This window comes from Centroberyx gerrardi, chromosome 4 (assembly GCF_048128805.1).
Source record: "Centroberyx gerrardi isolate f3 chromosome 4, fCenGer3.hap1.cur.20231027, whole genome shotgun sequence".
Taxonomy (NCBI): domain Eukaryota; kingdom Metazoa; phylum Chordata; class Actinopteri; order Beryciformes; family Berycidae; genus Centroberyx; species Centroberyx gerrardi.
Genome location: NC_136000.1, coordinates 13,506,347 through 13,788,018, shown reverse-complemented (window position 1 = coordinate 13,788,018; position 281,672 = coordinate 13,506,347). Strand labels below are relative to the sequence as shown.

At 42.6% G+C, this 281,672-nt stretch overlaps 23 protein-coding genes and 1 non-coding gene across 42 annotated transcripts in view; 10 read left to right on the top strand and 14 right to left on the bottom strand.

The window, feature by feature from the left end:
- The window catches only part of tle3a (TLE family member 3, transcriptional corepressor a), a 19,731-nt gene extending 12,561 nt beyond the window's left edge, over positions 1–7,170 (top strand). The window contains exons 10-22 of the mRNA XM_078282850.1: positions 42–49; positions 1,637–1,759; positions 1,860–1,910; positions 2,018–2,170; positions 2,637–2,769; positions 2,862–3,037; positions 3,342–3,415; positions 3,510–3,759; positions 4,393–4,640; positions 4,764–4,911; positions 5,003–5,153; positions 5,398–5,474; positions 5,784–7,170. Coding sequence (XP_078138976.1) covers positions 42–49; positions 1,637–1,759; positions 1,860–1,910; positions 2,018–2,170; positions 2,637–2,769; positions 2,862–3,037; positions 3,342–3,415; positions 3,510–3,759; positions 4,393–4,640; positions 4,764–4,911; positions 5,003–5,153; positions 5,398–5,474; positions 5,784–5,891 — 1,700 coding nt within the window. The 3' untranslated portion in view covers positions 5,892–7,170. The remainder of the gene's footprint in view (positions 1–41; positions 50–1,636; positions 1,760–1,859; positions 1,911–2,017; positions 2,171–2,636; positions 2,770–2,861; positions 3,038–3,341; positions 3,416–3,509; positions 3,760–4,392; positions 4,641–4,763; positions 4,912–5,002; positions 5,154–5,397; positions 5,475–5,783) is intronic.
- Positions 7,171–56,080: 48,910 nt separating this feature from the next.
- Positions 56,081–65,477, bottom strand: kif23 (kinesin family member 23). 2 transcript variants are annotated; one of them, XM_071896486.2, is made up of 23 exons: positions 65,397–65,477; positions 65,085–65,148; positions 64,708–64,836; positions 64,453–64,558; positions 64,077–64,213; positions 63,815–63,927; positions 63,538–63,708; positions 63,279–63,323; positions 62,580–62,692; positions 62,170–62,291; positions 61,893–61,995; positions 61,735–61,814; positions 61,526–61,645; positions 61,231–61,390; positions 60,884–61,045; positions 60,608–60,774; positions 60,342–60,515; positions 59,525–59,728; positions 58,152–58,385; positions 57,857–57,945; positions 57,673–57,754; positions 56,873–56,943; positions 56,081–56,770 (listed from the first exon to the last, which is right to left on the bottom strand). In XM_071896486.2, the coding sequence occupies exons 1-23, from the start codon at positions 65,408–65,410 to the stop codon at positions 56,755–56,757; spliced, it is 2,676 nt and encodes an 891-aa protein (XP_071752587.1). In that variant the 5' UTR covers positions 65,411–65,477; the 3' UTR covers positions 56,081–56,754. The 2 variants fall into 2 exon arrangements, with proteins under 2 accessions (XP_071752587.1, XP_071752588.1); XM_071896487.2 differs by lacking the exon at positions 63,279–63,323.
- Positions 62,419–62,515, bottom strand: LOC139909457 (Z30 small nucleolar RNA). Its single transcript, XR_011784516.1, has one exon. It is a non-coding gene; the product is annotated as a Z30 small nucleolar RNA (small nucleolar RNA).
- Positions 65,478–66,659: 1,182 nt separating the features above from the next.
- Positions 66,660–71,802, top strand: ddb2 (damage-specific DNA binding protein 2). The gene is given in 12 exon segments (XM_078283212.1): positions 66,660–66,779; positions 66,900–67,040; positions 67,132–67,250; positions 67,359–67,550; positions 68,319–68,464; positions 69,204–69,303; positions 69,525–69,702; positions 70,259–70,404; positions 70,970–71,125; positions 71,220–71,265; positions 71,379–71,543; positions 71,546–71,802. Coding segments are annotated over 11 exon segments (1,428 nt in total). The 5' UTR covers positions 66,660–66,779; positions 66,900–66,907; the 3' UTR covers positions 71,593–71,802.
- A 162-nt stretch (positions 71,803–71,964) lies between these two features.
- LOC139909388 (protein FAM180A) lies at positions 71,965–72,850 on the bottom strand. The gene is made up of 3 exons (XM_071896445.1): positions 72,719–72,850; positions 72,426–72,490; positions 71,965–72,325 (listed from the first exon to the last, which is right to left on the bottom strand). Exons 1-3 carry the CDS (start codon positions 72,789–72,791, stop codon positions 71,978–71,980), a joined length of 486 nt encoding a protein of 161 aa, XP_071752546.1. The 5' UTR covers positions 72,792–72,850; the 3' UTR covers positions 71,965–71,977.
- Positions 72,851–73,389: 539 nt separating this feature from the next.
- On the top strand, positions 73,390–76,593 carry kbtbd4 (kelch repeat and BTB (POZ) domain containing 4). Its single transcript, XM_071896526.2, has 5 exons — positions 73,390–73,432; positions 73,931–74,405; positions 74,499–74,640; positions 74,755–74,861; positions 74,965–76,593. Exons 2-5 carry the CDS (start codon positions 73,944–73,946, stop codon positions 75,823–75,825), a joined length of 1,572 nt encoding a protein of 523 aa, XP_071752627.1. The 5' UTR covers positions 73,390–73,432; positions 73,931–73,943; the 3' UTR covers positions 75,826–76,593.
- Positions 76,594–77,773: 1,180 nt separating this feature from the next.
- rapsn (receptor-associated protein of the synapse, 43kD) lies at positions 77,774–82,577 on the top strand. Of its 8 annotated transcripts, XM_071896545.2 has the most exons (8): positions 77,774–77,998; positions 78,815–79,153; positions 80,049–80,207; positions 81,266–81,364; positions 81,558–81,680; positions 81,829–81,882; positions 81,996–82,195; positions 82,505–82,577. In XM_071896545.2, the coding sequence occupies exons 1-8, from the start codon at positions 77,774–77,776 to the stop codon at positions 82,575–82,577; spliced, it is 1,272 nt and encodes a 423-aa protein (XP_071752646.1). The 8 variants fall into 8 exon arrangements, with proteins under 8 accessions (XP_071752646.1, XP_078139374.1, XP_078139371.1 ...); XM_078283248.1 differs by lacking the exon at positions 78,815–79,153 and having other exon boundaries at positions 77,807–77,998; XM_078283245.1 differs by lacking the exon at positions 80,049–80,207 and having other exon boundaries at positions 77,807–77,998.
- A 3,585-nt stretch (positions 82,578–86,162) lies between these two features.
- LOC139909412 (zinc-binding protein A33-like) lies at positions 86,163–88,258 on the top strand. Its single transcript, XM_071896478.2, has 6 exons — positions 86,163–86,564; positions 86,772–86,867; positions 87,072–87,302; positions 87,401–87,423; positions 87,505–87,623; positions 87,707–88,258. Exons 1-6 carry the CDS (start codon positions 86,172–86,174, stop codon positions 88,255–88,257), a joined length of 1,413 nt encoding a protein of 470 aa, XP_071752579.1. The 5' UTR covers positions 86,163–86,171; the 3' UTR covers position 88,258.
- Positions 88,259–88,565: 307 nt separating this feature from the next.
- Positions 88,566–94,064, bottom strand: ighmbp2 (immunoglobulin mu DNA binding protein 2). Its single transcript, XM_071896477.2, has 16 exons — positions 93,969–94,064; positions 93,583–93,665; positions 93,317–93,486; positions 93,031–93,226; positions 92,823–92,920; positions 92,475–92,638; positions 92,052–92,252; positions 91,799–91,946; positions 91,531–91,705; positions 91,170–91,352; positions 90,948–91,066; positions 90,764–90,858; positions 90,292–90,415; positions 89,338–90,159; positions 89,025–89,224; positions 88,566–88,764 (listed from the first exon to the last, which is right to left on the bottom strand). The coding sequence occupies exons 2-16, from the start codon at positions 93,657–93,659 to the stop codon at positions 88,567–88,569; spliced, it is 2,970 nt and encodes a 989-aa protein (XP_071752578.2). The 5' UTR covers positions 93,660–93,665; positions 93,969–94,064; the 3' UTR covers position 88,566.
- A 213-nt stretch (positions 94,065–94,277) lies between these two features.
- Positions 94,278–98,183, top strand: chid1 (chitinase domain containing 1). Its single transcript, XM_071896483.2, has 12 exons — positions 94,278–94,616; positions 94,855–94,998; positions 95,178–95,310; positions 95,429–95,473; positions 95,604–95,710; positions 95,828–95,889; positions 96,002–96,091; positions 96,192–96,293; positions 96,453–96,602; positions 96,729–96,809; positions 96,906–96,948; positions 97,120–98,183. The coding sequence occupies exons 1-12, from the start codon at positions 94,512–94,514 to the stop codon at positions 97,216–97,218; spliced, it is 1,161 nt and encodes a 386-aa protein (XP_071752584.2). The 5' UTR covers positions 94,278–94,511; the 3' UTR covers positions 97,219–98,183.
- A 17-nt stretch (positions 98,184–98,200) lies between these two features.
- gatd1 (glutamine amidotransferase class 1 domain containing 1) lies at positions 98,201–99,875 on the bottom strand. The gene is made up of 7 exons (XM_071896484.2): positions 99,705–99,875; positions 99,312–99,388; positions 99,126–99,231; positions 98,901–99,008; positions 98,663–98,754; positions 98,451–98,544; positions 98,201–98,336 (listed from the first exon to the last, which is right to left on the bottom strand). Exons 1-7 carry the CDS (start codon positions 99,751–99,753, stop codon positions 98,221–98,223), a joined length of 642 nt encoding a protein of 213 aa, XP_071752585.1. The 5' UTR covers positions 99,754–99,875; the 3' UTR covers positions 98,201–98,220.
- A 277-nt stretch (positions 99,876–100,152) lies between these two features.
- cd151 (CD151 molecule) lies at positions 100,153–105,301 on the bottom strand. The gene is made up of 8 exons (XM_071896516.2): positions 105,165–105,301; positions 103,959–104,043; positions 103,065–103,256; positions 102,256–102,330; positions 101,298–101,402; positions 100,816–100,971; positions 100,646–100,732; positions 100,153–100,485 (listed from the first exon to the last, which is right to left on the bottom strand). The coding sequence occupies exons 2-8, from the start codon at positions 104,040–104,042 to the stop codon at positions 100,426–100,428; spliced, it is 759 nt and encodes a 252-aa protein (XP_071752617.1). The 5' UTR covers position 104,043; positions 105,165–105,301; the 3' UTR covers positions 100,153–100,425.
- Positions 105,302–105,562: 261 nt separating this feature from the next.
- On the bottom strand, positions 105,563–114,286 carry cracr2b (calcium release activated channel regulator 2B). 7 transcript variants are annotated; one of them, XM_071896536.2, is made up of 18 exons: positions 114,266–114,286; positions 112,267–112,523; positions 112,069–112,180; positions 111,765–111,912; positions 110,516–110,662; positions 110,278–110,368; positions 110,093–110,188; positions 109,820–110,007; positions 109,620–109,691; positions 109,304–109,358; positions 108,246–108,325; positions 108,015–108,132; positions 107,619–107,745; positions 107,420–107,501; positions 107,115–107,229; positions 106,416–106,523; positions 106,224–106,300; positions 105,563–105,898 (listed from the first exon to the last, which is right to left on the bottom strand). In XM_071896536.2, exons 2-18 carry the CDS (start codon positions 112,519–112,521, stop codon positions 105,814–105,816), a joined length of 1,956 nt encoding a protein of 651 aa, XP_071752637.2. In that variant the 5' UTR covers positions 112,522–112,523; positions 114,266–114,286; the 3' UTR covers positions 105,563–105,813. The 7 variants fall into 7 exon arrangements, 6 of the variants coding, with proteins under 6 accessions (XP_071752637.2, XP_071752636.2, XP_078139349.1 ...); XM_071896535.2 differs by having other exon boundaries at positions 114,262–114,277; XM_078283223.1 differs by having other exon boundaries at positions 106,224–106,297; positions 114,262–114,277.
- A 343-nt stretch (positions 114,287–114,629) lies between these two features.
- tmem138 (transmembrane protein 138) lies at positions 114,630–118,558 on the top strand. Of its 2 annotated transcripts, none has more exons than XM_078283220.1 (5): positions 114,630–114,718; positions 115,352–115,897; positions 117,205–117,376; positions 117,581–117,656; positions 117,766–118,558. In XM_078283220.1, the coding sequence occupies exons 2-5, from the start codon at positions 115,770–115,772 to the stop codon at positions 117,876–117,878; spliced, it is 489 nt and encodes a 162-aa protein (XP_078139346.1). In that variant the 5' UTR covers positions 114,630–114,718; positions 115,352–115,769; the 3' UTR covers positions 117,879–118,558. The 2 variants fall into 2 exon arrangements, with proteins under 2 accessions (XP_078139346.1, XP_078139347.1); XM_078283221.1 differs by lacking the exon at positions 114,630–114,718 and adding an exon at positions 115,227–115,247.
- A 366-nt stretch (positions 118,559–118,924) lies between these two features.
- Positions 118,925–121,107, bottom strand: tmem258 (transmembrane protein 258). Its single transcript, XM_078283222.1, has 4 exons — positions 121,019–121,107; positions 120,491–120,600; positions 119,228–119,356; positions 118,925–119,100 (listed from the first exon to the last, which is right to left on the bottom strand). The coding sequence occupies exons 1-3, from the start codon at positions 121,019–121,021 to the stop codon at positions 119,230–119,232; spliced, it is 240 nt and encodes a 79-aa protein (XP_078139348.1). The 5' UTR covers positions 121,022–121,107; the 3' UTR covers positions 118,925–119,100; positions 119,228–119,229.
- A 2,379-nt stretch (positions 121,108–123,486) lies between these two features.
- myrf (myelin regulatory factor) lies at positions 123,487–141,873 on the bottom strand. The gene is made up of 27 exons (XM_071904799.2): positions 141,828–141,873; positions 133,435–133,525; positions 133,001–133,294; positions 132,331–132,392; positions 131,067–131,289; positions 130,780–130,880; positions 130,488–130,602; positions 129,298–129,493; positions 129,101–129,177; positions 128,898–129,008; positions 128,714–128,804; positions 127,841–128,041; positions 127,456–127,564; positions 127,143–127,252; positions 126,879–127,039; positions 126,254–126,326; positions 126,072–126,154; positions 125,878–125,946; positions 125,680–125,763; positions 125,380–125,447; positions 125,155–125,229; positions 124,844–125,071; positions 124,584–124,677; positions 124,405–124,467; positions 124,168–124,273; positions 123,983–124,057; positions 123,487–123,697 (listed from the first exon to the last, which is right to left on the bottom strand). Exons 1-27 carry the CDS (start codon positions 141,871–141,873, stop codon positions 123,608–123,610), a joined length of 3,096 nt encoding a protein of 1,031 aa, XP_071760900.2. The 3' UTR covers positions 123,487–123,607.
- Positions 141,874–144,776: 2,903 nt separating this feature from the next.
- On the top strand, positions 144,777–147,282 carry LOC139916016 (transmembrane protein 80-like). Of its 2 annotated transcripts, none has more exons than XM_078283298.1 (4): positions 144,777–144,892; positions 144,998–145,090; positions 145,361–145,516; positions 146,831–147,282. In XM_078283298.1, exons 1-4 carry the CDS (start codon positions 144,877–144,879, stop codon positions 146,887–146,889), a joined length of 324 nt encoding a protein of 107 aa, XP_078139424.1. In that variant the 5' UTR covers positions 144,777–144,876; the 3' UTR covers positions 146,890–147,282. The 2 variants fall into 2 exon arrangements, with proteins under 2 accessions (XP_078139424.1, XP_071760904.1); XM_071904803.2 differs by having other exon boundaries at positions 145,361–145,562.
- A 1,591-nt stretch (positions 147,283–148,873) lies between these two features.
- On the top strand, positions 148,874–172,217 carry eps8l2 (EPS8 signaling adaptor L2). 3 transcript variants are annotated; one of them, XM_071904796.2, is made up of 21 exons: positions 148,874–149,099; positions 153,594–153,644; positions 154,165–154,211; positions 158,696–158,760; positions 160,388–160,549; positions 161,275–161,424; positions 162,717–162,796; positions 162,987–163,096; positions 163,225–163,301; positions 163,444–163,570; positions 164,750–164,838; positions 164,925–164,999; positions 166,459–166,607; positions 166,696–166,864; positions 167,014–167,048; positions 167,187–167,292; positions 167,717–167,836; positions 169,270–169,351; positions 169,534–169,717; positions 170,195–170,327; positions 170,632–172,217. In XM_071904796.2, the coding sequence occupies exons 2-21, from the start codon at positions 153,610–153,612 to the stop codon at positions 170,707–170,709; spliced, it is 2,073 nt and encodes a 690-aa protein (XP_071760897.2). In that variant the 5' UTR covers positions 148,874–149,099; positions 153,594–153,609; the 3' UTR covers positions 170,710–172,217. The 3 variants fall into 3 exon arrangements, with proteins under 3 accessions (XP_071760897.2, XP_071760896.2, XP_078139432.1); XM_071904795.2 differs by having other exon boundaries at positions 148,874–149,116; XM_078283306.1 differs by lacking the exons at positions 148,874–149,099; positions 153,594–153,644 and having other exon boundaries at positions 154,118–154,211.
- Positions 172,218–172,237: 20 nt separating this feature from the next.
- Positions 172,238–177,483, bottom strand: fads2 (fatty acid desaturase 2). Its single transcript, XM_071904797.2, has 13 exons — positions 177,458–177,483; positions 176,536–176,802; positions 176,208–176,318; positions 175,302–175,499; positions 175,089–175,190; positions 174,870–174,995; positions 174,697–174,757; positions 174,277–174,353; positions 173,892–173,989; positions 173,688–173,784; positions 173,516–173,595; positions 172,819–172,944; positions 172,238–172,395 (listed from the first exon to the last, which is right to left on the bottom strand). The coding sequence occupies exons 2-13, from the start codon at positions 176,743–176,745 to the stop codon at positions 172,344–172,346; spliced, it is 1,338 nt and encodes a 445-aa protein (XP_071760898.1). The 5' UTR covers positions 176,746–176,802; positions 177,458–177,483; the 3' UTR covers positions 172,238–172,343.
- A 4,364-nt stretch (positions 177,484–181,847) lies between these two features.
- On the top strand, positions 181,848–183,477 carry lrrc10b (leucine rich repeat containing 10B). Its single transcript, XM_071904802.2, has one exon. It carries the CDS (start codon positions 181,848–181,850, stop codon positions 183,045–183,047), a length of 1,200 nt encoding a protein of 399 aa, XP_071760903.2. The 3' UTR covers positions 183,048–183,477.
- Positions 183,478–185,827: 2,350 nt separating this feature from the next.
- On the bottom strand, positions 185,828–188,857 carry saxo4 (stabilizer of axonemal microtubules 4). Its single transcript, XM_078283051.1, has 11 exons — positions 188,757–188,857; positions 188,273–188,406; positions 187,965–188,085; positions 187,491–187,641; positions 187,298–187,358; positions 186,964–187,064; positions 186,699–186,764; positions 186,504–186,590; positions 186,331–186,396; positions 186,119–186,213; positions 185,828–185,951 (listed from the first exon to the last, which is right to left on the bottom strand). The coding sequence occupies exons 1-11, from the start codon at positions 188,855–188,857 to the stop codon at positions 185,846–185,848; spliced, it is 1,089 nt and encodes a 362-aa protein (XP_078139177.1). The 3' UTR covers positions 185,828–185,845.
- Positions 188,858–201,563: 12,706 nt separating this feature from the next.
- On the bottom strand, positions 201,564–219,955 carry syt7a (synaptotagmin VIIa). The gene is made up of 8 exons (XM_071904782.2): positions 218,660–219,955; positions 214,912–215,040; positions 205,576–205,678; positions 204,136–204,403; positions 203,218–203,387; positions 202,752–202,866; positions 201,805–202,004; positions 201,564–201,668 (listed from the first exon to the last, which is right to left on the bottom strand). Exons 1-8 carry the CDS (start codon positions 219,874–219,876, stop codon positions 201,564–201,566), a joined length of 2,307 nt encoding a protein of 768 aa, XP_071760883.1. The 5' UTR covers positions 219,877–219,955.
- A 41,557-nt stretch (positions 219,956–261,512) lies between these two features.
- slc25a22a (solute carrier family 25 member 22a) lies at positions 261,513–275,601 on the bottom strand. The gene is made up of 11 exons (XM_071904778.2): positions 275,490–275,601; positions 269,042–269,244; positions 268,780–268,905; positions 268,516–268,571; positions 268,048–268,138; positions 267,325–267,379; positions 266,507–266,567; positions 266,065–266,209; positions 265,803–265,957; positions 265,643–265,718; positions 261,513–265,506 (listed from the first exon to the last, which is right to left on the bottom strand). Exons 2-11 carry the CDS (start codon positions 269,059–269,061, stop codon positions 265,353–265,355), a joined length of 939 nt encoding a protein of 312 aa, XP_071760879.1. The 5' UTR covers positions 269,062–269,244; positions 275,490–275,601; the 3' UTR covers positions 261,513–265,352.
- Positions 275,602–276,472: 871 nt separating this feature from the next.
- Positions 276,473–281,672, bottom strand: part of pidd1 (p53-induced death domain protein 1) — an 8,280-nt gene continuing 3,080 nt past the window's right edge. Inside the window, exons 7-15 of the mRNA XM_071904777.2 lie at positions 281,536–281,672; positions 281,248–281,395; positions 281,032–281,167; positions 280,785–280,935; positions 279,951–280,074; positions 279,693–279,808; positions 279,196–279,303; positions 278,413–278,609; positions 276,473–276,713 (exon numbers count right to left, since the gene is read on the bottom strand). The exon at positions 281,536–281,672 is cut by the window's right edge and continues 37 nt beyond it. Coding sequence (XP_071760878.2) covers positions 276,473–276,713; positions 278,413–278,609; positions 279,196–279,303; positions 279,693–279,808; positions 279,951–280,074; positions 280,785–280,935; positions 281,032–281,167; positions 281,248–281,395; positions 281,536–281,672 — 1,358 coding nt within the window. The remainder of the gene's footprint in view (positions 276,714–278,412; positions 278,610–279,195; positions 279,304–279,692; positions 279,809–279,950; positions 280,075–280,784; positions 280,936–281,031; positions 281,168–281,247; positions 281,396–281,535) is intronic.

Here is a 281,672-nt window from a genome sequence, read left to right as displayed (position 1 = left end):
CATCATCACCTCGGCCGCCCATCATGATTCCTGCGATACAGAGAACACGGTGAGTGTCCAAACCCTCAATTGTTTTCGTTGCACGAGAGGCCTTGTTGGTTTCATAACCCATCACATTTCCAATTTGTCTCTGGAAATGTCAAGTAAAAATTGTTGCTAACCGCATGCTAAGGCTGCACTCATGCACTGCTATAATCTGCTTTCAATAAAATGATTAATGGGAAATGAGGTTTGTAATATAAGCCCTGTGCATTTAATCCAGAAGGGAAATGACTCGTATCACGCTGGAGAGATTAGAAGCCTTGTAATTTCATCACAATTAAAGAAAGACTTGGACTTCCCCTTCTTAAAGGATTTATTTGATCCCTTCTACTGTCTCCCTTGTTTACCAGCTCACTCTTTCTCCTCCTTTGCTTGTGATGAATATTTATGAACACAAATGCAGAATTGTTTTCTATTCTTTTTCTCCACCCTGTCTGGCTGGACCTGCTAAAGCATTTTATTTGAATGGCTGCGATCTCTGATGGCTTGTGATGGGCCTGTGAGATTGTGTTTCTGTAGGCTGGGCCAGCTGAATGGGTGCAGTCATGTCTGAAGAAATGGAACTCCTGGGGCGATTAGCGGGCCTGTTTTGTTGCTGTGCTCTTGTCCCAGGTCATCTGATAGCAGAGTGGTGACTTTGGTTAATGAGTCACGCTAAGCATCTCTTTAAAGGTCAGCCATTATGCAGACAGTGGCCCTTTGCCCAGACTGCTAGTCCATCGGCCATTGTTCACTTCTCTGGGCTGCCGTTGACTTAGTCCATGTTGTTGCTTTGGTCCTCAGAGGAAGGGACAGAGGGAATCAGGAAAACTTGGCAGTTTACAGGCAAATGGCAAACTCCTGTGAAAGCCCGCTGGACACCTGCCTAGTTCCTCCCATTCTGTTGGCGTTTGGAGTGAGCTGTCCCAGCCTGTGTGGGCAGCCTCCGTGAAGAAGCACCAGTCAGTCCCACGCTGCCGTGCCCACTGGCAGGATATAGATTCCTCTTTCTTTATCTCGGCGCTCAAAGCCTGAACTGACATGGTGCCCAAGCGCGCCGTGGCAATCAATGCCCACAACACAGACACTCTCTCTCTCTTTCTCTGTCTGTGTCTCTGTCTCTCTCTCTCTCTCTCTCTCTCTCTCTCTCCATCCCCCTCTCGTCTCTCCCTGTGTGTATGTGTGTGTCTCTCTCTCCCCCTCTCTCTCTCACGCTTAGCCTGACTGACTCCAGAGAAAAGGGCCTCTGTTCAGCCACAACACACTGCTCATGTCCCTGTGAGGCTGTTTGTTGTCCAGTTATGAGGAGGAGGGAGCCCAGCTTAGAAAACAAGCCCTCCCCCTTTCAGTTCAGATAACGGCCCATTCTGTTGTGTGGCCAGGGACAGGCTTGTGTGTGAGATGGGGCTTGGCTGGTGTCAGGGTACTGTTTGGAACTGGCCTACAGCTGCATTTTAAGAGTCTGTGGCATCCATAGTCGTGTGAATGAGGCATTTTTAGTGTTTGGATTGGCACAGTGTGCTCTCTGTGAACTTGCAATGCATGAATGATTCACTCCTCTGTTGAATGAATGAAGAAATGGTAATAAAGCCTATGTTTGGTTTTTCCTTTGCAGAATAACTCTATATCCCCATCAGAAAGCTTACGCACAGCCAGCGAGAAACACCGCAGCTCCTCTGACTACAGTTTAGACTCCAAGAAACGCAAAGTGGAGGAGAAGGACAGCATGAGCAGATATGTAAGTCACTATGCCCTCCTGTGGTTAGAGACTCTGGACGAGGTAATGATTCATTAATAAGAGGTCTATTAAGTTGACTATTTTCCAATTGTATTTACAGGACAGTGACGGAGAGAAAAGTGACGACCTGGTGGTAGATGTGTCTAATGAGGTGAGCGCAGCCAGCATGTAGATGTAAATGGCATATTGACATCTACCGTGATGAAGTTACATTACAGTGCACTAATGTCATAAAATCTATTTGCCATGTTTCTCTAGGACCCTGCCACCCCACGGGCAAGCCCAGCCCACTCGCCACCTGAAAATGGCATTGACAAGCCCCGCCCCCCAAAGAAGGACACACCCAACAGTCCTGCGTCGGTGGCGTCGTCCGGAAGCACCCCATCCTCCAAGGCCAAGGAGCTCAGTCATGTAAGACGCCAGGAGAGTTATGAACAAACTGGGACAGAAAGGAGTTTAAATGAGAATTGCAGAGAGCAAAGGGATATGTGCAAATAAATCTAGGACGTTTCTGCAATGGATTAGGAATGGCTGTCGGTGCTTTAAGTGCATGACTAAATGTCAGGGATAATGTTGTCCTGCATCAGGATCAGTCAGGTCTTCTCTGTTAATAGCTCAATGTATTTAACTATTCCAGGATTTTTTTCCCCTCTGCCTCACTAAAAGATTAAAGCCAAAGCAGTAAGGGGATAAAAACGGCTCCATCTCCATTGTGGCTGTAATAGGTTTTGGAATAAATAGCAGTTTATAGCTCTGCAGGACTATGGGGGTTGTCAGAATTAGATTGGATTAAGTTCAGTTTGCTCTCAAATTGTCAGTCTGCACAGTGCCTGGTTTCGGGATTGTGACTGTGCTTGCTCTCTCTTTCCCTCGACAGAATGACAAATCCTCCACGCCTGGCCTCAAGTCCAACACCCCCACCCCCCGCAACGATGCCCCCACCCCTGGCACCAGCTCCACCCCCGGGCTCAGGCCCATCCTGGGCAAACCACCAGGCATGGAGGCTCTCGGTTAGTAGCACTCTCTTGTTCAGACCTTCTCTAGAAACCAAGAGGTTCTAGTGTGTTACATACTGATATCCTTTTCTTCTTCCTGTCTGCAGCAGCCCCAGCTTTGCGTACCCCTCTGTCCATCGCAGGCTCCTACCCTACTCCCTTTGCCATGATGGGCCATCATGAAATGAATGGAGGCCTGACTAGTCCTGGTGTGTATGCTGGTCTGCACATCTCCCCTCAGATGAGCGTTGCAGCAGCTGCAGCCTATGGACGCTCCCCCATGGTAATGTCTAGGCTTACTAGAATGTAAACAACAATTTAAAAATGTCATTACAAAGTGCAAATAATATAATTTCAATGGAGAGCTTGTGAATTGTGATGGGCAAGCCATCTCATTTGTGATTACTACAGCAGAATAAAATGTAGCTAATATCGCAATTCATTTTTCTGCCTGATGATACATATTGTCACATTTTTGTATTGCTATATATTGAATTTCATCCCATTCCTAACAGTGAGTGTTTGGCTGTGATCACTGGTCAATAACAAGTCTGTTATTCAAAGCTTTTCATCTTGTCATCTTTCAGGGGTTTGATCCTCACACCCACATGAGAGCTCCGGGCCTTCCAGCCAGCCTCACATCCATCTCTGGTGGCAAACCGTAAGTATCTCACCGAGACTCGGCGTGTCGTAGTGGAACACTATAAAAACAGCAGTAATCTGAAATACTAACATGGCTCTGTCTTTTGTTTCAGAGCGTACTCCTTCCATGTCAGTGCAGACGGCCAGATGCAGCCTGTGCCCTTCCCTCCTGATGCTCTGATCGGCCCTGGTATTCCACGCCACGCCCGTCAGATCAACACGCTGAGCCACGGCGAGGTGGTGTGTGCTGTTACCATCAGCAACCCCACACGCCACGTCTACACTGGTGGCAAAGGCTGTGTCAAAATCTGGGACATCAGCCAACCCGGCAGCAAGAGCCCCGTGTCCCAGCTGGACTGTTTGGTGAGGACCAGCGCCGATTCACCTTTCACTCGTCAACAGCTTAGGGCATTTTTACACCTTGTGCATTTAGTGCAGTTGTTTCGAACCCTGGAGTGGTTTCCCTCTTTGCTCCGTTTGTTTGGGAACATGAGAACATGGCAGTCGCACTCGGATGTGGACCAATTGTTTGTTGGGTGTTGGTGCATCCCTGTGATCTGGCCAGGATCCAGCCCAACTATAAGAATCACTGTGCATTGTGGGTTAAACACCAGAGTCTAATTTCACAGAAAAGTGGGAATAGAAAAGGTTTAAGGTTGTTTAATTTGTAAGAGTGTCAGCAGAATCGCCTGTTTTTACAAACTGAATTGTAAAACTGAGAAATTAAGTGGTATACATTTTTTATTCAGAATCTCATTCCGTAAACCGGGGGATAATCCTTTGTTATACATGAGGACCACAAACGCAGCTGATGCTGTTGCTCCATGTTTCTTTACACTAGAAGGAAAGTACTTTTGGTTTGAAAACACTCTGAGATTGGCTTATTGTGATGGCAGGATTTCGGTCCACTTTCCCAATGACTTGCTCCACAATCCCTTTGTAGCTCCACGGCCCTGAACATGTGAGTATTGATTCGCTCTGTCCTCTGTGCAACAGAACAGGGATAACTACATCCGCTCCTGTAAGCTGCTGCCTGACGGCCGTACATTGATTGTTGGAGGCGAGGCCAGCACATTGACCATCTGGGACCTGGCCTCTCAGACGCCCCGCATCAAGGCTGAGCTCACCTCCTCGGCCCCGGCATGCTACGCCTTGGCCATCAGCCCTGACGCCAAAGTCTGCTTCTCCTGCTGCAGTGATGGAAACATTGCCGTCTGGGACCTCCACAACCAGACTCTCGTTAGGTGGGAAGAGACGCTTCTTCACACCGTGTGGCCTGCGGTCCCACGACAGGAGTGTTATTGTTTAACTCATTTTATAAAGAATATTTGTTGGTAAATGTCTGCTTTTTGTAACTTTGATTGTAGGCAGTTCCAGGGTCACACAGATGGTGCTAGCTGCATTGACATATCCCATGACGGCACTAAGCTGTGGACAGGCGGTCTTGACAACACGGTCCGCTCCTGGGACCTGAGGGAGGGCCGACAGCTGCAGCAGCACGACTTCACTTCGCAGGTACAACCCTGTAACATAGTATGGATGGATGGATAACAGACAGACAGAATTGGGCCCACATTCAGTAATACCTGGTGTGTCCCGTTTACAGATCTTCTCTCTGGGCTACTGTCCGACCGGTGAGTGGCTGGCAGTCGGCATGGAGAGCAGCAATGTGGAGGTGCTGCACCACACAAAGCCCGACAAGTATCAGCTCCACCTGCATGAGAGCTGCGTCCTCTCCCTCAAGTTCGCCTACTGTGGTATGAACACACACACATACACACACACACAGAAATAGAGAGAATGCTGACTTTACTTCCTAGCAAGGGGACCTTAGCCGATTATAGTTGATTTAGTGGCAAAACTGCAGTGCCCTCTTTATGGCCTGAATGCCTGTTCTGTGTGTTCTCAAGGTCACAAAAGTGGTGACTGTTCAGTTGGAGGTCTTATTTCCATCCCCTCTGTGTCCGACGAGGCCTGATTGCACTGTTCTTTTCTCTGCAGGTAAATGGTTCGTAAGCACTGGGAAGGACAATCTGTTGAATGCTTGGAGGACTCCTTATGGCGCCAGCATATTCCAGGTATGCAGATCAATACACTCTGTCTGCAGCCAGTCCAAAAGTATGCACAGTTAGTCTCTGGGAGGAAGGGCACAGCGACCGCTGTCTGACAGGACTCTCCTATCAGTGAAAACTGAACCTGAAATATTGACCTGACAAAGAAGTCTTTTTGAGGGGCATCAGGCCAGAACTTGATGTCATTGGAATCTAATCTTGCCCTGTAGTCAGCTGTTCTCCTCCACTTAACTTCAGATGTAGTTAAGCATGTTTACTGCCTCCAAGAATAAAATGTTTTTATCTGATACATGACATCTGTTTGTCTCCAAACAGTCCAAGGAATCCTCATCTGTCCTGAGCTGCGACATCTCGGCAGACGACAAGTACATTGTGACAGGCTCTGGTGACAAGAAGGCCACTGTATATGAAGTGATCTACTAGAACGGACTGCTTTGAGTCGGAGCATGCTCGTGCTCAGGAACAGTGGACTCTTCCTCCATCTACCCTCCCTCACACAGACAGCATGGATGTTGCCTGCAGCCCCTGGGTGGATGGGCAGGAGGCTTGGCTGGGCAGTGCCAGACTGTAATAGACTTGGTGCTGTTGTGGCTCTGGATGCTGTGTCCTTTGGCTCTGCCCTCCCTCACTCATACAACTAACACTTGTACAGCGAGTGCAGTTCCCAAGGCACTAGAGAAGAAAATAATGTCTTGCTGTTTTTGTTTGTTGGATATTTCTTTTTTTATTCGTCTTTTTTAATGTGGAGATAAGGTTCCGTGACACAACTAGAAGCGGCGCTTCGCTCTGGAGCTTCTCCCTGGAGGTCCTGTGAAAAGTGTACATAATGGAGTAATAAAAGGCCTTTTATAGATTTATATTTTGGTGTCCAGTTACGCTTGTGATGGTTCTTTCTTGTTCTCTCCTTGATTTTCTGTCCCCTCTGGGGATGGAAATTAGATTAGGACTTTGTAAGAGGATATTCTATTTCAGTTTTTTCCCTCCTCTGCCTTTTTTCATGTTCGTTGTCCAGGATGACCTTTTCGGAAATCTAATTTGGATTTTTTTTCTCCCTGACAACGGTCTTTTTTTCTGTGCTATTTGCTATAACACAGAACACAGACATTTGTCCCTTGGATTTTAGCAGTGGAGAATTCTGGGAATGTCCTTTTTTCAGACTGGAAGAAGGAGGAAATCATGGTTTCCAGTCACTTCTACCCTTTGGCCCTGGTTAACTTAAAAATCAACTTTGAAAGAGGACTTCTCCCAGAACATTGGCTGCTTTTAATGACATTAAAATGGATTACCATGTGGAGGACTGGCAGGCTTTATGGAGAAGCAGATGGGACTTCAGTTCAGCCTGTTGACTCTTGAGTATTGTATGAATCTTCGTTGCTCCACTCAACAAAGTTTCACCTTTAGTCATCAGTCTGTAAGAGTTAATAATTGCCCTTCTCTTTTGACTCTCTGACTGATATGCAAGGCTTACACAATTACGCATAAAGGTGGCAGAGAAAGCCGTGACCACATTTGAGATTTTGGGTATGCTCTGTTTACTTTCTTCAGTACTTCATAATATCCCACTACAATCTCCTCTCATAGACAGGAATGGTCTCCGCTCAAACACACTTCAGACCATGTAGCAAACACTTGTCATCATCACTAAGGATTGTACAGTTGACAGTTGTTGATAAATCAATAAACTGTTTTTATATAAAAATCATCTTTGACTGAATTTCTATAGTGCTGGTGCACTACTACACCAATGCATGTTTTAAAAGGCCAAAAGTTGGCCCTGGATTTATAGATTCCCTTCTCCTGCAGTCAGTAGTGGGATGGGGTGTGTGTGAAGCGGCTAAAGCAGTTGCTGTTGAGTGAGGCTCTACTTTTCTCTCTTGAAACCCAGAAACTTGTCCTCTAATTCTTCAGTGCCCTCTATGCTTCCTGGGACAGCTCTGCCTTGCTCCGCTCTGCGTCTACATACAGACTTCACTTTCACTGGCACTCCTTGACAGCAAATGGAAGTACATCAGTAAATGGCAGCAAATGCATCCAGATAGGAGTTGACAACTGTCCCAGGAGGGCCGCGGACATGAGAGGAAGACATTCTGGGTCCTGTTAGAGAGGCTGCAAGAGACGTCTAGCAATGGCTTTAACTCAGAAATTACTGAGCTTGCATTAATATTTGAGATATGAACTTGGTTCAGCTTTCAATGTCACAGTGTGCTGTAGCTGACTATGGTTACTGTCATCTCCCGCCGTTATATGGCTGTATCCGTGTTCGATGGTAGCACTGAAATTACACACAATCCTTTCTCAGAGTGATACAATAAGGGTGAGTTTTTATGCAGTGCCACTTGAGAAATATGACGCAAACACTGCTCTCGAGTTCTCTTGAGTGGTCTTTTGGTAGTTGAGTACTTTTGGGCGGGATGAGGTGAATGGCCCAGTCCCTCCACTCAAGGGCTCCGTCCCTGAAGCTGTGAGCCCCTCATATGGCTGCCTCTTCAGAGATGTTGTTGTTAGATTATAAAAGCAGGGCCGGATGCTTTCAGCATGGAGCCAGCCGCCATGCTCTGCTCTCACGGGCTCATTTGTTACAGGCTATAGTCTTTCTTTTCCCACATCCCTGAAGTGTGTACTTCCTGTGGGCATTTGTAGCTCGAGCTCCTTGCTCAAGTAGAATTTTCTTCCTCACTTAATCAAACAGTGGAATATATGGAGATGAAAGGTTGTACCTCTGAGGGCCTATTGCTGGACACTGAGGGGGTCATTGTCTCGCCTTCCGCTGATCTACCTCTCAATGGAGGGCTCTCAGCAGGTTCTCATGTGAAAGCCTATGCTGCCCTGCTCTATTTAGGGGACAGCTACAGTGCAGTATAAGGAACAAGAGTGGCCTAAGTGTTTTACAGCAGCTCTAAATGTAAGAACATAGCCCGTTCTCTAATTCTGCTCGGATTGTTTGAGCCCAGACTCAGAGACACTACAGCAAATCGAGGGGGGTCTGTAATGCCAGTATGTGGGCATGCACATGCAAGCCCCTGTGTGAATGGGTTTTCTAGTTTTAGCTGCCAGGCATTGATCACAGTCCACCAGAATTCTGGCTGGTTCTTTTGGCTGGCGTACTGTTTTCCACCCCCCCATCCATCAAATGGAGAATCAGGGTTTTTTCAACAGCAAGGGACTGGCACCGTGCTGAAATGCAGAATAATAATCCCCTAATCACCTGAGTATTGCCAGTCCTGGGTTTTATCTGCAATGGATGTGAAAGCCCCCAGTGCCTAGTGATTACAGCATTTGATCTGGGTAATAATGTCTTTACTGTTGCCCTGCCTAGGGCCTGAAGGCAGTGCAGCTCTAATCCACAGTGCATTCTAGTGGAATCGCATTACACAAAGACCACCAGGGTTCTCCTCTGGAGGGGAGGGGCGGGGGTTAAAGGAGGAGGTTGCCATGGAAACGAGCTTCTCTCTCTCCCTCTCTCACACACACACACACTCTCCTGGGATAGATAAGCAGAGGACAGGTTCTATGTTTACTTTCCACGGGCCCTCCAATCCCTGAGCAGGCTGAGCCCTGATAACACGGGGCCTGTACAGCCACCGACCACTGACAGCAGATAAGCACCCCAGCAGAGCAGAGCAGTCATCACCCTCCAACCAGGATGAACAAACCTGGGAGACCCGGATTCATTTGGATTAGGCTGGATTGCTGCTGCCGCCACCGCTGCTGCTTTTGCTCCTGCCGCTGTGTTCAGACTACTGATGTTCACAAGACCTTTTACATGAGAACTTGATGTTGCAGTTCACCCTGTGGAGTCCCAGAGCTCAGTCAGAGGACAGAGGCACAGTAATGGACTGGCTGCTATTTTAGATATTGAGGTCGAGGGATTGTCTGCGCTGGGCAGGTTTGTGTCACCACAAATGGAGGGCCACGAAGCTGACAAAGCTACATTCCTCTGGATCTGTCCCGAGGAACAGAGGACCACACATTAGCAGTATGTTGTTTCGCCACACTTCTCGTGTCTGCCCTTTTGGTAATGGCTGTTTTCTGGAAAGCCAGACTACTGTCAGGACACTCCTTTGTGTCCGTTCCAAGTACCCACTAAAATCCAGTAATTCAATATCAACAGTAATTAGATTTGTGTGATACTTATGCCCTGAGATGGGACCAGCATGTTCTTTGATGTTGAGATCAAGACAACTACAAGAACTCCTTTATTATGTGCATTATGCTAACATGTTAATTATATTTCCACACACATTCTTTGATTAAGGCACAGCTGGAGGTGTGTAAGCTACACAACTAATTACAGAAGGAAATGGTGGTTTTGAGCTAAAGTGGTTGGAGTTGGATCTCCCCTTGGCCCCTTCCTCTGCCGATATTTACTTCTAACATTTCCTTGATTTTATGGAGCCGGTTATAGGCCAAGATCACAGATGTGCACGCTCTGGTCTAACAGTGCAGTAGATTGACAAGTTGCTCAGTATGTGAGAAAGATCCTATTTTTACCCAGTAGCCCTAGCAAGCTCAGTGTCTACTTAACATCATTTAAGGAAACACTGGACCTTTTGCTTTCCTGCCAGTGAGTGTTCTCGTTTCAATATTGTTCTAGTGCTCCATAGTCATCACAGGAGAGATGCAGAGAGCAGGCTATACTCCGAAAGGCGTAGACTTTGATCAGAAGATTGCCCATCCTTGTCTCTTGGCTTTCTGGGGAGCTCTTGAACATAAAAGTAGTGGAGTGGGTGTATGATCTGTATCCTGGAGAGCTCAGCCATGTCCAAATACTCTGTTGTGAAACTCAAGTGGTATTCTCATCCACAAAGTGAAATATTTGCTTTTGGTGGAGCAGGCACAGCTATTGGGCCTCAGGAATGAGACATTTGTAAAAAAAGAAAAAAAAAATGTTTTGATCAAACGTCATTTTTCATAAAATTCAATGATCATTAACAATTTTAACACAAAATTGCTTATTGAAATGAATCCTTGAATTAATGGTGACATTAATTGTGAGTTATATGAGTTAAACAGCTCTGTTTTTACTAACAAGACAGCTCTGCAAGGTGCCTCTTAGGAAAAACAAATTTAAGAAAACCGAGGAAATGTTTGAGGCCAGACTGACAAGATCCCTTTGATCATTTTAGAAACTCTATATAAAATAGGATTTTCTTTTCCCTACTTCCGGTCTCCAGTGTTGTTGTTTTTTTTCCCTCTCTGGTAAAAAGCTGTATTTCTATTCCTGTTTGGTTCATTGAAGCATCTGTCATTCCCAGTGCTCCCGCTGTGCCTGACAAAAGCAGAGCCATGTTAGATTGAAAAGACAGAGGGGCAATCTTTCAAATGGATCTCTTTTCGAAAATATATTATGACATAATCATGTTTTCTCCCTAAAAGCCCAGGGGAGGCCTGTCTGTCAGATTGCAGTCCTCTCTTGGCTGCCTGGCCTGAACAGAAACAGCAGTTGTGTGTTAATAGAACCCAGAGGCACTCTGAAACCTTAGCCATTCTGCTTTATGCTCTCAGCCAGGAGATTAAAGTCGGGGAAACATTACAGGAGGCTGGATAATTGCCCCTGTGTCTCCAGCAGACAAAAGGCAACGCTCCGGCAATTCCCTCGGTAAATCGTCAAGAGAGGCTCAAGGATCCTTCAAGGCTGCAGCAAATTGTACAGTGCTGTCTAACAAACTACCAATCTCTGGATATTATGAGGCTTCCATATATCCTCGACCATAATGACAGCTTGCACTGCTATAATGGAGTGCAGGCACAAGATAGCTTTTGTGAGCACACTTCCAATAGAAAAATTACTGCCATGGTTCCCAGTCTGCGCTTTTCATTTTTTTCTTTTGTTCCCATTTGTATTTTGATTTATTCTGCTATCATTTTTATTTTCTTTTTTTTTTCCAGAGCTGAGTGCTGGCTGCTGCCACCAACAGATGATTGCAACCTTTACTCTTGAGGGCCACTTGATCCCCCGACTGGAAAAAAAATCTGCAAGCAGTTAATGAGTTGCCATCCATGCCTAGTGTTAAGGGCGTCTACAAATTAACAGAGGCTTTTGTCAGGGCTCTCCTTCTCTCCCTCGCTCTTTCCTGCTCTTGCCACCACTTTCTCTGTCTTTCTGTGGCCCTCCCCCATCCCTCGCTCCCTCCCGCTCTTCAATTTTCTCTCTCTACCTGCCTGCTTCACGCTCCAGCAGCTCTGTGGCGGGAGCAGTGCTGTCTGGCTTTGGCTCTGAGCAGCACTCATTGTCAGTGTGGTTCATGTTTAGAATTAGCCATTTAATGAGAACAAAAGAAATTAATTGGTGGTTTAAGCCTAATGAGACGTCTGTGAAATTAACAGGCCTCATCAATAGAAACAAATAAAATCCTTCAGCTTGTTGTTGAGGAGCATTACTCTGACAAAGCTTTTGACACAATGATGAATAGCAGGTCAGGAGAGACCATCTGTGCTTTTTTAAACCCCTGCAGGAGGGGGATGGAATGTGGGCTGGCTCGAAGAGATGGTGATAAAAGAGGGAGAGAGGAAAAGGGGGAGCGGGGGGGGGGGGGGGGGGGGGGATGGGGGGGAGAAGAGAGAGCAAAATAAGCTGAGAAAAACCCAAATTCACCCGCTTTATTCATCGCCCTTTAGCATGATACCGCTGTCTAACCATGGTTACAAAGGAAATAAAAAACACGGGCATTAGCATGTGAAAGGCACTGGGACTCTGACTATGCATCCAGAAAGCCAAAGAGCTCTGATTTCGAGGGATATTTAACCTCCATTCAGACGGCAACAAAGGCCTGGCTGTCGCGCTGAGAGCAGCGGTTCAGCCTGATTGGGGCTTGGGAGGGAGGGAGGGAGGGGGGGGGGGGGAGGGGACAGGCAGGATCACAGACCTCATTTGTTCCCCCTCTTTACTTTAGCCTGTCTCTATTCCCACTGAAGAGCAGCATTTCCTCTCTATAACCCCCTCCTCTCTCAAAGTTGTAAATGTATGACCCGAGGAATAAATTGGATGGGAAGGAGGCGAGGAGGCGGCACAGAGAGGAGTAATATGTCTCTATCATGTTCGGTGACCTTTATTTACTGTGTTTTCAAGCAACATCGCTGTCCATGTTGTGTGTCCGCCTCGCCTCCCCCCCCCCCCCCCCCCCCCCCCCCCCCCCCCCGCCTGTAATGCCCCAGTATGGAAGTTGTGGACGTGATGGAGGTGGTTATCTATGTCTTTAGCCCAGCCGGCAGCCCAGCCCCATCCCTGCTCTCTGGCCACCCAGCAGGCCCGGCCCAGCCCAGCCTGTTTGTGTATCATGGAGAAACTGTTTGCTTTCCTGCGCTGATCAAATAAACAGGCCATGTCTTTGGGGGAGAGAGGTTGGAGGAGTGGTGTCTGTGTGTTGTTTAGCTCTCTGGGTGTAGATAAGGAATTGTTTGATGGGGTAGAGAGAAACGAGAGCGATTTAGGTCAGCTAATCTGATTTACACAGAGATGGTCTGGCCATTGCAGGGAGCAGTAATTACATAGAGGGATTAGAAGCCCCCCAAAGCTCCCACCCTACAGAGAGGAGAGAGGGGTGGAGGCTTAGGCCTGAGAACCGGTCTAGTATGTTGCTGCAACAACAACAGCTTGAGCAGTCCTAGATGCAGATTATAAATGGCTGAGATTGCGCTAAAAACAAAGGGGGCATTTGGTTAAAGTAGTTAGTACTTGGCTTGTTTACATGCATTTACATCTGGTGCTTTGATCCAACTATCCTCAGTATTTCCTTTGTATGGCCAAATATCACACCACAGTGGATAGCTGGCATCAATTGTGTCTGCCAGGGAATCCGACACACCAGCTGATGTCATCAGTTTAGCAGGAGCGGTCCATCAGATCGGTTTCCTCCTGGAACTCATTTACAGAGTACACATGCATACATTCACATTTTATGGTCCCCTCCCTCTGGTTCAGCCTCTGCCACCGCTGCAACAATTACATTATTCGAGTGTGCTTTATATGATGTAACATTCGCACATTGATCAGTTTCAGCTTCGACAAACAACCTGTTCACGTTTAGCTATTTTTCTGTGTCTGGAAGGTACACAGAGCAGATATTTAACGCTTCTCTCTTTGCCATTTGTCTGTGTATTTAAAATGCACAGCTGAATAATTGCACTGCCAGAGCCATCACTTCATCCACAGGAATGACTTGCACGCTTGGCTGCTGTTTCTAAAGTGTGCTTGGCTAATCCACTCATTGCTTTGTGCATTCAGTGCTGTGAACCATAGGGCACCCGCTTGGATGCCCGTGCATAAATTACTGCCATGGAACATAAAGTGCTGGGAGGATTTTCCTTAACGATCGCCAACGCTTTAAACGCTTCTGCTTCAACAGTCGATACTGCTCAGCCCATTCAATTATTCAGCGGCCCGTCCCTCATTAACAAAATCCTGACCTTGACATGTCTGCCCTATTTCTTTCCCCTGACAGGCTCAGCTCTCCAAACGACTCTGTTTGCCCTGATATTGGCTGGGAAATCCATGCATATTGATAAGTTGTTTGCAGTGTAATTGAAAATGTCAGTTATGAGGCCCACGCAGACAAAGGTCGGCACCAAGAGTAAAAGCTGACAGGCTGCCATGTGCGGAGCATATATAATATAGGGGTAAGGAGAGTAGGATCAGAGGAGGATAAATAATGTCTTTATGGACTTCTCTACATCTCGCTATGTATATGTTCACTGTGTGTCACAAGGGTATATAATTGCCCAGGGAGCACAACACGAGATCCCTTTAAGCATGAGCCAATTACATTACACGGCTTTCCATTGTCATATAGTTTTATGGATTGGTCGGTGGTCACTTGATTGAAATTCTAATCTGTTTCCAAAGGTCAAATTGTTCATCATTCATATCTCATGGTCTGGGTAAACATCTACGCCTCAACCATTCGATAGGACTTATGAATATGCCCGTCAAATTGGTAACCCACGAGCCATTGGGGGAAACCGAGTAGCAGGTGTCCTGTGGGTCCTGTCTTACCTCAGGCCTTGAGAAGTGTTGTGCAGCAGTGATGTGATGTGTCAGTCACAGCTCCCCTGCTCTGCATCTCAGAGCGCTACGCACTCACCAGCTGACTGTCTTAATCTGCTCCACAGGGGTGGGATCCGAGGTTAAAGTGCTCACCACTATTTCTACATAAACAAAGATTTGAACCTCAATCCCCAGGAGCCTCGGCTGGCCGACACGGCCCCCACCCCCGCCAGACCCTTCCTCCCCGCAGGCAGAGTGGTGACTGCCTGCTGGTTCTTTAATCGATTGCTAATGGGTTCAATTCCATCGTTGAGGAGCTGCTTGGAACCTGGCCCTGAGACTGAATGAAGTGGAAATACCATTTGCGGCTTTATGAGCCGTTATACTGCAGCGAGAGACCTCTATTCGGCATGCTTCATAGCGCTGCAGAGAGTTTGTGCTCCACTGCTTGATGGTTTTTCTTACGCTGGGTCCTACTGCTTTCCTCTCAGTGCTTTCCATTTACACTGTGCCCTAAAGCATTTACATCCATTCAATCTACAACAAAACAGCTTTGCTTTGCTGCATTTTTCATAATGCTTGATGGGTAATTACCATACTATATCTCCCTTCTACACATGAGGGCCCAACAGATTCATTCCGTCGTCTTAAAGTTCTGATATTATTCATCAGTAGCATGCACCTATGGGTCTGTGTGACTCAGTGGTTTCTGGGATCACTGTGTCTGATTATCCACATCAATGAGCTTGCAATTCAGAGTATATGAAATATGTGAGCGATGGAGAACAGTAAAGCAATTGCAGTCTTTATTGCAGTAACATGTTTATAGTTATGGTGGTCTATAGATGTTGCAGTGAGAGAGGTTGTGCCTCTTACTCCATTCTCCTTGGTTTACAGATCTGCCCAGATTTCTGCAGTCCTCTTATGAGCTTGCTCTGGCTGAAATGCAAAGCTAAGCAGCCAACACTGCTCTACATTTCACAGCCAGTCCCAGCAGACATGTGCTCTTTGAAGCATTTCTGGGCCAGGGATACAAGTCTTGTTTGTTCAGTACTTCTGGAGAAAAAAAGAGAAAAATGTAAGCTATTTTTTTCTTTCACTACAGCAGAGAGTAACATTCTTTGACGTCTCAACAGAAAGCCTTGTATTACAGCACTTGCTGCCAGATGCCTTGATAGAATCACCCATGTCAAACAGGAAGAGAAATAAATGCTTCATTGAACTAGAGCTTAGCTTAGTGCTGATGGGAGGGAGGGATGGTGAGAGGGAGAGAGGGAGGGGTAAGCAGGCTGGCATGCGGGTGTCTGTGGGTGTCAGCTCACTAGGAGCGGGTTATTCTCAACCCTCGGTATAAGCACTTTCTTAGATGTGGTGTGAATAATTAGTGTGCCTGGCCTAGATTGTCTCATCAATGGACATCTAATCTTCTGAAGAATAGGAAAAAGAAGGCTGTACTCAAGGAAACCGACAGTTTTGGTAGCCAACCCTGTGCCAGTATTTTCAGCAGGGCACAAAGCAGATGTTTGTGTTTGTTCTTTCAGGCTCATCTTCCCAGCGCCAAGTAGAGTATGACAGGATTTACATGCAGGCTCCTAATCTCTGTAAGCGAACCTGTTTCGGGATGTAATTCACATGGTATGTCTTTTGATTCGGATTAGTCTGGGCAATCCTCTTACCCGTGGCTCAGTATAACTTATCACTGACAAGGCCGTCTCGTGGAGCAGTGCAAATCCTCATATCCACCCCTCCCAGACTTCCAACTCTTAATTCTAATCTGTCCAAATCTGATCTGAGACTTTAACTTCCAAATACCTCTTGAAAGCCAGAGCTCAAGCTGAAGTTCATGCAAGGGCTTTGGATTACATAAATTGAGGTTAGGGATTTCCAATATGGCCTTATGTTTGAGAATAAGGCAGGGTCGGGGTTTGAGTGTAGGTAGTGGTGGCACAATGTTCTGCGTCCTATCATTGTATCGTTTTAATGCTTAATCTTAAATAAATGGATCATGTCATGTTCTACTCAATATCCTTTGGTAATTCATGTCATTGTGATCATCACATCAATAGACAGAATAGAAAACCAATAATATTCTGTGCCCAGAAATATTCCATATATATTAGGCCTATAGAGTGTATTGTGACTGTTGGGTGAAAACCTTGTATTTCCAGTATGTCGACTTTTCAGGAACTAAGAAAAACAGCCTTGTTTTAGCTTGATGACAGTGCATTTTGGACTTTATCCAATGGGTTTTGAAAGGTTTTCATATGACCAAGATGTTGGAGAATTTCCTCAACACATAGAGGAGCATGTAATCCTTCAATTGCAATTAAAATGTGAAAATCACCAAAATTACAGTTCTGAGGTTTTCACATGACAACACCGATATATTGCCTCGTTCAACTAAATTTAGAATTAAATTGTTGGATATGAAAAGTTTTATAAACAGTGTATACTTTACTTGATGTTGTGCTTTGACATCAAAATGCCATAAAATATTTAAATCTATGAGTCACATTCCTGATCCTTTAAGGTTCTTTATAATTCAATAAACAGGATTTAAAGTAGAGCAGGCATGCTCCACTTTTTCTGTCTCAGCCGGAAGGCCACAAACGGGCTCTTATTAAACGTTGTAAGATTATGCCTTAATCTCACTGAACACATGTTGGGTGGAATAAAAGCAATTTTATTTCTGAAACAGTACTCCACACAGCTCTCTATAATCTTATCCCAGCTTCTCCCAGAAAATGAAAAGTCCTGTTGGCGTGCCAAAGCTGATGTGAGTGTTTTAAGGAGGCTAAGAGACCAAGGTCCTACATGGGAGTTTTTAAACAGACCCTCATTAACCTGCCTGTTTCCAGTTCGGTCTGCACCTACAGCCCAAGGACACAAACTCGTTTCCCAGTCTGAGAGGATTTGAGGCCATGTTCCTTGCTCTTGGTGAGACGGTGGTGTGAAGATGACGATAAGCCAAAGCTCTAAATCCCAGACTCAGCTGTCTTATCTGGAGCTGCTGGGCCGTGTGGCATGCTTTAATGGAGGCGGCTCACTGTCTGGGCTTTAGCTACAATCACATTAAGATTCCCCTTCACCTCAACCGGGCTTGTTTGTTGTCTGTTTTTGATTGAATCTTGTGAATTAAAGTTTCATCTTGGATAAATGAATTCAAGTCACCCCAAGGTTTAATTCTTCTGACCATTCTCTGCCAGATAACTCCCAGGGAGGAACAGTCTAATTTAATCTCTAGCCATATGAGAGAATCGAAATAACACGCTGAAAAAAATAATTGGCATATACAGTAATTTGGCCAACCTTTTAATCTAATGTAAAACAACAGAATTGCACCTTCAATGTGAATGTCCTTGTAGCAATGTAGCAATATAAATGCTGATAATTTTAATGAACTTCAGTGTCAATCTAGCCTCATCTTCCAGGATATTGATATCTTTGCAGGTTCAGCCAGCAGCCCCTCATTGCCACAAAGTAGTGGGGTCTAGGTTGGGCTGACCTTGTTGCAAAGTGATAGTCCTGGTCTGACAGCACCTCTGGCATTGTTGTAGCTCTGCTATTATCTCCCCTCTGTTTCTCACCCCCCCACACACACACAGCACACCCATACCCCCAGTGAGTCCCAGTCTGTTTACTCAGGTGCCTGCTCGCTCGGTGTAGTGATGAACTCCTGTGCAGACTTTAACACTCCGCTGCCTCTCAGGCAAATGCCAAAACAAATCTTGTCATAATTAGCAGTAATCCTGCTCATTACCGTCTGCTTAATTATCCTATTAATAGCACTTCCTGGGAGAGCTTGTTTGCTACGCAGGCAAATGTTTGTTCCTAAATTAGCAGACAAGAAGACAGCTCCATTGTTCAAACAGCAGCTTTGACAAAGCAGAACAGGCAGGATTAACAGCAGACAGAGCGGGCCACAAGCTCATCTCCGCTTGGCGCTGACAGGCGGGGAGGAGGCAGACTGGGCCAACAACAGCACTCTTATCCTGCAAGCTGCTGTATTATCTACACAGTCAAGTACACACAATCAGCACAAGGAACATCATGTCATTAGATATCAGAGCTGCAGTATATTAAGACATAAGTCAAAGAATAGATTAAGATACAGGTGCACTGGGATTAATGGTAGTTGTTCGTACTGTTGATGTATGGTGCTGTGCATGTTTGTTTGTTTTTTGTTTGGGTTTTTTTTTTTTTTTTTTTTTTAATGCGACTCATGTTTAGTCTGGCTTTCTCTCCTGTGGTGAAGCTTCCATGTTGTTCATAATAGGATCCAGTCAGATTCCTCTGACCTTGTAGCCAAGTATTACCAGTGCACCCCACAGACAAACCCCTGACTAACCTCATTACATTGCAGGTAACAAGACACTAATGTGGACTTACAAGGCTCTATGACTTTCAAAGGGAGAGTTGTGCCTACTCCCAATCTTGTAAGGCGATAGGCTCATCACTGTGAAAATGGAGGTATTAGTCAATTGGATCTGTCTTACCCATCCAGCCCCCAAGTTTCCAAACAAGGCTCCAGAGGGAAGCTTTTAAAGTAAATAAGGCAAGTGCTCAGAGCTAGGTGAAACGCAGCCACACAGCAAGCTATACACAGACCCAAGCAGACCCAACACCTCACGCTCCAGCAGGCCCATACATTATAAATGACCCTCTCTCTCCCCCCATGCACCAACCCCCTATACATACACACCCTGCCATAGCTGGAGTAAGCAGAGCCTGGTCTGTGGAGCCTGCAGCACTGTCAGCCCATTGATGTACAACACTCTGCCCTTTGTTCCTTGTACACAAACACACTTTCCACATTAATATTTCACTGGAAATGTACTCCAAGCTTGTGATTTAAAGCCTTTTCTTGTTAACAATGCTGTTTTCTCTATTCTGTTGCACTGAATTATGAGGGCAACTTGTCAGAAAGAAGACGTGCCCATTAGATTATAATACTACTGGAGATAAATGATTACTGGCAAGGAACATGTGACTTAATCCACTATGCCTCACTGTGTTCTATTTCAAACATTTTCCCCGAGGTTGTACTTGCAGCTATTAGTTGAGAGCGTGTACTATATGTTTAATGTGTACATACAGTATGTGTGAGTGAACATTTATAACGTGTGTACTCATTATGCACATATGCATATTATGCATTGCCTTATTGTCTATGCATTTTCTCAGATCTATTTGTTGGGGTGTGAGAAAATGTACAGCCATGTGATGTCGCTTGTTTGTTCTTGTTGTCAGAGAAAAGGCAAGGATCAATGGATTTTCCTTGCAAGAGTGAAACATGACAGACATAACGAAAGCCTTTCATGAGAAATGAATGAATAATTCATAGGAGCTCTCTCGCTGTGCTTTGTTGTGTCTCATACAGATGGGATTACAGAAGGCTAGATCTTGGAAACATATGAAAGATTAATTTGTGATCTGGGACACTGCTTGCTTACAAAAGGACTAAATAATGATTTTACTGAGAGTGGCAGGGATCTGGGGATGGGTGTGATGTGCACAGGGGGCTGGCCACAAAGAGCCTGCAGAGAACAGAACACACAGCACTCAGAATAATCTGACCTGACAGAAATGCGAAAAACTTTGTACAAAAAGTGAACTCCAGTTTTCAAGCATTTTTCTCATTACTTTGATCGATTTATGTGATGATGCAATGCAATGAAAAACCTATGCTCACAATTACAGGAAAAGATGGTTTATTACTTGAACACTATTGTTATTAATTTTTTGTGATACTGTATTGATCCCTGAAGAGGGAAGTCTCTTTTTGCTTCCCCCCCTCCACAGGCAGGTCAGTCCCACAGTTAGCTACAGGACACAGAGGGGCTGGTAGGGATTTGTTGTCTTGCTCAAGGACACTTCAGCTGGGCAGATGGTTTCATGGGGGCTTGAATCCAGGCCCTCCATTTAGAGGACTGTCTCCCTACTCACAACAGCACCCTGCTGCCCAAAATTTTGAAGTTGTAATGTAGACTATACTATGTGCTACTATCTTGATAGTTGCTGTATATGCTGTGTATTAGTGCCTGAAAATAATATAACTCTGATGTCACTCGCATGTCTTTTCAAAAGAGCTCTCCAGTAATTCACCAGGGAAGACGGGAAGCTGTTGTCTGGTCTCTCCCAGATGGCAGAGACTCTAGGGTGGCACTGCTTGTTGTTTTTGATGAGCTGTGCATATACAAAAGCAAAACATCTGGAGCCGCCATGTGGCCCCTCCATTTGGCCAGCCCCATACCTCCCTGAGCCAGATGCACCCAAACAACTGTGAGCTAAACAGCATGAATCATTCATAGAGGAGTGAGAGGCACAGCTCACACCAGGGACCTGCCAGCCACTTTGATTGGAAATCTGAAAAAGCTATGAATATGCACGAGACATTAAGCCTGCTAGGGGGGATGATTTGTCAAATGGTCTGTATTTCACCAATATGGAGAAACCTCCTGTGGCTTTTCTGATTAGAAAATAAAGAAATTTAATGTCCAATTGCCATAATAAGTCAATTATTTAGGAATTCACATGGTTAGCAAGGCGCTACGGAAATGTGTTTGCGGCCTGGTGCTGAGTTGCTTCTCCTGTCAAAGATGGACAGGCAGATAGTGTGGAAGGAGATTCACACCTGTTCCATGACTCAATTAGATCAAGATTAATTACAGTCCAGATTGCAGGCACTTTACATCTGATATCAAACCATTCATGCAGGAATGTGTCTGTGGAAGTAAAATATTAAGTCAGAAATAACAGAAAGTTGTTGTATTGAAAAGACAGACTGTATTCCACCACAGATTTATTCTAGGTAGTCCCCCTACACATTTAAATATAGCATGAATTGGGATTTTGAGAGTGTCTAGCTTTTGTTCGGTGTTGCATCTCGTGTCACTTTGAAAGTTGTGAAGCAGCATGTTTTATATAATGGGAGGATTGCTCAAAAATCTATGATGATATTGTTGGTTGGAATTTTTTTTTACTATACACCTACTGCTACATGAAGCAGCAACCACTAAAAACATGCCATTTTCCAGAAAGGAAAAGTAATGGGGTTTTGATATGAAAATACTAGAAAATACAAATGTTAAATTTTTTGGCACATGTTGTTAAATAGGCACATTAGGACATGCTATATATGGAAATTGGTGAAAAAGTAATTTTGTCTTTAAAAGCAATATGTACCTGTGTATTAATTCACCATGGAGTCCAATTCAGATTGTGTTAAGTTATGTGGGTCTTACATGGAGTGAGATCCACACGTTTGAGCCGTTCATATTCAGACTTGGACTATTCAATGTGTGCACAGAAGATTTCAGGCATGCCTTCTCTTCCGCACAGGTTTATTCATACCTTGGCTAGTTCGTCCTTCCCCACTGGACACATGCCCTTGGGACATTAATTGGATAAAAACATAATAAAATATATGTTACAAAATCTGAAATGATTCAGGCTTTTCCACATTTTGCCTCTAAGAAAGCAATGTTTTTTTTTTATATTGAAAGCATTATATCAAAATATGAGGCTCTTAGGGTAGAGGAGCTGACCCTGTAATTCCTCTGTTCAATAGAAGGTAGTGCTAATTTTCATTCGAAGATACAGTATTTCCTAGATTATATCAGCCTACCACATCTATGAATTTCATCTGTCACATTCCTGAGTGGGGGCTGGGATGGCGCTATGAATACATTTTTAACAAGCGCTACTACCAAACATAAAACTAAGAATTAACCTATAATTAGCTTGTCAGTTTATCGAGCTGCTGAGCTCTTACATAATTTCATTGACAAACATTCTCAAGCGTTTCTCTTTCAAGTGAGATGTCAAGTTCTGACAAGAAGAGAAAAAGTAAGAAGAGAGAAATGTGCAACCTAGCTAGTTCAGCTAACAGTTCTCTGCCCCTTGCAGCCCGCGGCAGTTCTAGCTGCAATGCTTTGATTGATAATCACCACAGTTATGTACATTTGTGAATGAAGTAAAGATAAGTGTGATGGATGACAAAGATTTTCCTCCCTTGCCTATTACCCAAAGCAAACCACCTCCTAACAAGAAGGGAAAAGTTGAAATGGATACTCCTGACATTGTCACCACACTTTCAGCCAATCAACACCCAATCAAACAAACTGGAATTGCTGATCCAAGATGACACATTTCAGATTGTGGCTCTGAAGATAAAGGTCCTGTCCATTTGTAAAAAGATCAACACAATGAAAAGGAAAGTTACCCAATTTTAGCATTTTTACCAAGTGAAGAAAAAGCTGACTGTCCTTTCTATAGCACAAACCACAGATTTGGAAAGATACTCTTGGTGCTGGTATCTTAGGCTCCATGGCGTACTAATACTGAACTGACATGGTGGAGAAGGAGAATGCGGGTAATTGGGAATGCCAAGCTGTCCTGCCAGAGAAAACGTGTGGTACCACAAGTGATCAATACCATGCATTGCTTTGGTGTCAAGAAGTCAAATGGCCCAAGAGGGATCATTCTCTAGTTTTCCTCACAGGTTTATTGAGCTGCACTGTGGACAACAACCAAAGACTCCCCTTACCTGAAGGGGTTTCACTTTGTTGAGGATCTCTGCAAAGTTGACAGAGAGACACAAATAAAGCTGTAGTCTGCAGTAAGATTGGCACACGATCAAGGAAAGGTGGTTTACTACCTGGAAGGACCAGTGGCATGTCCAGAAGTTTATACACTGGGGGGCAAGAAGGGTGGCAAGGACATATTTAGAGGTGGACATGATTTGCTCAATGTTTGAATGTGATGTTTGAATGAAATGGTTTGCAGTGGCCAGCCTATGGGCAATGCATCTACCAGGCAAGCAGGACCAGGTTGCTCAGGTCCTCACCTGTAACAAGCCTCCCCCAGGAGACTGGTGACATCATCCAGAAGTGGTGCTCAGCATCTGAAGAGTCTATGGAAGGGCGGAAGTGGATCTCTTTGCCTCAAAGGCGTCAACTCACTGCCCCCTTTGGTTCTGCTTGGCCTTGGAGACCAGCCCTCTGGGTGAGGATGCCCTGGTCCACGCCTGACCAGGGGGCCTTCTCTATGCCTTCCCACCCTTACCTCTGATCTTGCCAACACGTCATTGATCACAGCCCCAGGCTTCCACTGGTGGCCCCTTTCTGGCCAGCGGAGGTATGGTTTTGCTGCACACGCCCTTAGTAGAATGGTGCCTTCCCAATAGGCAGGAGCTCCAGCTGGGGGGGCAGATTTGGCCCTGGTCCACGGCGCTTTCAGCTGTGGGATTGGCCTCTGAGGGGGCCAACTTGCCGTGTCCTGTGAAGAGTCGTTTCCTACTGTCTGGGGTGAAGGGAGTGTCTCAACTTTGTGGGCAGCTTTGAGAAGGGTGCCCTTGGATGCCATTTGTGCCACGGCATCTTGGGGTTCACCATGCACATTCCCAGATTGAACGATGCCTCTCCACATCTATTGGGTGCGGTCCTTTTACCGAAACCCTCCGCTTTTCTTCTGTGAGGTATGTACTCAGATTCCTTGTGACCCTGTGTTTACGAGTCATCCAGTAAAAAAGAATGAGAGTTACAGATATAACTGTTGTTCTATGAATCCTGATGACTGCCAGAGTTTTCCGTCACTCGGGCAGGACAGGGATTTATCGAGAAAAACAAGATTTTGCTTCCAACCTCTGAACCAGGTGTCCTCACCATATACTATAAGAATAGGCTGATCTTTTTGTTTTCATTGCTGAATGGACCTTACAAAAATAATCAATTTTTACTGGACTTTTCTGTTTCATTGAAACAAGGGGATTAACAGTTATTTGAACAGGCGTGAACTGTGGCAGGATTTTTGTCGGTTGTACTTAATAATAATAATATAATATATTTTGTACCTTTAAGCCACTCATGGAAATGCATTTTTTTGGCTTTCCTATGTACAGTACAATGCAGTATAGAGAAAAGGGTATTTTTGAATTAATCTTATTTTATTTTTAGCAAAGTATTGTATTCAGAAATGAAAATTTGCAAAAACTAAAACTCATTTCCAGATTTCTTAAAAATTAAGTGCCAGTGGAATTATACATTAAAAAAATAACCTACCCCAAAATAGAAGGCTGTAAAAGCTGTACTTCTTTTATTATGTAATTCTGTAACTTTTTTTTCTTTTCTCTTGTTTTCTATACCCATGGCATATTTTCTGTTCCTGTTCAAGAAATTTTATCTTACGTATTCTGATGTTTATTCTCTGAATGTCTTTGGGATACGTCTGTAATACAGGAAGAAAAAAATATTCAGATTCCTACTCAGCAAAATAAATTGATACAATATTTTTGCTATAGGAATAAAAGGATCTATGTATTGTCACAAAGTAATATATCAAGTCATTTTGTAACTAGAGAGCGTAGTGTTAGTTATGATAATCCTTTTGTTTGATGAAACTTGGGATTGTGTGTGTGTGTGTGTGTGTGTGTGTGTGTGTGTGTGTGTGTGTGTGTGAGAGAGAGAGAGAGAGAGAGAGAGAGAGAGAGAGAGAGAGAGATCTAGTGGTGTTTCAGTCATGATGAGCTGGTCACCTATAAACAGACCAATAAACATGGAGGGCTGCTGAAGCAGGTCTATAGAGGAATGTGTCATCAGAGCTCTGACAGCATGTTGTGGACTCAGCACTGATGCCATTCACTGTCTAATGAGATGGGCTCTCACTGCTAATTAACTCATCCATAACTCCCAGCACTCCATTCATCATCACACACAGCTAATTGAAAATAGATCAGGACGACAAAATGTTTAGACCTGCTCAATGTCTCAGCAATGATTCTGCGAGCATTTCCATTAAATCAGTTACAACAAAACAAGGTGGGGTTATTGAAAACAGGGGTGTTTACAATGTGTCATTAATTATTGCCATGTTTATTTTAGTTAAAGAGAGAGTCGGATTTTGAAAGATATGTTGCCAATTACTTCACCCTTATTTTGAAAGCTTCTCCTGGTCTCTTGCATTTTTGTGGACAGCAAATAAAACTTTGCCTGTTTCTTGGATGTGACTGGCCAAGCCTTGTGTTGACTCAAGCTAATCTGTTTGGTGGCTTGGTGACATCCACTCATAATCCAATTACAAATTAGTAAAACCCGTCAAATCTCTGGAGCCGTGACTGCTGCAAGAGTTTTACAGTGTCCTCAGTTAGGCACTCGAGAACTGTGAATTCTGACGGTCCTCTATTTCTTTCTGTTTGATCGTTTTTTTCTGTTTGATAGTTTTGCCAATCTATGAAACAGCATGACAATCATCACTCATGCTTAGCAAAAACAATAATCATGCAGGGTGTCCTCATATTAAAGCAATGATGCAATGTTTTCTCAGAGCCAAAGAAGCAGTGTGGGACGATGCACTCAATGAAGCCAAGGGAGTTTGAAGAAAACAGCACACCCTGTGGGGAAGCAAGCAAGTGCTGAGGGAAAGTAAAAATACAGTGACCTCACTCCTTGCACCTTTTATGGGTTGCATCTATTGGATTCTTACATTCTACAGAATTTGGAAATTTTATAGTGCTGTAATGCGGAAAACCTAAAATATTTTTTCAGCTTGTGTAAAAATATATTGCTTTACTGTGAGGGACACAGACGAACAGCGTTAATGCCCTTGTATGAGAATTAGATTCTGCCCTTCTGTGTGTATTAGATTCTGGTTTATTGCATTGATGGCAGCTTTCAATTTCCCCCAGTTCCCTTTGGTTTAAGAACTAAGCTGCGTAAAAAAGGATTAAGATTACTGCTTTGAATGAGTCATCACTTTAAACTACAGATGGAGTTTACAGTTCAAAAGGGATTATAAATATTAAAGAGGGCATTTTTTTCTTTTCAAATGATTGGGTTTTGCTCTAGTGCATTGCCGAGTAACATGGCATACACAAATTCAAAGGATTAAACAAACATAAATCTTCAAGGTCTCTCTCATGAGTAGGACTGCATTTGAATTGCCTCTGAGTAATATCCAATTAAATAATGCATTGTTTTTAAAACAAACAGGCCCGTCACTGAGGCTGAGTGAAAGCACAGGGGGGAAAAGCCCACAGATACTCTTTTTCTGATGGCCTCTGGAAACATTTGATCACAGCTGTTGCTACGTTTTGAAAGACAGCACTGTTGATAAATGAAAACCTCAAATAGTACACTTTCCAGGAATGATGAAAAACAATTGCCCTCCATACACTTTTACAATTACACAATGACTTTCATGGGTCCTAAGGCCATGGAGCTCACTCAGCATGCAAACTTTCAATTTTAGTAAAAACACGAAAATCACCCAAAATTGGAGTGAGGAGGCTATTACACTACAGCAGTGATAAGCACGCTATGACTGCATGATCTTTTCTCTGACTTTGATGTGGGATCACGACCTCGGACATTATTTCAATGATGGTGAATCTTCAGTGGCTAAGCTCCAGCTCTTCATGCAAAAAGAACAGAAGCAGAGGGCCTACATGGAATAGAAACCTCATACCTCACATCTGTTTGGGAGCAAATTACTGGCCGGGTCGATGACCAGTAAGCACATGAATGGATCAATATCTTCACTCTGAGGGAACAATCTTCACTTATAATGACAATGTATTGACTTTTTAATAACCGCTCATGTTTCAGCAGTGCTAATCATTTTGCTTCCCCTGAAAATGGATCCTTAACTGTGCGTGTGTGTGTGTGTGTGTGTGTGTGTGTGTGTGTGTGTGTGTATGTTTACATGTGTGTGGTTGAATGGGTGGGTGGGTTTGTCTGTCTGTATGTTGCATATGAGTGTGTGTGTGTGTATGGTGTGTTTGCACATGTACCTGTGTGTGGCTAAATGGATAGGTGCATGCATGTGTGTGTGTGCGTGTGTGTGTGTGTGTGTGTGTGTGTGTGCATGCGCCTGCATGTGTCTAGGAGTGTTTGCAGTCGTAACTACCTGTGTGCGGTGTGTGTGCATTCTTAAGTTAAAGATGAGACGACTGATTGTCTCAGTCTTGCCGTCAAATATCCCACCAGCTGCTGAAATTAAAGCAGACTTTTTGCAGCTGTAACATGAGATACTTCTGGTAATTGAGAGCCAATTGACAGGTCGGTGTGACCGTCCAGGTCATATAACCCTTTACACTGTCTGCCCGGCCCTAAACTGGTACTGAGCTGCAGGTTTGGAGGTACAGTGGCCAACATGAGCCGTCCTGTTCTGACTGACTGCCCCCTATGAATAAATGATGGGCTGTGTGTGCAGCGGTCAATGACTGGAATAGCAGGTCTGCTAACTACTGTATTCATCTCTCTCTCCTGCTCCAGAGGAGGGAGGTGCAGCCTGCTCAGTTCCACTATGACAAGGTAATGTGGGAGGAAATTGCACAACAAAGTACGCAAACAGTATATAGGCTCTATTATGTAAGTAGTATTTATTATGCGTGTAGGCAGGTGTGGAATTAAGGATTTGTGAAATTTCTACTGACCTGCATAAATTATTATTAGCCCAGTATACATACATGTAATATTCATGTTTAACAAGGCAGATCATGCTCTAAAATGTATACAAATCAAATGTTTGTGTTATTTTGTATATTTCATATTTTTGTTACTAGCTCACTGTAAGTAATGTAATGTTCAAGGTTAACAAGGTAAACAATGTTTTAAATTATAATGCAGGCTAAACAACACAAACTCATTATCCATAGCCTACATAGCCAGTCCCTACTGGTCTTCCAGCTCTCCACAAACATTCTTCCTTTTTTTTCTTTGTAATTTTTGGAGAACAGTTTCTTTTCTGGAGGTGGTAACTGTGGTGGTACATTTGCAAAAAATCAATAGCCTACATTTCGTTTTTGGATGAGGTTTGTTCATAGTGGTGCTGCTGGTGTTGTTTATGTTAGCTAGCTAGCTAGCTACTGTCAGTGAGCCGCCTGCCTGACTGTCCAGCTTTGAGCGTTGGTACTATGGCAACAATGAAGAACCTTTGGATTTTAAGGTGGAACCGAAGAAATAGAATACAGGCAACTGACTGAGAACCTCACCATACTGAGAAGCTCTATGACACCTTAACTAAATGTTGTTGTAGATTGATGCATGGGATTGACAATCTGCTGCCCAATCTCACTTGCCAATTTAGCGAGTGCCCCCTTCTCTGGATTCAGCTGCTCCCTAAATCACTTGCCTCAGGCAGGCAGGCAAGCTTAATTTCATGCCCTGTATGTAGGTGTACAGAAGGCATACAGCCTAAGGTTGAGAAGGTGTTAGACACACTGCAGATTATAAATGCAATCTGAATGGCAGATGGATTTGTACATAGGTGAAAAGCAAATATAACCCAGACTGCAATTTTCCATCAGCTACTTGTGTCTCTACCTCATCTAAGCATTCAGAAAGAGGAGAGGAGAGGAGAGGAGAGAGGCCCTATGTTAAGTGTCTTATTAGTGGGAAATGACTGCAGTGTCAGACGAGCCCAAGCTGTCACAGTGCAGCCATCATTAGAATAAGCATGAGAAGCTCTTGTCGTGGATGGAATCACATTTTAATCCCCACCACATTATTACGGTGGTGAGGAAGGTCAGCACTCAGGCACATTTAAGCAGGAATAAACCCCCTTGAGAGCTTATGATAATGTCTTCCTTCAATGGGAAATATTGGTCATATTTTAGTTTCAAGCTTTTTGTAGAATACGGTACGGCTAATGAAGAGCCTAATGTAATGCAGCTGTGCGGGCCGCCATGGTAACCATGAATAATTCAGCCTACTTGTTCTTTGGTTTCCTGGTCTCAGGAGGGTTCTGCCTATATTGTCCATTATGACAGGCCATTATCCAGCCTTCAGCCTGCTAGCTCTCAGATGGTGCGCAGAGCCCATTTGTTACCCCTCTTGCCCCTGGTAACCTTCAACCAGCCGGAGAGAATGATTGAGACTATACTGTTATATAAACATGAGAGCAAAAGGTGCAAGAGGCAAGAAAACGAAGAGACCCTTCCACACCAGGGAATTCAAGGAGGCCCTTCCATTTCATTACAAGTGCATATTACATCTGCCTCCAAAGCCATCACTCACTCTTTGAATACAAATTGCGCAAACAGACCACTATACTATATTATTTGAATTATGCATTTCCTTTTTTTGATCACAGTTATTTTTTTGTAGCATTCTCAGCTAAATGTCATTCATGATAATTTAGTGACAACCATTGATCAAATCACATCCTACAGACGATAGCGATGCAGCCACAAGGAGCCAAGAATAAATTCAACAGTCTAAAAGGGAATTAGTTCTATGATTGTATTCGGTCTGGAATGTAGTCAGTATTGGACCAGCCAGTTGAGGAGGTGTGATGCATTTGATCTAGTCATTAGGACAGGCAGGGTGCTCTGTGCCTGGTACCTCAGCCATTTCAAATCAATGCCTGTGGCGGGTCTTAAATCAATGAGCGTGTTGCATCTCAGAGACTCATCAGTTGACAGTCCCCAGAGAGCCTGGAGAGCAAGGAAGAAAGAGAGGTGGAAGAGAGAGAGAGAGAGAGGGGGGGGGGAGGGACAGAGAGAGAGAGAGAGAGAGAGAGAGAGAGAGAGAGAGAGAGACAGAGACAGAGAGAGAGACAGAGAGAGAGACAGAGAGGAGGGGGTGTGTGCACTCTTAGCTACTGACCTCTGTAATTACCCTGTGCTACTGCCTGAATCCAAATGTGATCCGATTGAGATAATTGCCTATTGGAAACACCATTGAACCTTACTCCAGTCACAGCTCTTGAGTGATCTTTGCCTGGACAATGCTGAACTTATGTCACGCTCTGGCCTAGCTGCTCCTGTGCTTGGGCTTGATATTTAGCAGAGGAGTGAATTGAGACTGATGTTTGTGTTCTTGTGATCCCGGCCCAGCCATTGTCCCAAGGGCAGGGCAGAGTAATCAGGGCCGTGATAGCATCTCTGGGGGGGAAGGAGGGAGCAGGGCCTGTGGGCTGATCCAGAGGGCAGATATATTTATCTAGGTAATGAGAGCCCAAACACTGTGGCTCTGTGGGGAGGGCCAGGGACATGGCCTAGTGCGCTGAGAGACCCGCCGGTGCCATGGCAGCGCAGTCCCCGTGCTGCTCATTAAACTTCCATCAGCGTGTGGTCACCATGTTCCTGCCAGGCCTCCAAAGTGCCCGTTATTAATTCATGAAAGCACACCGCACATGTGATTGAGTCTGGCGAGCAGTGAAGCATTGAGGCACGAGAGATGGGGGAAATATTGTCTGTGTCTGAACACCCAACCCTCCACCAAACCCCTCCCACGCTTTCCCTCTGGCAGTGTGCCCTTGAAAAAAAACTGAGACTGAGACACAGATACAGTATGTTGTGAAACATTAATAGCCACTGCTGCAGTTTGCCTACAGCAGGAGAGAAAGTGCAATGCGGGTCATGTGAGCGTGTGTGTGTGTGTGTGTGTGTGTGTGTGTGTGTCGGTGTGGATGTGTGGGTGTACATGCACATGTGTGTATGTGCAAATGTATATGCATGCATGTGTATTTGTACCCATTTACGTTTGTGTTTTATACATATGGAGGGGGTGGTTGTGTATTGTTGAGACATTCTATGTGAACATATTGTGCATAAATGCTGTGTTGTTTTTGGATGGGATGCTTGTATATACGGTGAGCCAGCTGCTTTTATCTTCACTCCACAGACGTACTCTCCAAAGCTAGTGTTGGGAGGGCCGCCTTTAAAAAGGAGACAGTAAATTGGCCTGGATATGGATTGTTGCAATTGAATTTAAAACATTAGCTCCAGGATAATAAGGGTTGCTACAGAGAAAATCTAGGAAATGCATTTGGTCGTTAGAGCATGGAGGGATGGGACTAATGGCGTATGGGGGTGGGTTGGGGGTGGAGGCAAAAAAACGATGAAAACCATTTTTAGGATGAATGGGTTATTTCAGGGAGAGAGAGAGTGGGAGAATGAAAGAGAGGGGGGAGGGAGAAGAGAGAGACAGCAAGAGAGAGGGGCGCTACATGATTTCAAATTAACCATTATTGTAGGCTGTGACATGTATTATGTCTCCTGAGGCTCAGAATCCTGAGCTCATTTTCACGGAGAAGAGGGGAATAAGAGTCCACTGTCACAGTTTGAACGTGTACTGCTGGCTTGAGCTCCTCATCTTTTGGCCAATTATAACTCCTCTTCTTCCAAATCCTTCCCCAACTCTCTAAGGCAAATCTCACCATGCATGGCTTATTGTTACCCTCACTCGATGTCCAATTAACAGAATGTTCCTCTCACTTCCTCCCTCCCCCTGCTGTAGGAAATGAGACACTGACCAGTAAAACTGCGTTTACTTACAGTACTCTTTATCAATGTAATGATAATGGAATAGCAGTGGGAATATTCCATTATTATTACATCAATGCAGAGTAGAGTACAACATTGTAATTGTATAATCATGAATGATATGGATCATTTTGTTGCTATCACAAGTGGGAACTTATTAGCACCGTCCCTGTTCTAGTTGCATTGTAATTAAAACGACAGACCAGGGACTATACAGCACATCTATCCAGCTTCATGTCAGCTGAAGCAAGATGTGAATTAAATGTTTATAAAACAGTGTCTTAATTATTGTCGCATCGCTCACATAAAACAATAGCTCATCTCTGCTTTTCTGACATTGGAATGCAAACAGCAATTGAGCTATTCTCAACGGTATGAGCCTCTAGTTGTATTTCTACTCAAGCTCATCTCATAATTGGCATTGTGAGAGACTATAGATTAGACAGAAGATGAAATTGACCTTGTCCTAGCCTATGAGGAAGACAAAAATACCTCTGTGTCAGTCTACCTTACATGGCTAGTCAAGCAGAAAAGAGAGAATGGCAGCTGTTGAGAGAGAGGAAAGCTCACTACATTATGTTAGCTGGTGTTTACTATCTTGTATTGTGATAGGTAGCGAAATAACGTGCCACTGTACAGCCCAGGAGCAACTCTGCCTGATTTCATCAGTGTGTAATTAATGTGACAGGCTGAAAATGCTGCTCTCTCATGTTAATAGGCACAGTAAGCTGCAGTGTTTATGATATCATTAGACCAGTATGTGGTGTCATTATCACATGGGTGGAAAATGTAGCACTAAATTAATATCGAGAATTTTCTGTCTGGTGTGAAAAAAGCCCTAATTATTAACATGAATTTCATTACAGATCTGACCAGCTATTCTCTGCTGGTTAGTCTGTAATATTAATTGCTAAGGTGGGAGGTAATGTGAATTTGTTGATGCTGCCCATTCACCTATAAATGTGTGTGTGTGTGTATATGTATATGTATACAATTACATACATACACTACCAGTCAAAAGTTTGGACACACCTGATTGAATGTTCTATGTTTTTCATTCTCTTAAAGCCGTTTTGATCTAAACGCTTATGCTTAAATGCTTGAAATTTGTTTTTTAGAAAAATATAAATAGTGCAGTAGATGCCTATGTATGAATTTCTTTCCAAAGCCTTTGCCTTTCCATCAAGGCAAAGAGCGGCTACTTGTGTTTAACACTTTTATGGTCACTGCATAATTCCATTTGTGTTATTTCAAAGTTTCAATGTCTTTACTATTATTCTAAAATGTTGAAAATAGTAAATTAAATAAAAATGTGTGTGCTCAAACTGTTGACTGGTAGTGTATGTTACTTTTTTTTGTCATGTCAGCTTTATTAAATAGTTGACAGTCGAAAGAGACAGGAAAGATTGTGACACAATACCTAGAGACTGTGTTGTGTGGTAAATGTGCACATTTACCATTAAATGTATACATTTTTTCCCCACATTTACCGTAACATATACATGTGTGCCTTTTTGAGAGCCTGTTCAAACGTGACAAGCAGGCAGTGTGGGGCCAGACTGCGTTGTCTAAGTTCATGCCCTGCCTATGGTGATGTTTGACCAAGTAAGGCCCAGAGCCTTCACTGCTGATACTACTGCTGCTTGCTGAGGCTACAGCAAACAAACAAAGGCTAGCTCTTTGGGCCACCTGACTAGTCAGTAATGGGCCCAGCGTGCACACTAATCATTCGGAGGCTGCAAACAGAGAGGATGTGTGTTAGTATCAGCCTGGACATGGCTCTGTCTCAGTCAGCACACTGCTGGCCTGACTGTCCTAAAGTAGTCAGGTGTCTGCACAGTCACACAAATGCACACATGCATGTACACCCCCCCCCCCCCCACACACACACACACACACACACACACACGCACACACACACACACGCACACACACACACAAACCACAGAGATGGCTCCTCTTTTGAACAAACCCCCTCCCAGCCCCCTCCAGGGAGCGATTTCTCTTCTAACCTTCAGAGTGAAAGGCATATTAGCTGACATTTACTGCAGCTTGGAGAGGAGCGTGCTCTCCGCCAGCAGAGCAGAGATTTACCACAGCCAAGTGTGTGCCACCTGTCTGACTGGCTCTGCCATCAGGGCCACTGCCCAAGAGGAACCATTAGTGGACCACTCTGCCACTGTCTCAGCACTCACTGGGCAAGTCAGTTAACATGTGCTGGGCTTCCAGTACACTTGTAATCAGAGAAACACATGCTGTGTTCTTTGTAATGCCATTTAAACTCGGTTATGACTCAGCTAATGTTATATAGCGTCATGTAATTTCCCTTTTATCAGAGTGTACATTCTACAATAATGCAGTAATCAATTTATGTAATGCTGCTCAGAAATGTTGATAATCCGAGAGAATTAGCTGCCAGTGAAGCATTATGTTGTTATTTTAGTCCAGGGTAAAACAGTCTGCTGAGTCTCCAGGACCCAGGACTCCCTGTACCAGAAGGACATCTGTGTTATATGTGTCAGAAATGTGTTAGTAATGTAGTCGCGTGGTCGCGAGGGGCGCTGTGGAGGAGCAAGTCCCATCGGGAGACAGATGGCAGTGGCCACAGAAGTACGAGGCCTGTGCTGGCTCTGCACATTCACTGTAGGGCCAGATCTCAACACCTCACCCCTTTCGATTAATCAAGCCTGCCTTGGTTATTTAAGGCCTCCAATTAATCATGCAGGATAACTGAGGTGATAGATTAAGGTTAAAGGAAAGTTTGGGGATTTGAAGAGAAAAGGTTTGTTTGAGGATAGCTTGGCACTGTAGTCAATAGTCACCTGGCCTAAACCAAGAAGGATTATGGGTGATAATTTCTTAAGTCAATATTTAAGTGAAGACATTTAAGTGCTAAGGATCACTTACAGATCACTGAGGCATATTTTCTTCGGTCATTATTAGTAATGTGATATTTTGACTTACTGAACTGTATCAGTGCTACGGTGTCTATTAGAATCAGTAAGATCATAGTCCACAGAAAGAGAATATGATGTAGATTTATTGTCAAATTATAGATTAGATTTGCATCTATACACTTCAGATCACCTCTCTACCTGGGCAAAATGGTAATGTCAGGTGGTAATTGGGGGTGTGGGCTTTTAGAATTCATTATAGACAAATGATTACAAGTCTCCCCTAAATGAGTTTTTTAATCAGAGGTGGCATATGAGTGTTAATTCATTCTGATGGGGGAGTGAGGGAGCAGGAGCCTGAGAGCGCTGCTCTCCAGGGCTCTTCACTGGTAATTTAACTGCTGTATGTGAGAGGACATGCATACATCAACACTCAACACCTCAACAGTCACAGTCGACAGGCGTGGGGGGCAGGGAGGTGGGTGGAGTGGTCAGTGAGAGGTTTCTCCAGCTCCGCAAAACATTGACATTAAATCTGCACAAGGAGCCATCAGAATAAGATTTCAATCCCATACTGGGTGGAGGATGGATAATGGCATAAGATGAGGTAACCAGATTGCAATTATTCATGTTTATGAAAACTTGTTTCATGCCTCAACTGTAATTTATTATCTGCCAATCAGAGCTTCCTTTGAGTAGAAGGTCTACCAGTGTAATCAAAGCATTAGTAGGCATTGAATAAAGGACGTCTCGTTGAACAGCAGGCATTCCCTCTGTACTGTAACAACAAGTCCTTGGTTTGCTAATGAGTGTGTATAGTGAGACCGTCTGGTGTGCTGTTAAATGGCAGGGAGAGCTGTGAGGATCTTATTCTAACACTTAAAGCTGACTTGATCTCCTGTCTTTACTTCTGCCAGCTGCTCTTTGCTCTGACAGACATGAGCACATTTCTTGGAAAGAAGATTCTGGTTGAGCCATTTTCCTGCCAATCAAAGTAGACGGGGTCAACTCCCTCGGGGAAGTGTGCTCTCACACTCATAGACTCAGCTCTCTATACATTGCGGGTCTCAAGATGAACCCTGCCGCTTGTGTGTTGATGTAGAATCATTTGAGCATGTCAGCATGTAAGCTGGCATGCAGCTAGTACACCATGTCTATAAGGGGCCACAGTTAAGTTTACACTAATTAATGGGGCTGAACTTTTCAAGGCAATGCATAGCTTTCCAAGCAACCCAATTCTATATTTAAGTTCTGGATGCAGTGGGGTTATTTACAGCTGGGAACATTACCCAACACCTCATTTTGCTGAATCCAAATGAAAACTGCCACCTGAGTGCAGAGAGAAGATTGGGAGAGTTGAGGGACTCTTGTAGCTGAAGTAAATATCCTAAACGTTAATAATAATAGTTCTTAAATCTTAATTTGCCCAGGAACAATCCTATATGAATCATGTGCATGACTCTGAATTATTTGTCTCATTCTATTTGGCTAATAATATATATATATATAAAGAAGGACGCACATTTGGAAGGATACTGTGACATTTGACAATGGCAGTCTAATCTAAGCTAACACTCTTAAACAATGTAGCACCTGATTGTTGGCTTATCCAGGGCCTGTGGTTACTAAGCCCTATCCTCCAGCCTGTGCCCAGCACTCTTGGGGCTTTAGTGAGGCGCTACAGCCAGGAAGGGGGGAAGTGCATGCTGAGAGGGGTGGAGTGCACAGGAATGTAGGGGTGCTGAAATTTGTACTCTCATAAGACTCTCTCCCTCTCCCCTTCTCAGCGGGGCCCTGTTGCCACCTCCCCCTCAGCCTCTCTCCCCCCGCTCCTCCCACATGACAGAAGAGCCGCCAGAGCAGCTGGGGTTAGGGATACTTGTCAGCAGGGCGATCGTGTGTCCTCTGAGTCTGTCCCCTGTCTGTCCCGCAGCCACGTCGACTGACAGCCAGCATCAGCTGATTATCGCCAGTGTGGCAGTAAAAGGAACCCACTCTGGCAGTGACAGGCTTATGACCTGCAAGACATGCTCATATTGAGTAACCAACACTTCATCCGAAGGCTCAGGCTGTGCCACCCTAGCCTTGAGAACACACTACTGGGCAGATAGTCTGACACATTAGCAATCTGGTTAAGGTTAAAGGAGCAAACCATAGCCACGGTCATAAATTGCTGTTACCCTGTACAAGATGTTTATGTGTTTGTTCCCATTAATTTAACTTTATTGCTTATCTGATACACAGCAGAACACTGTCATTGTACAGGTCTAAATATGACTCTAATCATATCTGCAGACACACATCTAATAGATCGTGAAACCAAAATGTTTGCTCATCATTAAAATGGTCCTTTGCGATGTTTGAATAAGTTATATTGCCGACTGAAGCCAAGTGTGGAAACGACAGTATATGAGCATGGCACTCATAAAAGTTATTTTAATCCCCCCTGGCCAGTCGTGCTTGGTGTTTGTGTATTTTGAGAATCTCTGAGAGGTTAACACCCCCTGTGCTCAGAGGCCCAGACAGACTACTGGTGTCTGGTATCAAGCTGAATTAAAGCTATGTCAACACATTCAGCCAGCCAGGCTTACATTACAGAGGCCCCCAGTCCTCTCTTATCTGTGGCACAGACATACACAGTCAGCTAGATTACACACACACACACGCACACATAAGCACAAAAAATAATTCACTGTTTCCCATGTTTATTCTCAAAATATATTTTTTGTGTTGAAATATAAATGAGTTTGGAAAGTACAATCCTTTTATTGTCTGCCGTCAGGACATGTTTGCCTTGTTTGCAATGCACAAATATTAGCAAGTACTAAATCATATTATTTATTGATGGCATCAAATGAAAAGTCTCATAGTTCTGCCCAAAAGCATCAGCATCAAACTTAATTATTTAATATAACTCTGTGGGGTTGTGTTCTGGCTGAAGCATTGTGACTTCCAGAGTGGCATACATTGTAACTTTGCTTCCTGAGTGAGTGAGTGTGTTATTGTGTCACCAGCCTGGGGCCCATGTTGATACGCAGCAGCCCTCATGCTACAGACTAACAGTAAGTGTAACTGACTAGCTCCGGCTTATGCTGTTATGTAAAGAAGCCTGGTCCAATGGGAGAAGCAGTATACTGCTGCCTGCCCGCTTGGTAAAGTCAGCTTGAATGAGGCGATGTTGATGTTGTTCTCTCAGACTCCTGTTGTTCTGTTGATTTGCCTGTGTGCTGCTCGTTAGGCTGCTGAAAGCACTGTGTTTAGCCCCAGAGATGGTGGCTTGAAGGTGACATCTGTCTGGGAGGTAGAGGGGAGAGGAGAGGAGAGTGCTGCGCCATGCTGCTATAAATACGCAGCGGCCGTGACAGCTCACAGAGGAAGCAGCTGAGCAGAGGAGCTTTGCTGTGCTGCATACCTCCTAGTGACCCTGTCACTTCGACAGAGGTCTTAATTATTCTGCGCTGGCAGCTCCCCTCTGCTCACTGCTAGCACTCTGACACAGAGGGGCCTGTCAGAGGAAAGGGCCACACTGTTCTCTGTAACATACTGCTCTAACAGAACATGTAAACAGCAGCTTGATTCAGTGTATATACACTGTAGTCCCTATAGCAATCTGTCATTTACGTTTTAATTTAGTATGCACTTGTGTACTTCAGTGCTCTGCAGCCTGATGCCATTTATCCTGTGATTACTTTGCACATACTCCCGAGACTACACAGTAAGACACAGAATTTGTCATCTTTCTGCTCACAATGACTTCAATGGTTTTTATAATATTCCAATTTCATATTCTTTGTTCCCACTCTGTATTCATACGCAGCACATTGCATATGATTATACTTATTTTATTTACTCTCACGAGTCCTTTCTCTTGTTGTGTTTTATCCTCCTCTCAGAAGTCTCTACAGAAATGCTTCAGTTAGATGTGCAGTTTCTAATCTTAACTGGGGGGTGTATGCTCAGGGTTGCAGTCCATAAAACAAGCCATATTTTAACATGGTGTGAATGACCTCTGTTGCCCTGTGAATGACGCTAGTGGCTTTAGCGGCTGGTGCTGGTATGGAGGTACATCTTTATCACCTTTGCAGGCTTAATGGCAACTTATAAATGGGGCTAGTGTTTCCACACTCAGGTTTCAATATAGTCAAGGTCACAAACTAGCTCCTGTTACGCATACAAACACACACACAAACACACACACATACACACACACAGTCTGGTGTGTGTGTGTGTGTGTGTGTGTGTGTACAGGTACAAAATTCTTTATATTTCAGTGTGTTTCTAAGGAGAAACAATGTTATCTTGACCAAGAGTTCAGGTTTTATTTGTTTGTAATCTGATTTGAGACATCTCATAATTACAGAGTACACACCCTTGTATATCACATTATACCAGACAGCATTTTTTGCTGCATTTTCACTTTTACTCCACATTGCTGGCAAGATAAGTGCCCACTACTCACCCAGAAATAATTCCTCATGTTGTTCCTGCAGAGCCATAACCAGCACTCTGCCGTGACAATGACTGATACTGTTGTGTTGCCTTTATCTAGGCCCAATTGTTTGTGTGTGTGTGTGTGTGTGTGTGTGTGTGTGTGTGTGTGTGTGTGTGTGTGTGTGTGTGTGTGTATGTGTGTGTGTGGGTGGGTGGGAGTTTGCGCGTGCGTGACACTAACTGGCACCAGTGGATAGATTACCTAATACAGTCCAAGCACGTTATTAGACCCCAGGGCGCTGGCTAAGTCACTCTGAGTTCTGTTTCTGGCCTTTTAATTATTCATCAAGGTATTGCCTGGGATGTAACCTCAATTACTGTGGGCTGCGGGGCCAGGTCACGTGTTGTTAACACTGCGCTGTGATCAGAGCCACCACAGGGAAGGCTGCCAACGGGAAGAAGTGCTCTGTGGCTTGGCACTCCACCCACCACCACTGATTGGCTCACATTTAGCAGGATACTCGCTGTACTGCTCAGGTCATGTGATTGGGCTGAGGGTAGGGCAGGGGGGGGGGGGGGACCATTCCTCAGATTCCCTGTAGCCACAATGGGGACAGGAGGATGGTGTAAATACTGTAAATCAAAGCTTGATTGGTGTGATCAGTGTGGTGTGAGCAGCCGTATGAGGCTGAGGGAGTGAGGGAGGGAAGGAGGGAGAGGAACAGCTGAAGGTTTTAATGAGCCAAGAGGAGGGTGAGATTTGAGCTCTCTCTTGGGCCCACCTGTAGTGGGCAGACAGGCTGTGCACCTGCAGTCCTGGAGCCCTCAGCAGACAGAGCAGCGGGGGAGAGGGGAGCTGGCAGCCCAACAATGCTTGACAGAAGGACACAGGGATGAGAGGTTGGTCTGATTTGAATGGCTGGAAGGTGGCAAAACCGAGACCATGGTCCATCCCATATCCCATATCCCTTCGTTTCAGTGTTGTCTCGTTGGAGTGAATGTATTAACTTCTCACCTGCATTCTCCGGGACTAAAAAGCATAACTGAAAAATAAATTCAAATGAACATTTCTGTCTCTAAAATTTACAAGATAAAAAGATGTCTGCATTTCCATTTGTAATATCCATGAAGTCGACACCTACTGCCGAATTTCTCTACTTCTATCAGATTTGGTGAGAGTGATCAGACATCCCATTTCTCGGCTGATTTGTGGTGATCGTGTGTGGCCATCCCCTGTGTCTGCGTTGCTCTGACAACCATGCCATGCATATCCAGGTAGTGATAATGAGAGCTGCTGTCATGGCGATCTATGACTAACAGCAGTTTCACGCTGTGTTAAATCAAGGCTGTTGCCTTGTTAGAGTCTGCTCCCTCAGGCCCCACCTAGCCTTATCATCTGATACTGAGGCCTCCATGTCCCATTCCATTCACGACAAGTGAATCAGGGTATATAAAGAAGGTTATCATGAGGTGACACGTAAAGATATTTTTACTCAATGTTATCCACACGCACACACACACATTACTACACGCACACAAACATTCACACAAATAATCCACTGTCCCCGGTGTTTAACTGCAGCGACCCAGCGAGAGCCTTTTAGAGTTAGTATAGTATAGTATAACAACACCTGCCCATTCTGCCACTGTGTGCACTGGTTGAATGTCTTGAATATCATATCAACATATCTGGTAGAGTGTGAGGGGAGACAAACTGTGGTGTCTGAGCTGAAACTGTTCTGCTGCGGGATTGTATTGCATTACACCCAGAGGAGAAGAGCAGATGTCCCAGAGAAGTGCTACTAGCTCCAGGCAGCCTATCCTCAGGGGCCAGCAGACAGGAAGCAGCTCCAGATGGGACATCCTGTGTCATAAATATTGTGTGAATTGTACTCACTATAATGGCACATGGCTATTTCTGCTATGCTTCCAAATAACCTTGACTGTGGATTTACAAGTATGCACATAAATTGCAGTGAATGATTTAGAGACAGCAGGGGTATTCAGTGAAACACGTGGACGATGTTAAGAGTTATGCCATGCCTTGTGAATGGCATATTATTTTCTGTTCTTTGTAGTGGCTAAGCTTTGCTACATAACTGTATAGAAATAGATACTAGATATTATAGATAGGATTACTTTAAAACACACTGCAGAAGGGCCAACAGTTAGACAACAGTTGTTTTTTCTGGTCTTATTATGATACAGGATGATTCTGTAGTAACTAACAGTTTTCATGAGTCTATCCTACAGCTTTTATAATCCCTCCTTTATTAGATTTTATCTGGAGGTTAATTAAGTCCTGTCTCCAAAGGTTTCGATAATGTAGTAGGTGCTAATTAATCAGCTTGCTCTCCCACTTGTGGCTAAGGTCATGATATTGCTTTGTTCATTTTGATCTGAGAGCTAAGTCATTGCTCTCTGTTTTCCATGTTGTTTAAAACCAGAGAACATTGAAATAAACTTGCAGAATGAATTCTGGGGCCAGAAATGCAAAAGCTGTGCGAGCTGTGTGATCCAAGTGGATTATCCATAGCTGCAGTCCTGGTGCTGCTCTGGGATAGCGCCTTTTATTATGGAGTGTTTTATTGCTGTCAGGAGTAAAGCTGACAGGGAAGAGGCAGCTATAAAATGAAGCCTCCCATTCTTGGTAGTCTGTCACCTCCTGTGAAAGCAATGCAATCTTTACGCACGTGTGTTCATGTGTGTGCATGCATGCTTATGAGATTGATGTGCATTGTGTATTTGTGTGTGTGTTCAGTGGGAATGAGACGGGATGCTGAGTTTCTAAAATAAATAAGTCATCAGTGGTAATTCTGGCCCTGTGTCGCTGTAAGCTATGTGGCCCTGACACCTAATCTGTCTCATACTCCAACCACAGAGTGCGCACAGTAGTTTATGTGTAGTATAGGATCAGGGGAAGCTCGAGGGATCATTCATTTTAACGTGCTGTCGCATCTGTTTTTAGGGTTGACAGAGTTTTGGCTAAAATTAAGTGACCCAAATATTTTGCCACAACCCACAATGAGCGAATGGTCCCATCCATAACATGAGAGTTGAGCAATATATCAGTGAAGTGTCTTCCCTTTTTTTTTTTTACTTTATATCTCAATTAGTCCAAAATGTCAGAATAGTATCAGTTGTGTTGTATGTCAGTAGATACTGCTCCATGGGACACTCACCAGAGAAATGTTCCAAGCTGTGTGTGCGTGTGCGTGTGTGTGTGTGTGTGTGTGACAGCGTGTCGATGACCCTGTTCCCCTGTGCATGCCATACAGTGGGGAGTAGTAGGGATCAGTGGAAGCGGGGCGCTGACAGGCTGACCCATACCAAAGCCCTCTGTCATTACTGGGATCAAACTGTCCAAGGCCACAGACTTTCACTTTAATTCCTCCCACAGAAAAATGCTGCGCCCGCCCAGGACGCTTCTCACTTATACAAGTACAGTTACATTACCAGTCTGTTTGATGCTTTCATAATGGCCCCCAGAAAAGGATGAACCCATCAGATCTTCAGCACTGGTTGAAAGAGTATCTCTGGTGCAGGGATAGAGTACGTTATGTGCGTGTGTGTGTGTGTGTGTTTGTTTGTGTGCGTGTGTGTGTTTATGTTTTTTAGTAGGGGGAAAGGGAAGGTGTCTGTGGCGAGAAAGCGTGTTTTCTCTCCTCTCTCCTTCTCTGATTACTGCTGTTTTGGCAGCTGACGCCCAGTAATGGAGACCTGGCTGTCAGGGAAATTTGTAGCTGTCTGCTGTAGCGCAGCTCTTCATTCCAATCAGCAGCTGTCAGCCCAGCCTAGGCGGTTATTAATGATGGCCACTAACTGCCTCACAAATTCTCGGCACTATTTGAGAGCCAGTGTGAAATAAGGTTACGCTCTCCCAGTGTGCTGCTGTGGGTTAATGGAGAGGTCTCAAATATCAAACAACACTAGAAAGTACCTCTTCTCCTCTCGCCTTCTCTCACTTTCAGGAGCTCACACATCGTACAAGATGGGATTATTCAATGTAAACAATACTGACACAACCAATAAAAGTTTTGTCCTTGACAATAGTTCGATGGCTGCTCTTTAAGTCAATGTTATTGTGCTGATGCTTGTGTCATCATTTATCTGTGTGCATTGCTAAAGTAGCGGCACTCCTTGATTGACTGAGATAACTGCACCATAAAAAGTTCTTTATATCCTTGTATGGTAGAGGTTGCACTAATAGAATTGTGTGTGAGGCCATAAATGCAACCGTGACAGAAAAAGCATGTGTTTGTCAGCTGTTAAACATGTGGCATGGGCATTCTGAACAGCACACTGGGGAACAGCTGCCATATAAATCACTCACCTCTAAAATGCTGGGATGAGCTCTCCGCCCTCACCGTCACTCTGCGGGTGAACAGAGGAGCGATTCAGGGTGGGAGGGGCTGACAACAGGGACATGACACAGCCTCCCACCTGCCTGGCAGGCAAGGCAGCAGAGATTACCATTGGCCACCTCCTGTCAGGTTCCACGCCAGCCCTCACCTCCAGCTGAGTGAAGCCTGCCGCACCTCTGCCTCCCATTGTGCTGTAGGCAAAACGGCACAGTATGGCACCGCCCAGCCAAACACAGCAAAGAATTTTACCACAAGCTACTACTACTATATGTGGTTTTATTGACTCACAGTTTCCCTCTTATCTTTCATCTGCCAGATCACTTATCAACCCTTTTAGGTAGATGAGTTACACCACAATGAAGAATGATGCCCTTGGCTATTATGGACCTTGTAAATGAGGATAGATTCCTGTCCTGTGACAGGTAGCAATTAAGTCTTAAAGAGATCTAACAAGGTCCTGAATTATCTTTGTCAGAGGTCGTATCAAAGACCAGCAGCAGGGTTTCCTACCCTTATTCACAAGGCAACTTTTACATCCCTGTCCAGTCTGCAGGGGAGGGCTCACACCTGCAGCACCTCACCCAAACATAAGCTTGTTGTGAGAATTCAGTGTGCAAGCCTTCTGCTAGCACAAGCTGATCACTGCTGAGATAACAAGCTGTTGTTTTGGCAACAGCCAGACTATCCGAGAAATGATAGAGCAAAAGAAGGAATGATAATAATAATAATGGTGACTGTTATATGAGGTGCTGGCGCCCCAGAGTCCTCAGGCTGTTTGAGGTTCATTAAGACCTGTTCTCCCTCTGCTTTAGTGTTGGGCCACATTCCACAGCGTGTTAAGTTGTTTGTTACCGGCTGTGCTGGTGCAATGGAGGGTGTAGAAATGGATATCTGATGGAGTGGGTGAGCCAAACGCTCCGCTGGTTTACATCTGGGAAAGAGGAAAGAACTGTATAACGTACAGCTAACGACTCAACTACCTGTCAATCCACACATGGTTACCACCCTGCCCTTTAGGCACACTGTACATATCGCTGAGAAACAGATTACAGGTTAGATACTATTTCTTTAAGAGGTGGAGTGAGCAGTTGTGTAGTTGAAGTACTCTGTGGTATTTGACCTGCAGTGTCAGGTTTATGGTGCTCCTCTGTAGAGCCATCTCCCCTGGCTAGACATTGACAGGAAGGGGTCAGGAGGAGTGTGACTCAGATAGGGATCCAGATTACAGCAGAACATCTGCAATGTTGCATTTTCTTTAAAGAAAATATTGCAACAACTTTGGGTTAACACCTCTCAGGTGTGCACAAGACAACAATCAAGGCAGAGCACTCCATAAAAGTTATAGGACCCTCAAGGCACACTGGGAAGAACACATTAGGTGTTTCAAAGATTAGTTCAACTGTCTCATAGGTGTCTTTTGTTGTCAAACTGACAGTTAACATGTGACAAATAAAATGTACTGGAGAAATGTAATGTTCCTTTCCTTCCTGTTTGTAGTGATATCACAATCAAACCTGTAATGTGATCACAAGTCTGGAGAGATGAAAGGAGAGAGTGATGTGACAGAAGGTCATGGAGCTTGAGGCTGTGCCAGGGAGGGGTGGGGACTGACGTCAAGAAACTTTGGTGCATGTGATCAGCATGATACTACAAAGCGATCCCAGACTTTCAGCCGTACTAACAGATTAGTTCCAAGACTGCGGTACAACATTTTTTTGTCTGTCTTCTTGCCTTCACAATCGGCACTGTGTCTTTTACATGCCTCCTTCCTGTGTCGCAATCAACCAGCTGTAAATTATATGGTGAGGCTTTAATTTGCCTGAAATATGCCTGATTGCCTCTGGCAACATGTACATGTTGGAATGATGATAGATAGATAGATAGATAGATAGATAGATAGATAGATAGATCTATCTATCTATCTATCTAATCTAATATTGTACTTATATAATGAATATACTATAGGAAGGAAGTAGAAAAGATTGTGTATTTATTTGTTAATTGAATCCTCTCCTGAGCAAAAGTGAGCAATGCTAGGATCTGGTTAACCCATCAGCCTATGGGTGTGTAACCCCAGACTGTCAGGGGACATGGTAAACCTCACTCTGTACCTGTCAAACATAACATGATGAACAGCCATAAAGTCGCACAGCGTTAAAAGTTCGCTTTTCCCACATCCTGCTGCCAAAGAGCAGGGCATGGCTGCAGAACCACAAGACCATAATTCTTGCATGCTCTATAAACTAATCACTTCCTGGGTTTCCTCACTTCAGGACTCCACTGTTTCATCTGCATGGAGATGAATATTCTGGGGTTATGAAATTCACATTCACTTACGTGTCAGCCTATTCTGGGATACTCGAGGCAGAATAGTGGAAAAAGACTGAAAGAAGCATTCCATATAAGTGAGCCGTTAAATTTCCCCTGAGTCACTGTACTTCTATGTACTTTCATGGATCTAGTTTCGGGGCTGGGTAAGACCTAGACAGAGGTGTCTTGCAAAATTGAACACCTGGGTCTTTGCAAAGGGTTGGGCTTTGAAAAATATGAACAGGAGACTTAGAACACGCGTGAAATTGTTAGCTTTAGCTCAGCTCTCTACAGTAAGCGGGGGCAGTGAGAGGGCACTTCCTCCAAGAGGCTGATCTGAGTGATGCACCATTAACTACCTCAGTCCTCAGTAGATTTGACTCTCACACTTCCATTTCCACAAAACAAACAAAAAAAAAAACCTTTTGAAATTCTTCATGAGAGCCTCACAAATTACATCCATGCTTTTGGAATCCAGTTCTTTCCACTGGAGACATGATTGGTTGAAGTAGATGTGTCCGACCTCATTGGCCTCATCCTTGAAACTCTACAATCTGCCCATTTAGGATCACAGTAGAAGTGTGACAGCGATGTTGTCAAATGTGTCAGAGTGACATGGGGGACTGGCTCTATTGTCATTCACTCAGCAGGGGAGTGGCAGGTCAGCGATTTATGGAGCAGACAGGCTGCAGCCAACGCCAGTTCACACTCAGTCGTTGCCCTCTGCACAAGCTGTAACTGGTGGGGCCGCTCGGTTTCATTAGACCTGAATAATAGACAAATAATTACAAAAATAATAACTTTATTTATTTGGCACTTTTCAAAACAAAGTTACAAAGTGCTTTACAGAGACAAAGAAGTAAAACAGAGGTAATAAAATCAGGCAAAAGCACAGAAAAATAAAATAAAATAAAAGCCAAAAACAAAACGAAGCCGATAAAAGTCAATAAAAGCCAAAACAATTAGAACAAAGTCAAATAAAAGCAGTGCCGAAAGCGACAGAAGAGAAGTAAAAGCAATAAAAACCACAACAGGAGAGTGAAACAAAACAATTATAAAAAAATGCTATTCTATAAAGGAAGGTTTTAAGCAGGGATTTAAAAGATGACATAACTCTGCTCGCCTCACTTCCTCAGGCAGGCTGTTCAAAAAGCAAACGGCTGTGAAAGGCCGGTCACCTTTAGTTTTAATCCTGGATCTAGAGACCGCTAGAAGGGCGCTGCCTGAGGACCTCAGGCTACGCTCAGGCTTATAAGGGGTCAAAAGATCCAATATGTATCTTGGGGCTACACCTTGTGGAGCCTTAAAAACTAACAGAAAGATCTTAAAATTAATTCCAAAATTAACAGAAAGCAAGTGCAGGGAAGCTAGAATGACTGTAATGTGGTCCCGTCTCCTAGTCCTGGTTAAAAATCTCTTATTCTCTTATTCTTTTTTGAGATGGGTTCCTAAAATGCACTCCACTATTAGTTACTATTAATAGTAATACACATGTGTCTACCTGTAGGTTTTCCTGACAGCGTCCATGATGGAGCGTCACGCTGATGCAGGCTTTGAGAGGAACCCAAGTGAAGGTAGAGCTGTTATTAGGTTCATATACACCGAGGCTGACTGGTGTGACTCTGGAGCCCAAGAGAAATATCTGTCCATTTAATACACTGCACACATTTACCAGCAAGAGAACACTCAAACAAGGAAAGGAAACCACGGAAATTCACAATTTTGTGGCTAAGCTATTAGTGGCTTTTTGGCTGGCAATGCTAAAGATGGATAGCTTATCTGACTTTAATAGCTGGCACAGCAGCATTAGTGCTGAGCTGGAGCGAGAAGAGGAACAATACGGCACATTAGAGGAGCAGCCAGCACACGCCAGAAACTGCTCCAGACTTCTAATTAGCATTCATTAACAGTAGGGGAAAGAGCGATTATGGTCTTTAAGTAGTGCATTAGCTAATGTTGCTTTTTCACATGTCAGCAGATTTAAACAGGAGGAGTGTGCTGCCACATCAGAGCCACTGTGTTGTGCTGACTGGGAGGTTTTGGTTGATGTTTGTGATGACCTTAAAACACAGTGCTGGTGTTTGTTTACACTACTTATTACCCCTAACAAGGCCACAGTCTCAATCAGACATGGCTGACACTTTGCTACCATTACAGCTGGTGCAAGAACTCAGCTGAATGTGTGATAGGAATTACACTACACTGTTATTTTTGTGTTGCTATACAACCTTGCTGGACAGGCAAGGGGGAAATGTGATATTCTGTATGATGTATGTGTCTCACAGACTGTTTTAAGTTAATAAAATATCAGAAACACAACAGCGTGAGCAAGATAAATTCATCACCACATCATCACTCTGGTCAATAAGAGAATATTGTTTTTCCACTTGCTAAGTTATTCTTGTCATATTACCGAGCTCGGCAGACGCAGAAGCTCAATATATGTTTGTTTTCCAGAACATCCTATAGATTAAATTGGATGGTGGATGAATCTTGAGCAAACAAAAGGCGCTGCTAGCTGATTTGTTAATAATTTCCTCTTACTTCATAGTTGCAAATGAGGCAAAACTCAAACATTGGGCAGCTGCCCTCCGTGATTAAAGTTTTAATTCCACCACAAACCTTTTTTTTTTCATGCCACACCATGATTTATGTGGAGAAATCACTGTTAATGACCTTTCCTTTCCATTGTCTAAGTGTATCCAGCCACACAACCTTCAGGAAATGGAAGAACTATGTAGTAGTAATGTAGTATTTGTGCGTCTGATTGTGTGTATAGTGACAGTATCATAATCAGGCTGTTGATATTGGCAGCTGCTGTGAATGGACATTGACCTTGAATAGACTTTCTTTCATGGGTGAAACCTTTACCTGAAAGCTTGAGCTGTTACTCAGAACTGTCAACAAGTCGGGGCTAGACTGTACAGTGCACCATTGGCCAGGAGAGTGAGAAATGAGGGAGGCCGTAGAGAATGGAGGAACTTTGAGCCTAACAATAACATTCACATAAAAGACTGACGATAAAAGAAATGTCACTCTTGTCAAACATGGAAGCTCCTGAGGCTAAAGTAAGCAAGAGTTTGCTATCTCTTATCATCTTTATTATTATTGCTGCACTGTGCGGTCAAGGTTCACCGGCAGAGCATACTAACTGTCTCCCCTCTCAGCATCCAACACCCCCTCCCCCCACATACACACACACACACACACAGACACACACACACCTACAACTCTCCCTCTCCCTCTCTCTCTCTCTCTCCTACCACCAGCCCTGCTCTGTGTGCTCTGCTAATATTGACTCTCCTGACTAACACTGCCTCTATTGAGTCAAACACAGAACTGTTTGACTAGAATTAGAACATCATTGAGATAACAGCCATGGACCTGTCCGGGCTCGAGCTGAGGTGCTAATGTAAAGCAGAGCAGGAGCCCACAGTCTGATGATTGTCAGCTAGAGAATGAGCCGAAGGTGCAGAGGTGGGGCCCGCAATCTGTCCCTACACAAATGTTTTCTCACTCTACCACTTTTATCACCGATACACAATAACAGCCACTTGTGAAATGTCTTCTTGTGAAATCGCACAGTGTTGCTCTGTTTATTTGTGTGTGGTTTTCTGTCATTAAGTCCATTGAATCCTTCCTTGAGGCTGTAAAACTGGCTTGTCACTTCAGCTATGGGGCCATTGTTTCATTTGTCCTTTGTATCTCTGTGACATAAATGAAGTACTGTAAAACTTGTTGGCAGCAGAAATAAAAGCTTGTGTGCCAAAGCACATTTTTTAATCTGAATACAGGTATTAAATTGTTATCTTCAGTTACACATTGCAGCTATAATGTTAACAATTCTACTCAACCATAAAGCACACACAAAGAGCGCACAGATAAGCAAACCTACTCACCTACTCACCACAGGCGTTCCTACTCACTCACTCTTAATCTCTTTCACTCTCACACACATACACACTTCATAGGGTTGTCATTTTAGTCTGCTGCTAAATTCAATGCAATAATTATTCATTATATCTTCCAAAAATATGTTTCTGTCAATCATCAGTCAACCTATTTAACTGATATACCTTGTTGAGCCGAGCCATCTGAGTCAGGGACAGGCCATGTTTGTCAACCACATGAAAGGAAGAGCTGAATAAAAGACTCCTGCAGACAGCAGTGCAGCAATCTTTTCTGCTTATGTGGTTTCATTTTATCCCTACAGGCCCTCATGGTATTTTGAATTGCCCTAGGTTATGTATTCACTCGGTCGTGTAAGCTAAATGAACCATCCATAATGTAAATGAGAGAGAAAGAGAGAAAGAGAGATTGATAGAGAGCGAGAGAGAGAGGGAGAGAGAGCTGCAAATTCAGTGGTGCCCCTGGTGTTGGAGGAAATAGAATGAGATGTCAGCATTTTCCCACATTTCAATTTCAAATGAGCTACAGCTGACTGAAGAGTCAAACCTCCACACTGGATATGCCAAATTGTGCAATTACTTACCAAAAGATTCTACAACATGTGAATTTAAAAAGTCAAAAGTATTAGGAATGTGGTTTATTCTGTAATTTACATTAAATGACTTCTCATCCTTGTCTTGGGTTTCTGTGCATGTAGAGAGTTGATAGTCCCCACTCCATCATTTAAAAGTTGCTGACTTCCTCTGACTAGGGCATAGCTGTCAGTTTCGTGCTGTTGCATTTACTGTGGATGAACCCCCACCTCTCCTGTACCCGCTCAGCACACAATGTCCCAAATGCACTGTTTTGCCATTTAGGAGATGGAAAGCACTTTTGTAAATAGTTAATAGCTTTCCAGGGACATGGGCCGTGTTTTGGGTGTGGAATAATCACTGTTGGAAATTCTTGTCTGCCTGTTAAAGGAGCAACACAATACAAGGTAACCAAATAACAATAGCTACATCGCTGATTTTTACACTCCATCTCGTTTCAATCAATAATTACCCAGCATATTTGCACTTGGCACTGAGAAACATAGTCCATGTTATTTTGTGTCCTTGTTGAGAAATATTTCCTGGCATTTTACTGCTTCCAAAATGTTACAGCCAATTTAATATTAGATAAATATTTGAGCTGGCATGCAATGAAGCATATGTCAGATGAGCAAAGGCACTGGCACTACTGATGCATTTAGCTGCTCAAAGGGAGAAGAAAGACAAGGGAGAGGCCTTGTCTGTTCTCCATTAGAATCTACTCAGTTCCTCTACAAACAGTGAGGATGCTAGCCAAACAAACTTATTCAAGGGGGTTCTGTGTGGACCATGTTAGCTCAGCAAATCCAGCTCCACAAACATGCTTCAAAGAATCCTGCTATCTCCACAAAGCCTTTGATGTGGGTATTGATCATGCAGAGGGCTGTGAGAAAGAGAGATGCAGTGGAGGTTTAGTATTCTGTTCAGGCCAAGACAGAATAGATAATAGCAAAAACATGCATTCCCACCATGCCACACAGTTCTACAGTTATGACAGCTGCACAAGCATTTTATAAGTCTGAGGTAGAGGAGATCAGGGGTAAAAGAAAAGGAAGAGAAAATTAGATCATTTGCCCCAGTGACGGATCACAGAGCATTATGTTTACTATAATCAACAGCGGTAACAAAGCAGCAGTGACAGGGAGGAGCAAGAGCAGAATCAGAAAGGAGTCAAAACATGGGTTGAGAGAGAAGTAGACCACACCTCTACACAGGTGACAACACAAATAGTTTGACTCTGACATCTGTCCACCTCCATCCAAAAGCACTTCTACATTCTCATTCTAAAAGGTCACCTTGCACCCAAGAGGAAACAGTACAACAAAACGCATTGTTTGATTATGCATGGTGTTGCAGCGCAGAGGCAACATATAGCTACACAAAAGCAAAGCGAACAAAATCAAAGCAGACACTACCAGAATGACACAGTCACGGGGTATGCTATAGAAAGATAAACAAAGTCTGTTCTTCTTAGCATGGTAAAACAACCACCCACAGCCCTGCTCCTGTCTCACACTGAGACCATTAGTCACAATGATTTCTCTGCCAGCTGTCCTGGTGTTTGCTTAAGCTAGCCTCGCAGGCAGGTTGAGCCTCATTTGAATTCTCACTTCAGTTTATTAGGCATGCGCTGGATCATTAGTATCCAGTAAGGCTGATGCAGATGTGTACCTCAGGTGATGTTCAAATGCAAATCTGAGTGGCCATTAATCATGTGGATAAACACACCATGAACATAGCACTAATCGTAATGCTTCATGAATTATATGAATCCACAGTCATCCAGTGATTTGCTTTTTGGAGTGACCCTCCCATTCACCTTGTCAACAGCAGTCACCGCCAGTGCTCTAATCTTATTTGTGCACATGGATATTGTAATCTCAGCCTTTATACTCACACCTGGCCTTGTTTGATAAAAGTTGTTGTTTTATTAGAATGAATGAACTTAGCAACTTAGCCATACCCTATGAATTAAATAACAACTCCTTAATGTGCTTTTGTAATGGTCTACCATTTACAAAGTGCAATGTGCAAGGTACTGGATAAGAGCACCAGAGTTGCGGACTATTTTAAGATAAACAGTTGATGTGTGTGTTCAAAGAGGTCTTTGTGTTTGCTTGTGGGTGGGTGTTTGTGTGTAGAGACCTGAATGAGCTTTATGCAGATATGAAAATCATGTGATGCTATTTCACCCTCTTCTAAATGCCACCTATGATTGTCCACAGATAAGATGGTTCCAGTGTGAGTCATTTGCATGAAAGCGACAAAGGTATGAAATACCATTATCTTTCTTTCTCTAGCAAATAAGGGCTTACAGATATCTGTTTAGCAGGTTAATAAGAGATGTATTTAACACCCATTTAATATTTGTACTTGAAGCTAGAACATTCATGTGATGTGAGAAAGTGAGTCATTCTCTACCACATCCAAATAGCATTTAATCATCATACATCATGCTGTATCGTACAATTGTCAGTACAATCATTTCTGGCATCTCCTCTCCCTTCATTTCATCAGCAAACTGCTTGGAGCACTGCTTAAATAATCAGCCAACTGCACGCAAAGCCCAGTTATGCCACAACATTAACTAGATGAGATCAACCACTTGTAAAAAGGAGTTGAATTTTTCTGTGAGGGACACATTGTGGTTACAATGAAAGTGAGTCAACGGAAATCAGTCATGGCATACTGTCACCACAGTAAGGACACAGCCAGTTAAAGTGCAGCCAAGCCACATATACTGGGCAAGGAGAATACACTCAACTGACAGCTGCAAGCACTTAGGCTGCTGCCAAGAACAAAGACATGGAGAAAAAAAACACTATTCAGCCCACTTGGCTATAATGAGCATACACAACAATGACTTCCAATATTTTCAGCAAAAATCACTCATGGCTTGAATTGCCTTTGTCAGAGGTCAACTCTCTCAATGTTGATGCGTAACCACAATAACAAGCATGAGACAAATGGATTCCTTGTTACAACTTATGCACAAAATGACAACCTGCTGCGTCAGGCATTGTTAAAAATAGTCGTCATCTGCATAAAGCAAGAATACAGACTTTGATTAGATGTAGTCGTAGAGAGAGAGTCCTAATGCAACAGCGCTAAGCGACAGCAGCTAGGACAGGACTGAGAGCAGAGCAGGAGGAGACGGAGGAAGCAGCAGATGGGATGAGGTGTTCCGAACCACTAACCACATGCGCTTTAAGGGTCAGAGCAATTCACATCCAATGTGGCTCTAAACAGCTGAAAACCAAACTTTACCTCAGGGAGTCTCTCTGTGTTCGTGACTCTTTGACCCATCTCCTCATTGCAACCACACCAGTAGCAGAGGGTGAAGGGGGGCTTCACCTTGCATTGAGATTCAACGCAGCGCCTCATGCCTTCACTATGCATGTTAGTATGCATTAAGGCAGAGGAGCATGAGGTGAGCAAGCAGTGAAGAGAAGCACCACAAAAAGCCAGATGAGTCCCGAGAGGCTGGGAGATGGGCTGAATGACAATTGACTGGCTGTCAACACTCATCTGCATTCCCATATCTTTCTGGCCTGACACATTTAGCTGGCAGGCAGTCATGGCCTTGACATATTGAGATGTAGTGTAAGGACCCTGCGCAGAGCTGTTCTCATGCAGTATTTACTAAGTTTCCCACTAATTGACTTTCATAGTCAGGGTGTGCTATCCCTGCCACTAAAAGAAGGCAGAAAAGCTTGTAATGGGTTATAGTTTATAGGACAGCTGTGACTGCGATTGAAATGCTTACGACAACATGCCCTTCCATTCAGCAACCATTCAGTTGTTATGATACAGCTTTGGAAGGAACTTAAACCGCCATCATACCTCAGATGCCCCACACAGCCAAGTATAGAATCCCACTGGATAGGATTACACTTTCATCACACCTATTTAAACTCATGCCCACTTTTCACAGCCTGATTTGGGACAGTGTGTTAATGATATAAGCAGAAAGAGGTCGTGAACCTATACTGCTCAAGTCAAATTGGCCAGAACAAAATATCAAGCATCTACTTTAAAGGATGTAAAAAGGCAAGTGAGACATTTATCAGATCAGTGAGAATTATTAGTTATGTAGATAGAAAATACAGCATTAAGCAGATCAGGTTTGAGGAAACGATCATCTTATATGTAATATAGTGGACAATGTTATTTTGAGCCATTGAATTATGAATGACACACACAGTATCATGGGCTTGGTTTGAAAATTACTTCATCCTGACCGTACCAAAAGACAGCTTAACACCTCTTTATCAGAGTCACTCAACCAAAAAGTCAATAAAACACTGCAATTAGGCTTGCTCTTTTAAGAACCTAGATGCTCTAATTGACTGTGTGTATTCAAGTAGAACATCAGCATTCCCTCTAGCAAGTTTAATAACACTGATAAGCATAATGCATAATCATAAGCTTACAGCTCTCAAATGCAGAATGATCCATTCTTAAAATACAGCTCCAAGAATGGTGTTGACTGTAAGTCTTGTGTATAGGCTTAATCTGGGCCTATGTGTACAATTTTAGTTTATGGTTAATTAATTTATAACTATTTGCCTTTCTCCATTTTTTCCTCAAATGTCTCCTTGCAACAGGTAATGTTAATCAGGGATTCAACAGGAGTTTCATAATAACATCTTTGTAACGCTCCTGCTGTTAGCTTGTGGAGGGCTGGGTGTGAGGAGGAGGGGATAATAGTGTGGTGCTGCACATCAAACAGAGCCCAGTCAAAAAGCAAAGCACTCAATATCTCATAGGAGTGAATTTAATGGCCGCTGGCTGCTCTGGGCTCTTGACCCTCTCCAAGAGGCTCCATGTTAGTCACTCTCCAGTGCTTTCCAATTGAAACTCAGCCAGACTGGTAGTAGATGAGATTTCAACTATCTACTCAAGCTTGGATGAATGTACCAGTAGCTGCTGCTGATCATTGGGCTGATGTTGTTCAGTTGACATGAGATAGTGAACCTGGGCACTGACATTTCAGTAAGTTCTTGTTTTGCTGGGAAATGTTTCAAGCAAAAGGCTTTGAGAAGACTTCATCCTTCTTCCCCAGACCCCTGTCTGTATGTGTACAGTGTTTTGACATGTGGGCCAACATGTCATTGTTCAATCCATAACTTACAATATGATTAATGTAGGCTACACTACCATTTGCCTCTTTGTGATAACCAAGAGTAGCAATAACACAAATACCAACATGGTTCTTCTCCCTCCTTTGGCCGACCAACATCAAAACAAAAAATGCTAGAATATCAACAAGCCGCCAAAGTGAGTTCAGAACAAAATGCATAACATTGGAGACCAGAACACAATTGGGCTTTTTAATGCCTGGAACCCAGCTGACTTGGCCCGAAGGCAGCCAGCCAGACTAATTTAATATGGATTTATATACAAAGTGTCTTGTTTAACATAATGAATATCTAATCAACCATGAACACAGGAAAGCAATTTCACCAAAGTAATTGAAAGCAGACTTTGTTTATATGACAAAGAATATTGCTACACTCTTGGCACAGGATAGCCCAGAGCTCTAACTCAACATTAAATCTGTCTGTTCAAGCACCAGTTTGAAATAAATGGGTAATCTCTCCTTATGAGAGAATGTAGTAACTGCTAATTGCAAAGCATTGCTCATCTGCTGGTACTTGGTCAACTCTGCATCCAATTGTGCCTTGCAACTCTAAAGATGCCATAAATTACTTGTTTGTATAAGGCTCATCACAAAAAGCTAACACTGCAGAAATGTATTGTGTTTCTGTTTGGTGGTCATTCAAAGGGTGGCCATTTCATGACATACTAACACATCCACAGAAATAGTGAGGAATAGTGAGGAATGCCACAAAAGGGTGTCAATCACCAAATGCCTGACAATTAACAGCTGCAGTCCTCTGCCGCCATCTAGTGTTCAGGGAAGATTCTACTAACAATTGTTTGTATCTTTGTGCATGATACATTTTGCATTCTGTGAACTTCTCTCAGTAGATAAAACATTACAACAAACTGGTGCTTCAAAGGAATTTTATTCCTGAGTGAGTGTACAGTGAAGGCAGAGGTGCTCAGATCTGTCAGGGCCAGAAGCAAATTTCATACATTCCAAAATAACTGGTTATTCAAAATCTGAATTTGAAGCTCAATATGCCACCAAGCAAGAGATAGAGACAAACAGTATGCAGATTGGCACAACCAATATCATGGCATCTCCACTGACTCCTTATGTGCCAAGTAATAAATGTGATTACATTACACACAAATGTGCAAAAAGACCATCTTCAGCAGCAGGGCTATAATAAGCAAGTATTTGCCCCCTCTTCGACTGAATCGATAACACTTGTTTTTATAGTTACATCAAGATATAAAATATTTTATGAAACAGCTTTGGTGAACAATGTATATATATATACACACACACACTTGCATATAAAAGCATAGGAAATGTTTAAATATTAATTCTAGAGATAAATACAAAAAAGTTCAGAGTCCACTATTGCACAACAGCCAGGTGAGGAGAGAAAGGAGTGATGACTGGAGCAGCTGTCAGTTCCTCCTTAGGGTTTTCTGCGCCTGTAATACACAACAGAATTCAAATCAAACCCTCCAGCTATGCATTACTGAGAAGACTAAACACTATTCTCAGATATAACCCAGAAAGAAAGGACAGCTTACTTGGGGTATCCATGATGCTCATAACCAGGTCCCATATTTGACCCAGCCCTCATCTCCATAGCCATGGAGCACTGGGAAGAAAAAAAACAAACAAAAAAACAGTGAAATTTAGGGCCCATTAGAACCTTTAAGTGTTTTTGTCTTCCAATTACTTCTTTGTTCAATAAATAGCTAACATGATGAAATATGCACTGTTTGAGTAATAATGCTACAATAAATGGGCGGATCGGGTGGCGGAATGGGTGTATTACCTAAATATTTGATTAGATATACATTACATAATTAGTTAGAAGAAATGACTAACCAGTGTAGTAACTTTACATTGTCTAACATTAAGCAGTTAAACGTAAAATTAAAACAGGTTTCATTTTACTCCAGCTTCAACATTTTCTTAAAGGACCATAGCAAGTTTCATGTCAACAAAACAAGTACAGTATCTGGATTGATAATTTACATTGTTGTGAATGGGATGCCAGCTTGTTATATCTCCACTGAAGAATTACAGATTATGGAACGTCTGATACAAATTAATTTTCAGACAAAACAACAATTTGACTGTAAATATGCCTGTAAGTGTGACAAACATACTTTACTCAAACGTACGATGCTTACACGAAGAAAAGTGGACAGGGTTTTGGACCAATAGTTATGGGCTAACTGCCTCTAGCAAGTTCTGCTTACACATGCATGCACATGTTCATCATATCGTCTCTAAAATGGTCCATAGTAGCATACATGAGTGATAGTAGTTATTAATAAAGAATAATCACTATAATCAATGGTATATGTTGTCTTCTCACCCTTGTCTCAACATCTGTCCAATCTCCGTCCATACGCTCACCCTTCTTGGCGGGGCTGCCTTCCGATGATCTCCTCTTGCGGCTTCACAGAAACAAAGGCATGGTGACACAGTGAACCATCTCTAAACATCATTATATTATCAAGCTGAGCGGCAGCTAATTATAATTGGCTGTGGAAAGCTACCTTGGGCCTGTGGCGTGCTCCTGTTTCAGGGTCTCTATGTCAGTGAACTGGACTGCTTGTCCTCCTCCTCTGGTTTTAATCACCTCACCCTATAAAAAGAAGAGCGTGCATTAGGTAGTGAGTCCACCGCAGACCCTTCTTAACATCCCTAGATTCTTTTTCCAATAGAATGTAAAAGAATGGGCATGTTGCTCTGCATTGTAAAAGGTGCTAAGGGCTGAGCATGGGCTGCTGGGTTCAGAGTTTAAAATATTTCAATTTGTGTCAAATATCTTAACCGTTTCAGCTTATTTACCTTGATAAGTTTGGTCTGGATCTCACCATCGGAGGCAATCTCCTGATGCGTTAGCACATACTTGTCACACTTGGACAGGACCTTTTCACTGGGGGCAGACACCTTGATGGAATTGGGGATGATGGGCTGCAAAACTGTATCCAGGTCCACGCTGGAGGAGGGCTTGTGGTCCACCCATTTCTCACCACCAGCAGAGCGGGAACGGCGGTGCAGCGGTCGTACCGGTGTCGTCGTCTACTCAGATCAAGAGTGGAGGAGAAATGAGTGACTGTGATTTTTACTGCATGGAGAGACATCCCATTAGTGGTCTAAACAAAATTTAGCATTTAGGACCAATGATTACATTAAAGCTTGACAAAATGATCTGCAATGACACCGTGCTTGCTCCCTCAAAAAACAAGCACAAGTTAAATATATGATCAAATATGGTTAACATATCACAAAAATTTCAAAGTCATGTGTTTCAAAGAGAGCAGGATATTTTAATAGGTTAGTAAACACTATATTATTATGAACATTTTCACATTTAAGCTTGGGGAAAACAACCCCAAATACTCCACCTGACTGAAAAAACACAACGCCATCATCAGAATGGTCATGATGAGAATGATAGGGGAAACCAATTTTCTTTCCGCTCTACAACCTCATGACGCTCCTCACAGCTAAAGCACTGACCCTGTAGGTTCTCTCCTCTAGGTCTACATCGAAGGTAGGAGAGGGGGACCGGGCTTCTTCCTCCTTAGCCCAGCACATGCCTCTCCTCCTGACCTGTCTGGCTACAGGGCCTGATGGGATGGGGGATGTAGTGGTTGTACTAGGGGAATCGCAAGCCTGGCTGCTGTCCTGGGCTGCCCACTGCTCCCACACACTGATGCAGGAGGCCACAGACAGAGAGCTAGTGGTGCTAGGGGTGGGGGAGGAGGGCCTTGGCCTCGTCTCGCCCTCTAGAACTCTATTGGCACTGGCTGGTAGTGACCCTGGCTCTGCCCTGACATGGAGTGAATCATTAAAGCACTGTGGAGCAGAGTGGAAAGACTGCACAGTTACATACATGCACAGTTACATACAGTTAGTATACAGACACAGCAATCACATTAAAATTAGATGAATGTTACAGTGGTTTGAAGAATAAAGTGCATTTTCTAGGGAACTATACATGCATTTAGGTAATTAATGATCAGTTTAGTCTGGTCAGAGTCTGTGTATTAGTTGTGCTATGCATAATAGCTCAGTTAATGTTAATTATGAAGGGACAGAATCGTGTTACCAAATGATAATTCTCATGCCACCTAACGGCCTTTATGTTAGCAAAGAAGGTAAATAGGAGGAAGGGCTAGGAAGCTGCTCTAGAGGCGCATGTCAACACAACGTACAGGCACAGGTGAGGGTGAGGCTGATCTCTTCGCAGGGGTGCGTTCCTCTCTGGAAGGTCGCTGAGGCTGCATTTGACGTGGCGGAGGCTCAGGACGACCTGAACTCTTGCTCTCTGTCACAATGGCCTTGAGTTGCTTCAGCTTCTCATCTTTCACCCAGAGCTTGTTTTGCATCTCCAGCTGCTTTGCATTAACGCGTCTCACCTGCACAAATAAGAAGCATAATGTTAAAGGATAACACCAGTGACTGGACAGAGTTTTATTGTCAGTGGCTAGCAATGACTTAACAATCAACACCAGACAACTTTGGTTACATCCATTGCCCCGTCAGAAACTAAACTGAAACAGAATTCCATCATAGTTCCCATGTTGCTAAAACACGACCCAGAGGCTTAATTAGTAAGTTATCATTGTGACAACAGAGCTACACACTGAGGAAACAGATATGCCCAAAAATGCTGTTAGGTTAACTTTGCCATTTTCCACCTAGGTGGTGCAGGCCACTAGAAGTCAAAGAGGTCAAAGTTGTTTCAATGATCAAATACAAACATACACACAAATGAGAGATTAGATGCATTTTAATGCACTAGGAATAAGTGAACTGTATTACAGTTATTGGGAAAGATGAGGGAAGCCAACACTATCTCAATGGTGACAAATCTGCCAAAATGATAGCAGAAATGTATCTATGGTGGCAAAAGAACATGACAGGATTAGCAAAAAGCCCCCACATTGCTGCTACATTAACAGCCTATGATAGACAAACAGGCAGATAACCTGTTTACACCCCTTTGTTATTTAAATGAGAGCTACTCACACATTCTTTCTCCCACTTGAGCTGGGTGTCTGTGACCATGCCGTGCATGTGCTGCTCCATACGTCTCTTCTCAGACAGCTCCCTCTGCAGCCTCTGCTCCCTGGTTTCCAGCTCATGCTGCAGCGAACGCTTGTCCACCTCATATATATTGGTGGTTTTTTGCAGGATGTCAATCTGAGACAGACCCATATCAGACATAAGAAACTAAGCAACATTATCTACAAACCAACAATCTTAGAGGAGGTTGGGATCTTTTGGTTTCTCACCTTGTATTCTTGCATCTTGGTCTTCTTCTCTAAGCGATCAATCTCAGCCTTGTAATTCTGGATGATTTTGTCCTTCTCTCCCAGTTTGCCAGTTTGTTCATGAATAAAATTGTTTTTGGAAACAAGGTTGCTGTCCAGTTCCTGAAGCATAGACTTCATCATGTTGGCTAAAATAGTATGGAGAACAAATGTGAGCCCAAACAACAAATCCAACTGTATAATTAACCTGGTAATTGTCCAAAGGAGTGAGGGTGGGACTAAAATGCCAGCAGTCACCTGCTTTGTTGTACTCTTCAATCATTGTCTGCCTAATCCTCTGTCGCTTCTCCAGAGCTTCGATCATCCTGGGCAGGGTGATGTCATCGTGAGGGTCGATCAGCTCACAAGAGGGCAGGGGCGGGAAGCTGTGCACTAGGTGGTTAATAACAGAGGGCACATCTAGGGAACAGAAAGAATTTACCATGAATAGAATACACATAAATCCTGACTCTGACTAGCCCTTTTCTGTGAGCGAGTACAAGATATTCCATCGATGAACTATTTACATGTATTGTGGTTAAGTAGAACAATTAACCACTCAGCTTTATTTAGTATAGTTACACTATATTGTGCATGAGTATTACCTCTGTCTACTGGACCACCACGCTCATCCAACTTGCGAGACAGTTCCTCTTTAAAGGCCTGGTTTCTGTGACGCCGGCCTGCAGCGAAGCCACAGATGGGCCTGTCCACTGGCCGAGCCACTTCCACCTCCTGGGTCATCTCTGCAAAGCGCATTACCAGCTGTGCAAACAGAGCACATTTTGCTCCAGATTATTGCATAGGAGTCATTGTCTCTCAAATAAAAAGGAACTTATATTTTTTATAAAAATAAAAGGAAGATACACAAACTTCCTAAAAAGTGAAGGATGGACTTACCAAGCTTTCCTCATAGTCATCAGCCTTGGGATTGACACACACAACCATTCTAACTTTTCCTTCTCCGTCAAAGTAGTTCTTGAATAGATGGGTTACTTTGGAGTCTCTGTAGGGGACCATCTATGAGGGAGAAATTTACATTAACTATATGGATCATCAGTGAATATAATGACAGTGTTCTCTGCTTCAGTCTGATAAGAAATACGAACCCTGTTTGTGCCACACATCTGGTTCTCGCGAAGTACCTCAATACATGTCCGTAGGGTCATCAAGGACTGATTAATGTTACCTACAATGAAGAAGTTGTTTAATCTTGCATGAATTTAAGCAATATGCAAAACAATACTTTTGCTGATAAGTAACAAACCTGCTTCACGTAAACGGTTGCCTTCTGCCCTTGTCCTACTGGTGCGCTCACTTCCTGCCAAGTCCACCAGACACAGCTGACTCACAGACACCTGGTTCTTATCCTGAAACACAAGCGCAAAAACTCATTCACATAAAATAAACAAGTATGGATCTGATTTTATAATTGGTGCATATATCATAATTTAAGCATCCAAATATAAATCATTACAGAACTAGAACCAGCTCTGGGACCAGAACTGGAATCATCCCACTCCACACAGTCAACTTCAACTGACCTGGAGAATGTTTTCTCCATCTGCATCCAGGGGAGCCTGAGCCAGTTTGATGATGAACACACTGTGGGAGCGGCTGGACTCTCTATTCAACTGGGTGTTAGCAATCCTCCTCTTCTTCTGACCTGGAAGAACATTATACAAGCTTCTTTTCAAGCATTTTTACTGACAGTTAGCCACTATGGATGCAATTTAAACATTAAACCATTTTGGGCACAAAACTACAATTGCCCTCTCTAACTTTTCCATGACCTGCTCAGAGAGAAGATTAACCGAGGTCATTCCCTGGTCAGAGCTGACCCTGAGGGCAGCAATACCAGGTCAGTCAAATCTAAGATCATCAGCGCAGTGTTGCTTATATTTTTCCTTATATTTGTTTCCTAGATTCCCAATTGCAGATCTTAGCAACGTACCTCTCCAGAATACTTCAAAGGCCTCCTCAGTTGACTTGACTTCAACCTCTATGCACCCAGCCACATACATGTTGTGGTTTTGATCTTCTCTGAGAATTTTAGATTGAGGCGGTCTAGATTGAGAAAATAAAAGGGTTAGTCGCTAAAGATATTGAACTGCATTTTTCATGCAACAGATTTGGGATAAGGACTGACAAACATTTGGATGCGGGATTTTTGCGTTCCAGCCAAGTGATCAGACAATTACAATCATAAAGCGCCATACAAAGCAACAGATAGCAGGAATTAAGACATTCAGGGGATCTGCCACAACAAAGGACACAAGCAGCAGGGGGTATTGTAATGATTTCTGGACTAAAGGGACACTCGTCATCACTTGAGACATTACAAGGTGTTGCCTGCAATCAATGGCTCTGTCAAATTATCAAAGTTTAATCTTGCATTTCCCCAAGTCGCATAACTCAGATAAAAGATTTTAATTGTTGAGATCACACTGGTGCATTAACAAGATTTCTTTCCTACAAGGAATGGTTACAGAGGTTATGGAACTTTGAGAATGTCTCCAGCGGTGATGAGTGTTTCCTATTCCCCCCACCCCCACACCCCATTTACAATTCAGAAAGCACACACTTGTGTGCAGGAAGCTAAATTTTGTTAAATGAGGCTACTAGTCTGGTGTGGTATGCACTGATAACATACATGAACTCAGTGTTCTGTCGCATAGGTGTGCCTCCACCATTCCACCTAACAAAAGAAACAGAAACATTTTATCTGCCAGCTACTCTACCAGGAAGGAAACAGCTCTAATGATCACTACAAATTAACAATCTTTTTAATATCTGACTACTCTTACACTAAACTGTTAATAATAAAGTCATGATACAGATTCATTATTTTCCTGCAAATCCTTTTCAATCAAAATATCAAATTCCCTTCAGTTCACATTGCCTGAACTCACTTTGGTTTGATTGGGTCATACGGAGTTTCCTCAAGGAGATCATAGATGTAGTTGTTGTAGATTTCTATGTAGGAGACAAAGACACTGTAGCTGCTGTCCTCATCCACACCATCTGCCTTGCAGGCCTCCTCTGGCTTAATCATGTCAGCAAATTCAGGATCAAGCTTTTGTCTGAAAATGTCAAAGTAGTGAATTACAGTTGGTGAAATAAATAGACATGACTGCATCAAATATTTATTTCAGCAGATTACTGGCATTTCACAGCACTCAAACTTACTTGGAGGAAGGAGTTTTAGGCACAGATGGCTGGTTTTCCCGCCTTTGGCGCTCCAACAAAGCATCAACTTCATTCTGTGTCTCCATTCCATTTTTATCGTCTGTCTTGAAAACCTGAACAAATAGGAAGAATGGCATTAAATAAATTGATTTAAGATTCAAGTCTACAGATTTTACAAAGGAGTGAATATAATCAAGACACTCTGACAAAGTGTGGGATATAGAAGATTATATGCAGAGATTCTTTAGTGCTACTCTCTTACATATCTTCTGGCCTGGTACGAGCCTATGCTGTTGAAGATCATGTCAAGGGAGCGAGGTAGAAGTCCGCCCTGGCCGGGAGAGCCAGTCATGGTGAAGGTCTTACCACTTCCTGTGACCCCATACGTAAAGAGCAGCCCTACAACAAAGAAGCAATAATGAAGAAGAGTAGAGAGAATCTTAACTGCCAATCATAGTCCCAAAGTTATTCAAACCCTGGTGTCTGGGTATACTTGTTTAAAATGTAGTATAAAAAGGATAGTCAGATACTGCAGCTGTTGGTAGAAAGTAGCAAAATCAGGCAGATGGGTTTAATTTAACACAGCTATCTGTTATTGAGAATCATACAACACTTCTGCCGTTGGCCAATACTCTTACCGTTTCTTCCATGGATGAGGTCATCCACAAGAGATTTGGCAACATCCTCAAATAGCTCCATCTGAGATGTTGCATTTCCAAAGACTTTTTTGAAGGAATACTGTGTCTGAGAGGTAAATGAGATGGGTTGGGCTATTCAGGTTTAGCACATTAGAATATATGAAACTTTAAATAATCACAAATTGGGTGAATAACGTTAAGAAACATTGTGTAAATAATGTATTGACTACTGTTACATTAGCTTTATATAACTACCTCTTTGAACTCTCCATTCCGATTGGCTTTGAGGCCATCTGGTGCGTGCAACTGGATGGTGGTGCTGCTGATTACTTCAATGCAGCACTCCTCATCTTCGACACCTAAAGGTCGTACACGGCAGTACACCTGATCAGAAATAAAAATAACATAAAGTTAAATACGGTAAAATGCGTCCCAGACAGAGAAGGTTCTAACATTATCGCAGTTACCACTTAATCACTAGTAACTTAGTTGCTCATTCTAGGCTTTGAAATACCTGTAAGTGTTAGCAGCGAGCTGTAACTAGCTAGCTATGGTTTGCTTACTCCTGAAACTAACCTTAGCTAGGTTAGGTGTTTTTTTTTTTATTATTATATATGGGTAACGTTACTCACCCCAACAGGGTCTTTCTGGTTGCTGGAAGGTTTCTTGGGAGGTCTACGAGGGGTTCTACCCTTCCTGAAAAATAATTCAGATTTCAGTCAAACCAGCAACAATTCAGTGTTAGCTTTGCGTTACATTAAGTTACGCTACGTTAACCTAGCCGTTGGCTAGTCAGCTGGTTAGCCAACCAGCTAACGTTAGTTACCGTTTGTTTAGACTCCGTCGTCATTGCCGTATCTACAAAATAACAATAAGAAACAGCATACTACTCGTTGACAAAATATTTTCAGCATGATACATAAAAACTATTCAGCACTACTCACATCGGCCGTATCATTGTCACTTGCTGCTGTTTGGTTTTCTTGTCTGTTTTGCCGTTCCCGTTTTCAAAGTTCGAACTTTCCCTCCGCCTCGAACGCAAGGGATTTTTCAAAAAGAGCCGGTCGCAACCAATAGAATTCGACAACAACCGAGCACGTGTTTCCACCTGTACTTCCGGTATACTTGGGACGGCCTTACAACAATAAAGGCCTAGTAAAAGTCAAAAGGGTATATCACTTTTCCACAATAAATCTGTGGGCTACAAGTGAGCGGACCAAATCAGACACAAATAACAGTAAAAAAATAAAAAAAGGAAAACATAACATACATCAGGGAGCCTCAGGAAAAAATAATATTCAGTTTATTGACAATATTTAACTTTTCCACCCTATATTTTCATTTTAGACAATGGCCTATGTATAAACGAAAATAGCCAAAAACAAAAATCTCATTAATCAGAAAATCAGCATTTTTGTCCCTCATTACCACAATAAAGATTACATATTTGGAACCGTAACAATTTGTTTTCATTCAGGTTTTTAGTTCAGCAGTTAATCCAGTTATTTTTTTGTAAACACATATGCTATTGCACTGGGTGGGTCTGAGTGTTTTGAACACCGCAAGGATGTTGCACACATGAGCTGGAATGGTATAAATGGGTATGATATCACTATACAGCCAGTATGGAGTAGAGCATATGAGAATTGACAATATAATAATAGGAGACCATTTTAATTGAAGAAAATATATCAATAGTTGGGGTCACAAAGTTTAAAAACAATTCACAAAATTGGTGAAAGAAGACATATAGCCTGCCTACTTGAAGACAACAAGGTGACAAATTCAAAGCAGTGTTACCTATGCAGCTGTGGTGCTTGGGGGATAATTGTGGCTTTGTTCCATTTCTGTCACTGTTTGGGTCTAACTACAAGTTGAGGTTGTAGAGATAAAAATGTTTTTTAATCATAATAAAATCATTACTTCTAAATAAATTACAATGGCCTACTCATTTTAATTTCGCATTTTCTCTAGCATTGGTGATTCCCTTGCTGTGGTGGCACAGCACTGCAAAATTAATACAGATTTTTTTCCCCCCGCAAAACTCCAATTTAATCAGAGGTATTTAATAATGTGTGTTTCCCATAAAGCACCTCAACAAAAAGCTGATCTGGTCAATTAACACAAACGCCAAACATGGCGTCCATTGAAGATTGAACAACACTGACACCTACCGTCCAGTAGCTGTAACACACACACACGTTACAAAACAGACATTTCCCGTAAAAAAAAACACTCACGTGTACTTTTGCATTCTGCAAACACAGGGATCCCTGCTCTTTAGAGAGTAAAGAACAGCGTTTACTCGTTGAAAGACTGAATCACAGGTAAGCAACAAATAAGCTTTCGGTAAATTGTGCTGTATCAATACCTCACGTTAACCAGCCAGCTTGATTGAGCGTCGAGTTAAATGTCCCGTGTCGTCTTGCATAATCTGTAATTTACAGGGAGAGAAATGAAAAGTAGACCCGCACAGTCAGATGCGTCTGAATCGAAGGGCAAAGTGAAGAAGAGAACCGGGGAGAACTCCGGGAGAACTCTCTCCAAAAAACTACGAGAAAAGATGGAGGGGGACACATCAAAACCAGGTCTACATTCCCGCCATTCAATACACCGACGTTGTAAGTGAATAATGCGTGTCGTGATAATTGTACTTAAGTAGGTTTCTGCTTCTTTCAGGACCGTCTCTCAAAATCAGTAAGTGTCCAGGAATCCAGAAGAGAGGGGGTCATAGAAGCATCTTGCACTACATTTATAAGAGCACTCTGGGGCAAAGTCTTCACTCTCAAATGAGACAGGTGAGGTTGCTGGTCAGTTTCCTCTGTAGTCAGTGCAGAGTGACCAGGACATCATGAACATCTTCACACCCAACTCTTGTACCCCCCCCCCCTCCCCTCCCCCTCCAGTGTCTGCAGGGGCCCTTTGTCCGCTCCCTGTGCTCCTACAGGCTCCACCGCACCGCCAGCCCCTTTGACCGCAGAATCACCTGTCTTGAATGGCACCCCACCCATCCCACCACACTGGCTGTTGGATCCAAGGGTGGGGATATTGTTCTGTGGGATTTTGACGCACTCAACAAGACAACTTTTATTCAAGGGGTGAGAGAGAGAAGGGAAATCTTGCTCTTGTCAAAACTGATTTATCTTGCCTGACACTTTGTTGAATGACTGGCAGCAGGAGATGCTCAACAAGCAGCACCTTTTAAAATGTTGCTCATGAATAATGCAGCAACTACATATTATCAAATGCAACGCTATGATGTCAAGGTTGAATTTTATGCTGAGGCCTAAATTCATTTTGATACCATGTCATCTTCCGGTAATGCTTTATTTTCCGGGTCCACAATTTCCTAATAATTTCCTAGAAAGGAACTGTTCATTTCTTAGGAGGTTTCCTGGAAAGAACCATGAAATGATGTAGTAGTTATACAGAAAATGTAAGCAGATATGATAAGATACTGTACATTTCTAAAAGAATTTCCTGGAGAGAACTGCAAAACTATAAACTATATATTGGAAAAATAATAGTCAGAGGTCAATTATCATAAGTCATTATTCATATAATTATATAATAAAGTTATTTGTTGGATTCCTAATTCATTTTAGTTAATTTCTGGTTTTCTATTCTATTCTATTTCATGGTTCTGTCTTGGAGACGAAATTGGAGGTACTTACCAACTACCAACTACCATTGAACTCTTTCTCTATTTTCCCTATAATTTGTACATAATGTAATGGTTCTTTCCAGGAAACCTCCTAAGAAATTAACAGTTCCTTTCTAGGAAATTATTAGGAAATTGTGGGCGCCGGAAAATAAATCGTCTCCCATCTTCCTTGATGACACGCTTTTATCTGCTCTCTACTTAGATGGGGGCCGGAGACTCAGTTACAGACATGAAGTTTAACCCGTTAAATCCCACTCAGCTGTTCACCTCATCTATGGGGGGTGCCACAGCACTTCGAGATTTCAATGGGATGTCTCTAAGAGTGTTTGCCGACACAGATGCCACGGAGTAAGATAAAGTCCCCTCGTTTTCTGTAAGACAAAGTCAGTGTGGATGTGGGTCAGGAAACACTAAGGTTGTTGTAGGTCTGCTGTTGCTTGGTCAGTCCAGTATCAGTCTCTTATTGCGGCCCTTATCTAATCAATGCTACCATTAATGTGGTGGTGTAGTGCTATAACTACCCTGTGATAGGCCTGCATTTGTCTTTTTTGTGCACAGAAAGGAGCCGGAGACTTTATCGGAGGGATGAAGTTTTGCCCAATGGACCTTTCCAAAGTCTATGTGGCCTCCGGTGATGGCACACTGACCATGCAGAGCTTTGAGGGCCGAACATCCACTGTTCTGTCCACAACTCAAGATTGTGGCCATGATCACCATGACGTTTGGTGAGGATTCAGGGCCTTTAGTACAGAGAAGACTGATGCTCAACAGAGAAATGGTGTAGTCGCGTTTTTTACATGATGTTAAAGGAAAAGGAATAGTACAGGTTTATCCACTGTACAAGGAAGGAGTACAAGGAATATGTAGTATATTTCAACTATGTGAAATTCATCTAAGATCTATTTGTAATACTGGAATCATCCACAGTTGAATTTTTTTTTAAATGTCTATCGTTGTTTTGATAAGCAGTAATTTCACTATTATCACATCATCAATTTTGTATAGTGCTATGGAACTCATGGCTTCATGCATGTTTAATGTTTTATCTGTCATAGGCATTAACAGCCACCTGTGCTTGCTTACACAGTTACTGGTACTGCTGTCTTGACGTGTCTGTGAGCCGACAGATGCTGGTGACGGGGGACAATATGGGACAGCTCCTGCTCCTGAGTATGGACGGCCAAAAGGTGTGGATTCATTCAACAATTAAGTAAATAATATTAGTGCGTAGATTTGACTCGTTCTCCTACGTTTTGACGAGACTGCGAAAGCCTTGTATTGTCTTTTACGTACTAAAGACAATTTGTATCTGTCACATTAGATAATCAGGTCCAAAGATGTTTTTATGAATTGAAAAAGTATGTGGATGTTAATTGTTAATGGCTTTGTTCCTCATTTTATATCGTAGATTTTCAGTAACAAGTTGCACAAAGCCAAAGTGACCCATGCAGAGTTCAACTCCCGTTGTGATTGGTTGATGGCGACGGCCTCTGTTGACCACACTGTCAAGCTCTGGGACCTGAGGAACATTAAAGACAAGAAGAGCTTCCTCCATGAAATGCCGCATGACAAAGCTGTCAACTCAGGTAACACTCGCTTTTAGAAACATTTTTCCTTTGCATAGTGTGTTCTCAATGTGTGTTCTCAATGTGTTCTCAAACTTTTCCATGCAGAAAGGAATTTTGGCTGAGGAGCCTAAAACAGATTGTGACACATGTGCAGAGTAGGAAATTATATAATAATACAATGTGACTTGTCGTAAATTTTGAGGGGACCCTCTGGGAGTCTGCAGTCGCATTTTGAAAAGCAGTGTTTTTAATTTATATGTGCATTAACTTTAGTTGTGATGGCACATTCAAATGGTAATAAAAATTGTCATTATTGTTTTTCCATTTAGTGCAATTTGGAAGTTCTCTGGCTTTATTTGATGTAAAATCTTATATATCTTTTTAGTAGACTGGTGAGTTACACATCAAAGGCAGTATGGAGAGGAAATAATAAAGCATGTAGAAAGAACAGTTTACAGGGGCTTTAGAACGTATCCCCATGATTCTTATCACAATTCATTTGACAATAATAGGTGTACAGAAACTCTTACACAGGTCACATTTTGATGGCGTGGTCACTGTCCTCTCTCCACAGCCTATTTCAGTCCGTTGGACTGCTCCAAGCTGCTCACCACAGATCAGTATGACCAGATCCGGGTCTACTCGTCCTCTGATTGGTCAAAGCCTCAACATATCATCCAACATCCACACAGGCAGTTTCAGCATCTCACACCCATCAAGGTTGGTTTCCGCTGTAGATGAGCAAGGATCCTCCTGTTGCTGATGTAATGAACCTGTTGCTGATGTCTCCTACTGGGTCATGATGACTCAGATGAATTACATGATGATGATGATTTGTCTTATGCTGCCTGCCTGAAACTCTGCATCAACTCCCTCTATTTGTGACTGACTGCCTGTCAGTCTTATTAGGGCTCCAAGCATCTCAGGAGCTGGAACCCCATTGATTTTGATTTTTCTGCTGCTCCTTCTTTTTCTGCCTTAAAACAATCTGATCTCAGAGACCTTACTGTAAGTCTCAGAGCTACCAAATTTGGTGGATAGGTTTCAAATCTCTCCCACTAGTCAGTCCAAAAAATGACACTCCGTCAGATGGTGGCGCTATAATGAGCAACTTTACGTTTTAGCCAATAACTTGTGAACCATTTGTCGTAGTGGCTGTATTATTTTTATATAATGCTCTATTTAATACTTGGTTTAATACTTGCTGCAAAACCAAGTGCCTAGGAGAAAACCTTGGAGAAAAAGGTTCAAACTTGAACTTGGTATTTTGTCCATTTTTCTGCAGGCCACATGGCACCCTGTGTATGACCTCATTGTGGCTGGCCGCTACCCTGATGAGAGGGTTTGCCGCGGTGATCAGAGGACCGTCGACATCTTTGACTCCAACACAGCAGAGCTTGTGTGTCAGCTGCGAGATCCCAACGCCCCCGGAATCATATCTGTATGTACATTTTAAGTACAGTATAAAGACCTTCAAGATGTTGAAACTATATTTTATATAACACCTAATAACACCTGGACACATTTGTTTATAGGTCAACAAATTCAGTCCAATGGGCGATATTATGGGATCTGGAATGGGTGAGTTTTTCCAAATACATGCAAATCAATCAAGTCAAGACTTGTTCTTGACTCATCTCTTTGAAAGAGGGGAAATTGTTGTCTTGCTAAAGCTGTTTGATGTTCATTCACAGGGGTTAACATACTAGTGTGGAACCGGGAAGACTCGATGATCAGTAAGCAGAACAAACAGGAGGAAATGAGATCCAAAGTGGAAGGCTCAAGAGGCCAGCGAGGGAGTCAGCAGCGCTCCAGCAGGAACAGAAGACATCCTGCTGGGGACGGAAAGCTCAAGAAAAAGCTGGCTTCTCTGGAGTCATCAGGGACCAAAACCAAGACCAAGTCTAGGCGTACTGAAAACAGTCAAGCACAAAGGGGGAGGAAAAAGTGAACTGTAAAATTATGAGGATCTGGAAATGTCTTACTATACCGTTAAGTCTTGTTGAATGTTGAAATAATGTGCTGTATGTTGGAACGAAGAAAAAATCTCGGGCTATTATTGTTCAGATACTGTTTTATACACCAGTATATAACTGGGACTTTTGTATTCATTAAGTACTGTGATATGTTTTTATACTGTTCTACAATAAAAAATGTTCATGTTTGCTTTAATAGAGCCAACACACAGCATATTGAATAAGTTATGAATGAATACACATTTAATGACTGCTGAAGTCAGGTAATTTATTGCATACTTATTTATCTCTTACAGAATGGCAGTTAAGTCAATATATTATGCATAAGAGATGAGATAATGTCCACGCAGTTCATTGACTGTGACATTTGCCAGGCGGGTGAGCACTCCACTCCAGGCCGCTTGTTCCTCTTCTCCCTCCTGGTGCCGGGCCTGGTGGGCAGAGTAGACCATGCTCAGGACAAGACTCTCAAACTGGGTCTGAGTGAGGGGCCTCTTCTTCTGGCCCTCCACTGTGTCCAGCATCTGCACCATGGAGCTCAGGGTTTTGGGAATATTGTCATTTATCTGAGACAGGAAAGCCCGCCCTTGCCTCATTGATGCCATCTCCTTGTCGAGCAAGACGATGTTGTTGTCCTGGTCGAGCTCTACCCCACCCAGCAAGAACTGCATACAGGAGTAGAAAAGAAGTATCCTTACTTACTCTGTTGCAAGATATGTACTGTATGTGCACCAAGACTCCAGTAAAGTATAGGGAAGAATGTACCTCGAACATCAGGTTTGCATCAGAGAGCGATGTGCTTATTCCATTGTTCCTGTCTGCAGCCACATCTGATGTAGAAAATATTGATGTTTACTTATTAGTTTGTTGTAATTAGTTATTTCAGAGTGGGCTTCAAGGTTATACTAATGCCAATGCTTGCACCTATCAATACGGAACACCTGTCATGGTATTTTTCAGTGCATATTACAATGCATGCAGTATCATTATATGACATCAATATTCAAAATTTGAGTCCTATCGACAGTACTGTTAGTAGGCCTTCAATTTCAACTCACCCTTAAAAACATGCTCCAACCAAAGCCACAAAATGATCTGGAAGCAGATTTGAAGTTGCAATTTTATGTCCATTTTTCTCTCGATTATTATCGATGGATATCACGGCATCCCTCTCACCTCTGCTTTGCCTCAGCTACTTTTGTGAATCCAGACAGAGACAACCCAGCCTGAATACCATGCATTTTTCCACATTGGAAAAAGGGACCAAAAGCCAATTGGCTGTGGCGTTCACAGCCATATTTTTTAAATTTTGGTTCTGCATATCCACTGCATGCAGACCTTTGAGCTAGCACGACTTGATAAAGCTCACCCAGGCAAATTGGCAATTGATCTTAAAACCTTGTCCAGTTGGTAAAGATGATATATGCTGGAACAAAGCCTGGATGCTCTCAAGTGTGGTATTACATTATTATTAGACGCCCCATGGGTGCATCCTTACCGGTTGCCCAATCACCTAAACTGACTCCTCTCAGTTCAGGAGTGAGTGAGTCACCGAGTGTAATTCTATCTTGACTTTCTCAAAGTGTTATTAGATCAAGAAAAGCAGTACAAGTGTTTCTCAAATGCCAGCTGTAGTAACACAGCTCCACCACACGGGGGCAGCACCACCAATTGATAACAGCAAGTCGTGCGACAGCTGACTGGCGAACACGTTTATTTACTTCCGGAGAATAGTTCAAGCCCCTCTGAATGATAAAGTAGTGGAGCTAAAGGTAACCAGTCTAGTTTAATAGTTATTTTGAAAACATGGCGATTTTGCCGTCCCAATAAATAAGCGTTTGCAGTAATAACTCTCTACTGCCGCAATATCAGGATTCAATTTACACCCGAGGACAGTTAGCTAGCTGCTGTGTGCTAACGTTAGCCATATAGCTAGCTAACTGTTAACCTACCACAACACAGCTAACGTTAGCGTAGCATAGTCAGGCGGCACTGCCTATGCATCGCCTCCTGCATCGCCTATTTGTTATCACGCTTGCTCGGGTTTATAAATGCAACACCACAAAGTGTAAAGGGATCATGTGTCAATCTACAGAAGCACGCAGCCAGCTAGCCACCCTCACTTGTGTAGAAACTGCTAATGCTAGCGTTAACTTTAGTGTTTTATCATCAGCTAACTCAGTTGTGAAATGACATGCAAGCTTCTGAGCAGCTGTTTCTGTGTGCTGTAGTTTATCTAAATGGATGTTGTGCTCCTTGCTGCTTCTCAGGCGAGCAGCAGAGATGGAGTCCAGTGAGGAGGGGAGCCTGAGTGTGGGAGGCTCTGTGGGAGAGGAGAACTACTTTCTGGGATACACCTTCACCGACCGCTCCCACTCCAGCCGGGTGGTGAAGAGCATCATGGACCTGTGCCTGGAGGACGGCCTGTTCGCTGATGTTACCATTACTGTGGATGGCAAAGAGTTCCACCTACACCGCCTGGTGCTCTCGGCCCAGAGCAGTTTCTTCCGCTCCATGTTCACGTCCAACCTTAAAGAGTCCCACAACCGCAATATTGAGCTGAAGGACGTTGGCGCCACTGTCTTTCAGCTGCTGGTTGACTACATCTATCATGGCACTATTAAACTGAGGGTAGAGGACCTGCAGGATACTTATGAGATGGCAGACATGTACCAGTTGACTGCTCTGTTTGAGGAATGCTCCCGCTTCCTTTCGCGGACAGTGGAGGTCAAGAACTGCCTACAGGTGATTTACTCTTTTTGCACTTCACAAGCCTATTAGCTGTTCATCAGTAATAATTATGTAGTGTCAGTTTGATGAAAACCTCTTTTTGTCCAGGTGATGTGGCTTGCAGACAGACACAGTGATCAGGAGCTGTACACTGCTGCCAAGCACTGCGCTAAAATCCACCTGGTCCAGCTGCATCAGACAGACGAATTCCTCAATCTGCCTCTCTGTCTGCTCTTGGATATCATTAAAGGTATTACCTGTTGCAATTGTATCCCCATGCATTGTGATGTCTTAACCTCTGTTGTGCGAAAATAGATTTCATAAATGTGAATCAAAGGCCTTGTGTTTGCACTTTGTGCTGCAGATGGCGTTCCGAGCTCCCAGAATCCAACAGTGGCCATCGAGTCGTGGATAAACCACAACAAGGTGGAGAGAGAGGAGTTTTCTTGCATTCTCCAGGAAAACCTGAAGGTAACATTCTCTTACACAGAGTTGAAAAGCAGTTTTGAAGGGACTGCTCTCATGCAACGTCAGTGGTGATTCTCTGTCTCTAATGTCTATTCTGTGCCCACAGGAAATCGGTGAGAATGTCCACATTTACCTGATAGGGAAAGAGGAGACACGGACCCACTCCCTGGCTGTGTCGCTGCACTGTGACGAGGATGATGCCATCAGTGTGAGCGGACAGAACAGTTTGTGTCACCAGATCACTGCGGCCTGTAAGCACGGAGGGGACCTGTATGTGGTGGGGGGCTCCATCCCCCGCCGCATGTGGAAGTGCAATATGCACACCATGGACTGGGAGCGCTGCGCCCCACTGCCCAGAGACCGCCTCCATCACACCATGGTCTCCGTCTCCACTGAGGACGCCATCTACTCCCTAGGAGGCAAGACCTTGCAGGACACACTGTCCAACGCCGTCATCTACTACACAGTGAAGGACAACATGTGGACAGAGACCAGCCAGCTGGACACAGCAGTATCCGGGGCTGCTGGGGTGAATCTGGGAGGTACCATCTACCTGCTGGGAGGGGAGGAGAACGACATGGACTTCTTTACCAAGCCATCCCGTCTTATTCAGTGCTTTGACACAGCCTCTCAGAAGTGCCAGATCAAACCCTACATGCTGCCATTTGCGGGGTGCATGCATGCCGCTGCCCACATGGACGTGATCTTCATCGTAGCAGAGGGAGACTCCCTGGTGTGCTACAACCCTCTGCTGGAAAGCTTCACCCGCCTGCGCTTCCCTGAGGTGTGGAGCTGTGTTCCTTCGCTCTGGAAGGTGGCCAGCTGTAATGGCTGCATATATGTCTTCAGGGACAAGTGTAAAAAGGGCGATGCAAACACATTAAAGTTTAACCCTGCCACATCTGTTGTTTCTGTTATCAGGGGTATAAAAATCCTCCTCACAAACTGGCAGTTTGTATTGGCCTAAAGGCTCTTCTGGATGCTGACACTGTGGCACAGCCACTCACCACTGGCAATCACAGAAAACTGTTGGATAACTAACCATGAATGAACTATTCTGACATCCTATGTGGAGACTCGCTCTAAATGTATTGACTCAGCTGGTTCCTGTATTTCACACTCCATTCTTATCCAACCACAAGACCAGTAAAAGCAGTTTAGCATTGTCTCATTGGCTTGTATTACAATGTGTGTTACTTTTTTTGCTTTCTTAGGAAAGAAGCAAGGTCCAACCCATTTTGTGGTGATGCTGTAATCAATAATGAACTAATCATAATTGCTTTCTGTGCACTGCTTGTTTATTGACACGCATGAACAGCTTCAGTATGACAAATTTCCCTAAACACAAAACATCCTCCATTATATTGTAAGTGAATAAGTGTATCATGATGTTGTATGTTAAATATCCTCAGATGTCAAATATTGAGTGTGCATACACGTGATAATCGAGGATGTTTTCTAACTTTTCAATTTTTCACAATTTCTTGTCCTAAGATTGTATTTTTTGCTGTACAGTGTACATGTACCTCAAGTTAAACTTATCAGAAATATCAAATATATCACTGTAGCTATGAGCTGTCAGCTTTTGTTTTGATATCTGGGGGCTCTGTCCTGTATCATGATGACATAACTATCTCTTACTATGAATACCAGGTTTATTACCAGGAATTTATCTTAAGATCTTTTAGCTGTCATTAATTTGCCAGCTAATGGGGATCCTAATAAAACAATAAACAATAACACTGTTGCAACTATACAGTGATGCATTTCTAAATGTGCATATGTTCTAATGGTGCACTTTGTTTTAATGTAGGTGTTGTTGGCTATGCCACAACAGAGACATGACTTCTAACCTCAGGGTTTTATCTTGGGATTGGTAAAACATCTTGTGAATGGCAAGGTGAGAAAGGGGCCTTTTGTGTCCTTGGAGGGTAAAAGGGGACTTGAGGGAAAGAAAGCTACTCTAGAGAGGCCAACGCTCTGATCCCATTGATGTGCTGCAGGAGGCTGTGCAGCTGAAACCCAAGCCCAGTAACATGTCAGACTTTGTGAACTATTCTAAGCATCAGTTGCTGACGCCGAGGTGAGAGGTGGGGGGCTGTGGGGGCACATATGCGCCTCCATAAGGACCACCAATAGGAACTGCCAGCCACTGTGAGCACCATTTGACATGCAGTCCCTCAATGTTGTGAAATAACGCTGTTTATAGCCCCCATCTCACAGTTCACAGACCCACATGAGAGACTCCGCTCGGATCCATTTGTGGATGTGGGTTTTTAATTGTCCGGAGTGTTTTGATGTGAATATTTTAATCCTGTGTTGGGTCAAGGAGTTGGGTTTTGTGTGAAGGTAGATCGCTAGGAGCTATACTGACCTTGGGACTGCTTACTGAGGGCAGAGCAGAATTCCTGAAGGGACACATGGTCTAGAGTGACAAGGCCATCTGCTGTAGCGCCAGTACTGGGAGGAAGGTGGAGGGGGTTGGACACAGGGGCGCTGAGAATTCCTTTCGCTGGGGTGTGGAGGGAGTAGATATTCTGGGATATCGCCGCTAGCACTCCATTGGGAAACGTGTTTCTTTGGTGTTTTTCAAGCGGAAATCTGAGGGAGAATTTGTGAACACTTGATGGTGAGAAGGGATCGTTGCGGGGTTAAATGGGGAAGATATTTTCCTTGCCCTCCAACTCTCCACAAAGTGATTGGTGATAATGGTCTTAGTGTGTTGCTCTTTTACTGCGGTGGATCCAGTTTCCTTTCCATCTCCGCTCAGCCGGAGCAGAGAGAGCTGGATCTGGTAGGCCTTCTGGCACCGACCTCTCAGAGGATCATCTTCAGGGGATCGTCTTTGGAGTCATACTCTGTATGGCAAGGATTTACTTTCTTGCTCCCTCACTGAAATTGCACCATCTAAACGAATGAATATTTTTATGAGGCACCTTGTAGCAGAGATGGGCCAGGACCAAACCAAGCAGCAGATAGAGAAGGGCCTTAAGCTGTATCAGTCCAATCAGACAGACAAAGCCCTGCATGTCTGGACCAAAGTGTTGGAGAAGACCTCAGATCCTGGAGGGAAGTTTCGGGTTTTGGGGTGCCTGATCACAGCTCACTCGGAAATGGGAAAATATAAAGAAATGCTCAAGGTAAGCCTCCCAAACAATAACAATAATGAAATATGGTGTTCAGGAGTTTCCTTGCTTTACTGTATGGAATTAAGTTTGGTGAAATTTTGTATACAAGCAACATGACTTTGCTTACATACAAAAGTGTTCAGTCATTGATATTCCTAGCAATGATAACAATATTGTAAAATAGTCCAGTAATCACTTGGTTTGTAGATTAAAAGCAGAATCATACTGAAGCATGAATTAGCTTTCACTTGGCATCTAGGTTATGCAACCAGCAGCGGGGTTGTGTACAAGGTTGCTATCTGATGAGTGAATGCCACTGAATATCTCATCAATTTTATATGTCATCATGTCTGCGAGAGAGATACAGTTCATCTTGTAGCAGCATTTCAACAGTATCCAAATGATTATGAATAGTAGTAAGAGTTCAAAGGTTTCCTCTTGGTCCCCTTTACTGTGATCTTGAGAACCATGGGTTAATTTGTGGCTTCCACAGGATGTGGGGTAAAATGAGCGCCCTGCAACCTGAGCGTCAGTGTGGGGCGTCTTGTTGACATAATCATCCTTACTCACCCAGCACCCACAGTCTCTCTAACCCATAGTTTAGTGAGGACTTCATTAACAAGTTACTAAAGTGGAGGCCCTACCACTTTGAAATCAAAAGTATTGTAATTGATTTTTATGTGATTAGATTTAACATATTGGAATATTTCACTATTTCTGTTTTATTTAATATTAATTTGAATTTAAGGATACCATCTATCTGATTTTGCAGATATTTTCAGTGTCTTGCCAGCTCTCCATCATCTCACACTCACCCTCTCTCTGCAGTATGCTCTAGCTCAAATTGACACAGCCAGAGAAATGGAGGACCCAGACTACCTGACAGAGGGCTACCTGAACTTGGCGCGCAGCAATGAGAAGCTCTGTGATTTCCAGAAAACAGTCTCCTACTGTAAGACCTGCTTAAACATGCAGGGCACCACTGTCAGCCTGCAGCTCAATGGCCAGGTATGTCTTAGCATGGGCAACGCCTTCCTGGGCCTCAGTGTCTTCCAGAAAGCTTTGGAGAGCTATGAGAAGGCCCTCCGCTACGCACACAACAACGATGACAAGATGCTGGAGTGCAGAGTCTGCTGCAGTCTGGGAAACATCTATGTCCAGCTTAAGGTACTGTGTCAAAGGAATAATATTAGTACCAGTTGTATGTTTTGGGTTTTTTTTGTATGAGAGATTTGATTGTTTTGAATCCAGTAACCTGTATTTGATGAGGATCCCTAACACCCAGCATTTATTCGATGTGTGCTTTAGATGCTGCACTGCATCGTTTGTAAATACTGGATCCCAGTCTTTGCTCAGCATTATTTTTGGCTGAATTCATTTGATCGAAAAGCATCCTTGCATGAGGCATTATAGACAAGGAGATTGAATAAGTGCCTTTTACATCTGTTGAAAAAAATCTGAAATACTTTGTTGATTGTATATTTCTCAACTGTTTTCTTTGGGTAAAGCATTCATTGGATTCCCCATGTGCGAGTTGATTGTGCAATCAATACTGATGCTGCCAGCGTATTTACAGAGTATGATAACACTGCAGAGCATTCGACTAAACATCATCAACGGTTAGCACATGCAATACTCTGTATTGTAAAACAAAGGCGGAGTGAGTAGGCTGGCTGGTGGGGGCTTATGTAGCACCCTTGACATCAGAGATTTGTAAGAGTAATCCCCTGGCTTCCCGGGGAGGATTGGTTTCAATGGGATTGTGATGAAGTGGTGTTCCAAGAATGCACTCATATGTCACGTTACTTTATGAAACAAAAAATAGAATATGCCTGTCAGTAATAGACACACACGCTAACAAACACACATTGGTTCTGATCAGATCCTTTGTTTGTATGAACACTAAGGTTGGAAAGCTCATGGGAAGGGAATTACAAACCGAGTTAATGTCAATACCATATCTAGTATCTAAATGGGACGTTTGCCTAGGATACTGATACTGTTACTTGTGGGCAATAACGGGCCATCAGAGGTCTCACTCATCGAACATGTGTACCAACAGGACTATGAGAAAGCCCTGTTCTTCCCCTGCAAAGCGGCTGAGCTTGTCAATGACTACGGTAAGAGTTGGAGCCTCAAGTATCGCGCCATGAGCCAGTACCACATGTCTGTGGCCTACAGGAAACTGGAGCGCCTGCCAGACGCCATGGAATGCTGTGAGGTATTGTTTTATTACTGTCCAACAGATGAGGCCAGACCTCAGAGACAGGCTTCATCCCCAAAGACAAACTATTACTGAGCTCATCTAACCAATGGAGAATGCAATTGTCACAGTTTGGTTTCCTCACCAACTTGATGTCCCCTGATGCCTTTGGCTGTTCTGGTGTTGGAGCTGCAGATATACGTTGTGCTACTGACAGGTGCAGGTGCCAGTTGTTCTGTTGTACCAGGCCTTAGACCCCGACAAAAATATGCCCACAGAGGTGCTGGTTTAAAGTGTTAATGAAGAGAGTGGCTTTAGTCCTAACTCTGTTCTAATTATGTACCAAGGACAAAAAAAAACTTGACGTCATTGCCTTGGTGTGCAAAGGTATCAGTATAGTAACAAGGCAGCAGGATGCATTTCAGATTTATTACTTTTGCCAAATGCATTTAGCCAAACAATTTACTCATCTTGTCATGCTTAGAATACCATTGTGCAAGTAGACTCCTAAAGGTGAAACAATGACAATAATGTCCCATGTTTTCCATCACTTGTCAAGTTTTTTACATGTGGGCTGTACAGTACAAAGAGAAAGACACTGAAAACTCAAAATGAGATGACTGAATGAGATTTCTAATTGTAATTTAATAGGGAAATCCTTCAATTTAAGAACTTACATATGCTATTGTCATGGTCTAGGACAGTGTAATCATTTGTGATCATAATCAATTTTATCCTAAAGCTAGAAACCAAAGCTCTCACTCATTCCATTTCAATCAGATACAGTGTGAAGTGATTTCACTGGCAATGAGAAAGATTGACACATAATGTTTGTCCTTTTACCCCCAAATAAGTTCTACATCATAGTAGTGCTATTAGTTCCAAGCCATAGAATGAAAACTTACCCACTGATAATCATCTTTGCTAACTTCAAAATCACATTTCCCATCATTTCCAATTTAATCTCAGTGAAGCGGCAGTAGCCTATTATATCACAGATTAGGGGGTGTTGATTTTGTTACTCAGAGGTTGTGCACAAGGACACAAAAAAACACACTAACTTGTGTTTCCAACAGGAATCTATGAAGATTGCACTGCAGCATGGAGACCGTCCTCTGCAGGCACTGTGCTTACTAAACTTTGCAGATATTCATCGCTGCAGGAGCGACGTTGATGTAAGGTGCCACCATTTGTGCAAGTTTGCTTAGGTTTACAAAATTGGTAGTTAGAGATACAGATTTTATCATTGGTTCATACTTATTTGCTTTCTCATTGCAATATAAGTATTGACTCTAATATTCAGGCTTGTGTGTTTTTTTTTTACTGTTTGTCACAATTTTAATTTGGTGTTTGTCTTCTTCTGTCCAGAAAGCATTCCCTCGCTACGAGTCCGCAATGTGTATTATGACTGAGATTGGAAATCGTCTTGGACAGTCACAGGTTTACCTGGGGGTTGCAAAATGCTGGCTTCTGCAGAAAGATTTTGACAAGGTCCCTTTATTTAGTAAAAACATATAAATCTTTCTTCTAGCTACAAAAGTGGATATATAGTATTGCAAAATATTACTCTTGAAACTGAAACTTGTTTTAAGTTTACCCATAACCACTATTTATGTATCATTCACTATTGCTCTCCCAGGCTCTTGATTCTTTGCAACGAGCAGAGGAGTTGGCTGAGGGAATTGGAAACAAGGTATTCAAAGTTCAGAGTTACAGGACAAAATGTTACAGGTTTATTGCTGGCATATAGTACAAGCACAAAGAGTTTGCATGTCATGTTGACTGTCTTTTTCCTGCATACCTTAGCTGTGTACACTGAAGGTGAATTGCCTGAGTGAGGGGATTTTCCGAAGTCGGGGGCAGCAGGAGGAGCTCAGAGAGCAGGTGGTGAAGTTCCTGCAGTGTGTGGAGGAGCTGGAGCTCTACTGTGGAATGTGTGGCGAGTCCATCGGGGAAAGGAACCAACAGCTGCAGGCCTTGCCCTGTTCCCACATCTTCCACCTCAAGTGGGTGCTTTCCCTCAACATATTCTTCTTAATCTCTATTTTTTTGTAGCACATAGGGTTAGACATTTCAGAAATGACAGAAACTGTTGGCTACGATTTGTGATGTTCTTCATCCAAAGAGCTCATCCAGGCTGATGTAGAGCTTATTTACACTTTCAGAGCTTGCATCAAATAAATATCTAGTCAAAGACATATTTCAAACCGTAACTAGGCAGAATCTAGCTGGAAATCTAGTGTGGACCCATTTTTTTACCAATGTCAACAGGCCCACAGATAAAGCTGTTTACACTCAGCTGTTTTATCTTTCAGGTGTCTGCAGACAAACGGGACAAAGGGTTGTCCCAAATGTTGCCAGTCCTCCATGAAGCCTGGATTTGTGTGATTGTACGGCCGTGTTTGTGCGTTGGATCTGCAGGACACAGCGTGATGCTCCAACTTCAGCCACACAGGCTCCTGATTGAACTATGAGAAGCAGGTTGCCTCTGGATGTGCTGACTATATAGGAGGAGTGATAATTCGCTGCTCTGTGCCGAGGACGTTGAACAGAACCAAGAGGCCCAGATTGAGGCTCCGAATCCCGGCACCCACGTCTTTACTGGTTCTTTACAGATGTCTATCTGTAAATGACAGCTAACCAAGAAGGCCTAACTGGCAACATTACATTTCAACATAAGCTGAAGAAGGAATCCGACATTGTTTCTGATGACTTTAGAATACAGTTAGAAAGGAATATGGAGCAGCAAAGAGAATTTATAATTTAGTCTATTTGCTATTATATGCTTTACAATTGTACTGGAGGCATGATAAAAGGATTTATAAAAGAATAATTGTTTAACATTCAGTGATATATCAGTAATCTTAGACACAGGGTTTGTTGTTGAAATTTCAGCATTTGTTTTTATTGTACATCCAACTGCTAAACGACCAGGGACATATTATGGATTTTGATTATAACACTGTGTACAGTTTCATACCAAACAGTATTTTCTGGGACTGTTTGGAACTGTTTGTTCATATTGTCATTTCAGGGTAGAGAACATACGATATTACTGCTACCATTAACTTCAGATATGGTGTATTTATTATTATATTCATGTACATAATATTCTAGTGCTAATTTGTTTGAGTTTGATTTCTTTGTAAAACCTAAAACTAACTAAAATCTCTTAACAAATCTAAAAACTAGTATGTCTTTACTAAGCAGGCGTACGCAGCTCTTTTTTTCCTTATTCTTGGAGATTAAGGAACAGGATCAACACACATTGTGTTATTCATATAAATTCCTATTCTATCCAGCGTTTATTTCAGGAAATGTTTTCCTCTTAAGTCTGACAGTAACAGAAAGTTTGTTGCAATTTAAGTCTAAAGATTGTTGAGAAGGAAAGCCTTATGTAATATTGGGAAATGATCTTATCTGACCAATCATTTACATGTCAAATTAATTAATTGGAAAAGATACTTGTATTACTGTGGTGTTTTGATATTTGTAGCTATATGTAAATATGATTTGATTGGTAAAATCTCAATGGTAAAATAGAGATTTTTTATTAGGAAAGGGTGGCATTGTGACTTCGAGACAAAACAGTAAAATTGAAAAGAAGAGAGCTCAGCTACCATTTGAATTGTTGTTGCATGTTTTATTTGCAATACTGAGCAGCAAAGATGGATCACATCAATTGTTGCTGATGTTGTTTCAAAATAACTGTATGCATATTTACTTGTTATTTCAAAATTGTTTATTACAGTATTTTACAATTCAAATGTGTTTATTTAATTGTATGCTTATTTCAATTATGATGAGCCTCATCAATCAAAATGAGACTTGGAAGTTGATCAGGGCATAGATCGAGTTTGTCATATAGATTTTCCTCAAAAACTGTAAGCTGCTTATACTAAATTGCTTTTTAAGAAGAGTGTGGTGTCCTTGTGTAGTACAGTAAAGTGTTGTATTTTAAAATGTTTCTTAAGGTAAGGTTAAACATCGATAAGTTGATTCTTATGGTGAAAACACCTTAAATGCTTGATGCTACAGGAACAAAACCATTTCAACAGATACTGTCATCCAATTATCCGAACTGTTACAGCTAAGAGAGGTGAACAACTTATTTCATCGCACAACTGTGAGCAATGCAGACAAGCCGAGCTGTAAAATAGAAGTTTTTGAAGAACATGAAACCTCACTGTAAAATATTTTCCTTCCTCTATCCATACATGTGACTACTGCAAGGTTGACAGCATAAACAGAGAGACCAAGACATTTACGTATACTGCACAAGCACTTATGTTTTCATTGTAGAAACACATCACTGATTGACTTCACTTCCGGACAGCACTTTCCCTGTTCTTGTCTGAGCTCCCTGTGCCTCTTGTAAGCCAAACAATACATCAAGTTTAAATTCATTGTCTGTTTACCCCAATTATGGTCAATGTAAAACTTATTTACTGACAATTGTACAGCATAGATACTATCTACAGTGTTTAGATTTATTTTTTTTTGTACTCTTGACTTTAACTAGGCTCTGTGATATTTAAAACAAACTTTGAACCTGATATCTGTTTCCGATTGCTGACAGAACAACCACTCATTTTAATGGTTTAAACTACCTCTGTTTTTTGCCTCCAAGCCTTCCCCTCTTCAGAGGATTAATGCAATAAAAACACAAAATTTAAGTACATGTAGAATTGTAATATGGGATTTTTTTTTTCTAGATACTATGTTGATTTAATCATTAATTCTATGATTTAGAGGAACTGACTGAAATGCATTGTTAATATTATTTATGCATCTAAGTCAAACCATTTTACCATGTGTTAAATATGAAATCATTTTTGTCATGAAAATAAAGTGCACTGAAAGTGAGAATAAGTGGTTCTTTTGATATTTGTGGACCTCGCTTTAAAAACCAGACGCATCACATGTACTACGGTGTGCCATGTAGGCCCAAAATGCATATTTCTGCAAAAAATAACGCATCCACGATGTAGGCTGTTGTGCAGTGGCGTGTCCAGGCCATTTTGACTGGGGTGGCCAAGGTGGGGCACAGGCTCAATGCAGGGTGGCACTGTGTGTGGCATTTAGGAATGATGTAGGCAGGTCCCACTGCTGTGTGGGTGTTGAAAGGGCATGTTTTAATCACTTTTTGGATTCAACTGTTGGAGATTGTGTTTGTAGTCTACCTATTGGACCGCAGCGTTCCCGGCTATCTGGAGATGTGAAAGCTCTCCAGTGAATTAAGACAGTGATGACATTTTTTGAAAGGCCCAGATTGAAAATTATCCATAATGTTTCCAAGCATCACTATCTACTGTATATATATTTAAAAATGTAGGCTACTATCATTACCTCTTGGTTTTTATCTTCAGGTGCTACATTCATGTTTGCGATTCAGTTTGGTCAGACATTTTGAACAAAAATCAACAACAACAGCAAAAAAACAAAACAATGCGCTGGCTTGATGGTCCCACCTCTAACATGCCCATCAGCCAGTCATAACTAAGGATTTTGGGGTGGCACCTGGGGTTAGGGTTAGGATTTCAGTGGCCCTTGTCACCCCAGGCCACCCAATTGTATCAACTGTATCATTTATAAATGTAGGTCAGGGAAAACAATACTGCATGTACAGTATGTGCCTTATATTTCATCACACAAGATGCCTCTGCCACCCCCTAGACACGCCCCTGCTGTTGTGTCACAATTTCTATTGTTTTCCATAGCATATGTCACATATCCTTCTGTCTTCTGACATGGGAGGAGTATATATTATTATTGACTATTAATTTCCATACTGCATGGAAATATTATGGTCCTCAGCTATGTAGTATCAATTAAAAGGTGCAGTGATTTAGTATATGAGGAAGAAATACTTACAGGTAATGTGTACTTAACCAGTTCAACTAGTTTGTCAACATTGACACAAGTTCCAGCCAGTAGAGATTTGCTGCCTACACTCAACATTTACCGGAACACTTGGATCCGATGGCAGCAAGAAGTTCACTCTCTGAAGAGGACCTGCTTTGTCCTGTGTGCTGTGAGGTTTTTAGCCTTCCTGTGCTTCTAAAATGTGGCCATAATTCTTGCAAAGCTTGTTTACAGAAACAGTGGGAATGGAAGGGATCTCGAGAATGCCCAGTGTGCCGCACATTGTCTGTCGCCGAGAGGCCTCCTATAAATTTGGCACTAAAGATAGCTGCAGACTCCTTTCAAGAGCAAAGGACATGCGAGGACCAAGAACTTTGTATTCTACACAATGAGAAGCTGAAGATTTTCTGTCAGAATGATGAAGAGCCCATCTGTCTTGTCTGCCAGACATCAAAGCAGCATAAAATTCATGAATTTTGTCCAGTGGGGGAGGCGGCTCTGGAGAAAAAGGTATAGTAAGTTCCTTTAAGGTAAAAGCTGATATTGGGGTAATACAGGGGGTCACATAGGCCTACGGTAGGGGAAAATGCTTAAAACATAGGATGAAGTTACCTATCTGAAGCAGTAAAACCAGAATTGACACATTACTTAAGTTTTTTGGTACAGGTATAATTATGAAAGCATTTTGGCTAATGAATCTTATGATGAAAATTTCAGATCGAAGTTTCAGCCAAGCTGGAGTCCTTGCAGAAACAGCTCAAAACACTGAACAAGACAAAGGGGCAATGGGAGGAAACCAAAAATTATTTAAAGGTAAAAACCATTATTCTATTATATTAAACAATAAATAAATACATTTTCAAATGATTCAAGGGACTTCAATTTGTTTTTTTTAATTATTTATTGAGGTAGGCCTACATGTTGCACCCCAAACAGGTTGTTTTACCTGCAGGCAGACAAACCCTCCTTCAGTTCATCCATGTAAATAATCAACCTCTGTTCACTCAATAATTACAGACTCAAGCACATCAAAATGAGAAAGTGATAAAGGAGGAATTTGAGAAGTTACACCAGTTTCTGTGGGAGGAGGAAAGGGCGAGACTGGTGAAGCTCAGACACGAAGAGGAAATGAAGAGCCAGGTGATGTGTGTGAAGCTGGAGTACATCGAGGACAAGATCAAAAACCTCTCTTCCATTATCAGTGACATTGAGACAGCCATCAGAGCAAGTGATGTGCCCTTCTTACAGGTAAATTAAGAACATTATTCATACAATGGCATTTTATTTAACCTGACGTAATGGATGTGATCTATTTATGTCACTGTTTTCATTCTTTCACTTTTAAGGATTACAAGAAGACAAAGAAGAGGTATGTATAACCAATTATTTGCTAAAACCAGTACTACCTGTTTGAATAAGACAATGTATTAATCATTTCACCATGTTCCAGGGCCAAATACAACATTCAAGACCCAGAGTGCATCAGAGATATTCTGATAGATTCTGCAAGACATCTGCGATTACTTAAATTTGAAATTTGGAAGAAGATGGTTGAAGTTGTCAAATGTGGTGAGTGACAAGACCATGACCATTGGAAGTTTACTATAAACTACAGGTATTTTCAATCCACTAAAGTTTGTTTATGCTTCCAGTTCCCATCACTCTGGATCCAAATACAGCCCAACCCAACTTGAGGCTCTCTGAAGAGCTGACCTGCGCGCAATACGGCAGCAAGCAGCTCCTTCCCGACAACCCCGAGCGCTGCAACAGCCGCATTTCTGTGCTGGGAGCTACTGGGTTCACTTCTGGAAAGCACAGCTGGACTGTAGACGTGGGCCACGGCAAAGACTGGTACATTGGCGTGGCCCGAGAGTCCATCAAAAGGAAGACTACCATCTTCCTCAACCCGACTGAGGGTTTCTGGGTCATCGGCTTGTGCAATGGAGAAACATACTGGGCTCAGACCTCGCCTCGTACCAGGTTATCGGTGAAGAAGAAACCCCAGAAGATTACTGTTGAGCTGGACTATGACAAGGGGAAGGTAGTGTTCCTCAACACTGCTGATTTAACACCAATACACACATTTAAAGACAGATTCACAGAGAGAATATTCCCCTACTTTGCCCCTGGTATGTATGAGGAGGGGAAAAGCTCCAGTCCACTGACAATCTGTCCAATGACAATAGCTATAGATGTACAGTAGACTTGACATAGATAAATAGTCATACAGTTGAGGAAGACTCATGATGGCTAGGTGTGTGTTATGGCTGTTGAACAAGTTGTATCAGTATTATTCCATGCCGTACAAATAAAATTCAGTAGAAACCTGTATGATCATATTCAATTGTATCATTTATAAATGTAGGTCAGATAAAACAACACTGCATGTACAGTATGTGCCTTATATTTCATCACACAAGATGCCACTGTTAAACAATAAGTGATTGTTTAATCTTGCATCAGCATAACAATCTTCAGTTCTATTAAATTGTACATTTCATTTTAATAACTTTTAATTGTCCTTGTCTTTGCTTTTTGTTTTCCTTTGACATGCCATATCTTTCAGTTTGGAGTCCAGTTTCCTTTGTAGATAGGCTTTCTTGTTGGCGTCCACAGATTTGTCTTTCTTCCCACTGCCAGCATAGAGAACACCTTCCTTGCTTATTCTCATCCGAGCATGGGACTTGGCTTTATCTCCACAGCCGTGAACCTAAAAATGTTAACAAGACAACAATCAAATTTTGGAAGAAAACAAAATCAATATGATGTGTTTTGGAATGAAGCTCCTCACAGTTCTGCGTGGTATTTGCAAATAATTGTGGCATTTGTTTTAATTGTCAATCACAGTGAAATAACAGTATATTGAGTTTCCCATCTGGCACCTATGTAGGCCAATACAAGCCATAAAAAGTATTTGCAAATACTACTCGGCTGTGGTCTGCTCCTCCCTCGCACTCCAGCTTGTCTTACCTCTGGTATGTGGTGACTAAGACAATACTGCCTATTGCAAAATAGGCAAAGTTGTCCAAGTGTGAGCACAGAGGCTTTACACTTGACGAAACTGCACACACTGTCAGCCTTCTTCACAGCACTTATAAGTGTGTCAAAGTCGTCATCTGCACCGGCAGCAGCAGCAATGTCACAGGCACCTGCCTTGGTACAGTTCTTTCCTGGGAGAGAAATGATGAAGAGATGACCCATTACAGACACACCAGACAAACGTTTTCACACCCCTGACATGTAAAAAGGAATACACTAGAAATTAAATACTTCTACTGCCAACCTTTAGCTGACTTGGGCTTCTTTGAAGATTGGGCAGTGGGAATGTTGCCCTGATGCTTCTTTTGTTGGGCATTTTCTTCCCTTTTCTGTTGCTCCCTCTTCATTCGCTCCAAGTGTAAACTTTTCAGGTCTAATGGAGGTTCGCACAAAGGCCCCCCTTGGGGTTCTGGGACCCTTTCCTCCTCCTGGACAGCTGCTGGTTGTGCCGGCTCCTCAGCTGGCCTCGAGTTCAGTGGTCTGGAGACAGTGATGCACCTGTCTTTACCCTCCCCTTTGCTCTCATGACTGAGCCCCAGCTCCTCAGAGATCTGGTGGACCAGCAGGCGGTCATGAGAGTTGAAGGATGATGGGAACTCTAGTTCACTCCGATTTGGGTCCTTCAGAAAGCTCTCCACCTGCTCTCTGATCTCAGCGTATCTGTTCTTGTTCTGCTCTTCCTCTGTCAGAGTTGATGTGCAGGACTTTGTGTGCTTATCTGAGCGAGCCGTGTCTTCCTTACTGCTGCTACCAGTGGGTTTCTTCTGTCCTTGCTTCGCCTTGCCTGGAGGCTGATCTTTGACCTTCTGTTTGGTAGATAAGGAGCTGCTAGCAGAAGCATTAGCCTTGGTGTCTTTGTGGTCGCGGGTATAGTTCTGTGGCACAATGTCCTGGAGGTACTCGAAGGCTGTTCTGACCTCTCCACACTCAGTCATATGATTGATCAGGGACTTCAGGAAGGCATGATTCTGAACAGTCTGCGTGTCGCACACCACAGCAAGGTGGCGTCTAGCACGTGTAACAGCCACGTTTATCCTTCTGTCCTCAGCCAGAAATCCAACTTCACCTAAAAGATTAAGAAATAGATAAATACATAAATATGTATGTATGCATGTGTGTATATTAAGGAATAAGTTGCACTTATTAATGCAGCTCATGGTGTAACAGAACCAGGTAGGGCTTCATATCAAGAGATTACCTTTTCTGTTAGACCGAACTAACGATAACACCACTGCCTCTTTCTCTCTGCCCTGGAATCCATCCACTGACTTAATCTCTAGCTCCGGATGCCTTGCAGAAAGTTTCTGACGCAGAAGCTCAACCTTTACAGAGATTTGAGAAAAAAAACCAAAAAACTTTAAAGAGTTTCTTCACCTGCCTTAGGAGAATAGGCTAGCTAAATCATTAGCTTTTTCTTTTAATCATTGTTAAAATCATTGTGCTTAATCAATTACTTCACATTAATTCACAGTACTGTTAGATCTTTTGTTTTTAAATGACGTTCACTACATTAGGGTTTTTATTTTTTATGAATGTTAAACTTTGGATCTCTTAGTTTGATAGGTGCTATACAAATAAAGTTATATAAAATTGTTATCACTACCACATAGTAAAATAGTAGTAGTTAGAGAGCAATATTAAAGGTGTAGTTCCTCATATCAGTGGCTTACTTGTAAATTGTATGGGGCAATAACAGCTATGTCTTTGGCTTTTATCCCAGCTTCAGTCAAGGCCTTTATGTGCAGTTCAACAATGTCGACTTCACCTGAGGATACATTAAACAGATTGTTAGCTCTCATACCCCACAAGAACCGTAAAATCATTCTCTCAGTTTTTATAATAAAAATGGCTAACCTCGATTGCCTTTGGATTGCTCATCTGCGACCTCCATTTCACTCAGGCCACAGCCTGCAGTGTCGATAAGAAGAAGGGGGGTGCTAGTCTCTTCAACACAGGCAACTCCCAGCAGATCTCTGTTTGGATGAAACCCTTATTTTTAACAGTTATTTTTAAAGAGCTCTTACTTCACTGAAATACACAAGTGAGATATTTTTTCATAACCAAGCTTATTCTCACTTTAACAAGTGTCTCTCAACAGAACTATGAGCAGTCAGTCTGCCCTGGTACATCTCTTTGGAGGCCCACTCCATGATGGCACTGTTCATGCGGTACTGTACTGTTAGCATTCGGACCACTGAGTCCCCATACTTCTGGATAAGTCTCTCCATAAGACTGAGAGACAGGCCTTTTGCTGCAGCCCTATGGGAAACATAAGAGAACAATATGGACCAAACTATAATAAGCATGTAACAAACTCAAAAGTTCAGAATTATTTCATTTATATACAGAAAATAGAAACACAAGAAACTGGGTTCTCAGTGGAAAAATATCTTAAATGTTCAAGTGAATGCAAAAAAAGAGGAAAACCTGGTTTTACTTTTGTGATTTGATAGTGGGCGGTAACTGCTTGTAGTCTCCAGCCAGGATGCACTTGCGTGCATGGAGCAGAGCTATCCAGCAGCTGCTCTCCAGGGCCTGGGCACACTCGTCTATCACCACCCAATCAAAATGGTCTGCAGGCAGGAACTTCAGAGGGCCGTCATCACAAGCTCCTGTGGAGACACAGACAAGTGGCCTCTGATTGTCTTTTCTTCCATCACCGCTACAACTGAACAACATTTGCTACAGTGCAGGCCATTACTGACCTGTGTTGGTTGATAACAAGACGTCAGCACTTTTTAGGATCTGGGTGATGGCTGTCGCTTCCCTGGTTCTCAGCTCTTTTCTTAACTCCCCTATTTCCCTTTTGAAGTTGAACCGTTCCCCTTTGTCACGCATCTTCTTCATTCCCATCTTGAAAATAAACAAAGAAGTAAATATACATACAGTATACTGTCTATATTACAAATCATTCAAGACAGCACATGTGCTAGCGGCAACACACATTAACATACTTACAAAAGCTTTATCAATGTCTTTACGGATGTCAGCGATGATGTTTGTGTTGTCACTCTGAGCAAGAACGGCATCCAGCGAATGTTTCTGTATAGACTCTAGTAGTCTGGCAGGATGGCCTAGTCTCAGGACCTTGGCCTTGCACCTGGCTAGCCTCTCCACTAGGTTATCCACAGCCACGTTAGAGGAGGCACAGCACAGGATCTACACAAACACAGAATCCAGTTATCAAAATCACTGCAACTGGACTGAGATGTTCTAATGACAAATGCATCAACGAGTGACACTGACTGATCAGCATAAAAGTAGTTCAACCTATTACTGAAATCATTTTATGACACATTCCACAGCACATCTTTACCCCTATTAGGGCTCATGGACTCACAATATTCATATATACACTAGTAACTTTAGGCTAATCTGCACCTTTTGGCCTTGTTTGACTGCTTGGAGGATGATCTCCACCACTGTGGTAGTTTTCCCAGTGCCTGGTGGTCCATGAATCACAGCCACTTCTCTCTGAGACAGGGCAAAGGACACAGCCTCTCTCTGGGAATCATCCAGGTCGGAGTTAAAGAAAGCTACTTCATCTGATGAAGCATGACAGAAACACACACAAAATAAATGTTTTGAGAGTTTCATACTGGTTTGCAAGGCTGTGAAAATAGTGTAAAAAGTATACTTGCATGTCTGTGAACTACCACCGAATGCAATTTGAAAGGAAAACCAGAGGGACAGTGTCTAACAAGATTTGGTTTGTAAAGCCTTACTTACTTGGCTGTGATTGAGAACCAGGTTCTGAGGTCCCAAAGAAAACATTTATCAAATTGGAGGCTGGTCCACTGCTGTATCCATTCAAAGTATTCAAGGCACTGCAAACAAAAAACACCACAGTGAAAAGAAGTAATTTCAAGGTTTCATAACTAACTTGTATCCATTTTACATACTCAGCGGTATGTTACATATTAGAGATGTCACTCACCGTTTCATTCGTTTGTAGGTGACATCATTCGCCAACTTTAAGAGGTTGTAAAGGGAATCTGAGTCAATACTGAGACCATCCTGAGAGTCCTCGAACGCCACGCTTACAGATGCTTGGCTGACCCTCGTCACTATCCCTGTGCCAACCTGACAGGCTGCACTGCATCCACCCGTCTCATACAAGCCAACTATGTCCCCTATAACAAAGGCCAGCAAAAATAGGTAGTCAGTGTGAAAATCTAAGTCACACAAAACCACAGATCAGGCATTTGATTCAACCATCTTACCAGGTCCAAAACTGTTACTTGGAAGCAGTGAGATACCAAGGTGTTTTCTTGGCTCTAGGATGACCAGTGTCCGGCCATACATGCCTGTGGACTGACTTCCTATCTGTAGTTTCAGCAGGCATACTCCTTTGCTTTGAAGATCCTTGAGAGAGATGTTCTCCTGCCATACCCTAAAGGCATAAAACAAGAGAATATGTACATTTTCACTTTGTACTGACAGCTATCAATCAGGAGATCTTGTGTGAAAAGAGATCTAGGCTACATACCTAGTCTCCTCTATTTCAGCCTCTCTCTCCTCCTGTAGAAGCTCAAGTGTCTTGGACACAAATTGTTCAATTTCCATCACTCACTATAAAGACCAAAAAACAATCAATGGTACAGTACAGATCTAAAACAATGTCAGTTTCAAACCATTTGCTAACTAAGATGTAACGTTTACACTAGGCCACATTTGAGTCATGATACACCTTGTGGATCTCACAGCCAAACAAATCTACTGTACAGCTTGGTATAACTGTTACATGAAGATAGTCCATTACTGATTTCGAGAGGTGTTTACAAGTTAGCTAGCTTGCTAACTGCAGCTTTATTACGTTGGGTTAAGTTACCAAGCAAACCTTGCAAAATGTCATAATACTGACACACACATTACCTGAGTGGAGACCGAAAGAGCCGAGGACGGAATACAAGCTAACAAATTAAAAGTCTCTGCTAACGTTAAACATGCAGGAAATAGAAAGTATAAGCTGTCTTCTTTGCTTGGACTATTAGCTCGTGGATTTGAAGAAAGAGAGAAGCTACACTGCCACCTATCTGCTGAGATGACTTCTCCTCTTGAAGCCTTATTGGCGTTTATAGGCAGCACAACTCTTATTTTGAAAACACAACACGGAAGTTGCACTTCTTCGTTGATGCTCAACAAACACGTTGAGCAAGTTGTCAATCCAACTGGCACTAGCCACCTTGAATGGGGTGATATGATTAACAGGCGTCGTTCGGCAATCACCTGTACAGTTTTTTAGCATTATTAACCCGTTTTTTGGTACGATGATTATGTGATTTGGTGCACCCACGTACTAACGTTATTACTTATCTGCCTCATCTCAATCAGGAAGGAAGAAGTTGCCCTGCATCGATCTGAACAAACCCATTTTATTTGCTGCTTCGCGACTCCTTTTTAACTCCCTTTTTGGAAATGAGAGCGACGTTAATCCTGTTGCACACCATCTCCTGCTGCTTGATGGTTAGTGCCACACTTTCAAAAACTGATGCAAAGAAGTCGCCCAAAGCTGAGGCAGAGGTGAGTAAGTTGTGGCCCCTAGACTGGGTGTGAGCTGTGTTTGATGTCAGTCACTGGACTCACCTGAATCTGTCAGCATCAGGAAGTGCACCGTCAGCACATACCAAATGTGATATCACCACCTGACATTTGTCCAGTCAGATGGTTTTTGTCATGATATGGTATAACCAGTTATAGATGGATATCTGTCTGAAATGGGCTAATCTTTCTTTGAACCCACGGTTTTCTGCACTGATAGACATCTCTAGCAGAGTTGTCTGCGGTGGAGAGAGGCCTCGTTGTGTCAGACCCGCAGTGGAGAGACATAGTGAAGGAGGAGAAGAGATACTGTGCTCATATTAAACGGACTTTTCAAGGACCTGTGCTTGGATACATCACACCTGTAAGTCTGAAATCCATTCAGTAATATCTGCATGCTGACTTTTTGCTGTCCAACATGTAGTGTGCCCTAATCAGCTGACAACAATGTTATTACCACAACATTAGTGTCTCATATGTAGGTTTATGGACTTGTGTTGACACAATATTTGCATTATATCTCCTGTTTTTTCCTCCCTGTAGTGGAATTCCCATGGCTATGACATAGCCAAGATATTTGGGTCCAAACTGACTTCAGTGTCTCCAGTGTGGCTTCAGCTTCGCCGACGGGGACTAGAAAGCTTTGATGTTACCGGCCTCCACGACCACGACCCAGGTAGGAGGTTCACATCACTAGCAGCCAAATATGAAACACTCTTTGTAAGGACTTGGCCTCCTTAGTAAAGTGTCACAACAAATTAATTATGTCAACTAAAAGAATCTTTTCTTTCCAGGCTGGGTCAAAGCTGTGCGCAAGTCTAACAAAAAAATCAGGATGGGTGAGTAGATATCTTCCTCTCTAATGGCCGCTACAAGTCAACTCAGATCTGTTAATTCGGGTCAGTGCCAGTGATTTAAGTTAATTTGATCCTGACCTCACTGTTCGGTCATTTTCTTTCTCATTCTCAGTGCCTCGACTGTTATTTGATGGCTGGTCTTACCAGGACTACGCAAGTGTGCTTGGCAGTGAAGATGAAATTGAAGAGCTGGGAAGTGAGCTGGTGGACGTTGCAAAGGTAATTAAATGCAGAGGCAACATGAGCTGCCAGAAGCAGCCACAGTATTGCATAGCTTACTCCCTAGCGACAATGTATTTGTGCTGTTTTCTGTCTAATTAAGCATTGGTCTTGCAGACAGAAGGCTTTGATGGTTTTACTTTGGAGCTGTGGAGCCAGCTGGGAGGTAACAAACGAAAGTGAGTTAATCTATTAACACATCACATCTTTATTATTACTCAAATTGCTTGCTGCTACAGTATCAAGTGTGTAATGCAAATAACCAAACACTATTTAATCTATTCCATGCAGGGAGCTGGTCCATTTGATAAAACACATATGTGAGACTTTGAAGGCTAAAAGACTAGACTGTATCCTTGTCATTCCACCTCCTGTGACAAGGTGAATACAATTTGTTTTCTTTTAACCAGTATAAATGCCACAAAGTTGCTGAAAGAAATGCTGAATTTTTAATATCTTCATATCTTTCCATTATGAACAGCACGGGGCAGCCAGGTATGTTTGGCAGGGAGGAGTTTGAGCAGTTGGCTCCAGTCGTAGATGCATTCAGCCTCATGACATACGACTACTCCAACGCTGGCAGGTGAGGCTCACAGACACAGTGTCCATCTATTCTGATTGGTTGAAATGGAATTGCTTTAGGTGGCATGACCTGAATAAATGAGCAGTGCAGCTAGATTCAGAGCTTTGTCTCTTACATAAAGCACTTAAATACAGTGGTTTGGGGTATTTTTTGTTTCAGACCGGGCCCAAGCTCCCCCCTGCCCTGGGTGAGAGACTGTGTTCTCCAGTTGTCACCTGACAATCAATGGAGACAAAAGATCCTGCTTGGACTTAATTTGTATGGTCTAGATTTTGCAAGCCAAGGAACAGAGCCTATCCTGGGGGGCAGGTAAGATAACACTGTAATTGCTCGTAATTTGTAATAGTAATAGTGTATTTACATTTGAGCAATTTAAGGTTTCATATATTTCACTCTTTACCACTCCCTCTTACATCGATCTCTATTTCTCTGCAGGTACATTGAGATTTTGCGAGAACTTAGGCCAAAACTTCTCTGGGATGAATATGCTGCGGAGCATTATTTCAGTTACAAGAGGTAATGATTGTATAATGCTGTTATTTAGGTGAACAAACTATGGCTGACATCCACTGGCATCTTTTAACAATATTTGTTACTTCCCTTTCATTCTAGGAACAATGCAGTTAAGCATGTAGTGTACTATCCAACTCTGAAGGTAAAGCCCTCACATTTTAAGTTTTTTAAGCTTTGTTGGTAAACACAGTAGCAACCTATATTTTTAAGACTTTTTGCCATTTACTATCAAACTTTAATGATATGTTTAGAATTTTTACTGTTTCATGGTGAGATTAAAATGATTAAGATTTTTTTTTTTATTCTTTTACAGTCCATCTACCTGAGGATGTCTTTAGCTACCGAACTGGGCACAGGAATTTCCATGTGGGAATTAGGACAAGGACTGGATTATTTCTATGATCTTCTATGAGAAGAGAAAGGGACAAGTTTGTGACTACGATGGACCTTTTGAACATCAGCATATGGATTCACAATTATCTAATTTGGGTTTTGCTTTCCTCATTTTTTTTTTCAATCCAAACATGGTAAACCAAAAATATCAGTGCTGTATGCAGTGATTATTTTTCTCTTTTTTTCTTTTCTGAGTCAAATGAACTCTGGAACCAGCCGTTGACGGGCTTTAGTTAATACTCAACCTGTGCTGGTCTTGGTTTGGGGCTTGTCAGAGGGTCGTGAAAGTTTTGAGGAATCTTATTGTCGGCATGAATAAAATGGATTAGTTGCTTTAAAAGATATTGGCAGCAAACCATAGATCTTTTAAGTATTGTTTTATTCATTTTCATGGACAAGATAAGAAAACTGTTGGACAAACAGCGAGACAGCAGTAATACTTCTCTTTTCTCCCTTTTACACAACAGTAGGTGCATGATCAAAATGCATAAAGTTTAAATGAAGAGCGGTACATTTTTGTCCTCAGGCCTTGGAATTCATATTTAATTTCTCTAACCTCTCCTCACTGGTCCCGAATACTCAGCTAGAATTCAGTGGAAATCCTCTGACATGTTGCTCAACTCTGCCCACAAACTGTTTTGCTCTTGGATTGAGCTTTGCTGTGAAGATGCATCTTGGACTCATTTCCCTTCTGTTGCGTTGGATGTCTTTAAGCTCCCATCTTCCATGTCTGTTTGAAGATACTCAGACTGCATCTGCTTCTGACATCCCATGGTTTTTTTTTTTTTTTTTGATTCAAAACATTTATGTTTTGAGTTTGTCAAATGGCTTTTTATTAGGTCTGTAATTAGGACATTGACAAGTAATGAATTGTGTTTACAATGTTGCCAGACATCTCTCCTGACTCAGCGTCTTCCCTGATATTTGTCCTGGATGAATGTATGATTCTTTACATGAATATCAATTTGGAACAAACATGTTGAATCTGGAGTGTGGGCTGTAAACATTTTGTCTGGTAGTTTCACTTGCCACTACAGAGCAGGATTAGGTTATTTACAGCAACTGAAGTTGATTGCAGATTCTGCCCAGTTACTAGGTGTCTGTCTATGACTACATGCATGGCGTCCTCTTGACTTGCTGAAAAACAAAGAGATAAACATAAAAGGATTGTAGTTTTGTTTTAGGCATGTTAATTAAGCATTTACTCAGTCCTCTTAGCATCTGGTACTTTGCATTCAACGTGCAGCTCACCTGTGTATGATCCACCACTGTCTTTCACAAAGTCTTCCACTATCAAGGGCAGGTTGGCAAAGTCCGGTCTCCGCACCAGCTCAAAAACTGACGGCTTTCAGCAAGAACAGTTACATTTGGTTACTACACTGCAATACACACTTAAGACCAGGTAAATGCATAAATATTTTGGGACACATTCCCCTCACACACTGGAGAGGTCAGACACTAACCCCTGTTAGACTGTAGCCACTGAAGATCCACCTCTGTCCCTCAGTGGCACAACACAAAGCTGACACTCCTTGTCCCACTGCGCACACAGGCTCTGCACACAGAGAAAGACAGTTTGCAGCCACGTCTCTACACCAGACCTGTGCGTCATGCCGGCCCCAAATGAGCGTATGCCATAACTGTAATGGACTGTTTTCAAGATTGCAGACTGACTGGATACCACAGGAGCCACACACTCACTTTGCTGAGAGATGAAGTGAGTGAGAATGCGGTGCAGAGAGCCGCTGTGTGCCAGGTCATTGAGCGCTCCGGGGCAGTCCGGGATGAGGAGCGCTTGGTACCGGGCACCTGGAGGGGTCATCATGACATAACCTTGAGCTCAGCACAGTCCAAACAACACAGCAGCAAAAGGCAAGAAAACAGTCAAATGGGCATCAAGTAAATAAACATTTTAGTCATCCTCACCATCTATAGATTCAAGTTTGGCTGGTGTTGCGTAGGGTTTCACATTGAAGTCCTGCACCCATCTAGCAGTGCTTTCATCGACCCCAACAAAGTCTATAGGCTTCCCCTGCAATTCAAATAGTAACTGTGAGACATATGGCAGAAAAGTTTATTTTGCTGCACATTTTGTCAGAAAATGAGTCCTACCCCAGGCGTTGCTGTCTGGAGGTTGAACACTGAGCTGCAAAGACTGAAGGATTGATGGAATGATTTTGCAGACACTCCTGAATTAACAAAACGCATCAGTTAGCAAATGCACGTGCTGGAGCGTATAGGCACAGTACAGCTGCAGCAGAAATATCTATAACCGGTTTTCCTGATTCCTGTATGGGACCAAGGCTTGGCTAAATGTTGACAGTGATGCTTTACTTTGGACCACAGCTAGATGGTGGAAGTAACATTAAGATAAAGAAATAACTAAGCTGCCTTTGAAATATGAAGTGTTGCAGAAAACGTAATATTGGCTAATTCATGTGTGTGTCATTGTGTTCGAACCCTAACCCTAATGTAACTGCTGATGGACGGAAATCAATAACCCACCTTGAGGAGAAGCACTCGCCACTATCAAACAAGTTGGCTTCGCAGACATTTCGTGCAATTCTCTGTAGCCTCCGAATAAAACAGTTATTTAGCTTGTTTGAAGTCAAGGAGGTTTTGAGTGAAATAAGGCGAGAAAACCAATAGAGGGAAGTGTTGTCAGCTGACAACAACATCCGCTAAAATAATTTCAAAATAAAAGTTCGGTGTGAGGCGGGGGCAAGAATGTAAATGATCTGTGAAAATCATTGCCAATAATAAATGACAACAAAATTAATAACTGTGTTTTAATTGCATTCCAACAAACATATTTTTTTTTTTACATATTTATCTTTTAAATTAGCTGGTAAAAACTGCTTTTAAAAGTGTGACATACATAAAAATTCAACTAGACTACAAGACAAGACCAACAATTTTTGCAAATGTATACTCTCTTGAACCCAACAAAACATGTTAAATTGTCTGCTCGTTAAAAGAAATCTTTCGGTTACCAGGTCATCCACTCAACATTAGTGAAAATATAGTGAAAATATAGAAAGCATGCATTGGAATACACAGAACAGAGCAGTGCTGTCCAGCAGCATGACCGCTTCACCTATAAATGTGTTTCTTGAAAATGATCATGTCACAATTTTGAAGTATACCTTCACAACATTCTAGAATTGTGTATATTAGGGATATAAAATATATAACCAAACATTTGGTGATGCCAAACTCAAAAAACTCAGTATGGTTCTTCTTTTAAATTTCGATAAAGGCAGCAGGTAAACATCATCCCCACGAGCTGAAAGAGAGAGACATTATAGGAACTTGTTAATACCACACTGCACACAAAACCAACCATTGTACACAGAAGCTGTTGCAGCTGCTGGTGTTTTGCACCAGCAGCTGCAACAGTGAGTCACATCAGGAACTGTTTCACTCAGTGGTTTATAGGGCTTTACCTGGAGAAATGCAATCCCTATAGCCACTGCACCAAGAATATGCAACTGACTCAGGATGAAGTCCTCTAATTTCATGATGCAACCTCCCTGAGAGCACAAGAAAGGGGAAGAAATTAACACACTGTTATAATCCAAAGGTTATCCACAGCCAAACGGATAGCCATACCTACCTCTACCTTGTAGATGTTGGAGGGATGGTCCCTTTGGCCACAGTAGTCAGTGGGGGTTTTGCAGCAGCTGTCAGGAACCAGCCTTTTGTTCTCCACTGCCTGGATCCACACACTGGCTGACCAGTCTGAGGAGTTCTTACTGCCACAACACTTAAACTGAGACGTAATTGGCAGCACAGGGTGGAACAGGATAGAAAAACATGAGGATGGTTAGGGATACAGTTATGACTGAACTTAAAATGAGTTCAACACTGATTATGTTCACATGCAACCAAATGGGGCTAATTTACTCTCATTCCAAATTAATTGACTGCGTAAAAACACCTCAACCAAAGTAATCTAACATTCCCCAGTCAAACTGAAACTTTAGAGCCAGTGTGCTTTTCTCAGGCGTATAAGCAATAAAGCTAATGTTGTTATACTCCTTTTCAGTCAGGTCGGATGGATACTCGTGTGATCATGAACACATCCCACTTCCATACCTCCTGCTGAAGCTTGTCCACAGCCTGCGTGATGCTCTCCTCCCCCGGCTGCTGGTATTTCTGCTGCATGGTCTCCCTCAGGTTCTGTCTGAGCTCCTCATCCAGCTGTGGGACAGGAAGGAGCAGGACTTGAGTGACTGCTTTCTGAGAAGAATTTGTCACCTGCACTGATGTGAGTTTCTTCTGGACACCCCCCCCCCCCCCCCCCCTTTTCATAAATATAGCCCATGGTCAAGTTTCTTTCCTCCCTTGTAACATTCCACTGTACCTGTCCAATGCTCACATAGCTCAGAGTATATGAGAGCTTAGATCCTCTGACCCCCACACCCTGTCTGACATGAGCATTCTTTAAATATTTTTGTAAAATAAAAAGAAAATAGTAGTGTTGCTTGAGTGAAATCTAACCATCTTATACCAGCCTGTTCGAGAAACAGTTTGATATAAAAATGGAAACGGGTGACAACAGATTACCTGGTAGCAGAAAGGGAAACACTGGAGCAAGAAGAGGGGGAAGAAAGAGAGGTGAGTGAGAAGGATGGAAAAACGGACAAATGAAGAGCATGCACATATATGCACGCAGAGAAAATTTCACAATAGTGTACAGCGACTGTGCCATTCCCTTGTTTTTGGGTAATACGAAAAATGTAAATAGAGACCATGGAGAAAAAGGAAAGGGGTTTGAAATCACATTACGGACAATTTACAGTATTAGTATAAAATACAAGCAGAGAGAAAGACCAAGCCAGATTAGTATTTGGTGGGGTGAGATAAAAAAAAAAAAAAGAAAAGAAAGAAAACAGTGGCTCTGAGCAAAAAAATATGAAGAAGTGCAATCAGGTGGTTTGGTGGTAAAAGAGTTTTAGCTTCCAATGTTTATGTTGAGAAATGGCATTATGGGACTGATATCTGCCACTGCACCTCAGTCATAACTCAATTTCAGTAAATTCAAAAGCTTTACCTCTTGGTAGTTGATGTAGGCCAGCACACCAGCAACGACTTCCAGCAGGAAAATACAGAACAACAAGATAAAATACTGTAGTGGAGAGAGAGACAGAAAATTTGGTAGAACACAGTGTTACGGTTATGACATTCATAATAAGCATTAAAATCGGTGCAGTTATGCTGATTTAAAAAGCCAAAAGAAACGTTATGCTCCAGATAATGCATGACTAAATTGTAAGAAGGAAGCTATTCATTACAAAGATCATGGGGAATCTGAAAATAGAAATAACGTCACAGAGCTTGTGCAGTTTTGCTTCTATTTTATATTCTCTCACTCCGTCTGTCTGTCTGTCTGTCTGTCTCTCTCACACACTCTAAAGTCCAAGCACCCGCCTGTGATGCCCTTCATTCCTCTGGCATGAGCCACGCTCTAAATCTAAACTCTTAAAGATACACTCTGCATTACTTTGTCTGTTATATCTGACATGAGCTTCACTGTATACATGCAGACCAGACAGGTCACCCAGGATGAACTTTTAATACACCTAAACTCAAACAAGGTTGTGTGTATATAAACAGAAACTCTTATCACTGAATTTGCCTTTTCCTTTTTTTCTGATTCCCTATAATGAAATGATGGGTTAATGCTTGGGTTTTATTTAAATATACAAGTATAATGATCTGTATAATCATTATACTAGACAATAGATAGTTATCTCATATTTGCTGTTACTGTCTTGTAGTAGTAAATAACACAGCCATAATAAAACATTCAATTATAATGTGACGGGGCGGTGTGTGTGTTACTTTGAGTGACCCTCTTACCACAATCAAAAGGCTCTTCATCTCCTTCAGAGTGGCACAGCACCCAATTATCCCCGTCACTACCACAATGGCCCCGGCGGCTATCAGGATGTACGCCGAGGCTGAGTAGTAGCCGGAGTTGAGCAAACTGATGTACTCGCTCTTCTCCACCACAGTCCACACTCCCACCGCCAGCACGGCCCCACCTGCCAGCTGACAGAACGCAGCGTTATCAGCTCAATTCAAACCACATGGTCGTATCAAGAATGCACCACATAATTTAAACCGGCTCTGTGTAGCTCCTCGCCCCACTAAAAACGCAGCAGTGATGGAAAAGAGACACTGATTCATTCCTTATTCCTCGCCTGTAGGCCTCAAGAGACTTGCGGCTAAGTTTGTTTTTCATTGCGTTTATCTAGAAGCAGATAAATCACACTTAGTTTCTGAGTACACACTGTGTGGGCATGCACAGAGCAAGACTAGGATTGATTCTGTCCACACTTAAGGCCTAAAGTTAAGAAAATAAAAGATGTATCTATAGATGTAGGCCTAGATCTGTCTCTGGGTATGTAGCATTTATTTTCCCTCCTTACCTCCAGCATAACCATATTAACAGACTGTGTCTTTTATTGTTTTTCACTGTGCATAAACTAAATGGTACTGTAAAATTTGTAGAGATAGTATAGAACATACTAATACAGCTTCTAATTGTACATAAGGAATGCGATGGTTATTCAGGGTAAAACATAAAGGCAGGGATACTGTAAATTTTGTCAGCTGTTGCTGTTGTCATAAATCAAAAATCACCCTGTATATCTGTTGATCATTAATGGGACTCAGTGGAGCCCTGCAATGAAATGGAAATGGGGGATTTTGTTGCCTTCAGTTCAGTGGAAATCCTTGTTGTCAACTTACCCAGAAAAGAACGTTAAAAATAAAAAGGAGATATTTCAGACAAACTGTCCCGCACGTGTTTGTTTTTTCACGCCGTGCTTCCATTCTGAAAAGAAAAATGTACATGTGTTACATTGTAAGTTGAAGTACAGATTTGCATCAACAAGTACAGAAGAAGAAAGAAAAAAAAAATCACTGAATACAGTACTACCAAAAATGTGTCTGGAGAAGATTAAATGCTGAACCTCCCGCTAGAGAATGAACACAAGATGCTCTCACAGCAGGCCATATCTTCCAACGCTGCTCTCATACTATAGCTAAGATTATGATCGCATGACTTCCTGCCTCTATACTTGCATGACACTAAGTTAAGCCTATCACTGCTGTATCTGATTGAGACTGGTGAAGTAAGTTATTCCTCTGCACTATGAAGCTTGGTTAGAAAATAGGACTATCCTCTTTCAGTCTGAAACGCTCTAGTTCTGCTTGTGTGGTGTGAAAAGCTGATTATGGAACTGAACTCTAACATACACACCTACGTTAGAGCTTCTCTGACAAAATATTTAATCTTCTTTAAGGTTTTAAATGTATTACTGCTAAGGGACATAAAACGTAGCCCATAACAAGAAAATTTGGTGCATTCCAAAACATGCAAAAAGTTAGCAGAACACAGTGCGACGAAGAGAGACTATACTGATGAAATAAAATACGTTGTGGGGAAAACTACTTAACAACTTGTCTCACATGCCAACTAGCAGACAGATATATATGTCTCCCATCCCAGTAACTTAACCTGGTCTCCTTACACCCTGAAACTCAACGACATACTGTTGGATTTCTCCTCTTATTTTATGACTTAGTCACAGTCTAATTGTTTTTTCCTAAACTTTTGAACTTTCTTCAGCCACTGTCAAGTTATGACTCTCAGCATCATGAGAGATGGTGGTGTTACATTTCAGGTACCAGTGAACATCTCTTTTTGGGGAATTAACAGACAAAGTAAGGGTATGAAGGATAATAGAATCATATCAAATAAAACATTAAATACACTAAACACATAAAAGATATAATGCTGTTTTCCAGCCATTAGAAAAAGCACTCAATGTGTGAATGTGATTGTCGAGAAAAACAAAATCTCCTAATGAACTCATATTCAGAGTTATTTTTAAACCATTGTGTCATGGAAACATTCCTCTCCCTCTCCCCCCGTGACTAAAATACTCCTACCTGATCTTGGGACGGTGGGCCGTGAAGGATGCAGATTATTGGGGTAACGTCTTCCAAGCTCCCACTAACCCCTGTCTCTGTGTGCTGCTCTCTTTGAAGGTTAAGAGCGACAGGGAAAGTTCTCAGTTGACACTCAGACCCAAGCCTACTACCCAAGCGTCTGAGCGTCTGTCCTCTTTTGGAGTGGGTCAGCTTGCCACACCACGGCCTATTAAAAGTGCATGGCTGCCACCAGCTGGCTCCTCATGCACATGACTTATGTTGACACTGCCAAAAACAATGACGTTGCTAAGGAGGAATGGTTCAGCACATTTTTAAAAGACTGATGAAGTCAGAACAATTACCAAAAATATCCTTTATTGGATCAATTAACAATATACAAAACAACATAGGCAAACATTAAACATACAGTCCAGTAAACTTGTTCATAAAAGAATGGCACTTTGTTTCTAAAGATGAAGATAGAGTAGGTGTGACCCTGCCTTTGATACCATGCCCTTGTTGGTGTAGGATTCACCTGTGACTCCCCTTCACCATTCCCTATAAATCCCTCCAACTGTCCCAACAAAGAAAACAAAATTCCACTGAACCGTGACAAAGACATCTGGGAATGTTTTGTGAGTCTTTTGAAAAGACAGTCCATTACTGTCTATCTACAGCAGCTTGTTTTGGTAGTATCCTCGGTCAGTAAAAGTGAGTCTTCACATTGTCGATCATGTTGGGCAGCTAACATCCTGAGATAAGAAGAAAACTATAATATCATCACTGTCCAGGAGAAACCTTGTATATCAATAAATCTTTAAATAAAATGTTTCATATTGCCATTAACACCACTGCATTTTTCATTTCATTTTATTTTTTATTTTTATCAATTGCCTTGCTTATTGTCAGGTTTATGAAAAAAATAATATGAGAGACAATGTTGGCTACAGTGAAAAATTAAGAGAAATGAAGAGTATAATAACAAAATGCCAACACTGCAGATCCAAATATTCTGTGGGATATGGATGATATGAGTGACATATAGTGTAAAGAAGTGCAACATATATGATGCCATACCCAGCCAGCTGAGTCATCAGCTCCTCCATGTTATGTCCCGTCTTGGCACTACACTCGTAGAACACAGCCTGGTGCTGCTGTAGGAAACAGTGAGTAAAAAAACACATTTATTCCCAGCAAAAATGGTTCCTTTCTCAGCAGTGACATTATGAGCAAATCACTTGGTTTGAATATTCAAATGCCCCCCCTCACCTCTGCTAGCCTCTGCCCCTCCTTTGTTGACACTTTTCTGCTGTGACCGTCTGCCAGGTCCAGCTTGTTCCCCAGCAGCATTAGCACCGTCCCTTCACACTTATTCTCCTGGGACAGACTTACGACAGGTTAGACTACGTACATTCTCGTCAATGTGTTAGGGTTTGAAAACTGAAGAAAATATACTCCCCAACTGTGTAGAATGCTGCTGTAGTGTCTATAAAAGCATCAGAAAACAAGAGGAACTTGAGCTGCCTAATGTCCCACCATAATCACCATGATATATTAAATATAACCAGTTATACCAACGAGTCCATTAAGCTAATAATGCTAATAATTAACACATATTTCTATGTCAGCATACTTTAAGGAGTTACAGTACAGTTACAGTAGTTTCAAGAAATAATAATTAATATGCATATTTATGCAGCAAGATGGTCCAAAATCTAATCAGATCATCTACTGTATAGGGGGAACCTGTGGTGTAAATATGAAGTTTCTATCATGTATTGCTCTTGAGTTATTGTGTTCACAAGAATGTGTCTACACACACACACAGATTGCTATTGTTCAGATGCCATAAGTGCCTAAGTGCCTAGTGCATTTTATTGCCCACAACCTGCGTGTGTATTCAAAATGGGACAAATTGCTTTGCATGTTTGCATGTCAAACCATCTGTGGACATCTCCACCCGCTCACCTGCACAGCGTCCATCCATCCTCTCACAGCGGTGAAGGAGGGGGAGTGAGTGACGTCATACATGGTGAGGATGCCATCAGCCTTACGGTAGTACTGCTGGGTGATGCTGCGAAATCTGACGGGAATAAGTGAGAACACAGAAGGATAAGAAACAAATAATACCCATAAAAAGCAAAAATCGGGGAGTAGGAATGACGATACTCTTTCAAGATGGACAGAAACTTCATAACTCAGGATGTGTGGTATATGTAAAGGCAAAAAGCAGATTGCTATTGAACATGGGAGTAAGTTGTGTCATGTCCAACCTCTCCTGTCCTGCGGTGTCCCACAGCTGCAGGACAATGGTGGTGGAGCCCAGAGTCACAGTCTTCATTTGGTAATCTATACCTAGAAGCAACAGAGCCCACTGGACATTTATCATACTTTACTTAGATGCCTGGAAAAGCATATTAATTAGCATGATTAAGTTCACTGGGGCGTGATCATAACAAGAGAAGGGCTTACCAACAGTAGCAGTCATTGTACCGGAGAAGTGTCCGGAGCAGAAGTGCTGGATGAAGGAGCTCTTACCCACTCCTGAGTTACCCAGGAAAACCACCTTGAACACTCGCTGAGGACTGACAATTCTGCTCTAAAATTCAGGTATAGGGGTTAAACTTTACATTTCATTTAAATTTAACGTGTTTTCTTTTCCTTTGCTTGTTAGGATTGAGACCATTTTTGCCTGAGACAAGATTGAATTTATGTAAATCTGTGCTCCATCATGGTACAAATGAACTCAGATCAATATCTGCATCATTCTCACCCTCGCTAACTGCAGCAACTGATTGTGTTATGAAATTGATATATAGTTTTATGAAGTGTGTGTATTTGTATTTGTAGATTCAGCATTTGCCCTACCTGAATTTGAGTCTGTTCAACATTTTCACACCTGACTCTACTTGACGATTGGCGTCTCTTGGATGAATTTGACATCTCTTCTGTGTCCTGCTCCAACTCAATGGACGAGCTCAGCTGTCTTCAGAATCAATGAATACACAACATTAGTTTGTTTCCTCTAGGGCAACCCTCCACATAATTGCAAAGACCATATATACAAATGTAACATCAAATGTAATTGGTCATACAAACCTTTTCAATGGCTTGTCTTGCAGTAAGTAGTTACCTATGACTGACCCTTTCTTCTGCAAAGTCTTTCTGACATTAGGACTCTAAAAGGTTTTGTGGAGAGTGAGGCAGAAGAAATGAGTAGCATTAAGATCTTTGTAGTCTTCAACATATGGATGTGCTATGATCAGATTTCATGGAACATAAATTGATATTAATATCCTCTTCTGTAATAATACTAATTGTTTCAAGCATGTTAAAATGATTTATTTTACATGTATGAAAAAAAGAACTCAGTCCAATGGCGACATTTATTCTGTTGCAAAATTGTTTATCATAAATCATTGATCAACAATACACAAAAATTGTAATGTAAGAAAAATTACAAGAAATAAACAGGTGTTCATTGTGTTATAATCATTACAGTTTCCTTGAATTAATATTATGTGTTCTTTGTCAATTCTTTGTTCAGAAACCTAAAAAACTTGATCAACAGAGACTCAAATCCAAAAATCAGCCATGATATACAGTATATCTACACTAGACAGCTTTCTTACAAAATAATATTTGATAAGTATGCCATATTTATCAGTTTTCTCAAGGCAAGAGTATGGGATGGTCAGGGAGATCTGGTGAGAGATTCTAGATTAGCACTCCTTCTTTGAGAAGTGTGATAAATAAAGGCCATTATATTTGTTACAATACTGACACACTAACGTTCAACTATATAAATAACACTATGTATCACTAATCAACATATAACACTCTTTCCTTTAAGTTGACACAGGACAGAATGAATGTCTTTTCAACAAAATTGTTCTGACCACATCTACTGAAAACAGTAAAGCTTACACAGAAAACTCCAAAACTGTGGCAAAGACATCATCACAATTTCAAACAATAACCAAACAATAAGAGCTGCCCATATAAATAATCATTGTCCAGATGATGGAAGAAAGCACGAAGCCATTCGAAGACTTAGCTTAGCGTGGATAAATCTGCTGTGTCCATGGGGTACCAGGGTCTCCATAGAGGTAATAAGTTAACGGCAGAGGAGAAAGGACAGTGTGTCTATGACTAACCCTCTTCTGAGACTGGTGGGCGTCTTTCTCATCTCGCAGCCTTTTGTTCATATCCCTGAGATGGAAAGAAAGACAGCATCATTTAGAACCACCACCACACTGGACTGCATGTGTAGAGTGGCCAGTGGTGAATGAATAAAGACATATAGAGAATAATGCATGCTGGAATTACTTTCCTTGCTTTTCAGGTACAATGTTTTGATCCAGAAAGTCATTTTAGGGGATTTTCTTTCCTTTGAGCTAATAAAGATTTTTGAAGTTTTGAAATAAAGCTGAAAGCATATGAACCCTCTGTAGATCTACTGTATAGACTTACCTCAACAGCTCCAGCTGTCTCAACAGACTATCCTTCTCTTTCTGTATGTTCCTAGACACCTTCATCACGTTTCTAAAGTGAGGAAAACATAAAACTCTTAATTTCCATCACACCACAGGGAGGGGTAGTGTCTGCAGTAACACGTTTCTGATGTAATCGGTGTGATAATCAGCCATCTATCTCTCTCTTTATCCACTTACCTATGTCTGGCCATTTGTTCCTGGGCGGTGTTGAGCTGAATGAGGTTGAGCTGGCCCAAGGCGGTCTGCAGCTGCTCCCTGCTGCTCTCTAGCTGCTCCTGTAACTGCAGGTTGAGGCTCTGCAGCTGCTGGTTCTGCTCCTTGATGTCTGTCTGCTCACAGCTCAGCAGCTGGATTCTGCTCTCCAGCTTGGTACAAAGATAGGTCCTTTTGATTCATTCACTGAACGATGGGACTATTCAAAAATAACACGAATGCCATCTGGGTGCCTACCTCTCTCTGTTTTGTCAGTGAACTCTCCAGCTCTTGCTCCTGCATCTTCAGCTCCTCCTGCAGTTGTTGCCCTCTGTCCCATTGTCTAATACTGTCCTTGATTTCACAACAATCACATGAAATGTCATTTTTATCAGAACTATTCTAAAATAGCACAAAGTTTGGATTAGATATTTTATCTCTACCTGAGCCAGCCATTTATCTCTCTCCTCTGTGACTTGGTTTTCCATTTCTTCATATATCGATCGAACGACCTGATCATGTTCACTCTCCCGTCTGAAACAAAATAAAACAAAGTAGAGTCAAACAAGTAAACTTAACACAATCTGAACTCACAGTTAGACCCACAGGTCAGAAGCTATATGAATGTGTATTGTGTTCCACATGCAGAAGACAAGGGGAGGAGGACAAGTTGGTAGGAACCTGCGCAGAGCCTGTTCCAGACTGTCTCTCTCTCTGAGAGAGTCCTGCAGATGGGACACAGCGTGGACCAGGACATCCTCCAGGACGCTCACCAGCTCTGGTCTGTCTCTCTGGAGCTCGCACCAAAGAGAACAGAGCTCCCACTGACTACAGCACCGCACAGCACAGCACAACACAACAAAACACGTCACGACACGACAAAACACAACACAACACAACGCAACTGATAAATTGACTGAGGATCTTCCCCTAACAGTACCACAACATCCACTCACAGCAGAAAAAGGGAACTGATCATGAATGATATAAACACTTTCAATTTCAACAAGCATCTTCATTGTGACCTGCAGTAAGTAAAGTTCCTTAAAAGAAAAAAGAAAGTTTGCTCAAGTAATTCTTTTAAACACAGTTTGTTCCTCTGATATACATACAAAGCATTTCATTGTATCAAAGTGGAATAGGAATTAGGCTATATTAATTTATATGACAGTATAAAAGTAAAATAGCATAAAAATGTAATTTGACAAAGCAATCTACCCTTTTTTCAACTGGGTTACACTGCTCAGAGGCAAAAATACGTGGAACATTTCATCTTTATATCATAATCTGCTGAGACCTTCAAAGTGTAGTAGGGGGTTTGCAGAATTTTTTATCATAACATCTATTTTCTAGTTTTGTGTCTTTCTGACAGTGGTGTATGATATATATATATATATATATATATATATATATATATATATATATATATATATATATAGATATATATATATCTATATATATATATATGATATATTAACAAAACCCATGTATGTACAAAACTCATGTAGCATGCATTTATTTTTATTTATCTTTTTCTCTATTTATTTAACATTTTTCTAACATGTCCCAACAACACTTCACTATCCTTCAGCTACTAGTGAATATGCAAAAATTGCAATAACAATTGTGACACATGGACGTTTTTTTTCTACTTTTGAAAATGTAAAAGGAAAACATTGTAAGTTGCTCTAGATAAAAGCGTCAGCTAAATGCCTAAAATGTAAAATCTCAGTGGTTCAATTATAAATATTATTAAACTTTAAGAAAATATAGCCACCATTCTGCCATTATGTAAACATACAGTTGGTACGCTTTTGGTGAGTTTGCTCTGTCAAATTCTACTGCAGAAGTCAATGGGGAAATTTTAGAAGCAACTGTACAGTCTGTCTGGATGCACCTAATAGCAATGATCTTGTGACAGTAGTCTTACTCTTTGAAGAGTTTGTCAGCGCCTAGCTCCATCAGTATGTTTACAAATCTGATTGCGGCAGGGTCCTGGGTCCAGTCTACCTGGTCCTTATCCTCCTCTGCCTCGTCTGGACTCTGCTCTGTGGTCTCCTCCAGCCCCACCAGCCCCCCTGCACCGCAGACACAGAGGCACACGGAGAGATTGGACAAGAGGTATTTGTGAATGAATAGTAGCATGTCTCCATGGAAGTCTGTGTGAACAAAAGTCTCAAATCATTAGCAAACATAGGATATCATGGCATAACTCAACAAAGGCCTACACTCACCAAGTCCTGTGTTAAACTCAACAGGAGTAAGGAATCCATTACTCTCTCGGTCAAGACTCTCAAACACTGTCTCCAACTGTTCAGGGGACAGAGGCAACTCCCCTTGTAGTCTCTGACCAGAAGAAGATCAGTAAGATGGAAAGTTAAAGACTTCATAATTAATCTAAATTGTGTTATTCTTCCACAGTAGCTGCTCACCTGCATATCCCGCTTTGTGATGAATCCCTTGCCCTCTTTGTCACACAGCACAAACAGCTCCCTGGCCTTGCCCATGGTTTCTGGCTGCAGGGATCCCGGCGTTGCCTCCCTGGTGCCGGGTGAAGCCGGCAGGCCGCGTCCTCGCCCCGGCCTGGGGCTCCCAGCCGGGACGCCCCTCTGTCTGGGGCTCACTGGTAGCGCCTCACCACTGCCTTGCCCCACCAACACTTCACCATCGTTCAGCCACTTAGACATTACTGTAAAGAGGCAGACAGATATGGGCGGGGAGTTGAGGTATAGGTGTATGTCATTTAATATTGGTTATGTACCTGTTGACACTGGCTAACCTCTTAGTTTGTCATTTGGTGTCATGTTTCATACACTTCACCTGCTGCAATTATCTGGAAGTCATGTGAAGTCTCTTAATATTTAATGGCTGTTCATTTTAAGTTAGTTATTGCTGGAGAATACATCACATAGCCTGCGCAGCAATGTTTGTAGCGCCATCAAACTCTGAGACATTCACTCTCCATTTCTTGATGAACTGGAATCAGTTGAGAGACACTCATACTACATATATTGTGGGAAGCTAGGCCTACAGGTCCTCCCTTGTCAAACATGAAGTGCCGAACAAACTGAGCTGTGACTGTACACACTATCTACAGCTGCTGCGATCAGGTGTTTGACACGTCAAGACCCCTTGAGATTGTACAACTTGTTTGAGGAATACAAATGAATATTAGTTTACTTCAACAACTAGTAGAACAATGCATGTTTATGGGGAAAATACTTTTGAAATTTACTTTTGTCCAAATCCAAATATTTCTGAATGTCTTAGGCTAAATGTAACATATAGCTTAGCCAAAATCTCTTCACTTTTGGGAACTATTTGTCCTACGGATTTAGATGGGAACAACTTCAATAAATTGCTTTGCTGCCAACGGTGTCCTTGACTCTGCTCCAGGATGTAGAAGGTAAAAAAACAGGATGGTGTCATGTGAGGAGAGTTATTGTGTACTGGGAGGGGAGGGCAGATAGCCAGGGGAAAGGAGATGCAAATAAAACATTTGCAATTGTTTGCATTGACAAAACTATTATAATTGCAAACAAGTTTACTCTAAGAACTATGGGCCAAATAAGCCCCTGTATCTCCATGGACCATAATTCAGTGATTTATGATAAATACAGGCACCTTGGTCAAAACACAACATGTCTTTTAAATTAGGAGGCATTTCTGTAGTTACACACAGGAAGAACATGTCAGCACAGATTCTCCCATAAAAGCTTTAATTTCAATAAATCATATCAAATGTTTCAAAAAATATGCAAAAGATTTTGGGTTTTCAAAGCGCATGCTATTAGCACACAATGTTGTGGATTGAAATTTGGCTCATGACTCGTTGCCATGACTTGTTGCATGACATATTCTCCCTCTCTCGACATAAACTTAATACTGATAATAGTAGGCTACAGCATGCTGGTGATGATCTATGAAACATTCACTTTATTCTAACACAAGAGATAGGCTAAGAGTCCAGATAAGGGAATTGTATAAACATTTGTACGTGTTAAAGATTTTCTATGTCAAACCAGACTCCCAGATAGCCAGCAGCCACACCAAAGGTCAAATAAACTTACACACCTATTTAGCAAGATCGGTGCGTGGTGCAAGGTGGAGTTGCTCTCGCAGAAAGGGAAAGTGGTCTCTTGTAATAGTGACAGAATTAACACTAGATTAGACTTAATATTTGAACATGGTTGGGAGCAATGTAGTTGAGGAAACCAGATCCGACAGAATGAAGCAGTGTACTCTGCCATACATGTATTATTGAAGGAGAACAGAAACCCGCACATTCACAACACTGTCATTCAATTGACACTTTTACAGAGCAAACAAAAGGTCGACGTCTGCGTTGTCTCATAATATCTAAATAACTCGCATAACTAGATCTAATGTCAGTTCTCCGAAGTTGTAGAAACTTTTAGTTTACTCACCTACAGCGTACTGGACGCAGGTGTCCACTACCTTTGATCAGCTCACTTTAATTCAACCAAGTAGGCTACCGACTCCCGCCACTCGGTGGCAGTGTGGAGTGTGTTATTGTTTATTTACCGTAAAGTTTAGTATAGTACGCGATTCGAAGTCGTACACAATTCTTTTCCATTTTCTTTTTATTTTCACAGGGCGGCTACTTTCAGTTACATTTAGGAATTGTCAGGGTCCGAGCAACTAAAACATTTACAATGTAAAGTAGCTCATAAATCCAGCAAAACATATTTTTTAGGAAGACGCCGAAGACCTGTGAGCCTGTTATTAGCTGTTTTACGGGAAGTAGTACCGTTACCATGGAACTTACGGAAATGCAAAAGTTACTGCCAGCCGCTCTCGAAGCCCAGTAGTCAACGTTATTTGCGGATAAAATCGGGGATACATGCAACTTCTTGGCTCCAGGTAAATTAAGTTTTTATTATTATACACATTTTCTCGCTACGAAGGCGCTGGCTAAATGTTATTTTGTAAAGCTACCCACACTAGAGTCAGTAGAATCAGCTAATGTTGAGGTTAACGTTAGCAAACGTGGTTGGCCATCAGTGAATTCCTCGAAGTTGCAAATCTGTGACTGTGTCGGTGCCAGCAACGTGATTAGTAGTGGAAAACGAACGTGAAAGCTCAGCCAGTACAATGTCTGTCTCCAAGTTTATCCGCACGGCTGAATACGTAGTCGCAGGTTAGATTAGCTAGATGCGTAAAGAAAGTGTGCAGCAGCAGCAACAACAACAACAACAACAGTGATAGTGGTGTCTGTTTTAGTGAAATTAATCTGTAATCCCCTCCTTGACCTTTCCATGCCTGCCCCTGTAACAGCCTCAACCCACTGACGTTACATGTTTACAGCTAGCTTGCTAACACACACATCAACTCCTTATGTGCAGAATCGAAAAGGAGATAGTGACACAGACTAAAGACATGAGATACTGCTGTGAGTGCGCCTCAGACTTGAAAACTACATTGTTTTTTTCTTTCTAATAATATAATTAATGCATCTGTTGTTTATTGATAACAACTCTTTTTTTTTCCTTACAGGAAATACCGCAGATGAGGAGGCATTCCAGATAGATGTCAACATGGAAAGACCAAGCAAATCTCATCTGATATCCAGGCAGGAATCCCTACAGTCATTACCAAGATACTCTTTTCCTGAGAACAAACAGCACGTTTCCTAACAGAGGCACTAACCAGAGTGGAGAATAGCTGTGACGGACAGAAAGTTATGGAAAGTTACCCTCCAACTTCACATGTGCAGACGGACAGGTTGTGACTGTCTCCAGACTTCCACACAGTGTGGGTTTGCACTGAAATGTGTAGGGGGTGAATACACATTAAACAAACTTGTATCACTATCAAATACCTGCACTGGTTCAAGTGTAAAAAAAAAATAGCCAGAGGGAGAGACTGTGAAGTTGTTTGCAGGTGTCGGTGGGTACAGGACCAGCCTCTGAAGATGCTCCAGACTGGAAACTACTCACTGGTGCTGTTGATCCAGTTAACGCTGCTGGCTTATGACCTCTTCGTCAACTCCTTCAGTGAACTCCTGAGGGGCGCGCCTGCCATCCAGCTGGTGCTCTTCATGTAAGTCACTGAACTCTTGGGTTGTGTTTAATACACTGCTTTATGCCTTGCTGCACCTTTCCCATTTGGGACAGATAGTCTTTTGATTTGAACTTAATATGTTAATATGTTTAGGGAGTAAGACTGCAAATAGCAGCAACTGATAAGTAATCAAGTAATCCTCTAATGTAATAACACAGCTACCTTACCAAACATTGAAAGTATGTCTCTTCAGTGACTAAAAAATCTGAAGACTCACTTTTTTAGAGGCAAGTACTGGAACAAGCATGCCTATTTTTGAAGTGTATTTATCATCCTTGAAGTTGTAAATGGCAAAGTAGCTTGCATTTTTGCTCTCTTAATAACTGAAAATGATCAACGCTGTCCCCTGTGTAGCCTACCTTTTCTCAAATTTATATAATGCATTTGTAGTGCCTCGGCCTCTCTTAACATTTAATTTCAGTTTTTAAATTCATTGAGCACCATATATATCCCATTACTTTGTCAAATGTACATTCAAGAAAGGTACCAAGGCAACACTTCTTTGTGACAGATTATTAAAATGCCTTTATTTACTAGCTAGTACAGTTTGGACCCGTTAAAAAATCAGAGACTCTGCCTGATGAAGGTGCGTTAGCTGAAACATGTTGCATTTTTAACTGTTCCAAAATGGACTAGCCAGTGATTCAAATATTAATATTTTATCAAAAAAGAAGAGTTGCCTTGGTACCTTCCTTGAATATAAGAAAAGGGAAAGTTGGCATTGAGTGTTTTTTTCCCAACCAAAGAGCACCTTCATTTTTGTGAGTACCTATTGGAGCGCTTTTCTTTTTTTCTTTACTCTGTGAAATATCTTTGTTGGAAAAATTATAGCTACTCGTCTTACACTCTCCGATGTGGTCATGTGTGTTTGTGTGTGCACTTGACTGCATGGCTCAGTGGTTCTCAACGTGGGGTCCAGGGACCACCAGGGGTCCTTGAGGGAGTTACAAGAACTTCACATAATTAGAGAATGTAGAAGAATGACTGTTTTGATCATAGTTTCACTGTTATCTCTCTACCTACAATACAGTCATGGAATTCTGGACAAAATCATATCTAACAATAAAAATATTCTCAGATATGGTTTGAGAGACAAAATCTCATCAAATGGAGGTCCGTGGCCCTAATGTGTAGTAAATTGGGGGTCCTTGATGTGAAAAAGGTTTAGAATCAATGCTCTAATGCATACACCACATACTCGCAATACATTGGGTTCAAGTCTGGCTCATGACCTACAGCTAATTTCACCTCCTCTCTTTCCTATCATCTAAAAATTGTGTCTCCAGCATCCAGGACATTGCCATCTTGTTCAACGTGATCATCATCCTGTTGATGATGTTCAACACCTACGTGTTCCAGGTTGGACTGGTGTCGCTGCTGCTGGAGCAATTTAGGGCTCTGCTGATGTCCTCCGCCCTCTACCTGACGCTCAGCATCTGCCTCCACTGCTGGCTGTTGGTATGTCAGTCACAACACGCAGGACAGCTGCATACTACCACTGTGAAAGTGTTGATTGGTGAAATCAACACCACCATCCATATACGTATAAGAAAAAAGTTTGTTATAGCAGAGTTATTAAGTTATAGCAGAGAGTAACTATGGTGCTGACCTGTAGATAAACTGTACCTGATAAGTGTTCATTTATTTTTCTTCTTTCTGTAGAAGCTAAGATGGGTGGAGTCAAACCTTTTCGTATGGACAAATGGCCTTCAAGCCCTTTTTGTTTTCCAGAGAACAGGTAAACTGGTTGATTAAGGCTACGTTTACATTTTTCACCATAGCTGATTATTTATTTTTCTGTATTCTGTCATGATCTGGTCGTTAAATGACTGCATTTGTGTGCGCAGCGGCAGTGTTGTATTACTACTTCTACAAACGCACAGCGGAGTATCTGGGAGACCCGAGGCTCTATGAGGACTCTGTCTGGTTGCGGGACGCCTTTACCAGAGCTCGTCAGTGAAGACGGGACAGAGGGAGGGAGGGACAGTTTTGAGACGGACTCTACAGGGATCTGCCAAGAAAAGTCCTTTGGACAAAAAGACAAAGGGCGTCATCAACAACTATTCTAAAATTGGACTCCAGGGAAAAAAAAATATTTTAACTTCTATTTTACTGATCTAGTTGGACACTCATCACTCTATTAAGCATGTATAATAATGCACTCTGATGCATCCCGCTATGGGATAGAGAACATGAAGAGAAGCCTCAAGCAGTTGTTGCAGCTGTCTACTGGCTCTGTGTAGCCAAGCAGGCTGATGGCATGTGTAGTATTGTTTTAGTCAGGATGGAGTCTGTTCATCTATGTGGCCTTTGTAAATCAATTTAAAGTGGAAGTTTGAATCCAACATGTTGACAGTGGGTCAAAGGTTCAGGGAAGAACAGTTTACAGGGAAGAGGCAGGTATTACTTCCCATGGATTGTAATGTTTGTGTTTTTTAATCTACTTTAATACATTGGAATATGATGTATTCATAGTTTTAAATGTTTCTTAGATATTTTTGTTACTCTGAAGAGGAGGAAATATGCTTGTTTACCTTGCCTTATGTATGGCTAGTATGTGCCGTTTACATGGTTAATGTTATTTTAATACGCCAATTTTGATTCCATGTGCATCCAACTCTTTATATTTCAGTGGGTATCTTTGAGTGGGGATCCCACTGTTTTTTATCAAATAAATAATCCATCAGTAATCCTGATCTCATTCTTCATCATTAGGGTAGTCAGTATTAACCTGGAGACGAGGCGAGGCAGACTGCTCTATTTTAAACCCAAAGATTAACCTGGGATTAAGGTTTTAGGCACCACGAGTAAAACACTCACCATAAATAGTTTCCAGTGTGCCTGAAATAACCTTCTATTTTCACCAGCCTGCAGGATAAGGTGCTGCACACTTCAGCTCTGCTCCCTCTACAATTACTGATCAAACTTCCATACAGCTAATATTACAATCCATGAGAGAAATGGTCGCAGCAAATTAGGCTCAAACCCGGAAAGACACTACACCAGAAGTTTTACAAATTCCTCTTTACTGGTGAAAAGAAACCCCAGTCCACATGATCCCAAAATATTGTCAGTGCAGTCCAATCCAATCCAAAATCCAGTTCCTGTTGGCTGTTGCGTGTGATGTCATCTGTTCCACTGGAATGTTCGTCTTTTACGTTGTTTACATAGTCAACCTGAAACTGGAAAAAACAAAGGGGAGTGGGAACAAAATCTAAATAGCTATTTATGAATGTCACAATTACAAAACTGTTTCAGTAATTGTGAAAATAATTATTAGATCATCATAGTTTCAGATTTTAGACATACCTTCATACATAAATGCCAACCCAGAGTAGTAAGAAGAGCACACCGAAGCCCATGAAGAGTGAAGCCACCAGGGAGATCAGCAGCTCCTTGTACACATCCCTGGTGTATTTTGTCGAAGTCACCTCATAGCTGACAGAAAGTTAAGGGCTAGTTCATACTTGCCAAATCAATCATCAATGCCAAAATCTGTTTTTCAATACTCAGCATGATGCCTCATGCTTCACTTCTGCTTACTGTGCACTAGTCCATTCTTAGTGTCAGTGTACCACAATATATCATCTGTGCCTATATAGTAGAATTTAATGACACCCTACAATCACGCAAGCTGTTTGGAGAATGGAGATTCCCATGATGCAGAGAATTTTGCTTGGGGATAAATCACATATCACATTTTTATTGTATTATTACTTAAACGCTGCGTTGATTTTGGGTTTCCACATTGTAGAGCCATTGATGGCCAGCCACACCATGGTTGCAAACATCAGCCAACTTCTGCCATCACTCTAAAATTAAACTGAATAAACACTGTGTTTAATAAAACAACTGATGCCCTAGCTACGACGTCTATGGCTGACAATCTTTAGCAAACTAAAAGCCAGAGTGTTCCTGATCGATAGTGATGCACGTTCTACTACTCGTACTTTTCATATCATGGAATTTAAAAAGGAATAAGACTACATTGGGCGGCACCGTCACCTCACAACAAGAAGGTCCTGGGTTCGAATCTCACCCCTTTCTGTGTGGAGTTTGCATGTTCACCCCTTGTTTGTGTGGGTTTCCTCTCACACTCCAAAGTCATGCAAGTCAGGTGGATTGGAGATGCTAAATTACCCATAGGTGTGAATGTGAGTCTATCTGTCTGTCTGTGTGTTTGCTCTGTGATAAACTGGCAACCTGTACAAGGTGTTTCCCTGCCTTCCACCCAGTGCATGCTGGGAAAGGCTCCAGTCCCCCCCGTGACCCTGAATAGGAATAAGCAAGTATGGAAAATGAATCAGATTATCGAATCTATAAACCTGTTTCCAAAGAAGACCGATCATCATATATTTTGCTGTAGGTGTGGTATTAGTCCCCCTGTGTGATGTCCCAAGGTGGCTCTGGTTCTAGCCACTTGCCCCGTGTTGTCAGCTTAAACTCTCGTGGTTCTACCGATTGTGATTTTCTTTTCTACGGGTTTATGGTTTGATTCGCTTGCTCCATTATTTACTGCATGCACTGTAATGTGGAGCAAGGAGTGTACAGTCACAGCATCTGAAAGGATACACAAAGAACCAGGCAGTGAAGAACATCCCGATAGCCAGCAGGACCACAGTGAGGTGGGGGAACACAGCCGGGTTCACCGGGCTGGTGTATCTGGTCATGGCCTCGAGTTCCTGCAAGCAGAGGAAAGGGAGAGGGAAGGTGCAAGCAGGTTAGAAACATATGCAATGTATTATGGAGACAAGTTGTGTCCAAGACTAGCATTTAGATTAACTGCCTGCTGTAACGCACTGAATCCAAGTAAGCTAGCTAACGGCTAAGTTAGCTTTTAGCGAGTGTTTCTCTATTCATATTCGTGCAAATCACCAGGTTTGGTTTTGATGTAGAGCCGTTATCAGCGACTTTGATGATGCAGGGGAAGCTAATCCAGCTAACGTTAGTCTCCGTAACTTGGCCACACAAACAACAAATTCGCAAAGACAAGAAATGGTTTTACTAAGGAAATGGAGAATATGCGTTTACAAGCAAACAGCATGTGATCATATATTCGATTTTAAGCTTTATAAACAAGATATAATTCAGTCACTGTACCATTTTGTAATGAAGTGATGCTCCTGCTCCTATCGGTCCAAGAGGAAAAGGCCACGTACTGACTATTCCTTCCTGGTTTTGACGTGACGTTCATGTGACGTCCTGAAGCGATAATAAATAATTGGCTGCCATCTAGTGGACGAAATGAGCAACTTGTTTTCAGCTCTTTGAACTGAACAATCAGACAATCAAACACAATCTGAATTGAATCACAATTTTATTTACTGCATGCATTCATATTATTACAGCATATTCTTGACAAAAGACTGAAAATGTAATGATCACGTGGGCTAATTAAAAAACAGTCAGGCAGGGAAGACAATGGTGAGGGAGGACATGAGTAAGAATAACTAGTGGTAGTGATATTAAAATACTCAATGAATCTTAGTGTTTGGGTTGGCTTTTTCCACTTGATAAATAGTTGTATAACCAAAATGTTGAAATGCTTAGAAAAATGTGTGTCTCTGTGTGTGTGTGTGTGTGTGTGTGTGTGTGTGTGTGTGTGTGTGTGTGTGTGTGTGTTTTCTAATATAATGATACAATTACATGCCTATTAATCATTTCTGATTGAAACTGAAATGGGCTCCATAACAAAAAAGTTAACATATCATTGATAATACAACAAAAAAAATATGAACTATAAAAACAATATGATAAAACACATCAGATAAAAAGGAGCATTGGTTGTTACAAAATGAAGCTATACAGTTACATTTAATGCAGTTCTACCAGAGTATTTGAAACCAGTTGGACGCACTGGATAGAGCAAAAGCAGTTCATATATACAGTGCAAAAAGTGCTACGATGGTTTCATTATGCTAGCTGGTGCATTATAAATAAGCTAAAACAGTACACTGTACCCATTAAAGTCATAATAATCATATTTAAAGTATTGTACAGTGTTTTCAAATTCCATAAAATTAATTTGGCTGAGGGACGTTTTTTTCCAATTTAATTTTGATTCATGTTTGAGATTCACTATCATGGTTTTCCATTCTGAATGCAGACATCAACACCGTGTATGGAGTGGCAATTCAAAATAGACTTCAAAAGGCATTAAATGAAACATATTAAATATTGCATGGTGTTTGGGAGAAAGCCTATAACACTCAGTAAACAACAACAAAATATAATAATTGAAAAGAATAGGCTACATTACATAGCTCAGATATTGTTATATTAATCAAAGGTGTTATCACTCACACTCTTATTTGTGTAGGCACAAGTAAAATAGTTAAAAACATCCAGAGAAATACAGGAAACAATCCAGTGTATAATATCCGTTATTCTCTCTGGAGTGTGCATGACTAAATGCAACTCTCTCTCAGCTTTGTGATCAAGTCATAAAAATGGATTTCCCACAGTCGAAGCAGCGTTTGAGTTGCCTCTGCGCTGAGATACATCATTTAGAGAAATGATTGGCCATGCACCTGAAATGATATGCCATTTGCCATACCAGCATCCCATCCAGTTAACAAAATACAGTTTAAGCTATTCCAGTGTTCTTGAAATATTGTCAGTGTTGGATATAGCAACTCCACTATCAGATGCCAAGAGCTTTCAGTGTTTCTACACTTCTGTGCGTTGTTTCCAGTAATTTGCTTCCATATCCAGTCTTATCACGTGCCATCCAGTGAATCTGCTACTGAAATGATTAAGATTCAGGGCTCTTCAAAAGTACCTTTGTTTAGGAGTGATGCCGAGGGTTTTTCTGTTCTAGTACGCATGCTTATAGCCATTTTATCTAACAATTTGATGTTCCATTTGATGTAGCGACCGAGATACAAATACACATTATTTTCTCCTCTGTACAGTGTATAGTCAGATGCCTTATAAGGAGACAGTGAGTAATTTAGTCTAGCAGACTGCAGTGGCCTGGAACACAATGTACTACTGTAGAGGTCCAGGATTTGCCAGTGTGCACTACTGAGGTATATTTTGAATGCGGGTAGGCAACCATTCACTGAGGCCTTCAGCAGAAGCCAATGATCTTCTCTCCAGTGTATAAAGCAATTGAAAAGTGTTTCTCGTTTTCAGTTGATACTGGTTTCAATGTACATACAGATTGGCAGGATAACAGAACGAAACAAAAACATGCGAAGTATCATCTACAGTATCTTCCTGGCCCGCACCTCTTTTGGAAACTTGAACTTCATTCTACTAGAAAGGTGATTATGGCTTGTGTTAGGTATGGAAGACATTGTGATCAGTAATAAAGTGAGCTATAAAGTCATGGATGTTACTTGTGTGCAATAGCAGTTAATAGTGACACAATACAGTTGTCATTCACAATGACTTTCAACTGACGCCCTGCAAAGCGAGACTGACTGACAGAGATACAAAATGAATAGAACTTGAACACAGTATTTCAAAGGCCGGTGACCACAGCAAAAAGAGATGTCTTAATTCCTATACATACAGAAGGGCACACAGAGGGAGCAGTGGTAGACAGTTTGTCCTGTATGAGTCTCTTTAAAAATCAAGTTCAAGATCGTGAGAAACACTATCCCATCACAACAGTGTACAAATTGGACCGTACAGAAGAAATGTGGTGTATTTTAAAGGCGCCGGGCCGCATCGTCTTCCTCCTCACACACAGCTGCTTTGAATGAGAAAATGGTAGTCAGAGTATGACGTGTTGGTTTCAGTCTCCTCCTCAGTGGCGCAACTCACTTCACTCTGCGAATGGAAAGCATGCGGAGATTGATGTTACAGAACATTCATGAATCGAATCCACTCAGCGTCTTAACTCAAACTGGGTGCTAAATCCTACAGTAAATGTTGAATGAAATCACGCTGCAATTCATATTTTATATGCTGCACAGATGCTTTGGGCAAGACACCCTTCTTCCAAAACTTCTGTGCGGCATATTCATTTTTAATCAGTGTTATCCTGGATTCTTTGATTTACTGAACATGCATTACAATATTCTACAAAGTCTTTCAGATGTCAGGTTTACTCACAGACTTAGAGACACGGAAGTGATAGGTGACATCCTGAAAAGACAGCACTGGCACTGACCACAGGTGATGAGTCCCCTTAGAGAACAGCAGGAAGAATTTAATAAATCAGTTAACAAATTTAAAAAAATCAAAAAGAAAAAGAAATATGTTTTGATGATATGATGATTGGATGTAACATTATGTACCTTTGTTGAAGTCCTCTGTCCTCCATACAGCTCTGTCTCTGTGTGGTCAGGACACAAACGTCCCTTGGTGGCTCCACACTGTCGTACCCACACACTGTTACTGGACCTACAATGAATTAAATATACTTTATTTCTCTGTGGAAAGGCTGGCCTATTAAGTGTCGTGTGTAGATAGAGTTGTTGAACTTTTGGTTTGCAGTTACATGTAAGTAGATAGTGCGCTCTTTGTGTACTCACGTCATGTGCAAAGTGATTTGTGAGATGGAGGAGTTCCTGTTCCCATGGAGTGATACTGTGTAACTAGAGTCAACATTGGGAAAAGCAGTGTCACCACGCAAACGCCTGAATTCAAACTGTCATCATGTAAATTGTGTACAAAATCATTTACTGGTGCAGCATTCAAGTGCATAACACACCTGCAGCTCTCGGGTGTTGGGCAACTTTTCGGGGCGATCTGTTGGTCCGTCTCCACGATATGTAGACCAATCAGAGAAGGAGCTAACCGCTCTCCTGTGACAGCAAGAAAATTACATTACAATCAACCGTTACCATAACATTCACTTGTATGTAGACACACTTTGTTTACAGTGGTCAAACAAATGGCTTTACTGTGTTTGCATATAGCATATTGTGTGTAAAGAAAGTGCTGTGTGGAGTTCTGTGTTTGCAGATTTACCCTGTGTGTGTATGCTGCGCTGTCTGCGAGGCAGTGGCTGCTGCCCCCCAGGCAGGCGGTTGGTAGCTCCCATCCCGTCCTGGTCTGAAGGAGGCCTTTTGGACTTGGCAAAGTACAGCGGTGCTGAGGTATGACTCAGGCGGTTCTTATTGCGGCCGTCCTTGTCCATCGGTCTTGACTTGGCCTTCTTATTAATCGTGCCCGGCGTGGGTTCCAGGCTGGCTGCATCTAGAGAAGGGAGAGGATTAACGTGCGTTGTGGATGAAAAAAACACTCATGTTGGATAAATATGTAAAGATTGGCTTTCTTACCTGCTGTGGATTGGTTGTTACTCGGTGACAGAACTGTGGCTGATTGGTTGTTTGTGGCTGTGGTTGAACAGCAAGCTGCAAGAATCGAGAAAGAACGAGATAATGGGACCAGATCTAAGCAGAACACAAATTCATTGTGTTGTAAGTAAGCTGGTTAACTACTGTGATTTTAAAACCAACTAACAGAAAGGTAGTTATGGTTATGCACTAAGGATCTCCACTCACCTGGTGCAGAGGTGGTGGACTGTGGAGTGTATGAACTCTTGCGTGAGGATCCCAGTGCAGCTCTGGACCTGCGCCATTCAGATGACATAGTACAGCAGGTGAATTGGGAGCTATAGTTACAATAATGATACATTTAAAAATGAATAAATTCTAAGATATTCAGATATGTGACTCATGACCGCCTTTCACGCAGGATAAAAGAAACACCCAACTGAGCAATCAAAGATAAGATAGTGATAGAGTGACTCAGAAAATGCAAGGCAGAAATAAAAGCAAGAAGGACGGGTCTTGAGAGCATACCATGGGCAGACAGGTGGACAGAAAGTGACAGTGGCAGTGAAGACGGGCATCCAAGAGATGTAGAGAACACAGGAGGAAACACGGCTACAAAAAGCATGAACAAATGACGATATATTGAAAGATAGCAAATAACAGAAGTGGAAAATTGATTTGTTGCATTGTAAAGGCGAAGTGTCTGTTCTCCTGAGAAGGACATACCCATCTTTCTCAGTGACATCTCCTCTATGGTGAAGAGTCAGCACATAAAGAATGGACATGGAAATGACACTGGGGGAGACAAATAAAGACCCATTACATCTCAAAAACTGTCATCACGCCATTACGGTGCATGGAAGAAGCAGGTTTATGTTTTCCCCACCCCTCCAAATCCCACACATTTCCCTCAGTCTGACCTGAAGGCCATGACGATGACAAGTGCCAGGATGGTTCCCTGCATGAAGCGCTGGCTGATGCAGCCTTGATCTGGAGCCGAGTTCTGCAATAACACCAAACACACAGATTACATAAAAGCTGTACTCCCAGGTGATTACCAACTTATAACACAGTTCTCAAATACACCAGCAATGCCACTGACCTTGCTCCCAGGCTTGACTGTCTTCTTCTTGAGTGGGCCACTTCCTGTCCTGCTAAAATAACTCCCTGATTGGCTGCATGGACGAGAATAACAAATGGAATTTATTCATTCTTTTCTACTCATACAAGTTTCTCTTTATCTGTGTGTAACGCCCCTCCTACCAGGGTTGGCGCAATTCATGAATTGAATTGAGAATGCATGGTAAATTACAATTCAATTCCTGGAGTTGGAATTGGAATTGCACCCAGCTCTAAGGAAACAGAACTGGAATTTTTTATTTGTTAAACATTATGACAGTTAAACAAATCAAATACATTCAATCATAATGTATGTATTATGATTACATGTTATGCATCAAATACCAACATTTTATGATATTCAGTATTGATAATATTTAACATTACGTGTAATCTCAGATGTGGTAAGAAAAAAAAACAAAAAACTTGGAATTTCACAGAATTTCATTTAATTAAATCCAACTTCCTGAAATTCCAATTCAATTCCAATTGTACTTCCTGTAGGTTTTTTCAAATTCCAATGCCTGAGTTTATTCATAAATTGACCCCAACCCTGCCTCCTAGTCCTACATAGTATGTAGCCATCATTACCAATCCAGTCCTCTCACCTGACAGTGCCTCCGCTCACGGTGCTCTTCATGCTGTCGAGGCGACGGAGCTTGGCCAGCTTGCGGCTCCAGCGCTCCAGTTCATCGATACGAGTCTCCAGGTTGTCTGTCAGCTTGCACAGCTCTTTCACCGCTCCCACGTTCTCCATGAAGATACGGTCCTTAGAAGGAGAATTAGAGCTGTCATTGTGTGCGTCTGTAGTGTGTGTGTGTGTGCGTGTGTGTGCGTGTGTGTGTGTGTGTGAGTGTGTGTCTGTCCATTACCTTGTTGACCACCAACAGGTTGGGAATGGTTTCTCCATTAGCGCACACCACATCTCCTCCCTCCTTCACTGCGTCAGGCAAGATCTGCTGAACCTCTTGGGCTATCACTCCTACAGGAGGGAGAGAGGAATTAAGAAGAATAAGGGAGTGCACAGATACAGAAAACACTTGCAGCAACAATGCACATTCAAGACTGATCAATATTAGGACAGCAAGATGGTCATGTGATATACAGCTGTTTAACACACATGAATGAGATGATAGAAGGAAACATTTTACGAGAGGTTATTCATGAAGTTGCACAATATGTTACCGGTCTCTGCAGTGTTCTCTATGCCCACGGTGGCAGCAAACTCAGGCTTGTATTGATAATGGACCAGCCTCATCTGAGAGATCCGTTTCAAATTGTCTGTGGTGTCCACCTACACACAGACAGAATGACAATGACACCCATGCAGATGTGGAGGATGTGACCACGACACTCAAGTCACAGATGAAAATGTGTGGAATCGAGGATAATGGATCGACAAAACACTAAATCAAACGTATACGCTGAGCGTGGGCATTCTTGCATGGACACACAGGCATGATTCACGATAACAAGTACAGTAGGCACACACACACACACACACACACACACACACACACACACACACACACACACACACATCAACACACACGCTGAGCCTCATCCTGACCTCCTGGACATTCTCCTTGGCCCTGATGTCGGAGGGGTGCACTAAGGAGCCCATGACCTTAAGGTTGCCGTGGACGACCAGGGCCTCGTCCGGCCGGTCAGTATTGATGCCGACTCTGCCGTGGTGGTAGACCGAGTCCGGCAGCTGGCCGCGCTGCCATAGCACCTCGCTGTCACTCTCAAACTGGCCGGGGTTAGACGCCTGTAAGAGAGGGACAAGGGAGAGGGTGCACAGACACACAGATATTCAGATATTAGATACACCATGCCGCAAAAGATCCAAATCACTGCAATATTTTAACACAAGCTTGAGCTGTAAAGGGTTGGCTTTACATTAAGAGAGCTTATAGCTTGTGAGTAATTGTTTGAAATCACTGAATAAGCTATTATATAATGGTTTACATAGGTCTCCTGTAAACTTAATAGCTAATTACAAAGGAATTATTGTGTAGCTTTCATAAATACCTCCTCTAATACTTCTTAAGCTTATTAATTATGCAATTAACTATCATGTAACCCTCATATACACCTCCCTGGTCTATACAACTGTGGTGAGTGCAATCCACTTTATTTCATAACTACGAGCAGGGGATGCCACATCAGCAACTTAAGTTACATTCTCCTAAAATGGAGATAGAAATAGAGAATTTGAGAGTGTGTTTGATGTTGAGGCTCACAGCCAAAAAAAAAGACGAAAGGGAATGGAAAGACAGAAATTGATGAGAAGGGAGAGATGTGTAAAAACAGAATGTTTTTTAGTTGCTGGTGGCTCCAGGCAGCTGCATACAGTAGGGCCATGAGAAAGGTGTCACATTCACAAGGGATATGATTGGTGGAGGAGGCAGACAGACATGGCCAGACTGACAGATGTTACCCTGACGATGATCCTCTCAGACACCTGAGCGGCCACAGTGTAGCTCTGACTGTGGGACTGAGCCTGCAGTGCCACCACCAGCATGAAATACCTGGGAGGACAAACACATCAATAGTGAGTGTGACAGAGTTTCGGATGTGATCACACTGAATCATGCCTGTATGTATGATGGTGTGTCGTTCACCTCTGGTCAGGATTGGGCTTGCCCTTCTTCCTCATGTTATTCGCCGTCGTCTCGCTGAAGTGGAGCCGTCCTACTGTGACTTTGGTGACCTGCTCTGGGGGCAGGGTCACTCTGGGAAACACAAAATCACAAAGACGTCATACAAAAACCTCCTGCTACAGATTATGTACTATTTCTGCCTCAGTGAAAGAATTCAGACTTACAGCACTGGTTTGAAGGGTCTCTTGCTGCGGTCAGACTGGGACTGCTCCACGTTGATGGACTGGTTCATGGCCTCCAGCTGATAAACGAGGCAGATGTAACATTAAACATACAAATCCACTGTTGAGCCGAGGATCACCACGGTCAGTCACATCGCTACTGTACCTGTCACTACGTTCACCACTTCCCCTTCCCTCACCTTTACTCCATTGAGCTTGAGATAGAAGCAGTCTATGGGCTGCAGGCCTTCGCTCGTCTTGATGTACTTGGGATCGCCCAGCATGCCTATGTACACCGTGACCTGGAAGTGGTTCTTCTTCTGGCAGACAAACGCATCATCAGCCAAGGAGAAGTTGAAGCCCTTGTCAGCATCAACGCGGTAGGTGGGCATTGGCCTAAAGACAGGGAAAGAGATTATGAAGTACCGATAACTTGAACTACTCCATGATGTGGAGTTCACAGTTTCACTGTTTTTATCACCAGGGGGAGACTCTGACTCTACTACAGGGGCTCCCAAACATTTTCATGTCAAGGCCTACAAATAGATGCACATGAGGCACAGACCATTATATTAGAGAAGATTTTATCTGAAGGAGCGCATCTGAGAACATTTTTGGTGCTGTATATGATTTAGTACAGAAGACGACAACTGTTTATACCGTAGGTGGGGTGATAATAGTGGGGAGAGTGAGACCTAGTATAAAAATAGACATTTCTGTATCATTCTCTCACAGTGCTAACTTAAAATGAATTCAATTATAGTTAAATTAAACTCTTCCTCATCTTGCTGGGAACCCCTTGCAATCCCTTCATGGGCCCCTGGGGGTTCCCGGGCCCCACTTTGGGTATCATTGCTTTACTACACTCTCAGGATTAAGACCATCTGAAGACTAAACAAATGGATGATGGAATTTAAAAGCAACGAAACCCTCTGTCCCTGTAAGTGTGTGTGGTGTGCTCTAAGCTGTGATGAGCAACCAGGTGGTGATGATAACATACTATTTGCTTGGTCTTATGAGTTCTTTTCAACCTCCCTCCCTCTATCTCTACTACTTTCCACTTTGGCATCGCATGAGCACAAATAGGTGTTCACTAATTTCTCCCTCTACCCCCTTCCTCTAGTTCTCTTTCTAAACCGAAACCCTGCACTCGTTCACTCCCCCGCACGGCTCACCTCAGAGGAATTTGTAGACCTCTACAACCCTTCTATTCCATTGCCACTCCCTCTGTATATTTTGTTGAATTATCCATTTACCCAATTATAGCCCTGTTCATTTCACTCTCTTACTCTCTGTGGAATGCTTTCAATTCTTGTAACTACGCTCTTTCCCAAAACGAAAAGCTGGAGGATTATCATGTATAGATATGCCAAAATGAAATTCCACCCACAGCTCTTTGCAGTTGGCGTCGTATAGCGGTGTCCACTTATTCTGCTGGTGAGGTTGCCACTTAATACACTGGTAGTTAGGGTCCAAGTAGCTGTTGTCTGCATCCTGCATTAAACCTGTAACAATCAGTTTGAAAAATTAACATTTAAGGTATAGCGTAATTTTAGGCCGAAGTCAAAAGAATGTCCACAACCGTTTTTTCAGTCAGTTTTATTCACGTGAGAGTTTAAGGGTAGGTAAGAGTTGATAAGAGTGAGGGAGGGGAGGCGAGGAAAAGAAAGATGCCTGCCTACCTGGTTCTTGTTTGATGATACCTGTGAGGATTTGGGAATTGAGGGTGCTGTTGGGTGAGTCAGAGTGCTTCCTCTTCTTGGCCTGGTGAACGGGGATTCCGCTGTATGAGGTAATGGGAACATGGTCAACAGTTGTATACATTAGCATATTACTCTCAATTTCCATCTTTCCTTCTCTTCCCTGTAAACTGGACAGTTCACCCCTCTCCCCCTCCCTCCCTCCCTCTCTCCCTCCCTCCTCCCTCCCTCCTTCCTCCCTCCATCCCGCCTATATCATCATTACTCACTCCTGCCCCTGAGGATGCTGCAGCAGCTGATGGAGCATCTGGGTCTGCTGCATGTCTCCACTCCCACTCGTGGCCGGACCAATGGCATACTGCGATATCATGGGTTCAGGCTTCAGGTACATGTCCCGATGCATGCTGGGATAGTGCCCATGTGGCGGGAGGGGCGGCGGGGGAGTCATGTGACACATGTTCTCTGGTGTCATGGTCCTGATCATGTGAGGATCTAAAAGACACGATGAAGCGCTGTGAATGGAGCATGATGTTTACACACTCTGAATACTGTACTAAGTATCCGGGTCAGTACATTCTGATGATAAATATTCATTTCGCTTGCAAATACATCCGATCACACACACAATGCGCCTTTTGCTCCGCAGGGTCGATCTGTCGCTTTTGCATTTCGCCATGTCAGATTGCAGTATGTTCCACTTTCCTCCACCCTTGGCTAAAGGTGTTTTCCATTGTTTCAAACTGGAGTCATGCCCATCAGATAGCACTATTCCACACCTTTTCACTAATGGGCAAGACCAACACAGGTGTGTGAGTGGCAAGAAGTACATAGTGACTTTGAGTACTGTTGCTGTTCAACTTGTGTTGGAATGTTGGAACAAGCCAAACATACACTGATCCATTTATTGAGCAAGCACTTGAAAGTAAACTGAGACTTTTAGAAACTTGAATTCAGAAAACTGAATTTATTTGATGAAATACAGTTTCCAGACAAATTATGCAAACTGTAGATTAATAAATGACGGGTACGTGCTATACTGAACATCTGAATATATTGATTTGTATACACATTAACTCGTCCTCATCCCTATGTTCCATTCAAATATCCAAAAGCGATGAGTAACAGGTATTGATTTAAGCAGCGGAGAAGACAGAGCAGGTCGGAGGGATGGACAAAGTCGAGGGCACACCTACCTGTGTGAGGATTCTCCATCTGTGAGTCTCTGCAACTCAACCCCCTCTTTCACCGCTCAATCGAAACGCCATATTCATCCATCTCTGTGCCCGTCTATGTGCCGTGACCCACATACGGCTTCGATATCTCAATGGCTTTCTCAGTGACTCAGTGAGTGTCTGAGTGCAGTCTACAGCAGAAGGTGCCGCCGCCAACCATTTCTGTTTGTTATATGCTCTCTCTCTCGCTCTCTCTCTCTCGCTTGCTCTCTCTCTCTCTCTCTCTCTCTCTCTCTCTCTCTCTCCCTCTCTCACTCTTTCGTCTTTTCCTCAAGGCAGAGTTAAAAGATGTGTGACTTACCATTCACCTGCTGAGGAGAGTATGGCTCTGAGCTGGAGTCTGGGGGGGACTCAGGTAGTGTCCTAAGAAAATGGAAGGCGATATAAGTTATATTCACACATAAAATACTCAACTTTCAAATTGTATCATTCTTTCAAATAGTACCATGCGGAACTTGATAACCCCACCCTAGTGCATTCTTCTTATTTTCTAAAGTGGCACCATATTTAAAAGACAAAATACCCTATGGGATCAGTATCACAGTACAAGTTCTTTCCACATCATTGTGTGTGTCAGGATTTACAGGATGTAATTCGACTCTTTCTCTGTTATCAGTCTCCCTCCCCCTCTTGACCAGCTAATGCTTTATTTGTACAAATGAAGTTTAATCAAGTGTTGACTGCATAATGGACCTATAGTAGGGTGTGTGTCTGGTTTCGTTGCGTGATAACGAAAATAACTGCTGTGTCATCCAAGAGATTTGCCTCATTCCGTGGAAGTCGCTTCAAACAAGCAATTTCAAAGCTGATTTCCATGTCGTATCTGCAGTAGTGCTACGTCATCTCTAACATCTCTCTATCTCTCTAACATTTCTAAGTATCAGCTTGTGCTTTATTTTCTTCTTCTTCTAACGCCATCCATCTCCCTCGTTGGTATCCCATCTCTGCCCTCCATGTCCCAGGCTGCTCACCCCGGAGCGTAGTGGCCCCTGTGCTCAGGCTTGACGTGGGCCTGCTGCTGCTGCTGCTGCTGCTGCTGCTGTTGCTGCTGCTGCTGTCCCAGGCAGGGGTAGTTGTGTCGGAGGAGGCCCAGGGACGGACCAGGGGGGTAGGGGTTCTGACAGTTAGGGGGCCCAGGCGGAGGGGCTCCTTGGCGCAGTGGGATGGGGGGGCTCACACCACACACCAACCCCCCAGAGGAGGACACTCCTGCCTGGGGAGATGAGTAATTTGGTCCCGGGGTGCTGTGGACCTCTGAAAAACAGCTGGGAGAAAGGAGAGAAAAAAAAGGGATTAGCCTTATCAGAAAACAAATTCCTTTGTAACGATATGATCTGATTCAGTTGGTGCATGCTGTTTTGACGTTGTAATTTGGTTGCTGGGTTGGTTTGGAGTCCCTACTGACATGTCAGTGCTATCGTCCTCCTTGCTGATGTACTCCTCCAGGATACTGGTGTCGATGTTGGCTGGCTCCAGAGAACTGGTAATATCATGACCTGTGGTAAAGGGAGGGTCGGGAACATGGAGGGGAGATGGAGAGCTCTGGGAATTAGCAAGGGGAATCTTACACCAACCGTACACACTGCCACAGCAGCTGCGGTTTCAACACAAGCTTATGTTGTAACAGTTCACAGGAAGACTTATCTGAGAACATAGATAAGGTTAGTTATGTTTTTAATGTATTCTGTTTTTTTTGCATATTCCAAATAACCCACTTACTTTGTACCAGTGCATTACAACAGTCTTCACTATCTTCTGGTGAACACAATGTGTAACAGAGATCTGTGATTCGCTGACTGAGAATTTAATGATTGAGTTTACAGGAAAAATTGTTTGACCAACAGTTTAAGTATGTGTTAGTAATTACAGTACAACAGTACAGTACGAGCAAGTAGCAATGATTCAGTGCATCTAATTGAATTATCCTGAGAAAACTAGAAGATAAGCAGTCCCGAGTCCCATCTGAGGCTGGTCGGACCCGATTGTCGGCCCAGATTATCCTGTAGTGTGCTGGAGTTACAGATTCAGTCTTAAGCCTCCAGATCTAATCGCAAGCCAGTCGGGGCCGTCCCGATATTATTAAACACGTTTAATATTTATGGCTTCAAATCCTGTAGTGTGAAGTGAACAGTGATGTAATCTCAATCAGAGACCCACAACAGCTAGTGAGAGCTGAGCGAAAAGTGTCTGCCTCTATATTTGCTGTAGGACAAGTCACAAGTTTCTTTGACATTGAGGGTCCTGAGAGTTGGGAATCTAACTGATCCCAAGTAAAACTGAAACCGGAAGACAAATAATCAATCAAACCCCTCAGTATGTATGCAGTCCCACACATTCTCAGCCTTACACACACATTGGAAGCGCTCCAGTTAGCCCTTACAATTACATATCTCTGCCTCTTTTTCCCTCATTTAAAAAAAACAAAACAATAAATAATATTGTTACTGCGTCATAATCACTAAATTACTTACTAAACTGGCTTTTCTGCTCTTCATCTTCTTTATTCACTTCCTTTACCTTTTGTGTGTCGCATCATTCAGATTTTTTTTATAGTTAAGATACATTATATAAATTAGCTAATAAGTTCTACATTCTCTCCTCACTCAACCCCGGGGCCATTTTCACCCCTTGATAGCCAAAGCTCCACAAATCCAAAACACATGACCCCCCTAATCTCCAAAAACACTAACATGTAGAACACGCACATATGCATATCTTTATACAAGAATAAATCACTTTTTCAAATGAACCTTCCCTATTGATCACAAAAAAATCAACTTATATGTTACATGAATGAAAGAGAGGAATATTGTCAGATATCATCCCAGTTGTCCCACATTGCAGATGGGGGATTTGCTTGGAGACAGAGTGAGTGTGAGAAAAGAGGGGGTTAGGCAGAGGGTCGGGAATTGGTATACAGTGGGTGGGCAGGCAACCCCAGTCTCTCTCTCACTCTTTCTCTCTCTCTCTCTCTCTCTCTCTCTCTCACACACACACACACACACACACACACACACATACACACACTCTCTCTCTCTCTCTCTCTCTGATAGATTAAGCAGCTACTCAGTTGGGAATGCAAAGAATTTCTGTGTTAGCATTGGGAAAAATTCTCTTTTTCTCTCTCTTTGTCTTCCTCTAATGCCGCTCTCTTCATCAGAAGCCCAAATGAGATATCGCTTTATCAGTATTCCTGGGTGTCTAAATTACTAATGTTACACTCCCTATCATTCTCCTCTCCAAGGATTATTACCGTTCACCACAAAGAATCTAGTGGACTGTATCATCGCATGAATAAAATGTGTTCATCTAAGTCTCTTTTTGTCAGTAGTGGAATCAACACCATTTCACTGACAGCCTCCAAGCACCAATTTGAGAGTATACGGCAGCATAAACATCAACCAATGTCTAAAGACACTCAACCAACCAGCAAACCAACCAACGTGTCTCTACCTATGATCAACAACATGTCAAAAGCCAATTTTATTCTATGACGGGAATTTACTCCTTAATGCAATCAATTCTCACACTAGCATATATATATATTTTTTTGAAAACATGCCTATAGTTACTGGCTTTGTTCGTGGATAGAAACAGATGGTTAATGTCTTTTAATACATGCGAGCTACAGGGGAGAAGAGTAGGATGGCTTCCCTTAAATAAGATCCAGATGTGCACCCCACCCAAAAGGGCAGTAAATTTGGGCTGGCAGGCCTGATAACGAAAAATAGAGAGGTGGAGGATGAGGGGAGGGTAGATAGATGGAGGCAGGGGAGAGAGGGGGTAACGAAGACAGCTAGTGGTGTGGGATAGTGAAATACAAGTTCGACGTCCAAGGATGGAATGATAGAAAAAGAGAAAAAAAGAACTGAACCAATGAGGAAATTTGTATGAAGAAAACAGTGTGATTTACGTAAAACAGCAGCCAATCTAGCCACACTGCTCCTAAGCATAAGTTAGATTTGATCTAAATCTCTTGTAAATTTGTGGTTTGACGAATATGTTCATTGAGAACAGAAGTTTTTGTTGCTTCTCATCTGCAGCTTGGAGCAATCTTTATCACATTTGTGATAATCTTGGCACTAGAGACTTCTTGCCTTCACATTGCGAAAGAATTTGTAATGACTAAAGGAAAGTTAAAGTTGCCAATAAATGTTATTGTTATGCTGTGTATAGCCTAATAGAAACATAAATTAAGGAACTGTAACCACTAAATCACTACATCAAGTTAAGTTTAAATTGCTGTGGATTGGGATGTGTAAATTTCCCTGTCCTCTATGTTTTTCTCTGTCCAGCTGTGTTCGACAAGGAACAGTGCAATGATTGTCAGTCCAACTTCGATACAGACTGGCCTTTTGAGAGATTAGGGGCTGAGAGGGTAGTGTGTGTGTGTGTGTGTGTACGCACACGCGTGCATGTGTGTGTATGCGTTTGTTTGTGTGAGTGTGAGAGTGTGTGAGTATGTGTGTGTGTGTGTTATGCCACCATTTCAATGCCTGAGTTGTCAGCAGGGTAATAATCTAAAATGAACACAAACAGAGGAATGAGTGTGTGAGTACCCATTAAATGTGGTTTGACTTAAATCATTCAATCTTGTGTATCTTTTGCTTTTCTTTCCGCTTGTCTAACATTTGTATAAAATGCCATTTTATTCATGGAGATGTTTGAGGAAAACATTGATTAAACTTACTGATTAGCAAGACAATTAAAACTGAAAAAATGAACATGAAATTTAAACTTGAATGAATTTACACTGATTTTACACTGATTTTACCTACTGCCTCCGAATTAAGTTTTATGTGCACGCGCATGTGTGTGCGTGTGTGTGTGTGTGAAAAGATGTTAATAATTAATCACTTTCAGAGTGGCACTCTATGTGACGGAACAAAGTCCATTTGATTATCAAACAGTATGACCCAGAATGCATTTGGCTGTGTTAAATACAGATACATACAAATGCATATACACACACCCACAACACACATGCACACACTTTCTGAGGGATATACCCTCAAATTTACATACTGTACAACTAATATCTAAGCTTTACAACAAATATCAAAACAGTTGCCTAATCATATAACACATACATTATATAATAGGTAGTTTCCAAAACTCTTATCATGTGTCATAATATGTTCATATCTGTAAGCACTTTTAGGCATCACTCTACTAATCCTGATTTTAATCAAATTCTCTATTCATCTGGTTTTCCTAATTGTGTGTCTCAGTACTCTGGAAAGTCTTCACCTTACACAAAAAATGACTGAATGGAAACTGATTTATTTCCAGTCATTTCAATATAACGCAGAAGATTGCAGGTGTAGCTACACAAGCAGGAAATCTCTCAATTGTTCTAGAAAATACTGAACAGTCTAGGAACTTGCATATTGATTGGCCAACGGTATACAGTTAGACACACACATACAGACAGAGACGGTAAACTAAAACATTTCAACTGTTAGATAGCTCTGACACATAGTCTGACAGATCTAGACCTTCCCATTTGTTTACAAGACTTGGTCCAATCAAGGCATTTCAAACAAGCTGAAAAGAGTGACGCTCCCCTGGATGATCAAGACAGAGAGCAATGCTACGACACAGATATTAGAACTGAATATTAATAGAAAAGCACTCATTAGGTAGAGACTAGTAAATCAGATCCAGACAAAAAGCAGAGTGGACAGTGGGGCAGAGTACCTGCGCGTAGCCAAAGCATGTTGACGTCCTTGAGATGAGAGCACCTGAAACGGAAGATGAGAAAAACAATTCCTCTCTATTTTTCACATGTTTCCCTACTCTGGCTCAAAGGCTTTCTTCTGTAGACCTGAGAGCCGCAGATTGGGGTTACAAGTGCGTTGGTGTGTGTGTGTGTGTGTGTGTGTGTGTGTGTGTCTGCGCGTGCATGCCTGTGTGCAACGGTATATTGTGTGTGTGTGTGTGTATGAGTGTGTGAGAAAGGCTGGGAGTGTGTTATAATGAGGATTATACCCCAGTCATGAGAAAGGGCTGTACCAGGCTGCCACACACAGCCCTTGTCGCACACAAGCACTGGCCGCACCGGCAGACCTGGCTCAGGAGATTATGGGAGTGACAAGGCTGGGACTGGGACATGGAGCGAGGCTGGAAAAAATGAAAGACTGCGAATGCGAGGTCGAGTGTGAGGGCGAGCGCAAGACAGAATTAGAGAGACTGGCGGGAGAGAGAGAGCGAGAATAAGAGAGGAGAAGAAGAAGAAGAAGAAGAATCAATGTGCTACATTGGTATTGTTCAGAATGTAGATTTGAGGAAATAAAGAGTAATCCAAATGGATAAAAACTGAAGAATTTCATTTGTGACAACTGAATTCCAGACAGTTTTCTACAGATTATTTCACTGTCACAGAGCAATGTTGACTGTCATCTGCTGTCATTATAATTGTGCTTGGGATACACAAAATCACCTATGACATTAACTAATAGGCCTATGAACTCGCTGTCTTGAATTGCCTCTTGAGGGATGAATATAGATTTGAATAGAATTGAATTGAACTGATGTAGGATGCAATACAGGATGTAGGAAAACCAAAACACGTTTCCACAAAACACCCCATAACACTCCAATACCACACACCAAGTTTGGTCTTTGTGTTTGTCACCCTAATAGTGTTGTTAACACATTATTTCACAAATGGTAATTGGAGAAAAGAAGTTCATTCAGATGATTTACTACAGCCTCTTTTTACACACGTGAACAAAAATGATGTCCAAAGAGTGAACCCTCATCTTATGGAGTCCAGTTAAACCACACAACAACATTCAGCGGCCAAGGATTACTCAGCCAGCACTGATGGGAGTGAGGCACAATGATGAAAAAATAAAACCTACTTGTAAGCATCGTAAGCCTGGCTGCTCAAAAACAATGCATTCCTGTAACAGCAATTCACTGTTAAAGCTGTAAATCAGAAGACCCGGCCAAACCTCGGTCAGCGTCATGCTGGTTTTCCAAGAAGATGGACTTCCTAGCCATGATTCACAGCTACAGTGGGAGTACATTGGGAATTAGTTGGACTGTAATATGGTATTATATTACAGTCCAACTAATTCCCACTGCAGGTGATCAGTTGTTAATCTTTTAAAGGCAATTTGGGATAAAATAGTGCTTAATCCTCCTCCACATTCAGATGATTGAGAGGTGAAGATGTTTGAAACTTGAAATCTGTAACGTACGGTTAACAGTTTATTTTCAATATAAGTTACATATTTATATTTTGGATTAAATACATCCAATGGCCAATGGTTCAAGGCTCTGCTAAAGCCACCCAACAGTCTACTGGACCCCAAATAGCAAAAATATTACTCACTACTTATTAATCATATCTTCTCTAAGGTATTACACAACTCAAAGTTTTGTCTTGAAGATGTGCTGCAAATGTAACACTGGCGGTGTGGGTTACCGTTTAATCAGATGTTTGGTGAGTTAGGATGAAGAATTACTCAGAGGAACTCAACACAACAGCATAAAATGTCAATATCCTTAGTGTGTGCATGCATGGGTCTGTGTGACTGACTGTTTGTTTAAGTGTGTTAAAGTGTGTTAGAGAGGAGGAGGTCAAGTTTTTTTTTTTTTTTTGGGGGGGGGGGGGGGGGGGGGTAGCCATGTTTCTCTCAACAGACCAGTCTCACTCACCCTGAGTCTGCACTATCTCACCTCCTCACCCTGTCTGCTCACTGTCAGTCTAATGGAGTCAGAGAGAGGGAGCCCAGGGAAGGGGAAATACCGCGGAGAAACACCAGTCTCACCTCATTGTGTTTTAACAGCCACCAAGGCTATGCCAGGAATGTGCACTGTGCATTAGGGTGAATGTATACATATTTCACTAATCCTATTAAACTGCAGTTAACCAGTGCAGAAATCCATTACAGTGTCTGGGTGTATATGCATGGGTATATCTGGGTGATTGTGTGTGTGTCTCTCTCTCTCTCTCTGTGTGTGTGTGTGTGTGTGTGTGTGTGTGTGTGTGTATCTGTCTGTGTCTCATTTCCAGGTAGTGCAAGACGAACATGGCCACTAATTGGTTCTAATTACGTAATACATAAATTCCAGGACTTATTGATATTACTGTTTCTTATCACAAGGCCTGTATTCATGTTATTCAAGTATTACCAAAGCTTTGATATCATCGGCCTTGCTGACAGAGGTCAATAGGAAAGAAAATAAAAGCAGATTTGTTTGGTTAAATGAAAGAATAAGTTACTTTGGCAATAAAATCTGTCAATTTGAGTTACGTAAGAGTCATTTGAAACCCAAAAGCTACACCACTGCAACACAATAGTGAAGTATCCAAGAGGAATAGTGGAGTATCCAACCCACCGTATACTTCTCATGGACAAGCTGACATCTTAGTGCAAGCAGAGCGGCTGAAATAAAGCCAAAGTCTCACTCCCAAACCAAGAATGTAAACACACTAAATTCCTGTCAGAGTGGCAAGGAACCTTTGACAGTCATGGATCGCTGTGTATATTCAAGTCAACACTCTGTGTATACTATAATTGAGTGTTAAGTCTCTCTAGAGATAACTTATTATACATAAGCCACAGAATGTGTTTTTATGTGCACTTGACTGCTCCTGAACACTTGACATTAAGTTTCTCAAAAAAAAAAAAAAACACCAAACAATAAGAAACCTTTGGCTTGCTGTAAATCACTGAGCGTAGTGACAAAGCCTTTAAACAAATGTGACAAATCTATGTGATACATGTCCAGAAGCCTTCAGTATGTGGAATCACATACATATGAAGTCATGGATCTTCTCCAATTCTGATTGATTAATTGAACTCACTAACTGTGGTTCACTAAAAAGGGCTGATATCAGGGATGTAGTGCACGAGAAACCCACCTAAAAGCAGTTTACCCCACTTTTTTATTTGTGGAAAAGAGTTTACCCACCTAAATCTTAAAGATGTAAAGTCTTAGTATTCATCACAGTAAGTATCAAACTGGTGTAAATTGATTTTTCCTTATGATGATCACCCACCTGAGGTCAAAGTTTACCCACCTTTTAATTCAACACTACATCACTTGTTGATATCAATGCCTTTCTCTAACGCACATTGTGCCACAGCGATAGCACCCTTGCAAAACACACCATTTATCTTGCCTTGAATTCCTACACCCTTCCCCCCTCTCCTCCCCCTCCACCTCGTTTTTACTCAGGATTCCCCGTTACTCGATCTGCTACCCATCACCATCACTTTTGCTCCCCGCACTCGTTAACCTTCCTGTCTTCTCGCGTTTTGGTTTTTAAGCACAACAGCCACGGGCAAACTTTAAAGTGACTCCCAACAAATCGAGAGTGCACATCGGTTATTTAAAAAATCTTTCATCTAGAAGCCACAAGTCCTAATAAAATCATGCACAGTTAAAATTATTTGAGACACTGATATGTTCTTCCACCTGTGCTGGGTGGTGCATCATAGCAATTTAACCCAGGCATTCTACAGACCAACTACAAAACATATTACAAGACTGGAATTGGTAGGAATTGACACCTACAGAGTGCTAAATGCATTTCATGTTTTGTTTTTTTTCTCCCACCAAGATTTTTTTTTCGCGGTCAATACCTAGAGTGGTTATAAACTAACAGAAAATCACACATTGTCCATTCTACTTTCCACTTTCTCTATAGAGTGAGGTGTGAAGAGTGTGAGGCGCACACCACACGGCTTTAAAACAAACAATGCGATAACACTGCATATATCTGCATGACCTGTAATAATATACATCATGGGCTATAGCCTAATTATTGGGCTTTCTTACCTTCAAAAAATCTCTGTAACGCTTCAGTTTCATCTACCACGTCCATCCTAGCGGGTCCCACTTAAAAAATCCATGAACGTCTCCCCTTGTCCGAACGAAATAAATTCGGATCGGGGAAACTTTCACATATACATTACGGAATCCAAATATTATATGATGCGATTTGTTTTTGTTTTTTTATCTTACATAAATCCACCTCTTGGGAAGAGCTTCTTTCTCCTTCTCAGCAACGTATGTATTGTAGGCTTGACGTCCCTTAGCCAAATGGTCAAGTACTTCTGATAACCATGAAACTTTGTTCTTATTATAGGTCGGCTATCCTAAGGTTTTTAATTGAAGAGGTAAATATCCGTATGAGAATGCGTTGCAGAATTAACCTTCAGGCGCACCTTCATTTCAGTTCCAACCAGCAACATAGTAATGTTTGGATTACTTTAGCGAAATTATCATCAGTCTCTTTTGAAAAACCTAGAAAAAAAACTAGGAAAGTCGTTCAAAACGTGTGCGCTAAAGTTGCCCAAACTTGACTCCCGAGTCCCTCAAGTAGATTCTCTTCCTCCTCCGCCTCTCCCTCCCAGACAGGATGTGTGCGGCAGAGAGTCGGAGGAGAGGAGCTGAGGCAGGACAGGTGAGGGATGTGCGCCGCTCCGCTGGAACATTCCCGGACAGAAAGTCACTATAATATTCCTATAATACCCCAAAACATTCCTATAGGCTACGGACCTTTTAACATAGATTATTGCTCTTTTCCGTAAGGGTTCGCATTTAAAAACTTCTTCTCCTGCACTATAAGAAAAACCCGCTTCTGTCAAAACACCTGTAAATGAAATCTGGGCTCTATTACTAAGGCTTGTAGTCAAGTACACTTACTGTCCCAACATGGGACCGATTTGATTAGGCTGATTTCCTGTAGGCTAATTAAATTCGTCAAGCTACAACAACCAGAGTCAAAATGCCTTTGAAGTAACATAGCATACGCACTTTTGTGTTAAATGTAATTGCATTGTGTCTTTACTTGAGGGCAAATTCAATTGTAACCTGCTCTTATATGCAGCTATAAGAGATTTTCGCTCTCCTGTAATATATGATCTATAGCAGTGGCTCTCAAAGTGGGGTCCTGGGCCCCCTATGGCTCCTCAAAGGGCTTCCAGGGGGTCCCCAACAAACTGAGGGATAGTTACATTTCACCATAATGTAGTTAGAGAGTGTAGCATATAAGCAACAAATATATATAAACATATATATAATAACTATTCTAATCATAGGTTTCGCTCTTAACACCATTATCTCCCCCCATACAGTGTAGACAGTTCAATACTAAATCAACAACAGCTAATATCTTGCTATATGGGAGTCCCTGGGATAAAATCTCCTATATGGGTGTTGGGGGTCTGTGACATGAAAACACTTGAGCGACCCTGATCTACAGTATATTTCAGTGATTTAAAAGACTTCTGTGGGGCCTTTTTGAATCCCTCTAGGTTTAACACCCATGCAGTAATAGGAGTGTTTTGTGTCATGGCTTCCCTAGGGAGGATTTGAGGGAATGATCCATTTCTCTCAACCTTATCAGCTGCATCCCACCCCCCCTTATAACAATGCCACTGTGTGCAGCCCCCACAGCCTTGCCCCCTCACCTCCCCCCCCTGCATGTGAGATGCTGTTGTGTTGTCTTGTCCCCCCACAGCTGGAGCATCTCTCTCTCCATCTCCCTCCCTCTTCCTCCATTCAACCCAAACAACGCCTCCGTTCTTTCAGCCACACTATGCAGATTGTTTCGGAGGACAAGCAAGAAAGAGAAAGAGACAGAGGCTGCAGGGGACAATGAAACAGCTGGCTATGTTAAAGCAGTTCATTTTGGTATTTAGTATTTCTTCATCTCATATAGGATTATGTGTAAGTGTGTAGCCTATGTGTGGGGGAGCGAGAGACAGAGAGAGTGAGAAAGAGAGGGAGAGAGAGAGAGAGAGAGAGAGATGGGGTCTTTACTTTATAACTATTTTAACTCTCTGGGTTCGCTGAACAGAGTGATGTTTGACTGCTTCAGACTTCTTACTCTGGGTTGCAGTGGAAGTCTAGATGAGGAACGTACACAAAAAAATAAGTCTGAAAGCTGAAAGAGAAAACCATCATTAGAACAAAAATATGTTTTATTATTGCGCTGCAGATAGATTTTGTCATCTCATAGCTTGGAAAAGTTTGGCAAAAGAGATATTTCTTCTTCATTTTTCACTCCCCCATCAGGTGTATTTCTTCACTTTTTCTTGACATTGCCACACTCCACAGAGATACCTCAGTGTGTGTGTGTGTGTGTGTGTGTGTTTGCGTGTGTGTGTGTGTGCGTGTGTGTGTGTGTGTGTGTGTGTGTGTGTGTGTGTGTGTGTGTGTGTGTGCACGTGCGTCCTTTATTTGACTGCTCTGCATGCGCTCTTAGGTTGTAGTTCATATTCCAGCCAGTAGGTGGCGACATTTACTCTTTGGGTAACTGAGCAAGCAGAGGAAAAAAGGATAATAAATTCAAGATGGCGATGCCCAGACCAGGTTGGTTAGACGCGTTGCTATAGACGCGGTTTTTCATGGCTCGATGAAATTTGAAAACACACTATGTTATCCATATTAATTCGAGTAATTTTAAAATGAAACTGGCTGTTCTACCTGTTTTGGTTTATTGGTTGCTTTGGTTGCCTAAGCGCGTGAGTGTGCCACAATCCTGAAACCTATTTCATCTCTCTCTCTCTCTCTCTCTCTCTCTCTCTCTCTCTCTCTCTCTCTCTCTCTCTCTCTCTCTCTCTCTCTCTCTCTCTCTCTCTCTCTCTCTCTCTCTCTCTCTAGGAAGGTCTGCCGTTGTTGTATCCTTTTCATTTCGTTCACCTGTGCAACAAAACAAAAACTTGAACGAAGCATGTCCAAGTCACCACCAGTTGGACATTATAGCCTTTCCAAGAACAAAACACCTTAACTCCACACCCAGCTGTCATCCATCCCTTTCCAACTGCTGCTGTACCTGACTGCCATCTATTTTCTCTTCTATTTCCTCTCCACTCTCAGCATGATCATCTACAAGAGTGAGTACTGAGCATCTCACACAATCCCAGGATCATTCACTGTTTGTTAATGTACCTAGAGAGACAGTGAGTGTGTGTGTGTGTGTGTGTGTGTGTTTCTGTCAGGCCGTGTGCTGAGCTATCCTGATGACAGACTGGCCTGTGATGTGGGTCTGCTGCTCCTCATGGCCGCTCTGGAGGCTCTCCGGCTCTTCTGTGGTGAGCCAATAGATTCACACAGTGGAACGCTGATTGATTTCAAGCCTGCCTTTGTTACAGTATAGATCTCTCTGCCTCTGTTATCGCTATTTAAGGTAAAGTGTATGTATTGGCATGTGGACCACCAATGTACGATAAGGTGTTTACGCCCCAATGCAGTGAATATTAGGGCAATAATAATTAACAAGAGCACAAAATAGATTCAACAGTAACATAAAACTGTCCAATTCCATTGCCTTCCACCCTGTGCGTCTCTCCCCTTGTCTCCAGGTGTGAAGGGCAACCTAAAGGAGACTGAGGGCTTTGTTGTGGCGAACCTGGTCCTGACAGGCACCACGGTCCTGCTGTCCGTCTACTTCCTGGCCTGGCAGGCCTACGTGCTGCGGGCCGACGTCATCGTCAACAGCGTCCTGCTGGTTGCCTATGGTATGGGTGGAGTCCTGGCTTTCATCATCGTGGCCCGTTTCACCAGGTCAGAGTTCCACTCTCACTGGCTCTTATCGCAACCCGTTTATGGTCAAACTCACTTAGGCAAGGAAGTTTAATTGGATTATTTGACATGTGAGACCACAAGTAATCTTTTTGGACGCGGTCTTATGCAGGCATAAATTATACATACGCCTATAATTTGTACTTTACAGTATCTGGTGTCAGATGTACACAACATACTTCATCATCAGGTGGAGAGACTGGCCTACATTTGAGGCTTATGTTTCATTTATTTTGATTGACAAGATATTTCCATGTAATTAGCATTTCATACATTTGTTTTGAATGGCTTGCCCGCATGGAGCTTTCCTTTTGTCTGCTCTTTTGTTCATGAATGAAATAAGCCCTGGTTCTTCAGGACTTGTTTGAATTATTGATCTGGGTGTCATTCATCAAAGTGTTACAGAATACCTTGTACGATGTCGTCACATCCTCAAATTTTCCTCCCAAGACAGATCCAAGGAAAATATCAGATCTCTTATTCTGAAAAGATGTATATTGTTTATACAAGCGGCAGAGGGATGAAATATATTCATGAGTCTGTGTGGACGCAGGCTTATGAATAACAGACACCTTATCCTTGGCAAAAGATGAATTGTGCAAATGAAAAACAGAGTTTGCACAGTAGAATACTGACATTAATGTCATTTTCAATGTGACAAATTTGTGGTCTATCATAGGGCAAGAACATTTTCACATTCAAATGGTGGTAATGTTCTTTTTTCATTTACAGGTTGACTTGTCTAAACTAAACCCAACAGTGGATGTACATTAGGACTGCACAATTAATCAAAAAAGTATTAAAATTGCAATATTGACTACTGCAGTTTTCACATTGCAAGAAGGTCTAATTTTTTTTCTCAGTTGGAAAAAAAGCAGCAGTGATAGACAGCCAGCAAAAGGTATTTTGTACTTCTTCTGGCATACAAATCAAGGTTTATGTCAGACAAAATCTTTCATTTTGTTCAAACTGAACAAAACCTGAGCATTAGCACCCCACACACGCACACTCATATAATTTTTTGTTGTGTTTTTTAACCACCGAAAAATAAATTCGTTCATAAAAGCTCTGCACTCAGTGTGTTGCATACAATGAATATCTGTCAATATTGTGCAGTCCTAATGTGTACGGGGACCTGGTTGTTTGTAAGATTAATTTTGGGGAAATAAAACAGTGTTTCACATACACTAAGCCTTTTGAATTTTAATGTAATCACAAAGTTTCCATGTGTTCTCCTTTGTGTCTTACAGTGTCTATTCATGAAGAAGTCCAGTCTTCATGGCTTCAAGATACTGTGTGTTCCAGCTGAACTCACAGCACTTCTGCACTTCCTCGTTACAACCAGAAACATTGGAAAGTAACATTGTCTTATGACTTTCTGACTGCTTGGAAAGTTTGGATTGTCATTTTCAAAGGAATAGGTTCGATGGTTTTGAACAATGCATTGTTGTGTTGTATAGCTTCTACTTTAAAAGCATCAGTTCATCTGTGATATATGGATCTCTCAGGGAATTCACTGTGGTGCAGTGGGAGTAAGCAAAACAAATCAAGCCTATGAGTCATACTTTCAATATGACATACATACTTTCAAGATAATGTATGTACAAAGATACATGTTTTCTGTTGTTTAATATGTTTTATTACCTTCCTCTGTATATTTGTTTTTTTTGCATGTGTTAAGGATTAAATCTTTCTATTTTTGTGCCACTATTGATTTTTTCTATTAAACAGACTACATTGAGTTTTGTGTGTTTCTATTACTTTTTCTCCAGCAGAGGGCAGAAGTGTTTTGGTAACGATTTGAAAGATACCAACATTGATTTTATTACTACACCAGACATTTTCCTCTTTCAGTATTTCTGAAATAAAAGCAATCTATTGTTGAGCACTAAAGCCCAATTCAGGTTCTTTATCCGACATACGCCACACTTTACATTTGACTGTGAATGCAAATAACCCCAAAATATTCCTATTGATGTATAAAGTGGCATCAGTTGTACCACAAGCTTTTCTATAATACCACAGATTATAACTACCAGGCAGCGACTCAAATGTCTCAAGGGAAAGTGACTATTTCAGAAATGTATGTTTCAGTTTGGTTCTTTTAACTTGCAATTTTAGGTATTTCATTTCACTTAGCTTACTTAACACTTTATCCATAACTTAATTCAGGTTAAGAAATCAGAACAGTTTTTCAGTATTATGGATTTGTTGTAACACCCAGAGGCTTTCCACCCCACATTTTTCAATCAGGCCATTCGTCAGCAGTGACAGATGAAAGTTAATGATCAAGCCCATTTCCAAGGTTTCCAAAGTAACCAGCTACAACACATCACATTTCTGTGTGTCCATGCTTGAGCAACAACTGAACACACAGTTGAGCACAGATGCATTTCATTAACCACAGGTCAAGTCAATGTGTGGGCAAGCATTCATGTTTTTTTCCCCTCTTAAGTGGTTGTCTCCCATTGCTGGTATGTGTGGTCAGTGTGTAATTGTGAAGATTAGAAAACCTTCATGCTGAGAAAAACGGCATATTATCTGTTCTTATTATAACATGATAGTGTTAATGATTGTTACTGCAATATACCCAGTGGACGAGTGTCAGTTCATGCTTGAAATATTATCTAAACATGATCTTCTATGCAGGGATAGTTAAGCTAGTTGGACAAAGAGGGGTCATTCTTACCAGCAGTGACATTGAAACCTGGGCAATGTTCCACACTGTTGCTCCTCTTTCAGTCACTTGTTGAATTCACCTACTTTGCACCAGTCGCTCCCATTGCCACACTAAGTTATACCTGTGGGAGTAAAATGCTTCCAGTATTGAAGAACTTGCACATAAAATTAATGCACGCATTGTCATTGCATTAGTAAGTCAGTAGAATCATTTTTGCAATACATTTTCAGTGCCAAATGTTACTAGTTATATTATTAAGGGCATCTCACAAGAAGTTTTTTTGTGTCATTCATGTGCATTGATCTGATTTTAAACCATACTGGTGATTAGATTTCAATAATTTATCAATAATCCACATCAGCATAGGTTTGCATAACAGGCTACTTCAGTTTGGCTTCTTGCTTTGGCTAATCAAAAATATAGATATGGAGTTATGATGCAAGCATGCATCATAACTCTTGCAGTGAGACTATAAAAACATGGAGCAAAATGGGTGAGAAAAGCTGAAGTCGACCCACCCCCATTATGTGCGCGCGCGCTCCGCCCCTCTCAGGTTGAGTTACCTGCAGAGTCACCTGTCACTCACCTGCTGCCGCGCTGCCTCCCGAGCGACTCTGCCCGACACACGACCGGCAACAAACCTTATGCCTCGCATCCTTTGTATTCAAGGACGTCCGAAAGATTTTTCTCCAAAACAAAGGTCCCGAGTCTCGCCACTGTCCGGCGGAGTGTATTTGTCCCGACCGGCCGGCTGCAGACTGATGGCAGGCTGATCTGATGCTCCAGGCGCTGTCTCGACACGTTTGTCACCTTGAGCATCCCGTCCGGAAAAGACCGCTGTGAGTTCCTGCGAGGGGTAACAGACATTTTTTCTTTCTTTCTTTCTTTCTTTCTTTTTCTTTCTTTCTTTCTTTACTAATAACGCTGTGTAACACCTTTCTAAAACAACATTTACAAATGGTTTCACAATCAAGTCACAGAAACAAGGTTCGACAAGAAATGAAGTTAGATGCAAGTAGTAATAATGAAATGTGATTGTTTTGTTTATAGTTATCACTGTAGGCTACTTGCCAGCAGACTAGGCTATTAACCCCTTAATTTTCAATGATAGTAACAACAGAGCTACTGATTGAAATCCTACAAAAGCTCAAGGCCCCGACGAACAGGGATTCAGATGTGTGGTAATTCAGATAACATCATTTTGTATTTTCTACACGTGGACTGTTGTTCCCCTTGGTTCAAGCTGTGATGTGCAAGGAAAAAGAAAGAAGCTCTATTCAACATAGAGTAACAGTTTTCCAGCTGTAATTTTACGTCTGACGTCAGCAAACAACCACTAATTACAGTAGTTGAACCTGATGGGAGAGAAATATGCTTTCATGTGGGTTCAAGAGCAGTAGGTTTTGGAATGGCTTCATTATATGTGTTATATTAATGTGTTAACCAAAGAACAAATGCTGTTTGCAAAGCACTAATTTGAGGATCACAACTGATAAACAAATGCTTGGTCATTAATTGGGTTTTCAGTTCAGTTCAGTTCAGTTTATTTAAGAAGGGACAGTGCATATTAATCAACAATAAATGTAAATACGCCACATTTAGCCAAAAGGCTAATTTTCATCTGTAGTTCCTGGCCAAGGTGTTCTAAAAAGGCATCCTAAAAAGATACAAGATAAAAGTAAACAGTAAAACATTTTGGCGACAGGAGCAGGAGATTGTTGTTCTCCATGAGTTAGATGGGTCAAATGAATCTTCTTTGAACAAATTGGGACCTGCTGTGAAATCTGACCTGGTTTCTTGTGCTGGTTCTCAGGCCGCTGTGCCCTGATTCAAAGAATGCACTCACACTTTCCACACAGCACCTGTACACTCAAAAGAAACTTGTAACATCATCACCACCTATCATAACAGAGCGATGACACTGAGCTGAATGGTTGAACAGCTTGAAATACATAAAATCAGATAAACACTATCTATTGCAAAATGCTTATTCAGGAGTATGGTGCGAGGTTCACATAGCAAGCTCATCTTTCTTGCTTACACATTACATAAGCTGTCTCTGTCAATACTTCCTAAACTGTTTATTAGTATTAGTAGAGCTGTAGTATGATAGTGTTGAAATACTGCCATAATGAGGCTGATTTGATATTGTATAGGCCAGGGGCTCTGTGTGTTAGAATCCAAAATCCAGGGAAATTGCTGATAAATTGGCTTGTCTTGGCCATTTGAGGTCAAGTCAGAATTCACTTATCTCATTTGGTTGATGTTGTTTGAGAAGAAAATCACATTTTGAAAAAGGGCTACTAATGAGCATTTGTATAGTGAGTTTATGTCGCCATTACTGCGCCTGTCAGCAATGTTTCTTGTTGTTTGAGCGCTAATCTAACTCAGCTTTTCTGTTTTCTTCAATTTTAAGCTTCAGTTGTGTTGTGTCTAGGGAGTGGCAACAGTACAGTGTTGTTGTAACTTGTAAACACTGATTCTGAAAGACTTGTGTTTTGGCTTAGGTGTGTTTCAAAGTTTAGATGCTATAAATCTATTGACTTTATTCTGTCCTGACTCATACAAAGAGACAAATCCTTTTCAGTCAAAACAGTATTTGATATCTTCTAAAGTCCCTTGTGTAATTGCTGTATCACATGCACATTTAAAAAAATGCATGTTGTAATGTATAATTACACTGATTGTTGAGCTTGTACTTCTAGGTCTATATAATATAAGGTTGTATGATTTTTAATCAGCAACTGTACATTACCGAGAAGATATATGTGGCAGACATGCATGTCATTGTGATATATAGATATTGACTAATGTTCAGACGAAGCTGGAGCCTTTCAGGTTATGTAATATCCAGAGATAAAACAGCACGTAGTTGCTGACAGGATTTTTGATTTGTGTGTGGCACTGGCGCCATTTTATGTCAAATTCCATACTGTTGACACGTTACATGTATGTGAGATGAAGATATGAAGAGTTTCCAAAATGAGATATCCACCATTTGAAAAAAATGTTTTACTTTCTCTTACAAAATGACTGATAGCACAACTCTAAAACATGAGACTTTTTAAAGAATATATGGTAAGTCCTTGCTGACAAACCGATAACCTTTTTACAGACTGGATCATGTATATTTTAGAGCTCTTGAATGATGAACTTCAGGTAATGATTTTTTAAGGCTGGGCTTTAGCTGAGCCAGGACTCTGAAGTAATCAGTGTTATTCTGAATGCATCCAAACGTTTTGTTGTGCCTGTCATAGACAGCAGTATGAATATGACAAGCACATCACTTGTCTAACCTCATTCCACTAAATGACAATCAAAACAGCCAGATCTTATCAAGAGTTTTGAAAAAGGACAGGATAAAATGTTAGACACATTAACTTTTATGAGTATAAATAATAAGATAAACAGCCTGGACAGTGTGCTTCCTTATTTTCTGTAGTTGTTGCAGTAATACTGTAGTAATTACCTCTGCATAAGGGGTTGTTATCATTAAACAACAAGCGTCTTAGGCTGAAGTGAGGACGAAGTGTTCAGAGGCCTCTTGCCATGAGGATGACAACACATGACACCCAGCCTGCACTCCTCCTGCTTCACCTCCCTCCTGAAACCTGGCGGCACGCCAGAGCCAGGAACAATAGCGTGGAGAGAAGATTGACCACAGAGATAAGGACAGAAAGAGGAAGTCTACCTTTTGTGCAGACTTGAATTGAACTGAATTAAATCCGATTCACTTTGTGTCCCAGCTCTCTTTTCTGCTCATTTGCTTTTTCCACTCAGATATTGTTGCGGATAATACTTCGGCCTGCGTTGAGGGGCTGAACAGCTACAGTTAGGACGTGGTCCTGATTGAACAAAATCAATCTTTGTCTGTGGGAACACAAAGTGACATTAGGTTTGGACCCTGCTGTGAACGGGATTTGTCCTGTATGTGTTTCAGAAGATCCGAGGGGATTATCTGTAGAAGGTGATTACGTTTGTGATCTGCTGCGAGATAAGCTCCAGTGATTGTACCTACAACTGTCATACATAGTATACTGTATGTCTTGTGTTGTGTAGTGCTGCTCATTATGCAACACAGTTTTAACACAGTGCTCCTCCCCATGCTACAGAAAGGAAGTACGGTGCTTCATGAGGAAATGGCTTTGTCATAATGCTGTCATTTACAAGTGGTAACAGTTTGGTTAGAAAATGATATTGAAATATTCCTAGCTATGTGGGAAGCATGCCCAATGCCACAAAGTGTCACAAGGTCAGTATCTAACAGATTGAATTGTTCTTTCACAGTATTTAAAATGCTTGCTACTGACACAGGATCCTGACCTCTGAACACCAATTAATAATACAAACTATTAGGGTTGCTTAAACAGATACATGGCTCCTTGAGGTCTAAAAGTCACATAAGGTAAAAGGTGATTACGATGGTCAAAGTTAAATACAATGCACTTTAGCTATTAACTTAGGAACAATTATCAGCACCTACTTTTATTTGAATGATTAAACCTGGTAAATCTTAGTAAAGGAAATCAAACAGAGCCCATTGTGTTGTCTAATAGCTTGTTAGGGTCCTGATGACGGCAGTTATATATTGATATGAGTGGAGCCATAGTGTATGCTATATGCATTACATAACCTCATTAGTGCATGCCTTGACAGACAAGTCGGAGCTGCCAGGCTTTCTCAGCAGAGGAAAAAAAAGGTGTGGGAGATTTTTGTTCTTTCAGTTCCTCCTCCTGTTAATCCCTCAGATTTAGATGCAGTGTTCCTTTGTGGCCACAGTAATTATCTAATAGTTACCCTGGTTGGGTGCAAAACCCAACCAAATTAATTAATTGCAGCTATGTAGATATAGTCATCAAGAGAGCGGATCTAATTACACAGTGCATATCAGCCTGCTGTCTGCCATTGTCCCACAACAGTCCCATGACTACCAACAATACAGGCCCAACACCTGGCTCTCCCCAGTGGAAGGACAGGCTGTTTAGTCGCCTACACCTCAACTTTACATGTACAACCTTAACAAGATGCCTGTAACTCTTTGGTTGTAGACAATGGACATTATCTGGGAGGTTACCAAAGTGGAATGAGTGAGTGAGAAAGAAATGAAAAGATACGCAACAGGCACTTAATAGGTCTTTTGAGCTGAATAATGCATGTTGTTTTGGTAGAAAACATTTTCCCTCTACCATTCTCTCTCCCTCTCTCTCTCTCTCTCTCTCTCTCTCTCTCTCTCTCTCTTTCTCTCTCTCCCTTGTCTCTCACTGCTCTTTCTTTCTCTCTCTCTCTCTCTCTGGCACTTTGCCCCTTTCTCACCCTCTCCGTCTCTCTTCCAGGTGGATGTCTTAAATCATGAGTATCCTCGGACCTCATTCGAGGCAAGCCAAGTGAGTGTCACACACATTCTTGGGAGTTCTTCTTGACCCAACCCCCCCTTTAACATATTTACCTTTCTATGGGTTACCTGACGGCCTTATCCTGAGTCACTATCACATAGGATGAGAGCGCAAGAGAATCACTAACCTAGCATGTGAAAGGTGGTGCGGGTCAGGGACCTCGGGCACAACAGAGCGGCTCTGTTGAGGAATGTTTGCTTTGCCTGGGTTCCTGGCTCCAGTCACTCTCTATCCCCATGCCCCACGCCCCCTCTCTCCCTCTCCCTCTCCCTTTTCCACTCTCTCTCCCTGGCTGGTCCATATGCTCAGAATCTCAGGCTAATCTCATCCAGTCCTGGCCAGTCTGCTCGGACGCTCCCCGTATAGCACTCCTGTCTTCTGTGTTTGCATCCATGAGAAGTGACAGTACGGGAGCTGCAGAGGGTTTGTGACAGTGAGATCAAGGGGTGCGGGAGAAAAGAAAGATGAAGGGCAGACAGCGTAACCCTGCCTCCTCTTCCTTTCTTTGCAGTGGGGTGGCCAGATCGGACAGCAAGATCAGCGCCAAGGCCCTCTACGGTAAGCGACTGCATGGAAGTGTGGAGAGGAGTGTTATTGTTTTTTTTTAGCAGGAGTGTTTTATTACTGCATGCTATCATGACTTTGCCTTTACATGCCCTTCACATGTTATTGTCCCTGCCCTTGTTTCTATGGCATGAGTCACTATAAACACTTTACATACAGTTTACTAGGTCAAGTGTAATAATTAACATACTTGTCAAGAAATAGTTTCTTTTAATTATTATTCATGTACATTTTCTTGGTTACTGTTTATTAGGTGTATTTTTCTTCATTACTCATGCTTATTTCCTTACTTCATTTCCTTATGAACTGAAAAATGGTCCAACTGTGAGGATCTACTGTATCAGCATTGTAATTGAGTCAAATCATAACAATAGTCGATTTGCTAGGCAAATGACTGTGCCAGGAAATCCAGCACTCTCACTGCTAGGCATGTTGCTGTAGCCCACGGCCTCGCTCGAGCCCGGAGCAGTAATCCGGCACACACTGATAAGAGGGGGCCAGGGTCCTAGCGAGGGGCCCCGTCCTGTTCAAACAGCCAGATTGGCTGCTGCTCTCTGCTGACACCTCTGTCAGACTCTGAGGGACATGTGAGGGAGGCAGGGCTCCTGCAGGGAACATGAGTTGACAAGTCTGTGCCAGGCTTACACAGCATGCTGGGATTTGTTGTCAGAGGTACATCAGCTTTTTCTGTGTGTGTCTGCATCTTTGGATTTGCATTCCCATGTGTGCAGTCATGCGTGCATATTTGCAATAGAAAGATATGCTAATAAGATTGCAGGGCCACTTTTATATCCACAGTGCCAGGTTGCATCACTGTGTTTTACTGACAGCTATTTTGACTATGATGAATCTCAGTAATACAGTTATGGCCCATGACATTTGATTTTAGCTGTTGCATACTTGTGCTTGGGTGTGTTTGTGTGACTGAAATATGTTATGTTACATTAGCAGGGAGTGCAGGGCGTGCCTGTTTTTAATGTGTGGTTGGAACAGGGTGGGGATGTCCGTGTCTTGCAGGTGAATAAAAGAGGCATTGAAAAGGGGAGAGCGAGGGGCGGGCTCTGCCTCTCCCTCACCGCTGGTCCTGCCTCAGACATGAGCTCACTGGTCCCTGCCAGCACCACCTTCCACACTGCCAACATAGAGAATCATTGTACAACACACCTTCGGCCCAAATATAAACCTACACCAACGCATGACAGGACAACTAGCCTTGATGCCTGGAAGCGCCGCTCCAAATTTAGAATTGCGTGAAATGACAGACGATGATATTGTAGGGATGCACAATGTTCCTCAACCATCTGACTTTACACCTACAGCGCATTAGACGTCTGTGAAACATTTTTGTATTGTAAGTCATCCAAATATCCACATGATGCCCAGTGACTGAACCCACTCTTGTGATCTCAGTGAAATATCCCGCTGTATGTGTGATGAAGCGATGCTATTTTTCATTGGCTTGTTCTGTCTTGTGTGGCAGATGGTCGCTGCTACCTTCTCACTGCAGGATGGCTGGGGAGCAATATGCCAATCCTCTCAAACTAGAGAGGCAGCAGAGTGCGTAGTATTGTACAGTATTGTGTTCATCCATCAGTGGTAGAGGAGCTCACAGAGATTGGGCTGCTGCTCACTCTTTACTGCATAAACATGTAGAGGAACAACAGGAAAAAAGTCCCAGCTCAATCTCTCCTATGCAAAACCCCCCCGTCTTTCATACAGTGCAGTGCAGCAGACAAGTGATGCAAATCCAGCGCAGGCCCTCCCACCTGTTCTGTTATCAGTAGCATGGGGGCAGAATGGAGGGGCAGGTAGGGGTAGAGAACACATAACACTCATCTTCCCTGGACATCGGACAACCCAGCAACTTTCTTGAGTCTCTCAGACGGTTTCTAGTTGGGGAGCATGTCTCTGTCAGGTAAAATTTCTTTGGGATTGCGTCAACAGGTGGAAATACTCCGAGAGAGATACTGAATTCTTTCTGCTCCATTGTTGTTGTTTTTTTTACATTTGTGTGTATGTATGAAATTCAGTTGAATTTGCATGATAGAACTGAGTCCGTCAAGGAGGCTTCTTCTCTGTTTTGAGTCAGCCTTGTTTGATTTTTACCTTGTTAAAGCAGTGTTATTGGTCACTATATTTTGCAGATTTATGGTCTGTGTTTGATTCTTTATTGGTCTTGACAAACAAATACGTGTTGTAAACCTGTATTAAATGGCTCAACCTATAGTCTATTAATGTGGGAGCCCAACGCTGTCCATATAGAAGGTAAATCAGCCTGTGAGATGTGTTGATGTGATAGTTTCTGGTGACATATGGCCAAATCTGCTTGGACACAGCAGCACACTTCCGTATCCAAAGGGTGCCCTGCAGTACTCTAGTTGATGTGTGGACAGAGAGTGAAATAAAAAAAAGGCTTTGCTCCATAAAGCTACAGAAAGACCGCCATAAGTTCCTGCCAAGAAAATCGTTTATTGCTGGAACTACCCATGTAGTGGGACTCATTCAGTCTTTAGAAGTTGCAATGCAGTATTTTCATTCTTAGTCTTCTTTATTCGTCTTAACCATCAAACTGAAATTTCTAATACAGCAAAAATGATTTCCAATTTAAACTATTTAATGGCCTTGCATTAAAGTAGAAAGTTGTTTGATTGGTTTTGGTTTGAGGAAGTTTAAAAATAAGAAGCACCTCGCGTGTGTTTAAGGGAGTAGTGATAAGGGATGTTGTTCTGGAGCCATTTAGATTGTCTGATTGATCCGGCCCAGTATGGTGCTGATCACCTGCCAGGCAGCCATGTTTATCACTGGTCATTGACTCTGGAGAGCCCTGAGGATCTGCCCATCTGCCTGCTAAGTGGCTCTCATTGCAAGCTGTCGCAGCGCTGTGAATTGATTGGCATAAATGTCAGTCATTAATAAGACATGGGGCGAGCTCGACTTTCACAAAGACACCTGGCGCTTGTGTTTCACCTGTGGGGAGCCAAGCAGGAAGGAAAGGTAATGGCGGAAACAGGAAAGGCACGTGTTTGCGTCATTTGGGCAGTGACAGAGGTTACACGGATATAAAGGCATCGCTTTAGAATTTATTTTAAATATTCTGTATGTTCAGATGGGGCAAAGGTGGGTCATCCAGAGCTCTATGAAGCATGTTTACTGTAAATCCCACTGAATTTCATCAGTTAGGGGATATCAAATGTTGGAATGAGCCTTGACACACATTTTGGTAAGTGTTATACAAACAGCAAGGCTTTATGTCACATTGAGCATAAAGCAAAGTCTGCATGCAGAGAAAGTGAGAGCTGGAGTCTGTGTGACATGAAAATGTTGACTCTATTGGGTGGGGGACAGAGAGAGACCTGATATGAGATCTGGCAGTGGAGTTGATAGGAACAAGCTCTCGTTTACCCGTAATTGTTACCTGCAGACTATTCACCTGGAGAATAGGTCAATGAGCACACTGGCACACTCATTTGACGCTGGCCAGTTTAAAAACAAAGGCCCCACCCAATGACTCACTCATGGACAACTGCATTTTGAAAGTGGAATTTCACAAAGTGAACTAAAGTGTGTGGATGGGAATTTGATGTAATTTTCCTGTTTTTATCTCTGTTACAGAGTGACTGTTGAGTGAATTGAACAGACTTGTAGCATTTCTAGTTGCGTTTATATAAACATAAATAACAAGCTACTTCCCATTTCCACTAACGTCCCCCAGCTGACTCACTGCACTGCAGGTTTGTGTTACATGTTTTCCAGGCAGACCAGTGTGAGATTAAACAGCATTATCACCACCCATGAGGTAATACGTGAGGATTCACAATACAGTAACAATGATAAGGAAGTAACATGCTGCTGGGAATCACTGATCTTTGACCCTGTGGTAAATCTGTGCCTCTGATTGGTGCGCTGTATGGAGCAAACTCTAAGGCGATGTGAAGTAACAGTCCAAATCAGGACACACAAACTTGCTGATATGAAATTTCATGCTTAGCTTCTCAAATACGTGTGTTTTCATGTCACTTGACTGGAAACCACATAAAAGAGTGCAGAGAAGAGCACTTATACCTTATAGTCTTTATACATGTTTTATTCTTTATTGTGTTGTTTAAAATATGTAAAATACATCTCAAAAAATGATTTTACTGTCCATACAGTGTATGTGAGAATAACCTTACAATATAGCTGATTGTGAGGTGTCCAGCTCCCCTATAACTGTTCATCCATGCACGCACGCACACACACATTCACACATTACCTGTTCATGTCACTTCCTTATTGCCCTGCTGCTCCTCTCAGCCCACACATCAGTGTCTCCTTTCACCTAACTGTTCACTCCACTGCAACGAGCAACATGTGGGCTTTAGGTCAGTGGCACTGCTCGCTATTTACACAGGACATACATTGTGGACGCAGACAGGACTTTGGATTTGTCAGCTTCTTAACCATACCTTTAAATCTCCTCTTTGTTTTCTTACCAACAGAGCAGAGGAAAAAATACTCCAACTCCAATATGATCATGCATGAGACGTCGCAGTATCATGTCGAGGTAAGAGTTTCTGTTTTTCTGAGGAATTTAAACTTTAACTGATTTAATTTACTTTAATTGAAACTGGTGGTTTTGCCATGCATTTTACTCAGGTCTGTATTCAACAGATGCATGAGGTTCCTGTGCAGGTCTTAAACATACAGAGAGTTGTGTAAATGAATTTAGATAGTTTCCAGGTTTACATCAGAATGGAAAATAAAGCAAAGCAAAGAGAAAAATAGAAAGCTTGGGAATTTACTTGAAATTTACAACCCCACTGCATATAGTTTCACCACTAGCATGACAGTGGCTGTGAGGCAGTGGATCAATGTCTGAATGGCACTTTAGCACTTCATACACGCATAGTCAAAATGTTTTTACTTTTAGCCATTATCTAAGTAGAAAATTACCTTTGAACTCATAAAAGTGAAACAACAGAAATTAATATTTAAAAGCATTTTTTCAAGAAAGTGAAGTCTCTCCCCGGAAAGCAAGCCCCCACTATCAATGATACCACACATCTGCTGCATTTTATGCATTGTGGTGTGTAGCTTTGTACAATATTTTGTAACATTCAGTATTTTACAATTTCCAATTTAATTTATTTTATATTTATTATATTGTTGCTTATGTAAGTGGTACTCATTCACCTGCCAGGAGAATGGGGAGGAAAATGAGCTGACTAGTTTAATCTCTGCATATCGCATGAGACACGTTTTCTTTGAAGTTTATGTTTTAATTATAGGTGGACCCTGCTAAATTAACTTGAAATTGATAGTGCATCGGACTTCAGGTTCTCTTCAAGGTTGTTTTAATTATATCTGGTCCCTGTTAAATTAACTTGAAAATGAAATTGATGGCCTATAGTCAAATGTGTATAATGGTGAGCAATTAAGCTGGAAATCCTCAAAATGAAGGTCTAGGAAAGTATGGATTTTTAATTTTGGAAAAGGTCAATAAACCTCATGTGGGAAAGAGATAGATGCAAAACACTTCAATTTTATGGTGTATTTTCCTTCTTCCCCAGGCACCAAAGTTGGGACACCGGTTAATGTCTTGATTACATTTCATTTACCAGCACTGCGTTGTAATAAAGCAATCAGGGCAGTTGATTACACCAGTGGGGAGCTAATGTCAGGATATCTGAGTCAGAGAAGCGCTCCGAGCTGCGCCGACCAGGCTCAGTGTTGAACTATGTCCCGTATTCATAGTGGATAGGGCTTCTTTAAATGCCTCCTCATTATCACACATGGGCAGGTAATCACAGATAACATCCATGCTGGCAGTACCCACATGCAAAGCCATGAACATGAACGTGGCAACACAGTTTTGATATGAGATATAGCAGGACAATAATTCACATTGCTATATGACTGTGGTAGCTGGCAAGTATAGTATTCTGTATCAGAGATTTACAGGAAATCTTCCTTATTTGTACTAGTTACTAGGAAATAGGCTTAAAGCATCTACCATAAGTGAAACAGGCTCTATAGTTGCTGATGAACTTTATCATTTTCCAAGCACTTTTCATAATCATCCATATTGTCACTGTTCAGAGTTTGCTTCCTCTTTACCCCCCCCCACCCCTCACTCCCTGCCCTCACCCTCCCACTGTCTCTCCCTCAACAACTCACTATTTTCTCCCCAGCATCTCTCCACCTTCATGATGGACAAGACAGAGTCCATCGCCACGGTGGACGATGCCATCAAGAAACTGGTCCTTCTGGATTCAAAAGACAAGATCTGGACACAGGAGATGCTCCTGCAGGTCAGCGACAAGGCGGTCAGGCTGCTGGACTGTGACACACAGGTATGACTCCGCATCCAGTCCGCCCATCAAGTCTCATCGTATTAACACACAGTGAACGTCTGAGTAGTTGTTATTTTGTTTTGCTCTTTTCTTTTTTCCTGTATTGTGATCTACGGTGTACAGCATTTGCTAACAGTAGAATTGTGCACATCTGATTTGCTGTCAACCATAAAAATGCAGAAGATACTAGATCTGCCCTCTGTGCCAACCACGCACTGTTTATCGCCACTGTGGAGAAATGAAAATGAAAATTCTCTTCTCAGCCTGGAAAGACCATCTAAGAGATACAAATAAAATGATAAATAGCTTTATTTATATAGCACCTTTTACACTTGGCATGCAGCTCAAAAAGTGCTGTACAAAACATAGAACAGACATTAAAAAAGGATATGAAAATGTAAGCTATTACAAAATATACATAAAATGAAAGAAAAGACCAATGCATTTTATACATGTTTTCTTACTTTGTCATATTTTCTTACTTTGTTGTAATGTCCTACATGGTTGTGTTTATGCCCATCCACACCTTGAGCAACCATTGGATTTTTTGTTTGCTTTCATCACATAAACTTCTTTTGAAGACCTTACTGTAAAACCTTTGTACCATTATGTTGGATTACTGATTACTGAGGACTGAAGCCATCTGAGATCGTACTATAATGTCTCACACTCTCTCTGCCTCTGCCTCATTCCTTCAAACCATTCCCCTGTTGTGCTTCTTGTAGGAAGAGTTGGAGAACTTCCCTCTACCTACGATCCACCTCTGTCAGACGGTGCTGAATCAGACCCGGTACCCCTCTGTGCTGCTGCTTGTGTGTCAGGACAATGAGCAGCACAAGCCTGACATCCACTTCTTCCACTGCGACGAGGTGGAGGTGGGTCTCTGTCTCCGTTTGGGTGCTACATTCAGCCATGGCTCTGGCTCAGTATACTCTGTGTTTAATGGCTATACATGATGTGTTAGAATTGTGTTTTATGTCATTCATACATGTAAGTGGGTGTTTTTGGAGCGCTAGTTTATATTTCAGTGGTGGTGGTTGTGTGTGTGTGTGTGTGTGTGTGTGTGTGTGTGTGTGTGTGTGTGTGTTAGGAATCAGCAATTGCAAGCTGATGTCACACTGAAGTAATTCGAGCATTGCCATAGGAATGCATAGGATTATCGTAGGCACTGCCAACGCCTTCAGTAAACAGCTACAATGAAATCACTCACCAAAAATCATTCCCCGTGAAAAGTCAAATATTTCTGACGTAACCAGGTTAATGATTTCATCATCATAACTGCACTTTGTCTCTTTGCCCATAACGTTTGCCACAAAAAAAGGAGAGGTTTGTCAATGACTGCTAAATCTCAAAGTGTGAAATGTTTCAAATGTTTTTCTGATCCACTGGTGCATTTAATTTCACCATTTATTGGCCGCTGCAAAGCTAGAAGAACGTGAATGGACTGTGAGTAGCGCTAACGCCTTTGGCTGCAGGCTTGAGATTAAATTGACAGAAGGTCAGAAAGAGAGATAAACCTAGAACCAATATGTGCCTCCTTTCTTTCTTTCTTTCTTTCTTTCTTTATTTCTCTTTCATCCTTTCTCTCTTTCTCTCCATGTTAAAATCTGGCAGTTTAATGGTGACTCGATTATCAGAAAATATGCATACATAGAATATAACTATAGACCCTTTCCAAATTGTAAGGACAAGTGGCAAATTTGACATGAGGCAATGTGCACATTCACCTTGGTGCCGGTGCAGGATAGAGAAATGTTTCGACCTGTCTTGTACACCTGTCGAATACCAAGACAGGTTGAAACGTTGTGTACTGTGAGTAAATGTCCTGGAGCAGTATGCTGTGGTGCAGATCAACTTTTTACTGCGGTGGCAAATTTGGCATACGATCCACCAAGAGTTATGTATGTTTGCCAGTAAGCAAGGCAACATTTAACTGCCAAATTTCGACATTCTCCCACATACAAGGAGAGAAAACAGCACATATCAGGGCAAGGATAAATCCTGCTGACATAAAATTGTGCAATCAGATGCGGGGGAAATCAAAAGCTGAGACAGGAAAAAAATGTCCCCGGCCATTGCATGGGTGCATGGGAAATGACACCCTGGTACCAACTGTAATGCATATTTATGTGCTGGTGACTCATTATGTCTCTCCTCACTCCCCCAGGCTGAGATGGTTCATGCGGATGTAGACAGCGCACTTGGAGACAACAAGCATGGCAAGAAGATGAGGCCTCAGACCTTGAAGTGAGAACAGCATTACTGTTGCAGATACAATCCTATGCACACACACAAACACACACACACAGGCTCACACACACATGCAAAAATACTTGCATACAAATACACACTCACAGAGGTTAGACTGACTCGTACTTGCAGCTGAGCTAATCTGATGTCAGGGTGCAGAAGGTTTTAACGCCTCTTCATCCTGCAGGGTGAACCAGGAGAAAATGAAGCGTCACAGAGAGACTATTATCCCTCCCTCGGCACCTAAGGGTCCCGCCCCTGGTGTGAAGGGACGAGTGGCTGCCATGGACATGCGGGGTGAGAACACACAAGGATGCACTGATAAACACACAGGCAGGCAGTTTTGAATACATAACGTTTTTGTTCATTTGATGCATTGATATCAGCAGTGGATTTTTCATTAAAAGAGCGTTTTTGTGTTTTAGATGTAGAGAGACGAGCCTCAGGACAGAATGATGCTGAGTCCCATGAAAAGCTGGCCCAGCGCATTGAGAAGGACGTGGTCAGTATTCACTCCACACATGTACTGCACAAGGAAAACTCCTGCCTCAGCATGACATTACACAGCTCCTTTCACTGAGGCAGAGGCCTTGAAATCCCCCCTGCTGTTCACCATGCTAAACCCCCGGCTTTCTCTCCCACAGCAAATCCTCAACTGTGCCCTAGACGACATAGAAATTTTTGTGGCGCGGCTGCAGAAGGCAGCAGAGGCCTTTTCCCAGCTCAACCATCGCAACAAGAGTAAGAAGAATAAGAAGAAAGGACCAGCAGGTCTGTCTCCCTTTCTTCTGATTTGGTGGCAAGAACTCAGCGGCAATATGTCCATATTGCTCACTCTGCCATGTTTGTGCTTCTGTGTGTCCTGGGTCCCGGGACCCTAATCCACCGAGGTCTGTGTGGAATCGGCCAGTTTTGGGCTCCTTACTAAGTAATACAATACTCATTACTCATAATAATATTACCAAGGTAATATTATTACTTTTCTTGTTACTCCCTGGGGCTCTCTATCAACTTTACTTAGATTAATCAAAGCACGTGTACAAAGTGTACAGCTTTCACTTGCACGGCATTCTTGAGAGAGAGGGAACATCAAAACACGGGGTGAGGAAGAAGACAGCTCCCCCTACAGGGGGAGGGGCCAGGTCCCCATTCTTAGTGTGTATATCTGCATTATTCAACTGTTCACATTATAACAGTAACCAAATAGTGTTGATGTGCAATGGTCTTGTCATCCTTTTGCTTAATTAGTCAAAAGTAGTCGAAATATTTCCACCCAGAGAAAGTCAATTTTCCTGCAGTTTTGGGCTAACGTGTGTCATGCCGGCTGAGAGGATGACAACTAATGATGAGGAAAATGAATCAGGGGATGGGGGTGAAATGTGTTTTTTGGATAATTCAACTTCAATCTGATATTTAGAGGGGTTGACAACAAAAGTAATGACTTCACCAATTTTTTGATTGGTAACTGTATACTATTACCACTGAAATTGTAATAGTAGTTGGTTACACTAATCATTACTGGGCAAACTAATAATATTACTGTAACATGTTACTGAGTAATGTTTTACCACCCAACACTGGTAGTGGTATGATGTTGTGTTGTGGATATCAACACAGCTCGCTCCCTGTAGTGAGAAGTGCATGTTCAGGTTTCTTTCGTTGGTTGTTACTCTCTGGCCAAGGTGGATGCTTCATCTAAAAAGCTGTTTATAAACTGGACGTCTAACCTTGATCTCACTGGAGACCTTAGCCCCAGTAGAGATGAAGAAAAAAAAATCATTTTTGGGGTCATCGATTTTCCAAGATATAGCCATTTGTGTCTTTCCAATTTGGCCAAAAAGTGAAACCCGTGTGTGTTACTGTACTCTGGCTGAGCTCAGGCTGCGCTCAGGCTGGTAACCCTGGAGGCCGTGTGTGGTCATTGTTGTTGGTCTGCTTGCTTGTTTACAGAGGGCATGCTGACCCTGCGAGCCAAGCCCCCCTCTGAAGCAGAGTTCATTGATAGCCTACAGAAACTGAAGCTGGCCTTCAACCTCTTGGTGAGATTTCACAGCTCCTAACCTCCATTCACTGCTGCCCACTCTTCACCGCCTCCTCACTGTGTCTGTCACTCTGCCCCCTGCAGGCCAAACTGAAGAAACACATACAGAATCCAAGTGCGTCTGAGCTGGTTCATTTCCTCTTCGGACCTTTGGAGCTGGTAAGACACCAACAGAGTTATTAATCATGCTAAGAGTGTGTCTGATGTCAAACAGCCATAGAGGTATATGGGTCAAGACTCTCTTTCAGGAGGCGCCATTGTCCTAAAATACACGATGATTTTCTGAATGTCAACAATCTAATTCCACGTCTGGCTAAACAACTCGTCCATGTCAGTGAATACCCACAATGTTGACTTAGCCCACAGGCATAGTACATACAGGTATTATTACCATTGTCAGTAAGGTACCATATGACAATAATTAGTCATTCAGTGAGCCTATTTAAATGGACAGAATGGGAACAGTTTAGGGTTTGTATTGTCGCCATCAGAAACATTCCTTCTATTGTCTTGGCCGGCACCACACCCACTGCCACCCTGCTGAACTCTCACCAGACTGGAGCAACGTGGCTTTCAGCTCCAACACAGGTGCAGCCATACTTACATAATGCCAGGCACATTTTCCAAACCACAGTATTCAGCCACACCTTCGATACTGCTGGATAGAAACACAGCGCTGATATGGCAATATTTAACACAGTAACCTGTGGACACACGGGGTTTGCTTGATAAGGTCGAGATAAACTTGGAGCAGTGATATTCAAAGTCACTTGCTGTCCTCTAAAATCACTTCTCACTGACCCTCACAAACAATATATAACCCTTTTCCTCAGCAGCTTGAGTTACATCTGTATTCTGTATTCAGTTATATTACATTCTATACAAAATGCTTCATATCTATATTTGTAACAAAAAGTGTCATTTCATCCAAGATCCTATTATTTTAGGCTTTCAGGCCTACGGCTTTTCTAGTTATTTCTAGAAAGTACACTGAACTTAAGTGAAATTCTTAAATAGATTAATCCAAATTTAATTTCTTTAGTAATACATGACCTAGTTCTGGCTGGACACTCTAAGTCATGCTATGCTGTGTCAGCTGCCACACCTATCACATCTCTCTGCACTGATTTGGCGGTCTATTTAAAGGCCTTCACACTCACATTCACTGTGTACGCTGATGTTTGCCTTGCCGCTGTTACTGCTTCTGTTATTTGCAAGAGCCCCCTCCACCCCAGCCTCCACCTGCTTTGGTTCTGCTCTGTTTGTCTGCACCCTGGAGGGTCTTTATTTCCATGTTTATCAACGGGGGGGATTATTTGCAATTCTCCCTGCATCTTATTTATCATGTGCTATGTACCACTATGCTGTCATGCTGTATTACTGCAGTAGGGAGCATCCCCGAGAGTAGAACCATACCGCCAACTCAAACTGAATCTCTGTTTGCAATAAATGGTTAGGCTATGATGTGAGTGACTCCTGACAGAAATATGAATGTTTTCTTTTTAACATGTTGGAAGAAAAGCCACTCCCATCTATCTGTAAACTTCTTCAACACATGGGCAAACTGTATGTGTGTGTGTATGTGTGTGTGTGTGTGTGTGTGTGACCTTGTCTACAGGTGCTGCAGAGCTGCGGCAGTCCTGAATTGCCGCGCGCAGTCATCTCCCCCCACCTGTCCAAAGACGCTGTCGACTTCCTCAGAGGACACCTTTCCCCCAAAGAGATGACCATCTTTGAGCTGCTGGGGGACGGATGGACCAAACCCAGGTACATGTGCATCACCACCGGCTCCGTCTGTCTGGATGGGAGGCTTAAAGATCACCTATTGACCGACCCGTTGTTCCTCCCTCTGCAGAGCGGACTGGCCCAGAGACCAGTGCGCTCCTCCTTACTACCCCAAGTTTCGTAACGGCTGGGAGCCTGCGGCGGAGCTCTTCAGGATGTCGCCATGGGAGACGGAGGGACCGTCAGGGCCGCTGGTGTCGCCCACCAGCCCCGACTACAGGAAACACTCAGCTGATGAGGTGAGAGTTGTGTTTATTAGCTGCTGTTTGCAAATACTCTGTAACGGGACATGTAATGTACTGACCAATGTACTAACCATTACAGGTCCCAACCCTTGAGAATGAAATGATGAAATGATGTGTGTGTTTACATTTGTCTGTTTTTCCAGTTTTATGCAACTCATTCCTCAAACTCATCAAATGGGTAAGTAATGAAATCTTTTATACACTTTGCCCTCCCTGTCAAGTAATGTCTGCTGCTTTAATACAATAGAATACCACACTTCAAACTGTGTTGACAGGAAAATATGTGTTATAAAATATAAAATATGTGTTTTGACAGGTCTTACAATGGGATGCCCTCCACCCGTAAATATGCCAAGATTCGCTACCACTTTGTAGCCCGCAATGCCAATGAGCTGTCAGTGCTGCAGGATGAAGTGCTAGAGGTAATAAAAATGTGATATTTCATTGATATCTGTAGGGAAATTTCACTTGTCCCCCCTCCACAGATCACAGGACACATCAGTGAGATTACAGCAGGGTATTTTTTGATTGCCAGGATTTCACATTTGGCTGAGTAGGTTGCGGGTCCTTCCAGGGACACTACAATATTTTATATTTTTGTCAGCCTGCTATGAAGTTAATCATGTCAACTTTTCTATATTTGGTTGTCTCTGCTGTCAAAAAACAGTAAACTGGCAAGAATTAATAACTTTGCAATGCTAACAGGCATAAAAGGAAACTGCCAGCAATAAAGCAACTCAGCTGTGCCCCGCAAGCAGCCCAAGAGTTTGTATTGTATAAAACCTGAGTTGAATTATGGTTTTCAGTGCTGTGGAGTGAGATGTGGATGTGGAATGTGTCTTGCAGGTGATAGAGGATGACAAACAGTGGTGGAAACTACGGAATCGCAGCGGCCAGGCGGGCTACGTCCCATACAACATCCTGGATGTTGTGAAGCTAGAGGAGCCAGAGGGCATCTACAGCCAGGTGAACTACTGTAACCTTCACATACCTGCAGTACACTAACATTACTTATAAAACCAGTGTTCAGGGGTGTATTTAGCCTCTCAGTAGGAGTGCTTAAAGGAAAAAATCCACCCTTAAACACAAAAAACTGTTTGGCTGTATATTATTTCCATGGGTTACTGGCCAAACACAGACGACTTAACGTCACGCCGAGATATTTTCAGCACAGCTACATTCATTAATTCATTTTCCACAACCGCTTATTCCTATTCATAGTCACGGAGGGTCTGGAGCCTATCCCAGCATGCATTGGGCAGAAGACAGGGAAATACCTTGGACAGGTTGCCAGTCCATCACTGGGCAAACACACAGACAGACAAACACACTCACATTCATACCGATGGGCAATTTAGAGTCTCCAGTCTGAAGGACCAGAGCTGAGATTCAGACCCAGGACTTTTTTGCTGTGTAGTTGTGTTGCCCAGCACAGCTACAATGGAATTTAATAGCAGAAAAAAATAATAAAACATCAACATCAGGTTTTGGTGTCAGTCCCTTAGAATCAAAGTGTAATGGCTCCTTTCCAGGCTCACCATTTTGCACCGACATTCAACAGTCATACAGGGAGAAATCCATCGTAGAAGAGGCAAGGACACCAGCAACAGCAGCTCAGTAGACCAGAATGCAGTGCAGCCACAAGGCATGTTGCTTTTTAAGTAAGGGGTGCAACTCTCACTGTTTGTCAACTGGGTAAAACTCACTCTCTTGCTCTTACTATGTATCACTATTGCTATCGCTCGCTCCACCATATAACCCTCAGCTGAATGTAACAAGTTCAGGAAAGTTCAGGGTTATTGAAAGGTGTTCTGGGAAATGTGGGAAACTCACTAACTGAAGTAGAAGTAGTGGAGGCAGGCTGAGGGAAAGTGGGTACACCGAAAAGATAAATCACAACACTTCATATTGATGTAGATGCAGATTGATGCTACATAACAGTGTAAGTGTATCTGAGGTTGGATATTTCCTTTAAGTTCATGTAGTTCTGCGGTCTGAGCAATGCTCCTAGATCAGTGTCCGCAGCTCATCTAAACTTTGTGCACATGGTGTGGCCATATACATCGTGCAGCAATTATATTCACACCCTCACTGCAAGCATACTTTCCTATAGACACACACAGGACACATACCTTCATGCTGCATGCAAGCTCACCAACGCCCTCTGTGCTGCACCATGCGGCTCCTCTACCTACAGAGCTTGATGTAAAACATTTTCACACACATATTTTGCCTTTGGCTCTGAAGCAAAAATGTATCAAGCAGAATGAGATGAAAGACAAACCTGTTTTTATAATAATACTTGCCATGCTTGTTTTCTCATGGACTTTGTGTCTGTATATGTTGTGTGTGTGTGTGTGTGTGTGTGTGTGTGTGTGTGTGTGTGTGTGTGTGTGCAGCCTGGGCAACCCTACAGAGGAACGTCACCTTCTAGTTCTGTAGGGGGCGACGGCTTCAACATGGGTAGACACAAAGACAAAGGTGAGTGGTGACAAAACAACACCGACTCTCAATTTTGTTACAAAGTTCAAGGATCTATCTCTTGGTCTTGAGCGCCTCAGTATGTAAAGGCAAACATAAGCGTAACTTAAGTAAAACATCTCTTTTCCGTAATTGCCCTTGTTCTGATGTCTTCTCTGTTCTGTCCTGCTGCTGTATCGTAGTGTTATCTCACCAGATGGACGAGGTCAACGATGAGTTGTTGAAGAGAATCACTATGAACAAGAGCCAGCCTCCCGCCAGGAACTTCCGTGTGGACCGGATGTCCGGCAGCCACGTACCACTCACCTTTGACTCCAACGCGCAGCAAGTCACCATGTGGCTCGGCGCAAAGGGATTCACAAAACCGTAAGTCACCGAAGATATTCATCAGTCCGGTAAATGAAAATAGCACTGCATACCTTAAAGCTCTGACTGAAATGTCAGAGGATATTAACAGCTGATATTTGCCTTTGATGGAGATATCAGTATCAGTATGTTTTTCCACTGTAATGTTTCGATAAGATCAGTAAAGATAAGACTTTTCGGCACAACTTTTGGCTGTTCACTTTTGCTTAACTCTGTCTCTTTGAGAAGAGAAAATATAACAAAATTCAACAATATCTGTGTCTTAGAAATTATAATTTGGTCTAGAGAGGGGTTATGATCAATTATATTGAGTAACAACGATACCACAGAATGAATTACTGTTGCCAGATATATATCGACTGTTGCTACATTCCTTCCAGTTATCAATATCCATATCGGATGAAAAATGATATATTGAGTGTTTTAGCAAATTTATGATTTTGGCAGAGTGTGAGTGGATCTTCTATCTATCTGTAGGACGGTAGATTGTCTGGGCATCCTGACTGGAGCCCAGCTGTTTTCCCTCAACAAAGAAGAACTCAAGGCTGTGTGTGGAGATGAAGGCTCTCGTGTCTACAGTCAGATCGCTGTGCAGAAAGCACTGCTAGAGGTCAGCCACACACACTTTCCTATGTCATGCACACAGACTGCTGAGGCGTCAACTAAGAATCACTGTACTTTATTGCTGCAAATTTGCATACATTTTGATGTAACACTGCAATTATTGAAGCGCCCTAGAACTGGCCTTCTGGGCCATCCGGGCTCAGTGGGCTGAGGTAAAAATCATAAACTCACAATGTCACTGGTTCATTTCCAGCTCATGTCCCTTCAAGCCTTACTGCCTCTCTCTTCTGCAGATTCCTTAAAAAAAATGTTTTCAAAAGAGAATTAATATTCTTCTGTTTGCTTTACAGCAGAGCAGCGGGGACTCGGAGCTCCAGCGGCTCATGGACCAGAGGAAAAAGAGAACTGACTCCAGCAGCAAGGACTGAACATGCCGACTGCAATGACTCTCCACCAATCGCAGCCCTGCATGGCTGACCATCGCCCAACCAGCATGACCCACCCAGAGGCTTTCCTTCCTTACAGCATTCCTACTGCAGCAGCTTTATAAAACAATCTACTGTTAATTTTGGCATACAGTAGAATATACTGAAATGTTGTATACATTTTTAATTGTATATTTATTTTGTATCCCTGAATGCGTATGTATTCAATTGTTTTCTTGGCTAATTATGTTGCTTTTGTTTTTCGTTATCTTATGTACTTTAACTGTGTCGTGTGTATGAAGAAGAGATGTGTATGAAAAGAGGAACATATGAATTTATGTACAGTTCAGTGTGTGTGTGTGTGTGTGTGTGCGTGTGTGTGTTTGAGTGTGTGTGTGTGTGTGTGTGTGTGCATGTATGTGTATGCATGGCAAGCATGTAACATATGTGTGTACAAGCAGTGTATATACAGTTAATGTTCATGTTCAATGTCAATATTACTGTTTACTGAATGACTTAAATGACTAGATCTTAGCCGACTATTGCATACCCAAGTCTCTGTGCCAGAATGTATGACACATTTTCTGATATGTAGCCAATTATTTTCATATTATTCTGTTTACAGATCCTTTGATAATGAAAGATGGTCTAAAGCTGAGCTACTGCTAGCTAGTATCAGAGGAAGTCTCATCATATTCGGTGTACTACAGATCAGTAGCATCAAATAATTAATTTAATTAACCTTGTTGTTCATAATCAGAATTTGCTCACCTCAGACATTCTGGCAAGCTCGCACTACAGAGTAACTTATAATAATTCTGCATGAAGTCATTGTCAATAATAGTCAGATGCTGTCATTAATGTGCTTTTTTTTTTGCAGCATGGCATTGTACAATGTAAACTGCACAGTAATGGAGGTGTAACTACCTTCTGTTCTGGTATGAATAATTAAATAATATATATGATGTCATTTTAAAAGATATAGACTAAACAATTCAAGGGGTTTGTAAATATTATGGGACAGAGAGTTTAAAAAGAACATCTTAATAAAAAAAAATCAACTTGGTAAAGATTTGATACCAAATATTTTTGTGCACGTAATTGTCACATTTCTGTCGCTGCATTAATAATATCACAGTCGGAGAAACAGTCAACTTGGTTTCTTTATTGTTGTATTAGAAGACAGGAGAGTCGGATGTAAAAGAAGGAAGAGAAAGCTATAGGTCTAACAGTAGAGAAAATCACAACTGCAATACATTCAGACCTTCAGTTAGATGGGAAACCCCACTTGTCAGCCTAAATGTGATTGTCATATTTATTGATTAAATTGTATCTCCTGATGAAATAGAAAAACATTACTTGTTTTAAATAAGTCACAATCAATTTGCACAATTTTATTCAATATACCATACTAGTCCAGGATACTGTAAGGCAATTTTGGAATATCCTGTGTGCACTATATAAAAATCCTGCACAGAATCTGAAAAGTAAACCAAGACTGACTACAACACCAATGATAAGATCAGTTCCCACACTATACTGTATCATAAAGCCAAACAGATACAATTTATCTATAATGCAGTGCAAGAGAGAAACATTATTCTTTTTGGTACAGTATAGACGATAGAGTCAATTTGTCATTTATGGAGATATGCGTCAAGCCACAGGTCCCCTGAGTTTTTCAGAGACCTGGAAAAGAAAAAGAGAAAGAAAAATACAAAAAATAAGTGATGAATAATAGATAAGTGGGCCGTGTGCCCAATCCTCTCTGTCATGAATGTAGTCTAGCTAACAGAAACACAGTAATACAGATGCTGTGAAACTCCCAAAGCTTATGAATCATTCATTGCTAGATTTACACAAATTGTCACTACATTGGGTAGCTATCTGTCAAATGCACATGTATAAGGTGAATTCATGTGTGTTTCAGACTAATGCGCATGTATGTTCCCCTTCCAGCCCTCTCAAACTGTCAGTAGCATTCGGCCTCTATAACCTCAAGGCCGCCCATCCTGGCAGTCTGTTACAAATGCATTTCCTTGTATCTCCAACTAATCCACAGATTACTTCCTATTTAAGGGTCTCTGTAACGCAACCTCTTACTTCACTCACCTGACAACATCAGTGAGGCCTTGCCGCATTGTCTTCACCAGGTAAGGAATCCCATGTTTCTCACACACTGCACGCACCAGTGGGGCCACTAGGTGGTAGTTGTGACGCGGCATGGTGGGAAACAGACTTTGGCAGAGAAGAGGAACAGAAGGCATCCATTAGACATAGAGTAACAGTATCCAACATGTCTCAACATTTGTATTTAAGGGAATGGTTCGACTCAGAATGAAAATTCAGTCATTATCTACTCATCCTTGTGTCAGTCGGAGCTTGCTAGAAGTTGGCAGGAGCAACAAACATGCAACAGTTTGAACTTAGAACCTGTAGTTCCACTTCAGCCTTCTCCCAAACCATTGAAGTTATCTTTTTACAGCTCAAAAAAAAAAGCAGCTCATCCAAACAATTGCACTGTGGGTCCAAAAGTCCAGATAATGATGAATTTTGGATAGTGCAATCGTTTGCCTACAAAACACTTGGATTATACTGCAGCTGTTCTGAGAATTTTGATTGGATATTTTATGCTTAGATCTTTTTTTATCTTTTCTTTTTTGGAAGGGAGAAGGCTGAGGTGGAACTACGGGCGCTAACTCCGACATGGGGGTGAGCAGATGATGACTGAATTTTCATTTTGGGGGTAAACTATTCTTTAAACATTTCTCTCAATGTAGAGACAGGTTGCTTCCATGGTTTCACTTACTGGTGTTCGATTTGGAAGTTGAGGTGCCCGCTGAACCAGTCGTTGAAGCTTGACTGCTCAATGTTACAGGTGGCGTTCAGCTAAACCAGAGGATGAGACACAGAGTTCAGTAAGACAGGAGCATCTACAGAGTTCCCAGCAGCCAGAGGGTTTCATAGACAAGAGAAGGTACCTGCATGGTCAGCCAGTCCTGGTGTTTCTCATGGTCTATATCCATGGGCAGGTGGTTCATCTGAGTCACCCACACAAACCAGTGGCTCTCCAGAAACCTGCGTTGTTCATGACAATACAACACCAGTCACTGAATATGTTACACCATGTAATCGAAGTGCTACATAAGTATGTTTTTGATTTAATTCTCTTTCAGATCCTTTACCTGACGAAGCTGATGAGTGCCACTGAGCCAAAGAGGCCAAAGAAGGGGGAATAACAGCAGAAGTAGCGAAGGTAGTAGGACATGGACCAAGCCAGATCCTTCACAAGAGAGGTGGGTTGGTATCATTAATGTAATTGCTTTGTTATCAAGTAGAAACTAGCTTAATCATGACTTCATTGTAACAAATCTCCCTCTAATTTTTATTTATATCACATTCTCTATTTTTTTATTAAATAATGTTTCTTGTACTGTAAGCTACAATGGAGTTCATTCAATAACTATTATATTTAACCTGATGGAGTGACATATAGCATATATCCTTAATATAATAACATAAAATCTTCATATATGATTGCATTGTACTACACAGTAGCTGGCATCTTACCACCCAGTCCCGGCGGGAAAACATGGTGCGTAGTATCTGGATATGGAAGTACACTGGAATGAGCAGCGGTGGTCCAACTAAAACAGAACAGAGAGAGATAACAGTTATTTTTGCGATAGCGTGCTCGGTGCGAACCAAACAGCCTTTTCTGGGATGTGGCTGCTTCTTCAAAAAGGCAAACTTGAGTGTATAGAATTCCACGTTGTAGGAAGACAGCAACTGACAAGAATGGACTGCAACAATGTTCTGCTTTAATACATAATACTCTCTTTAGACTGTAACAAGCTGACGTGTTTCGACATTGTTGTCTTTGTCAAAGCTGTCTTCCTACAATGTGAAATTCTTCACTCAAGGTAACAGTTATTCCTGTAAAGCTTTCCTGATTTCATTCATTTTAAATTATTCAAAAAAAAAACATACCAAGAAAGAAGTACTGGTGCTGGTGATGATAGGGCATGAACTTTATCTTTTTTATACCATACTGTAACAGAAAGGGAACACTGAGTTAGATGAGCAGCTCGTGAAAGATTTAGAATAAGTAATGTAAGATGACAATTTGCAGTAGTCAGAATTATCAGCATTTTCCTACGTGCCTCCACTGGTTGTGAGTCTCCCACTACGAAGACATGCAACATGTTGACATCGGGGTCCTTGCTGAAGACGTTGGGCTTAGCGTGGTGCTGGTAGTGTCGATGGTTCCACCAGTTGGCAGAGGCGCCCTAAGAAAACATTCTTTTAATTTCTGTACAGTACTCAAAAGAGATAATACACAATGTGATGAAAAAATGTGATGAGAAAGTATAGCCCAATACCTTTAGATGACCAATGACAAACTTGTGCAATATGTGATTCCAGCCAGACTTCTTGAAGACAGACAGGTGGCCAAAGTCATGCTGCAGCCATCCAGCCTGGGACTAGGAATGAAGAGGAGAGAAGAGAACATTTTGAGATGTGCTTGTTGAAGAACATCCCCGATACCAAATGTTCATCAGTGAGGATGAAAGGTCACGCTGTTCACCCCTCACCTGAGCAATAGCCAGCACGACGGAGCACAGCAGGGTCGAGGTCCAGCTGGCCCCCCAGACCCAGAGGATCAACCAGGCCAGGGCCTCCAGCAGCAGGATGTGGCCCAGGTGGAGGCAGAAGAACAGGGGCTGAGCTCGAAACAGACCCTCCCGCTCCGCCTGCGCACGCAGGGTGTGGAAATCCTGTACAGCTGCTGCCTGAGAGCAGAGAAGATGGAGGAGAAGAAGGCACAGATACGTTCCTGTAGCTCAAAAGGTGATGCACTGTCTCTGATGCTGCCAGGGTTAGGGGTTCAAGAAGAATGTTTTAGTGCTATAGGACAGCGATTCTCAACCTTTTTCATATCAAGGACCCTCATTTAGTCCACATTAGAGCCTCGGACCCCCATTTGATGAGATTTTGTCTCTTGGACCCAAATCTGAGAATATTTTTATTGTTAGATATGATTTTGTCCAGAATTCCATTGTTGGTAGAGAGATAACAATGAATATGATCAAAATACACATTCTTATACATTCTCTAATAAATCTAGTAAATGAAACAATGCTGAAGTTTAACAATTCATCAGTTTGCTGGGGACCCCCTGGAACCCCCTCAAGGACCCCTTGGTGGTCCCCGGACCCCACGTTGAGAACCACTGCTATAGGAGATACAGCATCAGGAAAAGCAAAACATTAAGGCAATTTGAGTTAGTTAACACTTAAGGAAATAGGAGTATCGGAAAACTCAAATGTGGCAGGACACTGTTAGACTCATAAATAACAAAACAGATCTCTAAATGGTATGACCTACTTAATTTTGGCAGGTGTGTTTTTTTGTACATGATACTTATTATACCATTCTGTCACAGTGAGGCTTAACAGTGGGTATGAGGTTTAATATAAGGAAGCTGGGATGGGTCTCACATTTTTGTTTCGGTCCTGACTTGGCTCTGTTGCTGCCAGCTCACCAATCAGCAGGGGCTTCAGAAACTTTTGCACAAACTTTGGATCGGGATGAAAAGCAGTGAATGCCTCCTAGAACACAGAAATAATAATATGGTAATTTGATAGTGATGGTGCAGTGTGATACAGGATTGCAAATTATTAGGCCCTTGCCAGTGATGTAGTGGTAAATAAAGAGGTGGGTAAATGGCAAACCAGCAGAATAAACAAAAATGAATTATATTTTCAGAAAAGCATTAATCTATTCCCTTTATTCTTTTATAAAGATGACGTGAAAAAGCATAGTTACCGTGGCATCCTCTCCAGCATAGTGGCTGATGACCCGAAACCCACCTGGGTGCCTCTTGGCCCACTGGGTGATGTTGTACACCTTCCGATCGATGACGAGCCACTGGTCGTTCCTATGGCAGTGTCTCTGCACCTCCTCCCAGGTGTAAACGTTGCCACCTCGCCCGCCGCCCGGCTCTCCCGGCTCCGTCAGCTGGCCTCCGCCACCCATCTTCACACGAGCTGCTGTCTCTGGCGCGGGTCCAGCTGCACACCGAGGACCAGGCAACTGCAAAACCAAGGTGCAAAAAAGTGCTGAGAGTACGTTTAACACCCAGGTGTCAAACCGGTCTGCATTACTCCCCTCTAACAGTGAGAGAGTGTCCCCGGAGCCACAGATTTTCCAGACTCCATAGGGAGCAGGGCGCAGTGCCTTCAGAGGAAGAGCCTAACCTGTTGCTCTCTATACTTTAACCACGCAGTTGATTGTAACACTAGCGAGGTAAGACAACGAGCAATGCAATGTCTTCACAAATAATTGATGATGAAAACCGAGAAGCAGGATTGGCTTGGGCAGGGCGCTTTTTCACTTGGACTCTGCATCATTTGTCTTATATCAAAACTACCCGTGAATCTCAACGCTTCAAGTGTAAATCCTCAGAAAACCGATATTCTAGAAATAATCCATATTTAGGCTATACTGTGCGTTTTTTTTGGGCAATTCGTTTTCATCGCAACGCCTCTATTAATCGTAATTTTGTAATAATATTCCGTTAATGTGGATAAATAACACACAGAATAAACAACATACAGCTAATCAAACCCAAAATAGTCCATTGAATAACGCTTGGTGCCGCGTATAGATTAATCTACAATTATCGCAGATAACGGGTGGCAGCTATCTTACCTACAGGCCTACAGAGATGAAGAAAAACAGGACTTACAGTACTGGAATCCAGATTTAGCCTACTCTCCCTGCTTTTGAATCACATTAGCACAAATGCACACTTTTGCTCCCGTTTCGTACAGATCCATTTTAAATAGTTAACATCAAATTCATCCTCGTCCCTTAATGTGTTCACTGACTCATTCACCCACTCATTCACTACAAATTCCGAGCCGATCATTCGAGGGTTTCTGGGCCAATCCGCGGATATCCTGGACCACTGGCATATTTGCAATTGGCTCATAGCAGCCCATCCGAATATTGTGTCGCCTGTGCGCTCAGACATAAAGAGTTTGCGAGAGCACGTTGGTCTGACATACTCTCAATTACACAATTTCACATGTTCTCCAGAATGTGCTTGGTGATATATTTCAAAATGTGTGTGTGTGTGTGGGGGGGGGGGGGGGGGGGGGGGCTACTTAGAGAAGATGTCCAAGATGTCCATTCGAAATATATTTTGAGTGGCCATTTAAGAATAATTTAGATATACTATGCATATTATGTGTAAATCTATATTTACATAGATTTTTGCATATTTTGAAACATATAGGCTACTGTACATCTAAACATCTCCTTTATGTCCAATATATTCCATATTCCTTACCAGTATGGTAAAACAGTCTACACCTTCTTGTAAATTGGTCAATTTCTAGGCTGCTGCTGTTTGACTCCAGCAGCAACATGATAATAGTGGGACTGAAAGCACATGGACAGATATTCATTATATGTGTTATCAGCAGGCAACCATTAGGTTATAGTCTTTTAATTCACAAATATGTGTTTTCTTAGCATTTATGGCCGTAATTAACTAGTTTAATATGACAGGCCATTATCTTCTATTAACATCAACACAGCCTTCTAATACAGAGATTGTAAAATAGCATTTCATTAAAAAGTCAGCCATTATAATGAGAAAGCTGTCCATTGCAATGTAGCACACCTCTTGAGAAAATACTTTCAAATACCAGTAGATGGTGCAGATGTGCTCCTTTAAACATAACACCTTCCTTATCCTCATTTGACCCCGGAGATGCTGTGCGTTCAATACTAGCAGATATCAGTCCAATTTTGTGTTGCATCTGCCATGGCCTGGGGTATGGTAATATGAGCTAATCCGAAAATATATATTAAATAATTCAATATCACCCCAATGTGTTGCTTTATTATTAATGATCAGCCCCTGGTGCACGAGTCATGACTGTCAAGATTTGTTTTAGAGTTTTTGTTTTGGCCATATGTTTCCCATGCGGAGTGTGATGGGCGGAGAAGGTGGCGACGCTTCATCTTCATTCATCACATTCAACTCACCGGTCACATTCATTTACCCCCTGAAGTCCCTTGTCTGTTTGCTGCATAGCCCATTGTGCCATTTCAGGGTCATTTCAATGCAATGCAGAAATTTGCAAATCAGCTCTTTTGGTCCTCACCATATCAGACAGGATTATCCTCAAGCTCCGTGTGGCCTGTCTCCCTGTTTGTCCCCTGCTTCTCGCTCAGCTCATCAGTGTGACAGGGGTGTTGCAGATTTGACCCAGCTTTTCCTGGCTTTTCTTAAGTATCACAACCACCTAAGCAGAATGTCAATCAGACAAAGTGTCTGCTGTATTGCCATATCTCCACACTTCTGGGATATGCTGAAAGTTATGCTCCTGCCTTTTGTTTTCATTTTTCTTTCCTCCAATGACATGTCAGTGATCATTACTGCAAAGTTGCTCTGGGTTCATCCAAGTTTTACAACTATGTGGAAGTACAGTGTATATACATTTTAGAATAATTAGAATAATACTTACACCCCTTTTCATGACATACAAGCAGCTGTTTCACATTTTTTGTGATGCCACTTTCTTTTCAATCTAACTTCATATTCAATGGATTTTGTTTAAGCTTTATTCATACTGCCTACTTCTTAAATATCTACCAACCTACCTATCTATCTATCTATCTATCTATCTATCTAAATGAAAGGATGTATGTTTATTGGGTTGTACTCTGTGGGACAGGGGGTTTTAATCTTTTTAGTCTCTTCCTTGGACTGATTGGGGTTCAGGTTCATTAAAAGATACTGGTAGTCTTGTCATTTGGGGGCAGCACCAGATACAAGCCAGCAACCTATCCTGGCCCATACACTGTTGAGGGGCAGCAGCGGTGCATATCTATATATTTTTGTTATTTTTGTGTCTGTTGTGTATCACTGTCAAAGGTGAAATGCAGGCTGTCATCACAACTTTTTTTACATGCCTCATAAAAAGCTTGTTAAAGCTAATGTCTGATACAACCCAGCGCTGAAATGGTCATCTTTGGGGTTCCAGGGGACAAAAGCATTCATGACAACTAAAAGGATGTTTTTTCTTCTGCCACTCTTCACGCTCGGAGGAGGATTTTGTTACACTGGAAATCATGCAGCAAATCCACCTAATGCCTCCGTCTGGCTCAGTGGCCTGATGCTGTTTCTAAAGTTGGAAATATTAAATACTCCATAAGTGGGTCATCAAAACGATTCTATAAAGTTTGGGTTCCCATAATAGCACATTTTGGAAACCTCAAGTCCCCTCCTCACAACTGAATGGAAACAAACTCTTGTGGCTTTTTAACAAATGGCAGAACGTTATAGTATGATTTCAATGTAAAACTGTACGCCTCAATAACAACAAAATGGTTGTTTTTTCTTATTTTCCCTTTCCTTTATGTGATTTTTAGTCCAAAACGATTAGTCGATTAAGCGATTAGAATTATAATAATCGATTAATCTTTTTAGTAATTTATAAAGTAAAAATACACATTTGCTGGTTACAGCTTCACAGATGCTAACATTTGCTTGCTTTTCTCCATTTCATATCATTATAGAATGAATACTTTGGGGGTTTTTGGCTGCTGGTCGGACAAAGTAAGCAATTTTAAGAATCACTTTGGGCTCTGGCAACTTGTGATGGGCATTTATTACTTTGACATTTTATAAATGATTAATGATTGATGAAAGATAAATGATGAATCGAGAAAATTGTCGATAGATTAGATATAGATATAGATTAATCAATACTGAAGATACTGGTTAGTTGCAGCCTATATACTGTATAGCCTATACATACAGGCTATTTGGTATGTATTTCGAATATACCTGATTTAATGATGCTCTGCCTTCTGTTTGTGTGGGCAGTGAAGTCTGAGTTGTTTTTCGGGGCTGGAGAGCTTGGATGCAAGGTGTAAAAGAAAAACAGTCAACTTCAGATTTTTTTCATGTTCTGTCTTGCAAATGCTGCTGTTTTCCTGAATAAAAATATTTGTAAAACTTGTTAAAAGTAAAAAAGTTGTTTCTCTGTATTTTCTCTCTCCCTCACTCTTTCACTCATCCGCACGCACGCACGTAGCACACACACACGTACGTACACACACACACACACACACACACACACACACACACACACACACACATACACGCACACACGCACACGCACGCACACACGCACACACTTGACCATGTGATGTTTCTGAATGCCCCCTGTTCCGGTTACAGGGGGAGGGAGGGAGACGAATGTAAAACCTCACTGATGGAGAGAAGTAGGCAACAACGAGTGGAGACAGTCAGCGTTGCAATTTTCGAAATGTGCAATTTAGCAAGGACGGATTATAACTTCGGGATGTTTGGCCTATAACGGGGAGCAGTTGCATTAACTAGTGGACAGACTTCCATTAACTGTTTTTCTTTGCCGCCGGCCAGGTCACCGAGCTGCGCAGACACACTCTGGTTCATCCACCGACACCGGCAGGGAGAGGAGCAGCAAACAGGCATCGAGCTGAGTGTCCTAAATTGGCACTTTTTTCTATCCTGATCGTCCAGGATAGAGTACCAAAATCAAGGGATCAGGTGACCTCAAAACTGTGTTTCAACCTTCTCATAAAACCTGCAGAGAATTCAAAGAGGAAAAGTGAGGAAATTGGCTCTGAAAAGTTGCACAGGGTAAGAACAACAAGAATTTAATTTCAGCTCAAAATTCAGCTGTACTGTGTTGAGTTCAATTACCAACAGTACTATTACAATTACTATTATTATTACTACTACTATTACTATTACTATTACTACTACTACTACTACTACTATCATTACTATTACTCAGCAATTTGATAGATATTTTCCCCTGGAGCTTGCTGTTTCCTGAACGCTGTTAACTAGATGAAGGGAAGAAGAGACACCTGACAGTAACTGCTGCAGCATGGCTGTGCAAGAGTATTAAGTGTCCAGGACCATGATGCTCTTTCTAGCTGGTGGTGCTGTGAGTCGGTCCTACCATGAAAGTGCAGCGGCCAGGCTGAGGCTTAACCTGTCACAGACGCTGCCTCATCAAATGACTCTGTCCTGACTCACACAGGAGTCAGGGGCAGCGGGCCACAGCATGGGCAACTCTTCCAGGAAGGGGGAGGAAGAAGAGGAAGAGAAGGAAGAGAAGGAGGAGGATGGGGATGGGGAGGAAGCAGAAAAGAAGAAAATAGAGGAGGAGGAGGAGGAAGAGCTTCCCCTTGGGGTCGATGAGTTGCTGGAGAGCGGAGACCCCGTGTTGGACCTGAGCTACCGTAAATTCCGCAAATTGCCCTCTCGCGTCTGCGGACTGATGCACCTGGAGAAGCTGTATGTGTGCGCCAACAGCCTGCGCACTCTGCCGGACAGCATCTCCCAGCTGCAAGGCCTGCGGATTCTCGCCCTGGACTTCAACAAGATGGAAGACGTTCCTCTGGCCGTCTGCCAGCTCAGTAACCTGACCCGCCTCTACCTGGGCAGCAACCGGCTGATGAGTCTGCCACCTGAACTGCGGAACCTGCAGAGCCTACGCTGCCTGTGGGTGGAGAGCAACTACTTCCAGCGCTTCCCGCGCCAGCTGTACGACCTGCCCCACCTCCGCTCCCTTCAGATGGGGGACAACCGGATGAAAACGCTCCCCGCTGATCTGTGGCGCATGGAGGCTTTGAAGGGATTATGGCTCTACGGGAACCGCTTTGAGGACTTCCCCAGAGTTCTGCTGCGCATGGAGGGCTTGGAGATATTAGACTTGGACCGCAACAAGATATCTGTGTTTCCTAGCCTGAAACGCCTCCCCGCCCTGCGCCTGTTCTCCTACGACCACAACCCCGTCGACGGCCCTCCCAAGGTGACCGATGAGGTGCTCGTGGTCGGGGAGGGGGCCGCGGAATTCATGCAGGAGCGGGACGACAGGCAGGAGAGGCGACGAAAGGCCGCGGAGAAAGAGGCCGAGGAGATGGCCCAGGCCGGGGAGGAGCCGGTGATTCACGGCATCCTGAAGAACAGCGGCTCCAACCCGGGCCGAGCGGCGAATGAGGCTGCGGTGACTGTAGAGGATGAGGCCGTGGAGGAGGAGGACGGACCCATGGCGCAGGATGAGGAGGAGGATCTGGAGAGGCCCGTCACGGAGTACGACGGTGCTGAACTGGAATACGATGAGGAAGGGGTTGAATATGAGAGGGAGGAACTAATATGTGAGGGAGAGGGGTTCGAGTATGAGGGAGAGGAGCTGGAGTACGACAGGGCGCAGATGGACTATGAATATGAGGGGGGAACTGGAGGACACAAGGAGGCATGAGGAAGAGGCCTGAAACCCCCTCAATGCTCCAGATACACAGTTGGTTTGACTATCATGGGCAAGTCGAGGTGGATGACTGATAATACTGGGGGTGAATTCATTATTTTGGAAAAAGCTGACACAGGTCGGAGAAGGATAATGTGGAGATAACTGACTTTCTTCACGTTTGTAACAGGACTGTGCTGCTAATTTACAGTATAATCTGTTAACTGTGAAAATTAAAGAACTGGACATTATGAAGTGATGGACTGGCAGCACCTGTAACATCTCAATCAGTTGCAAATTGGCAAATCAGAGCAGGACTCAGGTGGTGTGTGTGTGTGTGTGTGTGTATAAGTGCGTGTGTATGTGTGTGTGTGTGTAACTGACATTGTGCAGTGTGTGCGGGTGTTTTACGATGGGGTATACATTATATGCATTAACTGCTGCAATGTGATACACCTTTTCCAATTCTGTCCTGAGTGTGCACAGGAGACCTACTCTTCCCTCATTAAATATTTATTTAGTTGATCAAGTCAGTGTCAATCATTTATGTAAAGATATTTCTTAAGTGGGAACCACTCAAACCACCAACCGCCGTTAAAACACACACAATTTACTCGACTGGCGCACGCTGTAGTATTTCCACTGTTTCCCACACACCATGGCCAGTGTCTTGTTTTATGTGCTTGCCAGAATACCTCAGCTAGGCTTATTGCTATTTTTACACACCGGGACCGTGTGTACATGTAAATGTGTGTATCGGAGCTTAGATTTACAAAATATTTATTACACACTAAACACAACCCCCAAACCCTTGTCAGTGTTGTGTAAGCAGTCTTGTGAGTGTCAGTGCCAAGAAAGTAGAGGGAGGCGAGGAGGATTATTAGAGGGATGAATAGCTGGGGTACCTCACCATAAAAGGCAAGTCCATAGGGAGGCTCTGAACATCAAATGGACTGTCAGAAATCAAGGAGGAGATTTTCACTGAAATAAAACCGCAGAGCCCGAGGTCAGAGAGCACCTCATCGAGCTCGGGATGTGTCGGGTCCACGATGGCCTCGGTATATTCCCCTTTTGTCAGCGACTACCTCCTCCTGCCTCTGTCTCTAACGTAACGAAGGCCCGGCCCTTGTTCCCTTCTCATCTCTGCAGTCATTATTCATGCGGGGCTTTGCACGTAATTCAATCCCCTTCCCCTGCACGTCTCTTTTTCTCACATCTCATTGAAAGAGTGAAATATTTATCCGACCGTTGAAATATTTATGCGTATACTGATGTGGCGGTGTATCTAGATTCTGCCGCTTGTGCCGGCGCCGTGGAAACAATTGCAGAACAGCCAGACACAAACCTTTTCTCACCAGGGCCTCCTGTATGTGACCGTCATGATAATTACTTTTCTTACATTTTACAGTTTTACATGTAAAGAGCCCTTTTTCAGATAAAAACGTACATCTATGTAGCTTTATTTTTCTGTGTATTCACATTACACGTCGCATCTTAAACAATACATTTCCCTTTTCGAGTGATCATAGTGAAAAGAATTCCCATACAGTGAAGAAAGACAGTGCTCCAGAAATGGTACAAAGTGTCAGAAAAAACTTCAGAAGAAGGTGCTCTTTGGTTTGGAGTATGTAACTGAATGACACAAAAGTCCAAGGCACTCTTCTTTGAAAAATTTGAAAAAGCCTTTACTGTATGGGCTCATCTAGGGACATTTAAACACACTTACATCACACATTTCGGCATTGGCCTTCATCAATTCATGCTCAAAATGATTTTGAACATGAATTGTTTGAAGCTCCCTGAAAGGCTTTTTAAAGTTTTTTCAAAGAAGACCTTGGACTTTTGTTTCATTCAATTCCCATACAATGTTTTATTTCACTCTTCACCTCAGGAAGATGCTTGAAGAACTAATTGAACAATGATCTTCTATCTACATGTTCTGCAGGCACAGTTTGGTTTTATGTATCTTGAGTTTTGACATAACAATCTTATGTTTATTTATAATGTAAAACCACTGCCATCTTTGAGACAGTAGGTGTGTTGTAAGTATATGACACATGATGTGACGCTGTTGGAATATGATCCTCGGGGTCAGTCTCGTTCCACAGCTATGGGTGGCTAAACATTTTGACACATAGCAGACTCGCACGGGGATCAGTGCCGTCCTCAGTCGGAGTATAATCATTTTGCTCATTAGTTTACACTCCTTTCATTCTCTGTAGGTCAGTGACAGTGGAGCGCAGTCTACAGCAGCGACAATACATCATCTGCTTCACGGCTACCTCACTCCCACTTTTGGCTTTCACATTACTCACTTCACACAACAGGCAGCTTACTGGCAGCTTTTCAACTAAAACAAAAAGGACTTCACACAGAGCAGAAAATTACTCGTTTTCTTGTCAGGGCTATTATGAAACAATGTGGATGGGCTGCGATTAAGGTTTTCAAGATTTGAATATGAGAGTGTGCAATACTGTCTCTGTTCTTACTCACACAATCACATTTTCATAATTAACATTCCTATACAAACTGCTGGCTCCTCTATGAGCAAGTAAACACCATCATGAAGGATTAAGAGATCAAAGCTGATCACACACTAATACATCAATGACAACGGTAAAGGCAACATTTTATTTTTCTTATTATTTTGAATATGTGTTGAATAGCCATGCAGGTCTTCACAAGATATTGGTTTTGGTTTTGGCTCACATCACAGGTGTGAAGGTCTAAGCCCTCAAGTTGAACCTGTGAAAAGACGTAATGTGAGTCAGAGGAAATGTCTGCATGATGGAGTTCATGTGTGCATCATGTGTTTACCTGTCCGTGTCTCGCCCAGCATAGCCATTGCTCCTTTTAGTGCTGATGCCTCCCCTGGTCCAGCTAGATCGTAACCTTTCAACTGCAGCATGATCACAAAACCTGGACAATAACAAGACAGTTTTACAACGGGTTCCACTGGATATTTGTCAGCTTCTGCTGGTTTCTTGCAATTGTTTTTGAACTGGATAAAGGTTTAAAGTGTTTCACCCTGGGTAGTTAGTGAGTCAGTCTTAACAATATTATCAGAAAATACCAAACACTCTTACTTGCTCTGATAATGGGTAAGAAAGTGTGAACAATCAAAAGGTGCATCAGGGAAAGTTTGGTTGTTCGGTGCATTGAGAAGAAACCCAGAGCGCTCCTGGAAACACAAGAACAGACTGAAAACAATACCCAATAAACCAGATGATAGCCACAACCATGGAGTTAATATTTCTTCTTAGAAATAATACATGTAGTATGGATAATCAATGCTAACCTTTTTTCCAATGAACCTCTCAGTTGGTGCGTTACTCTTAATCTGGGATAACGTCAGGAGGGAGGCCTGACATAATAGCAGAGGAAGGGATGCTGAGTTTGTGATATCATTACATTTTCCAATCTACAGATGGCTAGGAGGCGGGACGGGCCAAGACAGGACAGGCTACTCACTGGACAGGCCAAGGGAGCTACGGTATCTCGGGTGAATCCTGTTTCTCGAGAAATATGGCTGACCAGGCTTGGCAACGCCTCAGTGCCCTGACACACAGCACAGAAAGACAGTCAAACTTCACAGTTCATGCAAAATAAAATGACTCCAGTATCAATTTTTCAGCATGAATGAGAGAAACTGTACTGTCGGTCAACCTGAGGAAATGATAGTGGCAAGAAGTCGCTTCTCATTACTGAGTTCAGAATCCGGCGAGGTTCAACCTGAAAATGAACCAATATTGACAAAACAATGAAACAACAAAGAAATGTACCAAATAAACAATGCTGATGCACAGTTAGACTATACAGAAGCTGTTACTGGTGTACTGTGTGATTACTCCCATCAATGGACTTCACATTTCCTAATATGAATCAGTGTCTGATTCATTCACAAGAATGGTAATTATTAAACAATACCAACCATGCAGCTGTTTTTAGGTATAAATGTGTTCAGCTGAAGGTCTGTTCCCTCAGTGAAACCACTCTCTCCCTTTCGACCCACAATCAGATGGTTCTGGGAAACTGAAGGAATTAAAACAGTGCAAATTTGTCATTTGTACAACAAAAACAAAAGTTTTTACAAAATGGTGCTCTTGCATCTGTTATGTTTCTGTCTTTCCTGTGTTATTATGTGTTTATTTTCTTTTTTCTTGTTTTGTTTAAACCATCACCAAGTGTGTTGAGACCATGTTGTTGAATGCACTTTAAATTCCAATAAACTTGAATCTTGAAACTTGTTTGGTACTTGAGCTTACCTGGTGGTGTGGGGTGATGAGGCACGAAGACTCCCTCATATTCTGTCTGAAGAGACATATTCTTGAAGAGAAAGAATAAGAAAATGACTATTTAGGATTTATGCAATCTTTGTCTCTTTTGAGCATCTTCCATCTGTTCCTTAATAGGATTCATTGTCTTTGTATATCATTAACCCCTACCTCCCCCCCTCACACTCACTGTTTTTGGGAGAGACCTCATCTGAAGGAAGCCGCTCTCTCTGGGCTTGTCACTGAAATTTTGGAAGACTTCTGAACCATCAGACCCGATGTAGGGCCGGTAATGCCGTTTGGTCTGGGACATGAAGCTGTCTAATAACAAGAGCCTGTAGACAACAACAACAACAACAACACACGCATGTTTGAGTTGACAATGCACTCCAGAGGAACATGGTTACATTTCATGTAGAGAAAGAATAATAAAATGACTATTGTGTAGGGAGATTACCCTTCAGCCAAAGGACGCAGGTTTAAACCCCATGTGAGCAAGCATCCACCCTGCTGAAGTGTCTTTGATTATTGAGGGTAAACACCCTCTCATTATTATTAAACAATCTATTTTGATTTGAGTGAATTGACCACAAACCTAACTTTCATTTTCAGAGTCAAAGCCTGTGGAGCATCAGTCCTCCCCTTCCTTAAAACTTACCCAAGCCGAGGGTTGTCGATGTGGTCCAGACTGGGTCTGTAAAATATAGCTGGTCTGAGGTTTGCCGAGTAGCCTGTCCCATACTGATGATGACCCAGGCGAGGAGTGAAGTTCTCCCTGCCTGTGTGAAAGACAATAAGGGACAAATAAGGGCGATCAATGGAGAGCAATGCACCAGTCCCATTTGAATCCTAATCCTTAATGAGATACCCAGTGTGATCAAAGCTTTGCCTATTTTTGCTGCAACTCTTTGATTATATCCTTTCATGCAAAATGATAGAGCTTTCCACCTCATGGTCTAATCTCACCATAAGAAGCCTTATAAGAGGTGCTGTAGAGGTTGAGTGTGTCGCTGGTCAGTCGTCCCCTGTTGCCTGTTGCTCCAGCAGTCGCCGTGACTATCTTCCCGTGCTCAGCCATCTGTGACTGCTGTAATGGAAACCTTCACTGACAACGGTGATGGATGGCCAATCCTTAGGGCATGTGGGCTGTGCTGTAACCACAAATGAAAAAGCCAACAACAGTAAACAAGGTGTAAATGCTTTGTTTAAGGTTTGACACTATCCACAAGTACAACTTCAAAGCTCTCTTAAAAAGTGATATGCAATCTATGGAGAATAATGCAAAATGTCCTCCTTTTCTCAAATACTGTTTCCACAACAAATGAATGAGGAATGAGGAGAAAAGCTCCAAGTAACAGTAACATTACTCTGCTGCTTTGCAGTGTAAAATATCTTTACTGCATATAAATTCCCACAGTACAGTAAAACTTCAGTGACTCCCCAGGCGTACCTGAAAGTCCAGGTTGTCTGTTCACCTTTCTGTCTCGCTGTGCTGGTTTTGTAGGACAACAAGTCTCTGTTGCTAGGAGATTCTGCACAAGGGCAGAACATTTCAGCTGAAGAATGACTTCACAATTTAACAGTTTGCCTGCTTACAATAAGCACCATCTAGTGCTCCTATTAGGCCTATGCTTTGTTTCTTAAAGACTTATTCTATACAGGCAATTTGATTGGCTCAAAATAAGATTTCATTTTCTGTTTTAGCTCATGTTGCTGCAAGGTCTGTTGTAGGATTCATGATTTGTTGTCTGCAAATTGTTCCTTAGTCAGCTGTCCTCTGCACACTTTGCACCGGTGCTTATAACATCAATACTCTGTGTCTTTAGGGTGCAGCAGACATCAATGGTAGGTGCACAGTTGTCATACCAAATAACCACACCAGCCTGCGCATGATAGCTCTCACACACGGCCACTGGATGGCAGTGTGATGCCACAGTTGCGCTGAATATTTTCAGACTGCTACCCCAGAATAGATGTAAGATTATGTAAAGATGATGGATGACTTGAAAATTGCATCACAACTTGGCAAAAATGTCCATCTGAGACAGGGAGTCATCATCCAACGTCGTCTGCTAGAGTCTGAATGTCCGTACACCGACTATGCATCTGCACATGCATCATTTTTTAATCCACAGAATAATCACCAACTGGTGTATTCAGGCAGCAGAAAATGTATGTAAGCTGGACACAATGTTCTCATGAAGAGCATCATTGTCTGGCTGCAGTAGGATTTCTCTCTCTAGGCCCAGACATTTTTACTGGCTATAACCCGCCAACAGCAGAAATCCAGAATTAACTGGAGGGGGCAAACTATCACATAAAACTGTGTGATCTCCATAGAGTGGATGAAACACTAGCTGTGCTTTATATTAGGGATTACAAATGAGCTTCAAACACAAGGATGATTTTGTTTCTTTAGGTGGGATTCTGAACCACACTGTGAAATAGATAATATATTCCTATCAGCAAATGTAAGTGGGGTTTTTCCATGACAACCTGCTCACCCACTGGATCAGTTTATTACCAGTTCCGACAATGCATATTCACATCATGTCCACACTTTTCCTTTAATTCTCACATCCCATTCCTTCCCCTCTCATCTCATTCCCTTGGATTCACACTGAATCTCCACCTCTGTCACACCACTTTGTGTTCCCTTTCTTCTCTCCATCTGTCCCGCATTGGAAGCCGATGGTGCCTATCTTTACCAAGCTGCTGCTTGTGTTGCAAATCCACAGTCTTTCTTGCTTGACATGCTGTCGTGCCAAGCCTGGAACTGTTCATTATCTTCTGCAAAAAATAACTACAGGGAAACGTCTGGATCATTGAAACTGACAGTCCCATTTCCTGCTTCTTCTATCTTAAACACAATGTGCAGATTATTGGCATTTCTAATCATAGATTCACAGGAATCCATATGGCAGGAATAGGCAAACATGTGCCATGGAGGGCCGAGAGTGTGCAGGTTTTCATTCCAACCAATCACTACACAAGCTGATTTCACTGATTAGTTCCTCCTCTCTGGTTGAAGTTGTGCTAATCAGTGAAATCAGCTGGTGTAGTGTTTGGTTGGAATGAAAACCTGCAGACTGTTCGCCCTCCACTGCGCATGGTTGCCCATTCCTGCCATACAGCATACTGTGAGCTATTTTTACTTCTACATCTGCATAATTCACATATAACATGACTGCTGTGGCTAGGCGCAGATATAAATACAAATGTTAAGGTGATACTACACATGCCAAAATCCTATCAGATTATTATTTTAAAAGGGTCCAGGATAGACAATTGACAACCACACTGAAAACAACCAATTTCTTCCCCTTATGCAACAGTTTGCACTCATGATAAGATAACACCTAGAATAACGAGGGAGCTTAAGAGAAGAAAAAGGTGGGTGCAGTGGTTCTAAATATAGACCGAGGTGATGCAAGCGAGGGTCTCCCGTCGAGTGATGCGCTTGGCTTGCCCGCAGCCGTCTGTTGTAGTTCAGGGAAGGACAACACCTCGGCCCCTGTCTGCAGGAGCTTGGCTGGCTCAGTGTCCGTCTGTGTGCCCGTCTGCTTTCTGCTCGATTCTCCTGCTCCGGGGAGAGAATCTCAATGGTTTCTCTGTCAGTTCAATAACCTGCTTCTATGTCTGCCATAGAATACCATCGAATTAATATTTAGAGAGATATAAAGAGACAGCTCCGGCTCAAAGGCCCATCTTTGTGCGGCAGGTCTCGGAGGTGCTCACTCTCCGCTTCATCGCCTCACTGTTCCTAAGACTAATCTCATTCCCAGTTCCTTTTTGACTTCTGTACTTAATAGGCAAATCTGGCACAGACAGTTTGGAGTAAATTGCGTTGTCATCTTTTTCCATTTTGAGGTTCAGTCAGCCAGTGTGCGTGTAATGCTAAAGAGGCAGTGTGTGATCAGCAGAATGGGATTCAGGCATAAACCAAGACATTTAAAGTCAAATCAAGTACATTTCCTGTCATGTACGAGACAGGTTATTCTGTAACTTGATGAGAAACAGATTACATTACAGAAGAACACCCAAGATCATCAAATGTGACTATTGTGTCAATGTCCTAAGAAGTGACTTTGAATATATATGTAATTATATGATGGATTGAACTGACAACTGCTGACAACTAATTGTAACGTGTCAAACGCAAACCAAACTGTAAGAACAGTGTAGGAGTTAATTGAGCTACATAAGAAAATCTGTCACCATTCCTGGTAATACATGAAGGATTATAACGTTACAGTGTGATTAATTTACCTGCACGCTGACTAATGCGTTACTCAGATCAGAGGCCTTCTGCCACACAGAAATTATTTGTACAAAATTGCTCTCAAAAGATTAGAGCACTGAGCCTTGCAAATTGCTGTCTCTAACTATCAACAAATGGGCGTACATGTTAAATTGAAATGGGCATCATTATAGCTTCTAATGATTTATATTACATCTCGCTTATGAGATGTAATATAAATGTCACAGTAGGAGTGTGTGTATGTGTGTCTATCGCTCAAATATTTCCAATTGAAATCGTCTAACAACACCTGAAAATACCTTAAATGCCAGTTGTCATATCTACAGATGTCCAGTTATCACTCTCCAATGAACCATGCAAAAACATCAGTAGCCAAGACCAGTGAATCCCTCAACACAGGTGTAGTAAAAATGATTCTTTAATATGGAACAAAATCAGAGCTCAGCTCCATAGCTCCGCCCACCCAACACACCCTGTAACACAGATGGGTGGAGGAGGACGAGAAAATCAACCAGTAAGATCACAGTCCGCTCGGCCAAAAAACAGGAGAGGCTAAAAAACATGGAACGCAAAACCAAAGTGCTACTGGGTTTGACCTCAAGACGCCCTCGTTCCCGTCCCTCCTGACCCTGATGCGCCCACAGGGACAGGCCTCTCCGCCGCCCCGGGGCTCTCCCACCGCCAGCTCACCTCATTCAGCTCGTCCGGGGGGCACCTGGAGATACACGGCCACACGCACACACACACACCCCCCAGTGTGGCCGGTGGCTCCTCAAGCTAGTCAGTGACCCAGTGACCTGCCAATGAGGTCAGCGTGGGGGCGGGTTTGGAGCAGCGGAGAGGCGTGTGTGAGGGTCCTTATGTCGAGTGTGCTGTCAGTTGCAGGGATGAGGTTCTCAGAGGGACGTGAACACAGACAAGATGTCATCGTTATTAACATGGCTCCGGTGGAAATGTCTGTGGTTCAGCCCTTCTGCAGGTTTTTGCCCAGCCTACGTGAAATCTAATTATCCTACGTGTTGCTCACTTGGTTCAAATGGAATGTTTGAAGTTTTAAGTTAGAGGAAATGAGAAGGTGCAGGAGGGAGAGGGAGTCTACGGAGCCAGCCCAGTAAGAACCCGTTACTATCCTAATACAGGGACATCAACAGAAGTACTACACAGATATGTACAGAGCAACCAAGCAACACATTGGAATACTGAGTAATAAATTTGGTGTGGGAAAGGGAAGGTAATAATATTCCACTACAAATGCACATATCCCACTCTTAACTACATTTTTATGTAGTTGCTCCAATCGTTAAGGCTATTCTCTTACTCTTGCTACAAATAGGCATATGAAGGGTGGCACAGAAGGCCACCGCAACATAGATTTGAGTCAAAAGCCTTTGCTTGGCTTCTGAATATGGCTGCTTTGTGTTTCTGCGCTTTGTGCTGACAGCTGCCCTTCTCTGTGTTTGTATATGGGCGGCGATGGAGCGTTGGGCTTGATCTAACACACCGGCTCAAGCACATCTCATAGGTCAAAGCATAAAGAGATAAAATATACGGGTATGACCATGGGGCCAGGTTGGGAACGCCCGTGTTGCACAGCTCCCTTCCTTTTCAAAGATGGTTTGTGCTAAATCATTCTCTGATCCACAGAGCTCTGTAGAAAATCTAGGGCCTCCACTGCTGTACAGTAATGTACTGGGTGCATTTCCCCAGTGAGGGAGGAGGAGGGATGAGAGCCGGAGCCGCTAATGGACGAAGAATCACAGATAGATGAAGAAGCATGGATTACCGAGGAATTAGTCAGACTCTCGCGGTGTATGCGTTAACAGTTCAATGGGAGAATAGATGAACAATCGGGCAGACGAAGTGGAAATCTATACTCGGTGGAGGATTAAAATGAAGGGTTATAATGAAGGAGCGCAGCAGACGGGGGAACGAGAGAGAGGGCATCTGTCAGCTTCAGCGAGCGCGGTCATCCCACACCTTAACACACACTGCATCACATGACACAACTACACTAGTGAGAAGGGAAGAGGGAGGCACTGCACAGAGAGCACTAGCACTACCATGGACGGACAGACACCTAACACACACTACTGCACAGGGTCCCATTCTGCGTTCCAATGCACTCTCCTGGCTGCCAGAACCTCGCTGTGTCTTGTCAAGAAAAAACAACAAACAAACCAATTAACAAACAAACAGACAAAAAGAAGAACAACACACACTTTGGATCCCACTGGCTAATAAAAAAATAAACCAGAAACGAAACCTAGAATATAAAAAGAGCCAGTGGCACCAGATTTTACAGAAAGCATGTTCTCAATAACTGGCTTTTGAACGGCTCTACGCTTTTTCTTTTAGTCTACCAAGTATATACTATTAACCTTACCAGGCAGCTAAAATCTATACAGTACTGTCATTTTTCATATATTTATAGATATTTATACACTATACAAAGTTGGCAAAAATACATAAATAAATACATTAAATTAGATTGTACACATCACAATTGTGTGTTTTAAGTTAGAGCACTCTTTGTTGAAGAGGTGGGCCATGGTAAGTTGAGAAAGGGGCTAGAGAAAAAGGAGTGTTACCCTCTACATCCCTGATGCAACCATCAGACTAAGCCCCGATGCTGCTAGGTAAGTAATAGTTAAATATTTCTGTGGTGTATGGCATTAGATAAATTTATTGTATTGCTTATTACCTACCTGATCAAAATGTACAGGAATCAGAGGCTGCTCTAAACCAATTCGCAACTCATACTGTATTTACAACTGAACTCATTTACATTTTGTTAACCAGTGTGGAGAGAAAAATAAATGTATCCAGAGGAGTCACAATGAATTTTCAGTGCATCAATAAAAGGGAGGCGTGTGTGTGTGTGTGCGTGTGTATTTGCTGACCCTCAGACGGATGGCATTACAAATGAAGGGAGGGCCGTATCCACTGTCCTTCCTGCAGACTGCTGCTGGGAGTATCTGCTGTGCCATATCATGTCTGTGTGCTCGCCTGCTGGAGACAGAACTAAAAGTAATCTGAAATTGATAAGCTCCTTCCCTGTACTGTACACAGGCCCAGCCAGATACACGAGGCTACGGCATATGGAAAATATGGAAGTGGGTGTACGGACACCTGCAGCAAAAATAACTGGACTGAAGCCCTGCGCATTTCTTCGGGTGCAGCAATGGGCTGAATTTATGTCTGGCAAGAAAGCGTGGTATGTTGGAAGCAATTTCTGGAACGATCAATCCTACTTTTCTTGACATTTTTGAATTATTACAAACCCTTATTTCCAGAAAAGTCTGCCTTACTGTGGTTTATATTTTGGTTCTTGCAATAATCCTGGTTTAGCAGCTACTGGAGTTTAAGAGGTCTTTCATACATCTGACTAAGCAAGAGACAAGCCTATTATATGGCAAGTTCAGGGGAGTCAGTTGTGCTTAATCACAGGTCCGTCCAGAAATGAGCGCCCAAATCACCAAGCATGCAAGTTCTCTTCTCAGGGTCAGAGTGATGGCACACATCCTTCCTCTGGAATCCACTCCCCTCCATACATGCCCAACCCCATGTATGGCCTCGAACAGAGCAATAATGAGTCCAAATTCAATGAGGAAGGCATCATCAGTGTCAGTACAGGGCCAATCCCCTCTAACACAATGGCATTACAGTAAATCCCCAAGCCTATAAGCAGACAGGGTTGGTGTGCAATGCCAAGCCACTAGGGCAGAGCGACTCCACAAGGAGGCAACATGTTCTCTCCACACACAGTCCTCGAGGAGCGCTTTGTTGTTGATGTGCATCATAAAAATAAAGAGAGGTTTTATGACAAATAACACAGGCTACAGTAAATACTTGTCACAATTTGTGTCACTTATCGCTCAGTCTGTTCCCCGGAGGAGTGGGGTATAAGGGTCAGAATGTGGCAGTGTTGCTACAGTGGGCCTGGGATGTGTTGGGTATCACTCCTTCCCTTTATTTCTCTTGCCCCAACCTCGCTACACCTCCAACAAAAATACAGCGGACATCAAAAGCCCTTATTCAAGAAGGGCAGGTATAATCAGCTTCAGCATCATCAACATCACCATTGTTATCATGAATATTGTTGTTTTCTTCATCAGTTCAAGTGACAAATGAAAACTCGGCGTACAACAAATGTTAATTTTCACCAACAATATTTACATAAAGTTTTCAAAAACAGAAGAAGGATTTTCTTATCACATTTTTGTAAAGAAATAAACCCAACACAGGAACACCAAGCACACATACATACACACTGACCAACAGTCAAATGTAAACAAAAAAATATATTATTACTCATTATTGTTTTTCATATTCATTTTTGTTACCATTCGAATAATGCTTACTTGAACCCTGATTGGGAGAAGTCACATTGGTTTTCACCAGATGCTTAAAACAATTGAAAGGGTGAGCTAGGGGAGGCAAGGTCTGCCTGGGCAGGGCTAAACTCACGTTGGGCCGACTGGCCAAATGACAAAGGTGACCGAGACTTCTAGGCCGACTCAGCCTTCATAATGTGATTCTGCAGAAAAGCGAACACAACAACTACTACACTCGCTCCAGGATGAGATTAATACAGACTTACTTTAATCCACACACACCTAAAGTTTACCTTCAAGACATAAAGCACAGTGTACCCTTAATTCAATATTGCACAAACTATAGTGCAGCAGGCACCTCTCCAATGCAGTGACACTCATCTTAAGAAGGCCATATCCATCAAGGGGGACCAGCGTCAAAAAATAAGAAAGAAATTGAGGAGGGACCGAGCGTATGACAAGGACAAACAATATCGTCAGCCTCAGAAGAATATTTTGCTAATCCCTTGGCAAACAGGTGTGACCCCTTCAGCCAATAAAGCTTTCAGTTATTTAGAAAGGGGCACAGTGCTGAGTAAACCAGGCAGCGAGGGAGGGGGGAGGGGGGGCTGGTGACAATGATAAATTTGGGGGGACAAACCTATGAATAAACATCTCAGAGGAGATGGGAGTCCAGGAGATGGATCTGTCCTCTCTCACTCTAAGCAGCTGTCCAAGCTAATAAAAACACAGTTAGGCTGTTCTGAAAGTTATGGAACTTTGCAAGAAAATGGAAAGCATGGGTTGAAAATATGATTCAAACACCCATCGAAAAGTAAACACAGAAACATCCATTAAACTGTGGAAAAAAATAGAATTTGAGGCACTCTAAAGTCAATTTAAAAGGCCTTTACTCTGTGGTGGAGTTGTGGACAGTGTTGGCTGTGGCTGTCTTCATGGATTAAACCTTAGCAATCATAGACTAATTATCCACACCTGCACCTACCAGTTGGCTCCGCCAGGGACTCGGGACATGATGGACGACAGAGCTGAGACTGCACACGAGGAACGGGAGAATACTGAGAGGAGTTGGCAGAATAATGTGACTGGGAGCGTCTGCAGCGCTGCCATGCTATACTCATGAGATCAGGGTTGTGTTGGTCATTGCTTACAGTATGGATGCCAACAACACAAAACAAGTAGAGAGGCGTAGGACAAGTTACACTATGATAAGATTAGGATCTAGAAACGATCACCTTCTCCTTTATATTGTTTGGCTCTGAGCTTCCCATCCATTTTCATAGTCTCGCTGTTTGACTGCTCCCTGCGAGCGAACATACTGTTAGAGACTATCTGGTTATTTAATGGAGTGTGCAATATTCTGGATACTTTGTGATGGATGTGCCTTGAAACACTGTGTGTCCTAAAATAAAATAAATAGCTTATGCTCTTAAATCTGCCGGAGATATTACCATCAAATTTGAGTATAACTTGGTTTGCCATTGGTAGTGATAACAGTTAACTTTGTGTGAACTTTGTGTGAATAGCCACTAAGTCTAGATAAGTCTAAACTGTGCTCAGTGAATCTTGCACGTGTGGCAAATAGCTAGTCTCTCGTTTGCTAGGTAGGCAAAATCTCTGCTTAAATTGCCCAAAGTGTCAGTTTGGTTAACATTTTAATGTTGAATAAAGGAACACGTTTTGTAGCCCACAGTTTTTGAATGTTAGTCACCCTAATGCCGCTGACACTGGACCACACAGATTATTCAAAGATGATAACAGCATTACACTACTTAGTTCAGTATCCTCCAGCCTCAAGGGTTTATTACAATGCTATTGGCTAATCATAGTCTCCGCTTGTCTTTTACTTAGATGATAAGCCTAAAGATATTAACTTTTTTAAACTGACATTAAGAGTGCCTTGGATTCACATTTGACTAAAGAAGGCTGTTCTTACCCGAAGAGCACTCGAGTGCAAGTTTTAAAAGCCAAGTAGCGTTCCAGCCTCCTTCCTTCTAGGATCAGCGGCGTCACACTATGCCTCATGTTACTAAGAATAAAGCCATATCCCCCAGTTTACAGAGTCATTGATGACTAAGCTTTGTAAACCCCTGCAGCATTGCAATTTATCACTCCTAGAGCAACATACAATTTTGGTGAAAGGAAATGGCAGCAGTATTTTGTTGACTCATCACCTGCACACCTGCACATTCACACCGTATGTGGAAATCACAGTTTCAGCAGTGGTCTCCTACTGATTTACTTCCTCGTTTTGACTGATGAACATTCCTCCCGGTCCATCATATTCACAGTCACAATAACTAATGAGGGCATCCCATGTTTTATATTATTTTTAACTAGTATTACCTCTCCAAATAATGTGACCCCCAGGCCCAAGGAAGCAGATATTGCTCCTCTCTGACCGCCTAATGGGAGTGTAATGTGCTGTGACACCCCAGGCAGTGGCTGTCAAAACAGCGGGCCCTGTTCCACGGCTGGCCAATTGTTCTGAAGGGTGCTGGACTGGATCAGCGCATCACAGCGTCCAGCACCAAGTCTCACGCGAGACATACTGCGCAGAACACACTCCCACATGCACCACACGCAGTACATAATGTACTGCCCAGATTGTCATATAGAAATACTAGATGAGGACTGACTGGCTACAAATAATTTCTACAATTACACAGTTCTTCTGTCTGTCCCGTGCTGACCAAGTAATCTCTGTTAAATCAAAACAAACTCAGAGCATGAGAGACTACCAAAGTATTGCAAGACAAAGGAAAAATAAAATCCACTGCAGGGCAAAGCATTTTAGACACCCCCTTTTGAGTTAGTAGAAGCAAATATGACAAAATACTGAGTAAGCAGAAAGAAATGATGTCCCAACCAAACAAACAGTGGTTGCACAAATTCCAAAATGATTATGTTTGTTTGCTAAGCTAGTCCAACCTGAGAGATGTTTAAAAGGTGAATCGTTGTTCAGAAATAAGCAGTTAAACTCCTGAACAGCTTACAGGACTGTGGTTCACAGAACATTATGAATGTGAAGACACATCTGTGGACTAATATACACGCTCAATTACAGTAGATACTCCGCTAAAATATTCAAAAAATCATCTTTTAATCTACAGTTTAGACATGCATGACTGTGACAAACTGATCATTTATCACATCAAGAGTCACATGAGTAGATTTCTATGTGAGTAGGTTCTACATGGCTTACAGTATTCATGTTGCTGCATTACGACTATTTTATCTAGGTTACAGAAATGCCCAGCTGAGCTGACTGTGCCTAATAAGCAGAGCAGCTCTACCAATGCACTGTGTGGTGCTCTCAAGCACTCAGTGACAAGATGATGTCTAATCTTGCCTCTATCTCACAGTCTCAGATCAGTCAAATATATAATATCACACCTTCTGTCTGTTCATTATTTTTATACCAGCTGAAAGAGAAATAATGCCATAGCCTGCGTTGTTGTCTTATTTTCCGTTTAACAACAAAGCCAAAAACACGTCTGTCATAGTCTTGCCAGACAAGCACCAGAGTCCTCATGACAGCCACATAGCAACCAGACTCTTGGCTACAGCTTCTAAGCTGTACAGGCCATGCTTGCTGTTGATGGCTGCATTGTGCAATAGTAATGTTGTGTCGACTGGCCTCCGTGTGACAAGCAGACAAGCACAATCTCTCCTTCCTGGCCAGACATTTCAGACACTCGCAGCCTGCCACCAGGAATCTGTTCACTACCGGCACACACACACACACACACACACACACACACACACACACGCATACAGGGAGGAAAGTGGGAGGAACAAAGAGAGGAGGATGAGAGCCCTTCATCCGTCCTCTCCGTCCTCTATCCCATCTCCGAACCCTGAGACCTCAGAGCAGACGTAGCCTCACCCCAACTGCTGCTCACCCTTTCAGGAACTCCTCCCTTAATTGTCACCAGTACTATAATCACCATCAAAACTATCATCATCATTATTATTGTTATTACATTTTCAAAAAAGTGCAGATAGAACTTCCCCATGCCCTCGTTTAGAAGGCAGGGCGGTAAAGGAGGATGGGGAAACAATGGCAGTAAGAAGAGCAATAAGAGCGCAAGATGAGAAAGAGAAAAGAGAAGATATTTGCCGAGTCTTAATTGTGTTGCTCCTGTGAACACACACACGTACATGCAAACTCACATCCGCACACACACACAGCTCAATATGCTCACATAAACGCAGCCATACTACACACCATATACAGGTTAAGTCAAAACTGGTGGGGAGCTCAAAGGGTTCTTGCAGGAGATCAACCCCCATCGGCACAAAAGGGCAACACAAGAGCACAGGGCAGCACAGAGAATTCATAGCGTACACGAACATACACACAAGTGCGCGCACACACCCAAATGCATGTGCACACACAGCACAGCCCAAGAAACTTGCTTTTTGCTTCTATTTTCATCTTAGCGTTGGAAGAACATTTTAATTGGTTTCTTCAGTTGGTGATTTTGTGAAAAATGACATCATCGCATTTTGGGTGATTTTTTTTTTTTTTTTTTTTTCATCTTCTTTTTTCTCTCTCCATGTCAGGGCTTTTGTCTGGAAAAACCAGGAGTGATCCGTTTCAGAAGTTTATTGTGTTCCCGCTTTCCAAGTTCGGTAAGTTCAGTTTTTTTTTTTATCTCTACTTTTGTTGGAGCTACAGCACAGCACCCACAGCACACAGACGACAAGGGGTCCAGAAAGGGGGGATTCACTAATATTGTGCCAGAGGAAGAGAAAGAGAGAACAATAAGAAAAGAGAGAGAGAAAGAAAGGTCAAGAGAAGAAAAGAGAGGGGGAGAGAGACAGCAGTATCAACAATTCCATTTTGAGTCCAGCTGTTCTCAGGAAAGTCATCACAAACCATATATTGATTGCTTTCTACAACTTCAGCTGAACATTAAACCACTTTTCAGTGAAAAAGAGAGAGGGCCAAAATGAGGGGGAGGATATAGTACAGTCGGGACAGATGACAAGGACAAGCCAACAAATGAAGAGACAGGAGAGATGGGACAACAACAGACAGGATATGGATAACATATATTTATAATGTGTATAAGGGGAACTCTGCCAATCTAAACGCCTATAGTATATATATATATATGTATACGTACATACAGTACATACTGTATAGTATTGTTTACCTGGAATAGTCATACAGTAGGATTACATGAGATTAGATCATTACGCCATACTTAAGATTCTCTGTGATCCCACGGGACTGGCACCTTATATAGGTCAAGGGCTGCATTGCAGTTCACAACCAAGGGGTCTCGCAAAGAGGAAGGGTTGACAAAGAAACAAACAGAACATTAGATCTCCACAGGCGAAGTGCATAAGGACAGACAGACATACAGACAGTCAGAAACAGGGGGACCATTGGCAAAGTGGTAGACACAGAAAATAAGACGGGGCTGAATGAGAAAGAACAGAAGAAGAGAGGAGAGTCGGAGAGGAATAGAGAGGGGGTAGAGATTTGGAGAGAAAAGAGTTTAAAGGTTTAAGAGAGCAGATGGCTAATTGTACCCGTGTTTCGCAGCCTGGCAGCAAGTCAGTCTTGTGCATAAGGACGGGAGTGGACGGGGAGGGGGAGGGAAGGTAGGAGACGGGGAGGGGCCATGGAGGAAGCTGGGCGGCGCGATCAGGCCTTGAGAGCGTGCCACTGGGCGACGTTAGTGCGCGGCCGACCCATCATGTCTTTCCAGTGCTTCACCTCCGCTGGTCCGCTCTTCCACGATAGATAGATCTGAGAGGGTGAAGAGACATGAACAAATAAAGAGAGGGAAGAAAAGAAAAGGAGGAAGACAGTGACTTTCTTAAAACTCACATGATCTCAGGTGTTGTAACTAAGGTGACGAGGCAGCAGCACTGTCAAGCGTTACCTTGCCAATAACGTCGTTGCGGCTGAGCCTGTCCTTGTCCATGACAGTGATGATGATGGTGGTCTCCCTCAGCACATGGGCGGGCACGTCGAAGGGGAAGGACTCGTTGAAGATGGGGTTCAGACAGCGCTTCATCACCACGGTCTTTTTCTTCTCCACACGCTTGTCCTTGTGCATCAGCCACACCTTCACATATGGATCTGCAATATGGACGGAGACAGAACCAAGTGCAGCAAATTACGGGGAGTGCAAAACAGCATGAGGACTAGGACGGAGTCGCCAATGGAAGCTGATTTGGGGTCAGGTTAGCAATTACCCTCTTAATTGTTAAAGTCATGACAGGCGGCAGGGAAGCAGACACCTAGTTAGAGCTCAAGGTCAACTTCTCCCCCGAGCCGGAAAACATACAGAGGAGGAAGTATTTATGGAAATAGGGCCTGGGATTTGTAGTAGCAATTCTGGAACAACATTAACATATACTGTAGTACTATCACATACCGCTTTCACTATTTCAGGAATCAGTAATATTCCGAAAACATGCTGATAGTATTTCACTATGAGACCTGATACCACACAACAACACTACCCCCAGACTGGGGCTGGCACTGAGTAGTGAGCTGAGCTGACACACACATTTAGCTAGGAGGCTAAAGATCCTACTAGATATACAGCAGAGAGAGAGAGAGAGAGAGAGAGAGAGAGAGAGAGAGAGAGAGAGAGATCCTGATGGAATGTCACCTTGCTGCCATAGCTCTCTGTGGTGAGCCCCAGCTTGGGACCCAGACGGTAACCTTCCCCTGCATGGACAGGTCAGTAAATGTTTGAACACAGAGCCAGAGCTGCTTGTGGACGCCATAGGGCCTCCGGTGTCATGAGAAGGATTTTGGCCCGGTGAGGGAGGGCAAGGGAGCGAGCACAGAACGGAGCAAACAGAGTGGAATCTGTACCTGAGGTGCCCCCGATATCCATGGCTTTGAGATTGCGTGCTTTGATGATGTTCACAGTGATGGTGTTGGCGGTGGGATTATAGCAAAGAGACACCAGCAGGTCTCCTCGTCTTCCCTGAGGAACATACAAACATGCACACACGCACGCACACACACGCACATGCACACGCACACACGCACACACACACACACACAGTAGTGAGTCATCCAGTCTTTCATCAGGGAATATCAAACTCCCTGTTACTCAGTAGGTTGTTGTGTAATCTTACAACACTACTCCCCTTTCTGCTCAACAAATGACATATTAATTTTAATAACACTGTTAATACAACACCAGCCTGAAACACTGTATTAATCATCAGTAAGCCTCATGGCCATCCCTCCCGAAGTCCTGATTTCCCACATGAAGGCCCAATCACAGCCTTCAGCCCCTCTGACCACATCCCTGTGGTGTCTGCTGCCTTACACTGCCATCACTGCAGGGCTTGAGCTCCTTCCAGAAGGTCTTTATCTGTCCCAGTTCCACCTTGTTAAGGGGGATTGACACCTCTCCAATGGGGTCATTCCTGCTAAAGCGGTCGTAGTCCAACACCTGAAGGTAGAGAGTGCGCTCTCTCACCTTCTCATACGGAAAACCTGAGATAGAGACAAACAGATAACACTGAGGTGTACACTGGATAAGTAAGATACACTGAACCACTGAGAGAGTGAGAAATATATTCTTGGCAGTGCAAAAAAGACAGTGAAAGGCCATCAATGAGTGTAATGTGCACTATGCTACAGGCATCAATTAGGCCAACAAGCAATTCAAAAACCGCAAGAGTAGCCAGCACTCTCGAAAATGACTGAGCAGGATCATTATACAGTAGTCACAAAGGCCTGCCTCATTCATTTTTCAGGGGTGTCGGCTATTGTTCTAATTTTGGCAAGTGTTTGAGCCTTTTGCACTGTCTTCTGGCTTTTTTACCTCTGCGCTGTCACCCAAGCACAATCTTCATAATGAGGCAAATTCAGGTCAGTAAGGGGTGAGACACTTCACTCCTCTATTCCTGGGCGCTATCAAACTTCATTGCGGTTTACAGCACTTCAGAAAATTATTTTCTACAAAACCTGTTGTTTATTGAGCAGTATCTAAAGGTTCTATCATTGTGAAAATTTAGCTTTAACAATCAACCTTCACACCTTGTCTGCGAATTTTCACACAACTCCCACAATCCCCTTTTCCTGTTGAGAAAGAACTCTTCATCATCGGCATGAATGCGCCATGGTGCTGCTTAGAATCTGTACTTGTTTGGTTTGTGAGTGAAGCACCTTCAGCCTCTATTTTCAACATGCATTTCAGCAACAGCTCATCGATGAGCAGGTGATTGGAAGCAACACAGACCCTCAAACAGGAAGGTCTCGTTCCAGTGGGGGTTGAGGTTCTTCCTCTTGACCTTGGTCTCCAGCTTGTGCTTCTTGTCGGGCAGCAGGTAGAGTTTGACGAAGGGGTCGGAAGTGCCAGAGAAGTCTTTGGCGGGGAGGTCCTGGCCCTTGAGAACTTTGACAGTGAGGGTGGAGTCCTGGAAGCTGTAGCCTATGCTGAACTGGATCCGGCCCAGCTTCTCACTGATAGGCCCTTCACCGTCATCGTCCTCCGAACCTGGAGACAGCTGCACCGTGCAAGGACAGGGGCAGCAGAGTCAAGTATATTTAGTAAAATGCACTCTCTCACTCACACACATACACACACACACACACACACACACACACACACACACACACGTGGACAGAGAGAAGCTGTGAGGGCACAAGAGATTTTAGAGCTGCATTTCTATCAGGACACACTCAAGGGGCTGCTCAAAGAGAGAGATCGGTCTGACATTAAGCAGACTGAGAGAGTTTAATTTCCTCACTAATGTTCTTAAGAGGCAGGAGGTGCTCAGATTAAAGATAGGGGAGCTTTAGACCACCCATTCTCTCTCGCAGCCACTCTGACTGCTTTATCATTGCTGTGCACTAAAAGGCCACTATCTGATAGAAAGCAGTGGACAGAGAGAGAGAGAGAGAGAGAGAGAGAGAGAGAGAGAGATAGAGAGAGAGAGAGAGTGCACTGCGTGAGAGGCATGGAGAGAATGGCAAGGGAAGCACAGCTCAAGGTTGATGTTCTGTACTTGCAGGTGTCTTTATCCCTTCATTCTTTTTTCCTTATGGCTCCACCTTCTGCCTCTCTCCTCTATTTTTCTCTCTCTGCAAGAATATCACAGATTGGAAGGAATGGTTTGAGGAACAGGGAGTTAACACCATCAGCAGGTTGTGTTATCTCCCTGAGGAAGCTGGTCTCCCTGAGGAAGGGTTGACACTTTGAATAGCCCAGCTCGAGGAGTGGTTTGCACACTAACACTCACTTGGAGCATTACTTGAAGTTGTTGATTTCAGTGCCAGAAGTTTCACCTTTGCAGCTGAGAGCTACAATTTTCAAATAAAAAAGACTCATAATGAGTCACTCTCAACATTTGTCAATATAGCTTTTATACCTGTCAGGCAGAGCCTCTGTGAAATATTCCAAGTCTAATTTAACACTAGATCAAACAGTGTGTGAGTCACCTTGGATGGCTCGTCTCGCTTGATTGCCACTGTAAGCCTGCCTGTGTTATTTTCCAGCGTGGCTCTCTTATGCACCTGTACAGCTTCAAATCAACATGGCCTGTGCAGGCAGGATGACTCAGCAACACTGGCCCTCCCTGAGGAGGGACAGTCACCTCATACAGCCATGGGACATTTGAACAAACACACTGATTTATCAGCAGAGGTAAGCAGATGGAGGTGAGACGGAGGGTCTTACCATCACCATGTCCCCAGTGAGAGAGTTGGCCAGGTCAGTCACAGAGGAGTGGCCATCGGCATCAGGGGGTTGGCCCTTGGGGCTGTTAACTGGCTTGTTGCCCCTGTAGGTAAAAAAGCAGGTTGACACAGAGAAAACACAGCAAGGGCATCTGCTGAGAGTCTAACTCATCTCGAGAAAGAGAGAATGTCTGAGAATACAGGGAGTCCAACCTCCACCTGTTTGGCACTTGAAGCTGTCTATCCGAAATGGCCGATTGAGTCCAAGTTTGCTTTGGATGGATCTGTCATTTCAAAGTAGTTTGTACTTCCTCTAGCTATCATGAACAAAGCCAATGAAATCTGCCAAATACTCCACTGATTAAAAGCGGGCACCAGAATTCAGGATGTTTGATGTTGTGAGTCCTGTTTGATGAAACTTGGAATCTGAGATGACTGTACATATGTCCACTGTGGCAAGCATCCATAATGTCTCTAACAAGAAAGTTACCTCCAATAAGTACTGTAAGCAAACACATTTTCAGACAGAACACAAAAGAGAACCACTAATACATGATGTGTCAGGGTTTAGTTTAGATTGACAGAAACCAACATATAATGTCCACCCCTTATTCCCTAAACGAGACATAAACAAGACACACATGTATAATGACATGTATAGTAACATAACGTTATATACAGTAGACAGACATGTATAGCAACATGTACAGGACCAGACTGTCACAGATGTTGAACAGTTTGTAAGGTGTGTGTGTGTATGTGTGTGTGTCTGTGTGTTTAAATCTCTCAGTTGGTGGGAATCAGCAGCAACAAAACAAAATATAAAGGGACATATACGAGAGAGCAGAGATCTCCCATGGCAGAGCTGGTACTTAGGTACAAATGTTAATAGATGTTAAGTTTAGTTCCTTCAGAAGAGGATTGTTAAAAAAATAAAAATAAAGGTAACATAATGTTAAAGTGGGACAAACATTCTGAGAGAAAAACCTCTATGTTCATACCTCATAAAAACAAAGAGATTCACAAATTTAAAAGAAAGAAAAAATCAGCAAAATAATCAAACTGAGAAAAGATGATATGAGAATAAGGAAGGCATGAGAAAAGATAGAGAGAGAAAGAGCCAGTGCGAAAGTCCTGGCCAATGTTATGTGACACATTGGACACAGAGCACTCCATAGATGACTGGTCAAGGCACATGGAGAGGCAGAACACTGAAACACTGTTAGGCAACAAATGAACAGTAAATAAAGAGAGGAATAACAAGACCAGAAAGAGAAACAGAGAAAGAGAACAGAAACGAGCAGACGCAGAGGACGCTGAGTTTGTACACACACAATGGAGGAGGCACACAGAAATTATAAAGACTGTAGAGAAGATAGAAGGTCCAAGACGAAATGTAAGAAATAGAAAGCAAGCTGAAGATTAAACATTTATCTGTATTAGAAGAGATAGCAAGTATTAATAGCATGAACAGTGAGGTTACGAAACCAAACCAAACAGAGAGTGAGATTGTTACAAACACCAGCACGTTAGAGAGAAAAACAGAGCTGCAAGAAAAGATAGGGAAGGAAGGAAGGAAGGAAGGAAAGCCTGGAAACACAAGAGAGGCTTAGTTTGGTCAGTCTGATAAGTATCAAAGAATAAAAGACAAAAATAAAGAACTATGCACACACAATATCTCAAACAGGAGACAAAAGGGCAAACATATGCTGAAAGGGAGAAAAAAGAGCAAAGAGAAGAAAAGAAAAAGACAATAAATACAATTGATCACCAGGAAGAAAAAGAGAGCAAGAAGCACTGTTCTTTAGGAGGAGAGCTCAAAAGAAAAGATAGATGAGATACAGTATGAGAGCGAAAAAAGGCTTAGATATACCATACAAAAATATAATATCATTTAAAACACAAAAAGAGACGAATAGTAAAACCATAGGAAATGCACATTTAGAGTGTTACAAAAGAGGGCGTTGTTAGTGATGAACTACAAATTATATTTTATGTTGTGTTAACTTTATGTATTCCCACCTGATTTTCCATCCATTTAGCAACACTCTAAAAGTGTGGATTGGGGACACAAGGGCCAAAGCACATACCTGGCATTGGCTACATGTGCATATATCATATATGCAAGTAGTTGTCACTCAGAGAGTGAAGGCAATGCCTTGGACAGGCAGAAAACAAGGAGCCCATACAAAGTCTGTCTGTCTGGCCAGCATTTTCTGATTATCTTTATACTGAGAGAATGTTTGTTTGGTGGTAGAATTGGACTGTACATTCTGTTGGGCACTCTAGACTGAAAATTTGGATGAAAAGTAATGTTGAATGCAAAAATGTGTACAATTTTTTGCAGAAGACAAGGACAGAACCAGGGAAAATATACTGACAAATAGACAGACAGAAAAAGCAAGCAAACAAGACAGGCAAACAGACAATCACTTCAACCAGCAAAGGAACCAGAGCGAGACGGGGGGAGGAGGGATGTTAACCATTTCTAGAAGGGAAGGGAGTATTCATCAATTGGTGTTAGTTGTATTAGTTGCCAAGGGAGGTAATTGCACTGACAGGGGCCTGTTTGTTTGGCGCAGACTCTAAACTGCAGGCAGCGAGTTTGAGAGGAGAGGAAAAGGCTGGGTAAAACACTAACCCAAGATCTGAGGATTAGCTCAAAAGAGCACTAAAGCATGGAGAGAGACTCAGGGGTTGAAGTAGAGTAAGGCACCTCCCTCCTCCTCCACCTCCCAACTGTCGATGCGGAGTGAACGTCTTCAATTATTCATTCTCCTTCATGCTTCATTCAGGGGTTCAGTGCATTCTCAGGTAAGAGCTAGTGCAGCCAGGGGAATGGCCTTTCTACCAGCCCTGCTCTACAGCACCTGAGGTGGTCCTCTGACTGAGTGCTGCCTCCAGGCTGTTTCAACTAAGAAACTGAGGCTGCATATCTGTTGTTGAAAACAATACTTTTGCTCCAGCTAGTGCAGTGTATCATAAATTGAAACTAAGATTTGTTTTTGTTTGTTTAATTTATAAAACAGAGATAATAATTTTGGCATATGATAATACTACAACTGCTAAATTGTTGTGCCAATGCTGTCTCTGATTGACCCCTTGGGGGTTGAAATGGAAATTGATGCTTTGAAGCCTGCAGTTGTCTACAGTAGCCAGTGGGAGGCAGAGTGGACTCAAGTTCTGATCAGTTTCTCCTACAGCTAAAGCATGGAAAGTGGGCTGTTGGCATAGCAACGGCTCTAGAAACATAGACCATACATATGGGGGTTCGGGGAGTGGGGTGTGTGTGACAAGAGGGTGTTGGGAGTGGGCGCGGGGAGGGGTGTGTTTAGAGGGGTGCAGCAAACAGGCAAACACACAAAACAAAGAAGATAAGGTAGGATATATGACAGGTACGGGTGAGAGCCTCGCAGACACACACATTCACATGAACAGACATATGGAGGCAGGCGGGGCCACTTTGGGTTTCACCGTCCTGTGATACTATCCTTTTTTGTTACCTGACCGAGGGCCAGCAGCTCGAAGAGGGGGAAGGGGGGGGGAAAGACACTCCACTTCTAGGCTGGAGAGAGACGCGAGAAAGAAAGCCACCCCAGCCCTTTTTCAGACACCCAGACTGCCCACCCCACTGCAAACATGTCACAATCACACAAACACGCTCGCCTGAGTCCATGAAGTGATGTATTTCAATGCCTATGCTCCATTTCATAGCCACCCACTAGATCTATCATTCTCTAGGGACCACAGCGGACTGCACAGGATCATACACATAGAGAACCATAATATTGAAGCAATGTGCTGCTTACATAACTCACCATCCACATAGAGCACATGTACATTCACACCATAGTAAGCCAGTCATTCCTGGTTCCTTGACTATCAGTCTACAAAAGACTGCTGTGACATCCAAATGCATGCGCTGATAACTAATTACTTCCTGGATCTTGGTGCTGGAAATGAGTCCAAAATAGCATCATTTACTGAAATCCCATTTCAGGAAGGAGCAACAAGGGAGGTGCTAAATGCTGCCTACTGTATTCCTGTTTCATTCACTGAACTCCGAATGGAAATAGAAAACCACAAAGCAATTCAGCTGGTGCCAAATGTTGTCTCCAGATCTATGTAAGTGCTGTTTTATGACTGCATAGATATTGGAAGCAATATTTCAGCGCTTCTCCAAGACTTTTTTTTTTTTTTTGCCTGCTTCTAACTAGGGTGACAGACTCTGGGTAGGGTGGCCCATACTGTCTTCTGCATTCACTGAAACACTGTAATATATGCATGGCAAATATGATTACCTTTAAATCCAAAGAGGAGCTCGGTATCTACTGTCTGCAACAGTTGAGAGTCCCCCCTCTCTTTTGTGGGCTCCCAATCCTCTCTGCAATTTAGCATTCATATCTCAGAGCTCAATTAAAATAAATAACCTATCATTCCAGGGAATTCCACCAACATAAAATCATCAAAACATTTTAAAAGTCCATTAAACCTGCCAACATAAGTCTACCAAATATTTTGAATCACCATTAAATTGAAGATTGCCTCAGAGGTGGAGGCTGCTGCAGATGTGCCACCTGTTCTGAGGCACGACACACGGGTCCCAGGTTAATGCTCCTAATAGCTTGTCTCCCCAACCACCATCCCATCCATCTATCTGGATGTATGAGTTGAGCATGTGTACGAGCGTGTACCGGCTGGCTAGAGTGATGCCTTTAGACCCACATAACGCATGGATGTGCACAATACAATAAGTACTCCCTACTACTCTCTTGGAAGGAAGATGGATTTGCACTCTGAACTTCCTCTCCTGACATATGGATGGATGAATGTATGAATGCACTCTCCTCCTCCTCTCTTTGTAATTCCTTTTTTCCGCCTTAGTGCTATCTACTCCCCCCTCTCTTAGCATGTGGTTGAACGCATCCCCGCATTCCCCTGTGGTGTGTGGATGAGCATGGTGGCTGCAGGGAGCCAAGGCCCGCGGGACAGTCTTAACCAGAGTCCCCCAAGGCACTGCGGATTAGTCAGGCCTGCAAAGCCCCTGTCACAGGAGGAGCACTGTGTCAGACTAGCAGAGCATAAAATAATCAATTGACATGTTTATGTACAAGGAAACATTCATACAGAATATTAACGAATAGCATAATAACAGTTTTCCTACAATCCAAGAAACCAAGATGCTGCATTACCACTTTAAAATTGATTAGTGTGCACAGTACTGCATACACCTATGTATGCTGTGACCTAATCTAATTTGTCACGGTGACCGAACATTACGTACTAACCTCTAACATACCCTCCTCCATCACATAGAGTATAAACTCCTACCCTAGTCCTACTCTAAGTGATGGTGGGCACAAACAGACAGCCATTAAATTAAATGAAAACACATTTATATTGATTTATGGCAAAAAGTCATCACTGCCATCCACTGTTTGCCTTGTCTTTCATGTCAAGTTAAGCAATGTAATAAGCTCATAAATTATGAAACAATATTATATAGCTCACTTGGCAATTAACAGACACTGAGAAGATTTAAGTGAGTGCATTACATCTTCAAGGTAGAGACAAATCTATGTATATACATAAGATGGATTCTGAATCAAGAAATAACTCCACTGGCTTACATAAAATGATGTAACATGCATGGATGAATAATTGAAAGACCACAGGCCAGTGGATTGAATGTTAACGTGCCACAAGGATAAACCCCGCCTTCTTCGTCTAGAGCCTCGCTCCTCATTGGGTCATTTGCTTGCTGCTCAGAGAGCGATCTAGATTGAAAGCTCTCGGGGACTGTGGCTTCCCTTTATAGCAACAGTGGGGAAGAACCTATAGGTTCACTGAATCGCAGCAGAATTGTGTGAGCGTAAGCCACTGAGGCATTAACAAGCCATTCTAGTACCCTAATTAAGCTTTCTGAGATCCACAACTTATGGATGCCTGGGATGTAAACATCTCAGCATGTGGGGCCCCAGAGTCAAAGCAACAGAAGCCATTGTTGCTGCCAGTAATCAAAGCCAGTTCCTCTGCTACATTACCATATGACATTGCCTCTCTTCCCCCTGTGTGGGAGTTCCTTCCTGTTAAAATGTGTAACCTTGGTCTGAAAGTCTCTGTCACTACCACCAGGTCTGGTACAGTCCAACACCGTCTGCCTGTTCTTACCTCTCCTCAGAAACAAATGGTCACACAAGAACCTGTCAACCAATGACCGCACTCACAAGGTCAATGAAGGAGCAATATGAACATCTGTGGCACTACTCCACCTTCTCAGGACCAGTGGGGATAATTCTGTTTGTTTGCCTTCAGTTATGGCTGAGCAACAATGAAGCAATATGCACTGCTGAAAGATAAATGAGGAGCAATCTAGCAAAGTCTTGCCTCTCTGCTGTCATCTGTAGCTTCAGTACAACAGTGTTTCTAAAACCAAGGTTCCAGGGATGTTGCTGTATAACATCAGACCTCGTGTAGAGCGGCTCTTTGCTATTCATCACTAGTGTAGGAATTTCACTTTAGTGCACCTGAATTTGAACTCTACAAACTCTACAAGGTTTTATTGCATTCATCTTCGGTGTTAACATTTGAGAATTGCACAACCTATATCGTACAACCTATATCACTTTGAAAGAACATTAATTTTTGCCTGAATTTGCCAGTGACTTGTTTATATGACCATTTTAGTTTATATCATGGGTAGACATAAAGGATACATGTATGAGGATGACTGATGGGCATGTGAAGGACATGTTTGATGTGGGAGCACAGGTTGCGATGATATGGGTTTGGAGAACGAGAGAAGAATGAAAGAACGGCTTTGTCTCCAGCTGGAGGCAGGCTTGAGAGCCCCGTTTAGTATAAGCAATATGCCAAGGATGTGATTGATTAAATCATGGTCAGACATCTGTGAAGTCAGCACTAACACCACAGGGAATGATATACTCCCAGCCAGCTTACACCTTGCATTTCTAATACACTGTAGACTTACAACTCTTATATGAGCCGCTAAATTTAGCATCCAATTAGAGTGTGGCTAAACCATTCATTAGACATTTGAATTTGTAATTTGTCATGAAACAAACAAAACAATAAGTGGCTCAAGTGGAATTACTTTACAGCTCAGGAGGGGGATAGTTCAGCAAAGGACCGAGACATTCAAAGCCCTCATTATAGTTTAATTTCTTTTTTTTACTTCCTAGGTCTCGATTGTTCCCCTTCTAAACACCATAAACTGCCAGTCATTCAGTTTTGATTGAGAGAAATTAAATGAACCTCAGGTTAATCTAGAAAATATCACAATGCACTCAGTCACTGTTAATCGAGGTGAGTCCTCCTAGCAATGTGCTGGATTAGGAGCCTGTGGCGCCTGCTTGCTCCATACTCTCTATTATTTGTTGATTACACATCCCATTTAAGAAGGGTCCCAGGTGAATGCAAAAGCTGGAGAGCTAAATGTAATGCACACAGTAAAAACACAGAACATTCTACGGCTCTGCGGCTCCACGGGTCTCACAATAAACCTGAATAACGAATATGCTAAAACATCACTATGAGTTATGGATCTATAGCTTTTGAGGTTGACAAAAACAGCGTTCTTACTCAAAGAACACTTGCATGCTTCTTTGTAACTCTGTGCAGTGTTGTGTTGACTCTAGAAAAAGGCCAGAGGACGCTTGGAGGCAAGAGACTAAAATGAGGCAGACGAACCAAGAGACAAATATCTTTCAGTTGTTGTTGACATAGCATAGCTCTCAAGGCTAGCTGTGTCTATGATAAATGAAGGTGGTTATTAGTTCCAGAAGGACAATTGACGTTGTGCTGAAGACACCACTGACCCTGTTTGGGATACACTTTGATTAAACCTTAATGTTTGACATGTATCCACAGGGAGAGGAGACTTTTAAAATGCCTTACAATGTTTCACAAGCTGCATAGACACAGTTCAGGTTCATTCTGTAGCTGTGCAGGACAGATAAGGAAGACAGTAGCCATCTGCACTGTAATAGACCCCAAGTTATAAATCATGCTTCAAATTGATGAAACACTTCTGAATGAAAAATAATTGGTGTGACAAGTAAATCAGAATTTGTTCACCCTACCCTACCATTTTATTTTAAGGTGTGTGTCATATTATGCATCTCCAAAGTGTCTCCAATTTGTCACAGAATCAAAGTGAGGTTAAAATGGCCTAATTGGACTGCAGAGGAAATCAAGTGTGTCGCAGCAGCCTAGGGCTGGACCGAATGCAGGATTTTACTCCGGCTCTGTGGTGTGAAACACTGGAGCTAATAATCAAAACCACCATCCACAGCTGAAATGAATAACACAAGCACACACTGTGGTTTGTGTTATTTGTTTCACATGACACAGCCATGGTACTTATTTGTTAGCCTTACAGAGCAGCTCAAAAATTGTCAATTTTCTAAGCAGAATACAAAAACAATTCTTTTGGGACAGCAAGAGTGGAGTATCCTTATAGATCAGTGGAAATATTTAGGCATCTGTGGTGCGTAAGGTGGCTAGCGAGGAAAAGGTTTATTTTTAGCAGCATGTTTATGTAAGTGACTAACATGTTGTGGAATAATGAGGAGGCTCTCTGGGCCCTCGGTGGAGCTACAGAGACGGGACTCTCAGAGCGGCAGAGGGCGATTGAAGGAAGCTAATGAGCAGGAGAAAAAAAAGCACAAGAAAGAACACAGGAGTAGAAAGGACTGGAATAATAAAAGCATGAAAATACAAAGGAAATACGACAAATACCAATGGGAGGTCTCTGAAAGACAGGAGAGAAAACAAACAAATAGAGATGAAAATGGTAGAGGAGAATGTCATTGCAAAATGGGAGATAATTATCATGGTCGGAAAAAGGGACCACTGGCATGAGACAACACTATTTTATTTGATTGGCCAATTTTTATCCCTAAAAACAGATAAAAGGACTGGAGTGCTAGTGAGGGTGCAGGTGACCATCTCACTGCAGTGATTTATGAGCTCATTACTGCTTTACAGCTAACACACAAATTGCTTTATCTCTTTACTCATATCGGCACTACAGGTTTTTTTTTTTTTACCTTTGGTCCCATAGTCAGCTCTCACTGTTGTTTCTGTAACAGTGTCATATCAAACTCCATCTGGTGCTATTTCAGGCACAGCAGTCTGTAGCACAATGCACTTGAGTGCAGTGACTCACAGAAAAACACTAGAAAACTACTCTCCTCTACCTGTATTCTAAAGCCACCTGTTTTTTCCTTCAATCTCATACCCAGATCCTTCACATCCTTTCATTTGCACCCCATTCTCTCTCACACGCCAAGCACTCTCAGACTTTATCTGGTACCTCTTCTCAGGAGGGGGCTCCTGATTGGCTGGTGCTGCCTGCGCTGTTTCCTGCAGGTCAGGGATATTGGCAAAGTCATCTTGCTCGGCCAAACCAATGGCCAAAGACAGGACCACCATCTTCCCTTCACTGGCTCCCCAAATATACAGTAGACAGAGATAGAAACAGAGATAGGAAGAGAGACAAGAAAAAGAACAAGGAATAGATGCAAAGGATAGAGAAATCAAACAAAGGGATGCCAGGAGGAGTCAGTAGACGTGGTGCAGGGGAAGAGAAGAAAAGAGAGGTCATATGTACAGACGTTTAGAAGGTGATAGCAAGGATAGAAAACAGCGAGGCAGTGGGAAAATAAGAGAAGCCGTGTAAGAGTAAACAGAGGAGGCAGTCAGAGAGAAAAAAGAGGAAATCCGCAAAGCCGCATAACATCCCAACAGCAAGCACTTTGGTCCAGGGAAGGATATTAAGGATCAACCTTAAACTGGAGGCCAACTCAATAATAATGTAATGATTATAATGAAGTCATGATGACAGCAGGTGCAGGCTGTATTCACATCATACAGACATAAATTTTGTCATAATTGATGGAACTGATGGTTATTAGTTAACGATTGCTAATGAATGTGATATTCAACAGCTTGCACATCAACTGCCACGTATGTCAACAGCGTATTCAGACGCACATGTATAAACACCCTGCGCCCCACACACACATATTCACAAAATACACATACACACACTCACAAATATACACACACACCCACACACAGAGTAATTTATCCGGTTATTTAACCTGCCTTCTGCTTTCCCTCTAGACTCACCTTTCCCATCTAACATGCCTGTCTTCTTCCTCCAGAGTTAAGATTTAATTAAGCCTCATTAAGAAGATCTGGACTAATTGTTTCTATTTGAGTGTTACGGTATCTTGAGGTGCTTGGTGTGTGTCACCGTTTTCTGGGTCACTGCTCTCTCACTCTCTGCATTGCACTCTCTCATTTCATCTTCTCGATTCTGCTACAATTCCTCTCCAAATCCCTTTTCCCCATCCCTAACCCCTACTTTTAATTCTCTGCTTCCTCATCACTCCCTCCTTCCGACCTCTCTGTCACCCAGACCCTCAGTTCTTCAGCTTAAGCCCCCGACTGCGTTCATACAATACCTCCACTTAGAAAACACTGCTTGGGTGTAGCAAAACCCAACCCCCCTCTTCCCATTCCATCTTTCCTATATGCCATCTAATGAGTTTCTTGCAGTACCATAAAGCCACATTTAATAATCTCTGTTATACCTCTATAAGATCTAATGGTGTGCTGCTCATATTGTTGCTGTAAGTGTAATGGTTATTGGATCCCTCTTCTCCCATCACCAGTTAAGAATGGGCATTTACACTCAAGAATATTGGCAAAACACTTTAATCAATGGGCTCAACATTAAGGAAGCAGAGGCGAGATAGGGAAGGGTCATTAATGACACCAGGATAAATCATTGATTTTAAGCCAAAAAGCATGAAGACCAATCTCCCAAGAGATTCATTTGGTCAAATGGCTCCCAAGGCTAGATATCTGTGTCAATGACATCTCCAACACATTCAGTGAGCAATGATTCACCCGCAGGGGGAATCTAGCCAACATTGAAATTAACTGGCTCGAACAATGGGTCATGTCTATTACCAGGCCCCTCTGTCATCAATCATCTGCAATGTTGCTGTTTCAGAAAAGGAAGTGTAACAACAATGAGCTCAATCTAACATTTAAAATAACGGGTGCTAAAGTTCACTATTATGAATGATATTCTCAATGACCTTGGTGGTCGTATGTGCTGCGTTGCTAACGGCCCTGTCTCAGTTAGCTAATGGTATCAGCTCAGCATAGTGCTACTCAAACGCCCAGAGAGGCTTTAACGCACATAAAAAAAGCTATTGCCGAAAAGCTATTGTAAAAATGGATTCAGTGTAAAGGGACATTAAACACATGTCACACCTTGGCAGTGTCCTTCTCCATTCCTCCCTCACGCCCTCTGTCTTTTCTGCCCTCCCTCCCTCCTCTTCTGGCCTGAAGTAACAATCTATTGTAGAAGTAATGGTGCTGGTGACAGAAGATCAATGTTTCAGGGTTAACATGAATCTACACGCAGTTGCTTAACCCTTGGTCTTATACTGATGCACAGTGACACGTGGACTGTGTGATATATACATGCTGACACAGAAGTCAACAGGCTAGCAGCAAAACTAACAGACACAGGCTTCACAATTTAGACATTAGCATAAAAATTACAGATATGTAGGAAAAAGAGGTGCCATTTTAGTAGCAAATACTCATGAAATATGGATTAGGCCTACTGGTCTGTTTCCTAAGCAGGGCATTTAAGAGTCAGTCCAAAGAATGGTTCAGTAATAAAATCATGTAATTGAGTGGGATTGTGTGAATATAAAATATATCATGACTTTTCATGACACCATCTCATGAATATTATGAACTAGCACTAGTAGCGCTGTCCTCTGAAGACAATTGCGGGAGACAGGCTGAATGCCATCCAGACAGATGTTACTGTTTAGCAGAGCATACCGTGTAAACATTGAACAATTTATCACAGAATGGGATAGAAATAGCCCACAATATGTTGCAGCTTCCTTCCCATTTTTCATGCACATGATATCATTCATTTTAAAATTAGGAAAGAATGCGTTCTTTAACAGATTGCATCAAACACTCACAAGAGAGGTACTTAATTCATTTCAATGCACTGTGCATTCATATGAAGAAATATTGAAAAGTATCATTGCTCATGATGTATGCATTCATTTAAGATTCAATTTCAATTGAGACTTAAAGGGATCATAAAATATATCAAGTAAATTTATTTACTCCCCCTCTCAGAATAAAATCTAATCAACACAATCTATTCTAGTTAATATCAGTGTGTGATCTATGGTGTCTAGATGACATGGGATGGTGATCCTCCTCCTACTCAATCACAGCTTAGGGCTGAAAGACAACCGCCTGTCTCTAGCCTTATTTACATTTATAATGGCTTATTCAAATATGCTAAAAGTCCAACCTCTGGCCTCCTTATCTGCCTTCTACTTCATCATCCCACATTGGCATAATGAGTAAGGTATGGATAGAAATGCCTCTGCAACTATATTAGAACATTAACTTGCACAAATAGGTTGTTCTCAAATCACAACCAAACTCTATGCAGAAAAAACATCCTGCACATGTGCGCGTTCCAAACACACAATCACACACAATCACACAGACAGACAGACAGACGGACACAGACACAGACACACACACACACACACACACACACACACACACACACATACATACATACATACATATATACATACATAGGCACATAGACACACAAAAGCGCACATGCACACAGTAACATACACACAAACACAACACACAGCACACAATATGGAGCAACATTCTGATAGAAGTAATATCCTTCCCTGGATGTCAGATGCATAGTGAAAGAAAACCAACCAAAGAAGAGGCACTGAACAGTATTTCACAATCAAGCAAGGTAAAAGCAGATCCATTAGTTATTATACTTATATATTAAATTCTAAATTATAATTAATTAAATTCTAAATTATGAGATATTAAACATTATAGATTAAAACAAATAGATACCATAAGCAAATGCATAAAGCACCTGTGCAATCAAAGCATATACTGTAAGACACATCAGATAGAGGCCTAAGTAGGTGACAGTACAGAAGAGAGAGGTAGACACTCACAGGAAGGACTTGACATCCAGGCCGCGATTTCGGATCTGGCCCATCATGTAATCCCAGCTGCCAGGATTGGCGCGTGAGCGCCCTCCTGCTCCACCTCCCCTATAGCGAGAGGCACCTGCTCCTGCTGGGCTGCCCCGTACACCCCGGGGACCCCCTCGTGTGCCTGCACCCCCACCCCCACCACTGCCGCCACCTCCTCCTCCTCCCCCCGTACCCCCGCCTCCCCCAGGTTGGCCAGGTGCAGTGTGCAACTGTCCCAGGCTCTGGGATGTGGTGGGGGGCTGGCTGAGGCCCGGGGCTGACGGGTGGATGAGAGGCTGCTGAAGACTCTGCTGGCGCAGCAGTGTCCGGGGCCGGGCCAGCCCAGCGGGGATGTGCTCCAGAGTGGATGCAGAAGACAAGGCTGGGTCCCCAAAGCTGGGAGGGCAGAGGAGCAGGGAGGGCAGAGAGCGCGAGGAGGGCCGCGGACGGCATAGGATAGGACGATGGGAAGGGAACAAGGAGTCAGAGGTTGGGGAAGAGGGAGAAGGAGAAGGAGAAGAGGCCGCAGTAGATGGAGGAGGGCAGCCATGGCAAGAGGAGGTGAGTTGGTCAGAGGTGGTGAGGTCAGGAGAGGCAGAAGATGAAATGGTGGAGAGAGGGAAAGAATCATCAGAGACAAGGCAAGGTGGTACAGGGCAGTAGAGAGAGAGAGCAGAAGAAGTCAGGTTGACGTCAGGATAGGTGCAGGAAAGTTCACCCAGACAGGAAGTTGATGATGGAGAAGGGGAGGAGGAAGGAGGAACGGTGGAATTTGTGGAGAGGGAGGCAGGGGGAGGAGCATGGGGAGGTGGAGACAGGAGGAGGAGGAGAGAGAAAGAGAGCATCGTGAGGCAGCAGCAGTAACAGCAGTAGCAGAAATAGCAGTAGAAGGTGCAGCCTGAGTGATCGCTGTGTGCCGTGTGCTGGTCATAGTGCTGTGTCGGACAGCAATGTGCCAGCTGCAAGCTCGCCGTATGTGTCTGTGTCAGATGGGTATGCACCTTGCGTGTCTGCGCGGTCTGAGCGTGCTGTTTGCGTGAGGGTGTGGTTCGCGTCGGCAGTGGTCGAATGTGCACTGTCCGTATGGGCGTGGAGCGATTCTGTGCAACGCGACTGCGTCGAGGTGTGTGGGTCGTGGTTTTGCAGCTCCCAGGTCTTCCTGCTGAGGGTTTTTTGGTCTGATGAGAGATCCCCATTTCCTCTACTTCCTCTCACAACTTTTTCCATCTGTGTTAGCCTCTCTCCTCCTTTCTCTCTAAGTCTTTTTCCTCTTTTAAATACATGCTCTACCCCTAGAGACGTCCCATCAGCCAACCAAGTCCTACAGTATGCCTCCCTCCCTCTCTCAACCTCTCATTTTCCACTCCTCCCCTTCATAAATACTATTCAATTGGCTCATTACCTTTCTCAAATGTTTCAGTGTTCAGTCACTTCAACACCAAGATGAGAGAAACAGTAGTTAGATGTGATCAAATGTGATCATTTGCCTGTTTTTTAGTAAGATATGGGCTCTACACTATCTTGTATCATCGTTTTTATATTTTCCCAACTCACTAAATATATCCTCCTCTCTCACAGATCGCTGTGTAACCCAGGGTATCAGAATTAGGTCATGAGAGAGCTATTCACATCAGTTAGGCACAGTTTACTCCGCTGTGCATTACTTCATCGGCTACAATTTTACATGAGGCTTTCACTGTGCTATCAATCATACTTAACTGTCATAAAAAAGGATAAAAAGGGTAATGCAAGGTTTTGCAGAAATGAAACAGTTTGTGGGCAAATAGAAAAGGAGAAGAAGAGGAGTGGCTTTACACGGTGACAGAAAGATAGAGAGAGAGAGATGGGAAAGATAAGGAAGAGCAGAGGGTGAGGATGGAGGAGAGACAGAGAGAAAATGGGGTGCGAGACACAAACACAAGAGACACAGACACTTATAGCAGCCTGAAAATAGAATCCAATTATAGACAGGGGGCAAAAAGAAAGATGAGAGGAGGAGAGAAGGAGGGAATGAGGAGTGAGGTAGTGATGAGAGTAAATGTGTTGTGGAGGGAGAAATCACAGACACAAGGTGCCAAAGGAAGGTGCAAAAAATCAAGAAGAACTGAAAATTAACTGCCTCATTTACAGCACGCTGAATATAGACCATAAATCATGTCATACAACATGGCTGTGGGAGAGGAGTCTGCATGAGTCCAACATGCATTTTCACACTTCCTACTAAATGTCAATTGAAAGGCAGGGGAGCTCATTTATGATGCATTATTTCAGTCAGAATGTAAATGTAAATGAATGTTGCGGGTGCCGCTATCAGTGTGTTTCTGTATTGCATTTTTGTACTGTATAATTGCAGTCAGTGCAATTTCTCGGGCCACATAAATAGAACATATTCTCTTGCAGTATAACACAGTATATTGTGCAGCTGGGCTGGCTGTGTCAGCTGAGGGTTTGAGTCGATACAGCACTAGCAGCTATAGTTAGTTTCTCGTGAAGAGAGTTCACATGCCATTTCCAACACATTCCCCCAGTCATCACACCTTGTTCTGTGCCCACACACTCACCTTGACACCTTAGCTCTGCTTTCCGCCCTGCTCAACCTGACTTGCCTGCCTGTTTCAAATGTCTACTCAAACCTGATTCATGTAATCATAGCTGCTGTTGAAATAAAAACATGTATGAATGACATTTGCATAGCAATTGAGTATTAATTCTACTGGTTGTACACTGACTGAAATGTTCGCTGTCTTGTCTTCTGTTCAGTTCTGAACTCACTTGCTGGGTCTCAATCCTCCGGACTGCATATGGCCCTGGACCGTCTGCCACCGTCCGGCCTTCACTCCCCCAGTCATCATGCTCTTCACGCTGTCATTGCGACAAGGAACCCCCCCATCATCCCCATGCCCACTTGCTGCCCCCTTCTGACCCCCTGACACTGCCCCACTAAGAGGGAGAGACAGGGTGGGAAGATACCACAGCAGACAAGAGGGTGTAGAGAGGGAAAATAGCAAGAGGCAGAGGAGAAAAAGCCCAAAGAGTGTGAGAAAGACAGACAAACACACACACAGGAAAACAGATTGAGCAACCACATGGCTAAGGAGGTGAGGCAGATCAGTAGAGTGTGCGAAAGGGCAGATCTACTTTTCCAGGCCAAGAGACAGGCAGGTGGATGAAAGAGTCTGGAGTCCAGTGTGGAGAAAGGGAGGAATGGGGGAGGAGAACGAGGAGGAAGAGGAGGAGGAGGAGAATTCACTGGGAGCCTGTGGAGGGTGGAAGACCAGCAAGGAGTCACTCCTTTGGGCCTGAAGGACCACTACTAGAGCTGCCAGCATTCACTAGCGGCAGCAGTGTGTGGATGCTGTTCATTTAGTTCTCATTCTCTCATTCATTTAGGCATTTGGGCCTTGAAATGTGCTACATCTTAGAGTAATGGAAGGATCCCTTGTATTGGAATGCCCCATGAACAAATAAACTCAAATAAACTCATTTAGGAAGTCATCCAAAGTGACATTCAATGAAATACAAGTGCATCTGTAGCTGCAATACATCAGATGTTGAGTCCCACCATTGGTAATCACTTGCATTCCATTTTTAAATGTAAAACTGTAGTACTTCAATCTTTAGAGATCTAGTTATCACTTGATCAGCACTTAGCATCAATAACAGTAAACAGGAATAGGAACTAGTAAAAACTGATGAAAGATTACGCAATTGAAAAGGTCAGAAGGGCAATCTAATCATAATGACTTCCAAAACCGGTACATGGTACAGAAAATAACCAGTGTTCATATTTGAGAGCTGTTGTCAACTCAAATTTCCTCTCAAAACTGGTTTTGGGATTAAAATGTCATGTCTGCACTGAAAGCAGTGATGATCAAAAATAAAGCACAGTAGTGCCCTCTGGTGACATGACCACATTCCATTAATATGCAGTGAACATCAGAATGCATGCATCATGGCGCTCCTGCACCAGGAGACACAAGATATGAGGCACAGAGGAAAGAGTTTGTAGTCTAGCGTGTAAGAGCGGAATTGGGCAATACACTTGCATGTCGCTTTGAAGGTCACCTTTCACATATAATCCTGACCAATTGACCTGTCTGAACACATGGATAAGTCATCAATCACCACAAGAGCAAGGCTGACACTGCTAGAGCAACAGTCAACACAGGAGCCATGGGCCTCATTTATCGAGCCAACTACAAAGGTGAATGTCTTTACTCTAGAACTAAAAACACATAAATAAGTGGGGCCATAAATCACCAAGAATATTTACAGACATGTTCACATTTGATAGTGCTGCATGTGTGCTGCATACTGCATTCAGATTTGTCAGTTGTGTTTTTGACTGTAGTCATGTTAAATTGATGCTTTACAAAAGAAATACAACCACAGACTCTGTGACAGGTTTTTCTCTCAAAAATATCAGATTAATAAAATCAGACATACGATAAATATAAAGCACTGTAAACTTGATAAATGAGGTGTGTCAAATCACCATAATCATTTATCCTAGGTTGTGTCAAGACTGGTGCTGTTCAATAAGTTCAATATTGAAAAATGATAGTATTGAACCTCAAATCCTTATATATGGAGATTGATCACAGAGAGTAGTTAACCTGTTTGATAAATGAGGCCCAGTGTCACTACAGAGATTGAAAGCTGCTAATCTCTGGAGAATCTAGGAAGGGAAATGATGTCCCTGCTGCCTATTGGCTGTGACTTAGGAGCATATTATTGTAGCTAGGTTGGAGTTAGGAGGTCAGCCTCCCCGTCTCTCCTAGTTAAATAAAAATCATCACCATCTTTTCATCTTTTAATTGAATGCCAAACTTGTTACAGTATCTTATTGCATCACACGCTCAGTATCTCCCTCTAATAAAACAAGCCATTTTACCATTACTGCAGCGACTTGTCATCCATTTTCTACCGCTGTACAGCAGAAATAGCTGTGAAGACAGAACCTATTGAAAAACAGCTTTATGAACGATAAATGACAACCTTGAGGGGTCTTTAAAAAAAATGAACTTCACAAGACACAAGCACTAGGATCTAAAGTTGGTTTCCAGAGATCAGCAGCCATCATCTTCAGGCAGAGTTTTCAGATAGTAATCCATATATCTACCACCTTCATAAGCCCACGGCTGCCTCCTTTCTCCAGGCAATTTAACACACAGCCCTCAATGGCTAGGTCTATTCAAGATGACCAGTTATTAAACAGTTTATCAGACAGACGCCTGGTAGCAGGATGTCTACTGTTAGAGCCCTCTCAGTGCCCAGAGGGATATAGGTGTGACCTTGCTGGGGCTTTATTTGATTCAAGTGCCTACTGAGTGTCCACTGCCATGTACATTAATAAAGCATTGGTGAAAAGATTACTTTTATTGCATCAAGTAAAAAACGCCTTTGTCTTTTATCTGCCAATAATAATGACAGACAGTAAAGGCAGTTACGTGCTACAACATTAGTGCAGGACACATCAGATGTTAGGTTGATGGGGATCAGAGAGGAGCCACAGATGAAACACTGTAAACCACAGGTGAACACTGGCACCACATTGGAGCCTGGCGTAACGGTCAACCCTCCACAACAACAACTGGCAATTTCAGTTCACATAGAGAGGGGACAGGGAGATAGATAGATTACAGAGAAGTTGGGTTAAGGTGTACACATGTCATTTGGAGAGGAAGGCTACGAGGGTTGTCCGTCTCCATGGTTACACCCCATGGGAGAGAGGTGATAGGTTAGAGGTTAGGAGTTAGTGGGACTGGCAGGGCTGTAGGGAATGGGGGGCATCTGAACATGCGCCTCTATGTTCATTAAAAGGCGAGAGGATCTGAAGAGCAGGAGCAGAATTAGCCTGGGGGGTTAGAGGGCTTTGCCGCTTTGTTGCAGTAATAGCCGAATGTCTGTCATGGGGATGCCGTAATGTGCGCGTGTATGACATTTCCTACACTCACATTTATGAGTAATCATGAGTAACCATTAGTGCCCCCCAGTGTGTATACATTAGATGGGTTGTTGTTGTTCTTGTTCTTGTTATTGTTGATGGCAATCAAATTATGCAATAACAGTTACTCTTGAAATGTGCAGCGTACCTATTCTAACATTATGACATTTATGGAATGGTGTTTTTAAAAGGCCTTCGGCAAAATATCCCCTCATACTCATGAAAAGATTTTGTCCTCAGGCATCTACTGTCCATATGAAAAAAAAAATCAAGATTATGAAACTAGGTGGATGTAATTTAAGTTGGCAGGCATTATAACATCCATTTTTATATAATACAAAATGTTGTCATAATGCTTTGAGGCTTTCATATGATGAATGGCTACTGGTAGTGATTGCAGAGAGGGATGGTGTGAGAGGGAAATTGAAGGGTGGGAAGGGAAGGGAAGGGAAGGGGAGGGGAGGGGAGGGGAGGGGAGGGGAGGTAGGACTAGGGGTGCCCCTGCCTCATTACAGCCCTGCTCAGGGGGAAGTCTCTTACCAGCCTTGGACCAAGACTCACTTGAGTGTGAGGCGAGGATCTCCATATGGGGCATAGGGAGAAATGTTTAGTACGAACTCCTTGGGCGGATAGGAGCTCCACCTCTGCTGCACTGTGCTGCTGTCATTGTTATTCCAAAAGTCTCTGTCTAGATCACTGTGGCCAGAGAGAGAGACAGGTCAGAGCAACACAACGATGGACAGCCTTGGCACCAACCAACCATTCACAACGGGAGAACCAGACAGCCGCTCCTCCTTTTGGAGACGATGAGAGGGCTTGGCTTGAGGAAGGGGGTTGCTCTTATAGCTGCATTGACTAGGACTTTGAAACAAAACAGGTCCAGATTAATGTGTAATTTTGTACCTGAAGTTGGCAAATCATCAGTGGTTCAATTTAAAAAATAAAAAGGGGAGCCTGCTGAAAAAGGCATTCACCAAAGCTATTCATAAAGCAATGTACCATAGCATAGACACAGAGATAGAGAGGGAGATAGGTAGAGAGAAAAGAGGAAAAGTCATATTCTGATGAATACATACAGCATGTGATTACATTCTGTTTATCTAGCACAGCACCACAGATGAAACACATTTGAGTAAACATTAAGAAGTCTGGCCCCCATCCTTGGCGTGAGTAGTGAGAAAGCATGAGAGCATGAGACACAAGGCAGAGAGATAAATCTAAGGAGGAAAAGGTGAGCAGAATCACTGATGTCATACGAGTCACACGGCAGTGGTCAGAGCTATAGCACGGGGACAGAGCGGGAGAGAAAGGCAGTGCACAAAGAGAGGAGTTGAAGCTGAAATGATGAACAGAGAGCACACCAATGCCGCTGGAGCCAGTGAGAAAGAAAATGCAAAAATTAAGAGACCGAGGGAACCAAGTCAAAACACATTCACAGAGCCCATCCTTAGGGCTTGAACTGTCCGGACAGAAAAGTCCAAATAATATGTAAATACAAACATTCCAAAATAGCTGAGACAACGGCAGGCTATAGAAGAGAAGTAGTGGTGAACAGGTTAATAGAGGCATTTGTTGGAATAAAGTATTATACTTAACATTACAAAGCTGACATTTTCTGGTACTGACCTATAGCCTTGTTTCATTGAGAATAGAAAATACCTTAATCTTTATGTGAGCCCTGTAAGAAATGTTAAATGGAAATACTCGCGAACATTTATACTGCAGTGATTTCACAAAGAAATCAAAATAATTTTCTACAGAGTGACAAACCCCCCTGCATTTACCTAAATCTGCACCATTGAAAGCTGCACAGAGACTTGGCTAAAGGCCTGCACTTAGGGACACTTCCTATCTTACAACTCAGAGATAACAGAAGTGTACTGCAGATAACTGGACTATGCTCCTCCAGCCAAAAGTTTCACTGGCACAGGTAAGATAATGCAGGATTAATCTATACTGATTAAATCACTAACATTTTGTTTAATGTCTCTCCGTACATACTCTTGTAGATGTTGTACTCTTCAAGATCAACAACAGGTCTAATTTTCTGTTTTGTTTGTGCAGCATACACTGAGGGACTCAAAGCTGAACCAACTGCAGTTCATTAACACCAGACTATTCTACCCCAACCAGTTACCAGGCACTTACTTGATGGCTTTCTTCTCCCCTCGCCCACGTGCCGAGTCTGGAGTGTCTGCTGTCTCCACTCCTGGCTTATTCCTCTTCCCCTTGAGCCAAGCAGAGGGAGGGGATGAGAGAGAGGGGAGAAACAAAAGGTTAGCTTAGATTTGGCCTTTGAAGCTGTGTTTTTGCTATATTAATTTCAAGTGTAAATGCCTCTCCCATTATCTCAGGAACACTGTGCCATCAGTCCTTTACCTGATGGTCTCCTGATTACACTCATAAAAGTCAAATCAAATCTGCTGTGGAGAGTCATTCCTGACTATGATTATCATTCGCACCACCCTGAAATTTACATGGCAATTGCCTCTTTAAGGCAATCCGCTGGGTACTGGAGAGAAGCCTCTAGAAAGTCCTGCACCAGCCTGATTTCAAACAGCCAGAGCATGACCTGCTGTAACCATGGAAATAATGGCAATTTAAAGGCTTCGAAAAGTGAGGTCCACTGGGTGCATTCTACTGGAAAAGCTCATTACTGTTAAAGGTGTTTCACGTGTGTCACAGTGCAGGTAATCTCTATTGACACTTTGCTACAAAGAAGACAGGGAGGGGATCAGTCTAAAGCTGCCTTCCCCCTGCAACACCATGCCTGCTTCCCTGAAAGTGATGCTCTGATACACATCTAGGATGGGCTAGGATTCTCCATCCCAGAAAATAAATGGGAGTAAAACACACTGAGCTGCTACCCTGGCTCTGCTTGTCCAATTGGATCTTTAGCTGGCTGAAGGGTGATTTCGTGTGGCGGGCTTGCTTGTTGGGGGCTGAGCGTAGAAGTCTAGGCTGGAGGCCTGGGGCTGGAGGCTGGACTATGGATGGCTGTGTACAGCCGAGACAACTTCCCTGTTTCCGCTTTGCTCTTCTGTGGATTAGACTGGGCGGCCTGCAGGAAGAGCAGCCTCCATGACAGCCTAGGCCAGACCCGACCAATGAGCACATTGAACAACAGGCAGCCAGCAGAGGACCCCCACCCTTCCATTAGTGGCAGCTGGATCAGCTCCTGATGGCACCAGGAGCAAGGACACTTCGAGTATGCAAAAGCTTTGTGACTGCCTGTCCTCACTGAACAGACGGTGGTCTTTATGGCTGTGCAGCGTATGCCCAGCACACACAACTACCCATCCCACCCTTGTATACACAAACTCATGGAGCCAAGCAGTTAACATGGGGAAACATGCAGACAGAGGCATATGGCAATCATCAAAAGGTTATGCATGAGTTTTCAGACAGAGACTGACCTGATCTCAGATCAATCTATCATGCGAGCCACGCTCATAAATAAGACTGCATGAACTTATGGAAATGCAAATTGGAAAGCCTACACATCCAGCATCAGCATCCATCAGGAGAACTGTGCTAGACTGTACAAAGGCCTGAGCTGGGAAGCACACTGAGAGTTTTAATATCATTTCAAACCACAGCCCCCACCCTGGATATTGTTGGTTTGGATATTGTTGGACCTGTTATACAGCCAAAGCTGACAATAGCACTGCTGAGCAAAAATGATAAACCTCACAATAGCACTGCCGAGCAAAATGATATCCATCACACACAAGGAAACAAAGCTGCTCATCTATTGTATAATCAGTACTAACCTGAAATAGAAATGTCAACAAATGAATCAACACAGAGCTGACAGGAAAGCAAACACTGGACTAAGCTAAACAGCTGCATACAAAGAGGCGTGTTTGTGATTTAGACACTGACTGCTAAATGAACAGCATCTTTATAAGCTAGCACAGAGATGGCAGTTTGAAGTCTACAAACTGATGACAACATGTCAAAATGTTCCCAGCCTGTATTATGCAGACCACTCATGATCCTTTATGCTCTGATTTCTGCATTTGACAGCATGATGCTGTTGTCATTGGTTTTGGAAAGCCAGCTCAATACATGGGTTCATGATTGGGATTTGCTAGGAGCATGGTCCCTCATCACTTCAGATTCCATCGTGCAAACTCAGAGATGCATACATACATGCCTGGCTATAGCAATCACTACATTCACATACAAAAATATAACAATATACACATTATAAGCACACCACTGTACTCTTACACAGCAATTTATGGGGAGGCAAAACAGTCTGAATTTATGGCAGGCAAGAACAAGCTATCAAGGGAAACTCATGTATCATTCAACACCATCGTAAAATTTTTAGGAAGGTGGGAAGACAGAGAGGATGAGTGAGAGTCCAATAGAGAAAGGGGGGTGAGAGCTGAAAATAGAATTCAAAATTTAAAAAAAAAAGAAAAAAAGTGGCAGCCTGAAGAGGAGAAAAACAAGAAGAGTGCTGCATGGCAGGTGAGACAAAGGGATGGGAGGGAGAGACTGGTGTGAAAAGTGAAATGAGAAAAAGAATGAGTGACAGGAAGTCCCTGGTGCATTGGATGTGAAAACAAGGAAGGACTCAAACACCCTGCGATAGGCATTGAGTCCCATGATCCTCATGGCCGCAGGACTTCCATGCGCACACACACACACACACGCATTCACACACACACACACACACACACACACATATACACACCTTCAAAGCATCATCTCCACACCTTTCCTCCAGCTCATTCACAAGAGTCATGAACAAACACGCTCCTTTTATCTTGAAGGGAGGTGTGGGGACTGCAGGAAGCCGGAGAGGTGAGAATGGCAATGCTCACCGGGTCAAAGAAGGAAATAAACAATAAAGAAAATCAGCTCAATGGTCCATATGAGGTTAAAGGAAGAGTGCACAATTTCCCTCTCATCTTCAACTCAAATACCCTCGACACTACTTAAGTCTAATTTAAACCAGCCGTCTTTGCGTCACACGACAAAGGGTTTCACGCGATTACAGTATTCACCGCTGTCTGGCTCTGAGCCACGCATTTCAAAATAGCTCCAACCAATATGATGATGAACCAATTATGAGACAAACCCAAATTGCAGCAAGCCTCGACTTGAAAAAATCCTCTAACACTTTGAACAATCACAAGCCCAGTGGAGCATGTTATGAAGTGACATTATTGCAGTCCAGCACAGTAGATGAGGGAGAAAAGGCTTTATTACAATAGAGTAGCGGACTGCCCAGGGAGATGCTGAGGGTGTTGTTGAAGAATACAGAAATGAGGAGATAGAGTGCAACTACCACTCTCTCTGTCTCGGTTGGCAGTGCACTGCCTTCCAACACCCAGCTGTGTTTGTTTGCTGTGAATTAGCAGGCAGCGAGAGTCTCCATGCTCGCTCAATATTACCCACATCGCACCATAATTAGTGAGGAGTGCTCCATTAAAATCATCGTCCAACTACTAAACCATCAAGTGATCATTCCCTTTTAGCATCTGTCAAAACAATTTCTTACCTGTATTCTTCTGTGCCATTCACTGATATCTAGAAGCTATTGGGGGGCATGTAATCACAGGGGCATTAAATTTACATAACATTGCATAAGCTTGCATGTGATTTATATGTTACTTAAATGTAACATGTCAGGGCTTTTAATCCACATAATGCACTGTTATTACAATATTCCCAATGATGGTGACAATTTTCCGTTCAAATTCTATAATTACTGTCCTTCACAACTTCTTTTCTCCTGATCAGCATAATTACTATCATCTTCATTACAACTCTGAACTCCTGACTCCTAGTTAAGACAACCAAAATATTGGAGGTTGTTGATACAAGCCCAACAGGGATTGGAAGGATGAGCATCAGGGTGTGAATCTGGTCAGGTTCAATCTCCACTCCACTCACAACCATGTCACGGATCAAACAGCACAAGGCTCATAGGAGCAGGCAGAGGGCTTCTGAATGCCAAATAGCTACTGCTGTTCAGACAGATGTTAGCAGCACCACCCCTGATATCTGAAAATCCCACCCAACACCTACGACATGAGCCCCTGCTGACAGTCCTCGGCCCCACAACGCAGGAGCTTAATAGCATTACTCAACTTTCTGTATTATCCTTAATAATATTATTAATATTATTATTATTTATTACAAACTTCCTTTCTAGTTACAAAGTGGCTTACAGCCATCGAAACAATAACAGACAGTAAAATAAACAAAGAAATGCCAGACGTTAACAAATGGAATATAACAATAAAACTGGCAACAAGAATAAATTATAAATTAGATGGGAACAAATTATACAAAAACCTATCAGTAAAAATTGTGAAGTGATTTAAAACGTGACAGTGATTTAGCTCATGCTCTAATCATTTCATGTTGATGGATCTACAGTATACTCAGCAATGAGCAAACAGACTTTTAGCTTCATGCTAGGCAGCAGAAGGGGAGGATAGCATTCGATGCACAATACTTCCAGGGGGCTTAGATAACAGAAAGCCAAGCAGGAGGGAAGCTTCAAGATGATTACGCATGAGGACTTTTAAAATAAAACCCGATGCGCTGGTTGCCAAAACTAAAACACCGAAAGCAACACTCACCCAAAATGTCTTGTCTATTAACCTATGAATCATAACCAAAACTGGCATGGGCCCACTCGCAACTGACACGTGAAGCTTCAGGCAAACATTTGTGTTCTTATGAAAGCCGACGCTTTCAAACAGTGCACTATGAAATATCAAAAGTTTTAGACATGTATAGGTCTGTGGTCTGCTTAATGTAAAATAAGCAGAAAATAACTGGCAGGTAAAGCCACTGAGCACCTTTCACCTAATGAGAATTTTTTGTGCACGGCAAATCAGCATACATGAATATATTACGTACAGTATGCATCTATAATAGGGGGTTTCAACTATGAGTTGAAAGCATCCATGCTTATGCAAATGATACTGTATATACATTCTAATCACGTGTTGAGGGAATAGTGTTACGCATGGAAAATAGCGGAGATAAAGAGATCAAGGGAACTCAGGGAGTGGAAACAGATTCTGAGTTACACTATTTCTTTTTTCAGAAGAACAGAATTTATAGCTGTCAAATTTTCATGGTTGTTCTTCACATATACAGTAGTGTATAATATACCTTATGGATGATGAAATGAATGTACTGTATCTGCATTCACTTAATGATTGTGAACAAGATTAGTATTTGTGTTTATGATTTATGTTTTGTCAAAGCAAAATGCATCATCAAAAAGTAATGTTTATCATCATGTAAATGACTGTAATTTACCATAGTCCTACTATATCATTCCATACATTAAGCAACACTGTGGTTAATGTGGTTTCACACCAGTGGATGGTTGACATTTTCCCACAGCAAGTGGTCTGGAAACTTAAAAGGCCTTAATTAACATCTTAATGTCACTCAGTGCTACTTACAACTACACTACCATGGCCAATGACCCAGACTGAGAAGCATGCATATGAAAGAAAAATAAGACAGGCAAAAACAAAACCTCCACTGAGACAGAGGTACATCATCTTGTCCATGAGGATGTGGTTGATAATGTCTGGCCTTCACAGGGTCATTAGGCCAATACAATGTCACCCTATCCCAGGCCGGCCCTGCGCTGTGGCTGCTGCAAGGCACTGTCACAGGATGGAAATAAGATCCATTTACAGCAGTGCTCCGGAGAGGACCTCTGGGACTATCCAAGGTGCTGGCAGCAGAACAAGCTCCCTCCACAGCACGAAACTAGGGGTGATTCACTGCTCCATTTACTTTAATGTGGAATATCAAAATGTAACTTCTGATGTTCCAGTGAAGCAAACAATTGGGGACTGTCCCATTTTAGCACAGACCATTTCCCCCCTTGTTCATATACATTCTAAGGGCATAAATGAGTGATCTAAGTGAGGGAGAAGTCTAACTGGTGATTGTAGCAATGCAAATGGTATTATGTAGAGAGCTTGTGGTGCGTGGAGCCAGTTGGAATGAAAAATCCTGCCATCTGTGGACCAATAAGTTTCACAGCAGTGCAATGGTGAGGTGAAACAAGGAGAACTCGGGCCAACATATCAACTTGAATGGCTGACCTGTGTTCCTGAGTAGTACAAGCACAGGAGGAATCAGAAATCAATTAACTTTAAAGGCATGCAAATCTAAGGAAATCAGTCAAGTGAAGTGGCACTCAGCCGTACGGCTCTGTCTGCCTAATGAGTGGTTGCCTCCCTTTAATCAATCACATTTCATACCACATAATCACATGGACATGCCCTCTATCAGAGGTCAGTCAGCTCGCTCTGCCTACTGTTTCCCTACAATGAATGGACATGCGTTGATGCTGTATCAGTGCAGTGTACTGATGCTGTAGCTGCTATGTTGAATGTGAGCATGAAGCTGAACTGATGAAGCTGTTGTGGACATCAGACACTGATGTAACAGGAGCCAATATGTCTCTACAGTATGTCTTCCTTAATCGCTGCCTTGTAACAGAACCTTCTCAATACAACAAGACTGCACATAATATTTGCACACATTTTCATAATATTTGCACACATTTTCCTTTCTCCTGTGTACTCAACTGTCTCTTTTTTCAGTAAATCCACAGCAGGCAATGTTTGTTAAGGCTCTCTGATCATTAAAGCATGTTAGGATGAAAGCAAATGTGATTGGAAGTTATGTCAGTTGGTGAATTATTAGTGATTTATTGGTGGGTGTGTGTGTGTGTGTGTGTGTGTGTGTGTGTGTAAACTCACCAGCTTGCGTTGACACCAACCACAGACGCCACAAAGAGCCACCAGCCAAACAGCACACACTGTCACTGCTAGAGAGACCAGGAACACACTGAGGGACACTGAGCCTGTACACACACACACACACACGCACGCACACACACACACGCACACACACACACACACACACACACACACACACACAGGGAGGCAGAAAGAGAAAAAAATGAGTGATGCTTGTTTGCATACATGCATACATTTTCCCCATTGTGTGCACAATACCCACAAGAGTTTTATGGCAGTTTGCTATAGGGCAATAACTGATTGTAAGCCACAGTAAATCATGCTGTCAAAGGGGCCAACCCCGAAAAAGCCATGTCTTCTCCTTCCACCTTTAATTGAATAGCTAGGGAGTGCTGCCATTTTTACATTCTATCATAAGGAGCTGAGAAATACAATCTCATCACTATCCTCTTCTTGCCAGAGCATTTCAATACCTTTCCAATAAGGGCTGCAGCCAGGCATCACTCAGTTGCACACACATCACTGTCATGGTGTCACAGCTTGTTAACTGACAGGCTGAAAGTGAAGGGAGGGGGAGGCAGAGGAGGGGAGGCTGGGAAGCCTGGGCTGACAATACAAGAGAGCTCATGATTAATGGGTATCACTGGATGCCCAGTGAGAGAGGTGGCTCTGGAAGAGAGTAGTAAAAAAAACATCATGCATCGGTGTGTGTGTGTGTGTGTGTGTGTGTGTGTGTGTGTGTGTGTGTGTATGTGTGTGTGTGTTTGTGTGTGTGAGAATGCACCTGTGCGCCTGCGTCTGTGTACATGCTGTGTATGATATTGACAATAAGTGAATCGACCCTGGTGAACACACTGGGTTTTAGATTGCACTTTTTCCACATTGAAACAATTCAATGGCCTTTGGAGGACAAGGAAATAAAGCTTCAATGAGCGTTGATATTTGCACAGCGGGAAAGATGCTAATGTATTCATATCCGTGATTTGCTTCTGACAATTCTCCATCCTAAATATACAGTGATAAATGGGTGTCAGAATGCATTTTCACCAGCTGATTGACAAACACTGACGAACACCCATGCTTTCTTTTCAATAACTGGGCTTGTCTTCTCCCCCTCACACTGTCTCTTTCCCTTCCTTTGCTTGTCACAACTGGCCTTTTCATCTCACTCCCCCATCATATCTTCCTTTTTATTCTCCACCTCACCATGTCCTCCGGGAATGGCGTAGCTCAAAAAGGAGGAGCAGAAGCGAGTAGACTTGTTTCATATGGAAAACCAGGACGGGATCAACACTGCATTTCACAAACAACCTTCCCACAGCCTCAGGTAGAGTGTGTTGCACTCAACCTGAGACCTGCAGGTCTCTTCACAGATTGTGGACTTTGGGTTAGCCATCTACTGCCAAGGAGACCGTCTGCCTACTAGTGTCAAAAGTCAGCTCCTTCATGAGTATGAGTATGAAACACAACCAGCTCTGACTCCTGAATGACAAACATCTCTATTCAGAGATGTTCAGAAATTGACATAGGCTATATGCTTGGCTACTGTATATTCTTAGAGAGTTCAATAAAGGTGAGTCCATTAGTGAGGAGGACACTGGCAAGGGTAGCGATGAATCTTAAGTATAAGGGAGGCTGAACTGGTCTTAGGTCATGACTGGCTCAGTGATGGATGTTCTGAATTTTGAAGGGCTTGGAGAGCAGCGAGTCAGGTACCTAACAGACATCTGTGGCTGGACAAGACGCATCACTCTGCAGAGCCAGCAGCTGATGTTGGGATGATGTAAGGCCCCACGTCCTGTGTTGTTTCTGAAGGTCGCGAAGGGGGAGGAGGGGCGGGGGAGGGGGGAGGGGGGCAGAGCATGGTTTATGATCTGTGTCAGTCACGAGAGCTCAGGGAGGACGAAAAGCCTCCAAATACAATGCAGAATCGAAAGAGACCATGATACTGCATTCAGTGATGGACAACTCGATGCTCCTTCCCAGTTCCACATTCCATGAAATGTAACATCCTTTGTAAAAGCTACACCAAAGCACTGTGCGCAGGCAATGAAGAGGAACAAATGGAAGGGTATTTATTGATTTAAGGTGTTATGGAGATATGCAAATCTTAAGCACTGTGATGCTACAGAAAAAGAGGCTTTATTTAGCATAGGAAAAGTCTGCACTACACCCAGCTATCACAGCACAAGTAATTTAATTTATCTTTCCCTTTGCATAAAATACAACCTTTATCTTGATATAATCTCCGGTAGGTGATGCATTTGTGAGGTGAAAGATAAATTAAAGTGTTTGCATGGTGAAACTGCAGTGTGGAGGCTATTTAACATGCAGCCTAATGATGATAAATACAAACTGCTCTGCCACTGTATATAATATGAAGATCTAGTGATCTTTACCACTGCAACTAGATAAGGCATGAGAAGTACTTCAAAATGGAGAGTGGAGAAGCACTTCTAAAATGGCACCACTCATTAAAACTGACAAGTGAGCTGAACAAGCCATTGAGCCTTTTGATCAGAGGCCTTCTGAAGTCGGAGCACTCTTGAACTTGAAAGTAGCTTGTTTGTTTTAGATTTCTGTGGCTATCTCTTTTATATGCACTTAAAGAGAAAATAAATGTCACTGTGTACTGGGGAGAGCAGTGACAACGACAATGTAAATGAGATTGTAATATACCCTTTCACTAAAGAGAAAAACAAAGACGAGTGAGGCAGGAGGTTAAATATGGGTGTTTTAGGTGAAGGAAGAGCCAGAACTTATAGAAGAGGGTTGAGTTTTCAGGTTTGAGGCATTAGTATAGATGGCTGTGAGTGCACAGCGGCATTCAGCAACAACAAACCTTACCCTCGCTACACAGCCGGTACTGTACATGTAGGTGATCTGGCCCACATGCAGTGAGCTAAGCCAAGCAGAAAGGGACCAGTCCTCAGGGGTAAGAGAAATTGCTAATTGGACAGGCGGAACTGGAGCAGTGTCCAGTCAGCAAAGCTGCCACACCACATCTTCATGCTCTGACTGAGGTGGAGAGGGCAGTGCCTCAGAAGTTCTGGGTGCAAAGCTTATAGCCTAATCACCACTTCAAAGTCCCCCTCCTTGTACCAGAGCCTGGGTTCTGCCCTCTTTACAGCTACTGAGCTACTGTAATCCTCAGATGTCACTCAGCTGTCTTTAAACAGAGTGCCTGTGTGGCAGACTCTGTGTGCAACAGTGAAATGTTACTTTGTTATGGTTTTGTACAATTCAGAGTATTTCAAATTGGTTCTACCTTCTGGCTCACTTCTACACCATGATTTCCCAAGACATAATTGGCTGGTAGTTTAGTAGAGCACATGCACTTTGAGGCATTCAAACAAAATATTTCTCCTTACTCAGATACTGTAAAGATATATAATCACAGAAAATAATAATTGTGGGAAGACAGAAAAGGTGTCAAGAGGGGAGATGAAGAAGAAGAGATAAGAGCTTGGTTCCAGGTAAACAGCCTAATTGCCAAATCAATTGATGGAGGAGTATGAAGCATTGTGACATTTCACGCAGTGAGAACAGAGACCTTATTAAAGGATAAAGGACAAGGATTGGGGGATTAAGGAGAGAAAGAGTATGTTTTCTGCAGACGACACAAACTAGGCAGCAGAAATGCTGGCAGCACTCGAGACAAGAAGCTCTCTGACTGTGTTTTCAGACTGTAAGTGCACCAGTCACCACTCTCACTCCTGGGTCATAAGATATGATCTGTAGCCAGATCTCTCAGTACCATAGATGCTCAACTATCTTCTGGTTGGCTTCCATCTGACTGTGAACAACAGAACAGTTAGCAGGAACAGAGGCGGTGGCCACCAGTGCTGTGGCATGCTTAACCACTTGGAAAACCCAGTCCAGAGGGGACAATGGAGGCCCATGTGCTCTAAATCGTGAGGGTGTATACAGCAACCAGTGAAGTTTTGACAGGTGGAGAGCACCTGTGGTGAGAGTGAGTGGCTCTTGCAGCCCCTGTAGGCTGGAGGGAGCTGTTGCTGGTTCTCTGTCCCTGTGTGCTCCCTGTGGCTCAGCTGCAGCACTGCTGTGCTGTCACAGAGGCTGGCTCACAGGGAGAGTGAGAAGACTGCCACCCACGTTCTGTCTGCTCTCAGATGGACACTATGGGGGGTCAGAGGGCCTTGACAAGGGATAAGATCCATCTCAGCCCACTGACAAGCCAGGCTAGAGCTGGGCCAGCAAGACGTCATATGACACATGCCTGGTGTCACCTATAATAACACCATCATCTTATTAGCACCTCTGACATTGAATGGATTAATCACCCATAAATCTCAACAAGATCTGCAGACTCTGGGTGCAAGGGAACTGAAGTGATGATAATGTTTTAATATAGTTACAAGGGAGCAAATTCAAGTTTGGTGTTTTCCTGAGGCATTAGTATATATATATATATTCCATACAATTGATTATGCTGTTTTTCGTTTGTGATCAGTCAGGCAGTGACACTTGAACAATGTTACTTACATCACATATTAGGCCTATATAGAAAATGTAGTAATTCAGAATATAGTATGCGCTAGAGTAGAGGCTATTTTTGTCCAACATGCAGTACCATTCTTTTGTGACCTTGGGCAAATTCTACATTTCATTATGTAGCTATATTTGTAAGTCCTCATTAAACTGTAGATACACCTTTCGGCAGACTAAAAAAAATCTTTCAACGATGCAGCAAAATGTAATTATTTAAGTGTCAACAAATATAATACCCCCATACATGCTTTGGCCAAGATTTTTTAAATACGCTCTGATGTTTTCTTATCTACGCTAATGGTATATACTCAGGAGCCTGAAAAACAACCAGCAGCATCCTCACAGTATGATGCTCACTGAATAACTTAACTTCTGTGTCAGTCAGTAGGGCTGCACAGTATTGCCGAAAAGGCATATTGCAATGTTTTTGAAGAATAATGTGTTTGTAATATGAATACATACTATATAGACACAACATTTATTAAATATTTTCCTTTTCTGCATATTTAGGGAGGGAGCCATGAGGCTAATACTTATAATCTGCTCTGAACATAAAAGATTGAAGATCTCTGACATGCAACTTGCTTCGTTGGCCAAGAACTCCAAGTAACCTGTTCAAGGAGATTATCCTTTTTCAGAGACATGTTCCCTCTAAGAAAAAAATAACAGCTTCTTGGAAATTGTATAGTAATCTATATGAAATTTCCTTTTTTGAAATGTGAAGCCCTAGTTGCCAGAAATTGAAACCAGCTCCATTTTCTTTAATGTTATTACTTCAGTGGGAGGTGAAAGAATATTATCTAATCCCCTCCTTTTATCCTGATTGAATGAGTGATAAAGATAACATTTTGGTTACATCTATTTCCCTTGATGTCTTTGATGAGTTCTTTATACAGTATGTATGGTCTCGATCTATCACACAATCTATCAATGTCTCGGCCATAATTCTCTCCCCCAGCGCTGCACTAGAAAGAGTGAATTAACTGGTCAGATTGAAATGGATGACTTTCATATGAAAGCCACAGGAAGGACTCAACACATTTACCAAGGACACTCTCCCCTGCATTCTAACAGGCAGACTTGTTTTCCAATTTGTAAGTGCCCCTGCTTCCCATCAAACACAGATTAATAATGGATTACAGTCATATATCACTGGATGATTCCAAAACACTACTTTAAATGAGGCTGACTCATCTGCTTGCTTGCATATCATTTCAGTGATGCACATTTGCCATATAGGTTATTACCGGGGCACTTTACCAGCTAATTAGATGTCTAGGTAACTGTGATTATGGCAGAATGGAAAATGAACTCTCACAATGAAGGCTCACAACTTCTAACTTCTCATAGAAGCAGACCTCTTGACCTGCAGTCAAGGTCCTCAGTATCCTCCTCACCCATTTCTCCACTGTTTCCTAAGTATTCCTGCTGCTCTGCAACAAACCTAAACCTGCTTAATGACACACTGGGACAAATGACTGTGAGATATGCCAGAAACCTGATCGAGCTGAATGAGCTTCTCCTGCTTAGTGGCCCCAGAGCCTCAGGATGTTATGGCTGCTTCACACAGTTACAAACAACCCATTACTCACCAGTCCCACTGATGCCCTTGACTTTATTGACTTAAGTCCACATGGTGTCTGTTGATACAGCTGGATGTAGACTAGGGTCCACCTCGGTAATGAGCTCCGTGTTAACTAAGCTAACCTTGATTAACATCAGGTCAGGTTCAGAGGCATTAAACTGTTTATTTGTTTGGTTTATTTGTCATAAGCACTTTATGGAAGGATTTTACTACGCCTCTTCCCTGGTTTCTCCTTCTTTCCTGAGTAATCAGTATGCCCGTTAGCCCTCCAATTAGTGAAGGCTGCAAAGGTCACATTTCTTCCACTCTCCATCCTCTTCCAAAAGTCAGCTTTGTCAAGGCTCAGAAATGGCAATAGCCTCATGTTGTGCCAAAGATATTGCCTGGCTCCTCTCCCCTCCTACATCCTCTCAATCTTCACTCTGTGTGGCTTGTTCTATCATCCCCTTCTCTTCTGTACTCTGTCTGCAACTTATCTGATTCATTGCTATACCCTCTTTGCTATCAGGGTTGGATATTTTCCTTTAGCTGCTGCCTCTCCAAAACAGCCCGCATTCGGGCACACGCACTTTCACGCAAAAATGCACACACATACAGACACACAGACACACACATTCTTCCACTTGACACAGATTAAGCACAATGACATGTATGTGTGGGAACACATACGCTTCAGGGATGGGAAGGAACCGAGAAAGAGGAGAGAGAACGGTATAGGGGCAAAAGGAGAGTGGGAGTGAGGGAAGAGGGACTCAACTGTAATGCTATTGAGGAGCAATTTGCGAAGCTTGTGCATATGCATACAGGCCTACAGTCCCCATCTGCCCACATCATCAGCTCAGTGCTGGTGACATCAACAAAGACAAAGATGTCTCGGATGCTCCAGATGTATTATGTGGGTGGCATTATAAAATCTAATCCAAGTCAAAGTCAATTGTATTTGCCTAAGGATGCAGGGCAGAGTTCTGTGCATGCATGCATATGTGTGCGTTTGTGTGTGTGTGTGTGTGTGTGTGTGTGTGTGTGTGTGTGTGTGTGTGTGCGTGTGTGTGTGTGTGTGTGTGTACGTGTGCATACTTCTGTGTCTTTGGCTGTATCTGTGTCCACTCTTCACATATAAAATGCATCCAGGATTATTAGCCTAAATATTCTCCCTCCCTCAAAAATGGGAAAACAATTATTGAGGATGTAATTACAGTATTGGCAGGACAAGTGCAAGTTTAATTGAATGACGCTTAAATGACAGTCACATGATCCTGCCATTTACAACTACCAGTCTCTCTGTTATGGCATATATAAAATCCCATCAAATACCACACTGCTACACAATGAGCTTAGCTTAAGATGTTTACAGGATTATGCACAACCAATTGCCAAAACATACACACACGTACATCTATTGAGCAGAGTTCACATGAAAGCCAGACAGACTCCACTTGTCATAAATGAATTAATTTAGATTCATGACTACCTGGAGGCCTCTACCTCTGCCTTCTTCATTCAATTAAAGACTCCTTGTAAAAAGCACTTTATTACCTGTCTGGACAGGCCAGGCAGTAAAACCCCAGGATGCAGTTAACCCTGGCCTCTAGCTAGGGGTTAGAATATTGACTGGGCCACAACCCAGCTAAACTTGTCTCCCTTTAGACTCCATAAAGGGGCCAGTAAAAGACAGACCTCGCATCTGATGTTGTCCGTGTGTGAGAGTGTGTGTGTGCATGCGTGTGCATCTGTCTGTCTGTCTATATCTCTGTCTATGTCTGCCTTTGTCTGTCTTTCTCCAAGTGACTCCACCGTCCCTGGAGCCAAATCTTCAGACTGACTAACTTGCACCCCTCACTGGTGTGGCGACTAATCGCTCTGCCTTGACTGCAATCACAACCTCCTCACAACTCTGGTGTCAGGACTGGTGACGAGGGAAGGATGCAAGTGTGCATGTGTGACAACTATTTGAGGGATAGCGAAAGAAGAAGAAATAATAGGTCTGGTGCTGATGTCTTTGTATGTGCAACAGGCAGCCAAACTGTAATTTACTCTGACACAGCAGTGTAGAGAGAGAACAGGGTAACTCTGCTAAGGGCTACATTATATTTGTTCACCGGCTGGCTCTTTCATCAGAGGGAACAGAGCAGCCCCATCTCTCCACTGACCACCTCTCTCCCCCGGTGACCTTTCTCATCAGTGGATGTGCATTAACGGTAAAGCTCCACTATGGTCGAACTGATCCTCTCCTCTTCAGTGCTGTGGACTGAGTGGAGGCCCCAGGGACAACACTACACAGGCTCCGTATCAGGGGGAGATTTAAATACCCCTCTCCTTTTAAGGCTCCAGCAGGACAGATGCCACAAAAAATAGCCCTCATTTGAATCAGCCAATGTCACTGGAAGGACGAATGCAGGTAGTGAAATACACATAGAGTCCCACCTTTGTTTAAATATAGCCCCTTCCTCTGACTCATACCCCTTTTTTTCAAGAATACATTTAATTAACAGTGAATTTAACATGTGGGTTTTTTCCTAGAATGAAGTTTTGCTTTTTGCAGACAGCCAGCTGTATCTAAACATAGTTTGTTCTTCACAAGCACAGGGTCATTTTGGATGAGGCCTTCAGCACTGCTGTCTATTGCTTGACTGCCCATTGATGTGTTTGCTTGTATAACTGTCAACAATTTACAGCTGGGTAGTACCCAGCAGACTGAGACTTATTGACGATGCCATGCAGCTGCTCGCTCGTAGCAGGATACAGTCAAGGACTCATGGGAAATATAGTTTTCCACAACTACCGGTTCCCATGGCCCACACTTCTGCAGGGAGCAGCGTGTAATTTTCCTTCCACATTAACTCAATTACACAGCACCTGAGGACATTTTAGCCTGGCTCCATATTGTAATAGCTTGTCTTAATTCCTTCTCACAAGCATTTTAATAGAGACTGTTGTGGAGATACAAGCTTGACTCACACACACTGTAGCTGTTGCTGCAGTCAATATCATCTCTGCATACGGGAGTGGTCCTAATACCTGCAGTATCATGCGGGATGTCACTGTTTGTCACGTCAACCAATACAGCGAAGTATTCCATCTGCCTGGCAGGGCAGCGGAGAATAAGTGGCAGGCTTGGACACTGCCATTAAGCAGAGTGACACACACAGCGCTCTCACACCTACTTGACATTCTCACCCCAACAAACTGACAAGGATGTCATTTGGCTAACTATTGAGGGCATAGCTGAGGGGGAAAATAAGGGAGGAGGTGGGAGTTCACACTGGAGAGGAACTAAGAGTGATAAAGAGGAGAGATTGAAGTATTATCCATAATCACGGAAGGTGTCTCTTTGACAATGTAATTAGAGGCAACACAGTATTTCTACCAGAAAAAAAAAATCTTTATATGTGAGAAGCGGTGGTGTGTTGCTTTCCATCATTTTCTCATTTTCTTATGCCCTCTTCATACACAGCTTACAGCACTGTGTACACTGGGCACCATCTGACCTAGGCACATGCAAACTAACTTGTCACAATCTCACTGACATTATGAGCATTTTTATAGTGATTGGAATGGAAAACAAAGAGGTGGAGCAAACCTGAAGCATGGTTGATTTATTAACTCTCAGCAAGAGAGCTATAACTGTCGTAATGTGTAATGGGCCAAATGGAATAGGCGAAGAATAACGGGTTCTGGTGAGGCAGTCTCTCAGCCCTGTGGCTCTATGGGGTCTGTAAAATTACTAAAAGGACAAACAGGGCAGCTGTGTGATTTGTATGCAACCTGACCTTTAAGCCTATTGAAGGGCTCTTTAGTACATGAAGCTATCTGGGAACTGTCTCCAAACAGAGGTTCCTGTTGGATCGGCATCAGACAAGATTCAGTTGCATTCAACAGCATCTATTCTAGGTGCTCTTTCCTGGCTTTGTCTGACAGGAAACTGATTCACTTCAATCCTGTTCAATTCAGCCCAGCACAATTGGCTAAGTTGGGCCTGTTCAGTTTAGCTTGGTTCAGACTGGGTTCAGTTCAGTCACAAAGGGCTTTTTAATAAGTACAATATCTGTATGGGTAACAAAGCATCATATCACAGGCACGGTTAGGTAAACAACTGTGAAAGTCAAATCATGCAAAGTCAGAAGAGTAAATATTTAGGTCAAACACTTCAGTGCAATGTGGAAATTTTGTGACTAAACATACCACTTCTATTAGAAAATCAGTGGCTATTCACAGGCTAATGGAATGATTTTGCCCAAATCCCTGACCGTTATCTAATTTGAATGTGTTAAGTGGATAACACCATTATATTTCACAACACTAATTGATATACAGACGAAATGGAACGCGCATGCAAGTGAGAGAGAGCGAGATAGATAGATAGATAGAGATGGAGAGACAGAGAGATAGAGAGAGAGAGATAGAGATAGAGAGAGAGAGAGCGCGAGAGAGAGAGGAGTATGTGTGTGGGTGTGTGTCTATGCTTATCTGTATAATTGTTAGCATGCATGCTATGCTTAGCCAGTGGATGCAGGGTGATTCACAGGCTGTTCTTGAGGGTCCTGTGTGGGTTGACAGTAGTGGAGACTGGGACACGAGGAGAGGGAGGATGGGGAAGAGGAGAGAGAATGGTACACAGTGTACCACGCAAAAATCCGTTCATCCCTTTTGTCCCCCTGTAACCCTCTGTCTCAAACGACTGGTGAAATGACAAGTGCCACTTCAACAATGTTCCTAGGTGATGTATGGTCGAATGGTTGAGTGGTAGTACATAGATGATGTAATAATATGTGCGGGGAGGGGCCGCTCAACTGGAGAATAAAGTGTCTCTCCTATTCCTGCATCTGGGCTGGGGTGATTGTGCAAACCTTAGCTCAAAGAGCAGCACCCAAAATAGGATTAGTCTGGAGCAGTAAAAAATCAAGCGCAGAGGACTGCCAGTATGCCCTACCTCCAGGCTGTGCTAGTTGGGGGCTGGCAGGCTGAAGGCTGGGGAGGGGGAGAGGAGACCATGCGCATGGCTGGCTGTTCCCATGCTGCCTGGCTGGAGGGAGACAGTGAGTGAGCATGGGCACGCAGGCCTACAGATGCTCTGGGCTTTCATTAGCCTGCTTTCTACTGCAAGGCCAAAAAGGACTAGCCATGGCTTACTCATTGCTCATATCACTAATTTTCTCCCTAAAACAACTGTGACTGTTTTTGCACTTTGTTGTTGACAGATTGATTGCCAAGTGGGTTATTGGTGTTCGGGCCGAGCACTCAATAAGAGCCACATTTGTTTGTTTATTTGTTCGTTCATTCGTTTGTTTTGTTGTGTGTGATACTTTTCAAGGCGCAACACTTAGTAGCATTACATTAGGCCTAAGGAAGTTACTGTCTCTGCAAACCAGCAGTTTGTGTGTCATGCTTTTTGCCATGCGCAATGCCTAGGAGATTTACGGTATGCACTGTTTAAGCAGCGCAGAGCTCTAAGAGCCGTGGAGTGTGCGTTTGCTCGTATCGTACACCAGGCAGTACGGTAGAAGCCACATGCATGGACAGGGTTCTCGCTGCAGCCTGCAGACATTCACTACCAGGCAGCAGCTCTGTGATTTCAGTGTAGTGGTTAAGTCAATGCATGAATGCAACATTCTGTTCAGTGATTCTCTTAGTTACAACAACACTGTGCTACTACAGCACTTAGGTGTTAACAGGTGGAGTTTTTAAAGTCAACCTAGTTTCACTCACTCCAATCATGCATACCCCACACTCCACGTCTCACCCGAGCACCTGTAAAGCACTGGTGCACCTGTAGTTTCATGAAAACAAATGGTGCTTTACATCCTGTGTTATTAACATTTCAAGCTGGCCCCAGCTCTGACAAATCCTACTTGGCCTTGCTGTGCAAAAGTGTCTGGTGACCCATAATCCTGCCAGAGAACAGCCCTTCCATGGGGCGTCTCAACGAGGAGGGCCAGTCACAATAGGACAGCCAGACACTGTGGCCCTTGCTCTGGGCACATTCCCATCTCTCTGTGGCTTCACCTGCTTCTCATTCACACCGGCCAATCCTCCCTCCATTCATATCCCACTTTTCTTCTTCTCTCTGGTTTCCCCTCTAGTCTATTCCATGGCCTCTTCATAACCACCCAGCTTCCAGGTACCTGGGATTGTGATCTTTTGGCGGATAGTACTCTAACAGGGGATATTTTATGGTCCGAGTCCAGGCTGTCAAAGCTGTCTGGAGCACATTACGCTAGGCGCTGCTGTAAACAGCGGGTAATCGACAGAAGGGTGCAGAGGGAGTGAGCTGTGTTGAGGAGTCTGCTTTAAAGAGGAAAGTGGAGCAGCCAACAGGACACCAGCAGCCTTTCAGTAATCTTCCCCCCACTGCCAACCCCCACACGTCCACAGCCCCCTCCCCTCCCAACCATCCTCTCCTCCTCTGCCCTTCTACCTCTATCCCAGCCCTACAAGTTTTAAAATTTCAAAAGGTAATAGAGAGTAATACTGACCAAGGGTTTATGAAATGCAAATATGACACAGAATTAAATATTTAATATAAATAGCCTATTACACTATATTAATATTTCAGAGCAGTAAAGGAGAGGGGGAGAATGTGTCTCTGGGATTTAGATTGAAACAGAGGTGTGTGCATGTGTGTGCAAAATGTCTGCCTGGAATAATAATGTCCCCACTCTCATTAAAGAAGGACCCTCACTTTTTTTCACACCTCAGATACCAACGTGTAATGCAACACATGGGAATGACTGAATGTATGAATAGCATACATCACACAGGAAAACTGTGTTTGCAGTATAGGTAAAACCATATACTGCGCTAAATATTATACATAGATCCATACAGTTCTGTGCCCTAGAACCTTGGGCGATTAATGTTTTATACATGACCCGTTCTTAGCATGTCTCACGTCAATAGAGCCTGTGTGGGGAGCCTATGTGAACAGCCTTTAATGAGGTTTGTCAGGCGCTTTAAGAAGGAGGAAGGTTGTCTGAAGAAGCTGGGAGCCACATGCCTGTCAATCCTCAGCCATGTCTGATGTGCAGCCATTGTGTGTTTGCCCCTGAGTCATAGCCTATTCTGTGGGGGCTCTCGGAGTGTGCAGCCATCATCAAATATCAACTGTAATTTTAAGACATGCTACTTCTAAAGACAATCCTAATTGTAAACATTCTCGCTATCCAACATTACGTTCTCACAGTTGTTCTCATGCGCCATTTTGCCTCCTCTGGCTGAGCCGCTACATGCTTAAAACCCCTTCCCTATTTCTGTGGTTTTCGCTCATTTCTCCCACTTTGTCCTCGCCTCCTCCCTCTGTTGCTCTGTAATTAACCAGAGTATTTGAGAGGGCAATGGACTCAGAGACTAGGGAGGAACAGATATACCCCAGGGAAAGATGGTGAGAGAGACAGATACTATGACCTCTAACCTGCCATGCATGCATTATAGTTCTATGATAGCTCAATTAACAAATGAAGGCCTCCTTCATCTTGTTAAGGGTGTGCTGGCTGTGACACTAGTGGGCAAACAATAAGTGGTCCTTTTCCAGGGGATAATCACATATAAGATGGCATCATTTAGCACAAAGACATTAAAGCAGCGATTCTAATACAGCAGCACACATGCATTATCACCCAAGAAGGAATAGTACCACAGGCAGCATGCACTGTAGAGTCAGTGCCTCGGATGATAGCATGACAATTATCATATAGTGGTTTTTGGTATTCAGGCTTCTCTCGTTCTGATTATGTAATCACCGCGCTTATTTTGGTGGTGAGTGAGCTAAGCTGAATCACAGTGCATTCTGGGAGCTCTGTGTTTGACGTGTGTGTTTGTCTTTCCAGGCTGTGCAGCAGGATCCTGCCCGTACCCAAATATCCTGAGCCCATGGAACACACCATGGGACTGGAAAGTCAAGATTTCTCTGTTTACTTGTGCAAATGTGTGTTCGAGGGCATTTGAGCGTGTGCCAACTCACTGGGCAAATAGACTCCAAGAGTGAATGACCAAATATTGAAATATCACCCAATGTCAAGACTGTCGGAGTGTATAATTCTTCGCTTTTCATGACTCATTAAGGGTATCAGTGGCCGCTCCCAAGCCTAACAGCCATAATCACTAAGAAGGGTCTCAGCCTGGTTTTTATTAATCAATGAATGCAGCTTACATGAAATCTGATCTGTGGAATGTAGAACCCTTTCAAGCACCACTGTACATTAAGAGAGAGGGAGAGAGAGAGAGAGAGAGAGAGAGAGAGAGAGAGAGAGAGAGAGAGAGAGAGAGAAGAGAGAGAGAGAGAGAGAGAGAGAGAGAGAGAGAGAGAGAGAGAGAGAGAGACACTTCTACGGCATGTCAGATGCGTGGACCAGTGGCACAAAAGGCACGTTTCAGCTTTGTAGCCCAGACCAATCAGAAATGTACTGCTTGGACGAGCCAGCCCAATCTGGTGTGTCTCAGCTCTACTGAGTCCGGAGCTGAGCTCTCTCAGCTCACTCCCATGCATGCACAATTGTTTGCATCCAATTCATTGTGCTCTTCCAGCTGCACCAAGTCACACCGCTGCCAAGGCAAACGTCAGATGATAAGCTCGCAACCGCAAAAGTGAGACGACTAGTGGGGAAGAGGAGCGACAAAAACGGTAATCCAGATCATTGTCCGAGATGGAGAGGGAGGGAGATACAACAATAATGAGCGTCCCCAAGCTGCTGGTGCCAGTTATCTAATCTCTGTCCATTCTGGATTGAGGCTTCATGTGTTCAGGTACTCTATGTTATCCATATAACTGTCTCACTCCCCACATTTTTTTTTCATAAACTCCCCACCATTTCTTTTTTATATAGCAGGCAAGTTCAATGGATCTTCCTTTGGGTATGAAATAAGATGTTTGTGTTTCTGTCAGTGTTTCAATTTTAATCTGTTCATGAGTGCTATTTGGTGGGGAAAAAAAGTCAATGTGGAAATCCGTACTCTCAGTTTTACTCTCAGCCACATGGATATGCAGGGACTGCATTATGCAAAAAATAAACCACATTATCTCCTCTCCGTGTGATCATTTGTTTAAAGTCTTGAATAGTAAACCAAACCAATTCAAACACTGAAACATGAATTTGCCAACAACCTGTCAACCAGTTTCAACCAATGTTACTGTGCCTATATGCAATCACTTGTGTCACAGGAGGTTCTCTGTGCCCTCTGCTGGGCCTGAAAAAACATCTAGGAGAAACCCTGAACTTGTTATATGTGTGTTTTAGCTCACTGACCAAAGTGAATGTGGTCAGGATTGCTTTTCCTGAGCCAAGTGTTCAGTTGATGAATCCCAAACGCCCTACGCCCCCTGAATGTGCTTGTTTCCACCCAGATTTTCAATATCCTATACCTAATCAGTCATGTGGATCCATGTCTGGGTTTGAAGATGTGTGACTGTGCATTTCTTTTGTGTGTGTCAGATTTCCCCGCATCATCTGTCCCTCCTGCCTAGGCTCATTACTCCCTGTTCCGCCTGCTCCTCCTCCTGCTCCTCCTTCTCTCCCCCCTTGCTCCCTCCATCCACATCTCCACATGAAACTCCACTGTGGCCCTGCAAGCATGAAAGATTGCCAGCAGGCAAATGCTAAAACTCCTTATTTGCCCAAATCACTGGATACACCTAAAGCTGATGTGATACAGAATCATTTTTACAAAAATGTGACCACTAAAATGTTCATAATGTTATATATATATATATTATATATATATTATATATATATATATTATATATATATATCTTCATATAAATATATATTCATATATATATATTTTCAGTTTACCAAAATAAAAAGCTGAATTGAAACAGTAAATAAGGCAAATCGAGGACATACTGATTTCTCTGGTTGAAAATGGTTATCTTTCAATCACTATCACCTTGGCTGTAGTCAAAGCAACAGTCTGAAACCTCTCCATACACATACACAAAATCACTCTCTTGAATCCTATACATAATCCACACACCACACACCCCTTCTCAGTTCTACAGAACAACACGTCTTCTCTACCCTTGCTCTCTTTTTCTTTTCTTCATCTATCCCTGTTTTCTGGCCAATCGTGATGCAGGCACAAAGCAAGAACTGCTCTAATGGAAGAGAGTAATGCATGGACACACAGAGCACTGGGCTGCCATCTCTGGTACTTTTAACCTCATACTGTCAGGAGCTCCCTTCCTGGCTCAGAAGTCCCAGTGAAGCACAGAGGAGACAGGCCTGGACAGCTGATCCATCAGGTATTGTAGCTACAGCTACGGAACAGTGAGTGGACTTAATCCAGGGAGAGGGCCTACCTATACTGCTAGCTAGATAAGGCGAATGAAGGAAAATGTCCCCTGCCCTGCTGGTCACCACTGAAGCAGGGTAATAGGGAGATGAGACAGAGGGAGGAAGGAGAGAGGAAGGAGGAACGAGGGAGAAATGCAGAGGCAGCCAAGCTGAGGAGATGGCATTCGTACAGCCCAATCTGTCAGTCTCACTACCTTGCCAGATACAGGGTGGCTCACACAAAATCACACACTTTTTGCTAAATACCAAGAGACAGTGTGGCCACACACACATACGCACACATACATGCACACACACACACGCACGCAGAAATGCACAGATGCTCAAGCACACACACACCAAGTCCTGGAACGTGCCGTACTGAAGTAAGCAGTGTGATGCATCGTCTGTCTAGCTCTAAACATTCACATTTTACGGAAAATACCTGCATTCCTTATTTTTGCCTGATTTCTTCCTGCACCGCCATATTTGTTTTACATTTTCAACTGGCAATTTCCAATTGCAGGTTTTCTTTTAATGACTGAGGGCAATCTCCTTTCAATTGAAAGGTCATTTGTGGCTGATATCACAGGTAAACTCCACAGTGTCTTTGAGATGAGTGAAATTACAGCTTACAGCTAGAAAAAAGCTTTAAACTCATTGTCAGTTAATTTTTTTTTTGTTATTTCTCTAGATCTGTGCAACATCATGGTGTGGAATGATTAATTATGGTTTGGAATGGTAATGATGTCTTTCAACAGAATATTTACTGAAGTTTTGTTGGGAGTCTTAAACTGAATGTGATTCTATGACCAGTGAAGGATTAATGTGACTTTAAATTTAAACCTTACAGTATAATATATTAATAACAGACTCTTAGTGGTGCGTTTTAAGAAGAGAGAATGGGAAAAATACAATTTTCCTCTAATAAATTAAGCACATTCTGAAAAAGCGGAATACAATTACTAATACAGACTGGAGACTGGCCATGAATACATGAAGACAGGGAAAAAAACTTAAATAATCACCACAGCCCAAGATCTGGGAACGACCACAGATGACCACCCACTGGGTGAACTCTTGACCCCCCGCATACAAAGTCATCATATGTTATCACTGCTCCACACACCATTGCTCTGGAGAGATAACGTCACACAGCGCCGAAGCCACCCCAAATCTTTCACATCAGCACCCTGGTGCTCCACATACAAACACTATCACAACTGCTCACACATATAACCTTTCCTGTTAGAGAGTGTGAGATGCAAACAGGGAAAATGTGTTAAGAGACAGCAGTGATCACATTTCCAAGTGACTCCTTTGGTCTTGCTAGGCTAACTGAATAAAGGATGTTTTCTGCAAACCACAATCCCACTTTCAAAGCACTTGATCCTAAGATGACAAGCATAGGGCTATCCATTATGCAATAGTTTCTCTCTCTTGATATCACTAATCAAAAGTAGGATGATTTAGTTGGATGGGAGTAGAGGTTTCATATTCTCACTTGTGTCTCTTTGCTTTCAGAACACACAACAATGTAGTGGGACATACCTGCATAGCCACTGCATTTAATTTTCAAAAAACATGCTCCAAACAGAATGCATTATGGTACCTACTGGCAGTGGGAGCTGCAACAAGACAGCAGAGGTCATTGAGTAACTTGTGAAGAAAAAAAAGCAACAGAGAGAATAAGAGAAAGAGACTGCAAAGAGAACATGGATGAACACAATGGAACTTGATGGTTATGCAACAGCACACACAGAAACATTCATCACACAGACTGACACACACACATACGCAGACAGTGATGTGTCCATAAATATCAGAAATGTCTCTGACCCCTCCAGTAATTCAATCAAAGTCAAACATGTTCAAAATGACAAATATATTAAGCCATAGCTGTCATAAATACAGGATTGAAGAGAATATCAAGCATTATGACACTGTTGTGAAGCCACATTACAAGCTCCTTTTAATCTCTCTTTCTCTCCCTCCTCTCCTCCCCCATAAAGCCCCCCCATCCCGCACCGAAACCAATCAGCTGTCACCCACCCTTCATCCTTTACTATGTAGGCCTCCCTTCCCCTCTGTTTTCCCGTTCCTTTCTTTCACACACACACCCACCCACATACACACACAGGGCCTTCTCTCCTCTGCGTGACCTTGACAGGCTAGCACTCCAGGGCTCGTTCTTTGCTTCTCCCTCTCACTCTCTCTGTCTCTCTCTTTCTCTCTCCCTCTCCATCCTTTCACACTCCCCTCCACTCTATCGTCTGCCTCTCTACCTCTTCCCTTCTATCACTCTTCCCTCCCCTGCTGTTTAACCAGTGCGATCCTTTTCCTCTTCCCCATAGGACACAGAGGAGAAAGGGACAGAAGATGGCAGAGGAAGGAGAAGTGAAAGACCTCCCCCTCCTCCGCAGGCCAGTCAGCAGAGAGGGAGCCCACCATAAAAATAACTCTGGCCCTGTGGCATTGTATCAACAAGTCTGGTTAGCGCTCCTGTCATATGATTTATAGTAATGGGAAAACAAGATTCCCATACGATAATCAGGACTATCATCATTAACTAAATATGAGGTCAAATTAGCAATTGTGATAAGAATATTTTCAACTAGATGTGTTCATAAATATTTTAGCCTAATTGATAACATAGCCTTACATTATGTATGTGTAATATTGTGTAATACTTCACATAGGCTACAGATTGAATAATGAAAAATAACATCAAACCTGTCTATATTTTTATCATTTATAAATGCGATTTCACTTATTCAGAGCAAATTTACTTGATGATTCAAGGCGTGATTAGGCTTTCCTCAAATCCGCTAATATGGCTTCCTCTTCCACCATTAACGATGACTAGCTCTCTCAGTGGAACAGTGAAACAGCAGATCCAAATCCTTGTTTCATTGCAGGTGCTCCTACAAAAGCATCTAATTGCCTCCATCGCAGCATTGTAGCCTGATCCTCTGACTCCAGTGATCCTTGAGATTTTCCCCACGGCTTAGCTTACAACATCAATCTGTATAATAAATTGGAGCAGTTAACCATTTGATTATCCATTGAAAGCTAAATAAACTTAAGCTCGAGTGATGGAGTGATCTATTAAATGTCAAATACAGGCTGATTAAGCACACTCTACAATTAAGCTATTCCTGTACCAATTTATGTACCAGTGTCTAAAGGCCTCTGCTGTGAATGTGCCTTACGAATCGGATGCCCAGAAACTGAATTTGATGTGTTTCATTCAGGCCTTGCTGTAAAAATATGACATTTTTCATCTACATCTGATACCAATGTAGCAAACTGACAGGACGACAGAATAGCTAGCGGGGGCTTTATGCTTCAAACAATATTAGGTGCAAGGACGTAAAATAGAGGACATCATGAATCTTTAGTAAGCTTTCTTCTAAGTTTGAACACGGAAATTTAGACTTGTTGAATAAAACTGCTAAGCCCATAGTAATAGCATTACCATCTCTAGCCGCATCCAACCCTTTTCAATTCATCTTCCTCTAAGAGGCATGGACATTAGAAGGCTGCCACAGCAATCCTCCCAAATAATTTCCCATCCCACATTAGTAAAACAGCCATGAAGTAGAGGGACATCATCAATTTCTACAGGGCAATAATAACAAAGAGGTTAAGAACTCACTGTCTTCTGCTGACACTACACTTCACACCGCGTTACAGCTTCCCCACAAATTCCATCCGTTTTCCATTTCATTTCTTCAGCAGGAAAAAAACCCTTTGATGCATTGCTAGTACACCAAGAACCGTCGTAACCCAAATGCAGGCCTTTTTATTCAGAGTTAAGTGACTGAATCTCACCTTTAAATCCATATACCGGTAGATTCCTCGGGGGGGGGCTGTTCTGCAGCTGACCCGATGCTCTGACCTCACTTAGGAAATTCATATAGTTAAGGGTACATATGTGGGTGGGCAGGAGAAAATGTCCATGAATAATTAAAAAAAATATGTTTAACTTTATCTTTCTACTCTCCCACTACTCCTGCTCTCTTAATCACTTGAATCCATCTGCTGGTTGCATAACCCTTTTAGTCGTAAATCTATCTGCAGGCCAAAAAAATAAACCCTACCTGAGGAGCTCCCTCTCACAGGACCGGCTCCACATGCCAAAGTTTAGTCATTTAGATTGGTAGCCTGGGCCAGAGGCTTGGATTCAAGCCCAAATCCAAGGCCAGCATCAACCTAAATCAATACTGAACCTGACCTTCTTATCACATATCATACTCAAGTGGTAGGTGGCGTTGGGTGCCAAATGGAGTACAGGACCACACATCAAATAAATTTAGGGCAATTTATCCCTGATCCACAAACTCTGTCTCCAGAGTTACCACCATGAAAGGAAGGGGGATAAAGAAATGTTGCCATAGCATAACGCTTTATGCTGCCAAGTATACAAGTGAAGCTCTTCCATGATTTCATTATGTTAGGACATAATGTTGAGAATTGCACTGAATAGGACTATGCTACACTGGAGTGAACTGGACTAGACTGGATTGTACAATATAAGACAAAGGAAAGGAAGAGGTCCTCAGCTGATATTGTTCCACCTAGAGTGGCCATAAATGTATATTACTGACCCACCTCTTGATGACACCAAAACCTTGTCACTCATACAGATCAGGGTGATTACATGCATAATACATGAAGTCAACCTCAGGTTCCCTCCCTGATCATCTCTCCCCAATCCTACGCTGTACCTGTCCCATTCTCCCTCACTGGAATCGATCAATAAAGGCATCTCCTCCTGTCCAACAAATCTATTACAGTCAGTTCATCAAAACAGCCATCAATAGATGAGGCTGGAAAGCTCTTCATTTACTGGTCCCCTGCTGTTTGACAGGCTGAACACTGCAATGTGTTTCAGTGGGAAGAAACCCTTAAATGTCTGGCTGAGCTTGATAGCTTCAACCAAAATGCCTGCTGAAGTGATTTTACTGGGAGTAAAGACTTTCCTCCCCATTCTGCACCCCACAAGTCGGCACAGTCTTCCACTCCAGCAAAGGCTACTGATGCCGCCTGCCTGACAGATTTTCACAATTGTTGGTGGTGTTCAAAAAGCAGAACCTTTGGAAAACATCACACATCACATGCCGTCACATATAACAGACATCCAAACCAAGTCCACTGACACAAAAGTATAATGTGATTTTGGGATTCTAGTAATTAATTGACAAAAGAACAATTTGGGCACAGTTAGTATAATGCTTAGGGACTATAGGTATTTGATTGTGTGAAACAATCAGGTAACCTGTCCTGTCTCTTTTTGTTATGTGATGTGTGTATTCTATGTTTGTTTCTAATGATTATTTGTACTTTTAATTGCCCCATGTGGGATGAATAAAGTTGTATTGTATTGTATCTATCTGTAAAATATGACAGTATTTCACTTAGCTTGAATTTTGGATACAAATTTAAGGGTACTACACTCTGTAACATCCAACCCCTAAAACTCTAAATGGTTATTCACTCCCATATGAGGAACCATTAGTGGCAGCATGTGGCGTCTAGTGGTTCCTCAGGGGCTCTGTGTTTCAAATTGTTCTTGTATTACAAAGAACAATAAATGGCCCTTGTTGGTTCTGTAATGGTTCCACATGAAACCATTAATGATTGTTCTTCATTGGTTCCATGTCCTATAGTTTGTCAGTAGTTCTTAGGGGTAACACAGCTTTCCACCTTTGACAGATTTATTCCTATTTGTATTCATAGTACTCTGTCACATCACCACACAGCCATATTGGTAGGAAAATAACTGATTTTAATATTGTAATAAATTAACAGGTGATTATAATCAAATGACAGCCACAACCAATGAGCTGTGTATATGGTAAAGCACCATATTGTTAGGAAATACATGTGACATTATGGGAATACTATGTATACCCTAGGAGATTTCAGTCTCTATCAGTAAACATTCATAATGCCTGTAGCCAGAATCAACAGCAGGAATCAACAAAGTGTCTGCCACACCCATCACAGGCAACAATCTTGTTTCTCTCATTTCCAGCTAGCTGTTTGTGTTCACAGCACTAATTGGACTGCCCTCCGCCAAATAATTTACATGTATTCTTAAATTGAGTGGTATTCCTATTAATTCCATCAGATTAAAAGAAGTTGCAAGGAAGGATGGACTAAACATCTGATGTAACCAAGTTGTCTGCTGATAACCTCCAATCAAGCCCTGCTGGAGCTCACAGAGGTGCATTTTGACCATCAGTAAGTAGTCTAAATAGTAGTTGAATGCTTTCCAGTGAGTATAAATAAAAGGACATTTAGCTCTCAGAATTAAAAGACAATAATGTGCTGCAATATTATCCTCAGCAGTCAGCCCTTCCTAGAACTCACATTTTTTTCTTAAAAGTTCAGTATTGACTGGAGCCCACATCCAATCTTATTTCAAATGTTTATTTTGACAGTAGCCGGCAGTTTTTGTGATTGTCGGGCTCACATATGATCAACCTGCTCGTCCTCACCCCCCTTTAATCCTCTGGGGCCATAATCGATATGCCCCTGGTACACCTCTCTCTCTCCCTCTCTCTCTGCCACTCCACCTTGAGACGCGTTGTGAATGTAAAGGCCACAGCAGTGCGGCGAGGGAAACACCCGCTGGAAAGGATCACCCACTCACCCAAATCAATTGAAGGGGTGTCAATCATGTGTTGGGCTCCCTACTCAAGAGAGTAGCTATAACGTTAATTCATTACTCGTTACTCATTTCAAAAGTAATGTCATTTACTTATTAGCCTACTCCTTGGGAGCAGTATTTCGTTGCACTGCTCATTATATTACTTTTCTGTTACACCCCCAAAAATGGCGGTTGCATCCACTAGCTTAAAAAATCTCTATAATTCAGTTATACTTAGCTAGTTAACCTAGCTCAACTAGCCTACCTGTCCAGTGAATGAGCAGGGCAGCCAAAAAGCGTTGATGTCCAAAGTTACTGTCTGTTTTTTGCTCGATATCGAAAGTAACGTTAGTGGCAATATTTCCACCCAGAGAAAAACAAATTCTGCCGTTTCTCATCCAAGCTAGCTTCAACTGAGACAACGGCTAGTTATGATGGGGATGGGATATAGGCTAGTTTTTGAATAATTCAACTTCAATCAGATATTTAAATGGAATGATAAGAAACATGTTTTTTTGATTGGTAACTATAGCCTAATATTACTGAAACTGAAATAGTAATTCTTTATAGCGTACAACTCACTACTGGGAAAAGTAATTACATGTCTGTAACACGTTACTAAGCAACGTTACCCAACACGACATACATCAACTGTAAACTATTAGCAATATGTTGAAAACTGTAGGCCAATTTGCTGTATACAACAAAAGTCAAGCATAGTATATGGATAAAAAATGATTAAAAAAATAAATAAAAAAATGCTGTGATATTGTATAGTATCCTTCAGACATTTATGGCAGGATTACTATAGTGTTATTTTTGGTATGTGGCTATACATTTTCTCATTGCCAGTGACCCTACTGTCATCATCATTATCTCCATCATTACCATCATGCATTTTAGCAGGCAACCGTCCCTCTCCCTTTGTCTTACTAGTCCACGTTTGCTTGCACACACCTTACTACAGTATCATGTTGTCGGTGTGTGAGATCACATTATCTCACATCAGAGGGGAAATGAACAAAAATGGCTCCTCCCACTCTGCCTTTTGCTCTTTTTTCCCCCGTCCTCGGTAGCAGCAGGTGTTATTCTCGTATAACCTGAAGATTTAGCTGGTAATTACCATTACCACTTGGCCCCAGTGCGAATTCATGTTACATGGCAACAGCAGGGGACACTAAGTCTAGTATGTTCCTGGGCGCCCGATGAAAGAAGAAATCACGCCTCAAAAACACGTGGGAGAGATTACTCAAATATGCCTCCTTCGTACCCCCTTACCCCTCTCGCTGTGGCGTGCTGCTACATCCAGCCGGGTACCTCTCCCCATTAAGGGATATCGCCTATTCGGCAATATTTGGCATAATGTCGGAAGCTGGAGAGCAACATAAATAGTCCACACACTTGGTTATCATTGTAGAGGCTTTGACCTTGTGTTATGTTGCCCTTAAGTGAATACTCTAAATGTCAAAACATCTAACAACACAAACCAATGCACACTCCCCAATTCCCTATCAAAAAGTATCTCTGTAACACATTAAAAATATCATCGTTCACGGGGCATTAAAAAGAAATGCAGAATTAGGCTAATGATAAACATCCTCCTAGGAGGTAATTAATTGCATTGATATTACATAATGACAACCCACACTTTCATCAACATCCCTGGTCCATGCCAGAAATTAGGCTGTTAAAATGCGTTAACGGGGGATGTATGACAGTAAATGACCATTGCAAATATTTGCGAATAACCTCAGACAGAAACAGCGGGTCAAAAATTAAACACCTTGAAACTGTCAGGATGCTCTTCGCAAAGAGTGGCAATTCTTGACAGGATCTTACCTTTGCTATTGTTCTCTTCCCTGTTCAAATACATGGCTGTTACTTCACTCCGAGGCAATATGATGGCGTTGTCTCAATTATTTGTTGTTACTCCTCTTGCGTGTCGTGAACTCCGCTGATTTGGTTTGTAGTAGTAGCTGTTTATTGTCTTGTTGCTCCTCAACAGCCTCTCCTCTCCTCCTAGTGGATAGGTAGGCTAACCAGTTTGAGACACTCTCTCTCTCTCTCTCTCTTTCTCTCTCTCTCTCTCTCTCTCTCTCTCTCTCTCTCTCTCTCTCTCTCTCTCTCTCTCCCTCCCTCTATCCCTCTCTCTCCATAATAACCAGGCGTTCTCAGTGCTCAGAGGACAAAACGCTGTAATGGGGAAAAAGTGACTTTTGCAGCAGTGTTGACAAGTCTTGGCCGCCTGTTTGCTCTCCAGCCATGTGCGATTCCTGATTCACTTAGCGTGTTAATTGATCAGACGCCCCGTCCTCTTACAATGGGCTGCTTAAAATATAAGAGTTAATTGCTCTCTGTAGGGATACCCCCCACCCCCCCACCCATAGGAGGAGAGAGGGGGCAGCTACAGACCAGCCCACCTGGAGCCCGAGTTGTCCGGTTGAAGGACGGTCTCTTTAACCACTTGGTCACTTTAGTGGTTAAAGCAACAACAAAAATGCAGTTTTAATAGATCAATTCGTCATAATTATATAATAACGAATTGCTTATGAAAAATCTGTTTCAGTGTCAATAGACTGGTGTGAACACTGGCGTGGGGAGGGGAAGAGGAACCAGGTGGCCCTCTCACCTCAACCATGTGCCACTTGCTGCTTATCCCTATCTCTTCTAAATGCAAATGATGGTTAGATGGGTATGTATTCAAGACACACAGCTCTTAATCCCTGGGCTGTGGCTAATAATGTGGTCCATATGCCCACATATAGGACTGTGGGTGTAATTGGGTGCTTCCTCTATAGCAGTTTTTGATGCAAGGTGATGTGACCGTTATGCCAATACTCCTAAATTAGATGCAAAAATTAGATGTAGATCATTTTACCATTCAGTATTCATTCTGTCTTACATCAAATGTAGGCAGCTTTGTAAGTGGAGAAGGAACCATTTGGCTATGTGACCTTGACTTAGTCCTAGAAAGAGCCACTCAGAAGCCAATTTAATACCATTTTTACAATTATTTTCCTTCTTGTTCTAAGTGTAAAATCTTCAATTTCTGCTTGAACTTCTTGTTACATGCAGCTTATAGACTGAGACATGGAACATTATAGAAACTAAATGGAATAAGCCCATGAAGGGCTGTATGATAATTCTTAAAACCACAGCCGGCATCTCCACATTGCCATTTGGTAGAAAAATAGGAGGTGTGACTTACTCTCTGACATTCACATAGAAATCATTATGGGTCTTGCTCATCGACCAGTAACCTCTGACCTGAGATCTGCACCACGTATCCGTGCAGCCCATCAGGTTTTCTGTTTTACAGCCTTTCAGTGGCTCACAGTGTGCCTGAGTAACAAACAGGCTCTCCCTACAAGCCTGCGAAATACAGGGCTTATATTTAATTCAATAATTTGCTTCTCTGATATTGCAGATTACAATTCAATAAGATATGAGTAGAGCTGTACTGTAGATGCAAATGCTGTGAGCGTTCGCAATATCACGGTCAAAATAGCAGTTTGCCTGCATTTTGTCAATATAGCTGGGAAGGTCATTTGCTCAAAGTATCCTGCAGTGATTTCCATTTGATTATATTTTGTTTTGCGCTGCGCTTCATGCTATTTGTTCGTCTTTGAGAAGCCTTTGCCATTCGTTATCAGAATTCTCTGCAGACTAATTTGGCCACAGTCTATTCCCAGATTTTTCCTCCTGTACTCCCTGCATCATTGTGCCTGTCACAGATGCATCTGTCTCCACTGGTATCTATAAATACCCCCTTCTCTCCCCTTCAAAAACCTGATTCCCATTGATTTAGTGACCTATATACACATCACCACCCTCCCCTCCCTTCCTCCGTCTCTCTGCTCCTTCTATCGATGGTCCTTTACTGTCTCCACCTCTTGATTTCCATTCCTTCCATCATTTTCTTTCTTTCAGCTCCACTTAGTGAGACTACCTTGCCTGCATACTCTCTCCTTCTCTCGCTAGAAAGCATGAAGGGCTAATAATAGTTCAGGGTGGAAGCTTAAGTCATGGCACATGAAAGGGATTTGAATGAGCATAAGAACACTGGCTGGTGCTCATTTCTGTATTTCAAAGTCTTGTCATTGTTGTAAACTGAGCCTGTGGCTAATTTCTACTGTGTATAAACAGTGGAGTAGATAGTCTGATGAAAGGAGTCCCTCAAAGAGGCAGACAATTCAATATGAAATCTGACTCTGACTGAAACAAGACCTGCTTACAGCCAAAGACAGTACGTGAGCGTGTGTGTGTGTGTGTGTGTGTGTGTGTGTGCAGGGTTATATGAGAGTGGTATGATGTAACTTTCTTTTTAAGAATTCAAGCTGTTGGTTGGCAAAATAGCACTCTAGAAACTAATGCTGTAAACAGTAATGTTGAATACGTAGCAGACCGCAGCAGATTAATAATGAATATATCCTTGTCACAGCATCAGTTCTGTTGACGCATGCAGGAATGATGAATGGTTCGTTGACCCTGGACATTACTGTAAACTCATAAGGTATCATACATTTCTATACTTTTATGATGCAAGCTATAAACATACGGAAACACTTTATTGATCGAGTGAAACCTCAAGGCTCGCAGGCGAGAGCAGCGTGACTATATATAAGCTCTATCACAGCAGCGAGAGATAGTAAACAGCATGACTGAGAATGAGATAGCTAGACAGAGAGTGAGACCTGAGTGTATGATTTACTGCCACACCGCCCAGGCTCAGCATACACCTGTATGTTATACTTGCAGCATCACTGACACTTTTCCCATTCCCACGGCAGCAGGGCTACAACTGTCTTGCGACCCTGCAGTGACACCTGGTGGTTCTGGACGGCATCAAATCATCACTTCACCACTGTCTCAGGTGTTCTTGTGCCCCGAGGAGCCACAATGTCATCTTCCTACTCTTCAAAACATTGCCCTGCTGTTCGGTTTCCACAGTACTATTAGACACAAAAACGGCAGTGTGTGTGTGTGTTTTTTTTGTCTTTCAGAAGACTATTGAACCTTGAAAGCAGATACAGTGATAAGAGTAAAAGCGTAGCCCACAGCACAGAAAACGACATCAGGCGAGTTCAGGACAGTCATTTTATTGAACAGCAAACTGTGACAGGAAACACAACATTATATTTGTGTTTTTCTTTTTTCATTGCATTGTAAACAATGACTAGGACAACTGTGTCATTCACCACACATATTCATAACACCCTCTGTCATAGAGAGATACCTTGTAGCTGGACAGTGGGGTGGGGGCCCTAGTTTTAAAGTGCTATAATGCACAATTCCTCTTGGAGGAAGAGAACAGAGGCCCTGTAGAGATCTCAGATCCCCAAAGGCCTCCAAGGTCCCCAGAGAGAGTGCATTACTCATACATTGTGTGAAGTTGTGATTGACAGGTCGTGTTCAATTGTTTTTTTTTACTTTTGTGTATCTGTGTGTGGCTTCTACTTATTGCATATCGGTAAGCTGGTTCATGAATTTTTCAGTGGATGTGTTACAGACAAATCTTTCACTAAAATCTAATAAACTCCTCTTCACTATAATTATAATATATCTCATAATATCTAAGTTACATTCTTATATCTGACTTCTTTAGAATATGTAGGCGATATACATGTTGTGAATAACTGCAGATGGGTAAAATAGTGGACGCCATTAAATGGGTCTCTTATAGTGACCTATTGTCTCAGCCCTATGGAACAAGATTCACAGACATAGATAAAAATTATTACAAGACTAAAATCTTAATTTCAATGGACATCTCCACTGAGACACATTTCTGAGTCAGGCTTAACTTTCATCTGTGTCTGCAAAAGCAGCACATCGCTTTTCAATGTCAGGAGTCACATCCAAGGACTTTGAGTATTATTCAAAGTGGGTTATGTGGTCTCTTGTGCCTAATAGTCCTTTGTGCTTTCTTTGATTGTATACACTCTAAGTCATATATTTGGTGTTTTAGACCTCTTCTGCACCCCGGATATATGTGTTGGGGAGAGTAGGTGGCAGAAGAGTGTGACAGATAGAGGGAAGGAGGGGAGGGAGAGTGGGACTGACAATCAAGGAGAAAATACCGCAGTGTCACACTAATAACTACATATCAACTACAGCACTACACAGACACACACACACACACACACGCACACACATACACAACCAAATGCACAAGGTCAGTGAAAATTCACAGCTGAGTAAAACAAAATGACTTGCACAACATTTTCAAGATTTAACCGAAAACAGCCACAACAACAACAACAAAATCAGAAAACAAGGGGGGTAAGATTTCAAAAAATCATAACAATAATTTCAACATAAAAATAGGTATTGTGATCACAATAATAGCATTTATGAGATGAGCTGGCAATTGGAATGTTGAGGAAAAAACGACAACATCAACAGTAATTCATAAAGATGAAATCACATGAGTAGGCAGGTCTTTGCCATTTTTCCTGTGGCTCAGCTGTCATCATGGCCAGAGGTGCCAGTCGATGTCTAGCTGTTCTGTTCTGCCTCCCTGGGCTTTCATTAGCTAGACCTATGGCTTTGAGTTAAGACATTGATAACGCTGAGATTCACTAGCATGCGATTCAATCAGTACAGCCTTGGTCATTAGTGTTGCCATTGTCATATTGCAGCTAATTCATGAAAGGAGCACCAATTGAAAAAAACACAATGTTAAATTTCCAGTCTGATGTCAACAGGTCCCTATTGGCCGTGTCCTGGGTGCATTTAATTTCATTTACAGAATGGTTTAAATTGTGTCATTTCCAAAAATCTGTGAAATGAAGATCATTGACTTTGCCAGGATGACTTGAAGACTAATCATAATTATGACATCATAGGATAATGCTCCATTTGGTCCTAGTTGATAAAGCAGGAGGAGGTGGGACAATAGGCGGGCCCACAGACTTAACCAATAGCCTGGGAGAACGTGGCACCTCCAAACAGCCATCCAAGAGGTTCTGCATTATTGTTCCCCTTTGCATACAGTAAAAGAACGAAACCTCACCATTCTGCTGCATTTAAGTTCAAATGATATCCTTGTTGCATTAAAATAACACATGTTCCTTCATTTGATATATCCACATCATCATAACATAAAATCACAACAATATGGATTGAGAGGGGAGCTGGAGAGGTAGGTGTGCAAATAAGCCATCATGTACAAAACAAACAATAAAACCTAAAACATAAAGTTCATATCATCTGCATATGTACAATATAGTAAGGTGGACACTTTGACACAGAAAAACAACACATACAAATATATAGTCTTATACTGCCTATAGAAAGAAATATTGATAAATAGATCTCACTCCCACAAATGATAACACATTGAATAGTTGCATTGCACATCTACAGTGCAACAGTACAATTGAAGAGCTGCTTAAACAGTGGGAGCAAGGAAGGAATGTGACTGGATAACACACATCAAAGTCACCTTGATCTCCGGCAAGATAAACCAATGGCAGGTCTTCAGTGATGTGATGCATGCACAAGATACACCATGAATGCTTTCCCTAGCAGCTTAAAGCAAACAAAACCTCTAAAGCAAACAAGCTGAAATGTTTGGTAAAAGTATAGTATGTCCCAATAACTTGAAATCACATTGGTTCTATTTTCTGATTGAGAAATATATAAGTATTCATTCGCTCTTTGGGTACTGCCACTGAATACATGTTGAGCCAAGTTTCATGTATTTTAATTTGAGTATGAACTCATCTGTAAACAACAATAATTATGTTTGGATCTAGGGGGCATGAACTAATCTGGCTAAGGTCTTGTTGGCTCCACAATGGGTAACAGTACTCTTCCCGCCTCAGCAGGTCATGTCTGGTCATTTGTCAGCATAACTATTGAATATTTACTTTGCTTAGTCTCGCATTCTATTGAAATGATTTTCAGGCCATTTAGTGTTTACAGTTTATACATTTGCCTAACTTGTCTATGCTCTCAAAGTTGTTACACAGTGTGTGTTCTGATGGATCTACCATGTGTACGGGCCGTTTGGTACTGCACAGTGTCAGAGTGGAGCACACTGTATCTAGAGTTTACTTTAATGTGTGACTAAGGAACCGAGCTATCCCTCAGGGGGGCGACACAGTCGAGCCATTGTAGTACCACCAGCTATCAGATAGAACCTAATCTACCTAAAAAGCCAAGGCAATCAAAGTCAGCTCAGAGCTAGGCTGAATGGCTGGGTTCATTACAACCACTTACAGGCAGGGATGTGGTTTCTCAGGAAAGATCATATGGGGTGTGTTGTATCACATCAATACATCCCCTGGGTCTTTGTCTGAAACAGAGGCATATATTTTGTTCTAATTCATTGTATACTACCTTTTAAGACATAAGGTCTGGGGCAGTTATTTAAAAAGCATGCTTGGTGAATAGTCTAATAGATCTATTGTTCTCTGTGGAACTCAAATATCTTTGTAAGTTAGATATGTGTGTGTAAATTATGGTAGTTCTTCATAAATTTTCAATAGATCACTATTGTCTTCATTGTCATTCATAACCTATGCTGATTGGGGGAAAAAATAGGTACTACAGAGCTTGCAGAATTGCAGCAACCTAGGGCAGTACATCTACTTTGTAATTCAACAATCATATTCAAAAACGTAATAACATGTAATAATTATAAAGTAATATCCTTTGAAACATAAAATGATATTCGTGGCTTTAATTCCAGAAAGCTAGCTGTGCCTGCCTACTGGAATTGTGTGTGCCACAGTAGGCAGCTTGGCAACCAAAGACTCCCTCCTGAACTATGCTAAAATCTCAACATTCAACATAACAAAGTAAAACAAAATGTACTGGTTGGTCACGCTTTGACCCACATACGATCAAAAACTTCTTTCAGAATGAGATGAGTCCTGACGCAGTTGGTGCAATGCATTATGGGAGGGAAAGGCAGAAAGGAGGGGCTTCTTAGTTGTCCTTTTTGGGCAAGAAGCTGAGGATGTATTCACCCACACCCAGGAAGTAGACCACCTGGGCGATACCAAAGAGAGGTGCTATGACCAAGGCTCGGCAGTAGGCTCCCTTCAGGAAGGCTGATGGACCCTCATTACGCATGATTTTGCTAAAGGGCAAATAAGAGCTCATTATATAAACTGAAAAATACAGCCAGCACTAGTGATGTGTCAGATATGGTGGCTGAGCTGCTCTACACACACAGCATCGCACATGCCTCAGCAGTAAGGACATAATGAGGTTACCTGATACAGTCAGTCACTCCACTGTACGTGTCTTCTGTACTCCCTCGATTCAGGGACTGCAGCCTAGTCTTTATCACTGCAATACACAGAGCAAAGGTTAACACAGAACATCAACAGTTCACACAAGGCCTTAAACAATGTTCATCGCCCCATTCCTCACCATCTACAGGGTTGACAGCAACAGCCGCTGTGCTTCCAGCAACACAGCCTGATATAAACGACACATAAAAAGGGGCGGGCCCATCCACGCCCCTCTTGCCCATCTGATTCAGGTTGGCAAAAAGGGGGAAGTAGATGATGGAGAAAGGGACATCCCTGCAAAAGGAAGGTGAGAAAAAGAGATGAACATAGGAAACTGATCACAGTAAGTCTTGAACAGTACAGTGCAGTGGTACCTAATGCTACCACCAGATCTGGTTTACCTGAGCAACGTGGCACCCAGGCCTTTATAAAGCCCAGCGATGCCCTTTTCCCTCAGCAGTTCTCGGGTCAGCTGCATGGCTGTTGGGGATTTAGCCTCCACGGTGCCCGCTGCCACTGTCTCTGGCATCAGTTTCCTCTGAGCCGCTGTGGAGCACAAGCAGCACAACATTAATATCAGCACATCCACAATGGAGAGAGTGAGGCAGTTTGTCTACAGATAATGAGAAGCAGTTGAAGCCGCTTGGAAACCTTGACAAGGATTACACAAGGATAACAACAACTATATGGGCAGACATTTTGGATTTATAAAAGTAAGAAGAAGAAACCAGGATAAAGTTGTTGTAATCTATGATTTGACCACATGAGGCCACCATTTCTCCAATTTATAGCAATGCTGCTTCATTCTTTGCTGAACCGCCATCTGCATTTATTTGTTCTTACCAATTCTTCCAGCATCTTGGAGCTGGATTTTCAACATCTCCATAGGAGTTGTGACAATAACCTGCAACAATAAATAATTACAGTGTTAATTAGAAATGCATATTTTATCACTATCGATGACTATTGATACTTTGACCCAAGCAGCTGGCTTCACCTCAGTGTGAATGCAAGCTGGTTGAAAGTCTGAGTTGAAGATATATTAGTGTAGCCATGAAGATCTGAGTGTGTCAGGCACTGTGTGTCCAGTGTAAATCTACTGCCGTCCATTGGCTAAATGTCAACTCTTGTTTTCCTCTGTAATCCATGCAGTAGTAACTAGTTAACTGGATTAAGGGTGAGATGGCCATGTTCTAAGCAACAATCTTAATCCAAGGTCTGTTACACTTAATCTAATCACGTTCCCTGGGCTAGATGCCTTTGCCCCCATTGACAACAGGCATTCCCCTCTGACTCACTCAAGTCTTATCTGTCTTATCTGATCACTCAAGTCTTGCTGCCAGTCTAACACCTGCTAACAGGGTAGCATTTCGGTGATTGGAAATAATCAGACTATACAAAAATCAACTTCAGATGTTACATGTCACATTAAGATCACAAATAACACTTTAGAAACAAGCTGCAAGCATATTTCCATATCTACCGACTTTCATTTGAGTGTGGTGGCTATTCTGGCTGCAGGCAGACAGAGACAAATGAGGCAATGGCTGAGGCCCAGCAGTTTGTATGCGAGTTGAGGGAGGCAGTGCTGAGGGCAGCGGGTCCAGATGGAGAACAGGAGGATACAATTAAAGCAGCACCTCACTCATTCACTCACTCACCTGGCATGTACCTGCCCCACACCCAGCCAGCATCTCTTTGACCAGAGTGAGTTTTCTGAGAAAAAAGAGAAAGACAAAGATCGAGATCAGATTAAAGCATGCATTTAACAGACAGTGTGAGAGATAGGGAACTTTATTTCTGCAATCTTCTAAAAAGGAGATGTCACCACCTGCACTGGCGATGCTAATCTTTAGTCTCCCATTTCAACACACCTCAGCCACAGGGGCAGATTAATAATTCACAAGCTGCGTGGCTGGGCCAAACAAGTCAATCATTCATCAACCTGCGTGTTTGTCACCATAGAGATGGACAGAGATGGCCCAGAAACCTTCAGGTTTATCCATGCAGACAGTGCACATGGGGGACAATGGGCGCTTGCCCTCAGCAACAGCAGATGTTGATTATTGATATTTGACATGTGATACGCGCTAATTTTACTTTGAGCATTGATTTCGGATAGGACTACTGTAACAACAGCATGTGCTGTTATACACGCAATAATGCTGTATTTTTCCACAGAGCAAACGAGTAACAAACCACTGAGGAATGCCTGATGCCTGGGAGGAGATGACAGCGTAGCGGAGGATTAACTAGATCCTTGGTGGGAATACAGACAGCTAATGTGTCAGGTTACATGTTAGTAAACACGGCAGTTAATCACAGTATGAATGAGGGGAGTGGGTGTGTGTGTCAGTCAGCCTGCCAATGCTTCCATGCCTTACCCATCCTTAGAGAGGTGATGCCTGAAGAAGTCATTCGCAGCCAATTTGATGGCTTTCTCTGGAGTGACTAGTGTTAAGTTCACTGCCGCTCCTGGGAGGATAGCAGGAGAGAAAGCCAAAAAAGAGAGAGAGAAAGAAACAATGAGAAGAGGGGGAGATGGAGAGGAGAGAGAATGAGTCAGTCTACAGTAGTAGGACATCACAGTTAATTGTCAGACACAGAGCCTGGCCTTGATGTCTGTGCAGGTGAAAGAAAGAGTCCTGTGCTACCGAACAGCCTTGATACTCCCAGTGTTGAGCAACTCTCTCAGTGAGCTCATCCGCTAATATTTGCCTTTCGTATGAACTCGATATTTTAAGAGAGTACATACAAATTTTTATGTGATTTCTTCTTGAAGTCCAAGGCCATGTGCTGTACAGACACGCATTCATACACAAGAATCACCTGTCAAAAGTAAAAAAACCTACCTCTGTACATCCCAAAATATCCTTCTGAACGGATGGTCTTGATAAGGCAATCAGACCTGAAACACGAATCCAACAAATACCATCATGTTGTGCAATCTTTGGCAATTGTGGCGTGTTACTCAAAATGTTCTGTATGTACAGGGAAATCTGACGATAAGTCAGGTGGCACTATGGGTTATGTCAGGACTATAGCCCGGTAACAGTATCACTGTGAGTTAGAGACAGTTCATATTTGTTAACAGTGAAAGTACACCGCTTGCGTACATGCTGGTGTAAAGGCGAGATCCATTTTGCTGGTTTTGCAAGCGGGTCTTGGCCAGGTCAATGGGAAACACACAGGTCACTCCAATTAGGCCGGCGATCCCCCCATTGATCAATTTGGCAGGCAAACTGGAGAGATGACAATAGAGAAAGAGACAGAAATGTGAACTGAGAGAGGTCACTGCATGAAAACAGGCAACAGCTCAAGATCACCATTCTGGTACGTTTTCCCAACACAGTGTAGTAGATCTACATTCCACCTTACCTGATCTGCTTGTCAGCCATTTATCTCAGGCCCTGGCAGATGGTCAAAGTGTCAATCTGTCTGTTAGCTGGTCACTCAGTTGCTGTCCTTGTCCTTTGTTGTCCGTTCCAGTGTGTTGCTGTCTGAGTGCGGTGGGATCATACAGTCTTATCGTTCGTCCACTCGACTCCTTGTACTTCTTGCAAGCTGAGATTTGAGGATATCTGTAAAAAGATAGGAAAAGGCCTGTTCACATGGTACATGACACTACAAGAACTGGTCTGGCAGCATGTATCAAAGGATTATCATGAACATGTCAATTTAGAGATAACCGTTGCTGACTCTGCCTTCATAGCTCTGTCATTCACTAAACTTATTCCCTTCCTCTTTTGTCTAAAAGGCACACCAGGTCTAAAATAGGGACAATGGCATAGCAAAGGGGAGCGTTTCCAGGGCCCATTTTGGTAGCGAACCGCTGTGTAAGCATAATTTGGCAACATTGCAGACAGCTCTCCCAAAATAGAGCTTTAGCTATCACGGGAGAGGGATTACATTCTGTTAAACAAATCTATCACCACTGAAACATCTGTGCTTCATGCATGTCCTTGAACACTTAAGACCATGTGGTATGCGTAACCATTTTACTGGCAATCTAGAGTTCATCTGATGAAGCTCCATCCATATGCTCTGACACAAATTCTGAGCAAACAGATGAAACAAAATCCGATCATATATGGCCAAGATGCTCCCAATATTTGGTACAGAATGCCCTCTGTGTGAAAAGATGTTTCTCATTTCCCCCTTCATTCTCTCCACCCCCTTCATCCACCAATCACAACCCACCTCCGAGCGTGCAGCCCGCCTCCTCCTCTCTCCTCCAACACAACCCCCCCCGCTCCCTTTTTCCTCAGTCACGACTCTCAAACACAGCTTTCCATTTCAGATGTTTGCTGACTTGTCCGTTTCTTTGTGAAAAGCACACGCATACACACCTAACACGCCTACGACCCAATATTCCTAATTCCTCTAATTCCTGTTCTGAAAGATTACACAGCATGAATATTTAGCTATCAGATAACTATCATAGCATGAATGCAGCTGTGGCTCAGTGTGTTTAGCTTGGATGGGGACAGGAGGCCCTCCCTGGCTGAGCGGTGCTCCAGCAGTGTGTGTGTGTGTGTGTGTGTGTGTGTGTGTAAGAGGGTGGGGGAAGTAGAGGGGGAGAGGGAGGGGGGGTCAGAGCAGGTCAGTGCGCTGCCTCTCTGGTCTCTGTTGGCTCTGTGTTCTCCTCTCTGCTCCCTGGAGCTTCACACAGCCGACTTCATAGTCCATCTCCGTCACTTATCTCTCTGTCCTTCCTCTCGTCCTCCATCTATCTCTCCATTTTCTCCCCCAGCAGTCTGACCTTGAGTCTCTGTCTCCTCTTTTTCGGCCTTTTGCTTTCTACTTCTGTTTCCCCATTTCATGTCACTGACTTCCTCCAGAACATAAAGCTAACTTCACAGTCAGCACTCTGATATCACTAGTTATTTTTATACCATAAGTTGCAACAGAAAACTACATGTGCTGTTAGTAAAGAGGCGGAGGAGAAAATGTATGGGTTGTGGTGAAGAGAGCGCTGCAGTCTCCCATGAATCAGCCATCAAGCTGACATCTCCCTCCTTCTGTCACAACCCCGCGGCTTTACTCGGCCACTTCAACCCATCCACACCATACAGCTGGGTCTGCACCAGCACATTTATTTGGCCCATGGACGTATCTTAGCTGTGCTGTCTTGTCATGACAATTGGGAGTCTGTATGGAAACAAACTGGCTTCAGTGTGCAGCATGCACAGCACAGAGGCATCACTCATCAACCAAATCTCCAAGGAATTCCTTTAGCACGAGAGAAAATAACAAACAGGCAGGAAGCTGCGGTGTAATTGGTATTTCATCTCCCCAGACCCCACAAAACAGCATTGCTAAAGATCAGTTCAGCTGTATATATAACAAAGCAAAGGATCTCTTTCATGTTTTCTGGTCACCAAAACACTGAAGAAATTTAAAATTAACTAAACGTAGGTGATACTTAAGACAAAAATTGTTTCAAACTGGACAAACAACTTCTTTCTCAAAGTGGCATATCACAAGTGACTTGAAACATCAGATACACACACACACACACACGCAGAGGTCATATTTTGAGTTTGTACCTCTAAAGCAGATAAGCACTGATGAGTAAACAATAGACAAGGTGAATGTGCAACTTGCCTCCTATGCAGAACCTTGAATCTACGATCTAACCAAGCCCCCCATACCAGCGACTGGACACAGACTCAATCCTGAAACCAGCTGATCACCAGTTAAAGTGTTGCCAGAGGGTCTAGGTACCAACTGAGACAGATAACAGTTTGTGCCTGACCCTTGTTCATCATTACAACACAGCCTTACTGACAAGGATCTGCCTGGGTCAACATAACACACTGCCATTAGGCCACCTACAAAAATACTCAGATGAGCAAGTTGAAACTGCTTATTTGGAACTGGAGCCTGTAATCCTCATTCTTTGCTAGATGAGTTTAGATATTAAATTCCTAAAAAAAAAAAATGCTATTACCTGATGACCATCCTGCCTGGCTTAAGTCTTTATGGGTTTCTCTGTGAATGTTTCACACCTTTCTGAGTCTGGAGTTTATGGACCAATGTCCAAGGTTACATGTGTAATGGTATTCTACGTAATGATCTAGTCCATAGGGGGAACAGAAGGTGTAGAAACCATATGTTAATAAATATTACATTGTTACATATGTAATAATAGAATAGTGTAGTAAGCATAGGGACAAAATGTATTATGTGATATATGATTTCTATGATGATTCGATGATTCGATGATGTCTCCTGTATTACAGGGTTGCCTGTTGCTTAGACCATCCATCAATATTAGATATATCAGTACCAGTCGACAAGTAAGATTTAAGGATTGCAGTTATCCATTGAAGTAGGGATTTCAGGTAGGCATAGACGGCCAAAATTGTAATCATTCATGTATCCTTTCTTACATCCTGAAATTATCCTTAAAGCTTTCAAAAGACCTTGGAAAGTCTTCAGTTCTACTATGATTAGGCTAGTAATATGATTTGTGTCAGTAACATCTCAAAAGCACTGAAAATTCAATTAGGTGAAATTGTCATGTCTATGAAGGCTCCAAAACACTTCCATGACATGTAACTATATTGTTCTCCTATAGCCTACCTGCATTGAAGCATTCAGCTCCTGGAAGTATCACATAGCTCATTTTTTTTGTCTGTGACACAGCAGTCACAGTAAATGCAGAGTAAAGAATATATAGTTTAGGCACAAATAGGCCACATAACAGGGAGGTCAATTCAAAGAGCTCCAGTTCACCTATCAGATGCACCAATGTGCTCAGTTCAAGGATGCACTAAATTCAGCAAGATGAGGAGTTTGTCTTTCCAACAATACCAAACACATGCATATTGGAGGTGCATTAGCATACCAAAAGTTGTTGACAATATTGGATCAGTGCTGGCATAAATAAGAGAAATGGGGGTGTGGGGGCAAGACATGGTGAGTTTAATTACTGATCTGCTCTAATCCATGTTCAATCACAGAGGATAATAACTATGTACAGATTGAAAAAAGAAAAGCCCAACCCAGTTTATTTGCTACGCAAAAGTGAATGGAAATGACACTATTCTTATGCAAATGAAAAGGCAAATTTTACATTTACCATAACCATTACAATCTTGGCTGCTTCTCTGTACTCTAGTGCCACACACAGTATCTTTGCTGACTAAACGAAGCAAGAGTTTGGTGAATGATGGGAGGAAGTGAGCGGCCGGTGACAAAACACTGTGGCAGTCAGTGACACAACTCACGTGAGTGTGGCTAGTGGAAAACACAGGGAAGAAATGAAAATCACATGGTCCTTCCTCATAAGCTGAGAGCAGGCTGTTGTTCTGTGTCCATCTGTCTAGCATGAACTGGTTCTATTTATACACGGTATGGGCTTCAAACCACTAAGGAATTGTATTGAACACTGTTTGACACGAGCGTACCACTGCAATTCACCATTAGAGTATTTCTCTGGGCTGTGAGGAGAACAGAGGCCAGATCGAATATATTTTTTTCAATCTGTTCCCTTTTCTATTCTTCTTCCTGAGGATATCAACCCCTACTTTTCTCATTCTGTATCTGCTGCAACATTATGAGCTTATATTATATGAAGTACTTCCAACGTGCTATTGCCCTCATGTATTTTTGTGACATCTATAATATCCCGTAATGCATAAAGCTTTTGTTTTAAACAGCTCCCAGCTTTGCAAGTGGTAGTCTATATCTACTGCTCAAGGATTCAATAAACCAAACAGCTGCTGATGCTTTTATAATGCTTTTTAAAAATTGGTTCATAAGACGGAGTCTATTTATGGACATCTACAGCACTGCGGAAACAAGGGATGAAATTTTGTGGTGTCACAGATAAATCTGATTACTATTCCCTCTTCCCTCCAGCATCAGGATTATAAACCTAATACCTACTTATAGAAGCTCTCTCTCATTCTCCACTTACAACCGGTGGACTGAGAGTTATGATCTGGGCCTAGCAATGCATGTCCATTACACCTCCTCCGAGTTAATTTTACAGCCATTAAGCCTACACAATTATGCATTCCCGTCAGCGTAGATGAGAAATAATAGCCTGAGTTAAATGTTCAGAGGACAGCAAAAATAAAACTTGTGTGCACAGAGATGGTGTAGTGTTTAAGACTTCCACCTATGAAAGCACACATATCCCTGGTGGCCAAGTTTCTAATTTCACCAGGGGTTTCTCTCTTGTGTCTCCCGTAATCTGCCTCCCTCTCAGCTTTCCTACAGCCTTGACTGAGAAATGGGTATGGACTTTCCTTTAAAGAAAAAAACACAGTGCAAATGTAGCATTGAAGCATTTGGTCGTATGGTGCAAGTTATGGTGACGCCTTGGATGTCTGGATGATTACAATGTTCATCTGGCAGCATAACATCAACCCACCAGCACTGCCAGATGTCATTTCCATTCAATGCACATATACCTCTGACATTTAGTAGCCCTTCCCCCTGGGATTTTAATAGCATTCAAGAAATACGTGACCATACATGCATGTAGTCCTGCATGATGCAGATAAATGAATATTCAACACAATATAATGAGATGAGTAAAAGGTTGCCGTTTTCTACTGAATGACAACCAAGCAGTCTTTTCAGCATTGCAGCCAAAAAGGCACATTTCCATTACAAAGCTTAGGATGTCACCTTACACCCAAGGAGAGTTCACCTCATCAATTATTTCAAGGCTGCAGGAATGCTTTATTGCACTGCTTGGTCTCATCCTAACCATACTAACATAGTTGTGGGAAAAAAGGTGCTTAATCTGAATGGACACACACTACTATGAACTTGCGTATCCGTCAATATCTTGCTCAGTAGTTATTTGTCCTTCTGTGCGCCTGTCTGGCAGTTAGCAGCTTGAGGCCTCATTCAGTGATGTACTGGTAAATACAAATGTGGGCAAACGATGCCTCCAGTCGGCTATCATGACAAGGCAAACAACCAGCAATATAAAGAAAAATCAATTATATATTCTGATTCTGATTATTTTTGCATTTACATACCCTGTCTTTTTATAATTTGCATCACTCTGAAGATACCTGCAACGATACATACTAATAATTTATGTCATAGAGATTTATGTCAGCCTGAAAAAGGCTCGTCAACTCCATTCTGCCAGTAAAAAGGTGGGCACAGTGGGTTTAGGTGGGGTTGCCCTCCTCTACATCCCTGCCCACGTTAATTACAACGCTCACTACTGAACGGAAGCCGGTGGAAGGCAACCGTTCCGCCCACAGTGGCCCCGGTTTCTAGGTCTGGGAGAAAGGAAACCGGTCCAGTTAATCCGTGAAAACATCCAACAGCTAGCAAGCTAACATTTCCAACCAAATCAGCATTCAGAGACTCTGAAATGACATGTTTGTCGCTGACATGATGGATTACACCTGTGTGTCCAACGGCCCGCCGTTACTGTAGGCAAAATAATGCTATATTGCAAGGACACAATCCAGTACATTCGTGATGCATAACAACGACAGTCTTGAACATAGCAATCAATACATTACAGTCATCGCTAACCCCATCATATGATGAAAATGCTAGGCTATCATTATGGGGAATCAAGGCTTGCCACATAACGGGAAATGATTTGCTCTTCATATCGAAGCGGCAGTCTCTTAGGAAGCTCACACAATCACATCAGTCTCAAATACAATTCATTTTCATTGCGCAATTTAGGTTAATATCTCACCTTCACGTCATTCCCTGGTAGATATATATATAACGGCTTCAAGTACAGGATACATTTCTGAATCACAGACACCCGTTATTTCATATACATAACATGCCAGAGTCAGAACAAAGCTGTTCTGCATCCGTTACATACCGTATGGAGCCGTGTCCGTTATCCCTGATGGAACAGTTGTGGTTTGAAATCAAAGCTTCTGTATTCTGTACCTTTGGCTGACAGACCGACAACAGCTAACCTACCGGTGTTACTAGCATTTGAGTCCCTTAAAGGGAGGTAGAGAGGGTGGGAAGGAGGGGGAGTAGCCTGCTGATGGAGTAGGAGTGGGACTCGTAAGAAGAAAAAAAAAAGAAAAAAAGCAGAGGGATAAAGGTCCTCTAGTGGTATGTGGTAGAAAATGCAGACATAATTTTCATTTACAGTGATTGTAAAGGTGTGGGGGTGGGGGATGGGGCCCAGCGTCATCGTGACGATCGTGACGATTCCTCCCAACCCGATGACCTTGAGCACCAAAATAGAAAAATGGTAGATGATATATTGGGGAGGGGATGCTTGCAGGACTAAAAGGGTTTACAAACATTGGATGACTGCAGGCCTCTCAGCAGAATCTAAAATGACATATTTCTTTGCATCACAGTATTACTTATAAAATGAATACAAATTTAATTGAAACATTTAAAAATGATATGCTTGTATATCTCTGTGATGGTGCTCCAGTTAAATTGGTTGCTAAGAGAACGAAGGCACAAGTGGAAAGTCAATCAGCCGTAATAAAGATGGCCTCCTCCTGCACTGACCGTGCTGGCTCTGCCTCTTACCTCTGTCCTAAACTGGTAAGAGTGAATGTTAATAGATGAATGCACTGTATCGTGGGACAGCTTATAAAAAGTGGAGAGGTCAAACGAGGAGGCCATCATCTTTATGCACCATTCACCTGTTTATCAGCAAGTCAAGTGAGAGGTGCTGTCAAGCTTGTAGCTGACTACCATGATTGTGCTGAGATGTTTTGCACTCCAGGACGCGGCTCTGTTTGGACAGCAGGATGAGATGACGCTGGAACATTGGTACACAAACATGTTACTCAAGTGTAAGGCAGCCATCTGCTCCCAGCGTGGGCTTATCTACTGCTGAGGTTCAGTGTGGAGGGAGGAGGAGGTCTCCGCTTCCAGACCCACTCTCCTCAGTGACTCTCTGTACTTCCTTCTTCCTAGACTGACTATGTCCTCGATCTCCTCTGCCAGGTCTTTCCTGCCGCTCTCCACCATGGCCTGCACGAGCCTGGGCACCGCCCCGGGCCCCGCACCCTGCTGCCCCCGGGCCCAGTGGAACAGCATGTCCAGCACCAGGGCTCCCAGGTTGTCCCTGGTGGAGAGAGAAGAAGATACACAAGAAATTTGAAACTTGACGCTCATGTGTTTCCAGCCATACTGACCCCATTTGTACCAGACTCGAGTCACAATTTTAATTGAGACTAGACTTGATGCATGAAGAGAATACTTGAGCCTTGACTTGACTTGGGTTCTGGTGACTTGGGATTTGACTTTCACTTACTTTCACTTTCACGTACTTTGATGATTTGAAAAGGTTTCTAAAGTCTTGACAAAAGATCTTGGCTGTGGCCGGAATGGATCACTATCTGCGTTTTAGGGCACTAATACGTACGTCAGACATTTTTTGTTAGTGTCCGAATCGCAAAATGATATTGTGGAATGATTTTGAGGGCACTACATATTTCCCACAATGCACTGTAATATCTAGTGAACAAGCCTGTGTGTAAATTACTTAGATTGAAAGTTATGAGATTTGTTCCACCAGACCAGTTTTCTAAATTTGTATGGAATGATTGAATTTATTGAAGTTGAAACTAATCATAGAAATCAAACTTTTAGTTTTAGTACTATTAAACTGATGTTGCATTAAAAAGTCATAGATATTTTTGCTTTCTTTAAGATATTAAATTAATACTGGACTCTCTTAGGAGGATGCTGGAGGGAAGGAGGGAATAGTAATCAGATTTATCTGTGACACCACAAAATTTCATCCCTTGTTGGCCAGACATCACAGAGATTTATACTTATATATTTATAGAGTTTTTATGTAATTACGGTCTCTCTTGCAAATTAGATCTGGATCTCAATGGAATTTTACCTGAATAAATAAAGGTTGTATTGTATTATATCACCTGTTTTCTGAGGAAAACATTCATTGAGTATCTTCCTTCATGTATAGAAAGCATTAGAACTAAGGTTGATATTTGTATTTACCTGTTTATGTATTCATACATCAAAACCTTAAACAGAAAAATGTCTACTCAACATTTATAATATCAAATAATGCAGTTCTTCAGCTCTCCACCTCCAGGATGCTTCGTGAGAGCTTTTCTGAGTACGAGGAGTAGGGGGAGGGCAGATGAGCGTCAGTCTATATGTGTAATCTCCTGCAGTGTCCCAGATGGCTTGGTGATGGCTGACAGTGGAGATTAAAACAATCAAAATTCTCCACCAGTTCTCTCTCACTGCAGTTTTTCCTTCAGTCACATTACATCTCACTCTATCTTGTCGCGCCTAGAGGCTTTGGCTGCACTAATACACATTTGCGCACGCACTGATTGCATCACACACTCATCCAGAAACACACAAAACAGAAAGAGTCCATTTGCATCTAAATCTCTTTTGCAGGTTTAAATCATTTTCCTCCCTATTTAACCAAAAACTAGACTGAGGAGGTCAAAACATCATGAGGCTGGGATGCTACATTAGGTCTAGCTAAATCAATTTTCAGTGTTTCCCCTCATGATCCCAGAGCTCCACTTTAATATGCAGACTGCAGTTTAGGCAATATCTAAATGTTAGCCTGCATTTCAGATTTAATACACAGACTTATAACCTGAAACCTGTAAATCTGCTCCTTGCCTCACAAAATGCACCACCACACAGAATTCAAGCAAGCATATGATAGCATGTAAACACGACCACCACATCAGGAAATATCACTTAGACCTGTGAATTCCCCATATTGTTGGACTCAATGTGGCAGTTGTGACCATGTTCATCATGCCCACCTGTACTTGAACTGGATGCGGTCCAACTCCTGGTAGCTTAAGCCGAGATTGATGCCAATGGCGCGCCAGTCCTGTCCGATCTGGAGAGAGATGGACAGCAGGTTGGCCTCTGTCAGGTAGCCGCTCTCCGGGTCTCCCAGGTTCAGAGGGGGGTACTGAAGCTCCTCCATGACATAATTATTCTCGGAGCTTAGAGCCTGAGAGAAAAACAGAGTGGATGTAATATGTGCAGTGTTTCCCTCGGGGTCTGAGGTTATTTGTTATTTTCAGGTATGAGAAACACTCATGTACAAAAATAAGGTATCAGTATCTACAGTTGAGTCTATTCATAGTATTCTGTTGCATGACCACACGGCCATCTCGGTAGGAAAATAACAGGTGATTGTAATAAATTAACAGGTGATTACAGTCAAATGACAAACACAGCCAATGAGCTGAGTGTATTGTAAAGCGCCATATTGGTAGGAAATGCATGTGACATCATGGGAATACTATGAATACGGGATAAATGACTAGAAATGACCATCTAGAGTAGAGACTGAATAATCACTTCTTAGAGGAATATATGACATATTATCTCTTATTCCAATTTCTAAAACCAACATCAGGATATCCTGATATTGCAAATGGATAGCATATGAGATTTTAAGTTAATCTATACAACAACGTTATATTAATTCATATACCATTCAGAAATTCAGAATTGGCACATTTAGTGAAAGGGTTATAACGTCAATGGCACTATATGGATGAAAAAACACAAGCATTGTCAATTCCACTAACAGGAAGTCTCAGTGGTAAAGTTGCGAGCCACTGGCTATCGGGTCCTTTCCTCTTTCTCGCCACTTCCTCTGGCAGGTCGCTGGGAACCTCTCCTCTATAAAAAGACACCTGGAGCAGAGGGACAAAACATTTTCTCAGTGTGTGTCGTCCAAACGATACTTACAGCATGATTCATGAGATGAAATAACAACCCGCACTACAAGATGGCACTGAGCCAGGCAGCCAATGGGAAGTGGTGCACTGTTTCTTTGTTTTATATGTATAGTCTACTGCTTATCGTATGTGTGTGTGTTTGTAACTGTATGTAAGGTCCTGCTGTCCTTGTACCAGGTCCAGGCATGTTAGCATGTACTGTGGAACTGCAAGTTATAAGTTGTGACTTTGACTATACATGTGGTTGTCAAATCTTTCTTCTGCACAAATGTTACCAAGCAGAAAATATTGTAAAACTTTCTGCCACTTTACTTTCTTGGCTGTTGAGAGTGTGTTTCTCTTACTTGTCCCCTCACTGGTCCCTTCTGACCCTGAGCTGGACAGATGTAAACTTCCTTCAGATTCTTCAGGCTGGAGTAGAAAACAAAAGACAGCCTTCCCCCGACACAGTCTGGTCTATCTGGAGAAAACAGGATCATATTATCTTAAGATCTGTTGTTTCGAGGTGGTTATTACACAATGGCACATCACAAGACCTTGGACGGAAGCAGGGGGAAAAAAAACTGTTTATTCAAGATAAAGTCTCAAAGAGGACTTCAGACCTGCATTGATGTCTAAGCCCCTCTCGAAGCCAGCAAAGAACTGCTCCCCTTCCAGCAGGTCACACAGGTCTGAAGGCTGGGGTCCATCATACTGCTCCGACAAAGACTGCACTCTGCTCTCCACCTAGGCAACAAGCATCATGATCGCCGTTTAGCATTTCACCTGTGGCAATCATATCCATTCACAAAATCAGTTTGACCCCACACAGGGCCAAGTCTGAAAAACTTGGTGCGTTTCATTAGTCGTTTCAACCTGCCCTTGTTGACTTCCCCTTGGCACTTCCCCTCGGGGGAATCCCGTCCTCCATCTTAAGCATCGTTCCATAACTCAGAACTTTCTGAGATCGACCCTTCAAGGGCCGAGGGAGCGAGTCAACAACGATGCAGACTTCACAAGAGCATCTTTCCCAGGATGCATTGTGATCATCTGTCAATTCCGGTGCACGAACAGATGATATATATATAAGTGTAAGTAAACAAACAATATTTAGAGGATTTTGTCATATTTATGAAATGAACTCATCTGCAATATATTATTACTCATTGTTCTGTGTAATTGTTATTATTTATTCTTATTATTAATTATTAGGCCTGCTTAAGGGCAAGTGCATTCCATTTAAAATATTCTGCTCGCCCTCGGATCCTGCACCCCTGCTCTGCAAGTGGCCACTCACGTTACGTATGGTGCTACGTATTACCAAGTGCCGAGGGGAAGTGAAGGAGGGCTGGGTAAATGACACGCAGCTACGCTGAGGAGAGAGGACTGACACACAGTCTGTCCTTGGTGCATGTACTTCTAACAGGCTGCGATGGAAGAGGGGAGAATTAACATACCTTGTTAGCAGGTAAACACTGTAGGAGAACGTGTGGAGGATCGGTCTTCCTTTGGAGGACCATGAACTGGACTTTAAACTGTTTTAGCCTTTGATAGACCCTCCTGACCACCCCGCTAACACAGCGCTGAGTGGTGTACCACAGCCAGTACCTACAATGGAGCACACAACACACAACTGTTTGCTAAGATACACATGTAAAAAAAAAAAAAAGCATAGATCATGAACATATTATTATAGAAACTCACCAGGAGAAATGTGTGATGTAGAAAATGGCGTACAAATGGGTGACGTAGAGAGACACTTGTGATGTGATGTCGGTCCAGGTTTGGGCGTTGGGGTCTCCATGGAGCAGATGCAGACAGGACATATCAACCGTGTGGCCTGCAGGAGCACCAGGCATGTTGATGACATGCTAATACATTCTGTAATACATGTATGAGAGTATAGATGGCATATTGTACCTGTGACTCCAGATGGCAGAGGGACCTGAACTTTGATAGGCTGCAGGAAATTAATGCTGGGAGTCTGGGAGAGGCAGAGTAGGGGGCTGACGCTGGCCTGGGGATCCCCGCATAGTGCCTGGACCTCTGACACAGACACCTGCAACACCTACAGACAGAGAAACAACCCAAAAGTCACCTACAGACAGAGAAACAACCCAAAACCCTTGCAGGCCACCAAACTGCACTGACAGATTGAAATAGTGAATTTGCTTCTCATTTCTGCATAGTCCTACTCATTGTGTTTACCTGTAAAGTTATAGTGCGGGTTTGCTGAGTGGAGTCTGGGGGGAAGTGAAGCTTAATTCCAGGGTCAGAGCTGGACACCAACAGGGCCCCGTCTGGGGTAACAGAGCAGCTGTCCCTTACTGGATGGGACACTGCCA

What these genes read in the sequence shown, in the direction of transcription:
- kif23 (XM_071896486.2), bottom strand. An exon ending in CCTAAAACTCCTTCCTCCAA is followed by an intron (nt 63,709 to 63,814) that starts GTAAGTTTGAGT and finishes TGACATTTTCAG; the next exon opens with ACAAAAGCTTGATCCTGAAT. An exon ending in GAGCACGCCACAGGCCCAAG is followed by an intron (nt 57,755 to 57,856) that starts GTAGCTTTCCAC and finishes GTTTCTGTGAAG; the next exon opens with CCGCAAGAGGAGATCATCGG.
- LOC139909388 (XM_071896445.1), bottom strand. Translation starts at nt 72,791, where the DNA reads ATGGACATAAAATTGCAACTTCAAATCTGCTTCCAGATCATTTTGTGG. An exon ending in GTTGGAGCATGTTTTTAAGG is followed by an intron (nt 72,491 to 72,718) that starts GTGAGTTGAAAT and finishes TTTCTACATCAG; the next exon opens with ATGTGGCTGCAGACAGGAAC. An exon ending in ATGCAAACCTGATGTTCGAG is followed by an intron (nt 72,326 to 72,425) that starts GTACATTCTTCC and finishes TCCTGTATGCAG; the next exon opens with TTCTTGCTGGGTGGGGTAGA.
- kbtbd4 (XM_071896526.2), top strand. Translation starts at nt 73,944, where the DNA reads ATGGAGTCCAGTGAGGAGGGGAGCCTGAGTGTGGGAGGCTCTGTGGGA. An exon ending in GCTCTTGGATATCATTAAAG is followed by an intron (nt 74,641 to 74,754) that starts GTATTACCTGTT and finishes TTTGTGCTGCAG; the next exon opens with ATGGCGTTCCGAGCTCCCAG. An exon ending in TTCTCCAGGAAAACCTGAAG is followed by an intron (nt 74,862 to 74,964) that starts GTAACATTCTCT and finishes CTGTGCCCACAG; the next exon opens with GAAATCGGTGAGAATGTCCA.
- rapsn (XM_071896545.2), top strand. Translation starts at nt 77,774, where the DNA reads ATGAATATTTTTATGAGGCACCTTGTAGCAGAGATGGGCCAGGACCAA. An exon ending in ACGCCATGGAATGCTGTGAG is followed by an intron (nt 80,208 to 81,265) that starts GTATTGTTTTAT and finishes TGTTTCCAACAG; the next exon opens with GAATCTATGAAGATTGCACT. An exon ending in CTGAGGGAATTGGAAACAAG is followed by an intron (nt 81,883 to 81,995) that starts GTATTCAAAGTT and finishes TGCATACCTTAG; the next exon opens with CTGTGTACACTGAAGGTGAA.
- LOC139909412 (XM_071896478.2), top strand. Translation starts at nt 86,172, where the DNA reads ATGGCAGCAAGAAGTTCACTCTCTGAAGAGGACCTGCTTTGTCCTGTG. An exon ending in TACAAGAAGACAAAGAAGAG is followed by an intron (nt 87,424 to 87,504) that starts GTATGTATAACC and finishes ACCATGTTCCAG; the next exon opens with GGCCAAATACAACATTCAAG. An exon ending in GGTTGAAGTTGTCAAATGTG is followed by an intron (nt 87,624 to 87,706) that starts GTGAGTGACAAG and finishes TTATGCTTCCAG; the next exon opens with TTCCCATCACTCTGGATCCA.
- ighmbp2 (XM_071896477.2), bottom strand. Translation starts at nt 93,659, where the DNA reads ATGGAAATTGAACAATTTGTGTCCAAGACACTTGAGCTTCTACAGGAG. An exon ending in AAGACATTGATAAAGCTTTT is followed by an intron (nt 91,947 to 92,051) that starts GTAAGTATGTTA and finishes TTTATTTTCAAG; the next exon opens with ATGGGAATGAAGAAGATGCG. An exon ending in CTTGTTATCAACCAACACAG is followed by an intron (nt 91,706 to 91,798) that starts GTCAGTAATGGC and finishes GTGTCTCCACAG; the next exon opens with GAGCTTGTGATGACGGCCCT.
- chid1 (XM_071896483.2), top strand. Translation starts at nt 94,512, where the DNA reads ATGAGAGCGACGTTAATCCTGTTGCACACCATCTCCTGCTGCTTGATG. An exon ending in ATTCCACCTCCTGTGACAAG is followed by an intron (nt 96,092 to 96,191) that starts GTGAATACAATT and finishes CATTATGAACAG; the next exon opens with CACGGGGCAGCCAGGTATGT. An exon ending in TGTACTATCCAACTCTGAAG is followed by an intron (nt 96,949 to 97,119) that starts GTAAAGCCCTCA and finishes ATTCTTTTACAG; the next exon opens with TCCATCTACCTGAGGATGTC.
- gatd1 (XM_071896484.2), bottom strand. Translation starts at nt 99,753, where the DNA reads ATGTCTGCGAAGCCAACTTGTTTGATAGTGGCGAGTGCTTCTCCTCAA. An exon ending in TCACTTCATCTCTCAGCAAA is followed by an intron (nt 98,755 to 98,900) that starts GTGAGTGTGTGG and finishes CTCTGTGTGCAG; the next exon opens with AGCCTGTGTGCGCAGTGGGA. An exon ending in GTGGCTACAGTCTAACAGGG is followed by an intron (nt 98,545 to 98,662) that starts GTTAGTGTCTGA and finishes TCTTGCTGAAAG; the next exon opens with CCGTCAGTTTTTGAGCTGGT.
- cd151 (XM_071896516.2), bottom strand. Translation starts at nt 104,042, where the DNA reads ATGGAAGCACGGCGTGAAAAAACAAACACGTGCGGGACAGTTTGTCTG. An exon ending in TTTTTAACGTTCTTTTCTGG is followed by an intron (nt 103,257 to 103,958) that starts GTAAGTTGACAA and finishes GCGTTCTGTCAG; the next exon opens with CTGGCAGGTGGGGCCGTGCT. An exon ending in CCAACATCTACAAGGTAGAG is followed by an intron (nt 100,733 to 100,815) that starts GTAGGTATGGCT and finishes TTGTGCTCTCAG; the next exon opens with GGAGGTTGCATCATGAAATT.
- cracr2b (XM_071896536.2), bottom strand. Translation starts at nt 112,521, where the DNA reads ATGTCTAAGTGGCTGAACGATGGTGAAGTGTTGGTGGGGCAAGGCAGT. An exon ending in TTGAACAGACTCAAATTCAG is followed by an intron (nt 107,746 to 108,014) that starts GTAGGGCAAATG and finishes CCTGAATTTTAG; the next exon opens with AGCAGAATTGTCAGTCCTCA. An exon ending in AGGGGCAGAGGCTAGCAGAG is followed by an intron (nt 106,301 to 106,415) that starts GTGAGGGGGGGC and finishes TGTTTCCTACAG; the next exon opens with CAGCACCAGGCTGTGTTCTA.
- tmem138 (XM_078283220.1), top strand. Translation starts at nt 115,770, where the DNA reads ATGCTCCAGACTGGAAACTACTCACTGGTGCTGTTGATCCAGTTAACG. An exon ending in ATCCAGCTGGTGCTCTTCAT is followed by an intron (nt 115,898 to 117,204) that starts GTAAGTCACTGA and finishes TTGTGTCTCCAG; the next exon opens with CATCCAGGACATTGCCATCT. An exon ending in GCCTCCACTGCTGGCTGTTG is followed by an intron (nt 117,377 to 117,580) that starts GTATGTCAGTCA and finishes TTCTTTCTGTAG; the next exon opens with AAGCTAAGATGGGTGGAGTC.
- tmem258 (XM_078283222.1), bottom strand. An exon ending in TTCACTGCCTGGTTCTTTGT is followed by an intron (nt 119,357 to 120,490) that starts GTATCCTTTCAG and finishes ACTTTCTGTCAG; the next exon opens with CTATGAGGTGACTTCGACAA.
- myrf (XM_071904799.2), bottom strand. Translation starts at nt 141,873, where the DNA reads ATGGACGTGGTAGATGAAACTGAAGCGTTACAGAGATTTTTTGAAG. An exon ending in GAGGACGATAGCACTGACAT is followed by an intron (nt 133,295 to 133,434) that starts GTCAGTAGGGAC and finishes CCTTTCTCCCAG; the next exon opens with CTGTTTTTCAGAGGTCCACA. An exon ending in GATGTCACTGAGAAAGATGG is followed by an intron (nt 125,764 to 125,877) that starts GTATGTCCTTCT and finishes TGCTTTTTGTAG; the next exon opens with CCGTGTTTCCTCCTGTGTTC.
- LOC139916016 (XM_078283298.1), top strand. An exon ending in GGCTCTCCGGCTCTTCTGTG is followed by an intron (nt 145,091 to 145,360) that starts GTGAGCCAATAG and finishes CCTTGTCTCCAG; the next exon opens with GTGTGAAGGGCAACCTAAAG. An exon ending in CGTCCTGCTGGTTGCCTATG is followed by an intron (nt 145,517 to 146,830) that starts GTATGGGTGGAG and finishes TGTGTCTTACAG; the next exon opens with TGTCTATTCATGAAGAAGTC.
- eps8l2 (XM_078283306.1), top strand. Translation starts at nt 154,118, where the DNA reads ATGAAGGGCAGACAGCGTAACCCTGCCTCCTCTTCCTTTCTTTGCAGT. An exon ending in TCCTCAAACTCATCAAATGG is followed by an intron (nt 167,049 to 167,186) that starts GTAAGTAATGAA and finishes GTGTTTTGACAG; the next exon opens with GTCTTACAATGGGATGCCCT. An exon ending in TGCAGGATGAAGTGCTAGAG is followed by an intron (nt 167,293 to 167,716) that starts GTAATAAAAATG and finishes TGTGTCTTGCAG; the next exon opens with GTGATAGAGGATGACAAACA.
- fads2 (XM_071904797.2), bottom strand. Translation starts at nt 176,745, where the DNA reads ATGGGTGGCGGAGGCCAGCTGACGGAGCCGGGAGAGCCGGGCGGCGGG. An exon ending in TCGTGCTGGCTATTGCTCAG is followed by an intron (nt 175,191 to 175,301) that starts GTGAGGGGTGAA and finishes CTTCATTCCTAG; the next exon opens with TCCCAGGCTGGATGGCTGCA. An exon ending in AACTTCCAAATCGAACACCA is followed by an intron (nt 172,945 to 173,515) that starts GTAAGTGAAACC and finishes TCTCTGCCAAAG; the next exon opens with TCTGTTTCCCACCATGCCGC.
- lrrc10b (XM_071904802.2), top strand. Translation starts at nt 181,848, where the DNA reads ATGGGCAACTCTTCCAGGAAGGGGGAGGAAGAAGAGGAAGAGAAGGAA.
- saxo4 (XM_078283051.1), bottom strand. Translation starts at nt 188,857, where the DNA reads ATGTTCTGCCCTTGTGCAGAATCTCCTAGCAACAGAGACTTGTTGTCC. An exon ending in AGAGGTTCATTGGAAAAAAG is followed by an intron (nt 186,214 to 186,330) that starts GTTAGCATTGAT and finishes TTGTGTTTCCAG; the next exon opens with GAGCGCTCTGGGTTTCTTCT. An exon ending in CTTACCCATTATCAGAGCAA is followed by an intron (nt 185,952 to 186,118) that starts GTAAGAGTGTTT and finishes GTTATTGTCCAG; the next exon opens with GTTTTGTGATCATGCTGCAG.
- syt7a (XM_071904782.2), bottom strand. Translation starts at nt 219,876, where the DNA reads ATGGGGATCTCTCATCAGACCAAAAAACCCTCAGCAGGAAGACCTGGG. An exon ending in GAGCCCCCTCCTGAGAAGAG is followed by an intron (nt 205,679 to 214,911) that starts GTACCAGATAAA and finishes TTTTACCTACAG; the next exon opens with GGGCAACAAGCCAGTTAACA. An exon ending in TCACTGGGGACATGGTGATG is followed by an intron (nt 204,404 to 205,575) that starts GTAAGACCCTCC and finishes TGCACGGTGCAG; the next exon opens with CTGTCTCCAGGTTCGGAGGA.
- slc25a22a (XM_071904778.2), bottom strand. Translation starts at nt 269,061, where the DNA reads ATGGCTGACAAGCAGATCAG. An exon ending in GTGGGGCAGGTACATGCCAG is followed by an intron (nt 266,568 to 267,324) that starts GTGAGTGAGTGA and finishes TTATTGTTGCAG; the next exon opens with GTTATTGTCACAACTCCTAT. An exon ending in GGAGTGACTGACTGTATCAG is followed by an intron (nt 265,507 to 265,642) that starts GTAACCTCATTA and finishes TTTGCCCTTTAG; the next exon opens with CAAAATCATGCGTAATGAGG.